The following is a 232,251-nucleotide window of genomic DNA, read 5'->3' as shown; positions in this document are numbered from 1 at the left end:
GTCAAACTTTGACCTCTAATAGCTATTTAGTTAACATTATCAAGTAGCATAGCATGGGCTAGCTGATGTCAACCACCAAAAAGGATTTTTTTTCCCCTTTCAGATGCAAAATTTATGGGAGGACAGTATTTAAATGAATCATGCAAGGTGATTTACTAAGGTTTGCGCTAGTCAATACTGGTATTTGCACCATTGTCAATAGATCATGCGCAGAACTTTACGATCCCATCTGAACTTTTATGGGATTGCACTCTCATGCTAATTTGTCCTGTTTAGTAAATCTGGCCCCAAGTGTGAAAAATGTCCAGAGTTTTCATGTTTTTAAATTAACAAAAATTGAATTTGTACCATGGGGGCGTTTTGCCCCCCAGGGTGGGGTAAAATGACCCCACTCTGACAAAGCAATTTGCTTTATACATTTACACCAAAATCAGAGTACAAGCAGTTTTAGCTTAAAATTAAAAAGACAAGCTAAAACAAGAGCAGATAAATATGGATATTTATTAAGAACCATGCTGAAAATCAGCCAATTTGAAAAATATTGTTAGCTGATGCTAACTTGAGGTAATCTTTAAATATAAAACAATTTTAAATATAAATTTCCCCTCTCTACCATACTCAATAAGACAAGGAACATGTACTAAGAAAGTCAAGCTAACTTGTGCTAACAATGAAGAATAGTTTCTCTTTTCCTCCAGAAATGTATTGGCAGATGTTTTTGTGAGTTTGACAGACCTTTCAGTAAGGTTGAGCTACTGTACAGCAGTATCGGTTCTTCGCTGGGTAATGATCTCTCTAACCGGGTTCATACGTTCAGTGAAGGAGCATCATTAGCTGTGCACATGACTTGATCAATATCACAGGTCGATACTGAGCACTGCCACCCAGCTCCATCAGCTTTCTCTCTCTCTCGCCGCTATCATGCAAATGACCCTGCCACCTGAAAAGAGGACAAGAGAAGGTGTCCCACAGGGTCTCATTAGCCATTCAGAGTTAAGATGTGGGGCGGGTCGTGTTGTCATGTGAAGATGATTGGAGCGCAGCCCTTTGACAGCTGTGACAGGCGGGTGGGTGGCCCCCAGCCTCCCCCCATTTCTCCACTCTTGGCCCATCTGTCAAATCACCGCTGAGCACTCTGGGAAATGATACAGGGACGCTCCTCAATTAGACGTGTTGGGACAAGAGGGAAGTGTCATTTTCGTGACATGGATAACCTGAGCCCACAAAGGCCACTTACCACTGGCAGATACTAAATGAATCACAGAAATATCATTTCAACTGTGTCTCTCAGAGGGCACCTTGCACTACATTTTGTTGAACCTGAAGCTTTATGTTACGTGACGCGACAAAAGCCATACTGTTATTATCAGGAACATTGTTGGGGAAGTTAGCTTTTAGGAAGCTGCGGTTTCAAGCACAATTTAAAGAAGTTAAACAGCCTTTTCAGATGACTACAGATCGTTCCGTTTACGTTGGTATTTGGTTATTTTTGGCAACCAAATAATTATGTTCTAGCAACATTATTTTTAGGTTTTATTTATTTTTCTTTTTTTACAACATTCACAGAATGTTGCAAGGAGTTTTATTTTGAGGCAACCTAAAACAAAACCTTTGCTGGTTGACCAATAAGTCTTAAAAATGTAAGTTCTGGGGACTAAAATTGTTAGCCAGGTAACTTTTTTTTTTTTTTTTTTTTAAATCTGCTAGTATTTGACTGTAAAAAGTAATGCTCTATATCTACTCCATAAAATTTTGGCAACAGATTACAACCAATATTATTAACTTAATTCAACAAATAGAATTTAAATTTTAAACAAGTAAAATTTAAACAAAAATATCTGAATAACAGACAGACGTCAAAGATGAATTAAGAACTCTTTATTTTTTTATTTCCAGCACTGAAGACACCTGATGATAACAAGCAGAATCACTGAAGGAAAGAGAAACACATGAATTAACAGAGGTTTAGATGTTGATGTTGATTTTATTGAAAATGTTTGGTCACCATTATGGTGATCAGTGTTGCATTTAGTTGGTCAGTTTGACTCTTTGCTTTTTATGGCAGTTTGTTGTTTTTGTAATGTTGTTTGCTAATTTACACATTTTAAATGGTTGTCATTTAAGGAATTAATTTGATGAATTCTAACTCAATTCTTAAATGTTGAATTTAATTAATAATATTGCTTGTAATCTGTTGCTACAGTTTTACTGATTAGATAGAGCGTATTGCTTTTTACAGTGTACAAGAATAGGCCATAAAGTGTTGTAAAAAGAAAATCTGCTCACAGTCTTGAATGAACTGTCCGAACATGCTAAACTGAATTAAACTTTCCAACGCTGTTTAGAAAGGAAGCACTTTAAATTAGTTCGCACTTGACACAAAACATGCAATGTAGCATTTGTCACTACTTCTAATCTTAAAGATATATATTTTAAAAACTTTACTTGTAGATAATACAGCATTAATGAAATAAAAGGCCTCTTATGTCATGAAGTACACTTACATGACTATGTACACCTTTAAAACTTCTACTTTAAAGTGAATAATCTTTTGTTGTGCTTTACAGAAGTACACTCACTTTGTGTTGACTAACCTACTAAAGCACATGTAAAGTACTTGATTATAACTTCACTGTGGCATGCAATTCATTATTACATTTAAAATGATTATATAAAATAAAATATGATTATATTTGAAATGTGCTAAAATGTATTAAAATACCTGACATACAAGTTTCAGTATAAATTAAAAGTATATTATAATTAACCATAAATGCTTGTCAGTATATTCGGCAGTTCACTTTAACAATATTTCAAAGACAGTATAAATAATAATGAAAAAATATATAAAGATAAAATTAAGTCCTACTTTAAATGAGTAAAAAAACCCTCTAAACTTCAGCTAATTGCATTTAATGAAAATTAAGGGCACAATATGTAAATTTGTTGAGCTATATAACTCGATTAGTTTTCTGTCGATGAATGTATCCAAACAGTTGCTCACCTGTCTAATAAAACACCATAATATATTAAAGCGTCTTTGGTGTTTCCATGGTTTCTACTAAATAAAACCGGAAATTGAGGGTAACGCGGGTATGACATCTTTGATAAACGACACATGGACATGGTTCGTGTCCTGGTTAAAATTGCTTATTTCTCTGAAATTAAACATTCTTGCAAACATTTGGGATACTGTAAGTACACAAGTCAACAAAATTTATAACACTGTTCTAGTGGTTTTTGCATATTTTAATCCAAAAATTTACATATTACTTTGCTTTAAGTGTAGTTAAAGTTGCAGTAGCAACATTTTTAGAGCAGTTAATGACTTTAAAACAGTTCAAAATTCACATTTGAGGTATTTTAAGGTAATTACAATCCATGAAAGTGACAATGTTTTCACTCATAAATTTGAAAACACATGCTAATTCTCTTTGAGGACTACAAACTGTATTTTTATTAATTGTCAAGTTTTGATTGGCTGTGGTTCTGTTACATTTTGAAGCGTGTTTAGTCCTGTTTGACTGACAGTCAGGACACTTCTTAAACCTTTCATGAATTGGTAATGTTGTCATTTAAAACTCGGACACTGTGTCCAAATGGGCTGCGCTTTGCATGTCCGAGACAGACCAACACACTGCGGTCACTGATGCATGATGTTTGGCCCTCACTGCTGTCTCTCACCTTTGACTCGGCTCTGTATTTAGTGTAAGTGTTCTGGTTCGAGCCGGCTGTATCGTTGGGCTTGTCTAAATATGACTGGCCTGTCGGCGGGTTTCATTACACTCACTCAAGCTCCTGCCCAGCAGCCCGTTCCAGCGCGCCGCAGGCCTGTCAACCGCATGATCGGGGGTGCATGAAGACAGGAGCCCCTCACACTTCCTCTTTTTTAATATAGGCAGATTTCTCCTAAAATGACTCTTGCTGGAGTGGAAGTGTATTTAGATGAGCCAAAGGAGAGAGAGTTATATTGTTTGGACCAGCTTAAAGTCCTAACTGGTTTTAGATGGCACAGGCTGGTTACTGTTGCAAGCAGGCCAGGCTGACCAATGTGCCATGGATGATGATCAGCCAAAATCAGCGTGAGATTGACCAAAACACACCTGATCATACTGGTAATCATAATTAAGTTATAGCTGGTGATCAGCTTAAACTACAGTTATCATCAAATGGTAATAACATGATAATACTACGGTTTTACCCATGTATTACCATTACTACGGAATATGCTTAAAAAATACATTTTTACCAACTTGCATGTACCAAAAAATAAATAAATAGATAAATAAATAAATCTGTGGTACATGACACAGTATTACCATGGTAAATGTCCTATAAACACTCTATTGCCGTGATATTATATTTAAAAACAAACAAACATGGTATTACCATCGTAGAAACCACCAAAAAAAACGGTAAATGCCCCATAAATATTATGATACACTGTAAAAAAAATCATAGTTTGTTTTTGCAACATTTTTTCTTTTGTCAAATCAACTTAGATAATTACACTCAAAAAAATGATTCTTGCCACTATTTGAAATTAAGCAAAAAAATCTAATAAAACATATTTAAAAACTAATAAAAATACCTATTATTATTCCAAATTACTTTTATACAACATGAATGAAATGGATACAAGACCGACCTGATCAAATTACATAAACTATACTTAATTTGTTGCCATAAGGCGCAAATGCAAGTGTTGCGCATGCTCACTGAAGTCTGAGTTCAAAAAACAACATCTGAAGGCGCAATGGCGATCTACTGTCTGACTCAGCGAAAAGGAGGATTTGGATGAATAGATGTGGATGTTTTACAAGGTAAGATATGTTTATTAACGATTTAAACTTAAACAATAACCATTTTTATGTTTATTCTATCTTGTTTTCTTAGTTTTAGCGTGAAGGCGCATTTTTGCTAACGCGAATTGACCGTTATTAACTTTTATTTTAGGTCTTCTCATCTGTAAAAGGAGTAATATATGTAACTGTGATCATTTTAAGATAACGTTATGCTGTCGACTTGACGGTGCACCGTGCATCATATTCGCATTTAGATGGATTACGAGTTATTATTATAATTATAGATTCGTCATTTCAGCGTTCTTTGCTAACGTTTTGCTTTGCAAATAAGCCAAAACGTTGCTCAAACACACTTCATTATTGTAACTTATACGTTATCTACGTTAATGAATACGTTATCTATATATTATATTGTCTTACAAGTATTTGTAAATTTGATCATTTCGAGATATGTATTCAACTGACTGTGTACTTTTACAAGTGTATATATATATATATATAAATACCTGCTTTGTCATCTCGATGTGCATTTTACTTTGCTTGAAATATAGTTTTGAAATATACCAAAACATTGACAGAGTGTGTTTGTCATTCAACTGTATATAAACTAAAAAAAAAAAAAAAAAAAAATCCTGTTAAAAGTCGTGTCCATGAAAGGGAACATGAATTCTTTTCAAGTCGTAATTTCATAAAAAATATATAAATAATAATAATAAAGTGTATGTCATCTTTACTATTTCAGAAACCTCATCAGTGGGACAATAACTCAATTATGGTATGTGTAATATTTTTTCATATTTCTTGTATTAAAACTAAAATTTACTCGTTTCATTTCTTTGTAAAATTGTTGATGTCGATTTTCTGTTTTTTGACTTTCAGATATGTGAGTTTTGTGGAAACGTAAAGTGTGTGGAAGAAGCATCACAGAACTATCCAGTATGTTTAAGTTATTGAAACATTCTAAGATTAAATTTGGACATTTTGAGGAGAGATTCAGTCAACCTGTTCACAGTAAATTAAGTAAGTGTTTTTGTTATTTACATTTACATTAGATTTTTTTTGTAAATTACTATAGTTTCCTCTACAGTAGGCCTCCATCTCTTCCTTCTTCCTTTTTTCCTCTCAGATAAAAGCGGAATTAATGCGGATAACGACTGTGCCACTTCTGTCAATGTTCATAGCAGCTGGACAGATACACTGTTAATCAAATTAAAGTTTTCAGCAGCAAAGGAGCTTCTGGACAAAAGATATCACACACATTGCAGTTGCAGACAAGGTGTGGTAAATTGCGTTACCGTTCTTTGGAACTAATTACAAAGATTGAACTATAATCATTCACTGTTTTTAATATTGTGTCATATGTTTCAGTGCGAAGATATACACTTCAAATGAGACTGTGTTATAAAGAGTCTGTGTGTGTATCTCAATGGGGACATTACAACACTTCCAGTTCTCCAGAATTCTTCCAGAATTCCAGGTTTGTACTGTATATATTTTTTTGTAATGACCTACACATACAGTATATTGCTGTGTGCTGCCAATATTTCAGTGAAACTAAACAAGGTGTTATATATTTATTCATTTGTTCATTTACTTGCTTAGGACTGCAATCCTGAAGGAACTGAGGGAGGAATTTCTGAGACCACTCTGGGCCCTTTTGTGACCCTTAAAGAAAGCGCTGAGGATGAGCCAGTGGATGTTGGCGTAGCAACAGAGGGTTTAAAACTACTACAACACTTAGGAGTTTTTCCTTTGGATGCTGTTTGCTGTTTGGATTGATCTACGCAATCAAGCTATGCTCCGAGTCTCAAATTCACTTTTGAATTCTTCCAGAAGGTACTGATGAATTTAGATTTTAGGACATCACACAGATGTTTCGATCCACTGGAAGGACTTAGAAACTTTGAAACCTAAGAAACATTGAATTGAAGACTATGATCAATGACACTATGAACCAATGACACTAACTCAAATCAAGAGACTACATCTAATGCACCTTATGGCTTCCTCAAACTCTGATATTTTTAAAGGGTTAGTTCACCTAAAAATGAAATTTCTGTCATTAATTACTCACCCTCATGTCGTTCCACACCTGTAAGACCTTTGTTCATCTTTGGAACACAAATTAGGTTATTTTTGATTAAATCCGTGAGCTATCTGACCTCAGATAGACTGCAACACAACTACCACTTTCAAGGCCCAGAAAGGTAGTAAAGACATTGTTAAAATAGTCAATGTGACTGCAGTGGTTCAACCTTAATGTTATGAAGTGACAAGAATACTATTTGAGCGCAAAAAACAAAACAAAAAAACTACTTTCTTCCCTTTTATGTCATGCTCCTACGCAGCTGAGGTTGTACACACATAATATCTTAATTTGTGTTCTGAAGATTAATGAACGTCTTAGGGGTTTGGAGCAAAATTAGGGTGAGTAATTAATGAAAGAAATTAAATTTTTGGGTGAACTAACCCTTTAACAGAGATGTTAGCCTTGTGCTATTCCTTGTCCAGGAAGTTAACTTGTGAGTAGGACACTTGGGCTGCTGAATGTCTAAATGCTGAAATGTGACAGATAACAGAAAACCTGTTATATGTAAAGTCAAATATAATCCCTCAAATTGCTTTTCTTTTTTCCCCAAGTGTCCCGATTGTTTTGGGTTTTTTTACACGTTTACAAGGAATGTAACCATTTACTGTTACGTTTCAAGTTTCAGACAAGCAAAAGCACAAACTGACTACCATACTATGCAGAGAGATCCCAATGTTACCTTGAATATATGAAAATAATGCTTGATGTTGAAATTTGGTTCCTTGTTGATCTATGAACTTTTTGGCACACAGACTTAAACTAAAAAGTCAAACAAGGAGCCATAACCATTGTGTTAGTTTCGGAGAAAGCACAAAACTGCTGTAAACAGTTGTCTTAACTTGTGAAATACTGCATTATGTTCTATTTTTTGTCAGATTGGATGTTTCTTATTATTCCTGCAGCAATTGAGACAATAAATTTTTATGAATGTAACATGTGTTTGACCATTTATTTAATATAAATAAATTAATTTAAGGTAGTTATATAAAGCAAGTAAGAATAAGTTATATTAAAAGAGTAAGTTTTATGTATTACACAAGCTTAAATTGCAGTTTATTAGTTAACATAACCTTTATTTAATTAATTCAAGTCAACCGAACATGATGGGGAAGCTTAAGTAAAAGTTAACTTTTTTACATTGGATTTATGTGATTAAAATGGATGGAAATTTTATATGCAATTGAATTACATAAGTTTTAATTTTTGGGGTTAAATATTTTTTTGAGTGTATTGTGGTTCAGATAATATTTTGAGTTTCTGTTAATTAAACCAATCGCCTTCATTGCATTAACTTAATTTTTTTAATTTCAATGAACTCAAATTTTAAGGCAACCATGTAACTTACTTTTTAAGTTAAACCAACAATTCTTTTTTTACAGTGTAGTAATTGTTCAAAAACACATTGTATTTTCAAAATAAATGTGACCCTGGACCACAAAACCAGTCATAAGTCGCACTAGTATATTTGTAGCAATAGCCAATAATACATTGTATGGGTCAAAATTATCGATTTTTCTTTTATGCCAAAAATCATTAGGATATTAAGTAAAGATCATGTTCCATGAAGATATTTTGTACATTTCCTTCCATAAATATATCAAAAATGTATTTTTGTGAATGGATATGCATTTCTAAGGTCTTTATTTGAACAACTTTAAAGGAGATTTTCTCAATATTTAGATTTTTTTTGCACCCTCAGATTCCAGATTTTCAAAAAGTTGTATCTTGGCCAAATATTGTCCTATCCTAACAAAGGACATACATCAATGGAAAACTTATATAAACTTGTATAAATCTCAATTTTAAAAAATTGACCCTTATGACTGGTTTTGTGGTCCTGGGTCACAAATTTCTAAAAATCATGAAATTACCATCTTGTGTGTCTAAAATGGTAAATATCCCCCCGTCCCCCACCAACATGCCTCAAAACTAAATATGGAAAATAAATAAATAAATAAATGTTATGTGTAAAAACATGGTACTATATTAATAATAAGGGCGCTATTAATTGTACTATATTGTACTGTATTGTACATTGGACTATATTAATAATAATAATAAAAAAACCCATCTGTAATGCCATCATACATATCCCAAAAATATGTTATTATGTGCTCTGAACTGTGACTGGACTGAATGAGATTCATTAAAAGGTGCAGAAACCACCACTAGGTGGCGTTATGGCATCATTCTTTCCATAGAGATCCAGTCATCCTCTCAGTCTTTCAGATTGAATGCTATTTAATGGTAGTTTTGTCACTAGACACATTGTAATGTCGTCACCTCTTGCCCAGTGAACTCTCCCAAAAACCTGTTCCCTGGCCTGATTTACCATAATAATTAGCTGTTCGTTTGGGCAAGTCTTACGTGAGGACTGTGACATTCCTCAGGTTAAGAGACTGACTCTCAGGTCATGTGCTCCTGACCTTGTGTTTTCATTGGCTCTCTATTAACAACGCTTTAATGTATGCGTGGCATGTCACCTCCGAAATTACATTTTCAAATCAGCCCTGTCATGCTCTGCCTCGCTGTTAATCGTTCACAGTGTTTAAGCTACTGTACAGCTCTGAACACTAACTCACTTGACTGCTTGTATAATATTTGTGTTGTGATGATGTGTTATGATGATCCATACTTTTATCCCCACACACAATGCAAGAACTGGCCTGTTTAAGCGTATTGATTTAAGCACAGACATAAAAAGACTCTTATCAAGAGCAATGTAAAAGCATTAACATGTTATTGACTGCACTCGTACTGTCAAAGCCATTAAACTCATTGGACTGTGTTCCTAATCTGTTTTTCACTCAATGCTTTTCTCACATAGAAGTCATACACCTAACGCAAGGACTGTGATATTGTTAAAGGCAAATTATTCACTTAACAGCCAGAAAAGAAAAGTACTCCTTAGAGGCCACTTCCCAGTCAAAATCAATATATAAGCATTGCATTGCATAAATGGACAATTTTTAGCCATTGCCTTAGTGTGAATCCAAAAAAAAAAAAGAAAAGCAATAACCGTATTAGCTTTGTCAGACCATCATTTACACTTCATATATCATCCAAACTCCTTTTACTGAATTAAAAACAAAATTAAATATAAATGAGCTTTTAATTTTCTATTTTCATTTTTATAAGAGATTTGCAATGTTTTCAACCCTGTTACCAAAATATGGAACATGAATACCCTGTGTGATTTGTGATTTCATTATTTTCTAGTGTTAAACATTAAATAAACAACAAAATAAGGCTTTTTTTTTTTTTTTTTTGGCTATATGGATTTTATGACATTTGCAGAATTTTCAACCCTGTTACCAAAATGTGGAACATGAATACATTAACATGAATGTGATTGTTATTATATATAGAGGTTATGCTAATTGTTATTTTCTAGCTCTAAGCATTAAATAAACATACAGCATTAAACTAATAACATATATAAAATTAAGAATGGGTAACAGAGTTTTAGATTTGACACAAATTAAGCTGTCACTCATTAAAGACTAGCTAATTTCAAACCAAATGTTGATATATTGTTCATATAAATATAGCTCTAAATTAATAACAAATGTTTTTTGTTTTTGTTGTTGTTGTTGTAATTCTTTTTGCAGAAACAGAGTTGGATGTCTTTATGCAATTTGTATAAAATTGACAAAATGGAAAGTGATTATTACCATTTCATATCGATATTACTTCCCACCAATGAGCGTGACCAAATGATGCCACTAAGTTTAAACTCCTTGTACTAGATTATAAACTAAAAATTCAAATCTGAGATTTCCTTTCTATATTGATTTTATATGAGATTTGCAATTTTTTTCAACCCTGTTACCAAATTTGGAACATGAATACCCCAATCTGTTTGCTTTATTATTTTCTAGCACTATTAAATAATCGTTATTTTTAAAGGATCAGTTCACTTTCACATTAAAATTTTCCTGATAATTTACTCACCCCCATGTCATCAAAGATGTCCATGTCCTTCTTTCTTCAGTTGAAAAGAAATTAAGGTGTTTGATGAAAACATTCCAGGATTTTTCTCCATATAGTGGACTTCAGTGGCTTACACTGTATGTCCTACACCTTCCCTATTCTACTTCCAGAAAAAATGGAACTGCCACTGCGTTTGTTCCATAAGTAGAATAGGGAAGGTGTAGGACATACAGCGTAAGCTTTTTGAAGAATACGAAAGTACGGTTTTGGCGGAACCACTTGGAAGGCGATCATTTGTGTTTATAAAGCATATACACTTACATTTTTTGTAGAAAATTACCTATCGTTTCGCTAGATAAGACCCTTATTCCTCGTCTGGTATCGTTTAAAGCCTTTTCAAGCTGCACTGAAACTGTAATTTTGATCTTCAACCGTCTGGAGGCCATTGAAGTCCACTATATTGAGAAAAATCCTGGAATGTTTCCATCAAAAACCTTCATTTCTTTTCGACTGAAGAAAGAAGGACATGGACATCTTGGATGACATGGGGGTGAGTAAATTATCAGGAAAATTTTTATTTGAAAGTGAACTAATCCTTTAAGAGTATTATTATACTATTAAATAATCATTACACATTAAATTAATAAAGGTTATAAAATTAGGAAGGTAACGGGGTTGAAGACTAAGCTATCACCCATTAGGGACTGTCCAATTTGGAACCAAATGCTGGTTTACAGTTGATAAACATAATAAATTAATAACAAATATGTTTTATCATTTTTCTTACAATAACAGGGTTGAATAGTTGCATTAAAATTTACACTAAAATGTGTGTAAAATTGATAAAATATAAAGTGATTACTACTTTTTTTTTTTTTTTTTTTTACTTCACGTCAATGAGAGGGTCCAAATATTACTTCATGAGTGTCACAATTTTAAGAAATGTTCAGTTTTTAATAGGGGAAAATCATGCAGTTACAGGGTTACACAGAAAAGATTGACTTTTTTGGCATTAAAATAAAACATGTAAAAATTATGATGTTATTGAATGATTTAATACAGTTGAGAATGTCGAGACTACTGAGATAATTCCTTAATCATATTTTAGCATCAGAATTTATTTTCCACTGCAGGAATACAGCAGCATTTCAAGAGATCCACTGCCATTTACTCACATATGCGAATGTATCTGTATTTGTGCATTCACTGGCATCAATGTTGATAGAGCATGTTTCAGTGATGCATTAATCAGTGATCAAGACCCATCGCTCCGTACAGCTTTCCTTCGGCTCGAGGTTACAGCTGCGTTAAAGCTCCTGGAGTCCCCACAGGTACAGCGCACACACAGAGACAGACAGATCAATCTTTATATTAATGATCTCTACAGAGACAGATGAACTCTGCCCCCATCCACATTTAAATTACCTGCCCATTGTCTGCTGGCCGCTGCTGCCGCTGGCAATCATTTCTCAAACGCCACCTGGGTTGGTTTAACCTGAGATTAACACTTCAAGTGGTTGAGTGTGAGAGCGAGAGAGAAAAAGATGAACTGGATATTTTGCTAAAGGTGTGTGTTTATGAATGTGTAGAGGTGAAAAATTATTTATAGAATATTATAGAGAACACCATGGCTAGTTTCACATTTTTTACTCCAGTGAATATTATTTGGAGTAGGTTTAAAAGTCAGTTTTTCAGCCTATAGCAGGGCTGATTGTCATAATTAAACCTGTCGTCAAACATTTATTACCATTTTAATTCTGGAACACAAAAAAATGTGTATGTTAAAAAACTGCAACATACGAGGTTAAATATATAAAAAAAGAAGCTAAAAAATGAAATGTATAAAAAAAAAATATATAGTTTGACGCACGACAACTTGCCGTAAGTATTCATATCCCTTCATGTTTTCACATTGTTATGTTGCTGCCTTATGTTAAACTACTTTAAATGACTTTTTTCATTTTGCGAGTTATAAAGTCAGAATTAATTGATTTAAAGTCAGAATTGCGTGTTATAAAGTCAGAATTGCATGATATAAAGTCAGAATTGCTTGATTTAAAGTCAGAATTGCGAGATATAAAGTCAGAATTGATTGATTTAAAGTCCGAATTGCGAGTCATAAAGTCAGAATTGCGAGATATAAAGTCAGAATTGATTGATTTAAAGTCAGAATTGCTTGAGTTATTGCTTGAGAATTGCGAGTTATAAAGTCAGAATTGCGAGTCGTCAGAACTGCATAATATAAAGTCAAAATTGCTTGATATAAAGTCAGAATTGCGAGATAAAGTCAGAATTGCGAGTTATAAAGTCAGAATTGCGAGTCATTGTCAGAACTGCATGATATAAAGTCAGAATTGCTTGATATAGAGTCAGAATTGCGAGTTATAAAGTCAGAATTGCTTGATATAAAGTCAGAATTGCTTGATATAAAGTCAGAATTGCGAGTTATAAAGTCAGAATTGCGAGATAAAGTCAGAATTGCGTGATATAAAGTCAGAATTGCTTGATATAAAGTCAGAATTGCGAGATATAAAGTCAGAATTGATTGATTTAAAGTCCGAATTGCGAGTCATAAAGTCAGAATTGCGAGATATAAAGTCAGAATTGATTGATTTAAAGTCAGAATTGCTTGAGTTATTGCTTGAGAATTGCGAGTTATAAAGTCAGAATTGCGAGTCGTCAGAACTGCATAATATAAAGTCAAAATTGCTTGATATAAAGTCAGAATTGCTTGATATAAAGTCAGAATTGCGAGTTATAAAGTCAGAATTGCGAGATAAAGTCAGAATTGCGAGATATAAAGTCAGAATTGATTGATTTAAAGTCAGAATTGCTTGAGTTATTGCTTGAGAATTGCGAGTTATAAAGTCAGAATTGCGAGTCGTCAGAACTGCATAATATAAAGTCAGAATTGCTTGATATAAAGTCAGAATTGCTTGATATAAAGTCAGAATTGCGAGTTATAAAGTCAGAATTGCGAGATAAAGTCAGAATTGCGTGATATAAAGTCAGAATTGCTTGATATAAAGTCAGAATTGCGAGTTATAAAGTCAGAATTGCGAGATAATGTCAGAATTGCGAGTTATAAAGTCAGAATTGCGAGTCATTGTCAGAACTGCATGATATAAAGACAGAATTGCGAGTTATAAAGTCAGAATTGCGAGATAAAGTCCGAATTGAGAGATATAAAGTCAGAATTGCTTGATATAAAGTCAGAATTGCGAGTTATAAAGTCAGAATTGCGAGATAAAGTCAGAATTGCTAGTTATAAAGTCAGAATTGCGAGTCATTGTCAGAACTGCATGATATAAAGACAGAATTGCTTGATATAAAGTCAGAATTGCGAGTTATAAAGTCAGAATTGCTTGATATAATGTCAGAATTGCTTGATATAAAGTCAGAATTCTTTCTTTCTTTTCTTTCTTTCTTTCTTTTATTTCAAACAAGATATAAACTCGCAATAGCGTGTTATAATGTGTAATTGTGAGGGGAAAAAGACGTTTTTTCTCAGAATTGTGCGTTTATATCATGCAATTTTGACTTTACAGCTGCAGCTGTGAATTTATATCTTGCAATTGCACAAAAAAACTAAACAAAACAAACAAACAAAAAAAACATCAGAATTGTGAGATAAAAATATACAATTATCTTTTTTTTTTTTTTTTTATTTAGTGGTGGAAATAAGCTTCCATACCATACACCATAATGACAAAGCAAAAAAAAAAAAAAAAAAAAAAAAAATGTGTACCCTTGTACCCTTTTCTGAGACACTTGAAATTTAACTCAGGAGTTTTCCAGTTTGGCTTATAGATGTTACTACACTTCAAGTGTACCTGTGCAAATTCAACTGAATGGGTGATTTGGAAAGGCACACACCTCTCAGTAAAAGGTCTAACAGCTGAAAATCAGAGGAAAACCAAACCATGAGGTCAAAGAACTGCCTGTAGAGCTCAAAGACAGGATTGTGTCGAGGTTCACAGAAGCATGTAGCCTCCATTATCCATAATGGAAGAAGTTTGTAACAACCAGGACTCTTCCTAGAGCTGGCCTCCAGCCCAAACTGAGCAATCGATGGAGAAGAGCCTTGGTTAAAGTGGTGACCAAGAAGCTGATTGTCACTCTTGTTGAGCTTAATAATCATATATGGAGATGGGAGACATTTACAGAAGGACAAACATCACTGTAACACTCCACCGATCTGGGCTTTATGGCAGGGTGGCCAGGCTCAAGCCTGTCTCAGTGAAGACACATGAAAACCCACTTGAAATTTGCAAAAAAGCACCTAAAGGACTCAAGATTCTCTGGTCTGATGAACCTCAGTTCCAAGCGTCATGTCTGGAGGAAACCACACACTGTTCATCGCCTGCACAATACCATCCCAACAGGGCTTTTTATGTTTTGCTTTGTCATTATGGTGTATAGATTAATGTGTAATTTAAAGTAATTAAAAGTAGTTTAACTTAAGGCAGCAACAACAAATGTGGGGGGAAAAATGAAGGGGTGTGAATACTCTCACATGTATACACATTATATATTATGGTTAATTGGTAATGCATGCAACAGGAAGTGACATGTCATTCTCATTTCACAATCAAAACAAATCATAGTTGTTTACACTAAATAATTTGATCGTAACATTCATAAGATGTTCTTGCATCAAAGGGCTAAAATACTCCTCAACTAAGTCACTACCTCTGTGAATGAATGACCAATAGTTAGTGTTATTATTGCGCTCATGACGGTTACGTGCGTGAATAAGTATGCCTTTTCACACCTTAAGAGAATAAGCAGAATAAATTAAGGAGTCGATTGCCTTTTGGGTTAGACATTAGACGTCTTTGCTTCGGACAAGAGGGTGTGAAACGTTAGTGATTAATTTCAACTAGCGGACATGAATGTGTGCGGCCTGCTTTGTTTAATGGACTATCCATAACCTAACCTTCTCCAGGATTCAAGACTTTGAGAAATGATGGCTGAATACAGTAGAGCTTGTATTTGAAAACACGGTTTAGCTTAATATATTTACTTTTAAGTAGCTAGTAAATTAAATGTTGATGTTAAATCCACTATTGTTTTATATAGAATTGTTCTATACAGTATGTAATGCAGTTACATCAGATGCCATTAAATACCAGAAAAATGAAGAGTTACTTTACTTTTCGATGGAAAAGTAAGTAAATTACAGTAATTAATTATTTAGTAATGCATTACACCCAAGAATGTTTTCTCATAACTTTGAGGGAACATTGTCAGAATGTTAGCCAAAGGTCTGAGAACGTTCCCTGTTAAGGCAAGAACACACCAAGCCGACGGTCGGCCATCGGGCAGTTTTTGTTCGTCGGCCAACTAAGTTTTCTCAGTGTGTTCTGCACCGTCGGCTGAAGTTGGCCCTCGTCAGCTTTTTTTCGGCCGATTCGAAATGTTGAATCGGCATTGGAGCTTGTCGGTCTGTCCAGCCATCTGATCATTCTGATTGGCTGTTCAGATACTGCCACTTGCTGGTTCGGAAAGGCATTTCATCTTACGCAGGCACAGAACTGACGTGCTACTTGGCCGTCGGCTGTTGAGCATTGGTCTGGTGTGTCTGGCCAACTTTGGACCCAGACGCTGCCAACGTGAGCCAACCCCGCAGTTTGCTTTTGTCGGCACTAGTTCGTCGGCGTCGGCTTGGTGTGTTCCTGCTTTTACACTGTGTCCTAACCAGACGCAATGCGATAAGATTCCAGCGACAAATTTTGTCTGTCCACATCACACGCGACGCGACAATGAGAGTCAATCAAAAATCACAGCCAATCAGAAGAGCGCATCGGTACCACTTTTAGCATAGTTTAGCATAGTTAATTGAATCTGATTAGACCGTTAGCATCTCGCTCAAAAATGACCAAAGAGTTTCAATATTTTTCCTATTTAAAAGTTGACTCTTCTGTAGTTACATCGTGTACTAAGACTGACGGAAAATTAAAAGTTGCGATTTTCTTGGCCGATATGGTTAGGAATTATACTCTCATTCCGGCGTAATAATCAAGGAACTTTGCTGCCGTACCATGGGTGCAGCAGGCGCAATGGCATTACGCAACTTTTCATTTTCCGTCAGTCTTAGTACACGAAGTAACTACAGAAGCGTCAAGTTTTAAATACTTTGGTCATTTTTGAGCGAGATGCTAACGGTCTAATCAGATTCAATGAACTATGCTAAGCTATGCTAAAAGTGGTACCGCCAGACCCAGAGATCAGCTGAATGGATTCAAAAATGGTAAAAATCAACTCTAGGTGAGTTGGAAAATGAGTTTATTTTCAAAACAAGTGGAGTGTTCCTTTAAATTGTTGAATTTGGAGGTTTCTCCAATCCTAAATATGTATTTACATTTTTAAGAAATACCAATAATTATTTATCATCACCAACCCTAAAGTGCTTTATTTCAACCCTGTCACAGTCAAGCATTCTGTTAGTATCATTCGCTTACGGTGTGCTTTTTAATAAACCACACATTATATTTGTAACATAATAATTTAAAAATGTGCTTCGTTTTTCTGTATTCAGTGTAACAGGATTGAATATCAGTGCAAAAACAACTAATAACAGCTGGTAAAATTATTACAGTCAGTTTTCTGGTGATTTTTGTTAAGAAATGTTTATTTATAAACATTTTTTTCCCATAACAGAGCTGAACTATTGAGCTTCATAGGGTTGACATAAAAACATAATGAAATGCTAATACTGTATAAGACAGTTACCTCTTTTTGAAGCACATGCGGTCAAAAAGACTTTGGTGAAGTCACTTCCTAAAATATCATGTCAGGGAGATAAAACCATTATTTAAGCTACATCACAACAGGGTTGAACAAAGACAAATTAGTCATGTCATTGCAACACGCCACATTTAGTTTTTTAAACGTTGTTGCAGTCAGCATTCTTGTGCTTTAATTAAACATGCCAGTATGTATATATAAATATGTTACAGCATAACAGGGTTGAAAAGAAAATGAAATTCAGATAAAATTCTGCTTAATTTTTGAGGAAAATTACATAGAGCATAACAGCATGACATTTAGGTAGAATCCCATTTGTTTGTGTTCCATATAGCCCAATAAAATGTAATTCTGATGAATGGACATGCATTTTTTAAATATAAGATTATTATTATTTTTTAGAAGTTATATTGCATTAAACAGGGTCAATCTATCAAAGGTGACAAAGTTATATCAGTCAAACGGCAGAATTTTCTGCATGTGATATTGAAATTCACTTGGTTTTGGATTTCCTGTGACCGCAGATAAAATCAACACTGTCATCTGACCGACACCTTGCACAGTCTGTCATTGTGGTATGACCTCTGACCCCTGCGACCCCAGCGAACATCTGTGTGTGTGTTTGTGCTCTCAGCACATTCCAGGAGTCCAGTAGCACCAGCCTTACATTTCTAGCAACTAGGAGGCAAATGAGCTTCAGGTTTGATGGAGGTGCTGTAGGTTCAGCCTTCAGTTTGTCACCGTGTTTGTCTCCGCTGACAGCTTTATGTGATCAGGGTGATTCTGGGACGGGTGTCAGGCAGGTAGTGTATATGACAGCTTAACTGAGTAAATACAGTGATCTGTCTGCCACCTGCCAAACACACTCTAAATCTACTGCCATCCACCGCGCCGTGTGAGGGAGCTTTCAGCTGCAGTGCTGGAATATTTCTTAGAACAGTGAGGATGTCTAGTTCGGACAGAAACGCTCTCTCAAAACAAACAGTTTGAATGTATTTGTCGTGCGTTACAGGTTCTATTTCCTTTCGGTTTGTACAGAAGTAGCTACATGTGAAGTATGCCAGTAGGCGTGTGTTAAACAACCCAGCTTTGTGTGCATACATCGATGTCACTCCACAAACTAGCAATTTCAAAAGGAAAATAATACATTTTGAGTCATTCTCAGGTACTTCTCAGATACCCAGGTTCATATGTATTTTTCTTTTTTTATTCAATAATTATACAGGTCTCTTTAGATGAATAACTGATAATATTGTGCTGCAGATAAGTGTTTGTTTTGGTTAGCCGCGGCAGCTAAGGTAGATCGGCAGACTATATCCTTGGCTGGAATGATTGATTGAACCTTTTGTTTCCATTTACCCTTGAGGGCAGAGAGTCAGTATATCCATTATTTATGGCTGCCTCAGTGTGGTGGGCCGCCCGCTTGGCCCTTGTGTTCTTCCTGCCTTTATGACATAAACCTCTGCTGAGAGAATGTTTCAACAGAGAGAAAATATAGCAACAGAATCAATCAAACGTAACCTGGTCAGAGGTTGACTCCACACCTCACCCTTATAACTATATGGGAATACGCTTTTTTATCACATACATTAACACTCTAAAGAGATTGTAATTATTGAAATTAATGATGATGCATGACTTCAACCTATCACAGAACCATTTTCTAAAGCAATTATACTTGGACAAAACTGGTGAAAAAAGTCTGAATTTACCCATAGATATAGTACTGAAATATAATAGACCTAGCAACACACCCAGAACCCCCTAGAAACCTCTTAACAACCCCCTAGCAGATTTTGCATGTGCACCACTAAAAATCTACTTATAGATCTATTTGTGGGCTCAATGAAAAAAACTTGCCTGTGATGATATTTCTGCAAAATGATATTACGTTGCAATTTCAAAGTCAAATGTCAATTGAATGATGGTTAAAGTGCAGCCACTGTAATCTAAACAGATGAACATAAATCTGGAAACATAATGCTAACATAGCACCTACACACTACAATCTACTTTAAAGGATTAGTTCACTTTAAAATGAAAATTAGCCCAAGCTTTACTCACCCTCATGCTGTCCTAGGTGTATATGACTTTCTTCTTTCTGATGAACACAATCGGAGTTATATTAATAAATATCCTGATGCATCCATGCTTTATAATGGCAGTTTCCTATATTTAGCTTCCGCCAGACTGCCTGTCATATTCAACTTACGAAGGAAGCGTAACTGACGCGACGTAGGATGTAGCATAATCATTTTGAACTGCGAGCGGCGCTACACTTTATTCGTAAGTTGAGTACAGAAGGCGGTCTGGCGGAAGCTAGATATTTTAGTTTATAACTTGTTAAATATGGATATTTTTCTTATACAAACGCATTGCATCACTTCAGAAGGCCTATATTAACCCCCTGGAGCCGTGTGGAGCACGTTTTATGATGGATGGATGCACGTTCTTCAGTTCATACTCGTTGGTATCGTTCACTGCCATTATAAAGCTTGGATGTGTCAGGATATGTATTAATATATCTCTGATTGTGTTCATCAGAAAGAAGAAAGTCATACACCTAAGATGGCTTGAGGGTGAGTAAAGCTTGGGCTAATTTTGGGAGCGCCAAAGTCATGTGATTTCAGCAGTTTGGCATTTTGACAATTGATCCGAATCACTGATTCGAAACAAAAGATTTGAAGCAATGTTTTGAAATCGGCCATGACTAGATATCGTTGAAAAGTCATTATTTTGTTTTTTTGCTCACAAAAAGTATTCTTGTGAATCTCGTTGCTTTATAATATTAATATTGAACCACTGTACTCACATGAACTGATTTAAATATGTTTTTAGTACCTTTATGGATCTTGAGAGAGGAAGTGCCATTGCTCCCTATGCAGGCCTCACTGAGCCATCAGATTTCAACTAAAATATTTTAATTTGTGTTCCAAAGATTAATGAAGGTCTTACAGGTGTAGAAGGACATGAGGGTGAGTAATCAATGACATTATTTTCATTTTTGGGTGAACTAACCCTTTAAATATCATTAAAAATCTATTTAAAGAGATCAATAAACAATCAGTTTTATAAAAACAAATAGATTTAAACCAGATTTTATTAAAATTTCACTGAATTTTTTTATTTTAATTTTTATTAACATTTTTTTTATTTAAAAAAAATCACATCGCAAACATAAGTGCACAATTTTATTTAAGTTATCTAGCTTCCCACAAAAGGTCACTGTGAAATTTGTAATAAAAGTATATATTTGCAGAAATAACTCAATATTCATTGTTTTTTTGTTGTTTTTGTTTTTTTGAGGTCATACCACATGATATCCAAATTTAAGACAGTTACAAACCTGCTCGCTGCTTCCATGGGTCCTTCGCAAATTGGTATATGATGCAACTTCCTGTCTTTGAATGGATTTCAGCATAAAAGTCCCAAAGTGGTCATTTTTTGATGGTCACACTGTAACAGCCAAAACTGTGTGTTTACATGCATCACATTATGGTGTGCTGTGCCCTTTAAGAGACTGATCACTTCACTTAACGCGCGCTATGCGGTGATGACGTAGAAGAACCACGTGACTGTGTGATGAGAACCACGATAGATGTATGTGCTCTCCAATTTTTGTTATAGTATTGCTTTATTTTTATTTGTAACGCTAAGAAAGAGTCAATCTCTCATGTATGAGAGGAGCGCGTTCCTGTGTACCTGCCATTAAACGAGTGGAGTACAGACTTTTTCGCCTGCAAGCTCTTTCATTCTATCGATTTAACTGGGGTTATCTGGGCCAAAGCGTTACAATACCACATGATATTTCATAAAATGGACGTCATCAGAAGTTTATTTGTATATTATGATGGAAATATAAATACAAATGTTTTGCAATTTTGTACAGGATTACAAAACATTTTGGAAATCTTGCCAAATAGTGCAGAAAATGAATTCAAATAAATTTAGAGTAATTTCAAAGACATTTCCAAACAGAAGTCATGGCCGGACGGTCACGCCACATGATATTTTGACACTAACAGAAAATTACAAATAAGTAATGTTTTTTGAAAAGTTAAAGTGAGTACATGCATGGGAGAGGTACTATGTATATTTGGTATCTTTTTATGCATTTAAACCAAATTTTAAATGGAAAAAATGCAATCGGACAGAAAATTTAGGCGTCACGTCATTGACGCATTAACAAGTTTGTCCATCAACAAACCGATGTGTATATTTCTAATTTATTGCAGTGCACATATGGGAACTAACGTTAACACTAACGTGAATGACTGATGTAACATTAAAGCTTGTAAAACAAATCTTGCTCCATCATTTATCATTACTCAAAGTAGTAAGAATGACAATCTGCATTAATGGACTCAGTTTTAAGTAATAGTGAGAAACAGCTGATTTGCAGAAGTATTTCAGTAAGACAGTAATAACATGAGTTAGCTGGTTAGCCGGAGATCTACACAATATAAAACACAAAACTTTGTATTTTGAACACCCAGTAGAAAATATATCCATCAATAATTAATCGTACTTACAGACTGTGATTCTGAGGACCAAGTTGGTCCAAATAAAGTCGGTACTGTTTCATCTTTAATGAATAAACATTTTGTAAATCCCATTTAGACCTTGTGGAGAAGCAACCGACAGAAGGTTATACTGCTGTTGTATAGCTGTGTTAATTTTAACCATGGACTCTTCACATCCTCATCCTCATCCTCTGGAAGTGTTCACAAAGAGAATTTGCTTTTGCAGAGCAGAAAACTGCGTTTTCTCGACATACAACAGGAACAGCTACAGCGTTTGCGGGCGGGTCAAAGTAGATGTTGTTCGTGGGCAGCCGATGAAGACCATAGGTGGGCATTAGACAAATTTGTTATTTTGTGACGTGTGGCCGTCACAGAAGTTGGATTTGAATTCCTAACGACTCGTTTAGGCTGTTCAGAGTCTATTTTTTCTTTTGAGAGACAATAACTTTATTTATCGTGCAATTTCGGCTTCACAACTTTGCAGATCGTTTACATTTAGAAAGAAATGGTATCTGTGAGGATTTCCAGTCAGGATTTAGACCGTACCATAGTGCTGACACTGCTCTCATTAGAGTTACTAATGATTTGCTCTTACCATAAGATCGTGGTTGTATCTCTCTATTAGTGTTACTGGATCTTAGTGCTGCATTTGACACTATTGATCACAATATTCTTTTAAATAGACTCGAAAACTATGTTGGCATTAGTGGAACTGCATTGTCATGTTTCAAATCATACTTATCTGACCGTTAGCAGTTTGTAGTAGTAAACGATGAGATGTCATATCAATCACAAGTTCAATATGGAGTACCGCAAGGCTCAGTACTAGGACCGTTGCTTTTCACTCTGTACATGCTACCCTTGGGAGATATCATTAGGAAGCATGGCGTTAGTTTTCACTGTCACGCTGATGATACTCAGCTCTATATTTCTTTGCACCCTGACGAAACTTACCAATTCACAAAATTAAAAGAATGCATAGCTGATATAAAAAACTGGATGACTATCAATCTCCTACAACTTAATTCTGACAAAACAGATTCTAATTTTTGGACCGAAAACTTCTTCACGTAATAACCTAGAATATTGTCTAACACTTGATGGCTGCTCTGTTAAGTCTTCGTCGTCAGCTAGGAACCTGGGTGTGCTCTTTGATACCAATCTTTCATTTGAAGGCCATGTTACTAGCATCTGTAAAACCACATTCTTCCATCTTAAAAATATATCTAAACTATAACATATGCTCTCAATGAAAAATGCAGAACAGTTAGTTCATGCGTTCATGACCTCAAGGTTAGACTACTGTAACGCTCTACTGGATGGTTGTTCTGCTCGCTTGATAAATAAACTACAGCTCGTACAAAATGCAGCAGCTAGAGTTCTTACTAGAACTAGGAAGTATGACCATATTAGCCCAGTTCTGTCATCACTGCATTGGCTTCCTGTTAAACATCGTATAGATTTTAAAATCTTGTTAATTACTTACAAAGCACTAAATGGTTTAGCTCCCCAGTACCTAAGTGAGCTCTTAATACATTATAGTCCTTCACGTCTATTGCGATCTCAGAATTCAGGCCAGCTGATAATACCTAGAATATCGAAATCAACTGCAGGCGGTAGATCCTTCTCCTATTTGGCACCTAAACTCTGGAACAATCTTCCTAGCATTGTTCGGGAAGCAGACGCACTCTGTCAGTTTAAATCTAGACTAAAAACGAATCTCTTTAACCTGGCATACACATAACACATTATCAATTTATATTTTCAAATCCATTAAAGGATTATTAGGCTGCATAAATTAGGTCAGCCGGAACCGGGAACACTTCCTATAACACCAGATGTACTCGTTACATCAGAAAAAGAATGGCATCTACGGTAATATTAGTCTTTCTGTTTATCCCGAGGTTTACCGTAGTCAACCAGATCCATTGTCATCCATTGTGAAGGCCTCATCGACACGACAGTCAGTGGCGCAGCTCCTCAATAACCGTCTATACTGGCGTGATGAATACGATCCTCAACTGGATGGAACTGAAATAAATACTTTGAATGTTGTGATCCTATCGGACTTATGATAGCAAACTGAATCGTAACAAAGCACTGTTCGCCATAGGAGAACTGGCCCCCCGACCAAGCCTGGTTTCTCCCAAGGTTTTTTTCTCCATTTTAACACCTATTTTGGTGTTGTTTGCCACCTGATGTCACCTGTTGGAGTTTGGGTTCCTTGCCGCTGTCGCCTTTGGCTTGCTTAGTTGGGGACACTTGACATTTGACTTGACATTTGATATTGAACAGTGCTTTGATCTGCATTGACACTATTCTTTTAGAGCTGCTGTGCAGCCAAAATAATATACCAGTTATCAATGTAAAGCTGCTTTGACACAATCTACATTGTAAAAAGCGCTATATAAATAAAGGTGACTTGACTTGACATTTACAGACAGCTACATTACACATTGCATGAAAAGTAATATTAGAAAAAGCATAACAGGGGCACTTTAAGAAAAGTAACCATTATATTGCAAAGTAAGAAAGAAATCACAGTAATTTATGCCTCACGTGGAATAACAGTCAATTTTATAATGTTACTTTTTTTTGTTTTTAAATGAGACATCCTCAATGACTTATCCGGCTGGCAAACGTAACCTCTGGATGGCGCAGCCTTTGAAATGGGATACAGCTAAAGTCTGATGTGCTGGTCTTTGCTCATTTGTTTTAGGCACCTGTCTGACAGGCACATGTGTTAATTGAGAGTGAGAGCTTGTTTCAGTCATCAGATGAACTCGGTCTCTCATGCGTTGGGAGCGCACGTGGCAGGGATTGATGCGGCAGCACTGCGCATGTGTGCTGAGCGAGGTTGTCTCGTCACTCTGACAGTTTTGACAGTTCTCCCGCAGAGATGTTGATGCCAGGAACGTCAAACTAATATTGTGATATGATTGGCACTCCACAAATACAAACAAGCTCATGTGATGATATTCTCTGTAATTGGTGTGTGCAGAGAAACAAGGATAAGCAATTTGAGTTGTCAACCATAATAAGGCTGTTTATAATGGACTGAAGCCTCTTCAGAGAGAGAGAGAGAGTGAAAATATTAGATATGCCTAGCACAACAGAACTGTGAAGTTTATCTGTGAGACTTTCTGTGGAGTATGACACGGTACAAAACAACTCTGTAAAATAACCTTGGACGGTATACTTACGCCCAGTGTTTATGTACAGCCGAACATATAACCTTTTCAAGCATGCTCCGTTAGGTATTTAATCTTTGTCCCAATGTCTGGTTTAAATGATTACTAAAATGTTCTAGAGTTGCGTATATCTCTGAACCCCCTGAGGTGAAAAGGTTCCTCACACAGATTTCACTCATTTTCAAGTTGGTCACTTGAATTCACCACACTGACCAACAAGAAAGCTGTTTGGTTTGAACGTGACTTCACTGTGAGCTGTTTTATACAGCACTATGATACTGGAAAGTGGACCTTTTTTTGGCCATGAAATTTCGGTGAAATATTGCTAATGTGATCACACCTTAAGAATTATTGCACATAACAATCAAACTAAAAGCGCTGGAGAAATAAAAACTATTAATTTAAAGTTGCTGATTATATCTAAAGCAACAATATATTTTGTTTATTGCAAAATATGCACATATGTACAAATATTGAAGTATTTTGAGAGCATAGGGAGACCGACTCGATTACATCATTAGCAGTGCTTCATGGAAGTGGGCGGGGCTAAAGGGCTCTTTAGGTGCAATTTGCTAGCAGCGACTCTGATTGGTGGAATTTTCTGTACAACATCATGGGTAATGTAGTTTTTCACCTGGGCTACGTTCAGCTCTGACAAAACGTTGCAAAACTTTTTTTTTTTTAAATGGAAACGGTGGTGCGTTGAACACCCTGTTGACATAAGAGTTGAAACTATGGCAGCTGAGAAGGCCATTCTTTGTGTTCTTTTTGAAGAATTTTCAGAGCCTGATGAAATTGGTATAAATACTTGTTTATTACTGCAAAATATGCTTGATGTTACAGTCACTGCCCTTGCCGTCCAGAATAAAAGAGAAAATCAATTAAGAGAAAACTTAATTACCATTGTGTATGAAATTTGGTATATAAATAAACTTGCCTTGCAATGAAGCTAACAATATAAACAACCACATCATCATGTTGATATGCTATATTTTTACTATAAAACTCTTACGACAAACATGTCTCCTAATATCTTCAATTGTTGCGTATACCGAGCTGCAGCGAACACATTTGTAAACGACTTTACTTGGACCCATTGTGTCAGCTGTCTCTTTAATACCGTGTGGTTTATGTACATGTTGCTGCTGATTAAGCTGACATTTTTGACACACCCACCAAACAAGAGAAAACGTATCTCAAACCCCATTGCAGACCGTTTCCAGGAAACATGTCGTTCAACCCGGAAACCATAGCAAAACGTTGCGCACCGGTTTGAGCTTGAACGCGCCCCAGGAATTCCTGTTAAACAAAAGTATTTTAAAGACATGAGAACAGATGACTTCAACAGAAGCAAATACCAACCCTGTAGCTCACAACAGGTCTGTCTTTAAAGTTTTTCAAGTTATTGTTAAAAATCAATATGGTTTCCCTATGGACGTCTAGGACAAACGGTCTAGGAGTTATGAGCAGTTTTGTGTTTTTGATCACTGTAGTGCCACCTTTTGGCCAATCAGGGTCATACTCTGTCAACCTCTCCCCAAATTGAGACCCACCATCTGGCCAAGTTTCAAGTCTCTAGGCCTTACGGTTTGGTCTGCACAATCAGTTTGATGGCAGAATAATAATAATAATAATAATAATGAATATAGCTGTTTTATTATTTTGAGCAGTTATCAGGGTTCAAGCACTTTAAGGCTTATAAGCATATAAAAAGGTATTATGTTTTATTTAGCAAGCATGTAAGCACTTAGGTGATAGATGGAAAAGACCATTTACAACCAATACAGGCAATTTACAAAGGAAAAAGGTTTTTTAAAGGTTTTTTGACAGTTATAGTGCCACCTATTGCAAGTTTTTTGGGGTATCCTCAGGGTGTGTCCATACATATGGGTGTCAAATTTGGTGAAAATATCTAATTTCATTTTGAAGTTATAGACACATATAAATGAGAGCATAAAAAATGACCAATGAGCGACTTTGATTGGATTTTTTTGCCACTTCCTATCAAAATTTTGACATTTGGGCATTAGCGTTTAGTTAACAAACTATGGTTTTGTGTTTTCTATGGTGGTTTTGTCTCAAACGCACTAACGGTTTCGAAGATATTCGGAAAAGATTTTTAAACGCTAAACCACAACAAATCCATAACCATAAGGTGAAACCTAGCATGTTTGGTATTGTTGAGCTCGGCAAGGATTCAGGAGTCACCACACCCAAAGTTAAAAGCACTTGAAAAATTAATTTTACCACTAGATGGCGCTCTCTCGAAACTTCTCAGGCTCCTTCAGGGCATCATGTCGATGACCCATAATGAGTTTCGTTCCGATCGGCCTCCGTTAACCTTGTCTAGCAGGTTCTCAAATTTAATTGGCCAATGGTGGCCATGTTTTTTGAGATATGCCAATGTCCTCATATGCAGTCATGGCAACTTGGACCAAGACACTGCATGCCAAGTTTTAAGTCGATCGGACTAATGGTTGCGTAGTTAGAACCTCTGCACATATTTAAATATAAAAAGTTCACAAACAGTATACTGTTGCACAAGAATTTCGAACTTCTGTTTACCCCTGAGTGAGGAATGAAGAAGAACTTTGCTAAGGTCAAGTGTAAATAATGTTTTTTGGACACTCTTCATTCATCCTCTATTCAGACAGACAGTCCAGTCTCAAACTCAAGGGAACATCTGAGCTAGTGTTGCTGTTTCCGGCTAGTCTGAACTATATCACCACAGTGGTTTCACTCTTCAGGAAGTAAACTTAAGAAATGATTTTCTTATTGAATATTCACATTAAGCTGGAATGGGAGGAAATATTTTAACACTGACAAAATTACAAGACATGGCCAAAATCCACATAAACACCATAAATCATTTGTCAATCAATGTGTAACTAATCAGACCACTGATATTTGTTATTCACATGTATTTTCCTTTCAGATTACAAATGCAAACAATTCTGAGTGTTTTGGGGCAGACACAGATTCTCCCTCCACTCTGCAGCGTTACATGGCTACATTTATAAAAACTGTGCTGAAATGAAAGGTTTCATGACACTTCACAATTGTACAGAAATTTGCATAAAAACAACTTTTTGAAATGGAAAAGGCTTCCATTGCATAGAACGACCTTTCGAAATATTTGGACAACACTGATCTGACCTACACTGATGAGCTGAGAAGCCTCATCCTTAAGAGGCCTGTCCCGTCCTCATTCACATGACATCTGAATGAAGCAGCAGGAGGGCGAGTGATATTCAGCTCTCCTGACCTCTGTGTCTGTCAGCTGACCTCTGTCGTGACTCTCTCAAACACAATACATCTGCACTGTCCACTCATGACAGCCCAACACTGACGACTCCTCGGGACGACTGGAGATGCCAGCTCACTCGGAAACAAGCTTTTGTCAGTAATGTCGATTGATATTCTGAGACTCTCTTGTTTTGTTGACTGGCCTGATGGTTTCCTGAATAACAGTGGACATATGATTTGTATAGGGGAGAATGTAAAATAGAAAAAATTTAGTTGCAAGGCTGTTTCATAAGGTTTAATTAATAAATTCAAGCGTTACAGTAATTTTAAAAATGGTTAAGACGTGTTTGTTACAATGAACTGGGCTGTCATTTGATTAAAATGTTTAATTCAAGTAATTATATGATATTCAGATTAATTAGTAAAATATAAGAACATAATTTAGGGTACGTTTACATGACAATGATGCACTGAAAATGGAAAAGTTTTTTATTTATGTATTTCGCCTAGACGACAACATTGTGAAAATGATCCCTGATCATACGGATCCATGAAAACAATTACAAACGCTGTATTACTCATGCCAGGCCACTAGTTGGCGATGTCACTTTGTAAAGAAACACTATAAACCTATAGACTGAACACATAATATGCATGCGAATGACATCACTGTTTTCACAAATTTGTGTTTTTGTAATTTACATGGAGACAATAACGGCATTGTTTTCAAAAACGTGCGCTTTGAAACCTGTTTTCAAAAGTTTGCATTTTCAGGCCACCAAAACGCTGTTGTTGAGTAAATGATTGAGTAAACAGTTTTCCATTTTTAGTTCTGTTTTCATGTAAATGGCCCATTAAAGTACATTTATGCATTAGTGTAGCAAAAAACTATTTTAAATTATATTTAGAAATCAGTGTATTGTTTATTATTAATAATAATTCATGCAAGACTTTAATGATAACTAGATAAAAAAAAGTTTGTCAAGACAAACTTTAAAGTTGGCTTGAGAAAGCCTGACCAGAAAGTTTGAAGTAGTTTTAAAAGCTTGAAGTTTGAAGGTTTTCAATTTGTAACAGTTTTCCGTTTTAGTTTGATAGATAGATAGATAGGTGGTTCTAGCTTTATTTTAGTCTCAGAAGAAAAATAACTATAAGCATTTCAGTAAGTTGACTTTCTCAAGCCAACTTAATTATTAACAATAGACACAGCTCATCTGAGTAAGAACTGTGGTTATAAATTCGTATTTGGTATTGATAGCTAGTCTCAGAGGTTACTATTGGTATCCATGGCAGTGAGTGTCCAATGACAACAAACTTCTGGAATCTCACATTGTCCTTCTTTGTGATTCTCAAGAAAAGGCTCTATAAACTTCATTCACTCGACATCACTAAAGCTTGTTGGATTGAAACCTGAACAGATTTTCTTTCCTAAGCATTAAAAGAAGAGAACAGAGTTGCTCTATAGGCAGCATATGGCAAAGCGTAAGGGCAACAGTTGGTTCAGTGAAGATCTACAGAAGTGGACAAAGAGACGTCCACTCCTCACTGGCATTTCAAGTAGGGGGCAGGAACAAGATGTTTTACTGCGCCAGTCAGTTGATGATCGACCACCGAGAGCCTCTATTGTCTGTGCCTCCTTCAGCATTCAGAGGCATGTTTCTAAATGTTTTACACCTCATATAATGCTTTCAATGTGTCCGGCACACTTTGACATAGATGGAGCGTTGAGCGTCTGGTGTTGGTGGAGACTCTTGTAATGCCATACTGTTGAAGTCAATGTGAAACACCATTCACAACCCTTTGTATTTCTGTATTCTGATGTATTTTTGAATGAAACAAGAAATTGTCAGTCTTTCCACTGCACAAAGTGAAAGTGTTTATAGTGTATATAGGTTCTTAAAAAATTAGTCCACTTTCAAATGAGATTTTCCTGATAATTTACTCACCCCCATGTCTTCCAAGATGTTCATGTCAATCGAAAAGAAATGAAGGTTTTTGATGAAAACATTCCAGGATTATTCTCCTTATAGTGGACTTCAATGGCCTCCAGACTGTTGAAGGTCAAAATTATAGTTTCAGTGCAGCTTCAAAGGGCTTTAAACGATACCAGACGAGGAATAAGGGTCTTATCTAGCGAAACGATCGGTCATTTTTGAAAAAAATACAACTGTATATGCTTTATAAACACAAATGATCGCCATGCACGTGCTTCCACTTTCTGTATTCTTCAAAAAGCTTACGCTGTATGTCCTATGCCTTCCCTATTCTACACAAGGAAAAAAATGAAACTGGCGCCGCGTTCGTTCCGTAAGGTTCTTAGATTATTAAAATGTTCTTTTAAGAACTGTTCACTGATAGGTTCTTTGAGGAGCAAAAAATGGTTCTTCTATATCATCACTGTGAAAACCCCCTTTTATTTTAAAGATTGTATGATATTTCATATGATTATATGAGAAAAAAAAATGTAAACATGGTAGCAATGACACCAGAGTGACATTTATATATATAATCACAAAAAACCTCTTTGTTCTCTTTATAGAGACTGCACTGATGAAAGCTAATAAAAGGTTTGTTTGAATGGCCGCTCTCTGAACCCAAACCTGGAGTCACAAAGTTGCATTTTTTGTCTACACTAGAAGACAGGTATTGTCATCTGCCCATAAACACACTGTCTAAAGAGGCCGGTGCTGACAGAGAATATCTTAAGACCAATTCAGTGTCTGTTTTGTGTAGGTGTGCGCAAGCGGTACTCAAGGCCTGTCAACAGCCTTTTTGCGAATGGTTCAAACATGTCTGAATGGGATATGTGGTTCAAAGAAGGGTCACATACTACAAAATAGAAATGTTCTTGCTAAAGTTTAAAGCATCCTTCCACAAATCCATTGGTTTAGTAGGTCTAAAAACTACACTTCTAATGCTTTTTGCCTAAACTTTAGAATAATCAATTGTATTATGATATGATTTGGGTCTAACACAGTTCAAGTGTGCAATTATGACAAATATTTAGAAAAATTCTAATATTACTATTCAAATTCACATTAGTATCCCAATTATTTCAACATATGAAAGTGGTGGAACTGAAATCTGAGACCCTTGTGACAGACGTTTGACTTTGTGTCTTTGTTTGGTCTAGTGACAGCACCTTTTACTATGTCCCACTCGCACTGTGAAGACTTGTGTGTGTGACCTTTGACTCCTGACCCTGGCTGACACCCCCACACCCACCCAGGAAATGACCTTACACTGACCCGCCAACATAAAGCTCTGAATTACCCAAGTTAAAGATGGTCGTCATCAGCAGCAGCGCGGGCGATCGATCTGGAGGAGCCAGTGGCGGGGGCTACGTGGGCTTATTTAAGAAAGGCTATTACATGATAATGGGCATTTGAACTAAACGATGAGGGGCTTTAGGGCAGGCAGGGGGCAGGAGATGAGAGCTGAGAAGCACTGGTGGGCCACATTTGATAAATGAAGAGGGAGTCAACACCCATCTGCTCTAGTGCATCTCGCTTGCACATTTGCTTTCTATATTTACTGCACCATCCCGCCCTTTTGTTTTTTTGCTGTGCCCATCACAAACTAGATTCCTTATTCTTACTATGAAGTTTAAAGCTGTGCAATTTTATTAAAGTAAAATACTTTTTCCTTTACTAGTTCCATATGCAGAATTTTTGTTTAAGCATCCCGACCAGCCCAACACAACAACAATGACTCAACCAATGGCGTAAGTTTGGAGCAGGACAGTCTGTTTGACTGACCAATGGAAGACAAGAGGAGTGGTCAGAAGATTGTTTGATAATCATTTTTTTCTATAATTGTACTTAGTGACGCTAATGGTGAAGAAATTACACACTTCATCTTAAGTTATCTTTTGAATTTTTTTATTTTATTTTATTGATAAACTAATCAAAGACACGTTGTACAATATTCTGCTGCCATGCTAGTATCAACTGGTGGAATAGTATTTTTCACACAATACTTTTATCAACAAGATAATAAGCTGTGTAACCACTGGTCTGTGTATGGTGGCCAGCAAACACAACACATTTTTCTAATTTGTTTATTTTTTGTTACAGTTATGTATACAGGTTATGTATGAAGCTTGAAAACTTCCTAGGCCCTGTCCCATATGGCACCTTAAACACTCGCAGGCCTCCACAGATCCCGCACTTTCATGATGTAATGCCGCTTTGACTGTCGGGAGGAAGTCTGCCGTGGAGCTCACTTCAGTGCAGGCTCGGCAAAAGTGCACATCAGGGGCACATATCGACCACAAAGAGGGTGCTCACGAGCACCCTTCTGAAACCTAAAATGACAAATGGGAAATCCTTTGGTCTTGTGGACTTCACTATCACAGGCATGCAGTGGCCATTGTAAGTCTACAAGTCTGTACAAGTCTGTCCCAAATTGCAAGTGTGCCATTTGGGACAGGGCCCTAGAAGCATCACTTGGCTGTCGACTCCAGGTGGACGACTGATGGAGACAAGGCCGATTGATGTGGAGCCCTAGGCACAGATGAAGAGCCAGATGAAGATTGTCTGTGGTGGAGCCAGAAAGACTGGAAGACGCGAGGCAAATCCATACAATAGGGTGGTGTCAGAAGAGGAGCCAGGGGCTGAAGGGAACCAGCAGAGGCAGGGCTGAGGAGCTGGCTGATTCTAGAAGAGGAGTCGGAAGAGGGAGACTTGGTGGGAACTCTGGAGACACAGGAGACTTTGAGCTGGGCAGAACCAGCGGGGGCCTAAGAGACTTAGAGCTGGGAGGAACCAGTGGGGGCACAGGAGACCTTAAGCTGGGTTGTACCAGCGGGGGCCTAAAAGACTTAGAGCTGGGAGGAACCAGCGGGGTTAAGAGACTTTGAGCTGGGCGGAACCAGTGGGGCCAGAGGAGACCTTGCGCTGGGCAGTACCAGCAGGGGCCTAAGAGACTTAGAGCTGGGAGGAACCAGTGGGGGCACAGGAGACCTTAAGGTGGGCAGTACCAGCGGGGGCCTAAAAGACTTAGAGCTGGGAGGAACCAGCAGGGTTAAGAGACTTTGAGCTGGGCGGAACCAGTCGGGGCACAGGAGACCTTGAGCTGGGAGGAACCAGCAGGGGCCTAAGAGAGTTTGAGCTGGGAGGAACCAGCAGGGGCACAGGAGACTTTGAGCTGGGCAGTACCAGCGGGGGCATAAAAGACTTAGAACTGGGAGGAACCAGCAGGGAAACATCCTCTTCCAAATTATAATAACTGTTTGTAGAGGCCAGCTACAGCTCATCCTAAATGTTGGGAGTGTGGGCGGGGCTTTCCTCCATGCCCACAAACTGGGATGCAAGGTGTTGCCGGCTCATGCACCTGGTCAGACTGACTGTGGGGCTTGGGCTCTAGTTGGCTCAGTCCTCTTATCTGGCTTGTGAATTGCGGCAGACTCAAGCTCTCCGTCTGTGATAGGCTCTGGCATTTTATCCGTGCAGTGGAGTGGTGGCTGGCAGAGTGGTGATGTCCTCCGTGAGGCCAATGGTGAACGCTGATCCATTGCTCACCAGCACCCACTCCACAAACTTGGCAAAATCCTCTCTGGGACCTTTCACTAGAAGGCGTGCCTTGGACCGCTTGCTGAGGCTGGTGTAGTAAGTAATGCAGAGCAAGGTTAAAATATTGGGGCTATATATATATATATATATATATATATATACATTTCAATGTTTATATTTTAGTCTGTCAACAATCAGCACATTTTTAAAGGGTGTGCGTGTGCATAAATACGTAAGGGAACCCCGGCATATGATGTAAGACGGAACGAGTGAATATCGCAAGTATCAAATAAAGCAAAATGACAGGGATCAAAAATAGTGAAGTAATCCTCAAATTGTCACATTAGCTTTTCTCCATGTTGTAGATAAAGTTTTCTAAACATTCTCAACAGTTAATATAATATCAATATAACATTTACTTCAAAAACAAAACCAGACCAAACTGCAATGTTTGCAGAACAATTTGCTTTCTTTATAGAATAATGGAATCAAATTCTGCAATAACATTTAAACAATATCCCTCAAGCAACTGTGTTGTTGTACTGACAATCAGCCAGACTGTGATTCATCCACAAGTAATTTGGCCACAATGGACATATTGAGTCCATATTGAGTTTTAAAAACAAAATTTACTTTTCAGAAAATATTTGACCTGTTAATTAGTATTGTTTTTTCTTCACCAAGAAATGGTCCCAAAAGAAACTAAACACTGAGTATCATAACTGTTATCACAACATCTTTACTAAAGACCATAGGAAGTGAAGAGTGGAAGATGAAATGGAATCAGGGCATGTCATGGGCTGGACTTGAACTCAGGTCTTCTGCGTGAGCGTCACAGCTGGCAAATGCACACATGCTAACCGCTAGGCTATGGCTCCAACAAGCCTAATACAATTCAATTTCAATACAATTCATGGTAATAGCTTGGGAGAAGAAGAATAATTACTGTAAATATGTTTAAACAGCAAAAAATATGACCACACACGATGATCCATTTACAGACTGACATCTCATGCAGTTTGTGTTTAGCCAATCCCACAACCCATGTGCAACATCTGTGAGCCACATCAGTGGGCCGCATGTCATAACCAGGCACACTATGTCATGGGACCGCAGATGGAATTTTATCGGTTTCAGCGAGCACGATTTGACTTTAACCAAAGTGGACATGTGTGTGGAAACAATAATGTTAGGAGCTCTTAATTTCCCCTGGAAACGCCATCAATTATTCATGCTGATGCAGTTGGCGCTACGGCTGGCGTCTTCGCTCCATGAACCGCTGTTAATTACAACCTACAAGACTGTTACAGTTAATTTCAAGGCAAGCATATTGTCTCTTCGAGGCTGGTGAGCGGGTCATAAATTATCCTGAAGGTGAAGGAGAACTCGAGGGAAACAGTTATGAAAATTTCATCAATCTCGGCCCCACACCACAGCTGGTCCTGTCAGCGGCCGCATTGTGGAGGAGCAGCGCTGGGTGGAGGGTCAAACCTGGGGAGCGGCGAGGGCCAAGGGGGGCCTGTCACATCCTGCTACTGCTCTCTGTGACAGAGCAAACACACACACACTGGCTATTATTGTAGCACTGGGCAGAGAGCCACAGAGGCAATCTTCAGCCTGTCCTACTCTATTAATTTACTTAAAGCGTGCTTTGTGGTCAAGACCTCTTCCTTTCATCAGCTTGAGTGAACGTGTGTGTGTTTGTGTAGGAGATCATTACCAGCTTTAGTACTCACTTTGTGCCATATCATACTTTAACGCAAAGCTTCTGTGTGAGATCAGGGGCAAAAAAGGTTCTGAGGGTACATGTGGACCATCGATGAGAGAGAATTGTCTAATTGAGATCTTTAATTAAATACATCTCCTGTCTGCTCTGAGATCAGCCCACAAACTGAGAGAAACACTAACAAGATAATGTTGCTTAGTTGGGGACACATAATATTCAGCAATATGATTGACTTAAATGCACTGACACTATTGGACAAAAGCTAGAGCTGGATCATGACATCACTTTTCTCCAGAGCTGATTTATAGCCGAATTAAACTCATTTGATAATTGATAAACTTTCCACAGTTATTGAACTGATCTGAATCAACACTGAACTGACTTCAGTTGAACAATGACACGATTGCTTTACAGGAGAATTGAACTCTGTTTTCATCATTGAATCAAATAAATATGGAATGGTCTGGGGCTTGAATACAAACAATGTCAAAGCATTCATCAGTTTAAAGCTCTATATAAACAGAAGGTTTTTTCACAGTACAAGGACGGCGGGGCTTAATTGTCTGTTAATGTATTTATTGGCTGTGTGTCTTACCTTGTTGGTATTGTGGTTACCATTGTTGGTATTACTATAATTGTTACCTGTGGTAATATATGAGTGTATTGAGATATTTTTTTTTTTTTTTTTTTTTTTTCTTCTCCATATGTGTATAAATACATGAGAGATATGATAACATTAATAATTAAGGAAGCATCTACTTTTGTTTTTGTATTTCTATTAATTTGTAACAGACCGGGGTGGGTTTAAATAAGTTTGACTTCTTCCCACTCCGTTTCGAGCAATTGATTATGTTGTTTATGTAAGGTGAACTTACCTTGTATAATCAAATGCTTCTATTGTTTTGTTATGTCACCATTGCTCGAAATAAACAATAATCATCATCATTGTTTAAAAATATACTCTTAAGTTCTTTTCATCATGTTTTGCTAATTGTTCCATTAGTTATGTTTGATCGTTCTGTCTTTTGTTTGTTCTATCATTTGTTTTACTTTCTTTCGTTCATTTTTGCGTTCTCTTGTTTATTGATTTTCTTTAGTTTCTTTGTTTTTTTCATTTACTCTTACATTACTAAGTCTTTATTTTTGTTTATTTTCCACTTGTTATTTGTTCTCTTTTTTGTTTGATTGTACATATTTTTTTCTTTAATTTATTCTTTTTTTAATCCTTTCTTTCTTTCTTTCTTTCTTTCTTTCTTTCTTTCTTTCTTTCTTTCTTTCTTTCTTTCTTTCTTTCTTTCTCTCTCTCTCAGCTGTGAACAGCTGTGCCGCCCATCCGCAGTCATACATCAGCGCCCGTGCTCGTCCTCTCTCTGCAGCCACAGACGGACACTGAGGTGTGCGCGCGGCTCGTCTCGTCAGGTGTGAACACCCTCTTCCATCCCTCAATCTGTCAATTAGTGCGGCTGCAGATCAGAGGAGAGGGAGTGTGGGCCTTTGATAGTGGGCAGAACGGCCTGTCACACAAGAGAACGGGCCGGAACAGAGCTGACAAGGCTAGTTTTTACTCCGTCTTCCTCTTTTTATGATTTTTTGAAAATTCTTATTGAATGTTTTAAGATAAAAGCATGGGTTATGAATATCTTTGAGATTTTAAGTTTAAAAAACCAACCCGACAGCCATTGAAGATGGTCCTTAAGAAATCCGCTGGCATTTTAGACTTCCTGTTTGTCCCAAGTCATAGGGTAAATTCTCTCTCAGTAAACACCCATGTGTGATGTCTGATTTGGCGAATGACCTTCTGTGTTTGGGGCTCCGTCTGGGTCTTAGCGAAAGCCATCTCCTCCATAAGACTGGCACGTTTTGGCACCTTGGACAGACGCATAAACAGATGCAGTCTCTGTTAGTAATGACAGGTGATTATATGTGGCAGCAGTGCCAAGGCAATTAAACGGCGGGCTGACGGCACCATTTGGCGTGCTGTTATCCCAGCGTTAAGGCTAATTGTGGCAGCACTTTCACTCCTGCCAGGACACTGCTTCGAACATCGTTAATTTTACACCAATACATGTCGTCTGGAGATGAATGCTGGCTCTCTGAGGGCTCTTCAATTCAGGGTGGGATCAGACACGGTGAAGTAATTACCCAGTGTTTCATGATTATAATCAGTCAAACTGTTCTCTGTGGCGATGTTCCTGTTTGCATTTTGCTTCTCTCTGAGGCCACTGCTCAAATTTGCAATGCATTTTGAAAATATTAGAAAACAATTGGGTTTTGAGGCATTCATCGTACATGAAAGTCAGGGTTAAGTTCAAATTTATTCCAAACAGTGTCTCAATAATGTCTAATCTTCAAGACATCATTTTACATTGTTAAACGAAGACAGACAGTTACCCAGAAGCCCCATGTGTAACACATGACGCCCCTCAGATATTTTTTTAGCCCAGTGGATTCCACAAAAAATGTCTCTTTGACAAACAAGGTAAAAGTTGCTAAATTATGTAAGATAGAAAGATGTTTGTCTATTTTAACTGAGAAAAAGTTTTTTTTAGACTACACCCTTGTGAAAAAGAAGTGTGCTTAACTGTATTAAATGTGTACTTCTACTATTTAAAAAATTACAACATTAATGAAACAAAAAGGAAACTTAAGTGTAGGCTACTTAAAGAGAGTTGTTAAAAAGTTTTTTAAAAAGTGCACTTTGTAAAAATGTTTTTTAAAAAGGTTTTACTTTAAAGCACATTTTAAATCATTATGGATTAAAGGATTAGTTCACTTTAAAATAAAAATTACCACAAGTTTTACTAACCCTCAAGCCATCCTAGGTGTATATGACTTTCTTCTTTCTGATGAACACAATCAGAGATATATTAATAAATATCCTGACACATCCGAGCTTTATAATGGCAGTGAGCGATACCAATGAGTATGAGCTGAAGAACGTGCATCCATCCATCCATCATAAACACGGTTCTGGGGGTTTAATAAAGGCCTTCTGAAGTGAAGCGATGCATTTGTGTAAAAAAAATCTCCATATTTAACAAGTTATGAAGTAAAATATCTAGCTTTCGCCAAACCACCTTACGTATTCAAATTACGAAGAAAGTGTAACGACTTTTGCAGTTCAAAAAGCTTATGCTCAGTGTGTAACGTAACAAAGTAATAATACTGCGTTACAGTACTTGAGTATTTTTTGGGAGAATCTGTATTTTACTTGAGTTTTTATATTTCTGTCAACTTTTACATTTACTCCACTACATTTCCTAAATAAAATGTATACTTTTACTCCAATACATTTTCCCAAAGCATTTTCGTTACTTACTACAAAATAAAGTCAGAGGAACACAGACTGCAAGCAAGCATGTGCAAACAAGTGCTCGCACAACCGCGGCTGATTTCATTTTCCGGGTTGCGTCCGTTGCTGGAGCGGCTGAGAAGAGCGCGCTGTCATTATACAGTATGAGAGCAGCCTCTAGAGGCGAAATAAAAGCTATCACTGATGCCTCATAGAGTTTGTTTTGACACGTGACGTGAGGCTGCGCGCTGCACAGAGCAGCACACTTCAAAAACAGATTTAAAACATAGACTACAAAACGGTATGTTATACAGTGTACACTACAGTACATGTTTTCATATCATTATAAAGTAATTAGTTTGTTGAATAGATGCTGCATTAGAACAGCAGTATGTTTGCCGTCGAGGCTGAGAGGACGCTAAAATTAGCAGTAGCCTACAAGCGGTTAAAACAATGTGACAAAAAACACCAAATGTTTAATGTCACGATTGTTACCATTCATTTGCATTAGTTTATCCATTTATTCGCTGTTGTGCATTCGTTATCCAGCGAAGTTGTATATCTAAATTGTATTCACATCATGCAGCGACAGAAACATAACAAATCAGAAATGTATTCGATTTCAGTTCTTTTTTTATCGGCACTGTAACACATATTTTGATTAGATTATCATCAAGTTTTCTAAAATAGAGCCAAATAATGTGTGAAAGTATACATATAATAGACCTTTGCTATGCCTTTGTGTGTAAAGATGACAATTTTTAAGCATGACTGTTTGGATTTATATGAAATGGTAACACTTTACAATAAGAGTCCATTTGTAACATTAATAAAAGTATTGTTAATTTCAACATTTACATTTTTAATATATATATACATACACACACACACACACACACACACACACACACACGTGTGTGTGTGTGTGTATATATATATATATTAAACATATATATTAATATATACACACACACACACACACACACACACACACACACACACACTATGTGTGTGTGTGTGTGTGTGTGTGTGTATGTATATATATATTAAACATACTTAAGTATTGAAAGTAAAAGTACAAGTAAATATAAATACAAAAGGAGCAAGAGAAATATTAGAAATTGTTCTATACACAGTTTGAGCAGCAAGATTTTGTTCAGATTTAACTCTCTTACATTTTGTTTTCTTTGAATTAAAAAATATTGACAATGTTTATTGTAAGTATATATATATATATATTTATATTGCATGTATATATATATATATCCGCGGTCTGGCGGAAGCTCGATATTTTACTTTATAACTTGTTAAATATGGATATTTTTCTTACACAAATGCATCACTTCACTTCTGAATAAGATATTTTACGTAAAAGATGTTTACATATAGTCCAAAAGACAAAATAATAGCTGAATTTATAAAAATGACGCCACTCAAAGGTTTACAGACGCTTGATTCTTAATACTGTGTGTCGTTACCTTGATTATCCACTATTGTTCTTTTTTTTTTTGTTTTTTTTTTGTGATGGTTGTTCACAAGTCGCTTGTTTGTCCTGAACAGCTAAACCACACAGTGTTCTTCAGAAAAACCACATGTAAGGGAAAAAAAAAAAAAAAAAAAAAAAAAAAAATCACAAATAAGGAAAATTTACATATCTTTATCCTGTTCAAATGATAATACATTTTCAGTGGTTTAGGGTTAGTTGCATGTAATTATGCATAATTTACTGTTATTACTATACTAAGTACATGACATAAGAACACTGTAAAATAAAGTGTTACCATATATTTTTAAACTGTTACTTACGTAATACGGGCTATTTTTAAAAGTATGCTAAAGTGTACAGTACTTTTTCACAAGGGCACTAACATATAGATGGCTACAAGGTTAGCTATAAGAATGTCATTGCATTAGAGAAAATATCTCACCAAGTGAGACAGAATTTTGTGGTTTTGGAGCATGTAAATAATTAATGTGATGAGTTCACCTGTGGCTACTCTGTGTGAGTAAGTGTCGTAAGTGTCCAAACAGGAGGCCACTGTCCCAAACTGAATAGTCAGCTGTTGAAATGTAATGACGCAGGCCTAAATATACATGGCAGAACTGATTTATTTTAATGGACTTGAGTTGGAGTTGTAGTGCAGTTGTAGTAGTCATCGCAAGACTGCTTTGCCAGATTACAGTAAAACATGTCCGCCGGTGTAATGAGCTCTTGATCCAGTCAGCACCAAATGTTTAAATGGCTCTCGCTCTGGCCACTGACCTGCCGAACACATGATACCATCCGCTGTCACAGAATGCAGCACGCTGTTATTCTTTAATTACTGAGGTCTTAGCTGTGAACAGCCTCCGCTAACGACTTTTAATCAAGCAGGATTTGACACAGAATGATGGTCCAGTGTGGCATTTCACAGCCGTGTTCTCACAACCCCTCGCAGGCAGATTTTATCCAGAGCTTTAGACTACATGTGTCTGCGGAATTCAATTTGGATCCGGAACAATAATGCGATTAGGAAACGGTGTGACCCACTGTGCTTCAGAGGGTTCAAATATGGACACTTCTGGCCCTGTGGACTTACAAAATAAACTCCCTTTCGCACTCTCAGTTACTAACAGTATGAATTGTGTCACTTTTGTCTATTTACTGAATTTACTAATGTAAATTCTAACAGTAGCCACTAATTGTATTGTGTTTGTTACCATTCAGAACATGAATTAAACAAAATGGCTGCCGCCTTAGTTTTGCTAATGCTAATTTCCTTGCTAGCATTATCAATTTCTCTATGAATTGTGTTTACTGAAGTGAAGCGCTGGTTGTGTTTTAATTGGCAGAGGAGAGGGGTGTCAGATGGACTGTAATTAGGAGTCAGTGAACAGACTGTCCTCTCGCTGGGCTCGGTGCGTTTGATGCTGTCGGGACACAGTGCTGTCAGTTTGGCCAAATCCAACACATTTTAAATATTGGGTCAAAGACACTTCCTGTGAGCTTCCGTAATCTGCCCGCACAGGCATGCCAAAGTCATTAACACACACTTTAACAGTTCCAAATGAGCATATGATTTTAGGGAAATATGGCATGTTTGCATAGCATGAATATCTGATGTTTGGAGGCACAGTTTGGGGGCAATAGTAACATGCTGAATTTCCTCAATTATACGTGATAACACTAAGGGGGCGTTTGCACAACACTGTTTTCAACTAAAAATGGAAAATGTTTTATGTGTTTTGGCCGTTCATTTACATGACAACAGCACTTTGGGGGTCTGAAAACACAAGTCTTTGAAAACGATACACTGTTAAAAAAAAAAAAAAAAAAAAATACAGAAAAATAGAGAAAAATATGAAAAAAATGTATATATATATATATATATATATATATATATGTATTTTACTTGTATTTTGAATTAAGCATTGTGTTTTAGGGTTGAGAAACATTTATTAAAAGAATGAAATTAAGAGAAATAAAAATGGAAAATGTACTGATAATGTTCCGTTTTCTTTAATTTTACGGAAAATTACCAGTACCAGTTGCGTAAACAACAAAAACGCGAATTTGTGAAAATGGTGACGTCATGCGCATGCGTATTACATATTCAGTCTATAGGTGCGTAGTGTTTCTTACAAAGTGACATTGCCATCTACTGGCCTGGAAGCATAATACAGCGTTTTTAGTCATTTCCGTGGATCAGTGTGAACAGGGATTGTAAACTTACCCTTATTCACACATGCTCAGTAGAATGTTCTTTCTTTCTGATTAAAAAACATGCAATTGTTTTAAATTTTCAACAACAACAACAAAAAAAACATTTTGATATGTATTTATAATCATGTCCAGTATTTTTTTTTCTGCTGTCGAAAGTTTTATTGGCTTTGAATTTTTTTTTTTTAATCTCAACCAAGGTTGTTTGTTAAAGGATTAGTTCACATTCAAATGAAAATTAGCCCAAGCTTTACTCACCCTCAAGCCATCCTACGTGTATATGACTTTCTTTTTTTCTGATGAAAACAATCGAGAAATATTAATAAACATCTTGACACATCCGAGCTTTATAATGGCAGTGAACAGGGGTCATGAGTATGAGCTGAAGAAAGTGTCTCCATCCACATCCATCCATCATAAACATACTCCACATGGCTCCGGGGGTTAATAAAGTCCTTCTGAAGTGAAGCGATGCATTTGTGTAAAAAAATAATATCCATACTTAAACAAGTTATGAAGTAAAATATCTAGCTTCCGTAAACTGGCGTCAGGTCAGTTACACTTTTTCCGTAAGTTGAATGGAGAAGGCATAGGACGTAGCGTAAGCTTTGTGAACTGCTAGAGTTTTACACTTTCTACGTACGTTGAATACGGAATGCGGTCTGGTGGAAGCTCGATATTTGACTTCATAACTTGTTTAAATATGGATATTTTTTTACACAAACGCATCATTTTGCTTCAGAAGGCCTTTATTAACCCCCCGGAGCCATGTGGAGCACATATTTATAATGGATGGATGTGGATGGAAGCACTTTCTTCCCCATTCACTGCCATTATAAAGCTCGGATGAGTCAGGATATTTATTATATTTATTATTTATTACACCTAGGATGGCTTGAGGTGAGTAAAGCTTGGGCTAATATTTCATTGGGCTAATCTTGTAAAGTTGGCATGAAATGGAAGTTGCGTTTTCTTCGTATTGTTATGTATCCAAGTGAAACAACTTCTCAAACTCGCTAAATAATAAAAACTAAACTAGTTTCAGACAGTTATAATGTAGATCCCATTTAGACTTATACTTTGACAATATTCATTACAGCTTAAATAACTAATATCAGGTGAAAATTATTCAGATATTAATGGGTAGTAGGCAAATGTGTTGTAGTGAATGGAAATGTTAAACATAGTTCAGCACAGCTCAGAATTCACTTTTGGATCCTAATCGTTGTAAATAAAATCCTAAATAACTTTTCTCACAGATATTTATACTTGTGTTTCAGAGCCCTAGTAAAAATAGCCATGGTTGTTCTGATTTTTAGCAAACTCATACACCATTAATGAACTTAGTTCCATAATAGAGTCAAAAGTAATAGAAAGCAGCTAAATAATTGAGGTTTAGAGGACAATCTTATTGTGGTTAAAAAATATAATTTACATGGCTGGTAGATCTCACACCACTGACAATCACAGATGTTTTTACTCATGGTCAGACTAAAGGTCTCAATTTATCGATCTTTCTCTGTGAAACAAAATTATTATTATTAATAAATAAATATATATATATATATATATATATATATATATATATATATATTTTTTTTTTTTTTTGTCAAATGCACTTTAATGTTTAACTACACATTAATAAAATAATATAGTCACATTATATCCTTTCTAACACTAGACTTTACAGTCATTAACACTAAAAATCACTACACTAAATATAGATCTGACTGTGCCGTCTTACAAAGTCGATTTCTTAAATTTGTCTAGACACATTTCATTCTTCATGTGAAGTCTTTCACGTCACAGAAGCCATCGGATTGCCATTTACATTTCTCTACGTCCCACTTTGACATGAAACACTCAAAGTGATGTGCCTGAACTGCTGTCATACATCTGCCCCATCTTCATGTTTAAAGATAATATAACAGCTGTTTGAGAGGATAAAATGAAGGCAGCTATTAAAGGGTGTTAAACAGTTAGAGAATAATGATGGAGGCATTTAAACTTTCTGAATCCTCTTATATCTGAGACACTCTAAGAAAAAGAGGGGCTGTCAAAGAACGGGAGAATATACATCGATGCTCGCAAAGTGATTTTGACCTTTTTAACTTTTTTTTTTTTTTAAATAGTTGATTGGTTTGGATAGTTCCCCTAAAAATAAAATTCTATTTTTCAGTCATCCTCATGTTGTTACAAACATGTTGCTGTTTTTTTTTCTATGAAGCACTAAATGATAATTTAGAAGAATCTTAGATCTTTTCCATACAACAGTATTCTAGTGTGTTCCGTATATAATGTTATTGAATGACTTCAGAAGATATGTGGGTTATATCAGTTCATATGGACTGAATTGGTGTGTTTTTTTCTCTTTTTTAGCTTATAGATATAAACTGTCATTGTAGGGTAAAGAACAATTGACAACCGAGGAGAGATTTTTAAGCTTATTGATTAAAATGCGAATAAAAGAAACAAAGATATGACACACGGCATGCCATAACGTTGGTTAATGTGTTAATACAGAAGTGCAGCAGGGGCTGTAAACACTGTAATTATAGTGAAGTTAGTGAGTTAATTAGTGAATGTTAAGGAGCCCCACTGGAGAGGGACTTAATAGAGTAATAAAATGGCTCCCCATTTCCTTACCTGATGATTATGAACCTTTATACACATCTGCACAGTGTAATTAAATCTAGATCCAACAGCACAATAAGCATAATGTACAATCTGAATCATGAAATGGGGCAGCTCTGCTATAAAAGTTCAATAAGGACAACAACAAATAAAATATTTTTATGAAATTCAACTAAACCAAAGAAATTCTAAATTCTGATTGGATGACCTGTGTTCGAAAAACACCAACAGACTCATTTCAGCTCATTTCAACCACACATTGGGAATTTTATTTTATTTTATTCATATTTTTCTGGCTTACACTAAAAAAAATGACCGTGATTTTAATGGTAAAAGACTGTAAAAATGCTACGGTGAAAAACAGTTAATTGATTTACAGAAAGTTTCTGTACTAGATACGGTGAATAACTGTAATACAAACCTGATTCTAAAAAAGTTGGGACACTGTACAAATTGTAAATAAAAACAGAATGTATCATTTTAAGGGACAAATAAGTTGATTTTAAATTTCATGGCATCAACTCATCTCAAAAAAGTTGGGACAAGGCCATGTTTACCACTGTGTGGCATCCCCTCTTCTTTTTATAACAGTCTGCAAACATCTGGGGACTGGGGAGACAAGTTGCTCAAGTTTAGGAATAGGAATGTTGTCCCATTCTTGTCTAATACAGGCTTCTAGTTGCTCAACTGTCTTAGGTCTTCTTTGTCGCATCTTCCTCTTTATGATGCGCCAAATGTTTTCTATGGGTGAAAGATCTGGACTGCAGGCTGGCCATTTTAGTACCCGGATCCTTCTTCTACGCAGCCATGATGTTGTAATTGATGCAGTATGTGGTCTGGCATTGTCATGTTGGAAAATACAAGGTCTTCCCTGAAAGAGACGACGTCTGGATGGGAGCATATGTTGTTCTAGAACTTGGATATACCTTTCAGCATTGATGGTGCCTTTCCAAATGTGTAAGCTGCCCATGCCACACGCACTCATGCAACCCCATACCATCAGAGATGCAGGCTTCTGAACTGAGCGCTGATAACAACTTGGGTTATCCTTCTCCTCTTTAGTCCGGATGACATGGCATCCCAGTTTTCCAAAAAGAACTTCAAATTTTGATTCGTCTGACCACAGAACAGTTTTCCACTTTGCCACAGTCCATTTTAAATGAGCCTTGGCCCAGAGAAAACGCCTGCGCTTCTGGATCATGTTTAGATATGGCTTCTTTTTTGACCTATAGAGTTTTAGCAGGCAATGGCGAATGGCACGGTGGATTGTGTTCACCGACAATGTTTTCTGGAAGTATTCCTGAGCCCATGTTGTGATTTCCATTTCCTGTTCCTTATATATACATTTAACTTTTCCGGCCTCTTATTGCTACCTGTCCCAACTTTTTTGGAATGTGTAGCTCTCATGAAATCCAAAATGAGCCAATATTTGGCATGACATTTCAAAATGTCTCACTTTCAACATTTGATGTGTTATCTATATTCTATTGTGAATAAAATATAAGTTTATGAGATTTGTAAATTATTGCATTCCTTTTTTATTCACAATTTGTACAGTGTCCCAACTTTTTGGAATTGGGTTTGTAGATCTAATGGTACATTTAATGTAAAATACCGTTAAATTTACAGTTTTTGGAAGTGAATAATAACATGTCATTGTATAATTTACAGCAAAAAAACTGTAAATTGACATTCCCACAATTCCCTGTGTGACACTTCACATTTGATGTATTTTCGCTGAAATAACTGTTTCTTCTTAGTTTCTCTTAGTTTTTTCTAACCAGTTATGTACATTAGGGTTTACCGTTGCATCTAATGTTGTTAAATTAATGTTTATTGAATTAAAATTTCATGTGTGCTACCATGATGGTGTTTAGTGTTTGTGAATGACACTGTGTGCACCTTCTATATATTAGGATTGTCCTTCTCAGCTTGTGGAAAAGCTGCTTGTGATGAACTTTGATTCATCATGTGACTCTCATTACCACTGTGTTTAATGGTTGTCAGTGTATTACAAAGGTACAAAACAGATATTAGTACTTCAATAGGTTGGTAAATTAACATTATATCAGTTAATGAAATAAGTTTTTTTACCGTAAATTCAACAGAATTTTTTTGTTGCTACTGTATTTTTTACGGTAAAGTTCTGGCAACCACAGCTGCCATTTTTTACTGTAAATTTTACTGGGATTTTTTTTAGCATCCCACTACATTAACTATTAAGCCATAACTGATTTGGCATCACATTCAAGGTTTCTTGGAGAGGAGAGGTGTCTACGAGATCAACTAATCACTGGCGTGCCTCAGGGTTTGGTGCTTGGCCCCTTCATTTTCTCAACTTAACTGGGCCCAATCATAAAGACGGCTTTTCCTATATATGTAGATGATAGTCACCTCTGCCTGTCATTCCAGCCTGATGACCCCAATGGTTGATGTGCCGCCACAGTTTTTTTTAGACCCATAGGTTTTCATATTTTTCAAATAACCCATGAACCAAACCATCCAGCCCAGAGATGAATAACATCATAGAATATTATGAATGACATAGTACAGAAGCATATATCGTCACTTCCACAATTTTGGAGCTCACGGTAGGTGTGTTTCAATAGGTTTATACTTTAACACTAAAAATGAATTCCTCTATGGAGAATCAGAATGGGATTTTTTTTTACTTGTGGAAGTCTACTGGTGCACTCTGTTCTCTATATCCCACTTTCACAGGATAACCCTTTTGACCTTTTGATATTACACATGTCAAGAGTTTGCAAAACACCAGCCTTTACACTTTTATTGAAATGATGGCTATTACATCCATTCAACTGAGGTCAGACACTCACCGTTATTGAATGAGGTTTGATTCTTCCCCAATGAGAATCCAATGGCATTGATCACTGTGTAATGTGAGCTCATTAGCACACTGACTCAGGATCACTGTGTTTGGGAAACGAAGAAGCAGCCCATCTTGACCTTAGCTAACGTCTCCAATCGATTAACTCAGACTGGGAAAATAAGCTGCGGAGAGGTGAACACTGCTTTGCCTGAAACATGATTACAGTACTTTGGCCTCTTGGTTTTTAGCATTAGAGTAGAGTAACTTAATTAGCGCTTTTCTGATAGTATTAATAATGACTCGGGGCGACTGATTTACATTGATTCTTGTTGCATGTGTTTCAAGAACCGTATGGCACCACACACTTGATGCGTTTAAATTATGTGAAAGTGCATGCTAAATTACTGTACTTGGAGATGATGGCAGGTAATATTGTTAATGACTTGGGTAAAGGATTCGATTAGATTCTTTAAGCATTTCAATTGAGTGTTATGGAGTCAAGTACGTCTACTGCAGATCTACAGTATGCACCACAAAAGAGCTTTTTTTTTTTACGAGGGTAAATGGTTTTGTAATGCAGAACCACTAAAGTGTTCATTAGCATTAGCATAGTTGTTACACCTCATGTGTATTGCTATGTGTTTTTGGCTTCAATTTGAATTGTGAAATTGGGAAGAAGAGTAGAATAAGAAGTGTTACCCCCTAAACTGTGCACAATGATTGTCATATGACCTTGTTTTTAGAAAAGGCTCTTCATATACAGCTGCCTCTGACTGGTAAAAATGCAAAAAGGTACAGTAGATGTGGGGTAATGTGTATCAGCATTGTCCATTTTAATAATATTAGGAATATTAAACCTTTTCCTGGCAAATGAAAACAATTCTATTATAGCAGACATCTTGAAATAATTAGGGTTTGTGATTTCCCCTCCATTTCTTGCCCCTTTGCCTAGGGAACATCTTGAATAAAACCATGATTCCCTAAATCATCTATGTTGCAATTATAAAAAACACATTTTTTTTTCTTTTTGAACCTCAGCTGTACTCTAAATGACTGTTGACACCATGGAGCAGCATCTAATATAAATGGTTAATGGGTTGTGATGACCAACTACATGGTTGAAAGACCATGTAATCTCTCTTCAATTACGGAAAAGCACACACAGCTTTCTCTCTCTCTGTCTTCCAGCTGACACTGAAGGGCTGTGATGTGTAAAAATGGAGATCTGTGGTAGAGAGGCTCTTGGAGGCGCTAGGCATCTGTCTGGTTATTTGTGTTTTAGCACCATGTGTCAGTATAAACCCCTCCAACACACAACAAACACACAGCTCAGATACTTCAGCTTAATTAGTGCTAAGGCAAGAATCATTATTACTGCTGATCAAACCCCTGACCCTTCGTATTAAACTTTGGCATGTAACTCATGCTGCACTATTTGATACTTAAAATCATGAAGCTTGTTGTGGAGAGGAGTGCCATTACTGTTAAAATTAGTCTAAATTACAATTTTTTGGTAAAATAGGTGAAAAAAAATTGTCTAGATTTTCATTGATGGAAAAGAAGGGCACTTACATGTATGGAGTGTGCACTTTTAGTGTACTTAAAAGTATATGCTTTTATATTCTAATTTTAAAAATATTAAATAAACTGTACTTGCAGATATATAATATTAAATAAAAGGCAACTTAAGTGTACTTAAAGAGAGGCCACTTTCATGACTGTTACACTTTATTTGAAGGCATCTGTGTTACACTGTAATTATACATTTTAAGTACTGAGTAATACTAAGTAACTACACGTGCTTACCATAGGGTTAGGATTGGGGTTTGGTTTGGTTTAGGGTTAGTTGCCTTCTTTAGACAAACACTCAACACCTTAGCAACTGCCTAGCAACATTCCTAGAAACCAGAATGCACTGACAACAAAATACGTGATTTATAAAAACAACTCAAAAACTTTGCTTACTTTTGATTTGATTCCCCTGTTCTTTATTTGAAACATTTAAGAGAACATAAGATGTGAAAAAAGTCCTCTTTTTCCAAAATTAGCCCCCCAACCTAAAGAAAAGAAACATTGATGCTTGAGGCCCGTTTTGATAAGGACTATCAGCTTTTGACTTGCTTTTCATATTGATTTGATTAAGGTAATTACACAGTTTAATGAGTTTTCTGCTTGAGTGCACTGAGAGATGAGGAATCACTGTCTTTCACTCTCTTCAGGTGATTGGACTGAACACTTCAAGCACACTTCATACAATCAATGGAATCTCTATCAAACAGTATTTGGGAAACTACAAACTCAGATCATAAAATTCTATTTCAATCAAGCAGACATTTTGGATTTTTCCCTCACAGATCTATTAATTAAACTAAAGGGCTGTTTATACAACACCATTTTCAACTAAAAATGGAAAACTTTTTATGCATTTTGGCTGTTCATTAACATGACAAAAGCATTTTGGGGGCCTGAAAAAGCAAACATTTGAAAACCGGATTCATTTTTTGAAAATGATATCATTATAATCTCTGTGTAAACTAAATTTTAGTCGTTACTTACCACAGATCCTTGTGAATGGGATTGTTTTGACAGCGTTGTTGTCTGTAAGCGGAATACGCAATGTAAAACGTTTCCATTTTTAGTACATTGTCATGTAAACGTACAGTAAAAAAAAAAAAAAATGCTGGGTTGTCTGCGCCGATAGCCTAGTGGTTAGAGCGACGACACATGGTGCAAATGCGTTCACGGCGACCCGAGTTCGATTCCCATCTCGAGGTCCTTTGCCGATCCTGCCCTCTCTCTCTGCCCAATGCTTTCCTGTCTGCTCTCTACTGTCCTATCTGAATAAAGGCACAAAAAGCTCATAAATATAACTTAAAAAAAAAAAAAAATCCTACGCCTTACCTATTCTACTTACGGAAAAAATGGAACTGCCGCTGCATTCGTTCCATGTTGACGTAAAGCTTTTTGAAGAATACAAAAGTGTGGTTTTGGCGGAACCACTTGGAAGGCAATCATTTGTGTTTATAAAGCATATACATTTACATTTTTTTTGAAAATGACCAATCGTTTCGCTAGATAAGACCCTTATTCCTCGTCTGGTATTGTTTAAAGCCCTTTGAAGCTGCACTGAAACTGTAATTTTGACCTTCAGCCGTTTGAAGGCCAGTGAAGTCCACTATAAGGAGAAAAATCCTGGAATGTTTTCATCAAAAACCTTCATTTCTTTTCGACTGAAGAAAGAAAGACATGAACATCTTGGATGACATGGGGGTGAGTAAATTATCAGGAAAATTTAATTTGAAAGTGAACTAATCCTTTAAGTCAATAATAAAAGAGTACATTCATTGTTTACAGATTTGACTTTTTCATCATCTTGGACATCTCATCATTGACCGTTCATAACGATGAAGGTCGAGCAGATAAACAAACCGTAACTGCTTACAGAGTGATTTCTAAGGTCATGCGTGAAGTTCGCATATTTTGCATCAGCACACTGTACTCTTCCTGACCCATCCGCGGCTGATTCTGTTTTTACTGTACCTCCCGTGGGCCAGCAGAAACAACCAGACTGACTAATGCTTTTATTAGCTTTCAGACCACCAGCACAAATGATGAGCGATCTAATCTCATCAGCCCGTTTAAGAGTATGAGAAATGAGGCGTTTGCAGGTATATACAAAGTCCTAATGTCAGTGTTCCAGGCCTTCCGTCGCCTCCGGGCTTTTCCCGCCCTGGAAAGAATGATGTGAATATTATTCCTCTCTGAGTGGCATTAGAAGCCCACATCGTTTCTACGACAACTTTATGAAAGCGGAAGGGGTCGTGGCTCATATTCAGTGATGATTGACAATTATGGCCACATAATTCTCCTCCTGTCAGTTGTGCACGCCGGCCCCCTTTCTCTCCATCGGAGTGACACGTCCCTTAGATAGAGGAGGATAAATATGTCATAAATCAAGCCAAAGGCTTACGGGCCCCCACTGGGATAATCTGCCATGATGCACCAGTCTAGTATTCATCATTAGATTGGGAACTAGAAAAAGGTCACAGTACCAGGTAATTTCCTCTCCCTCTTCTCTCTCTCTCGCTCAAACCGCGGACACACGGCGTGCGAAACGCCCGCTCATCTCAGCCAATAAGAGTGCATTAAGATGAGATCTCCGTATCATTTCCCCCTGCCCCCTACCATATTCACCGATAACCGCATTTCACATCACTTGTTTCTTTTTTTCATCTGCTTCCCTTTGTGTCTGTCAGCCATTGATTTATTAGCATCTCCTAGTGCCGTGCCGCTAGCTTAAGTTGGGTTAGCATCGGCGGTCCTGTCAGCTGTTGAGTTAATTACCGATCTTAATGAGGGACTGCTGCTTGGGTGGACATGACATTTGAGGCGTGTCGTCAGAGGAAAACAAACAAACGGAAAAATTTCATTAGCGTAAAGTGACAGCTTCTTTTTTTCTAGCGCACTCTTATGCATATAATGAACCGCTCTGGTGTTTTTTTTTTTGAGTACTACCAGACTCACTTCTTAAGACTCAACAATAATGATAAGAAAGCGACTCGCGTGTTGCGGCAAACACATCAATTATTCATCTCTGTTAGCCTTATTATCTTTCCGGAGCCGACGTTAAGCGTCACGCCGTATTTGATGGGGGATAATGATCAATGCGTCTTGAAGACCGACAATGAAGGAAGGTGTGTGACAGCGCTGATTATATTTACACAGCTCTTCCCTAAATATAGTCGCGCTGCGGTCCTGCTAGCGCCGGTGTTGAGGCGTCGGTTCATGAGGTGACAGCAGTGGAGGACAGAGCTGGCGTAATGAGAGAGCTGTTGTATTCGGGGCTCGTGGGAAGGCCTATAAGCTTCGTGTGGGTTTGTTAAGTACACATTTGTAGTGTAACCAGCTCATATGATGACTGGTACCAACAGAAACAACGAAACCAGAAAAAGCATGGAGCCTCTACAGTTGACAAAAGAGTCATTTACATCGACTAATGGTTGCAATTTGAAGTAAAGGGTAAATGTTGAGTGCCGAAAAAGAGCCTCTTTGGTTTATTACTTTTGTAAAAGAGCAGCAGTAAGAGCAATACGACAAAAGTCACCAATGATCAATGAAGTTACATTCAGTGAATCTCATAAAATTAATAAAGAATATTTAGACCAAAAAATATAGTTCATTAGCTTAATGTAGGCTGTTTAGCCAGTTCCAAATCTACAGTCATAACTATCCATTAAAAATAACGATTTAAAAAAATATGATGGGAAAAAGTATACAGAATTGCTGAATTTGAACAAACATTTATCTTTAAAAAGTACATTAGTCAAGGGAATTGCCATATTTAATGGACCCTTTTCACAGACTGTAATGATGTGTTTCCACAGTTATCAGAAATCTAGGAAAGTTTTTAATATTTTATTTTTTTAAAAATGAATACACATTTCTAACTTTATATTTTGTGTTATATTGTCGACAAAAAAAAAAAAAATTAACGCTGCTGTGAGGGTGTTTCTAATACAACAGCTGAGGGAGTGATGGCAAATTTTACATCTTTCTCTCTTCTGACCAATTTAATCAATCTCTCTATATTTTCCCTCTTTTGGAAAGTCCTGGAAATGCTATCACTCGTTTTTTCTTTTTCTTTTAGAGCAAATGCAAATACAAAAATTTGCTGTCATCTCCCATTCACCACTATAGAAGTTTACCCAACTATGATGACTTGAGCTTCTGAGAACCCCAGGAAACCCTCTGAAAAGGGTCAATTTTTGACATGAATGAATTACAAGGCGTTCAACGGATTGTTCTGTTGTTTAACAACATACAGGTTGCAGCAGAGGAGAGTTGAGGCAGGATCTTAACTGAAGCAGTCTTTATTAACTAAACATAATCAAACAAAACACTCTGGCACTAGGAGGCACAGGAGCTCAGACAAAACCAACATTTACACAGACGAGGACTAACAAAACTGAACTAGATACACAGGCTTACATAGACTGTGAAACAAGATAATTAACAGGACACAGATAGGTGACTAATCAAAAACCATAGCAACAACTGAAGAGCGGGAACAAAGGAAAACAGAAATATCACAGGAAAACAATACAAACTAAAATGCTGATTGTTCAGCTGATGAAACATCTGTCTGAGGAAAAATCAGTATAACTCCATAAGACAGTTCTAGGATCTAAGGATAACTATGCAGTGCATGCCATTGTAAAGATTGTAAGAATGTCTTTTACAGCCTTGTTTTCAACTGCGTTAAATTCAGTATGGCATAACCTGACTATGGTCTATTTAAATCAACATTCACAAAAATAAATAAAATAAAATGAACAGGAAATGTGCTCAATCCATTAACAAGGCTGTTGGAAGATTTTGAAACTGAGATAGGCGAATTGACCTCTTCTGTCAAGTCAAGGGCACAGTTATTGATTCATCAACCTGGCCAATGCACCGATAAGACCTTATGACCACCTACCTAATATTGTGTTGGTCCCCCTTTTGCTGCCAAAACAGCCCTGACCCGTCGAGGCATGGACTCCAATAGACCCCTGAAGGTGTGCTGTGGTATCTGCACCAAGATGTTAGCAGCAGATCCTTTAAATCCTGTAAGTTGTGAGGTAGAGCCTGCATGGATCGGACTTGTTTGTTCAGCACATCCCACAGATGCTCGATTGGATTGAGATCTGAGGGATTCGGAGGCCAAGTCAACACCTCAAACTCGTTGTTGTGCTCCTCAAACCATTCCTGAACCATTTTTGCTTTGTGGCAGGGCACATTATCCTGCTGAAAGAGGCCACAGCCACCAGGGAATACCGTTTCCATGAAAGGTTGTACATGGTCTGCAACAATGCTTAGGTAGGTGGTACGTGTCAAAGTAACATCCACATGGATGGCAGGACCCAAGGTTTCCCAGCAGAACATTGCCCAAAGCATCACACTGCTCCCCAGGTAAGGATGCACACGCACCCGACCATCTACGAGATGTAAAAGAAAACATGATTCATTGAATCAGGCCACCTTCTTCCATTGCTCTGTGGTCCAGTTCTGGAGTGTTCACGTCCCCACTGTTGGTGCTTTCAGCGGTGGACAGGGGTCAGCATGGGCACCCTGACTGGTCTGCAGCTATGCAGCTCCATACACAACAGACTGATGCACTGTGTATTCTGACACCTTTCTATCAGAACCAGCTTTAAATTCTTGAGCAATTTGAGCTACAGTAGCTTGTCTGTTGGATCGGACCACACATGCATCAATGAGCCTTGTCCGCCCATGACCCTGTCGCCGGTTCACCACTGTTCCTTCCTTGGACCACTTTTGATAGATACTGACCATTGCAGACCAGAAACACCCCACAAGAGCTGCAGTTTTGGAGATGCTCTGACCCAGTCGTCTAGCCATCAAACTCACTCAAATCCTTACACTTGCCCATTTTTCCTGCTTCTAACACATCAACTTTTAGGACCAACTGTTCTCTTATCCCATTCACTAACAGGTGTCGTGATGAAGAGATAATCAGTGTTATTCACTTCACCTGTCAGTTAATGATATGCCGGATCAGTGTATATATCTGTCTGTCACTCATTTTGAAGTTGTTATAGTAATTTTAAGCTATAAGAAATTTAGTGACATTGGTAACAGTTTACAATAAGGTCCCATTAGTTAATGTAATGCATTATTTATTAATCTTTGCTGACATTAGTTAATAAAAATACAACTGTTCACCGTTAGTTCATGTCAGCTCAGGTCCATTAAATAATAATAACATATTAAAACAATTTTTGATTTTAATCATGTTGAAACATGAAACTAATATTATTAAATGCTTAAGAAGTATCTTTCATTGCTAGTTCGTGTGTGTCGTGGTTAGAACCTTATTCTAAAGTGTTATTAATCTCATTATAGCCAGAGAAAGTTATGTTTTCAGGAAGTACCAATTGTGCTACTCAAAGGCTTTGAACTCGACAAGTTTTAATTTTCCCTCTTATTTTCTGGGTCTTATGCCAGTCGACAGTCTTCATTTGTTTTGCCTCGTTCTCTCGCCTTTCATTTCCCCATTTCCGTAATTCTTTTATTTTTCGATTTTCTTTATTTCTTGTCTGGCTAAATCACATCACCCCTCCCCTTCCTCCCTCCCTCCTCTTTGATAAATAATTTGCGCTGATGCGCGGAGCCGTCAGTCATGTGGGCTCGCGTGGCGTGGGCTCTGCCGTGATGCGATAACCGCGCGCATCTCTTGGCTGCGGCATGGAGATTTATTGAGCCGCGATAAGTGAAGAGCTAGCCATCACGCTCAGCCAAATAGACTCCCCTATGCGTTTATTCTTATTGCGACGAGAGATGCAAAATGTCTCCCCAGAGGGCCCGACGGCTGCCAAAGAGGCCTGGCAGGCTGTACGTGTCATTACTTTCTATTAGATAAAGAAGGAAATGCGGCTCGCTGGGACTTGGGCGATGATGGCAGTCGTTTGTGTGAGTGACAGAGCATCACTCACCCGCAGACCCGAAGACGACTGCCAGGCGCAGCGTCCTGTCTTGTGCTGTCATATTTTTCTCCCCTGTTTAAGATGTTTTTTGTCTTCGCAGAGTTTTGAAGTCATTAAGGAGCTCTCGGGCTGTTGTTTCGAGCGCAGCTGCGTGCAGGAAACGTCCTATCAGAGGATGTCAGAGACTGACTGTTAAGGCCTCGGAAAATGCAATATTGCACATTGACTTCTATAATAAGCGCATGACAAATGGAGAATTATACCTGTATTCAGACAATCAATCTGACACGTGCATAAAAAGACAGTTTGGTCAGCATTCGAGATGAAATAGGCCTACACAAATGTTGTTACAATCAATAATGCCTAGATTATTGCCATTATTAGGCTATTTGTTGGTATTCACACATAAAGTGAAGTTCTAGCACATGCACAGCATTAACTCAAATATGCTATAATTTGTTTGCAAACCATTATCGTCAAAGGAAATTGTTACTTCACTCTAAGAAGTCTTGGGTTATTTTTTCTACACAAGTCCTGTTGAGCCTTTTGGGTCATTTTTTTTTTCAGTGTTTGTGTAGTTTTTGTGTTACCCAGATCCTGGGTCAAACATAACCCAGATCCTGAGTTATTTATCGCTGGCTTTTTACGACCTCTTCAGGAGAGAGCAGTGCATCTCCGTCAAATTGGTGCATGTCTTCGGTAAAATACAGGTTTGTGTACATTTTATTTTATCTAAAACAATTTTATTGCTTTGTAAATCGTTTAATTTTATTCAAAGCAACATACAGGTATGAGTCAACATGTATCGCGTCGGTCTTTTCGCATGATGGAAATGCCTTGCATAAACTTTTATGATTTTATTCAAAAAGATGCAGGATATAAATACTTGGGATGTTAAAATATGTTCTCGGAACTGTACACCGATTATTTATGGACAGGTTATGGAGTCAGACACTGCATTTTTCGGCTACGAGTGAAACGCAAGCAGCGGTCTGAAGTTATCCGTTCCACCGCCGAACGCGATCCATCTCCGGCATGAGATCCAGCGCCGTTACGTTTGAAAAGGGACAACAGACTGGTCCATTACACTTAAATTACTAATAAATGTTTATTTTTACTTATAATATTTGTTAAACGAGCTTAAATGTTGGCAATATGTAATAAAAAAATAAAAATAAAAATATGCTTTACTATAAAATGTAGTCAAAAATAACTAATTATGCGGTTGTGTTGAGCCTATTTAAAAAGTTTAGAGGATTTAAGTTAATCTGTAACATAATGTTTACATTAATCTGTAAACATTAATTCATGTATTTAAAAAAAAAAAAGAAGCTAGTACTATAGTAGCCTAAATGAATCAACCCTTTATGCTGGGTTAAATAAACAACCCAATCTGCTGGGTAAACCCAACATGTGTTTTGTCCTACTTTTCCCAGCCCTTGGGTTGAAAATAATTCAAATTGGATTGTTTTTAACCCAGTGTTTTCTAGAGTACTGAAACAAAATAGAAGTTATCTGAAATAAAATAAAATATGAAAAATATGTATTTAATTTAAAGCTAGTTGCCAAGGCAACATTTAGTTCAATGTAAAGTACTAACATAAGTAAAACTAGAATGAATAAAAAATAAACAGTATATATTAGAGGCTTATTTAAAAAAAAAAAAAAGAAAGAATAAAAATGATAAAAATGCAAGAAAATGTCTTGTTTAATTAAAATTAAAGTTAAAACATAAAAATAACAGTAAAGTCTATTGTTATTAGCAAAAACTATAATACTATATCATACCATATCTATTATTAATATATACTTTTATACTATTGTATATATGTAAAATTAAATATAATCCTTAGCTTACATGTCAGACACTATATCTTTTAGATTGTCACCAAAGAGAATTACAAAAAAAAGAAAAAAAAAAAGATACAAATTAGTACAAATTTGTGTGTTAATAATTAACAATATTGTGTATTAATAATTAACTATTTTTAAAAGCAAAAAGCTTTTCTATTGTAAATAGAATAGCAAAAACAGTGCCTTATTGCTTAAATATGAATGTTTACTTTGAGCTACATATCTGAAAGTTTTATTAGTTTTATAACTTTGGTACTTTGTTATGATGAAATGATCTGTATTTTGATTCCATGCGCAGTCAGAGACCAACACAGTGATTGGACAAGGTCTTTTAAGACCATATTTTCCATTTCACCTTCTCCTAATATGAGGTTGTTTTTGCCCATCCACCCTGAGCATGTCAAATCTCTTTTCATCAAATATTCACACCACCAACGTCCGTAATGATTTTCTGTCGCTTTGTATCTCTTGCATCCTGTGATTTCCCTTCGTTCTTCTCTGTGTCACATGCTACTGAGGTCAGGTAGTGGGTTTTAGCTCTGAGTTACCAGGCCTATAAAACCATGTTGTAAAAAGTTTTGTATAGACGCAGCCTGTGAGTATATGCATATGTGATAAACAAAAATATTATGTCAATGTTTGGATTAATTATATTTTTTTATGTTTTTGAAAGAAGTTTCGTCTGCTCACCAAGGCTGCATTTATTTGAGAAAAAATACAGTAAAAACACTAATATTGTGAAATATTATTACAATTTAAAATAACTGTTCTATTTGAATACATTGTAAACTGTAATATATTCCTGTGATCAAAGCTGAATTTTCAGCATCATTACTCCAGCCTTTAGTGTCACATGATCCTTCAGAAATCATTCTAATATGCTGATTTGATGCTCAAGAAACATTTCTGATTATTATCAATGTTAAAAACAGTTGGGCTGCTTCATAGTTTTGTGGAAACCATGATACTATCATTCAAAAGTTTGAGGTAAGATAAAAAAATAAAAAATAAATTATTATACTTTTATTCAGCAAGGACACATTAAAGGTGCCCTCGAATGAAAAATTGAATTTATCTTGGCATAGTTGAATAACAAGAGTTCAGTACATGGAAAAGACATACATTGAGTTTCAAACCCCATTGCTTCCTCTTTCTTATGTAAATCTCATTTGTTTAAAAGACTTCCGGAAAACACGCAGATCTCAACATAACACCGACTGTTACGTAACAGTCAGGGTGTACGCCCCCAATATTTGCATATATGCCTGCCCATGTTCAAGCATTAGACAAGGAAAGGCAGTATTAACGTCTGGATCTGTGCACAGACAAGGTAAGCAAGCAAGAACAACAGCGAAAAATGGCAGTTGGAGCAATAATAACTGACATGATCCATGATTACATGATATTTTTAGTGATATTTGTAAATTGTCTTTATAAATGTTTCGTTAGCATGTTGCTAATGTACTGTTAAATGTGGTTAAAGTTACCATCGTTTATTACTGTATTCACGAAGACGAGAGCCATCGCTATTTTCATTTTTAAACACTTGCAGTCTGTATAATTCATAAATACAACTTAGCATAGCCTCAAACTCATAGAGAATCAAATGTGAACATCAAAATAAATACTTTACTCACATGATTCGATGTATGCACACAGCATGCATGACGAACATCTTGTAAAGATCCATTTGAGGGTTATATTAGCTGTGTAAACTTTGTAAATGCGCTGTAATATAGTCGAGAGCTCGTGAGGCAGGGGGCACGCGATTTAAAGGGGCGGCGACTGAAAAAATCAGTGTATAGTTAATGATGCCCCAAAATAGGCAGTTAAAAAAATTAATTAAAAAAAATCTATGGGGTATTTTGAGCTTAAACTTCACAGACACATTCAGGAGACACCTTAGACTTATATTACATCTTGTGAAAAAGCATTATTGGGCACCTTTAAATGTATCAAAAGTGACAGTAAATACATTTATAATGTTACAAAAGATTCTATTTCAAATAAATGTTGTTCTTTTCAACTTTCTATTCATCAAAAAATCCTGAAAAAAAGTGTCAAGCTTTCCACAAAAAACCTTAAGCAGCAAAAACTGTTTCAACATTGATAATTATTAGAAACATTATTAATAATTGAGCACCAATAATAATAACTGAGCAGCAAATCAGCATATTAGAATGATTTCTGAAGGATCATGTGACACTGAAGACTGGAGTAATAATGCTGAAAATTCAGCTTTGATCACAGGAATAAATTGCATTTTACAATATATTCAGATAGAAAATAGCTATTTTAGTAATTAGTAATTCAGTAATTATTATTTCATAATATTACTGCTTTTACTGTATGAAACAAATGCAGCCTTAGTGAGCAGAAGAGACTTCTTTCAAAAACATAAAAAAAAAAAAAAAAAAAAACTTAATTATTCCAAACTTTTGACCTCCAGTGTAAGCTGGAGGTAAAAGGTTTAATTATAAATTAATGTAATTATTTTCTTACATATTTTGTCTAAAGTCTATTGTCTGTTTGATTTCAAAAATGTGATTTTTCTCACTGTTATTTCATAGTTATGTTTGAACATGTTAGACTTTGTGGAAATTCATCTTCAGACCACCAAAACACATCTATAATCTCAACACATTTGAGTCCGTTCAGTAGGTAATGACTGTTGACCCTTCTGGATCTGGTTCATCGCCTTCTCTTCCTATGACGATGTGCCTCAGGGTTTGTTTCTTCTCGTGTCAGTTAAAAACAGATAAATGTGCCTACACATCAGCACCTGTAATCCAACTCCAGCAGTCGGCCTGTTTTATTGGCAGGTGATTGAAGCTGTGTCAGGTCATAATTCAACCAGGCTAAGATCTGGAGACATTCCCACTGCTTTCGCCTGACAAATCTGTGTGGTTGAGAGTGATTTGGCTGGTTGTAAAAGTCAATGGTCCACTACTTGGTTTTAAAGGTTCATTGAGTTCTCAGTCATTTCAGCTGTCAATATTTACGATAAAGGCACTCAGCAAGGTTGATTTCTGTTTGTCTCAAAGATTACTCATGACTCTACCTGTTCAGTCATATGCTCCGGTTTCGTGGAAAATCAGTGACTTTGCATATCTTTGCAAATGTGGGAATAACTAACTAGCAACTTGTTAGCTTAGATGCTTTTTTAATGTACTGTTAGCAGTGTGTTCAAGCAAAAAAATAATAAAAATAAAATAAATAGAAAAATCAGCGAAATTATACAGATACAGTAGCGATATTCATACTAATACTGTAAACCTGAACTATCAACCAATTCAAAAAAATGAACTTTCGCTGTTGTTATTTTCACTTCAACCATCCTTGTTCACATTACTTAAAAAAAACTCATGTAACTACATGTACTGAGTTGTTTCTACTAAAAATGATTATTGTCAGCTTTACTTGATAAGTGTTTGTTCAGTCAACATTACATTGCTGAGTGAAACGCACAAATTAATGTTGACAACTAACTGGGCAGTGGATCTGTAGTTCCCAGCATACTTTGCAAGGGACTGCATTAAGAGAGTAAATTTAGAGATTAAAGTGTTATTTTATGTGTTTTTCAGTAAAGGGAAAGATGTTAGTTTATGTTAGTCTTTATGTTATGTTGGACATTTAGAGGAGTTTCTGTAATGTTTTTGAATTTTGTGGTTATCATTATGCACAAGAGTGGCGCTTGTGTTTAGCGCTCATATACGCATGTTTATAGGATGGAATTGCTGCTCTCAATTAAAGCTGCAGTCCGTAACTTTTTTTTAAGTTAAAAATGATCCAAAATAAATTACATGTACATAACCAGCCAGTGTACACTAGACATGACACAACAGTGAGAAGCGATAAAATCAATCAAAAACCACAGCCAATCTGAAGAGAGTGTGGGCGGGCTCTCTCGGCAAGAGCACAGCAGACACAATGAAATAGGCAAGTACATAGTACAATTCATAAATATTACACCATTTAAACATTATTTAAAGTACATACGGAGTGACTGAACCAATCTTTGTCAAAGAATACACTTGTTTGTTCGCATTGACTTGACAGTTTGAACGTTCTTGTGCCCATTTATTTATTTTCAAGATCTGAGGTGAATTAGCCAGCGTTGTTTTCATTACAGCTAAAAAGCTGGGAACACAGAATGACATTCAAACTCACGTTAGAGGCTTTTAACATTAAATAAAGCACATAAACAGCAGCTACCTGATATTATCATTGCCATACTTTGTGCTGTTCCAGCCATGGCGTCGCAGAGAAATAGAAACCGTTTCTAAAATAGAATATTCGTGTGTTGACAAAAACTCAGATTAACATGGAAAAGATGCCTTTATCGCATATCGCGGCGTTGCATTGCATCTGGTTAGGACACGGTGTAGGCTTGTAATGTTTTCTAATTCAAATGGTACTGGTGGGATTCTGCGGGAAATTCGAGCATGCCGCCCTTCGTCTTTGCATCATTACATCATGTCTTTTTACATAAAGAACGAGTCCCAGCTAGTAGGCTATATCATGTGAGGATGCTGCAGGTGGTGGATAATTGATAGCCTTTTCTCACAGAAGCTGGAATAATTAAACTTATCATTTTGATTATGGATATGACAAATTAACGTTAGAGATTAGACTGTACAGAAATTGAAATCTACAGGTAACGCTAATACACACTAAATACACATAGTTATGCATTGCTAATGTTGTTAACATTAACAATTTGAGAACTAAGTATAATGAATAATAATAATTTGCACGGTTTGATGTGATATGAGCTAAGCGATCATTAGATTTAATCACCGTTGGCAATGCGATTTATTGTAATGCTTTTTTCTCACTTGGTCAGAACAAAAGTGGCAGACATGTTGCTTACTTGTTCAGATGATATTTTCCAGTGAAAATTCTTATTTTGGTCATACTTACAAAACTACAGTCTGTGATTATGAAGTTCAGTATCCACACAGATGTGGTGATCGACAGCAAACATTTGAATCATCAGTGCTGATGCACAACCCACGTAAAGATGATAATTCCGCGAATAACCGCAGTTACAGGTTTCAAACAGAGATGGCGACAAAGAGGCAAAACTTACGGGCTGCAGCTTTAAATTGAGTTTGTTCAATGAGTTTTTTTTAATAATTAAGCTTTACTTGAATTTCTTTTGTTCATACAACTAAATTTTTATTTGTACAAATTACTCAATATAGTTTCAGGTGCGTGAAACCACTTGACACTGCATTTTTCAGTAAATCCATCAATTCATTTTTTGAGTGAATTAAGATATTGGCCTAGGTGTGAAACAAACAATTAGGTGTGAAACAATTAAACAGAGCTAACAAGAAAATTAAGGTTGTGTTTTGAAATATGACACTAGTGGTGAAGATATTGGTATCTCCCGATATTAGTATTATTTTGGTGTCAGTGTGATTAGTTTGCTTTAGGCAGATATTGAAAACATAATTGGTATCTACATGATTATCATTATCAATAGAGGCAGATTAGGCCAATATTGAAAGAAGAAAATTGATAAATATATTGTTATTGGTCATCGGTCTAATTAGGCCAATACTGGAAATGGATAATTTGTATAATATGATTATCGATATCGGTATAATTAAGATAATATTAGAAGAATATTAGACCAATATTGAAATCAGATAATGAAATCAATGATGTGAATATCAGAATCTGTCTAATTAGCTCAAAATTGGAAGCACATTTGCATCTTTATTTTTTTATTTATCATTATTGGTCTGACTAGGCCATTATTGGAAACAGATCATATTTATTGTTATATTATTATTAGCATCAGTCTGATTCAGTATAATAAATTCCAAATACTCTCTTTTAAAAGTATAAAAAAGTCACTTGATTAATATAAAATGATAGAATCTATAGCTTTAGAGTGAATGTTCTCTTAATAAAACAAACAATAGAGATTGATAATATTGCTGTTATAAGAATATTATACCTGCTATCAGTATTGGCCAACATTTCATTAGTTAATATTGTTTAGGGGCCACATAGAACTCAATCAATTCTTTTTAACTGACTGATCCAAACAGAAATATTATACAGACAATTAAACATCTGGTCCCACTGTGACATTCAAGACCTTTTGTATTTATTTATGTTAGCTTTATTTGGATAAACTATTTCCTTGGTCTATGGGTAAGGATCTTCAAATTAATAAAGATTTGTAGAGGTTGTTTGCTTTTAGAAGTGCATGATGGGATAGACTTTATTTAAAGAAGGTCTAAACAAGACACGCTCTCTATGTAATTGTCTTGTGAATATAGTTATTTGTGCAGTGTATTAAGGAAAAACTGTATTTGTGTTTTATATTTATAAATATGAATGAGGCTGTAGATGGCAATGCCTCTCTGACACATTTCTGACCGTCCCTGAGAGATGATTTTTACAATACCATCTTCTCACATTTATTACCCTCTGTTGAGCGCTTTCAAACAGTCCTGAATCATAAGCAGCAATGTACTTTGATGTCACTTGAGAAAGCCATAGATGGATTTGAAAGGAATCTATTTGGCACTTCAGCTCTTTTGTCAGTCTTTTCCTCAAGAAAAAAAAGAGAGCATGGGATCTCTTTGTATTTCCTCTCTCTTGTTCTCCAGCTTCAGTTTTTGCTCTTCCACCTTCCTCTGCTTTGTCCAGGGGAATCATTACTGTTTTGCTGAATATTTCATACACTTCAATACCTCTCTTCTCATTCACCTGACAAACACCCTCCCTCACCTGCCCCCGAGTTCAGGAAATAAATAAAACACATCCCGCTGTGGATACACCATGAACTCGGCCCATCAGTCTGTTTAAGTACCGCTGTCTCCTCCAGAGTGGGATAGAGTTCACTGGAGTGAATAGATTACATTTGTTTTCCAAGATGATAATGTATTATCAGAGAAATTTTAATTCTTTAGCATGTAAGGATTTGTCTGGTAACATTTGTTTGCTTAACCATCAGAAATTGGGTGTGCTTCTTTCCTTTCCTTTTTCCTTTCCTTTCCTTTCCTTTCCTTTCCTTTCCTTTCCTTTCCTTTCCTTTCCTTTCCTTTCCTTTCCTTTCCTTTCCAAACCAAACCAAACCAAACCAAACCAAACCAAACCAAACCAAACCATTACACACCTTTTATTTCTTATTCTTCCTTTCCTTTCCTTTCCTTTCCTTTCCTTTCCTTCCCTTTCCTTTCCTTTCCTTTCCAAACCAAGCCAAACCAAACCAAACCAAACCATTACACACCTTTTATTTCTTATTCTTCCTTTCCTTTCCTTTCCTTTCCTTTCCTTTCCTTTCCTTTCCTTTCCTTTCCTTTCCTTTCCTTTCCTTTCCTTTCCTTTCCTTTCCTTTCCTTTCCTAACCAAAAACTAAGCCAAACCAAACCAAACCAAACCCTTACACACATTTTCCTTTCCTTACCAAACCAAACCAAACCAAACCAAACCAAACCATTTACACATCTTTTCCTTCTTATCCTTTCCTTTCCTTTCCTTTCCTTTCCTTTCCTTTCCTTTCCTTTCCTTTCCTTTCCTTTCCTTTCCTTTCCTTTCCTTTATTTTCCTTTCCTTTCCTTTCCTTTCCTTTCCTTTCCTTTCCTTTCCTTTCCTTTCCAAACCAAACCAAACCAAACCAAACCAAACCAAACCATTACACACCTTTTATTTCTTATTCTTCCTTTCCTTTATTTTCCTTTCCTTTCCTTTCCTTTCCTTTCCTTTCCTTTCCTTTCCTTTCCTTTCCTTTCCTTTCTAAACCAAAAACTAAACCAAACCAAACCAAACTTACACACATTTTCCTTTCCTTACCAAACCAAACCAAACCAAACCAAACCAAACCAAACCAAACCATCTACACATCTTTTCCTTCTTTTCCTTTCCTTTCCTTTCCTTTCCTTTCCTTTCCTTTCCTTTCCTTTCCTTTCCTTTCCTTTCCTTTCCTTTCCTTTCCTTTCCTTTCCTTTCCAAACCAAACCAAACCAAACCAAACCAAACCAAACCATTACACACCTTTTATTTATTTCCTTTTCTATTAAAATATTTCCAAAGTAAACCAATAGGAATCCTTTTATGTTTGAGCAAACATAATTTATTTGATCATTCATAGTTTGATTTTCTAATACAGAGAATTTAGTCAAAGGAAATTCTGCACTTTCCAACTGAATGTCTTCATATTTAATTTACGTGTGTAGAGATGGTGTTTCTACAGCTGTAGGGCTGGCTAAAGCATAGCCTAAGGGCTGTGTGCTCCTCTCAAAGTCTGTAGAGATTTCTCATCTCTTGTCCAGATCTTCTGGCTGATGCTTTTGTTCTGCTGTCCTTGGTTTTACACATGTACTTCTGTGATTGAAGTAAATGTCAATACACATGAACAAACTTTGACTCAGAACACAAGGAAGTGCTTAAGCCTTTTTGCTCTGCAGTGACTTTTCTCAGCTCTCTGTTGTAGTTCTCATGTCTAACATTGCTTATAGTTTCATACAAATATAGTGAACTGATTTTGATGGTGTATGTGTGTTCACACATTTCTGAGAAAAATTCCTCAAGATGGTGTGATTTGGGTGTGTTAGAATGGGGAATTTGGCTCAAAGAACAAAACCAGTCTACACTACAGTCACACCAAGTCTCTCCCTCCAGATGAAAGCATATTTACTCTCTGTTCTAACCTACCCTAAAACAAAAGAAGTATAGTGCCACAAGGCTCTTCAGTTTCAGCTTCGACCTGTCAGTCAAACTCTTACCTACACAGACGTCCTGGGCCAAGGGAAGTGAATGGATATTTTTAACAGTCCTTCAGATGTCTTAACCAAAGAAAATCTGTCTCTCTCAGTTGGTGGCATATTTCATCTCAAAATTAAAAAGAAAAAAAAAAAAAAAAAAAATGTTTAAGCACATTTCTCCCTGAATGTTTATTACTGTAATATACTGATACTATACATACTGTTTAAAGCTGAAGTGTTAAAATAGTTGTTACAAAACCTTCTCCAATTCCAGCATAAAATGTTGAGACTAATATAGGTAAGATACTTGTACACTACTGGTCAAAATACTTGGATAATTAAGATTTTGTTTTTGTTTTTTAATTTTGAAAGAAGTTCTTATGCTCACCAAGGCTGTCTTTATTTGATAAAATATACAGTAAAACAGTATCATTGTGAAATGTACAGTAATTCTATACAGAAATGGACTGAATTTTCAGCATCATTACTGCAGTCTTCAGTGTCACATGATCCTTTAGAAGCCATTCTAATATGCTGATTTGCTGCTCACGAAACATTTTAATAATAGTAATAATAACAATAATAATATCATTATCTTTCTATTCATCAAAGAATCCTGATTTTTTTTTTATCATGGTTTCCTCAAAAACATTAAGCAGCACAAATGTTTTCAACACTGATAATAATCAGAAATGTTTCTTGAGCAGCAAATCAAAATATATTACAATGATTCCATACATTTACCATTTACCGGTAGTGTTTGTGATTTCCCTGATGAATGAACAAACAAACAAACAATCTGTCATTATCAAAACATCTGTCACAACCCAACAAGCCCACCATAGCAAAAAAAAAAAAAAAACCTTTATATTGTAAATAATTTCATTCCATTAGACATAGATGCAGGTGTGTGTGTCTGTATAAGTGATTGCGTTAGTCTGAGCTGAGCTCACCGGCACCCTGCGCTGCTGGTCTGGTGTTTCATTAGAGAGTGTGTGTGAGCTGGCAAAGTGAAGGAACCAGGAATGATTTTCCAGCGGTCATCGCACCTCACCCTTAGCCCAGAGAAGGAGACATGTGGTGGGTCACTGGGAGAGATGTGGCCTTCTCATCCTGGTGCTATTTAAACAGGCTGGTGAAAGGAGTGACTGCCAGGTTTCAGATTTAATTCACTTTACTGATGATCATATTCTTCAAATAGGCCAGTGAACTATATTCAGTGCTGGGTAGATTACTTACAAATTGTAGTCGGTTACTGATTCCAATTTACATGACAAAAAAATGTAGCTAGTAACATAATTCATTACATTACACATTAAAGGTAATATAATCTGACTACTTTTTGATTACAATTAGATTACTTTTGATCTAACTCGTTTATGTCACATGTGCTGGCTGGTTGATCCAGAGTAATGAGGCTTGAGGAGCAGTTAAATAGCATTTATTAGAAATCAAGAAACGAACAAACATACAATACAGTTAGTAATGTTAACACGACACATAACATAAGCTAACTGAGGGTATAAATACACAGTGGTAATTAGGGACAGGTGAGACTCTAATCAATTAAACAGTGAAGCAATGACTAACTATGGCAACCAAGGAAACAGGAACTAAACACACTGAAAGTGAACACAGGCAAAATAAGACAAAAGAATATCAAAATATAAATCCACGGGCCCAGACACATGGAATTTGTTACAGAATTCCCTCATTTCAGAGAGAACTGTGATCGCTCTCCGTGGCCGTGACGAGGGAGATTTGATCGGCCTTCATGGCCGTGACGAGGGAGCTTAGATCGGCCTTCGTGGCTGTGACAAGGGATCTTAGATCGGCCTTCATGGCCGTGACGAGGGAGCTTAGATCGGCCTTCGTGGCTGTGACGAGGGATCTTAGATCGGCCTTCATGGCCGTGACGAGGGAGCTTAGATCGGCCTCCGTTGCCGTGACGAGGGATCTTAGATCGGCCTTCGTGACCGTGACAAAAGGAGCTTTGATCGGCCTTCGTGGCCGTGGCGAGGGAGCTTAGATCGGCCTTCGTGGCTGTGACGAGGGATCTTAGATCGGCCTTCGTGACCGTGACAAAAGGAGCTTTGATCGGCCTTCGTGGCCGTGACGAGGGAGCTTAGATAGGCCTTCGTGGCTGTGACGAGGGATCTTAGATCGGCCTTCGTGACCGTGACAAAAGGAGCTTTGATCGGCCTTCGTGGCTGTGGCGAGGGATCTTAGATTGGCCTCCATGGCCGTGACGAAGGAGCTTAGATCGGCCTCTGTGGCCGTGACGAGGGATCTTAGATCGGCCTCCATTGCCGTGACGAGGGATCTTAGATTGGCCTCTGTGGCCGTGACGAGGGAGCTTTGATCGGCCTCCATTGCCATGACGAGGGATCTTAGATTGGCCTCTGTGGCCGTGACGAAGGAGCTTAGATTGGCCTCTGTGGCCGTGACGAGGGAGCTTAGATCGGCCTCTGTGGCCGTGACGAGGGAGCTTTGATCGGCCTCCGTGGCCGTGACGAGGGAGCTTAGATTGGCCTCTGTGGCCGTGACGAGGGAGCTTTGATCGGCCTCCGTGGCCGTGACGAGGGATCCTAGATTGGCCTCCGTGGCCGTGACGAAGGAGCTTAGATCGGGTTCCGTGGCTGTGACGAGGGATCTTAGATCGGCCTCCGTAGCCGTGACAAGGGAGCTTATATCGGCCTATGTGGCCGTGACGAGGGAGCTTATATTGGCTTCCGTGGCCGTGACGAAGGAGCTTAGATCGGCCTCTGTGGCCGTGACGAGGGATCTTAGATCGGCCTCCATTGCCGTGACGAGGGATCTTAGATTGGCCTCTGTGGCCGTGACGAGGGAGCTTTGATCGGCCTCCATTGCCGTGACGAGGGATCTTAGATTGGCCTCTGTGGCCGTGACGAAGGAGCTTAGATTGGCCTCTGTGGCCGTGACGAGGGAGCTTAGATCGGCCTCTGTGGCCGTGACGAGGGAGCTTTGATCGGCCTCCGTGGCCGTGACGAGGGAGCTTAGATTGGCCTCTGTGGCCGTGACGAGGGAGCTTTGATCGGCCTCCGTGGCCGTGACGAGGGATCCTAGATTGGCCTCCGTGGCCGTGACGAAGGAGCTTAGATCGGGTTCCGTAGCCGTGACAAGGGAGCTTATATCGGCCTATGTGGCCGTGACGGGGGAGCTTATATTGGCTTCCGTGGCCGTGACGAAGGAGCTTAGATCGGGTTCCGTGGCCGTGACAAGGGAGCTTTGATCGGCCTCCGTGGCCGTGACGAGGGAGCTTAGATTGGCCTCTGTGGCCGTGACGAGGGAGCTTTGATCGGCCTCCGTGGCCGTGACGAGGGAGCTTAGATTGGCCTCTGTGGCCGTGACGAGGGAGCTTTGATCGGCCTCCGTGGCCGTGACGAGGGAGCTTAGATTGGCCTCTGTGGCCGTGACGAGGTAGCTTTGATCGGCCTCCGTGGCCGTGACGAGGGATCCTAGATTGGCCTCCGTGGCCGTGACGAGGGAGCTTAGATTGGCCTCCGTAGCCTTGATGAGGGAGTTTAGATCGGCCTCTGTGCCCGTGACGAGGGAGCTTAGATTGGCCTCTGTGGCCGTGATGAGGGAGCTTTGATCGGCCTCCGTGGCCGTGACGAGGGAGCTTTGATCGGCCTCTGTGGCCGTGACGAGGGAGCTTAGATCGGCCTCTGTGGCCGTGACGAGGGAGCTTTGATCGGCCTCCGTGGCCGTGACGAGGGAGCTTAGATTGGCCTCTGTGGCCGTGACGAGGGAGCTTAGATCGGCCTCTGTGGCCGTGACGAGGGAGCTTTGATCGGCCTCCGTGGCCGTGACGAGGGAGCTTAGATCGGCCTCTGTGGCCGTGACGAGGGAGCTTTGATCGGCCTCCGTGGCCGTGACGAGGGAGCTTAGATCGGCCTCTGTGGCCGTGACGAGGGAGCTTTTATCGGCCTCCGTGGCCGTGACGAGGGATCCTAGATTGGCCTCCGTGGCCGTGACGAGGGAGCTTAGATTGGCCTCCGTAGCCTTGATGAGGGAGTTTAGATCGGCCTCTGTGCCCGTGACGATGGAGCTTAGATTGGCCTCCGTTGCCTTGATGAGGGAGCTTATATTGGCCTCTGTGCCCATGATGAGGGAGCTTAGATCGGCCATTGTGCCCATGATGAGGGAGCTTAGATTGGCCTCTGTGGCCGTGACGAGGGAGCTTTGATCGGCCTCCGTGGCCGTGACGAGGGATCCTAGATTGGCCTCCGTGGCCGTGACGAGGGAGCTTAGATCGGCCTCCGTAGCCTTGATGAGGGAGTTTAGATCGGCCTCTGTGCCCGTGATGAGGGAGCTTAGATCGGCCTCTGTGCCCGTGATGAGGGAGCTTAGATCGGTCTCTGTGGCCATGACAAGGGAGCTTAGATTGGCCTCCATGGCCATGAAGAGGGAACTTTGATCAGCCTCCGTGGCCGTGAAGAGGGAGAACCACCCCTGGCCCCAAGTATTGAGCTAGAATCCAGTTTACCCCTGCCAAGTATTTTTCATTGTTAGTTTATTAAATATTGTAGTTAACTAATGTTTACTAATGGAACCTTATTGTAAAATGTTACTGTTACTGTAGTACTAACAGTAAAGTATGCATAACTACATGCAAATAACCATAACCCTATATTAAGTACATGTTAATGAATAAAAGGTAACACTTTATTTTACAGTGTCATTGTCAGTGGTTTATAAAGTACTCGAAAACCATACTTGAGTAAAAGTATAGATATCTTACCAGAAAATGACTTTGGTAGAAGTTAAAGTCACTATTTAGAATGTTACTTGAGTAAAAGTTTTAGGTAACACTTTATTTTACAGTGTCATTGTTACATATGTTACATGTAGTTACTATAGTAATAACTATAAATTATGCATAATTACATGCAACTAACCCTAAACCAAACCAAACCAAACCAAACCCTAATCCTAACCCTATAGTAAGTACATGTAGTTACTTAATATTACTCAGTACTTAAATGTATAATTACAGTGTAACAAAGACACAAGTGTAACCAAGTTTTAAAGTATGTGATATTTTTTGTACTTAAGTATGAAAAGTATTTGTTTAATATTAAATGTACTTAAGTATTGAAAGTAAAAGTACAAATAAATGTAAAATACAAAAGGAGCAAAAAATTATTATTAAAAATTGTTCTATACGCAGTTTGAGCAGCAAGATTGTGTTCAGTTTTAACTCTTTCTTACTTTTTGTTTCTTTGAATTAAAAAAATGGCTAAATGTTTATTGTAATTTTTAAATATAAAAAATACTCATATATTATTGATTGTTCATGTTAATTCATAATGCATTATAACTAATGTAAGAGACAATTTTAAAATGTTAAAATGTAAATGTTGAAATTATTGCTCTCGTGCTGTATAATGACAGCGCGCTCTTCTCAGCCACTCCAGCAACGGACGCAACCCAGAAAATGAAATCAACCGTGGTTGTGCGAGCACTTGTTTGCACATGCTTGCTTGCAGTCTGTGTTCTTCCGACTTTATTTTGTAGTAAGTAACGAAAATGCTTTGGGAAAATGTATCGGAGTAAAAGTATACATTTTATTTAGGAAATATAGTGGAGTAAAAGTAAAAGTTGACAGAAATATAAAAACTCAAGTAAAGTACAGATTCTCTGTACTGTAACGAAGTATTATTACTTTGTTACATTACACCACTGGTCATTGTTACACGTTACATGTAGTTACTGTAGTAATAACTATAAACCAAACCCTCATCCTAATCCTTATCTATAGTAACTACATGTAGTTAATTATTAATCACACTGTAACAAGGACACCCTAAAATAAAGATTATTTTTATCATTTAAGATTGACAGAGTCAGCCTGGGACAAATATATAACAATAAAAACAAGAAATCATAAAGTGCTTTTTAAAAGTGGCAAAGAATGTATGTTGAAAGCATGGCAAAAGTTTCCAAGATGGTTTAATGTGACCTTTATATTAGAAAAATAAATAAAAACACTGTTTGCTATAATAAAAATAAACCCCTGGGACAGGAAAGTGTCAAAGTTGAAGATACACTAATTACTGCCAGTCAGTCATGGGAGTTGTTTGATAAAGATTTACAATGAAACCCATGGAAACGGCAATGTCACTGTGGATAACTGTCGAATACATGATTTCAAGCCATTTAATCATTTTGGATGTGGATTTAACCGTTTGACCCCACATCCCATGTGCTGTTTGCTTTCCTCTATTTTAAAACGATCATCTGTTCGTTCATGTAAGATATGTTTATACCAAAACCCAGATTCCAACAACTGTATATTTTCTTTCAATATAACACATACCGAGTCCATCCTGAAGACAGGGTAAGCGAGACTCCAGGGAATTCTTAGAGGTCGACATTTTAATACTGGTAATTACGTTCCAATCTTCCTGTGAATCCACCTGTAAAATTGTATTAGCCATGCGATTTCCCATGGTCCTGTGGGGGAGCGGCCCAGTGCGGAAGTCCTGTTTTGGATGTTTGATTATTTAATCAGAGAGTGATCTTAGGTCTCACACATTTCTCAAGGTCATGGGAGTTTCCACAGAGTTGTGTGTGGATATTTCAGTGCTCTGATGATGATGATGGCAGTGGGGGATTGTTTTAGGTGGGCTCTGGTGCATTATGGTTCAAGAACAGAGATAAAGATGGACAATAAGACAATATTGAGGGTCTTGTGGATTAGAGAGAATAGAGTTCTGTAAAAGAAAAACTGTCCTTTTAATTATTGTAGATAAAAATCAGTTATATTTATGTTAAAGTCAGCTATGTAGGAACTTCACAGTATTGCATATCTTGTTAAGGGTGATGGTAATAAACTCTTGTTAAATAAAATATACATTTTACATAGATTTTAAGGTAATAAAGGAGTTTTTTTAGGTCTAAAACAGCAAGGTAAAACTATTACTGTCTATTTAAATATAATTGAAATATATTTTTTACATGTATGCAATTTTTACTGTATATTTTTATGCAATTAACTATTTAACATTCATTACTGTAACATTTTTACATTCTTAGTTTTAACATTTATACAAAAGGATACTGGCTTATCTTGTGGACAACTTAAAAAAACTGGTGACTAAGAAACCAAAAACTTTTCAACAAAACCTTATGGGAAGGTTTTGGGTTTACAAAAACCTGATGAACAAAACATGATGAACATGATATAATCTTGAGGCAATAGTGCAACACAAAACAAAACTATCTGTCAAACTCATATGAAGTTTGTTTGAAGATTGACTTTGAGGATTGAAGATTTATCACAGCATGACTCATTCACTCACACATCCCTCGGCTTTGGCCGGCAGCCATCATCTTGAAACTAGCGCCGCCATGTTAGCACATTTTCTCAGATGATGGTGAAGTTGTGTCTTATTAGTTCGCACAGCGGGTCTACATTTTGGTCCAGAATGATGATATGGTAGAGCAGTGAGAACATTCAGGGAAGTTGTTTTCAGGGCTATGCTACCGTGCTGGTGTACAATCATGCATTACAGCTCCATCAGCTAATCAGAGGTACAGCTTCAAAACAAGATGAATTACCTAGCCTAAAGACTGTGACATCTATTCACTTATGATCTGTTGAGGACAGTGCTAAGAAGTAGATTTTGCATTTTTGAAAAGAAATGTGAGTATGAAGCTTTGAGGGCTGTTGACAGGATGTTGTTAAGGTGTTAGCAGGCTATCCAGTTGCTAGCATGTACTGAGTGGTTATTAGCTTGCTATGCGGTAGCTTGTTCTGTGGTTAGCATGCTATGTGCCCTGATAGCACAAATACATGGAGTGGAGACTTCTATTTGATGTATGCATTTTCATCTCAAGATGTATTTTTAGTGTGTTTATTCATCTACAGTACTTCTCTAAGACTTTTTCTTTTTAGATGTTAAAGGGATAGTTAAAAAAAATCCATATGACTCCCGAGGGTTAATAAAGGCCTTTTGAAGCGAAGGGATGCGTTTTTGTAAGAAAAAATATCCATATTTAAAACTTTATATTTTCAAACAACTAGCTTCCAGCGAAAGACCGTACGCAGAATGCGCGAGTCGCCAAATGAGTAATCCTCTGACGTGATGTATGACGCAGGATGTTGGAGTATCATAAGCTTAGACGGCTCTCACGGTTCAAACAAATAGGGCTGGGCAACAAACTCAAGCTCCTCTTCTCTTATATCGAAATCCTCCAACATTTCTCTTTAAAATTTCTCATTTTAAACTTCTAATTCGTGACCAGTGTTTTGTTTTGCTCTCTCATCTGCGCCTATGTGTGTGTCATTGCGTCATCACGTCAGGTCAAAGGTTGCTCTTCCTCCCAAATTGACGTGCGCAGTATGCGTATGGTCGTCCGCTGGAAGCTTGTTATTTGAATTTATAATGTTTTAAATATGGATATCTTTCTTACAAAAACGCATCCCTTCGCTTCAAAAGGCATTTATTAACCCTGCTGAGTTGTATGGATAATTTTTTTTTTATGAATGTATGCATTTTTTCTGTCTTCAGAATTTGGCCTACCATTCACAACCGTTATAAACCTTGGAGGACTAAGGATATTTTTAAATATATCTCGGATTGTGTTTGTCTGAAAAGATAGTCTTATACACCTATAGCTTGAGGGTGAGTAAATCATGGGATTGTTTTCATTTTTGGGTGAACTATTCCTTTAATAGATGTTTAGAAAATGTCTTTAAAGGCCATTTCAAATAGACAGACATCAACCACCGGTACGTCTGCGGTGTTGGTCGGCTCTTGTTTTCGTAGGTTGAACATGTTCAATCGGCATTTGTTGCCGTCTGTCGGTAAAGTGTGAATTGGTCTTAAGGTGTTTATATTGTTGTTTTTAAAGATGTTTATCGATTGTTTGCACAAAATAGATACTTTCCAGATGAAGCATCTTGGAGACATAAATGTACTATTTGAGTGGTTGTTACAATGTTATGTGGTTGCTAGCATGTTCTTAATGGTTGTAAACGTGTTCTGAGTGGCTGTTAATGTTTTGCAGTTGCTTGTGTGTTCTGAGTGGTTGTTAGCATGTTATGTGGTTGCTAGTGTGTTCTGAGTGACAAACGACCTATATAGGCGTATTGGACCCACTTTATATTAAGTGGCCTTAACTACTATGTACTTACATTTAAATTAATCATTTGATACAATGCACTTATTGTGTACATTGTACTTATATCTTAAAAACACCTACATGTAATTACATCTGTAATTAATTTCTGTAATTACATTTACAATTACACTGTTGACCCATCCCTTACACTTTACCCCTACCCTTAAACCTACCCATACCACCAAAGCTTTCCCTAACCTTACCCGTATTCCACCTCAATAGCAGCAAAAGTGTTTTGCAATTCAATATGAACCCAATAAGTACATTGTGCTTATTTTTTGATGTAAGTACTTAGTAGTTAATGCCACTTAATATAAAGTGGGACCGGCGTATTGGTTGGAGAACATGTTGGATTGTTAGCATCATAGATATGTATGTGTGTGCCTCTTTAGCAGCTGTTTCTATTGGCTGCTATACATAAGCTTTCAGCCATATTGGAATGGTCAAATGGCCGGTCCGTGAGCACTTGAGAGCAAGTTGACTGTACATCTGTAACTGTAGTTTTTCACATATGTATCTACATTTGCAATAGACTCCAGCAGATAATTTTCATAGGAATTTCAATGGTTTTACTGTGTTTGCATGATGTTAGCATCTGAAATGTTGATCGTTCCAAGATGGTGGACACAATGATAAATCTGGAGCAGTCGAATGAGGTATTTATGTATATTGATTGTTAGCATACTGTACAGTTGTTAGAGTGTTCCGAGTGGATGTTAGCATGCTATTTATTTGCTAGCATGTTTTGAGTGGTTGTTAGCATGCTATGCATTTACTAGTGTTTTCTGAGTGGTTGCTAGTTGGTTACTTCCACTTAATAAGTAATGACTTCCATGAAACTAAACTTTAGTTTAATTGTAACACCTGACATTACTCAAGGACCCACAAGATTGTCGATATCTTGAGCAAAAACAGGCCTAGTGAGATATAAAGGTATAAAATGACTTCAGAGTGGATTGTAAGCACTTAATTTGCTTTGATACTCAAGAAAACAAACTATTACCATAATTGTTCTGTAACCCCTCTGACAAGACCTTGTGGGAACAGGGTGAGGAATTTTAAACTGAATGGAGAGAGACCTCAGTCTGTCCTCCTTCTCCCCCAATCCAGACGAGGGTCCTTTGTGTGCCATGAAAGCGTTCCCATCAGAAGCCTCCATCAGACGCAGGCATGAAATCAGTGCCACCTCCCTCTCTGTGCCGTCTGTCCTCTAGACACACATAAACAATCACAGAAGGGTTAACCTTTAACATGCCTCATATGTTCAGATAGTTGTGGTTTAAATCCAGAAACTCTCATTAAACTTACACTGAACTATTATCAAGATCATTGTCAATTTAATTACAGATACAGATCTGCAAACAGCAAGTGAAATGCAAATATGTCGAATCAGAATCCAAAATGACATAAAGAACAATTCAATGGGCTGCTTGTAATGGTGAGTTTATTGTTTACTATTCTACAGCCGAGCTTTTATTTATTGAAGCTCGTTTACGCCACGGAATAAAAAAATGTAAAAGATAACTTTAAAATGTAAAAGACTTTTTATCTCACAATTCAGACTTTTTTTCTTGCAATTCCGACTTTTTTCTCGCAATTGCGAGTTTATATCTCACAGTTCTGACTTTTTTCTTGCAATTCTGACTTTTTGCTTGCAGTTCTGACATTTTTCTCACAATTCTGATCTTTTCTCAAAAAAGTTTATATCGCAATTCTGACTTCTCACAATTCTGACTTTTCTTGCAATTGCGAATTTATAACTCGCAGTTCTGACTTTTTTCTTGCAATTCAGATTTTATTCTCAGAATTCTAACTTTTTTCTCTTGCAATTCTTTTTTTTAAATTCTAACTTTTTTCTTGCAATTGCTAATTTATATCTTGCAATTCTGATTTTTCGCACAATTCTGACTTTTTTGTCACAGTTCTCACATTTTCTCAAAATTCTTGCAATTGCGAATTTATATTGCAATTCTGTCTTTTTTCTCAAAATTCTGACCTTTTTCTCAGAAAAGTGAGTTTATATCTCGCAATTCTGATTTTTTTCTCACAATTCCGATTTTTTTTCTGAAATTGTGAGTTTACATCCTGCAATTTTGACTTTTTTCCCGCAATTCTAACTTTTTTCTTGGAGTTTATATCTCGCAATTCTGACTTCCCAGCTGAAAAAAAAGTACACTTCTCTAATGTACTTAAAGCATAGTTGAGTACACTTAGATGTTCTTAAAATTATCTTAAGTACTAAAGAAGTATATTAAGTACAAAATTAGTGCACGAAAATAGAACACTTTAAGTACATTATAGAAATGTACTTTTTTTCACATGTTTTTTTTCTCACAATTCTTTTTCTCAGAATTACGTGATATAAAGTAACAATTACGAGATATAAAATCAGAATAGCATGATATAAAGTTGCATTAAAGTCGTGATATAAAGACTTCTCAGAATTACAAGTTTATAACTCACAATTTCAATTTTATATCACACAGTGACATTATTACCTTTTTTTATTTTTTAGTCAGTGGCAGAAACAGGCTTCCTTTCCTATTAACAAACTGGATTTTTTTACATTAAATAAAATGTGAGTGATGTTTACCCATGGAAAACCAGTCGCCACATTGCTATGGTGTTGTGGGTAGTTGCCAGAGTGTTGCTTACAGGCCCAAGTCAAAAGAGCCTAACTACCAAGTTTCTATGATATTCTGGTCTCTAGAAATTTTACCGCATTTGATCATTTAGAAAAGTAATAGCACACCTTTCCTTAATAAGCCATAAGATATGAGGTGTCATTTATGTCTGTAGCACAAGTTAGCCTACATACTAGGGGTAAAGGGTTTGTTCAAGTATGAAGAATTGTATGAGCATTTATGATCTAATCTTGACTTGAATTAGAGCAGAAGGCAGAAAATGTGTTTAACTGGGATCTTTTGACTGCCTGCAGATGGCGCTCTAAAGCAGAGACAGCACGTGACAATCCTGAACCAGCAACATGATAACCTCAAGAAAAACTTGAGTCATCTCAAGTGTGGCTTGACAACAATTGTTTTCTTTCAGTGTGACGTCAGAGGAGATTGAGATTTAGGCTTGGACAACCAATATTACTATTCTAAATAGACATAATTCTATTTAATTCTTTCGTATTTTGATGCAGTTTATGGTTCAGGTTAATTTAAATGTGATTATGAATAATGTAAGGAACTAACATTTCTTTCATTTTCATTGTGCTTTTAATTCTCATCTCATTTCTATAATATTCAATTAAAATGTCTATTGAAAAAGATTGAGTAGAAGAAAGAACAAATTCATTATGACAATTGTGATTTCAATTTAATATTCAAAATAGATGTCTTTGTACAATATTATTTCAAGTAGGTACATTTTCATTTCATTTACAAAACTTTTGAAATATTATTTGTTTTACCCCATTTAAAATATTCAGACAAAACATGACATATAAAATGCAACGTGACAAACAGATTGTTAAGATCCAAGGCATTTGGGAAAACAAAAATATTAAAAGATGATAATTCATATTGTTAAATCACTTCTTAAAGATAAGCATAAAGTCTGGTTTAATTTTATTGCGAATCCTTAAAACGGATGTGCTAAAATAAGACAAAGATGTAGACGCAACACTTACTCAAATCATAATTTGTGTGTGTGTGTGTGTGTGTGTGTGTGTGTGACATGATTAGAAGACTTTTAAAATTCCCATATAGGCACTACTTCCTTCATGATTTATTACAACTCCCAATAACTAATTCTGTAATTGTACAATCTAATAATTTAGATTAATTTGTTGTTTTTAAAATAGGCTAGGTCTGAATTCAATGGTGTAAGATTGTTATTCAAAGACAAAACTGGGCATCCTACGGATAAAAACACATGATTCTAGCAAATTAAACACAATGGAATGTATGTTTTCAAGTCGGCAATATAAAATATATTCTAATATAATCTCATATTGAAGAGCTAATAGACAGCTTTAATCTATTATAAATTCAGGGAATCCTTTATGTAGAAATTGGATATATCTCTGATCTGACGTGTTACACTCCCGTTAGGAAGGTGAAAAATAAAACAAATAAATAATAAAAAACTGAAAAAGTCTTTAAATGTCTGATTTGTTTCTATAGGTTGTGAGTCCTCTGGTCTCCATGCTTCACATGTGTGTGGCTGTTTGAGGTGGTCTGGTGTTTTAGTCCGAGGTAATGGCTGGTTAAAGCCATCTGATGGGCCGAAAAGGCCATTTTGGTCCAGTTCTGAACATGGAGAGGATTCCTGACTGTCTGAGCGTCACAGTTCCTCTGAATCCACGAGGACTTTTTGGGACTGTCCGGTGTCGTTGCAGTTTCAGCCAAAGACCAGATCTTTGGCTTCTGAGGTGGACTCGCATTATTCGTGGGCTCTTGTGCTGCCGGACTCTTTTTGATTTGCTCCTCGTCTCCCTCGCCTGAGTCTCTTCTGTCGTTCATAACACTGCTCATAAAACTCTTCTCGGCTCCCACATCATCATATTCCTCAGACGCATCAGAATCAGTCCTGTCAGAAACTTTAGACACTGACTTTTCGTCCTCCTGATAATCACAATCCTGCTTGTCTTCGATATTTTCCGTGTCAATGTTCTCCAGGTCTATTTCCTCGTCCTCGTCCCTCTTGTCTCCGTCCTCGTTGTCACTCGTATACACATTTCCTTCCTCGTCGGTTCTTGTTTTGGGAACCCAAGTCATTTTGTTCTCTTTTTTCAGTCTCCTGCGGGCGTTGGCGAACCAGGTGGACACCTGAGTGAGGGTCATTTTGGTGATGATGGCCAGCATGATTTTTTCCCCCTTGGTGGGATAAGGGTTTTTCCTGTGTTCGCTGAGCCAGGCCTTCAGGGTGCTGGTGCTCTCGCGGGTGGCGTTCTTGGGTCGGGACGGGTCACCGAACTGATACTGGTGTCCGTACGGGTAGAAGGGCGCATGAGGAAACCCTGCGTGCTGAATCCCAGGACTGTCTTTAAACTCGTACTGTGAGCCCTTAAACAGAGAAAAAAAAAAAAAAAAAAAAAAGTAGATATGAGCATATGGATCTGACTGAGAGAAATATATATGCTTACTTATTTTCTTCTAAATTTGTTTAATAAAAATCATGGATAAAGACATGAATAACCCAAGGGATAAAGAAAAAGAAACTATCTTTAAGAATAAAGAATTGTTCAGTGTTTTTTTGTTTTAGCATTTCACACTGTAAAATGGAAATAGTTGTTTCCTTATGTTTTTTTATCTACTTGGAACCTTAAAAATAGTTTTTGCTATTTAACTTTAATGTAGTAATAAATAATCATTTTGATCAGGTTGACATTTAAAATGCATGAAGTACATTTCCGATGTTTTCAAGGGTTCTTGAATTGCATTCGATATTTAAAAAAAAAAAAAAAAAAAAAAAAAAAAAAACAAAACATGGATGTTACATGATAGAATCTTCAGGTAGGAAATATATATATTTTGTATAAATAAATTAAATCGTCTCCAGCTCGTTTCATGAAATCGTGGAACTTGACAAACGTTCTCTGAGCTCTAAAAATATTTTATGTTTGCCTAAATTTGCAACGTTTCTGGAGTTTTATTTTAAGTAGCGAACATATACGTTTTGTCATTAATATTTCATATGGTAGCAACATTTTCCAATTTAAAGACATTCACATTTTCTTAAAAACAACCGTTTTCTCATCAAGAACATTTTAAGGTTGTATTTCTAGACTTCGTGAGTTGAACGTTGTTTGGAGAAAAAAAATCTTTTAGCGTATTTGAATTCTGTGTTCTTTTAAGAACCAATTTGTAGTTGTGAAATAAATAACTAGAGAATTAGAAAAGTTATTTTGGTCCTTACAAAAAAACTTTAATTGTATTTTAAGTAGTTAGTAGTTAACAGGCTGTAGTCGTCGGATATGTATAAAATTCCAACATCATTTTCTAACTTTAAGATGCTTGAAAATCCAAATGATAAGTTCTTCAACTCAAACGTTTATTCTACATGCACTCACCAGCTGGTTGAGTATGGAGAGGTCGTTGGAGTAGGGCAGGAAAGCGCTGTATCCCTGCGCATTGGCGAACGGAGCTCCGTACATGCTGGAGAGGACGCTGGAGAGAGAGCCCGACGCGTTCAGCTCCGCGCCGACGCGACCGCCGACCGCCGCGTGCCGCTCCGTGGAGTACAGCGGTCTGATGTACTTATAGCCGAGCTGCGGGAGAGACATGCTGCTGCCAAAGGTCCGAGCGATGTAAGAGAGTCACAGATCTCGCCTTTGACACGGAGGATTCAGTGGAAACTCACGGAGAGTCTCGGTGAGAGTTAAAGCCGCTCTCCAGTCTGAGGTGGACTGAGGTCACATTCAGATTGAGTGTGATTGTTCACAACACTCGTGTGATTGACATTTCTAGTGTCTCACAGGCCCCTCCCATCTCTGAAAACTCTCTCTCTTTCGCTCTCTCTCTCTCTCTCTCTCTCTCTCTCTCTCTCTCTCTCTCACACACACACACACACAGCCTAATGTCTGTCGTAGTCCGATCATTTCTTTCTTATTATCCTTTAATCATATCTAACTTTATTTTCACACAACTGGATGTTATAAACCTGATTCATATCGTAACTGAAAGACATTTACATTTGCGTAACGTTTGCCAGGAATAACTAAATCGCCATAAATTTAAACAACAATTATAAAACAGCTTGACTAAATTATTGTGACAATAAAATGTGCGATAAAGGCCTATATAATAATGATAATAATAATATAACATTCTGTCAATATATGGGAAATAAAATAGCTAGGCTATAGCCTAGTAGAATGATAAAAACAAAAGCTTGTTATTCGTCATTATAAAATTTAATATTTCTGCAAAAAGCGATGGATTAAACAAGATTTTCTGTTAACATTAAGACTAAATAAGAGAAACAAGAGATACAATATTGAAATTCCAGGAAAGGATTAAATAAATCCTGAAGAGGCATATTGATGCTGTATTGTCCTCAGAAAACAGTGCTGAGATTACATCTCCATCGAGTTATTATTATATGAACACATCATAAATCTTATTTCACAGAAACTAATCCGCTTTAAAAAGAGTTTTTATCCGGCGAAACAGACGATCATATCACTATTCATCGACATGTGCTTAAATTAACAAAGAATAAAACTCACGATTTGTAGATTTAAAACCAAGGGAAGAGAGATAATAGAAGACATTTTAGGAGCTTTTTCTGACCCCTTTTCACTCGATTTGAAAACTCTTGACGTCTGTAATGTTTCCTACAGAGTAAAAGAACAGGTTTGTGTACAATTGATGAATTACAAACTAAAGAATAACTGCAAATGTTACACTTCTGTTAAATCAGAAGAAAACACTTATAGACAGAGGCGCTGCGTCAAAGATTTTTTGTGATATGTAAATTTCACTAAAATAAAGATCCATATTGATTTTGCATTATAGTGGATCAATAGAGCAGTAAAATAATTGTAATACAAGCTGCTGGTTTACCAAAGCTCTCAAAACAAGAGATATAATGGATATTCAGTCCAACGAAACAAAGAGAAAAGCCCTTTAAAGATTTTCCCCCTCAAAATCAAGGACCAAAATGATTACTACTACTCTAAAAAAAATGCTGGGTTAAAAACAACCCAAATTGGGTTGAGTGGACAAACCCAGCGATTGGGTTGTTTGAGCAGTTTTATTTAACTCAACTATTGTTTAAAAATGACAATATGGCTGTCTTAAAATGAACCCAAAATAGGTTGGAAATTAAAAATCAGATTTTTAATTACTAGAGGCAACAATAATAATCAAAAGCTGGACATTTATTAATATATTAATAAGCAATTTAATAAATGTTTAATTATTATTTATTAAATTTATGAATACATGTTAATTTATAACCTATTTTGGGTTCATTTTAAGCAATAAATGCAGTAATAAAACAATAGTTGAGTTAAATAAAACTACCCAGCAGGTTGGGTCAAACATTTAACCCAACCGTTGGGTTAAAACAACCCAATTGCTGGGGTTGTCCATTTTCAGCCCAACTCGGGTTGTTTTCAACCCAGCATTTCGAGAAATATTGAATTGGTAGTTTGGAAAATGCATTTCCACTGAAGGAGCCTTTGGAAAGGCCAATGAAAACAAAACATAGCCTATCAAAACTCTCCGGACTTTATTAAGTCGGTCTAAATGCGCCAAAGAATCGTCCGCGGATTTAAAGATTCAAGACCTCGTCAGCTGTGTCTTACAGCAGCATTGATCACTATAGACTGTGGTTGACCGTGAGTTTATAAGCAGTTCATAACCGCAGGGCGTCTGACGGCCGAGCTGTTACAGCGAGATTAGACGCGGCGCGCGACCTGTCAGCACTGATTTGCACGCTGTAGTGAGTTGGTCGGGCGGTAACGAAAAAGAAATAGTGTTTGAAAATTATCTGAACATCCTATAACCAGCCATCTCGCGCTCCATTTGCACCTGCTTTATTTCAGCAGGCAAATGGCTGAAGTCTTGAGGAATCAATACTCCTTTCGCGCGTTTAGCCAGGAGAAACATAGTCCTTATGGCAGTCAAATGGATGACTTCACACTTCACAGCCAGTTATTCTTAAGTAATAGATACATTGCGCTCAGCCACCCTGAAGAGACAGCGAAAACCCATTTCCCCTTCATACTAACAGGAGCGTCGCGCGGCCGTGTTGAGGGTCACAGGTTAATGTGATGCGCGCTCGCACAGTTTGTTTTCCTGCGAAGTTTAGATAAGTAGCTGACCAATGAAGCTTGTAATTACAATATTCCAAAAACTGGTCCCGGATCAGTATATAAATCTCTCCATCCAATTACAAGATGTAATATTTCTGCACTCAAGCTGGTAATGAGCTCTAATGCCTGTGCTGCAGTTAATCCCCCTCGGATGCAGCACAGATCAGATGTTGCCTCTGTAATTAGACTGGCAGAAAATCATTATTTCATGTTCAAATAGAAAATGAGGTTGGTGGGGAAGTTAATTTCTCTCTGCTCTGTCAAGCATGGACAAGAATTTAATGATTTAATTACAGTTGTAAGCTCTTTGGATCAGACTTAAATGGAGACGGGTTTTTTTTACCCTTTCTTCTTCGGCACAGTGGTGTAAAAGGCTACGGCGACTCAAAGCCTTTGACACGAGCTCAGAGAGTGCAGAGATCTTTGTGAACGCTTCTTATGACGATATTAATTGCCTCGCTTCCTTGTTCAACAACTTAAGTAAAACCTCTTCACCCTTGATGACATCGGATGGCAATTACAGGAAATACATAGTGCACTCAAAAACGACGTTTCGCATCTTAATGATTTTCCTTTTTTTTATTTTTTTTTTTTTATTAGAACACAAAAGGAGATGTTTAGCAGAATGTCCGAGCTGCTCTTTTCCATACAATGAAAGTGAATGGGGATTCAGACAGTTGAGGTTGAAGTTAAAGTACTACAATTATTAAAACTAAAACTAAACTAAAAATAAAGATAAATTAAAGCTACTCAAAAAAATTAAGCCTTTTTTCAAGATTTACGCTTTTCAATTAATAGTAAAATTCCATCAAATTGAATTGAATAATCCTTACATATTATGAATTAAGAAGAAGTATAAAATCAAAAACAAAAAAAAACAAGAGATTAATAAAACATTATTTATAAATCTTAAACTTAAACTTAAACTTTTTTTCTTCAATTTTTACTAATACGAATCACATAAACTAAATGGTCCATTCCCTTGTCCCAGTAAAATTTATACAAAATGATTTATTAAGCTGTAGTTTTTTTAAAATTCTTAATTCACAATATGTAAGGAATATTCAATTCAATTTTATGGAATTTTACTATTAATTGAAATGTGTAAATCTTGAAAAAAGAATCAAATAACTAATAAAAATGACAAAAGAAAATATTGTATTAATATACAATAATACTATTAAATAATTATTCATACTGAAAATCTTCCATTCTGCCAAAGCTCTCAAATTTCTGTCTTTTAAATGTCGGTTCTTTTTGGAGCTTGACAGATGGTTTCATTATAAACTGTCAAATGGAAAAGAGCTTTAGGAATATTCTTTAAAAATGCTTCTGCACTGCAGTGAGATAATGATTGAACATAGTGACTTCACCTTCTAGCATGTTTCAGGGCACATCTCTACACCAAAGTTGTCAATCAAAAGTCAAGAGATCACAGTCTTGACTCAGTATGAAATACTTCTTCTGAAATCATCTTCAGTGTGTACTCTTAAATCAACCATATAGTCTGGTTTATGTCTGTTTTTATTTCTCTTCATTGAAAACAAAGCTAATACATAAATGAAAGGTCATTGAGAACACTCCTGAGCAATAAAAGAGCAATACAAAAAGTCCCATTTCTTGGTTTTGTCCTTTTGTTTTCTTCCCTGCTCTATTGAATGAAGACCCTCTGTGACTTCACTGCCAGTGTAAGGCTGACATTGTCCACAGTCCAGTGCCAATATGCAAGAATATTATTTGGTATTCAGAGGCTTTATGTGTCACTCAACATGACAGATCATCTCTGTTCCATATTCAGAAATCACTCGTTTTTTGTCCCTTAAGAGCAGCTTGCAAAAATGCATGTGTTTTAAAGGATTAAATCCTTCATGAGTTCACAGCAAAAGATCTGCAACTAAACATTATCAAACTGTCTGTGAGTCTGTGTAAGTTAACAGTGTTTACTAAACCAAGCATCACTATAGTGCTCATATTTCAGGCCTATACCTTCCAACATGTTTATTAATTCATTATGTAGACTGTCAGTTGCAGTACCTTGTTGTGTGTGAGTGTGTGAAAGTGTATGTGCTGCAAATGATCTGTGGGGAGTGTGTGATTTTAGGACACTAGTGAGATTTGTTCTAGTAAACAGGTAAATCCCACAGCATACTGCTACAATCACGTGTTTGCCTGTGTAGATACACCTTCCTGACAGATCTGTGCTTTCCATATTCGTCTCTCTGATTTCTGTCTGTATCATATACTGTATTCCTGAAAGGAATTTTCATAGGGATATTAAAACAACTAAATACATATATTAATATGCATTCATAGATTTTCTGAATGCAAATGGTGGTTTCCCATGCAAAATTCGCCACCATGATACTAGGGTTCTTGGAGTGGTTGGCAAGTACTTCCTAAGATGTTCCGGTTGGTCGGTAAGTGAAAAGAGCCCACTCCAAAATCTCTATGATATTCTGGTCTTTCGATATGGCTCAAATCCCTCCTTCAATGTAAGTCTGTAGAATTATTTTTTGCCTGTTTTATCATCCATACAAGAAAAACACAAGACTGGTCTCGTAGAAATGTAACAGCACACCTCTCCTCCTTTAATGTATCATTCACAGTCGTAGCAAAATGGTTATAGAACAAGTTAGAAGTCAGAGTTTTAAGCAAAAAAATATAATCTACGCAAAGTCTATGCTAGTAGTCGCCTCTAAATGTTTCTGGCAGTAAACTGGATGTGATATTAGGGGCTTTCGCACCAGAGGAATGTTTTCATAGATCCTACAAATTATTGGTTGAAGTACCTGCTTTTTTGCGCATTCGCACCGCAGGAACTGGGAATGATTTTAGTTCTAGGAACGTCTTTTGGGAAGATTAAATTAGCTCTTACTTCAGAGTAGAGTCTAACCCAGCACAATAGGAATTACCAGTGACGTAAGTGTACGTTGATTGGCCGAACGCATGCCATACGAAACACTGGCACCAGCCATTTTTAAAAAGCTGTGTAAACACACAGTTTACATATATGAATGAACTGGTAATGACATAAACAGAAATCTAATGGCATTTAGCTGTCGCCTTTGTTTGTGGTGTTGTGTTCTTTTCTCAGTCTCGATATGTAGCACTGCAAGTTGTAGGAGATTTCATGTCTTAGCCCTCCTTTTTGCTCTTTCAATTGCATATACGTCTACATTCCATCTGTTATCACGAAACCCATGATGTCTCTGTCAGCCGGTTTACGTCACTTCAGAGTTCCTACTGACGGCGCGAATGCAACCAGGAAAATGGCCCTGGGGCAAATTTGGTTCTCTGGGAACCACTCTGATGGCGAGTTCCTATAACTGATTTCCTATAACTACAGTGTGAAAGTCCCTATTATTCTGGTAGCTAGCTATAAATATGTTGACTGTTTTACTAGCATGCAGTAAACTGTTCTGCCATGACAGTAGTAATCTGATCAGGGGTGCTTTTCCCGTACTACGACGTGACTACACTCTTAAAAATAAAGGTTCCTAAAGGGTGTTCTTTATGGAACCTTATAAAATGGTTAGTTCCTGTCCTTGATTCTGATTGGTCAATAGCTGTGTTTTATTCACGATAAAACACGGCTATGACGCTTCACCCAACGGTTCTGTATATCACTACACAACACCCTTAGCAACCACTCTTAGCAACGTAAACTGTTTGTTCCCAATTTATATTGTTCATTAAAGCTTACTGTATCATGTAGAAGATTATTGTGAGAAAGTATTACCTGCATTCAGATTTAGCATTTTAGCAAGTCCTATGTTCATAATAAAAATATGCTTAAATGTCCACTGCAATATCTTGTCCTTTTAACAGTTAAAGGTTTTTCCCGTGACTGACAGTGCTAGTCAAAGCATTTGTCAGTTGCGTCTTGTTCCGTGTTCACAACAATTCAGTCTTTTCGATATAAAAGTCTTCGCTACTGAATGACTCACTCATAAAGACAGTCTTTGCCGCCATCTAATGGTGTAATAGTGTAACTTCTGTTTAGTGATCTTAGTTCATGAAAGTTGCATTGATACATAATTTTTTGGCTTTAATATTTGTATTGTGTGGTAACCATTTTATATAAGCAACAAGGTACTTGAGGCTAGTGTTGTATCGTGAATAAGTCACGGCTGAAGGGGTTACAGCCACATGTGCCTAACAGCGCCCTTCAGCCGTGACTTATTCAGGATACAGAACAGCCTCTCGTACCTTATTGCTTACATCAATGCCATTAAGGACATTTATTTTTAAGTGTGTGAAGCTTTGTTTTGATTGTACCATAGTATAATGCTTTGTTGGAGAAATCAACTACTAACTATTAACTATAGTCATGACTGTTTCCTGAAACGGTAATCATTTTGGGTATGTTTACATGACAGTGATGAACTAAAAGTGGAAATTCTTTTCCTTCGCGTCTTTCACATACAGACAACAACATTGTCAAATGCTCACACGGATTGGTGCAAACGACTAAAAACACTATTATTCATGTCAGGCCAGTAGATGGCGATGTCACTTTGTAAAGAAACACTATCCTCCTATAGACATAATATGCATGCGCATGACGTCACTGTTTTCACAAATTCTTGTAGTTTACAATGGGACGGTAACAATATATAAAAACTTGCACTTTGAAACCCGCTTTCAATTGTTCAAAACACACAACTTTGCGATGCTGTTTGCGAATGTTCGTTGATATTATAGTTTTGGGAAACACTGAATCATTGAATTATGTCGGTAATGATGCAACCATAGTTAGCTAACACTGCATTTGGGAAATGCGCACGTATGTTTCTAACCTAATACTTTAGGTTAGCAGTTTGTTTAAACCACCAACCCAAGTAGGAGCATGAGTGATAGTAATGCTTGCTTCAGCCAAACCACCATATATATCATTTGAATATTAAAACATCACAATCACTAATCACCGCAGACTGCCACACCAGTCCAGCCCTTTCAAAGAACCCGACACAATACGACATCCACCTCAATAGACACCGAACACGCATTGTAATGTAAAACATGCCGGGGAGGAAAAAGGCAATTATTATTTTAAGAGAATGATTACAATCTGAAATGAAAGGACCTCGGTGGTCCGTTATTTCTACGAGGGGAAGATTAATCTTTTCCAATCTGTGGACAGGATAATCAGGACTGTCCCTCACACCTGGGCTTCCCATGTGTGTGTGGCCGTGATGGAGAGAGTAGAGTAATTAATGACTCTCACCCCACGGCTGACAGTAATGGATTGGCTGCTATCAGTGCTGGCCATCCGTTAGTTCATGGGAAAATATCACAGCGGCGCACTTTGATGGGATCGAGTGAGCCTTCATGAAATAGAGTTTTCAAGTGAGTTATCTCGAATCAGACTGATCGTAAGGGCTCCTCGGGGCAGGTTATGTTGGTCAGAGAGTTCTTAACAGCTCATTTCATCTATAAATGCTTTTGTGTTTGTATGTTACAGTCCCTTTTTATATAGGTTCAATACAAGTTAAGCTATGTGACATGCTGTCGATTACCACAGAAAATAATTTCAGCTCATCCCTCAATTTGTAAAAAATACTCTAGGTTTCAAAAAGGGGTTTTCGCAGTGATGCCAAGGAAGAACCATTTTGGTTCCCCAATGAACCTTTTCACATGCCAGTGGGCGGGGCTAACGTTGAAATGATGAAGCTGGCATTGATTTCTTCTGTGGAGGCAGGGTTTCACCTATCAATGACATTCCAGGATCAGTCGTTCACTGGGCCTGGTGTCAATAAAAATTTTATTGGACTAACAAAGAAGTTTTCAGTTCTGAAACTTACAGGATATTCTTATAGTACGATGACCTCTTATATATCCAAAGCTCAAGGAAAAATTGATTTCTCAATTCATGACCCCTTTAAAGGTCAATGCCAAAAAAATAAACTTTATTTTTAAGAGCAACAAAAACATTGCATTTACAGTAAAACCTTTTTAGTGGAAGTATATGGGACAAGCATTACACCAAGCTAAAAATTCAAATATTCATTCACATACATCAGACTACTGCGATAAATCACTTACTATGCACTATATATAACCAATATTATATTATATCATCTCTTGTCATGACCATGAAAGCCATAAGCCTGGTGATTTTGGCATGAAACAAAAGAATAAAAGAAACAGACGTTGATGAATAAATGTAGTGCCACTTGTCAACAGGACAGTTCAAACATCTCATTTTTTTGAGTGAACTATTAATATAAACATTTTAACCAAAAGAAAAGCTTTACATTTCTGCTTTTAAATGCTCATTCCTTGCCCCATAGACTTCCACTGTAAGTGCAGTTTTTACAAACTGAGGGTCGAGTTAAATTATTATTATTATTACTATTGTGGTAAATGGCAGGATGCTACAGATGTTGATGATGGAGCTCAAATTTTATTGAACCTGGAATATTGCTTTGACTCATATTCAGTATATCTATTATTCAAAATCTGATATATAATAATATAAACATGCAGACATCATGCACCACAAGGTTCGCTAAATCGATTATTAATGTGAAATTATGCTTGAAAACTCTTGAATTTTTCCATTTTACTCTGATATAGACTATACATCTTCTCTCAAACTCTCATAAACACATACACAGTGAGGAGGAAGTATTAGCATAAATACATTAGAATATGAATAAGTGTGAGTGCACCATTCTCCCTCAATAATGATTAATATTCATTCATTCTGCAGTCTTCAGATCAGGCTCACTACCCAACAATCCACAACTATTAATATTTAAATGCCGGTTTTATTTAACACCGATACTCTGCATGAGAGTGTTTATGGGCGTGATGCGAGAGATCTTGATAAGTTTCTCCTGAGAGCTGCACTTGAGCAGATACATTCTACCCGCCAGTGTCATCTGCAAAATCCAATTTAACACAAAGCAGTCTTATTTACAGAGAAGCTAAAGATAAACATACCTGAATGACTTTTGTCCAAAACCATTATGCTCATAAATTTAGCACCCAAACCTTCTTTTCTCTCGGTTTCTTACTTCTCTAAAATTCGTCTTTGTGTGTGTCTAGAGCTTTGCCCTCAATTCGAATGTCAAAAGTGCATCAACAGTTGTGACCTACTGGAACCTTTTTACCTAAAACACACAAATATGTCCTCATTGACACAGAAATGAGCAAAGGCTGTCTATCAGAAGTCAGATATCAGCTCTGTTTCAAGCTGCCTACCTAGCATACACTCCCGACAGCAAGGTTCTTCCAAAAGAAATATCTTATTTTGAAATTTTTTGGACAGAATTGCATGTATCCTTAATGAGCTCTGTGGGGAGGAATTCAAAATGGTGGACAAAGTCAGGGAATATGTTGATTATAAACATACTTATATAATACCAACCACTCTGGATAAAAAGTTGTTTGCAGTTCTTAACTGACTGCCCGGCTGGTTTCCACTTGACTAGCTGGTCAGGTTTGTTAATTCTAGTGGTGTTTTGGACATTTGCTGGCAGATCATTTCAGCTTTCCAGCTTCTATTACCAGCTGAAAACAAGCTTAGCCACATTAGGAGACCACAGAAGGGTTTAAACTTTGTGTGCTATTTTATTCAGTCTTATTGTGTTGTTAGCTTAGCAACATGCTAACTTCAAACTATACTAGACACAGATGGTTTTTCAGCTTCAGACTTTGATTCCATCCAGTCAGAGGATATCAAACATGTTTGATATTTTGCGTCCGAAATCGCATACTCTCTTGAGTAGGTTCTTATTTTGAATAAGTACTTAATTTGCGACCGCTAAAAAAGTACATTTTATATAGTATGAATATGTGTAGTATGAATCCAGACGTACCACATTCGGCATGTTGTTGTTATCACGCGACCTACTAGCGCCAGTTGTGTCGCTGCACTGCCTTTCACAAATCCTCTCCCGTAACCTCATGGGATAGTAAAGTGTTCATCTCGTTGGAAGTAGTAGGACATCCGGGTACTTTTGTCTACACTTTTATGACTACTGTGAATTCGGACATAGCTTCTTTTTGTCACATACTGTTTTTCGTGTACTATATAGTAGAGAAGTATGTGATTTCGGTTGTAGCCATTGTTTTAATTTGTCATATGTCTCCTAGAAACGAGGCAATTGTTTCTTTGTGAGTTTGTTGTGTTCAGAACAACCTGAAAGTCTAGTAGTTTGTGATCCTCAGTGATCCTCAGGGTATACCTAGTGTTCAGCTCCGATATTAAAAGTTGTATAGTGTTTTCCTGCCTTGTGTTGAATTTCCCATGTTAGTATTCCAAATCTGAGGTTCCATTTTAGTTAGGATTCTGCCTTCGACAGCAACTGCACAGGCACTAGAAAGCAAGAGAGCTTCTAGAACAGAGCTATCATCTGTCTTCATGCACCTCTTTACTCACGATATGAGCTGATTAGCTGGTTCTTTTTGTATGCTAACGGGACGCCAGCAATGCCTCCCCTGTCATGTAGAGTCTAGCTAACAAGCTCTATAAGAATCTCATAATGTTTTACTAGCACAATGGACGAATGGCCACAATTACCATTTTACACTTCACTTCATGACGATTGGTCTGTAGATCCGGCTAGCTCCAGCTACTGATATGGATTCGCCTGCCCCCTTCTCCAGCGCATTTACATACAAATTGAGGATTTTATATTTATTTATTCTTATTAATCAGCCCTGTGGCAGGAATCACGCAGTGGTGCTCCATCAGTGTTTAAATACATCTCTGTGACATTTGTCCCCTGCTTTAGCATGATAGGGCCGAGCGGGTGGATAATGTAGCCGTGATTACTTTTTCCATTGAGAGGACAAACGCTTTCATTTTTCCTGTCATCTTGAATAAGTGTTAAAGAGGGTTTAGGGCCTTCAGTGTGTGCTCAGTATGCAAAAGGAGTGGAACGCGGAGATGGGTGTATTAAATAACCATTAGCAGCCAGGCTCGGATCCATTATGACAACCCGCCTCTTGAATGCATCACGGTGATTTGGGTTGAGAGAAATCCACGCTTGGGGCTTGCAGTCCACTTTCTTTTTTTGGTGCAGCGTTAATGTATCATCGCTTAAACAGCCGGCATTGGTATGGTAATTTCGTGCAGTGTAGATAAGGGTGAGCTTGTGGTAACTGGGGTCTCGGTTTTATGGAGATGGCCAGTCGGAGGGGAATCTGGATCTGAGGATCTGTGTCCCTAATTTGATGTTGTTGTGTTTTTGTTTGTTTGTTTTTATCAAACTGGATTGATTGATCAGTAGTTTGTGAAGTAAGGTCATCATCTTTAAGATGGTTTGTTATGAATACAGGATTTAAACACACTAGTACATTATTCCATACATGCAGTTTATGATATACAAAATAGAATATATTGGCTCTGTATTCATACCACACTTAAATTTATGATAATCTAGCATTATATTTAAATCAAATATTGGTAACACTTTAGGGAAACACATATTAAACTTTGACTTTAACCTCAATAAACTCCTAATTTACTGCTTATTAATAGTTAGTATGGCAGTTGTTAAATGGTTAGTTCACCCAAAAATGAAAATTAATTAATTACTCACCCTCATGTCGTTCCTCACCCGTAAGACCTTCGTTCATCTTCAGAACACAAATTAAGATATTTTTGCAACATGTTCTCCAACCAATACGCCTATATAGGTCGTTTGTCACTTCCCTGAAATATGACCCATAGGAGCGTTTACTAAAGTTGCGCCTCTATCGACAACAGGACACTTTCATTTTAATGCATTGTTCCCTTTTATCTGCATCATATTTCGGGTTTCGCGTACCTCAATTGGCAGAGCATTGCAATATATAACAATATGCAATCATGTGATCGTGGGTTTGATCCCGGGGAACGCATGTGCTCATAAAGTGTATATGCACCATAAATCACTAAGGGTAGGTTTAGGGGTGGGGTGGATGTAGTCGTTAATAAAAATTTGTTTTGGTAAATGGAAATAGGAGAAATGGTGTAAAAAGTCCACACATTGCATTTAAATGAACACGCATTTTGATTGCTAATGACAGTCATTTCATGACGACAGACGTAACACGACACTGTCATTATTTTTACGCCTGCTAGAGGGCACTTGACTTTAAAACGTAAATATAGGTCGTAATAAGGTGCTTGAAAAACGACCTATAGGGTTGTTGTTTTTTGGAGGACAGTATCTATTTTTGATCAATCTGATGGCTCAGTGAGGCCTCCATTGACAGCAAGATAATTAACACTTCCAGATGCCCAGAAAGCTACTGAAGACATATTTAAAACAGTTCATGCGACTACAGAGGTTCAACCTTAATATTATAAAGTGAAGAGAATACTTTTTGTGCGCCCAAAAAAAACAAAATAACGACTTTATTCTACAATATCTAGTAATGGGCGATTTCAAAACACTGCTTCATGAAGCTTCAAAGCTTTACGTTTTGAATCAGTGGTTTGGAGCGTGTATCAAACTACCAAAGTCAAGTAAACTATTGAAATTTCGAAAGGTTTGAAACACTTATGATGTAATGAAGCCTCGTTTACTGAAATAACGTGACTTTGGCAAAAACATCTGCTTTCTGGAGGTATTATAGAAGTTTTAAAAGTAGCTTCCCCAAGACTGACAAAGAGACAAAAGAAGAGAAGAGAACAAAGAAGTAGAGCTGGAACTGCAGCGGGAGAGATCACAGCCAGTTAAGAGAGCAGTCACTCCAGGAATGTGAGGTGGGCTTGTCAAAGCCAGGTGCTTTGGTCTAAGGGTCAACTGAGAACAGCAAACCTTGTTTGTATCTTTAACACATCACAGAGAAACCTCCTTGACCCAACTTCCCTTCATTTTTGAAAGGGAAACAGCTCTCAAATACATTGATGTGTGAAACTGCAATGAGGAAAAGCAGTGGCATAATTTTTAAATATTTCAGGGAAGTGACAAACGACCTATATAGGCGTATTGTTGGAGAACGTGTTCAAAATATATTGTACCACATTTACATCTGTATTAAGTGCTGTCCACTTGTGATCGCATTACCTGAGATACCACGAATAAACAAGCATTTGATTTAGTGTGTTAAGAGATAGCTGTAGTGCTCTAAATGTTTTCTCCTTTAACTAACCAATTTCGCATTCATCTGCAACAATTGCCGCTCTAATCCAATTCCTAATCTCAGCTATCCTAAACTAGAAAACCGATCTCTGATCTGTGTGAAAGGTCTGTCTCTAGCAGCACCCCCATTTATAGGGCCAAATGTGAGGATCTGTGCCTATTGAGAGTCAAGGCGGTCTAATCCTATTAACGGAGAGATCCTTTTGAAAGTGGCAGCGAAAAGAGCCGTGGAGCACTGAGAGGACTACTACCATCACATTTCAGCAGGGTTTAAATCCATCAGAGAAATCTCACTTTTTAAGAAGAATAACAAGTCATACTTCACTATGCTTAACCAGTACAGAAATTTGGTTTAAAATGTTGCATCATGAAACCACAGTCATAAAATAATCCGCCCTCCTAGAGAATCTGAGTGAATATATTCACTGCGCTTTAGCTACCATTTCAAAAAAACAAAGGCTTAATTGAATTCAAAGGAGATTTACTCTTGGCCTCCCGCCGTTTAGATGAACCTCAGTAGTGCTTTGGAAACCCAAACCTGAGCAGTCCCCCGGACCAGATGCCCATGTGGCCAGATCTCAGCCGCCCCTCTTGGCCTGGAAAAGGTAAAATCTTCAAAGGCGTTGGTTCAACTCCTTCATTATGGCTCCAGAAGGAGTCTCAGATAGAGCTAATCATCAAATGAACTTCTATTATATGACCTCCTGAAGTGCACCCCCATTGGTTAAGCTCAAGATGTTCTTCAATGTCTAGAATATCAGAAACTTTGAAACATTTTTGTTACATGCATGCTTACTCAATAAAAGCTTGCATGTAGTTAAGTATGGAAGAAGATAGGTGACTAAAAAGAGGCATCAGATTTTAAATGCCCATTTTCTGTGTCTACTTACCACACAAAGACTTGTCTCTGAGTTTGTTATTTAAATGTAGTGAGGATTTGTTATTGCAGTTATATTGAGTTAGATATGAATGACGGGAGACGGTAGCTGACCGTGTGCGCATGGCAGTGTCTGTCACTGTTACTGTGTAAATCTGCTTGACATATTTCCGCTCGGATCAAATTTCAATATTCCATCTGCAGTGAATCGGATGCAAATGATGGATTTTTCATTTTTATTGCTCATGCCGTAGCACATTATTTCAGATCAATGACACTTAGTTGCGTTGCATTGTTCTGCTGGCATTTTTAATTAAACTCTGGATATTCTCAATGTAGTTTCTTATAGCACAGAGGAGGTCAGTATTAAATACTTAGTACATTGTATTGTCATTGTCTTAAATGATATATTTTTTTTCTCTTTAACTATGCATAATATTTTTAAATATATGTAATATATACTTAAGTTTGGTTTAAATATGTTTATGTGCTTTGATCCTATAATAGTAGCCTGTATCCTATATGACAATATTATTAGCAGTAGACAAGACTTCCAAACTAATGTATAACAGTCAGTGTTTTAATTTAGTGCCAATGACTTTTTTACATTTTCAGTCATCGGACAGGATGTAATTCATATGCCTGGTAACGCCACACACAGATGAGACTTGTCACCTCCTCTCAGCAGTCTCACTCAAGTAGGAGTCTAACCCTCTGCGTTAGGTTGGACAAATTAAAGGTGATTAGTGAGATGTCGGGTTTGTGTTTTCGCCCTTAAGCTAAAGAGTCGCAATGACAGCGATACCTCATCCCTTATCAACAGTGTTTTTTTTCTGTTGTTCAAACCACCTCCTCCGGTCAGCGTGGGCACGGCGGGAGAGGCTGAGTCTAACAGAGCCGTCCTTTGAATTGGTCCTGTCTCGCCAGCGGCGGTGTACATAAATTGTGTTTTGGAGCACAGGTGCCCACACTGAGTGTGTATCGATGGCCTGTTACCCAGGGTGCTCAAATTGAAGTGGGAGGGTTGTGATTAGAGAACGGCTCTTTTGTTGCCCCTTAAAAAGACAACAAGGGGGAGGAAACACAGCGTTGGGCCTTGGCCTAAGGCTCCAAACAGCATGGCGGCATGGACTAGTAGGAGATTATGAAGACGGAGAGGCGTGACTGTGGAGGGGCGGGATTAAATCAAGAAGGTCTCCTGTGAGCTAACAGCCCATGGCGAAATCTCGCGGCTAACACGCTCAACTCTGCAATTACGCACACTGTCTGCGTTGTGGGTTTGGTGTGTTCCCAGTGAAAAGTTGAAAGTGTTTCCTGGCACTGTGCTTTGTTGCGCTGATTCGAAACACAAAGAGTTGGAGGAGCAGTGTGCGTGTGGTGCAGGTAGTTCTCAGCTGTGCTGTACTAATCACTCTACATTTGACCCGGGGCTAAATCAGCAAGCTGATCCATTCATCAAAGTTCCAGCCGAGGTGGGAGCAGCCCAGCACTACGGGATGTCCCAACATGTGACAGCTGAGGCTTCCTAACAGTGTTCCTCAAAGAAAGCCCTTCCTCCTGAACATACAGTCAACCAGATTCACACACCTACATGCACACTAGACCATACAAAGGTCATTCTTTTGAGGGCCGTCTCAATTGTTATGCTCAAACCTTGTTACCCCCAAAATGGCGGGGGTCGGAATTTACACGAAGGCACCCAACTGCATCATGCTGTCCGCCCACTCGGGTTAAAGTACATGCTCTCCTATTGGCTGAGAGTCCAGTAGGTACCCCCACTCAATCTAGTTCCCATTGCTGGTTTCCAGAAAGTGACTTAACCCAATGTTGAGTCCTTCACCAACATGAGTAACCCAAGACCCCCTGCATAGGGTACAAGATGCACACAAACACCCTCATGGTTGGTCATTTGGAGGGTTCTCAGGGGGTTTTATGCTCCAGTGGCTCATACCCACCCACGGAGGGTCAGAAAAGGGCTTCACGCTTCTACCCAGACTATACGCTGTCCTACCACCTCCACAGCATCATCTGCTGCTGCCATTAGCCTAATGACTACAGAAGAGCTACAGAGTAGACTGTGACTAATTCTGCTTCACCATTCAGCTGTGGGTTCAAATGGCCATTTTTACATCCATATGGGTCGACAGCTGTTGATTATTTTGAATATATATGTTAAACAAAGAAAAATGACTCAATGGACCCATAACAAGATAAAAGAACAAGCAATACCACTATACTATTCAATCAACTAACACAATGCTTAAGTATTTCTAAAATTATTCTAGAATCTGGCAAATGTTGAGTGGTTCAGGAAGGCTTTGGATCACTGCATACTAAACAATTTCAGACTTCCGGCTTGAGAAACTTCAAGTTTCTCATATATATATATATATACACAAGTGAAAGATAAATCTATACATTTGCTTTCTTAATAGTTGGTCAAGCTAATAAAGAGCAATGAAGAGAGAAAAAAGGTTAAAACTCAAAACCTAAACTTCTCAAAGCACAATGTCCATTCAAACTTGCGTTTACTCTCTTTATCAGAAGAGAATTATCATATTAAATGGGTTGAAAGACGTCAACATTCTTAGAGCAACTCCTTCATTGAAATGGTGACTCTGAAATGGAAGGATGCATTCATCTGGTTTGTAACGCCTTTTGAAGTCGCTTTTCAGGTCATTAGCCCATTTCCCATTCACCAAGAGCCTGCATGATACCCATTTTGGCACAACAAAGGCTGTTAATGAGTTAACGCCTCTGGTCCATTCTCTGTTTTCATATAGACTGTTCTGAGGGGCCGTAGGCTGGGCCTCCATTGGCTGTCTGTCTTTTTATTGGCTATCATAACAACTCCCAGCTGTGGGAGGGGACGCTCAGGGTTTGAAGTTAACACAGACTGAGAAAGGTCATGCCAAAGTTGAGAGGTCAATGTATTGTTGTGCTGCCAGTGAGAAGTGTATTTAAGAGCCCATAAACAGTATTCAGCTCATTTGGCTAAGTAGCCGTCCCCACTAGTCTTTTGTGCTGGGGCATTTAGGTAGCCAATTACACCCAGGGCTCCTCAATAGAGTTAATTTTTAGTCTGCTTTGTGGCTAAGAGTTGCTTGATAGGCAAAATGGGCCAGTAATTGATGATCATTAAAGGTTGTAAAGCTGTTTGGGGTTTGGAGAAAGTGATTTGTGAATGAAGAAAGACATAACTGCTCTTCTCATGAGGCCATTGTCAAAAGACAAATGAATGAAACCAATGCAGGCCTGACCTTCAGTTCATGGAGGCTAGAAGACATTGGCATAATGAACTGGAAAAGACACAAACACATTCTTGCGTCTCTCTGCAGGGTAAGAATTGAATACTTCAGGAAAACATTATTTAAGTGTTTTATTAATAATACTAGCTTATTGCTTTGTTCACAATGATGCTCATCCATATGCATGATTCTTAATAGATTCCAACTCAAAAGAAAAGCCAAGACTGAAAAAATCACCATGACTTGAGAGACTTTCCAAACAAAAAAGTGGAAGTACCTTTTGTTCTGTAATGGTAATGGTTGCATGTCCTTTGATAAATGCCATAGTATATTCTTTTGTATTCTTTTAAGGATTTATACCACAATTTGAATGTTAAATTATGACAATGAATCATGTGTAGAAGTTTAGCCTATATCAGTGCTCTGTGTGGATGTAGCTTTCAAGTTCTATTACAGTGAAGTCCTGACAAAACCTCAGCCTTAAAGGGAAAATATACTTCCTATGTTTTATCCTATGTTTTATCCTATGTTTGCAGGGGTTGCCAAAGGAATAGTCTTCAGGAGAATCAACAGCGTCCCAGATGAAAAGAGTCCTTACGGAAGGTATGACTCACCCATGACCCTTACCAATGTTTCTCACATATAAAGAACAAAGTCAAAGATAATGTCTCATTTGCATAAAGAACAGAATACCATGTTTTCGGGTGCTGGTGCTAGAATTATTTATAATTTTAAACAGTCAGAACCTGTAGGAATGACATCAACTGGTTATCCATTTGACTATAAGTACTAGTGTTTCTGTGAGTCGGTTTGAGGCTTGATTCTCTTGCTCATTTTCTACTGCCTTTGGAAGTGTGGAGAACTTTGTCTTCAGTAAACTCTCTGTCAACTGATTGAACTTCAACTTTGACTCCTGGACTACATTGAGCATACTGTAATTCCCCTACAATATACAATAAGATTTGAAGTAGCCTACACTACAAGTGCACATTCAGTACAATTAAGCACACTTCTTTTTCTCAAGTGTCCTCTCTCATCCATATTCCACTCTTCTCCACCTTTCCTTATTCTTTTCTCTCATTGTGTGTTTCTGTCCAGGAGAACATGATCTCTCTCTACGGCAGCCTGTGAGGCATATTGTTCTTGCTTATCATCAAATTCACTCCCACATCTGCACCAGCCAGAAAACAAACATTTGCAGAGCGAAACAAGTCATTTAGCATGGGTGTAATTGATACAACAGAGTTGCAACTACATAACTACACTCCAATCAGCCCGAATCAAATGTGTTCAAGTATGTTTATTGGCCCTCGCTCTTTCTATTCCCCTTTCATGCATTTCTCTCTCATTGGTTCCCTTGAGCCCGGCATCAGGTGGGCTTGAAAAACTAGCTGTGGTGCAAAAGGGCTCACCTCTGCCCCTGCACCCAAAACCACATATTAATCACAATGAAACAGCTTCGTTTTTACCATTATGAGCTGACAGAGGCAGTATCTATTTCCACACTCGTCTCTCACCTCTTTGAAAAAAATCAATAAAATGAACCTAGAGAAGGTATCACTTCATCTAAACACATTAATCAAAAACAGTGTTATCAGCGTACGTGAAGCTTTATTATGTAGATCTGATTAATGTCTTTGATAAAGGCTGGAGGAATTAATCACGGATCAGCTTTGACTGATCAAGTTTTTTATTAGAAAGGAACATTCTGTACAAGTGTGAATTTTTGATGCCGTTTTGTATGCAATTTTGTTTGTATGTTGTATGTCATTACCTGGACGTTGCTATGTTAAAATCACCATGAAATCAAAAATATTTTCTTTTTATGAAACCTTGCAGTATTTATTAAAAATGATTAATCCTTGCACACACACACATATATATATTAGTGGTGTAACAGTACATGTTTTCATCTCGAACCATAAGGTACGGATGTCACGTTTCGGTTCATGCAGTCAGACTACGAATACAGTCAGTCACAGGTGATTCTCACTCCAATCCAGAAGGGGCACGCGTGGTAATGCATTGTAGCCTAACCACTTTTAACCACTTTTTTCCGATTAGAAACAAAGTGTCATCCTTCAATTGGTGTCGAATTTATCACGAAATTCAAACAATAAATGCCATTTTGATGCTTTTTTTTTTCACACAGGGCATCAGTGTCAACGCTTGACGGAGGGCGTGTCTGAAGCTTGGGCTGATGCAACCGTCATAGTGACAACAGCCAATCACATTACTTTCCGGTGTTGCATGAATGCAATTGGCTAGCGTCTGTGACGCCTACATTGGCGCTTGAAGAGTTGAGAAATCTTAAAATTTTGCCGCGAGCAACGCAAGTGAAGCGAAGCGATGGAACTCACAATTTAGTTTGGCAAGGCATGACGTCACCCATTCAAAGTTAATTAGAAGCATTAACGCCGACGCCCCATATGAATGCACCGTAACAGACGCTGTATATAGAGGGTGTGCACGTGACGTCACCGTCGGCTGAAGAAATTTGAGGTATATTTTTACAGACTGCCGAAAGCTAAAGAAAAGAGAAGCATGGATTGCTGCAATTCACAGAAACAGCTGGACTCCAGGCAGAGAAACGTGGATTTACAGTTATCATTTTGTGTCAATATGTTGGATTTTGGGGTAAAATCATACCCTATATATTGTATTGACAACTCATCAATTAAATATTTACCATCTTGAATAATTGGGTGTTTTTAAATAAACACTGACAAAAACTATACAAGTTTTAGGGCTGGATGATATGACGATATATGTAACATTGATATAAGTGATCACTCGAATTTATACCTACCTCTATTGTATTTATATAAAGCGTTCATAGGCAGATTTGCTTTATGTATTTCCCCAGCGACAAAATCAGGCACATCTAAATGTCAGAAACACGATTCCTGGCTGCATGTCAATATCCATGGATTCAGTTTCTTTGACAAGTTTTAAGGAACACCGTGAGCCCAAACTTTAGTGTAATCGTTTGTTTTACTCGCGTTTTCGCAGTTTCCCCTGTTAAATCCAGTCATGCAGCAGCTCTTTTGCCACTCAGTCCAGCTGAGGGAGCGTGTTCTGGCGGGAAACTGACGTCAGTGCCTACCTTCTATCCGCTTGTTAAGTCGTGACGTAAGGAACGCCGTTTCCGGGTCCAACCCTCTACTCGTTTCACTTGAGAATGCCATCGACGGCCGTTTATGAGTGCTATTTATTCATTTTAAACATCAATCATTTAAAAAAAAGTTAAACATTTTAAATACTTACAGTGTACACAACAGTCTCCATGCTCACAGCGTCACAGATATTAATATTTTAACGATTTATAAAAGATGAATCATTGTCTGGCCATCTGGAATTTTGGTATGGAGATAAAGGTTATAATTATATATTTTTTGTAGTATTACACCACATCGTGTATGTATATTAGCATCATTTGTTGTTTTCTTGTGGTATGGGATAGAGCGTTAGGACCCGGAAGCGCTGCCGCGTGACGTCAGACTTAACAACCGGATAGTACAGGCGCCTCAGTTCAAACGGCAGCGCGGACCACGAGTGAACGCGATCATCCCTTCCTCTTCACTACTACTAGTTACAGAATGAACATCTGAAGGTCTGTTGAAACTTACTGTATAACTTACTGAAATGTATCTCATGTAATCGCTCAATCAGTGTTTCAAAAACTTGTAAACAATGTCAGGTAGTATTACATTTACCTCAGAAATGCCATTCAGTGTCCACAGCTTGATAGTTAGAGAAATGAACTCTTTCGCTAAATATATGCACTGTATTAGCCTTTATATTCATTATATTTTACTTAACCTGTTAGTGATGTCTTAATTAATATAAGTTTAAATAAATCCATCATGAAAACAAGTAATGACAGCCACTGTGTCAATGAATATATTTCAACAATGAATTGGAGAAACATAATTTTATAATTAGATACAGAAGTTAATGCAAAAACTGCCTTATGTGCAATTTACATGTTTACATACAATTTGTTTATTATTATTATTTGAGTGTTGATTATTATTATATAAAGATAAATAGAAACTAAATAGGCTAGTTTGGGCTCTGTTGTTAATTGTAACCTTTAATATTAGTAATATGCAAGTAAGGGATACCTATATAGTTTACAGCATTAGCAGACATAAATCTTTAATTATAATTAAATGAATTTAAAGACAGAGACAGTTTTGTTCCGTAAACCACTGTTTAATAATAAAAAACAAAGTTTAGCTCACCCTGCTGAGGTATGTACCGAATCGCCATGTTTGTGTACATTACACCCATTTTATATATATATATATATATATATATATATATATATATATATATATATATATATATATATACTCAACAAGCCACATGATTTGAGTTCTAATTTAATCCGGGCAAGTTAAAGGAAGGGTAGGAGGTATGAGCATTAGTAAAAATGATACTTTCCTTAGCATGCTTTCTTTTGCAAACCACATAAACAGGGAGAATTGGATTTTAATTACACTTTGTGTGCTTTTCTTTTCGCTGTTGTACAAAAGCACACCTGCAAATCTAGGGCAACACTCCCACATACAATTTACACTTTTCGTCTGCTTTATCTGATATGCAGTTAAATATGGAGTGTGGTGGTATTATGTTACTCTTGTGAGTCAGTGCTGCAAAGCTGAACTACAAAGCGTGGATCAATCATTGATCATGTTCTCACCGCTAATATCTATGCTATAAAGGAATAACAATGTTGACTCACCTGCTTGTGCCTATGATAGAGCTTCAAAGTAAGAGGTAATTACGACTTATCCGTGTCTGTTTGGAGATGCGTGAAAATGTTGTTGGTGTAGTTAGGTACACCACCCAAACAAGGCTCGGCTCAAATATACAAGGACTCGAGATATGTTTGTTAGTCTCAAGTGGCTCGGGTTTGCTTGACAGACGGAGGATTAAGTGCTTATTGAGGGAGTGACTCAGGTACATTATCACTCTTTGAATTGATAAACTCTTGCTTTTATGCTTTTGTGTGAGTCTGAGGCTATTTATACTTTGTTTGTTCACTACTAATGACAATAACAGTTTCCTGGTTACTGTGGAGACCTTTCCTTTTGATGAATTAACATCATGACACTTAATTTTTGAATAAATTATTGCATGTCTATAACTAAAATGTTCTCAAAAGCATTGTGAGCTAAGTTGATTGCAGAGATCATGGGTGCCAATGGTTCTACAATCCACTTAGGCTTACGATGCCTTTGAGATACGCAGCCCTGAAAGATTTCTTTAGTGATCAGACATTGCATTATTGAGATCTTGTTGCAAACATCTGAGAAGCTGCATTTGGGTCAATGTGATGAGTAATTTTTTTTTTTTTTTGTCCAACGGCCTTAAAAATAATAAAAAAACAAAGATAAGACATTCAATGTATGTAAGGTAGAACAACCTGATCTCTTTTATTGAATCCAAAATGTTTTAATAACTATATTTTGCTACATATAAAGGTATTTTAAAGATTCTGAAGTGTCAAAAGTTCATTTGGTTTAACCGTCCAAAGGCCTATACAGCCATTTAATTTGGGATTAAAATATCTTAAAATGTAATAAATGTATATATTTTTTTATTCTGGCATGATTTTATAACATCATATATCAACATAGTGCAAAATAGGTGCAATTTAAAGATGCCATAGAATTGAAAATTGAATTTACCTTGGCATAGTTGAATATGTACATGGAAATGACATACTGTGAGTCTCAAACACCATTGTTTCCTCCTTCATATGTAAATCTTGTGCGTGAAAAAGACCACTGAAAAATGGGCGAATCCCAACATAACACCGACTGTTATGTAACAGTTGGGATCATTAATATGTACGCCCCCAATATTTGCATATGCCAGCTCATGTTCAAGGCAAGGCTGTATTAACATCTGGAGCTGCACAGCTGAATCATCAGACGTTCTGCAGGTATTGTGAAGCAAGCAAGCAAAGACAATAGTGAAAATGGCAGATGGATCCATAATAACTGTTCACGATCCATGATATCAATATATATTTAGTGATATTTGTAAATTGTCTTTCTAAATGTTTCATTAGCATGTTGCTAGTGTACTGTTAAATGTGGTTAAAGTTACCATCGTTTCTTACGGTATTCAAGGAGACCAGAGCCATGTCGTTATTTTCATTTTTAACCCGAAAACACGTGTAGTCTGTGTAATTCATAAAAGCATCTTCATTCTTATGGGAGTCTCTCCAACAGTGTGTAGTTTTAGCCACGTTAGCCGTGCAGCACATTATCAAACTCATTCAGAATCGAATTTTAGCAAACATCCACAAAATGCATTCCATACTTATGTGATCTGATATGCTGCATCACGAACAGTTTGTAAAGATCCATTTTGAGAGTTATATTGTGAACTTAAGTATTATTTATGCAATATTTATGGTGTCGCAAGCTTGGGGGCGGGAGCACGAGCATTTAAAGGTGTACACACCCCAAATCAGCACATTTTTAATCCCACCCCAAAATAGGCAGTTAAAACATATAATAAAAAATCTATGGGGTATTTTGAGCTGAAGCTTCACAGACACATTCTGGAGACACCAGAGACTTATATTACATCTTGTAAAATGTCAATTCTAGGGCACCTTTAAAATTATTTGTAGTCGATGCTTTGTTATGAGAAAGAATGTCCGGAAAAATTAATTTCATTGGTGTCATTCGGAGTAACCCATATAAAGGGACCATTTTGGATCAAGTCATGCGATCAATATCATGTGAGAGGATGTGACATCATTCAGACACCTGCAAAGGACCACATGGTCGTGAAGTAAAGTAACTAACTCAATTTTAACTATTTGAAAAATTCATGTTTTTACTTGTTCATACGTATGTCCCGAAACATCAGGTCATTTGGTACAACCGCTATAAAACATGGAAAATGTTGTAATATTTTAAAAAACTTGTAAATATAAAATGTTTGACTGTCTTTTTGCTAGCTAGGTAGATATCAGCCTGTTAGAATTGTTTGAAAATATCGTCATTCGGTATAACCAAAAGTGTCATTTGGTAAAACCGAAATTTTGGTTAAACCGAATGACTTTTTTGGTGACAAATTTTGTCCATCTTGTAATAAATGACAAAAGCAGTGTTAATTGATTATAAAAACCACATAATCTCATTGTTAACACTTAATAAAACTTCAAAATTAATTATATCTCCATTATATGTTTTGACACTTTTAAAAACCTTATTCGTCAATGAACCAGTTACTCTCTGTTTAGCATAATTGAGATATTAAAAACCATTTTGTCTGTAATTTTATGAGAAAGGGCACTATTTATTTGGGATTTTCAGGACTACACAGATTTATTAATTTTTTAATTTATTTTAATTTTATTTTTTATTTATTTATGTGCAAGACAAAGTTGGGAAATAAAAAAATGCAATGCAAGATATTTAAATAATCACAAAAATAAAATTGTTAATTAGGACTACACAGATTTAAAATACACTTTGTAGATACTGAAAAAAATTGATACAATTTTCTCAAAAATAAAACATATCATAAACAATTACAACGAAATAGCAAGTAACACATTGAATTAAATGTGAAATTGTTCAGTAGAAAAACTGAAAAAGTATTTTCTTAAATTAAATATAAAAAATAAATTAAAATAAATTAAAATAAAATGAAAAAAGGAAATATTTATGATGTAAAATATTTATACATCACTGTAATATTTGTGCTTAATGAGGATTTAAAGAAACTTGTACATAAAAATCATAGTTTTATATTTTAATATTGTGTTATAATGTTATTTTTTAATGTAATGCATACAAATTATTTATGGGAATTATGAAGAAATTAACACTGTATTTATTTATTTGTTTATTTGTTCATTCATTCAGCTGTTTATTTGCCTGTGACAGGACATGTTTTTGTGAGCTTCACTCTTATCTCAGTTCTTGAGGTCACATTCAGCAGCGCCACATGTTGCACTCAAAGACTTGTAGTTCTTCATCTAAACATCTGATCATCACTGGCCGTTCCTGTAATGACTGTGTCAAGGTTGTCCTCATGACCTGAAGGGGGCTGGTCTACTTCAAATCCACTGTAATTATCCAAACAAAGGCCAGGCCTAATTGTCCTGTAAAACAATCCAGCTGCCATTGAGCAGCAGCAGATCTTTTCTCTGGCCAGGGGTGATCCATCTTTGCGGTGTCGCGGGGACAGAAGGAGGGCTCTGACAGGTTAAGCCCTGATATATAGTCATGTATTGTGTTGTGCTCTGCAGACGGGAACACAAAAGAAAAGTTAACCTGGATGACTCCATTGTCGCTGTTCTCTCGGCTCCACAGAGGATTTGGTGGTAAAACGGACTCTTAGTGACGCACAACGCGCCAGACATGAAATTGGACGCCAACACTGAATCCGTTATTGATGTCTGTCTGATGACACAAAGAAAGTGTGTAACTTAAGGGGGGGTTGGGGGGGGCGGGGTTGGTGCGTGATTGAAACTGCACTGCAAAAGAACTTTAAAGGGCTTTTCCCATGAATATCTTTTTGCCAGAATTTTGTCATTATGTTTTGCTTACATGAATTTTTTTAAAGGGGTTCTTGATCATGATTTCACTTTTTTAACTTTATTTAGAGTGTAATGTTGCTGTTTGAGCATAAACAACATCTGCAAAGTTAGGACTCTCAAAGTTCAATGCAAAGGGATATATTTTCTTTTACAGAAATCTCTGTTTAAGGACTACAGTAAATGGCTGGTAGGGACTACAACAAGCTTCTTCACCGGGTTAGTGACATCACAAACCCCAAAATTTACATAAACCCTGCCCCCGAGAACAGGCAACTAAGGGGGCGAGGCCATGTTGGGCTGCTTTAGAGAAGAGGAAGAGTTGTTGTAGTAGAGTGTTGTTACGTCATTTTACGCCGGACTGCTTCACAAACGAGGGTCAATTCAACGCCGGATTTGCACAAAAGATTAACATGACGACACATGCTAGTGGATGAGTTGAATCAACTCCACAGCAACTACATAAATTTATCCACTAATCATTCAGAAAGTCCAGTTTCATTCTAAAAGTTGTACCTTCCTCCTGAGTCTCTCCATCAGTGTCCGACTCCGGTTTGAACAATGTAAGGCTGAACACCGTTACTGACAATCCTCATTTTGGCTGCGTGAGATTCTCCAGCTTTGTTGTTGTTGAGCAACCGAAGCGCGAGCTTTTAAAGCTCCGCCCTCTTCTGGAAAGGGGGCTGGGAGAAGCAGATCATTTGTAGTTAAAGGTACACAAACAAAAATGGCGTGTTTTTACTCACAACCAAATAGGGGCAAATTTGACAAGCTATAATAAATGATCTGTGTGGTATTTTTAGCTGAAACTTCACAGACACATTCTGGGGACACCAGAGACTTATATTACATCTTGTAAAAGGGGCATAATAGGTCCCCTTTAATATACAGTCACATTAGCGAAAATCCAGCAATATTTTGAGGGCAAAAAAGTCCATTGTCTATTAACAATAGTGTAGCGATGTATGATTCAGAATTAAATCAATGGATTAAATGATTCAGATTGAAATGAATGGATTCCCCCCTCAAATATTATTTTTTATTTGGCATATTGAAATCTTGGAGATTTCTTTCTTTCCTCATTTGAGTCAATAAAAGCTGTACTTCCATTAATAAAGAAAAGCTGACTGGGACATTAGCAATGATCTTGACTTGTTGAGATGTTGACATTATTCTGAAATAATAATTAAAAAAAAAATGGTTACCAGGGCTTGACATTAACTTTTTTGCCCACCAGCCACTGTGGCTAATGTTTTTCCAAAGTTACTAGCCACTAAGCATCTTCATTGGCCACAATTTTGACATCAAATTTTGACATTTTTAATATCATCTTATAATTTGGCAGCAGGTATATTAGGCTGCTGTCACTTTAAGCCTGACGCACAGATCCATTATAGGGTAACACATGCATTTTCTTTCTCAACTGTTTATGTTCACTTAAAACATAACTGACTTTTTGACTGTTTGAGTGCAATAATCAGCGAAAAAAAAAAAAAAAACTCAATTTAGTACTGAGAGGTGGCTTTGGGTAAACTTATATGCAATACATGCAATCCCACGCCGAAATTCAAGCCATGTAACGCCAACAATTTTCATCCAGAGTAAATTAAACAAGTGAGTGAGGGAAGGCGGGTTTGTGCGTCAACTCGCTGTCGGAGAGATGAGAGAGCGAGGAAGAGCAGCTGGTATTTATCTATTCTGAGGAAAATGAGTATTGGAAGCGTTTCAGATATTTCAGTATCGATATGTTTCGAAAAATCGATATTCTTGACAACACAACATTGAACTTAGTTTAAGCAGACAGTCTACTAATATTCTAATGACTGCTAGTTGACATGTAGGTGCACAGTCTAAAGGGAATCATCAAAATAAAGTGTTACCAAAATAATATACTATATTACCAAAATAATGGACATTAAATGTGAATGACATTTCATAGTCTGTATCCTTAATTAGTTTGCAGCTGATTTGTGAGACATCACCATACAATCCAGTGCATTTAAATGTCATTATATGGAATTAAAGGCTTTTACCTTTGCATGTCTGAAACATTTGCTTCAGAACAAAGCTGCTGGCACACACCATGCTTGTGTGTGTGTTTGTGTGTGTGTGTGTGTGTGTCAAGGATTACCCAAGAGCCTCTTTGGCTGTGTACTTTGCCAGAGGTGGCACAGATGCAGGATCTAAATCTTGACCTAAACAAACAGCTTGAGGCAGGTGTGAGAGACTGTTATTGATGGAAATGGAGTGATAGATGCTTGACCTCCCAGCATTCCTGCTCTTTTAATTGACAGAGAGAACCACACAGGGTCCATGGCTCCTAAATCCACCACAGATGATGTGTTAAACTCTTGTGAAAAAACAGCTTAATTGTATTTATTGTGCACTTGTACTACAAATCTTAAAAGCATATTTTAAAAAAACTTGCAGAAAATATATTAATGAACCAAAAGGCCACTTAAGTGTACATTGTAAAAAGAGCAAACTTTCACTTTCTTAACACACTTAAGTACACGTTTAAAAGTGCACTTTGTTTTGTCAAATTAAAATAGCTTTTTTATATCATTGTTTTAATTTTTGTCATGCTTTAAAATGTCAACTAACATACTGAAGCACATGTAAAGCACTTGATTATTATTGAATTTTAGTGTGATAATTTATATTGCATTTAAAGTTAATATCATTACAAATGTTTAATTAAAGTATACTTAAATACATGACATACAAATGTCAATAGAAATTAATCAAGTTTACTTTATTCTTACCAGTAATGTTTGTCAGCAGTACACTTTTGCGTATTTCAAAAACAATGGAAGTAATTGTAAAATTTCAGAAATCCTAAAAAAAGTTCAGCTAAATGCATTGAATACAAATTTCAACTATAAGTTCATAAACTATAAATTTAAATTATAATTTTAACATGCAGTTTAGTGTTAAAAACATTGCATTCAGTTTACACAAGTATGTATATGCACTCTAAAAACTAATTCAGGGACCTTTAGTCATTACTTAAATATATATATTGTTGTGAAATTAAAAATCAAGTTCTGAAATGCTGTTAGACTTTTTACTTGTAATTGTTATTTTATTGAGCTTGGATGACACACAAATTATGCCTATTGATTCGATATACTATCATGACTTGTCATAGTTTAACATTTTCAGTTAATCAAAAAATTTTAAGTTCTGTTAATGTAAAATACATTCTGATGACGTGTAAATGTTTTTCATTGTTTTGAGTTGTATGAACACTTCTTTTAACTGGGCTGGGATTTATATTTCCCATCATGCTTTGCCCATGGCACTTGAAAGGGATAGTAAATGCTAAAATTAAGTGTTATATAATGTTTTTTGCACAAGATTAATGGTAAGGGAGATTTAGCAGTAATTAGGGTTTTGTTATGCTAATTTAGAAGAGTTAATGTGTTAATGTGGGTTTTTGGAGAGTTACCATCATGGTGACAAGCGGTGCTTGGTAAGATCATGTTACTTAGAAATGCAGTTTTATGTCCAAAAAAACATCTTCACCTTACTTAAAACATTATGTTGGATCAACTCAACATATTGCTTTGAATTAATGCAATTCTCCCACTTGGCTTAAGTTAAAAATTCTAGTGGAAAACATTAACATTTTTTTTTGTTGTTGTTGTTGAACCAATGTTTTATTTTTTAGAGTGTGCTAAAGTGAACTTCTTTTCACTGAGAATGGTGATGATATAAAAATTGCTGTACTAAATCATAGTCATTAGAGAATAATAATGTAACAGGAAACGTATTGTCTCTGTTCTATTTTTAGCAGTTCCAGGTAAAAAAGCTATTCCTTTACCTGGAGGAGTGTTTTCTAGACACTGTCTGCTGTCTTTAATACACCTGAACACCTGAGGACACATTCTGACACCAGATCGTAATGCCAAACTCAACGATGAGATGGCGTCTCAAGCAGTGTTAGCATTTGGTGATATTATTTTTTTGTATTCATCAGATAAAAATTGATCATTTCAAAAGGGAGGTCCAGTCTTCTTGCATTGGATTTTTAGATTTTTCACCAAATTCTCAGTGTGATTCAGAGACATAATGAGACATAACGAACGGCTCTGGGAATGTCACACCACTGTATACAGTTACTAAAAGCTGCTAGACTTCTGTCTTTAGTTCTTTTCTACAAAATACCTTTTTGCATACTCACTAATTTCTGCCATTTTCTCTTGTTCATAGCTGTGCGTCACTCATGCAAACCATCGGTCCATTCTGAGTGGCAGCTGTATGCACACATCTTTCTCACATGACTCCCGCTAGCTGGACCTCGACTGCGAGAGTTGGTCTGATAGTGAGAAATACTGCAGCTAGTGTCCAAACAAAGACAAAGGCCTGAGATACAACAGATGGACAGAAGCATTACGCCATGTCGGGTTCCTCTAGGTGTTGTGTTAATTGGGGTGTATATAAAGAGAAAGTGGCAAGACAGTTTTGGTATTTCTGACAGGTAAATGCAAGATTAACAGCAAATTTTTTGTAAACAAGTAGCAGATGAGGAGGGATTGTTTAGTGTTTGTTTTCACTTGCAGCAGAAGCAAACTGTTTGAGATTAAAATGCCCACAATGAACACATTCCTGTTTGATGCATTATCCGGAAGCAACATCAAATATGTCCTTCAGGACTCATTATTTCATCCGACTAGCAAAGGTTAAGACTTTTTGTACACAAAACTGGGTGAAAAGTGCAAAATACCTATTTTTTATTTTCAATATAGCCTAACATGCAATGTGATGAGGTCATGTGACAATGCATTATGTTGCTACCATGCAGCAAGATACAGTTTGAAATACTTTTCAGATATTTCTCATACTAAGCTATAATGTCTTCAAGTTGGATGACATGAGGGTGAGTAAATGATGACGGCAAATTCCTTTTCTTGTAAACAGCAAAATTGTTTAATTGTATTCAATACTGTAAGAGGTCGTATAAAACCATGTAGACAAGATAGGTTTGACACACAAACACCGAGCAGAGGTTAATGTGGGATGAGGGTCAGGATGAGGATGACCGGTTTGAGGGAGTGGGCTCTAGTTGCCGGCCGGATGCCTCTGCACTGATGTTCCTGTTACTATGAGAGCGAGACAGGAGGGCAGACAGCTGTGTGTAGTACTGGACCCGCCTCCCCCTCGACCAACTGCCAGCTGAGTGGAGGAAAACAGCTGTCAATCACCTCAAAAAGCCAACAGAGCTGCAGAACGACGTTGACACAATACGCTACATGATTTTGTTAGTCATTGTTATAAACATAAATCTGAAAATTTGATACACTAAATAGAGAATTGTAACTAGAATTGTACATGCCAGAATGAGGTCTGTGTTCTGTAAAAAGATCCTTGCTGCCATTCCAGTAATGAGCTGCCATCTTCCCGTGATAGTCCCTTACATTGACTTTGGCATCTGAAGAGAGAAAAAGCCATTTCAGATCGTACAGCAACACTTTCAAAATACACATTTTGAATCCTAGGTGTTATTAATAACTCTTTTCACACCATGTCAGCATGATACCTGTTACACTGTGCTGCTTTTCCATAAATATATAAACACACAAACAAACAAACACAGCCATTAAAGATGTAACAGTTCTCAAAAAGGGACAGTTCTCAAAAAAATAAAAAATATGGTGGTGGGTATGATTTTGGGCCCTATTTTAACCATCTAGGTCTAAAGCGAACGGTGCAAGTGTGCTTAGGGCGTGTCTGAATCCACTTTTGCTAGCTTAAGGACGGGAAAAATGGTTGGCACACCAGGTGCATGGTCTAAAAGGGTTGTACCTATTTTCTTAATGAGTAATGGGTGTATTTTGGGTGTAACACGAAATAAACCAATCAGACTCTCATCTCTCATTCCCCTTAAAAGCCAGTTGTGTTTGCGCCATGGCGGATTCGCTATTTACATGACAAAATTTGCAAGTGGAAAAACTGAATGCTTCTCTAGGGAGGAAACGGATCTGCTCGTGCACGAGGATAAAGCGTGCGAGCAGAACATCTGTGGTACAAGCCGGATTCCACCAAAGCATTTTTATCTTTATGCACACAATAATAATCTTTTACATTGTAATTCTTTTATTTATAATATTTGGCATGTTTGTGTGCTGCTGCGCAACGTCCCTGTAAGCACATTGTGCACCCGCATATAGGCGCATATTACTAACGCGCTCTTTAAATAACAAAAAAAATACCGCGCCGCTGACTTTAGACCAGGTTTTTGTTGGTCAATGGCACAGTCTATTTGAGTTGCCTCAAAATAGCAACACGCCAACAATGCATCTGAACACACCTCATTTTCAGACCAGTGCGCCCATGGGTGCACAAATAGGTGCAAATGCATTTGCTATTTAAACAACGTGATGCTGGACGTGAAAATGATAACTGTGTCGGGCTGAAACTAGCAAAAAACACTTGTGTCATACCTAGCGTCGCATTGCGCTAGGTGTATGATAGGGCATTTCAGTGAGTAATAAATTAAATTTCAGACTGGTCCTCACACAAAGCTATTAAATGGCTTCAGAAGAAGAAGATATTAACTACTTTTATGATGCTTTTTCTATTTAGTTTTACTCAAAAGCTCCACACTTCATTCACTTTCAAGAACAGAGTTTGTTAACAGGACAAAACTTCATGCTAAGAATATTTTTTGAGGAAAAAAAAAAAAAGGTTTTTTTTAAAACTGTTATAATTTAACTTTGTTAGGAGTCATTCACACAGAACATGTTTTCACATTTAAACATGAGATAACGTGAGATGCAGGGCAGTGGAATGAAAAAGAAAATTACAAGATGTGAAGCTGAACATCTTTTAACTTGAGCACTACATTTTTTGAAAGCTATGTGATGCGCAACATGCTGCAAATGACACGAGAGCAATGGTCAAAGACATCCATCTAGCGGATTTACACATAAAAAATCAGAGCAGTGGAATGCATGGTAAGAACAACAGCTCACACTTTCAAACGAAGCAGCTTTCTGATGGTCAACATGACGACCAACCCATTTACCAACTGAACCCGTTTCAAAATCTGCATAGGGAAATCTGTCAACCTTACATGAAATCCACAAATCGCATAAATTCCTACTGAAATGACTGGATTTAACCCACAAAAAAAGTGGAGAACTGGCCCTTCAACTGAGCCTAGTTTCTCTCAAGGTTTTTCTCCATTTCTGTCTGATGGAGTTTGGGTTCCTTGCCACTGTCACCTTTGGCTTGATTAGTTGACGTTTAAAATTTAGACAATTCAGTGAAATTATTATTTGAATGCACTGACACTATCGGACGAGAACAAAACTTGAACACTGATGACACCACTGTTCTATGCCTAGCGGCGGCACTGGATAGCCCTCAGTGGACGGCCTTCTAACTAATGGATCCTACAGTTTCAGGAAGCCGGCAGTGAGTCCCCCGTTCCCTGCTTCTCTCCATCATGGCAGACGGCAGCAAACTCCAGCCTCAGCAAATGGCGGATGACAGCCACCCTGCCACAACCCAGGTGGATGGCAGCAAGTTAGTCTGTCCCTTCAGCAAGTCACTCCAGCCCACCACCTCGAGCTCAATGGCACCACAGATTTCCCAACAAGGCAAAGGCTCTTTGGCAGTGCATTCCTCCTTCCCCCTGGGTTTCAGCACCAGTGTAACAAAGTTTAAAGTACAGGGAAGAAGGAGGTGGGAACCGGCGAATGCTCAGCGCAACTTTATTCATCAAAATAAACAAAAAAACAAAACGAAAGCAAAGCAGCAGCCCCTCACAGCTGCTTAAACATAACAATACACAACACTCCTCTTTTAATCCTTCCGGATCTCCGTCCATGAGACTCGAGGCCGGGGTGCTCATTAGCAGTCACGCCCCCGGCTTTGCTCCTCTCCCATGGCTCTCGGCCCCGCCCTGCTTGCCATGTACTGAAACACCAAGATGCGCATAAATTCTTAAAAAGCACATAAAAAACTTGTGTGCTTAATTGAGGTGGATACATTTTTTGTCCAATAGGAAGACATGAGCATAAACTATGATGGAAACACATTTACCGAATAAATCCCTCGATGCACAAGAAAAAAATTCAAGCGACGTTGCCTCAGCAGAGGCTATAATTGGATAACTGGACTAACCAGCGGACCAATCACATCACAGCATCTCCAATGTTGGTTTGGTGGTTCTGAAATGCCTGAGCCAAAGTCAGTCATCAGAATGATTTGTTTAATTCCCTTCCAGAATCATCTCACTTGATTGCGCTCACAAATACCAGCATCCGAATGCAACTCATTTATGATGGAGGATAAAAAAAGCCACAGTTTCTTCCCCGACTGCAGCAACTTCCATTTTTAGTACAGATATTTTGTGCCAATTTCCCAGGAAGTGAAGATTTTGTTCTCTTGAACACATGGGATGGAAATGCTGCTTTATTCGTGAATGTTTTATGCAATATTCCAATTTTGCTCAGATTCACAACTTTGGATGGAAACACAGCTAACGATTGTTATTTTCCTGTTTATTGCTGTGAAGCTGCTTCGAAAAAATCTGTACTGTATAACGCGCTATAGAAATAAAGGTGACTTGACTTTACTGAAATGCTGTTGTCTCACTGTCAATACTGTCTGTTTTGTGAAGCTATGAATAAAATATGATTATGTTTTCCTTCTCTCTTAGTCGTAAACACACAAACACTCTCATTAATGACTTTTTATAACACATAAACAGAGGTGTGAGTGTGTGAGTGTGGGAGGTCAAGGTTAGGGTACTGCTGCTTAAAAATAACAAATGCACCGTCATCTCTGCCATCGGAGAGTCGTTAAAAATAATACGGCCAACCGCTCTCTTTTCAATCATCTCATCTCATCCCCTCTCTCTCTCTCGCTCTGTAGCACATAGTGATAATCACACTGGCCTTGTAGCAGCCATATGGACTCAGGCTGGTCTGGGGCCTGCTGGAATACCGCTGTGGTTAATTAGAGGCTGAATACTGAGCGACTGAGCGCTGATCTGAATCCCTTCTTGCCTGGACACACTGAGTGGCCTTTTGAGCAGCTCGGGGCCTCCAGGGATTCGGGGAGAAATGGAGGGGTAATTATTTGAGATAACAGTGAAAAGAAGAGGTGAGGATTGTGCATTTGAAAGGAGGCCAGGCAACATAAAGAGAGGGAAAGTGAGAATAGGGCAGAGAGGGGGCGATAGCGGTAAAGGTCAACATCTCCTATTTTTATGTAGAGTGTCAACAGCCTGTTATGCCTTTTTAAAACGAAGGCACTTTTCATAACATATTCTATTGCATGAGATTCAGCTTTGCCTGACAAATGAACGTGTGAGAATGACAAGTTTCTTTGACCGGCTCTTTTTAGTCATCTAAGCTTTGTTAACGGCATTTAACGGCGCATATTTTGCACGTCTTTGAAAGCGAGCGGCTATTAGGCATTATAACTCTAATATAATGATGATGAGTATTTATAACAGTAAATATCCCACAATAGGGTGATTCTCATGAAGAAAATGTTGGGTCATATTTCACTCCAAAGTAAAAATAACAAAAGTATTTGTACATAAAATAAAGCCTATTAGGACCATTAAGATTAATTAATTATTTATTTATGCATTTTTAATTAAGCATAAATTCTCATGACTGTAATGGAAGCTAAATAAATAAATAATCTAAAAAAATTCTGTAAAACAAATACTATTTCAAAATTATTTAAATTGTAATCTACATCTGTACTCCATAATTTAAATAATATTATGGTCGTGAAAATGAGGAACAAGGAAGATCAAACACTAACCAAACTTACGTTTCATTACATCATTTAATGCAAGACAAAGAACTGGGGAGATCTAAGAACTTAAATACATGATGGAGATAATTAACAGAACAAAGAACAGGTGAAGTACTAATTGGGAACCATGGAAACAAACTAGGATCGGGAACACATGCAAATGGGCACAAGGAAAACCAAACTAAGGGGCTGTTTATACAACATCATTTTCAACTAAAAATGGAAAACTTTTTATGCATTTTTGCTGTTCATTTTCATGGTCAACATCGTTTTGGGGGCCTGAAAAGGCAAACTTTTGAAAACAATACCGTTATCATCTCCATGTAAACAAAAAAAACACAAAAAAAAAACCAAAAACACAAATTTGTGAAAAAGGCGAAGTCATGCGCATGCGTATTATGTGTCTATAGCCACATAGTGTGTCTTTACGAAGTTACATCGCCAACTACTGACCTGGGATGAATAACACAACATTTTTAATAATTTTTATGGATCCATATGAATGGGATAGTTTTGACAACGTTATCGTCTGTACGTGAAAAACGCAAAGGAAAACTTTTCAGTTTTTTTGTACATTGTTGTCATGAAAACGTACCATAAAACACAATGAAACTAAACAGAACCAAAGCATAAACCTGACAGTACTGTTACTACTTATTATTTTGAATTAGTGTTTTTGTCATTTTTATCAGTTTTTATGGTTTTATTTTAATATAAAAACCCTGTATGAGAGACATAAAAATAGCATAGCTATGTTGAAAACAAATTACAAATTATACAAATTATACAGTTTATTATTTTACCTAGATTGCAGCAATCTACCAATTAGAATCAAGCATTTATAAGAACAATGAATTAAAACTTTCGTCCTTTTTTATTTGAACTCTTTTCCCCGCCATTGACAAGTAATCTCGTCTTTTATAAAAAACACTTCCCCGCCATTGAAGAGATTTTCCAGCTTTCCGTCTTTTAACTGTTATAAGGTATGGGCGCTATTATGCATCTCCTGAAAGATTACTGAATCTTCTGATCAAAACACAGGTGAAGAAGATGCGGAAACAAGCAATATCATATGTAATCATATAAATATGTAAAATAATGCGATCACCAAAATTAAACGGCATATAAATCAAAACTGCCTAATGTTGTTGACCCAGGATGAGCTACAGGACTGTGCAAGCATTAGGGGTGTTGATGGACTCGATCTACAAATCTGTGTTTTGATCATTGTTCTGAATTCGATCCAAATGTAGTCTTTGACAAAACCATTTTTTTTTTTTTTTTAAATGCTACGGAAGAGGATTAGGGCCAAGCAATAATAAAAACATAAAACCATCTCGAGATTAAAGTTGTTAAATTTCGAAAAAAAAAGTTGTTAAATTATGAGAACAAATTCGTAATTTAACGAATTTGTTCACGTAATTTAACGACTTTTTTCTCATAATTTAATGACTTTATTCTAAACATTTTATCTCAACTTTTTTCTCGAAATTTAACGACATTTTTCTCATAATTTAACGAATTTGTTCTTGTAATTTAACGACTTTTTTCTCGTAATTTAATGACTTTATTCTCAACATTTTATCTCGACTTTTTTCTCAAAATTTAACGAGTTTTTTTTCTTGTAATTTAACAAGTTTATTCTCAACATTTTATCTCAACATTTTTCTCGAAATTTAACAACTTTAATCTCGAGATGGTTTTATTTTTTTATTATTGCTTGGCCCTAATCCTCTTCCATAAAATGCAGAGGGTCTGTACTTTCCTTTGAATATATTGCATGTTCAGATATTCATACAACAAAAGAGTTAATTGTGATGAGAAATATTACTTGGACATTTCTTGGCAGTATTTGTGAGCTTCACCGAATGCGATTTTATGTTTTTAGACAATAACCAGAATGTGTTGGATTGTGGTTTTACAGGAAGGTTGGCTGACTTTTAATGACCTCGCAGACATGACCTAAGGGCTTCTCTGCCCAACAAGCTAAACCTACATCACTATCAGATCTATGAACTCTCTAACCCCCAATATAAATGTATACGGATGTCTGACTGCTGCCTCCCCAGTCGCTTATTCTATTGAATTATATATTAGCTCCTAAAGCAGAGTGTATGTTTTACACCATGTTCACTATTACAGAACAAGCTGGAAGATCTTCAACATCAACACTTGTTCAAGTAAGCTGTCAGCTCAAATACTGATGAGTGGAAAGTTGACCAAAAAAGACAGAAAACCCATCTATAATGCCATATCCACAGTGTAGCTCCTGCAGTGCCTAAATATCGACAACGGACATGAATTGATAACAATAAACTAATAAAACTGCAGTTTCAATAAAGAGCGAGACGTTAACTCTGATTTTCAACAATCCAGTCACGAATATGTCTGAAGCAACGGCGAGCTGTTTAACCGAGTTATATGATTATGGTTGTGTCTGGAGAAATTCTATGTGCTTTAATAGAGTTACGCGGAGGTCTTAAGCTGTACGCCGCTAAGAGAGGCTTAAGTTTCCAGGCGCAAAGCAGTAATCCTATAACTGTGTTCAACTATATTGCTTAAGGCACTGCAAGCAGTCAGTTTGTAACTATGTTAAACTATCTACAGTTCCCTAACCGCTCGCACAGATCTCGCTATGATAAGATAAAGCATTATTCACCCGGAGTGCTATAGAAATCATTAGTGCAGCAGAGAGATCCTGGTTTATACATTTCACATTACTTCAAACCGCTGATACAAAAATACTCTGGTCATACTATTGTGCAGTAAGGCATCAGATGGTAATATACCATGGTACTTTGATATATGGGTACCATACTACTTTGATATATAGTTTCTGAAATCTATATGTGCACTTTGTAATGTTCCAGGGTTTGTTTTTTTATGAAAACCTATATTTTTTACTTTTTTAAAAGGGTTATGGGAATTTTTTAACCATGCCTTCATCATTTATTTTTCAAATATATTTTAAGTATGGAGTTTAGTATTTTATCCATATCCTAGTCCCAGACATTCAGTCTAAACATATGAAAATATATCATATGTTTTTAATTTCATTTCATTTCATTTCATGTCATTTTATTTCATGTCATTTCATTTCATTTAATTTCATTTCATTTCATTTAAATTATTCTAAACAAAAAGTGAAATAAGTTGTATTGAATTTATTATAACTATTATTATAATCATTCACAAGTTATGACTATCACTTAGTTGTGGTCTCATTTTGTACCATGTACATTTTACCATTTAATCTAACTTAATTAAATGTTATTATTTTTAAAAATGTGATATTCCATACAAGGAGTGCAATAAATTATTAATATTATAATTATTATTATTAGTGGTGTTTGCCAAAGGCAAAGCATCACTATTGTTCTCTTGCATACTTATTATTATTCTTCTGGACAAACTTCGGCATGTAACTCGATCTGCACTGTCTGTCTATAGACCCCATGAATGAGGTGTCAAATCGACCAGCTTATTGAGGAGAGGTGTGCTTTGACTTTTTTAAAGGATTGAACTTCTGATATTCGCACGAAAAGCGGGCAAAAAAATCCCACAGGCTTACATTGACAGAATTTTCATGAATTTGAAACTGTCACTTTTACACACAAACAGCTTTGAGAACCCTCTCTCTCTCTCTCTCTCTCTCTCTAACTCTCTCTCTCCCACTCACTTGACTTCTCTTATCAAGCAGCCAATAAGTAACAATCAAAAATCTTCACACCCTAGCAACCAGTTATAGCACCCTAGCAACCACCCCATAGACATCCATTGAAAAATAGATGAGAGGGATATAAATGAATCCAAACATCATAGAGACATGAGGGTTAGGCTCTTCTGATTTGGGCAGACATACAGTCTATCGGTTTAACCATTCTAACTGTCTAGCAACCATTTGGAGCACGCTAGAAATCGTGTAACCTCATGAATAAGCCATATCTGCCCAAGTGCCGAGGTTTGCCATTTCAAGCACCACTCACATTTTCTTCATGAAATGTACATTCTAGTTATTATTATTATTATTTACACATTTCGACTATCAGTCTTTTTTTAATCATGACGAATAATTTTTAAGTTTTATCAAAGATTACGTAAAATGATAGTCTTAACAAGATCTCGAGTCAGTCGTTTTATTCCAAAAGTCTGGTTAGTTCATGGTTAGTTCACCCAAAAAATGAAAATTCTGTCATTATTTACTCACTCTCATGTCGTTCCACACCCGTAAGACCTTTGTTCATCTTCGGAACACAAATTAAAATATTTTTGATAAAATCCAATGGCTCAGTGAGGCCTGCATTGCCATCCTTTTTCAGTGCCCAGAAAGCTACTAAAGACATATTTAAAACAGTTCATGTGACTACAGTGGTTCAATTTTACTGTTATGAAGCGATGAGAATACTTTTTGTGGTTTGGATCGCGTATCAAACTGACAAAGTCACGTGAGCTATTGAAATTTCAAAACATTTATGATGTAACAAAGCCTCGTTTACTGAAATCATGTGACTTTGAGGGAGCTAGTTCAAGATGAAACTTTAATTTCTTTTCAACTGAAGAAAGAAAGACATTGACATCTTGGATGACATGGTGGTGAGTAAATTATCAGGAAAAGTTTATTTAAAAGTGGACTAATCTTTTAAATATGTCTTTATACCTTTCTGGGCATCTGAAAGTGTTAATCATCTTGCTAGCAATGCAGGCCTCACAGATTTCATCAACAATATCTTAATTTGTGTTCTGAAGATGAACAAAGGTCTTACGGGTGTGGAACGACATGAGGGTGAGTAATTAATGACAGCATTTTCATTTTTGGGTGAACTAACCCTTTAATATTTTATTTCCGTCTATATTCCCACAATAGGAAATAAAACACAAATGAGATGCTGCATTATTTGTGATAAAAGTGAAATATTATTGATATAAACACATATGGTGATAATCAATAACTCTGAGCAGAACAAATGTCTGTGTCAATTGTATGAACATCCATTCTTGTGTAAATTGTTGCACTGAATTGATGCGTCATCTTTGTAACTACTATATCCACATTATTTTATAATTATAAACACACTGGTTTGTAGCGCAAACAGTTTAACTATTTACTGCCCTTTTTATTCTTCTAGGAATTTCCCTATAATGGCTAATGAATCTGAAGTCTTGCACATTCACAGAAAATATATTGCTTCTGTTGCAAAATAAGGTGGATAAACTTAGATGAAACTTAGGGGAATGCATCAAGATGCTGTAAACAATAGATGTCAAACAATCTGGTCACTTGGTGAGGGGTATGAATGGGCAGCTGATGGCAGATTGGCCAGGCATGGCTCATTGCTTTGAAGGTTCCCAGATGAAGGTCTGGCACTAGAGATTTCATCATTCTGATGGGTGACACTGTCTGACACTCTATATACAGGACATGCACTGACAGCCTGAGACCACAACTTAAATAAATACATGGTTGCAAGTTAAAAATTCTAATTTATTGTTTTAATTAAACCTTTTAAGTTGCAAATATTATTTTGTTGAGTTCTGTTGACATAATAGTGTTGATCATTATATCAACTTAATATCATTTGTAATTTAATCGTCTATTTTTTTTTTTAAAATAGGTTGTAGTAACATAATGAAATTGTCTTGAATTGAATTGATAACTTCGTTAGGTAGTGGATTTCTAGTTCTAGTTTCTAGTTCTAGTTTTGATCAACTTAAAAAAAATGTGTTTATGCTACAATGTTGCTTGTTGGTTGAACATAAAAAAAAATCAAAAATCAAAAAAAAAGAAAAAAGAAAAAAAGAAATATTTTTTTTCTTTGACTATGAATTTGTAAAACACTTTCTAATATATATATATATATATATATATATATATATATATATATATATATATATATATATATATATATATATACACACACACACACAATTACAGTCAGTAGTGTCCCATTAACTTTCATTGAATGGACAAAAACAGGTCAACATACAGGTTTAAAAAGGTGATGACAATTAACATTTTTGATTGAACTGTCCCTTTAAATTAAAGAGCTTAACATCCTAGTGACTCCATTGAAATCCACCAAAGTTTTTTGGTGACAGAATAAAGGCTGTTCATGAAAGTGTCTGGCAGAGGTTTTGTCTGTGCTTGACACATGTCTGTCTGGACTGCTGTCATTATGTCTTCAATATCCATGACAATCATGTCAGTCTGGGAAAAGCTTCTCTGCTGCGTTGACATTCACAAAACCTGTAAGATGTTTTTAGCCAGGGGTCTTTATCTCCAGGCCATCAAATCTGTCTAACTTCACACTTCTGAATCAGTGCTTGTCAGTGGCAGATCTCTACTTGCTGACAGCAAAGGAAAACAACACTAACTCATAAAGATGATCAAATAGATCATAGTTTGGATCGCAAAATAACACTTTCCATATCTTTTGTTGTTGATGTCACGTCAAAGGCCATGCAGTCAAACTTAAATCCATCTGTCACTTGGGAAAAGGCAGATGGATCAATGACAAATAAGAGAGCTCAAGATAAAGAAATGGAAAAATCATTTGAAAATCTAGTTTAAAATGCATGTGTGAATGCAAATTCTAAGAAATGTACTTCTTATTCATATCGGTTTAACATGTTTTAAAAACTTTCATAGAAATTTTGGACACACTTTATATTAGATGTCTTTAACTACTATGTACTTACATTAATAATAATAACAACTATTATTATTAGGTAGAATGTACTTATTGTGCAAAGTCTGTTCACTTGGCGGCAAGTATTACCAAGTCCGTAGTTTTCCTGCATAATTGGGCTACTTTAACACAGTTTTTCATGTCCACGGGTTGAAATGACCCCAAATAACTTAATATTTAGCCACTGGGATGGTACCAGAGGAACCCCCTGAAATGAGATTGGGCTAGTTTTGGGATAGATTTGAGAACCAATTCGGCAGGTTTTGTTGTGAAAACCTGGCAACGTTGCTTGGTGGCCATGTTTGCAATGCCTCCGGGCAGCCGTTTCAGGCATCCAAGATCAAGTCCTATCTCTTTGAATGGGGGAATCCTGAAAACTGCTTGCCAAACTCAAAATTAAATAACATATTTCAAATCAGCAACAAAATCTGAACTGAACTGACATAACAGTTGTTTCTTATGCTCAAATAGGCAGTGTTGCCGCGGGTTGTTTTTCATGTCCACGGGTTGAAGCGACCCCAAATAACATCATATTTAGCCCCTGGAAGGCGAATTTTACCAGGGGAACCCCGCCAAAAACACTGATTTTACCCACTGGAATGCGATTTTTATCAGGCGACCCCCCCGAAACACGAATGGGCTAGTTTTGGGGTCATTTTGAGTAGCAATTGGGTGGGTTTTGTTATGAAAACCTGGCAACCCTACAAATACATATTTTTCAGGCTAGACAAGTCAATGTGCCTGTGTACTTCTAAACGCGAGTCTTAGGGTCTTTGCACGAAATTCTTGTCCGAAATTTCAAACATTAAAAAATAAATACAACCTCACTTTGTGTCAATCACTTTTACATACTGCCTCCAAAACTTTCATCCGTCATAAAAAAATTCGGATTGGGTTCAATTTACTGCATTTTTCGCATCAAGCATTTTGAGAGGTGTTTTGACAATTCCTTTGCCACCGTACAAGCGAACGCAAAAATCCAGAATGGCGTTTGACAGCACAAAGCACTGTATGACAAACAAAGTGTGCTAGCAAAGCACCAAACTGAGCCAGTGACATCCTGAAGTAAACTTTGAAATGCAGCTCCTTGATAAGGAGGTGGAACTCTCCTTCCTCTCTACACGATCTCAGGATTGGGTGGACCCAATATTTCCTTTCTTTTTCTCTTTTTAAGAAGAGAAAGGACAATAAAGTCATCCTCACTGCTTGAAGACACTATTTTGTATTATTTTGCGATTTTTCCGCAATTAGTTAATATGCACCGGACTCAGTGTGCAAGGTTTCTGAATTTTTATAATGATGAATATGAAAAAAAAAAAACCTACGAAAATTTTGGACTCTGTGTGCAAAGACCTTTAGGTTTCTATAGGAACCGGAGCTTCTGACGGAGGCTACAGTGACACAATGACTTTACCAATCAGCGATTGGCTCTTCTACTTAGAGGGTGGGACCAATTCCTCTATATTGCGCGTTGCAGTTTCTCCCATTCACAAGTGATAGGAGTGAACTGTCTTTCTATATCTATGGTCTTTGATATGGGTAAGTTTAGGGTTAGGGACTGGTTTAGTGGTATGGGGAGGTTTAAGGCTGGGAAGAGTCAACAGTTATACAGTTAAGTGTAGATGTAATAAGAGGAATTAATTACAACTGTAATTACATGCAATTTTTTTTTTAAATATAAGTACAGTGTAAAATCAGTCAATCAATCAATCAATCAATACATAATTTTTAAGCTAAAAATACATTTTGTTAACACTTTATTTTACAGTGTCATTGTTACATGTATTTACTGTAGTAATAACTAGAAATTATGCATAATTACGTGCAATTAACCCTAAACCAAACCCTCATCCTAACCCTAACCCTATTGTAAGTACTGACACCTTAAAATAAAGTGTAACCTAAATTTTTAAGGTAAATGTATAAATTATTATTAATTCATATAAATATTTTTAAGCGGTTGTACCACATGACATTTATTTATATCATTACATTTATTTATGTTAATTTTATTTATTTACTTATTTAATTTATTATTATTATTATTATTATTTTTACTTATTTTATTTTTAATTAATATACCTGGACATAATGAGCCAAATGTGGCATCTCCAAACCAGTTAAAAACGACTGACCTAAACTTCACCAGACTGCTGAACTGTGATGTCATTTTGTGAAGAGAGCAATTTACAATTTGGCTGAACATTCGTGATACCTGAAAAAATGAAGAAAACGAAGGACAATCCTCTCAGTCTCTCTCAGTGTAGGGTCCAAGTGAGCTGTGGGTGGTGAAGGGAAACCATGGAGTATCCATTTCCACACACCATATGGAAACTCAGTGGTTTGTACAGAGGAGGTGGGAGCTAATATTGACCTGGACCATATGTGTTTTAGTGAATTACAAACACAACAGGGCCGAGTGGCAACCGAACACACAACATATGGGCATCTATTCTCTGTTAGGGGCTTTTACAAACAAGACCCCCCTATACATACATGCGCGTACACCGTCCAAGATCTCAAGGGACTGTTCTTTTGAATTACTCTATTGACACACACCCTCGTTAGCTTCATTAGCGAGAGCTAGTGTTAGCTCACAGTATGAGGGCCATCGCTGCAGTTCTCTCCCCTAAAAACCAATTATCATTTGTGACTGCACAGTACCTTCAGCTTAGCATCACTGATCATATCTGTGTCTGTGAGCTGGATTTCCTCTTTGTTGGGGACAGTGTTAGGAAACATTATATTGTATAGTAAAGTGCAACTCTTTTGTGAAAATTGTTTTTCTTTACTTTGCAATGTCTTTTTATGAAGCTTCTTTAATCTTCACTTTACATTGTGTTTCACTCTGCAGCTTTGTTTTAATGTAGGTGGCGTTAAAGGGTTAGTTCACACAAAAATGAAAATTCTATCATTAATAACTCATCCTCATGTCGTTCCACACCCATAAGACTTTTGTTATTCTTTGGAACGCAAATGAAGAACTTTTTAATGAAATCTGAGAGTCCTTCCTTTGACAGCTATGCAACTGAAACTTTGATGCTTCAAAAATTTTATAAAGAGATTGTAAATTAATCTGCCTAAATTAAATATATTCATCATAAAAAGCAATTGAGTCTCTTCAGAAAATTTGGACTAAACCGCTCAATTTATATGTATTAATTTTACGATCTCTTTATGAACTTAACAAAGTGGTAGTTGTGTAGCTGTCCATTCAATGAAAGAAAATAATTTCATCTAATTTTGAAAAATTATTTTACCAACTACTGTACTATTTTATCAGTCTAATTTTACTACTTTAATGACTCTAAAAATGTCATATAGAGTAACCATCAAGTAATAACATATTGTCTTTAAAGGTACACTATAACTTTTGGCCCTTTAGCGGTGAAAAAAAAAAAAAAAAACTGCATGCATTTTATGGAAGAACATTGTTTTGGTTGTGCTTTAACTGTGCAGATGAATATAGTTCTTTCTCATAACTAAAAAAGAGAAAGAAATCATCCTAATGCTCAAAGAACATTCACTACTAAGCTTAAGAGATATAACCAGTTTAGATGGAAGGGATCTCAATTTGACTAGCTGAAGATTTTACTGTAGCTTCACTCATTAATAGACATGGTACTTCTTTGAAAATAAATTCCAGCACAGCTACAACAACCATAATGAAATGAGCCAATAGATAATGCTTTACAATGTTAGAGAGCTACACACAAGTGATCACCCCCTGGCTGCTGGTCATAAACTCTGCCTTCTCCATATAATCGAATGGGACGCAAACTAAAAAATCCAATTACACCCCCAACCCCCAAATTTATTTTTCAATAAATTTGGTTTTAGTTAGTTATTTGATGCTATAAAAATGGGGTGTAACGTCATGATTGATAGCTGTGCTTGCAATTGAATCTGTGGGAGCGGGACTATGTGCGGGACCTTGATACCTTGGCTCCACTACTGGCCAGACTCAAGCTCCAAAATTATATATTTTTTTACAGTTTATGGCTACGTTTTGCAAATTATCTGTTCAATAAAATACCTTATTCACCTGTTAAGTAGTAAAACACCATTTCTGTGTCACTTTTACAACATTTCAAATCCTTCAATTCTCAACAAAAAAACAAAAAAAAAAACAAGTCAATGTTGATTCTTGTTTTATTACGAGCTCTGTCACGTTCTCTTTTTTGCTGGCAGACTCTTCTCTGTTCGGCGTTTGTTTAAAACGGGTGATTCCCTGGAGGATGGAGATTTAGCTGCTCCATGTCAACCTTTCTCGCTCATTGTGACAACTATTAACAAAATATAAACACTTATAGTAGAGTTACCATAATTAAGGTCATTCATTTACACGACAACAATGTTTTGGTGGCATGAAAATGCAAACTTTTGAAAACGGGTTTCAAAATGCAAGTATTCAAAAATACTACCGTTGTCATCTCCATGTAAACTGCAAAAATGCAAATCTGTGAAAACGGTGATGGCATGCACATGCATATTACGTGTTTAGTCTATCCACCTTATTTGTCAATGCGTAATTAAGGTATTTCTGTGAATGTGCAAGACTTCCGATTTATTAGCCGCTGTAGGGAAATAACGAGAAGAATATCAAAGTGCAGTAAACTGTAAAAATAAGGTTGATATGCTTTCACGTTTGGCGCGAGTGCTCTGTATAAGAATGCGTATGCACAGGTGCATAATCCTTCTTTACAAAGTGACAGTGCCAACTACTTGTCTGGCATGAATAATACAGCGTTTTTAGTCATTTTTGCAGATTCTGTGTGAATGGGCATAGTTTTGATAACGTTGTCATCTGCACAAAGAAAAAATGTATCCGTTTTTAGTACATCGTTGCCGTGTAAACGTATCCTAAAACACCATCAGACAAAAACATGTTTTGGCACACGGATTGATGATTGCCTCATTATTTAAATACTGTTAATTTTGAACAAAAAGTTATATAGTGTACCTTTAAGTACTGTGTACAATATTTATTTAAAATATATATTATTTATCAATATATATAAAATATATATTTTTTATCAAGCTCGTATGTTTAGGTTCAGTAATTTCACTTTAATGGCAATTAATATGTCCTTTTCATTGCCATTTAAGTGAACATAAACATACAAGTTTGATAAAAATCCTCATTTAAGAAGAAAATTTCAGATGACAATGAGATTTTTGCATCTGAAGTCTTCATACATTCTCATTATGTTGTACACGTCTTAGTAATTTTTTTCATAATTAACGAATGAATATGTGAATAAATAAATTAATAATTGAATAAAAAAAATGAAGGAAATTACATTATACAAATTATTTTCTTTTTAAATATCATGAATTATTGATTCATTATTATCATTAAGTGTTTTTGGAGATTGTACCGCATGACATTTTACAACCTGAACTGACCTTGATGTCAAAAAATGGTCACATTATCTGATTGTAAGTGACTTATTGACCTCTGGATCTTCAGGATTTCTATTTTCCCAATCAACCAATCAGATTTGAGGGACAAGTTTATATACAAGGGTACAGTAACCTTACTGTAACTATTGATTAGGAGCTGGATGATTTTGCCATGTCCGTGCAGAGAAGCCAGATGGAGCGGTGTGTAGCCCTGCAAACACAAACACACACACACACACACACACACACACACACACACACACACACACACACATAAGTGCACTTGGTCAAATTAAGTCCTGAAATGTCAATTTGTATGCATCCTACATGCACAAATATCTAAATATCATTAGTGTGGGAGGACAGTAATATGACAGCAATTCTTGTTCTCCTGTTGTGTCTGTCACTCGATTGCGTTAGGCTATTAAAAACAGCTGGATGTCATTTCACACACCACTGTGTGCAGTCGACGTTCTGCATTTATGCAGTTAACCAGACAGCGAGACCCGCTGAGACAATCGCTACAGTACATTCCGCACATTAACACGGGACTAACCCTCTCTAGGATACCGTCAGTCACCCATCGCTGTTTCAAGCAGCACCGGCCAAACAGCTGCAGCCCTGATGGATTTTTCTTTTAAAAGATGGTGGCAAAAGTAGAAAGATAGTGTGCTAGTGAAGACGACATGAGAGGATGATGGATGTATGAAATGTGACTGCAGTTTAGTGCTGATCTGAGCACAGGCGGTGATTAGTGTGGATGACGGCACATTAACGCTCCACAGGGGAGTTTATCATCCAAAGACACTTCTGGAAACGGATGTTTCATGTTGACTCCATCTATCCCTGATATCTCTTTGGTGTCCGTTTGTTTTATACTTACCATTTCCTTGCTCATAACACTAATGGGCCGTGTGATTAGAGAAAAAAGCGGAGAGAGCAATAATATTTGACAATTATGAACATTAACCAAACACAAAATAGGATAATAATTTAAGAAAATGTCCGTATGAAAGCATGAAACTTTGTAAACTTACAAACTATGTTTGGAAATAAAAGTCCTTCCAAAAACTCAATACTTGAAATTAATTTGCTGCATATCCAAAAAAAAAAAAAAAAAAAAAAAAGAAAAAAAACGATTACTTGCCAAGATACTAGTTCTTATAGGGCTGGGTAAAAAATATCGATTTCTCAATTTTAATCGATTCTCATTTTTAAGAACCGATATTGATTATTAAATCCCAAGAATCGATTAGTCTAGTCTGTTTTCAGTTGATGAATGAGCAGAATATATAGCGCCTCCCATCCAATAAATCGCAATAATCTTTGTGCTTTGATATGAAGCAAAGTCTCAGATTTCAAATGACGTCCATCTTATTATGAGATTCAAAACATAAATACCGTTTTGGCGCTGTTTAATGTGACGTGACGGATCGCTTTAATGCCTCGGTTAAAGAGAAGAGGCAGCACAAGCGCATGTGAACATCCTCTCCTCCGCTTTAATACCAGTTACTGCGCAAAATAAACATGAATGAACATCTGAAGGTATGTTAAAAGATACAGTACAACTTATCGAAATCTGTATCATGTCTCCTGTAATCGCTCAATCAGTGTTTCAACCTCGGAAAGACGTCAATAAGACAGCTTGTAAACAATGTCACGTAACGTCACATTTACCTCAGAAAAACATATTCAGTGACCATAAACTCGTTAGTCAGCTAGAAAAAGTGTACTCTGGAAAGCAATATTCTGATACATAGTTATGCACCGTTACATAATCATTATAATTTTTAATGTTCTTCAATATTTAATGCATGTTTGAATAAATTAGTTATGACAGCCGCGATTTAAATGTTTATATTTCAAAAAAACGAATTGGAGTAGAAATATGATTATGTAATTCTAAACTTTATTTATAATAAAAACATCATTGAGTGTAATTTAAGTGTTTGTATATAAATAAGTTAATTTAACCTTAAATATTATTATAGTAGTACCAACTGACTCCCATGTGTAGTTTACAGCATTAGTTGAGAGTTTTTTTCGTCTAGAAAATTTGCCATGTACTGTAACAGAAATACTACATCCAAAATAATAGATATCGAAACGAAATCGAATCGAATCAGAAGCATGTGAATAGTAATCGAATCGAATCGTGAAAATTGTTTCAATACCCAGCCCTACTAGTTAATTTCTCTAGTGAACTAACATGCTGTGGACACTAAATGACTTGCCTGAGGTAAATGTAATGCTAAGTGAGATATTATTCTCAAGCTGTTTTATTGAGTTTTTTTTCGCGATTGAAACACTGTTTGAGAGAATACATGTAAACATATCTATGGCATAGATCATCTGTTGTTCTTCTGCACTTTTTCCTGTTGTGGTGGTTAGCAAAAAGTGTTACGTTACTGCGCACAATCCCTTCAGGATTGGAGCATGGATCTCCTGTGACTGACTGTATTCGTCATCTGTCTGTATGCACAGAACTGTGATGTCTGTACCGTGGTGCTTTGGGACAAATACATGTACCGTTACACCCATACTCAGTGTATTTAAAACCTCAACAAACGTTTCAGTCATAAATAAAAGTACAAATTACTGTAATCATGTGAAATTTTAAAACTAAAGCATTCAACATTCGTAAACAATAGTTTACAAACTACATGTAGCCCTTTTTCTGGAAAATTTCTCTAAGTATTACAAATACACCTAGTTTATTCCAAACTGAAAAGTATCAATAAGTTGTTATAATTTAATTAAAATGAAATGCTTTAATCATTAGTTGTATGTATGTTGTATTTTTATGCTTATTAGAGTGATTATCACATTAGCTAAGTTTACAGACAATCAAATAGTCCATTAGTAATCTGATTTATGGGTCAATCAGACATATAAACCTATCTGTAAACACTGAATTACATTTTGATCGGATTAAAAGGAGTGGTGTAGACCTGAAATATTCCAAACAACAGGAAAAAAAAAAAAAACTGCCATGTAAATACTTGAATCTATTTTCTCAGTTGGATTCAAAAATATCTTAACATGCCGATTGTGCATTCACTGAAGATTTGTTTGAAATACATGTAATGCACATGTAAATGAATTTGCAAATCAGATTGCAAAGTTTTGAGTTCATATGAACAGAATTCGGAATTTGAAATTGTATTGTATTCATTCAGACTGATGAAATTTAGTGCACGTAAACATACCTATTGTTAGCTTAACAACATGCTAATGTCAAACTCTGCTGGAATGAACTAAATTGAATCTCCTTTTAACTTCTTGTGAAGAGCAATATTAATGTGCCCTTTCATTGCCTATGTAAATTGCTCCAAATCAGCCACTTATGAGGCATATGTAAGCAGCAGACAGTGCTTACATTCAGGAACAGAACTTATGTAGAAAAACATACAGTATGTGATACTGAATCATGGTTAATCCTTAAAGTACTCTAATCTAAGTGGATAAAATGGGGTGTAAACATTCTACAGATCTAGGCAAAAGTGTCAATATTTCATTTTTTTCAGGTAATGTAGCCTAGAATCAGTCCAGAATAGCTGATTGTTCACTTTGTAGCCATGTTGCCAATAGCACAGTACTATCATAATGTAGTTCTGCTGCCCTTAAAGGTTAAAGTAGACTTCCCTCTGCTCTACTCCTCATTATTACACTAGTCCTTGCACTGACATTTTTGGAAAGGTCACAGACACTTTCATGTGCTCTGTTTCACATCAGCTTCAGTATAAATAAAGGCCCTTGAGAGACTGTCCAGGGTGCCAAAGGAGCCAATGGAGATCAAGGTGAGACACTGAGAATAGTTTTAACGAGACTGACTGACAGGGTTACATACACATTGACACAGAACATGGGCGTGTGCTATCCCAGATAACAAACATATGTTCTAAGAACAGTTTGCTACTGTTCCCATTAAGTTATGAAAACACAGATCATTTATTATAGCTTGTCAAATTTGCCCCTATTTGGGTGTGAGCAAAAACACACCATTTTTGTGTGTGTCCCTTTAAATGAAAATGAGCTGCTGCTCCCCGCCCACTTTCCAGAAGAGGGCGGAGCTTTAACAGCTCGCAATTCGGTTGATCAAAAACAACAAAGCTGGAGAATCTCACGCAGCCAAAATGAGGATTGTCAGTAACGGTGTTCAGCCTTACATTGTTCAAACCGGCACTGATGGAGAGACTCAGGAAGAAGTTACAACTTTTAGACTGTACTAGTACTTCCTAACATACTAAAGCACATGTAAGGTACTTGATTATAATTTTAACTGTAGTGTATATTACATTTAAAGTTAACATACAGTATTTAAAGTTTACTGCATTGTAACTTCTTTACAACTGTGTTATTACAATTATATTTAAATAAGTTTACATCTCTAGCAATTTTATGGCAATTTTTCTGGGATCAGTGCACTGTGTGAATGGGGCTTATGACTTCATGTTGACTTTTAATGCAAAAAATAAAGATATATTGCTTTGTTAGGTGTATCGTTCCAGGTAATGAACTAAGGAGGTCTGCTAATTCTGATCAATAAGCATTTCATTCAGGAATAACATGTGTTGTTTATGCAAAGTATGCATACTTAATCCTTTTATAAAATACTATGAACACTATGTCTATTGGTATGTATATATAGTATGTCATGTAGAACATTTAAACCGTGTAAACAGTAATAGTGATGAGCTTCACAAAATGAAAAGATGAACATTTTCATATTCTGAAATGCCACTTCCAATACTTCCTGTACTACTCTGAATGACTACAGCATTAAAGCCCCATTACTTCCAAGGTTTGTAACTTAATCTCATACTATCTCCATTTTGAATGTTTAATAAAACCTATTTGTTCAATGCTAGGCAAGGGAAAAGGGATTTGGTCCTCAGTATCATGCCAGTTCTTAGCAGTCCCACAATCCTCTGATAGTGGACAGCCAATGACTGTGTAGCGTGACTGCGCTCCGAATCTAAAGCATATTTCTTCTAAATCCTGCTTCATTTCACAGGTGTATTGAAATCAGACTCACCCCCTGTAGAAAGAATGAAGAAAGAAGGCTGTCATCAAGACCCAGAGTCGGCTCCCATTTGCCAGAAAAAGCCAGAGAAGATTATAGAAACAGAATAAGCATAGTACATAGCACAAGATGGGTCAAGAACTTAATTTCACACTGATGGGCAATTTGGCTTTGGAAATATTTCCTTCATATGAAGAGCATAAATCTAAGTCTACAGCTCTGTTCCAAAACCTATTGAGCTGCCTACAGCATTTTAAAGCATCATGGGTGTACGTTTAAACACATCATTATGCTACCTTCTATCATATCATGTGTTGGCCAAATTTTATGGGTACATTACATGTATTCTTCACAGAGAAAGTAATCTCAGAATCTTTTTTATGCTTATTAGAACTTCTTATATGTGAAACTGGATAAAATAAGGTACACTTACATGCTAGAAAGCCAGGTGAAGGTGTTGGAAATGCAAAAAAAAAAAAAAAGAAAAAAAAAAAGGGAGACAGTCAGACATTATACACAACTGTAAATTTATCAACTTATTAAAATTAATTATAAAAAATATATAAATGTATGAAATTGACTATAGCCCTGATTGTATGTAAATTATCATATAAGGAATTGACGTCAAAGGGGTTTTTAAAGTGTCCCTATTATGTTTTTTTTTAAATATTATCTTTCATGCAGTGTGTAATATAACTGTTTGTGAATGTAGAAAGTCTGCATAGCTTTAAAGATCAAAGTGCACAACAAATTGAGTTAATGTCTCCTAAAAGAAAGAAGCGATTCTGAACTGCCTGAAATGAGTCAATTCCAATCTCACTTCTTGTTACAAACCTATGTAACAATGTAACAAATTGGCATAACGTCAGCCTATTTCATTGGTTATCCACGATCAACATGTACTTTTATCTGCCTGGAAGAGTTTGGTTTGTGTTGTTGACATATTGAGAATGCTGTTTTCTGTGCTGCGAATCCACTTTGCATGCACTTCAAAAAGATGAGACTCGTGCTTCAATTGATACGGTAAAACCGACACCATCGTTACTGTTCCTATCACTGTGTATCAAGTGCTGAGGAAGATCCGGAAATATGGTAATGAGTGTTTGGTTTCTGACATGCACTGTAAGCAGTTGACCAATCACAACAGACTGGGCCATCTGACCATTCAGAGCAGAGTAGACCAATCCCAACAGACTGGGTCATCTGACCAATTAAAGCAGAGTAGACCAATCGCAACAGACTGGTTCATCTGACTAATCAGAGCAGAGTAGACCAATCCCAACAGACTGGGTCATCTGACCAATCAGAGCAGAGTAGACCAATCCCAACAGACTGGGTCATCTGATCAATCAGAGCAGAGTAGACCAATCGCAACAGACTGGGTCATTTCACCAATTAAAGAAGAGTAGACCAATCGCAACAGACTGGGTCATCTGACCAATCAGAGCAGAGTAGACCAATCCCAACAGACTGGGTCATTTGAGCAATCAGAGCAGAGTAGACCAATCCCAACAGACTGGGTCATCTGACCAATCAGAACAGAATAGATCAATCCCAACAGACTGGGTCATTTGACCAATCAGAGCAGAGTAGACCAACCGCAACAGACTGGGTCATTTGACCAATTAAAGAAGAGTAGACCAATTGCAACAGACTGGGTCATCTGACTAATCAGAGCAGAGTAGACCAATCCCAACAGACTGGGTCATCTGACCAATCAGAGCAGAGTAGACCAATCCCAACAGACTGGGTCATCTGACCAATCAGAGCAGAATAGACCAATCCCAACAGACTGGGTCATCTGACCAATCAGAGCAGAATAGACCAATCCCAACAGACTGGGTCATTTGACCAATCACAGCAGAGTAGACCAATCCCAACAGACTGGGTCATCTGACCAATCAGAACAGAATAGACTAATCCCAACAGACTGGGTCATCTGACCAATCAGAACAGAATAGACCAATCCCAACAGACTGGGTCATTTGACCAATCAGCAGATTAGACCAATCCCAATCAGAGCAGAATAGACCAATCCCAACAGACTGGGTCATTTGACCAATCAGAGCAGAGTAGACCAATCCCAACAGACTGGGTCATCTGACCAATCAGAGCAGAGTAGACCAATCGCAACAGACTGGGTCATTTCACCAATTAAAGAAGAGTAGACCAATTGCAACAGACTGGGTCATCTGACCAATCAGAGCAGAGTAGACCAATCCCAACAGACTGGGTCATTTGAGCAATCAGAGCAGAGTAGACCAATCCCAACAGACTGGGTCATCTGACCAATCAGAACAGAATAGACCAATCCCAACAGACTGGGTCATTTGACCAATCAGAGCAGAGTAGACCAACCGCAACAGACTGGGTCATTTGACCAATTAAAGCAGAGTAGACCAATTGCAACAGACTGGGTCATCTGACCAATCAGAGCAGAGTAGACCAATCCCAACAGACTGGGTCATCTGACCAATCAGAGCAGAGTAGACCAATCCCAACAGACTGGGTCATCTGACCAATCAGAGCAGAATAGACCAATCCCAACAGACTGGGTCATCTGACCAATCAGAGCAGAATAGACCAATCCCAACAGACTGGGTCATTTGACCAATCAGAGCAGAGTAGACCAATCCCAACAGACTGGGTCATCTGACCAATCAGAACAGAATAGACTAATCCCAACAGACTGGGTCATCTGACCAATCAGAACAGAATAGACCAATCCCAACAGACTGGGTCATTTGACCAATCAGCAGATTAGACCAATCCCAATCAGAGCAGAATAGACCAATCCCAACAGACTGGGTCATTTGACCAATCAGAGCAGAGTAGACCAATCCCAACAGACTGGGTCATCTGACCAATCAGAACAGAATAGACCAATCCCAACAGACTGGGTCATTTGACCAATCAGAGCAGAGTAGACCAATCCCAACAGACTGGGTCATTTGACCAATCAGAGCAGAGTAGACCAGTCCCAACAGACTGGGTCATCTGACCAATCAGAACAGAATAGACCAAACCCAACAGACTGGGTCATTTGACCAATCAGAGCAGAGTAGACCAATCGCAACAGACTGGGTCATTTGACCAATTAAAGCAGAGTAGACCAATCGCAACAGACTGGGTCATTTGACCAATCAGAGCAGAGTAGACCAATCGCAACAGACTGGGTCATTTGACCAATTAAAGCAGAGTAGACCAATCGCAACAGACTGGGTCATTTGACCAATTAAAGCAGAGTAGACCAATCGCAACAGACTGGGTCATTTGACCATTCAGAGCAGAGTAGACCAATCCCAACAGACTGGGTCATCTGACCAATTAAAGCACAGTAGACCAATTGCAACAGACTGGTTCATCTGACTACTCAGAGCAGAGTAGACCAATCCCAACAGACTGGGTCATCTGACCAATCAGAGCAGAGTAGACCAATCGCAACAAACTGGTTCATCTGACCAATTAAAGCAGAGTAGACCAATCCCAACAGACTGGTTCATCTGACCAATTAAAGCAGAGTAGACCAATCCCAACAGACTGGGTCATCTGACTGATCAGATCAGAGTAGACCAATCCCAACAGACTGGGTCATCTGACCAATTAAAGCAGAGTAGACCAATCGCAACAGACTGGTTCATCTGACCAATCAGAGTAGAGTAGACCAATCCCAACAGACTGGGTCATCTGACCAATTAAAGCACAGTAGACCAATTGCAACAGACTGGTTCATCTGACTACTCAGAGCAGAGTAGACCAATCCCAACAGACTGGGACATTTGACCAATCAGAGCAGAGTAGACCAATCGCAACAGACTGGGTCATCTGACCAATTAAAGCAGAGTAGACCAATCCCAACAGACTGGGTAATCTGACTGATCAGATCAGAGTAGACCAATCCCAACAGACTGGGTCATCTGACCAATTAAAGCAGAGTAGACCAATCGCAACAGACTGGGTCATCTGACCAATCAGAGCAGTGTAGACCAATGAATGGGGTCAACTGTCCAATCAGAGCAGAATAGACCAATCCCAACAGAGAGACATTAGAAAGACTAAAATTTCGAACTGAATTTTGACTTTGAGAAATAAGGTGATGCTGCAATGAGTATTATGAGAAAATTTGTGTTTTTTGACCTTTGGAGCATGCAAACCTGTTGTAGGAGACCTTCCAAACAAAATTAGGAACATTTAAAATTGCATATTAGGTGTACTTTAACTTGTTTTAAAAATGCAGCATTCATCAAACAACATACAAAATTAAATAAATAAAAAAGACTGTCATTGCAAGTCAAAACTATATCAAAATGAAACACCAAAAAAGCCCATCAAAAGATGTGAAGGGAAAATGAGACACTGAAAGAAAAAAAGAAATCTACGCCTCATGTGTTTGTGAATCATACTGAGGCATATCCAGACCCTGACAACGCTCCATGGATTATTGATTTTTTTATTCCATTTCTGCTCAGAAGAGACTGCACTTGAAGAGCACCATTAGCCCCATAACGATTAGAGAGCAAAAGTTAATTATGTAATTATGAAGGCAATAAGAAGTGCATGTGTGCTTGACTTTGCTCGTGAAGGCTTTAAACATTATCTTCAATGAGACAGAGGGAGGGGAGATTAAAGTAAAGAAGAAATGAGGGAAAACATTAAGTAATCACAACTCTTTCCCTCCTCTGATTTTATATCTAGATTTTTTATCAGGACATGTTTATTTATTTATTTATTTATTTATTTGTGTCTTTCCATATATGCCTTTGTTACACCTCTACTATGATGAACATGTTTTCAATTTCTGAATTAAAAAATAAATAAATAGTGATGTAACATTAAATTGTTTGGAATTGTCTGTCATGAGATTTTTATTTAAAATATAAATGTATTTGAAATATTTTATTTTAATATTTTTAATAATATTGTTTAAAATCTTTTATTTTAGTATAAAATTAATTTTAAAAACTCGCCTGAGATGTTAACAAAGAGTGTTATTAAAAAGAAAAAAAAAAGTTGTGCAGCATTAAGTAGTTTGGAATTATCTTTTAAAATTGAATAATTGAAAACGTTTTTTCAGTAACAGTCAGTAAAGGTCAGTCTGTGTCACCATGTGCAGGATTTTGTTGATATTCATTATTTTAAAAAAATGTCAATTATGTAATTTTAACCCTGAAATAAATAATAATAATGATAATAAAAATGAAGTTTGTTTTCATTTGTCATACGTCTTCTTTGTTAATTTGCTGCCACTCTTCACTCATCAGTCACCATGAACACTAACCTATCATCACAGTTCATCGTTTGTGTTAATTTAAGTTCCTGCTTGTCCTCAGTTCAGTGTCCGGTATTGTTTGTGTCCCATGCACACTGTCTCGCATGTTGGCTTGTTATTTGGATTATTCTATTAAACATTGTATTATCTTCATCTTCATTTTCCTTGAACCTGAGCAATACAAAATAACGGACCTACCCAATGGATGAACGGGTAAAGTTCATCACCGTGGCTCAGGAGATTTATTAGATTACTCAAGGGAGTTTTTCTGGCTTACCATCGACGACGACACCCTGAGGACCCTGTTCCGGATCGGGGCAACATTCAAACACCCGTCAACCTCCCAGACACCTCAAAACTGGACTGGAGGGAAACCTTAATTTGGTGTCTGGAGAGCGTTCCGTCCCGGTCCGGAATCAAGTCAGACCCAGAGCAAGATTCACCACCATCGAGCGCGGAGAAGTCATGTGAGCTCCTCGCAGACTGAGTGGCACCCTCAACGACGAGACCCTCTGGACCCTGTTCCAGATCGGGGCAACATTCAACCACCCTATCTACCTCCCAGACACCTCAGGACTGGACTGGAGGGAAACCTTAATTTGGTGTCTGGAGAGCGTTCCGTCCCGGTCCGGAATCAAGTCAGACACAGAGTATTTTCACCACCATCGAGCACGGAGAAGTCATATGAGCCCCCCACAGACCGAGCGGCACCCTCAACGACGAGACCCTGTGGACCCTGTTCCGGATCGGGGCAACATTCAACCACCTCATCGACCTCCCAGACACCTCAGGACTGGACTGGAGGGAAACCTTAATTTGGTGTCTGGAGAGCGTTCCGTCCCTGTCCAATCTGGAACCAAGACAGACCCAGAGCAAGTTTCACCACCATCGACTGTAGAGAAGTCATGTGAGCCCCCCAGAGACCGGGTGGCACCACCCACTGCAACGAGTGAGCCAGAGCCTGAGGATAAGGGGACAGAGCTTGCCATCGCCCCAGAAGCAGTGCCCCAACGTGGATCTGACCAAGGGTGTGAGCCCGAGACACCACTGGCCAAGGGAACTGAGACAGAGGACTGGCTGATGGACTTCGATGGGGACTTGTCAACTCCCACCCTACCCCACCCGGTATCTAATTCATCTGCATTATCCAAAGAGAACTTTGAGATCTGGGAATTATTTTTTGCTCTAAACTGTGTGGACTGTGTCATGATTACCATCATCCTCTAAAGTCCGCTGTTGGTGGTTGCTGTTGGAGCAACCACCAACAGCGCCTATCCAGCAGCGCCTATCCGCCTCCAGCTTCAAATCCCTTTGCTCCATCTCAGCCTGTCAACCTCTCGGCTCCGTCTTGGCTCCTCCCACCTGCAGGCTCCACCAAAAACTTTCAGTCTAATGGCTCCTCCGGGTTCCCTCGTCCCACCGGCTCCCCTTGGTCAGTTGTCACACCACTTCCACCATGGACTTACATTCCCATCGGAATTGCCTCTATCTCACACCACCGTCGTCCCAGCCCTTAGGTACTCTGGCTCCACCTATGATGCTCGTTGCCACAATATTGCCTGGGTCTCCTGCACCAGCGATGTAGTTCAGCTCCATCGACCCTCAGTCTGCGCCAGTGGATCCACCAGCTTTGTCTCTGTTGGTCATCTTGGCTCCTCTCTCCCTCGCCTCCACCGTGGACTGTTGGTTCTGGGAAGCTCTGGGTCTGTGCCATCAGAACTCCTCCACCCTCTAGATCAGGGTCTCGTCATCCCACTATTACTATCCCATAGATATCTACATCTTCATCTTCCTTGAACCTGAGAATTACTGAATACCTGACCTACCCAATGGGTGAATGGGTAAAGTTCATCAGCATGACTCCCCTGGATTACTCTTTGTTTTCATCTTGTAATCAAAGTTGTTGTTTTTTTACTTGGTTACACTTGGCAGTTTTGGAGTCATTAAATAAAAAAAAAACATTGTTGAAAAGGGTATACATATCCTTTTAAAAAAAAAAAACAACATGAATAAAAAGATCACATTTTAAGAACTCAAAAGTTTGTCTTTTATACTTTTTCTTATTGACATACATGCAAATATTCTTAGATTTTCACACTTATATAAATGGCCAATTTGCAAAGGGTTGAATTGGACTCTCTAAACTGCACCAGGATCTGAACTGAAATTACCTTCTAAGAGGGACCATGATTCTCTGGGTGATAGAGGGAAAATAGAGTTCTAAATAAAGGTTGGGGGTCGGGACGGGGTGCTGCCAGAGGCACAAAGATCCTGTCAGGATTGCACTTCTCCAACCCTCAATGTGACGAGATAAGATACAGTGAATTATAATATGCATGAACTGGGGGTGAGGCCAAAGCTTTCACTGCTGGACTGTTGGTATATCGGGAATAAATAAACATGAGGTCATGTTTATGCAAGGATAGAGGGAGGTTATACAATTCTCAGCTATATAAACATCCTCTTAACCTTCTGTTTGATTAACAGAAAAAAATCAGCTGATTAGCCACATTAAGCTAAAGGAGGAATAAATGGGCGAGGAAGTCTTTGACCTAAGGGCTTGTATTAAGGAGAAATTATGGTTTAATTATACACAAACACACACATTATAGTGCCAACCTGACTGGATCATAAGAGCTTGGAGCGCTGGCGTGAGAAGGTGTTAATTTTTCTGTGCGAGTGGTGTGTGTTGTGGTGTGTTTGTGTGCGGGCCCCTGCAGAGGTGTAAATGCGAGTGTGTCAGTAGGGACACTGGCTCCTGTCAGCTCTCACCGCTCTCTGGTTGACGTCCGCTCCGGAGCGCGCCATCATGTCCGCCATCTCCACGCGGCCCTGCTTGGCCGCCCAGTGGAGCGCCGTCTGCAACACATGCATGCAAACACACCAGCTGTCAATCACCACGCTGCTGTCAATCACACATGTGATGTATTCAGGCTACACCATCCCACCCGGGCTTAATAAGACTGCTGCGCTACTGTAAAGACTGAACTCACGTGAGCCGCCCTCATTTACAAAGGTCATACTGACCGAGCATGTTTTCCTTCATGTGATTGGCTGTGGTGTTAAGTTCTTTAAAAAGAATATTCTGTCATTATGTACTCAACCTAATTTAGTTCTAAACCTTTATGCTGTTATTTTTCTGTGGAACACAAAAAAGATTTTTTATTTTTTTTTAGTTGTTATTTACTGAAAATCTTCTCTGTATCAAACCTGATGGGAGTTCCATTTTTGTTAAGCCTTATGAATTGTGTAGTCAATTTTGGAGATAAAAAATTTCAGTGAAAATTCAGCTTTAATTTTGGTTTGTATATTTGTGACAATACATATAATTTATTGTTTTATAAGGTATTATTTATCATCCTTATTATTTATAATGTATTTTTATATTAAAAGTATAACATTTATTTATTTAGCCTATTTATTTAATTACCTATTTAATTTATTTAATTAGATTGAGCAACAGGGTTACAGATTTAGAATAAATTATTATTATTTATTAAAAAACACCAGAGTATTTATTTATTTAAAAACCACAAGATTAAGCAACAGGGATGCGGATTTAGACAAAATTATTATTATTATTATTAATAATAATAATAATAATAATAAAACATATTATTATTTATGTATTTATTTTAGGGATGTCATGATTCTTTGATTAAATTTGAGTGCTCTATTTATAAAAAAAAATAAAAATCCTCAATGCAAATTACCTGTGTCGATTAACCAGCAAAATACCGGAAGTGGCGCATTCCATGTACAAGAATCCATGAACCGCATAATTAGATCATTTTCAAAAGCTTCACGATATATTAAAACCTATTGTGAAATCACCAACACTGCAATTCAGTTAAATAAGTATATGGCTGCGGGTTTCAGAATGAAGCGCAACGCTTTAATTATTTACATGCGTGCAGGTTAATCAGAGCAGCTCCGTTTACAGTAAATGCTGCTCCACACAAACTCATTCTCTGCATGTGCTGTTTGTTTGGGTTTCCAATAAATATGCAAATTGTTGATCGCGATTTCAAAATAAAAGTTTAAATCCCCACTCTGAGTTTGCATGTTTTGATGTCCACATATTCTTATTCTTGAAATTATAGTGACTGGAGCATTTCTATCGTAAATAATTGGCCAAATATTAAAGATTATGTGGACATTTGAATTAAATGTTGTTTGGCCAATATTAAACAATGGCCTGATGATTGTTGTTGTTACATTTTACAGCATGATATGGCATCCTTTGCAGGCATTTGTTATAATACATAATGTACAAGTTGGTAGATTACTTGCTTGATACTTTATTTGAACCAAAATATATGCATTTTAAGTAATTTTAAAGGCTATTGTTCTATTTAATAAAAAAAAAAAAAAAAAAAAAATCAGATTACATGATTACCAAATTAACTTGACAGCCCGTATGTATTTATTTATATTAAAAGAAAATTGAGCAACATGGATGCTTATTTATATATATATATATATATATATATATATATATATATATATATATATATATATATATATATATATATATTATTAGTTTTATTTATAAGTAAAAAAACAAAAAAACAACAACAAAAAAAAAAAAACACCAGAATGAGAAAGAGATTTAGAGATTTGCAGATTTAGACAAAACTTGTTGTTTTGTTGATGTTTTACTATGAATCACTGCATTATTAATTAGACATTAATGAAAAGCTGTGAGGAACAGTGATACAATCATTATAAAAAATAAGATGAAAATTAAAACAGTAACCCATCAAACAGACTGTACTCTTCACAGCCTCATTTTCATTCACTTCAAATATAGTACACCCGGCACAATGTGACGCAAGTCTTTTTTGCTAGTTTCAGCCTGACGCAGTTATCATTTTCATGTCCTGCGCCACGTTGTTTAAATGCACTCGTGCCCATCTGTTCGCCCATGGGCATGCTGGTCTGAAAACAAGGTGTTCAGGTGCATTGTTGGCGTGTTGCTATTTTGAGGCAACTGAAAATGACTGCGCTATTGACCAACAAAAACCTGGTCTAAAGTCAATGGCGCAGTATTTTTTTTGTTATTTAAAGAGTGTGTTAGTAATATGCGCCTATAGGCGGGTGCACAAACATGCCAAATATTAAAAATAGAAGGATTACAAAGTAAAAGACTATTATTGTGAACATAAAGATAAAAATGCCTACGTCATAATGGATAGTCATTGCACGTATCAGAATTACCTATTTGCAGTAATTATGAATATTCCGCCATGTAAATAGTGAATCCACCATGGCGCGAGCACAACTGGCTTTTAAAGGGAATGGGAGATGAGACTCTGATTGGTTTATTGCACATTAAGCCCAAAACACACCCATGACTCATTAAGAGAATCGGTACATCCCTTTTGGACCATGCGCCGACCATTTTTTTCCTGTGGTTAAACTAGCAAAACTGGATTCGGACACGCTCTGAGTGCACCTGCGCCATGTGCTTAGATCGTTAAAATAGGGCCCCTAGAGTTGTATTTTTATTTCATGAAATTCAAATACATTTAAGTGTCCAAAAATGTCCAAAATTTTGGGTCACTGTATCTGCAGCCCATTTATGCTGCACCTATCAAAGCTGTGTTTGGGTTCATTTGCCTAAGCAGATTTGGCTCCGTATGAATGAATGAATGAGAACAGGGCTGAGTCATTAGCATACCAGCTAATTCAGCACAATGTTAGCTCACTGAGGCCAAACTCAAGGACGCCTTCCCTGCTGCTGTCCAACCCTGCGTCCCGACAGAATACATAATGTACTTCTCATTTACCTCAATCCATAACTCCTCCTCACATGAAGAAAGAGACGCTTAGAGCTAACTGCATAATGCTTGATAATCTGAAGTATTATTTCCTTGTATTTTTTTACTTATTGATTGATTGATTGATTTATAATAGTTTATTATTAATCATCATTATTATTTTTTAATGTATTTTAAAGGATTAGTTCACTTCAGAATTAAAATTCATGTCATCCAAGATGTTCATGTCTTTCTTTCTTCATTCAAAAAGAAATTAAGGTTTTTGAGGAAAACATTCCTGGATTTTTCTCCATATAGTGGACTTCACTGGGGTTCAACAGGTTGAAGGTCCAAATGTCAGTTTCAGTGCAGCTTCAAAGAGCTCTATATGATCCCAGACAAGGAATAAGAGTTTTATCTAGAGAAACCATCTGCCATTTTCTAAAAACAAAAAACAAAAACACATTTATATACTTTTTAAACCACAAATGCTCATCTTGCACTGCTCTGTAATGTGCCACGCATTATGTAATAACGTTAGAAAGGTCACGCGTGGGCAGAAGTATCACGGTAGTGCAAAAAACTCCATCTCATTTTCTCCAACTTGAAAATTGCCTGACATTGTTGTTTTACCTTTTTTGTGAGGACCGTTTGACTTAGTTTTTGAGCGTTCGTTTTGTAAACACTGGGTCTTTATCGACCCGGATCTATATCTAACACTGATGGATCTCTACCTGTCGCGATAATATAAAACTCCTCTGATATTAAAGTAACAATTACAGAAGAATAAAATAAAGCATACTTTGTTACCTTTTGGAGCTTGAAAGGGCTCCATTTGAGCAGATGTTTTATGCCATCACCACTGTCCTCGTCAGAGCTCATTTCCCAGTAAATTCAGCAAATAATGGGCTAGTTTTATGTTTGAGGTCATGAATAGGAGCCCATTCATAATCTCAAATGTATTCTCAAATCTATAATTTTCAACATCTTCAAAATCAACATTTCAACACTAACAGCTTCACCAGATCTATCCAGTAACAGTTACAGTCATATTTGATTGCGTTTAGTACTTGCTCTGCAGTAAATCGCTGAGCCATTTCATGTTTTTCTTATTATTTCGTTTTCCGTCTAAATGAGTCGTCACTTCAGCATTGTGTATCAGACGTTGCCACCTTGTGGAATAAAGGTGAATTCCACTTATTCCGTCATCTAAGATTTCATTATTGTTGTGCAGAAAAAATATATGTACACTCATACACACCTCGGGTCGTTAGTGACCCTATACAATTTTTTACAAAAAATGAATACAAAAATGTGCATTCTTTAATAATTTTATGATTTTTTTCTTGTTATATTCTTTATAATGAATTGATTGAGGAATACCAAGAAGGTTGATGTCAAATTTTAAAAAAAGAACGAGGAGGAGGGTAGTGAATGACGTCCCGGGTCACAAAAGACCCGAGGTATGCATTTAAGGGTTAAAATTTGTATATTTTTTTTAGAAAATTTATAATTTTTATGAATTTTTTTTTTTTTTTTTTTTCAGAAAATGACCGATCGTTTCGCTAGATAAGACTCTTATTCCTTGTCTGGGATCGTGTAGAGCTCTTTGAAGCTGCACTGAAACTGACATTTGGACCTTCAACCCGTTGAACCCCAGTGAAGTCCACTATATGGAGAAAAATCCTGGAATGTTTTCCTCAAAAACCTTAATTTCTTTTCGAGTGAAGAAAGAAAGACATGAACATCTTGGATGACATGGGGGTGAGAAAATTATCAGGAAATTTTAATTCTGAAGTGAACTAATCCTTTAATATAAAAAAGTATATTTTTATTTCAATAATTTAAAAAGTGAGTGAGCAACAGCTGCAGATTTAGCCAAAACCAATTTTATTTTAGTATCATTGAGATACTATTATAGTTTTTATTAATAATTAGATTTTGTTTTTATTTGTATATTTTCAGTTGTCATTTTATTTTTGTTAAAGTTTTTTTTTTTTTTTTTTTTTTAAATATCTATATAGTTCTCTAGACTGCACAAAATGTCCAATTATGCATCAATACAGACAAAGTTACAGGCTACTTACAAACTTCAGGTCCGAGTGAAGAGTTCCAAGTGTTATTTTTTTATTCATTGCGTGTGTCAGAGATTCCCGGAGCGAGAAAGAGAAAGAAAGCAAGAAAACAACATCAGTAATAGGATAACACAGCTCTTTTGGGCCTTGTTGCTCTCCATAGTCGCCATTGTGTTCAGTCACATCGGCGTGTTTGGCCAAAAGCTCAGAGTGTTTCTCCAGTCCCCGTCCACATTCCCTCGCAGGGCCACATCAAAGCTGCAGCAGCCATGCTTTTGTCAAACTCTCCTCCCCAATTTTCTGTCACCAAGTTTTATCTCTTCCAAATCGCCACCAGCCTTTAACCTATTCTGAGCCGATTAGCTGAATGCTTGATTTGAGCATTAGAGAAACTATAGCAACCTGTAATCTGCCAGAGAGCGAATCAAAAAGCTCTATGTATCTTGTCACGCAAGAGCTGGCAGCCCACCTTGACCCCATAAGCCGTCTCTTACAGAGCCCTCGCTGGGCGGACAGGCCCTGCTTTATTCACACACATACAATCCGCTGAGAAATGGTCTCCGGACAATCTGAGCCCCGTCTTGAAGAGCAACAATCTGCCCATGTCTATGATCATTTAGTAAACAATGTTCAATAAAACAGCCTAGAGAAAATGAAAACATGTTAGCATAACGTAAGGCAGCATTAAACATCAAATTTCTATATAGCAGGGTAATCCCTTGTGAAAAAGAAGAACACTTTAAGTACATACTTAAAGGGTTAGTTCACCCAAAAATGAAAATTCTGTCATTTATTATTTACCCTCATGTCGTTCCACACCCGTAAGACCTTCGTTAATCTTCAGAACACAAATTAAGATATTTTTGTTGAAATCCGATAGCTCCGTGAGGCCTCCATAGGGAGCAATGACATTTCCTTTCTCAAGATCCATTAATGTACTAAAAACATATTTAAATCAGTTCATGTGAGTACAGTGGTTCAATATTAATATTATAAAGCGACGAGAATATTTTTGGTGCACCAAAAAAAACAAAATAACGACTTATTTAGTGATGGCCGATTTCAAAACACTGCTTCAGGAAGCTTCGGAGCGTTATGAATCAGTGTATCGAATCATGATTTAGATCGCGTGTCAAACTGCCAACGGCTGAAATCATGTGACTTTGGCGCTCCGAACAGCAGATTCAACACACTGATTCATTTGTGCTCCGATGCTTCCTGAAGCAGTGTTTTGAAATCGGCCATCACTAAATAAGTCGTTATTTTGTTTTTTTTGGTGCTCCACAAATATTCTCGTTGCTTTATAATATTAATATTGAACCACTGAACCCACATGAACTGATTTAAATGTTTTTAGTACATTAATGGATCTTGAGAGAGGAAATGTCATTGCTCCCTATGAAGGCCTCACGGAGCCATCGGATTTCAACTAAAATATCTTAATTTGTGTTCTGAAGATTAACGAAGGTCTTACGGGTGTGGAACAACATGAGGGTGAGTAATTAATTAATTTTTGGGTGAACTAACCTTTAAAATACTAATTACAGAAATGATATACTTTAAAAGACTATACTTGAATTAAATCTGAATGTAATGTTTTCAGATACTTAATTGCATAATAATTGCAAACAAATGAAAATGTATTACAGTTTAAATTTTTATTATTTAGCTTTTTAGACCAACTTAAGCACATCTTTATATGTAATTTCAAAATTACTTATGTTGTCTTTGAAATATGGTTAAAGTGTACTGACAAGCATTTATGGTATACTAAAATATATTTTAATATTATTTGTATTTGAAATTTGTTTAAATATATTTGTAATTACACATTTTAATGATGAAGTTGCAATTAAGTAACTTTTAGGATACATTAACTTTCAAGTCAAGTCACCTTTATTTATATAGTGCTTTTTACAATACAGATTGCTTCACAGTAATAAACTGGAAAATAATGATTCATTGATGAAAACAAAGTTCAATTCTCCTGTATAGCAGCTCTAAAATGACAATAATGTCATTGTTCAGCTGAATTCAGTTCAGTATTGATTTCGTGAGTAGTAAAAATCATCAATTATTAAAGGGTTAGTTCACCCAAAAATAATAATTCTGTCATTATTTACTTACCTGTAAGACCTTCGTTCATCTTCAGAACACAAATTAAGATATTTTTGATGAAATCCAAGAGGTTTTTTTAATCCCCCATAGAAAGCAATAATTACCACATTCAAGGTCCAGAAAAGTACTAAAGACATTGTTAAAATAGTCAACGTGACTACAGTGGTTCAACCTTAATGTTACGAAGTGATGAGAATACTTTTTGTGCACAAAAACAAAACAAAAATAACGACTTTATTCAACAATTTGAACCATTGTCATTCAAAGTGAACGCAGTGCTTCCTTGTTTACATCCGAATGCAGGTTCATTATTGGCTGGATCCTGTGTCAGGATCACATGCATTCATAGTGCTGCTCACGTGTTCAGCTCCGGCCAAAACTGAGTAATTTTAAGCATGTTTTTAACTACCTTTCTGGATGTCTATAGAGTCTATGTCTATGTGCAGTCAGATATGCTCGGATTTCATCAAAAATATCTCAATTTGTGTTCTGAAGATGAACGAAGGTCTTACAGGTGTGGAACGACATGAAGGTGAGTAATCAATTCATTTTTGGGTGAACTAACCCTTTAATTTCATTAATATTATATCATCTTCATGTAGAGTTTTTTTTTTTTTTTGTTAAAAGTAAATTTCTTTTAACAACTTCTACACTGCTTTTCTATACGCACATGAATGATGCATAAAATCATGTGACTTGTGGAGAGTATCGTTAGTTTTCAAAGTGATTTACAGTTGCCAGATAATAAAATCTTATGATTTCTGTATTTCAAAATGATTTATTAAATACAGCTTTTCAAACAAAACGTTAAGAATAAAAGTGTCTGACTATGTCAAATCCACGTGTTTATCAACTACATCAGAAGTAAAATAAATAAATACATACATAAAATATCTAACAAAAGATGTGTAATCCTCCAGTTTGATCAAGCCGAGCATAAGAAGCAGTGTAATTCTAATGTGTGGGGCAAAACCCGCGCCGGTTTTGTGTGTGTGAGGTTTAGTGTGTGCCAGATGGAGGCTCTGTCTTTTATTGGCAGTGTGAAAGGACAGCTTATAGTGCTCCTCTGTGGTCCGGCTCAATAGAGAGGGTGAGAGCAGACCCTCACACACGCTCTCTCTCTCAAAGCCTGATGCTTGTCACCATATGGAGCTGTTTAAAAACAGCCATAGCCCCACACAAAAGAGCAACATTAACAGCCTCTTACAATGACTGCTGGGACAACACTGAATTATTGCACAGAGAGAGCAGTCACACACACACACACACACACACATATATATATGCAGAGAGAGATCTTTTATGACCTTATCACTCAAATTTGAGGTTTGATAATACTGAAAGCTTTGAATATTTTCAATTTCAGATAGAATTGAAAGGGAATTGAAGGGGTTGTTCTGAAATGGTTTTGCTTTAGGAGATTTTACAATAAATATCAAGCGGCAACCCAACACAATATCAAGAATGTTTATTGTATAAAAGAAAAGAAAAGCAAATTGAGTGTTTTTTAATATATATATTACCATGAACCAATATGCACATTTATTAACGTAATTTAAACTAAATAGGAAAATTCACAATTTTACCAATTATTTAATTTACCAAATTTACCAATTATTATACATAGATTGATATCAGATATGAGTTTATTCCTCCAGTTTAAAAGCCTATTTATTTTTTCTATCTTAACTATGTACAATTATATCTAGTTGCAATTTATTGTTTGCATTTAGGATAGTCTTTCCCTATTATCAGCGACCATTCCAGAGAACAGACCTGCAACCGATTTTTGAGTCGAGACCCAAGAACCACTGCATTAGGCAGGATTTTAAGGCAACATTGGCACAATCATGATGCAAATTGGTGCCTTCTGAGAAAATTCTAAGACAGCATCGCAAATATCACTACATTTTGTGGAGAAAGCAAAATCTAAGAATGCACTGGAAAAACACAATCGAAGATGACAGATGAAGCAAGAGAAATGTGGCTTATAAATATACTGTATTCAGTAACAAAATGTCTAAAAATGGATCATTCTTTGTATTTCAATCATCCGCCCAACAGTCTACAGAAATTAAAACCTAGCGCAGCTAACATGTTAGCATAACGTAATTGTCACATGTGCTCTGTGTCTGTCCTTGGACTTTTAAGTGTTTCCTGTGCTTTATGTTGTAGTTCTTTGTAGTTTTTCATGTTGATTTGTCTCCCCAGGTGTTTCTTGTTTCCTTGTTATCTTGTTAAGCCTGTTTGCCCTTGTGTATATATAGCCCTTGTGTTTCCTTGTTCTTTGCTAGTTGTTGTTTCATGTGTTGTGACGGATCGTGTTCATGTCTAAGGTTCCAGTCTATTCGTCTGGTGTTTTGTTATTAAAAGTGTGCGTGCAATTGGATTCTCTCTCTGCTTTGTCTTTTAACGCTCATTACAGTTATGCAAAATTTAACAACAAATTTAAATTTCATAGTAAAAAAGAAGTACACTTTAGCATACTTCTACGCAGGGCTTGACATTAACTTTTTTGCTCACCAGCCACTGTGGCTAGTGGTTTTCCAAAGTTACTAGCCACTCAGCATTTTCACTGGCCACAATTTTGATGTTGGTAAATTACATTTTATATGATTAAAGTTGACTTTGTTATGCTTAAATTATTTTGAGTCATTTTACTTGATTTAGAAGATTTAAAACCCTTTCAAACTTTTAAATGCAGATTGACCACCCAAATCAAGACTACATTTTGTATATCAGCTGGTATGTACAGGTGGGATATGAGAAAAAATATTATACAATTTCTAATATGAGAAATTGTATAAGTTATTTGTGTTAGGCTATATAAAAGAACAAAGAGGCAAATTACAAAAACAATAGTACATTAAAAATAATCTTTTTTCAGATACAGTAGGTTTATTTAACATATAGCCTACATTTATTTAACATCTTTTGTTGTTTGATTAACATTAATGACAGACAGGTAGGCCTATTTAATTGGGCTACTGAATGCATGGACATAACTGACGCATATCCAGTTATTACCCACCTGTTTACGTCCACTTAAGCCATAACCGACTGTATTCACGCGAAATACTCCACACGATGGACATTTAGACATCTGTGTGCACGTGTATTTTACTATTCAGGCGCGAGGAGAACTGATCGCGCGCGCGACAGAGAGAGAGCGCTTCTGTTGTCTGTCATTCAGCGCAATTACACCTATCCCTCCTTCACTAACTGAACGTAAATAACGAATTGTGTGACTGGATTGTAATTTTGTGCTACGACGATCTTCGACGATCATTTGGCTGTAAACTGAAATTATATTCAACCCGCCAAAATGGCTAGTGGGAGTGGCTGTCTTACCCGCCACAGCTGAAATCTACCCGCATTTGGCAGGTTGGCGGGTGTTAATGTCAAGCCCTGTGTAGACAATTGTTGCGTCCCAATTCGCCTACTTATACTACGTCCTAAAAGTATGTACTGTTTTTGTAAAGAAAAAGTACAAACTTTTGAGTGTGTAGCAGAAGAGTATGCAAGCTTTGGGACATACCTCGTCATAATTGCGTCTTTAACGGACGTTCTGTCGCTTATGCAACCTGTAACTGTTTAAACTACCCTGTCAGTCACAGTTTAATTTTATTTCATTTAGTCTCAAGTATTTAGCTTAGCAACATGCTAACACTAAATCAAGTCAAGTCTCCTCCATGTGCATTTTGAGTTAAGAGCACTATTTTTATGACACAAAGTTTCTCCCTGTATAGAGCTTCCATTTCGGGGAAGAAGCTGCCCTAGAAAGTGCCTGTGTAGTAAACAGCAAGGCAGCTCAGTTTGGTCTTTTCCATCTTACATGCAGATGAGAACAAGTCCTGCCGGCTCTCATAAATCATGAGCTGAGAATTAAGAAGGAAAGAGAACATTTCTGATTTTTTAAGGTATTTTTTACATTATGCACCCTTTCATCTTACAAAAGTGTTAAAACTGCGTCCACATTTCTGTGAAATTGTTTTGTAAACACACAAAAGGCCAATAAAAAGATGTAAAGAGCCTCCCTTATCCAAAAACTTAAGCATGAGTTTAATCCTTTTATACTACAGTAGCTCAGTCCTCCATTCCTATTGGCTGAAAGCTGCGGAGAGGTTCATGTAGGCCCTGAGGCGGCTGGAGCACTGCCTGTTTGTTAAACTAATAATTGCCGTGTCATTACACTATAATTACACACAATGATCATTCGGCTGCCTGTGCGTATAGAGAGAGTTGCATACCAGACACACAAATTAGCATGAATTAAATACCTCATCATTGCATTTATTAATGTTGAACAAGAGTGCTCCACTCCTGCATGAAGATGCCTGAAGGTGTAAACCACCATGACCATGTTTTCATATATTAACACTGGCTTCTTCTCATTATTAGATTGTGCTCTCTTGAAAACGTGGGCAAACCCTTTTAATGTAACTTGAATTAATAAAGATCAATGAAAAGCAGTGATATATTCACATAGCGTGACTGTTTGTCAGTGCTGTAAGAATGAATTCAATTGTGTTTGTTTGAAATATCAGAAAGTCTAAGAAAAATAGATGAAGAATATGTGCATGGTTGTTGAATGTTGCAAATAACACTACAATAATGTGTTTTGAAATTGTGGAAAATTAAAAGGGAATGGGATTTCTTAGCAAGGAGATCATCATATTTGGGGGTCCTTGACATTTAAAAGTTTGACCCTGTGATAGGGTATTGCGGGTGGTCTCTATGCGGTTACTGAGGTTTTCTAAATGGTTTTAAGCATGTTGCTATGTGGTTTCTAGGGTAATCTGTGCAGTTGGCCTAAGTCAAAAGAGCCCACCCAAACGTCTCTGTCATATTCTAGTCCCTAGATATAACTCAGGTCACTCCTTCGCTATGGGAATGCTTGCCTTAGCAAACACCGCTAATAAACTTGATATAACCAAAAACAACTCTCAGAGAGCATACTTACCCCCTTGAAATCCAGTGAGGTCATTGAAGTGATTGAAGACAACATGGATCAAACATTGTTCTGATGCTAATGAAATACTGTACAATGGGGTCTAAGCAAGTTTCTTTTACATTCTACTCAAGAGAGCTAATGAGATCTAATAAAAGAGCTACTCTAAAGAGAACAGCTACTCAACTAATCCATTCTACCTTCATCAACACATCACAAGGCTAAAGTTGAGCAGCCCAAGAGGAGAGGAGCATTGTTGTGAAGCTCAGGCTAGGGGAAGGACCAAATCTAGGTACATAGATTAGCATCCACAGAGGGGATTATGGACACCTACTCCCATTTCAAAGCCTTGCCTGTTTTGAAGTTTTGGGGGTGGTTGGCTCTAAGCTGAGAAATTGTGAGTCTAAAGGCTAAACTCTCATTTGATTCCTCTGGGATCTCCTCAGCTTAATCCCCAGATCCTGGTCTCATCTTCCCTTGTTATTCGATCGCACTAAGATCAGTGTCCAACCTGGCTACGGACACCCCCACCTCGTTTCTACCCCCCTTCATTAACTTCTCTTAAGAAGATTAGCAAGCCCTTGGATGTTATTGTTTGCAAATCTGATTTCCCTGGTGTCATATTCTAGTAAACAGCATTGCGATGGATGCAACTGACCAGTGGGCATCTCTGCTCATACATACCATTCACATATCATTCATCCAAACTCCCCCCAAAGAAGAAGATATCAAATTCCACATAGGGATCAATGACTCAGTGAATATTTTTTTTAACTGGTTCATTTTCAACACAGTTGCATGACAATTTGTAACTATTATATGTTTTGGCAATTTGGTGGCAAATTCCTATGAATTTGTACAATGTCATTTGTACGTTTCCGTACACCTCCACTGAGGGTTTGGTTCAGGGCTGCTTCATGTTTCTATTTATTTGATCACAAATCGTATGTTTTCACATTGTACGAATTCATACTAAATTGCAACTTTGTAAAATACTAACATTTTTTTGTGAGATCAGGGATGTTTCCCAAAAGCATTCTTAGCCAACTATGGTCGCAAGTTCTGTTGTTATCAGCATAGTTCAACGAGTCTGTGTTTCCCGAAACCACAGTTCCAAGGAACATTTGGAAACAGCATTGCACAGTTGTGTGGTTGGAACAAGTGTTGGGGAAAGTTACTTTTACAAGTAATACATTACAATATCGCATTACTCCCTAAAAAGTAACTAATTGTGTTACTAAGTTACTTTTTATGAAAAGTAATGTTACATTACTTTTGCGTTACTTTTTCTCACCTGGGCTGGGCTTGCATCTTTGTTTTTTAATAACAACAAAAACGTTCTATTTTTTGGCAAATGTAAAGGCCCTTTTACACCAAAAGTGAAATAAGCCTCAGGCTGAAGGAAATGCGCATTTACTTCTGTACAGTAGAGGGCGCAGCTCAAACAAACCTTTTCAGCTGTGCTGCCATTCTGGATTGAAGAAGAAAAGGATACAGGAGAAGGAAGTTCAAACTTCCTCTAAATCTAATCTAAAGTAATTTTTGCTTATTAGTATAGTCGAATTAGATCACTAAAGCTCAGCAGCAAATATATTGGTTAATAAAGTGAGATTAAATACATAAAGTATATATACTTGTATCTAATATATCTAATTATTACAGGTTTGCACAAAATTCTGATATTGCATTTCACTGTTCATTAATTTTGAGAAATATGAATGTTTACTGAATGTTTTCGTGCAAGTGAGATGAGTAAATGACTGTTCACATTTAGTCTAGAACTATGATAGCCATCATGTTCACACAGCGCACACAACACCTCTGCACTTACTCTTGATTTCTCTTAACATGGGGACAAGAGAGCTGTCAGTCAATAAATATGAAAAAGTAACTTGCATTACTTATTTGAAAAAGTAACAGATATTTTGTTGTAAATTCAAAAAGTAATGCATTACTTTACTAGTTACTTGAAAAAGTAACTAAATATGTAACTCAAGTTACTTGTAATGCATTACCCCAAAGACTGGTTGGAATGACAGCTCTCGACTTGTGATTAGAAGCATCATTTCTTGTTTGCATGACATGTGGACTTAAAGTTTGGACTTAAAATTTGTGTTCTGAAGATGAACGAAGGACTTACGGGTGTGGAACGATATGAGGGTGACTAATTAATGACAGAATTTTCATTTTTGGGTGAACTAACCCTTTAATAAATCTTTAATAAATAAGCAAGCTGACATTCAGTACAATCTATATCTTCTATTTCAAATATGTACAAATGTAATTTACGGCATTTAGTTTGTCAAGAGATTTAAAGCATAGTACGCATATGCGTACATGCTCTTGTACATAAGAACAAGCTTTCTCATTATTTGAAAAATGAGAATTAGTCCTTAAGTTAAGTTAATTCGATCTCAGACAGATTCATTAAAAAAGTTACTACTCCACCACCTGCATGACATCAGTAACCAATGTGGTTTAATGACAAATTTGCGACAATGTGGTTTCGGGAAACAGCTGTGACTAGCTAGATGATTTCTTCAACAATGCATCGTACTATGGTAGTTAAGCAATGAGTTAGGTCTTTGTATGGGAAACAAACCCCAGTTTGACAATTTAAGTGAAATTAATTAGACCTGAAAATTATAAATATGTGGGTGGGAATTTTAGGCTTTAAGCATTCACCTGGCTGTAAAATTGCATTCCCAATACTATTTAGCCATGTTACCCCACTATTTTTTACTGGAAGAGCTACTCTGTTTCGAAAACAATTACTGTCACACTACTGGAATTTGTAGTTAAGTTGGAAGTTTTGCTATTTTTCTATCAGCCTCACATAACGATGATCTTCCTGAACACTTGAGCATAATTATGGACAACAGATGGATATAGTAAAACTAAAAATGAAATGTAAAGAGGGATAAGCAGGTGAATGGGTTTGCATGACTTCTTTCTAGTGGCGTGAAGTAAAAGCGAAGGGGATGAAGGGGTATGGGTAGAGTCATGTACTTACAGTGACAAAGTCCTGCAGACGTGAAAAGAAGTAGGAAATGAATGTAATGAGATTGCAGATATTGCGGGTGCATTAAATCAAACATGGTCAAAGGATGTACCGCACAAAGTCACACATTGCAATTCAATGGAGCGGCATTTCCTGATTCATGAGGGACTCAAGGTAACCATTTGATTGGGAACGAGGAGGCACTAATTAATTTGAAAAGCTGTTATCTTGCTCTGTATCTGCGTCTATAAGAGGGGTTTGAACCATTTGGCTGTGATGCTTCAAACACAAAGAGCTTCATTTCCCCTAGAGACGCCAATGCCAAGTTCAGCCCACAAACCCTTTTCAATTCCGCCAAGCAATTCTAGCCATGCCATTAATTCCACAAAGCCAAATGTAATTGATTGATAAGGGCCTGAGATTAACCTTTCCTATGAGTTTTTGTCTCTCAATCGTGATGGCCGCGTAAGATGCTGTCTATCCCATCAACACTATCGCTTTTATCTGATCCTGGTTAAGAGCATTGGCCATTACTGTTGACCTGGGGGGACTGGATGAGCAAAAAGGTCCACTGAAAATGTCCATCTTTGACTGCCACATCTGAAGTCTGATCTGATGAGAATGTCCCATCTTATCTTTAAAGACAATGAAGATGCATTTGAACTGGTTCCTTGTTTGAAAAATGTATTGTTGGGTACAGAAGAAAACCTTGCGTGCTCTTTGGAAATGTCCTGTTGTTGTCGAAGTTAGCATCACTTACACAAAAGAACATTTTGCTGTTATCAGCGCTAGCATGCTCCTGGACACATGATTTAAAGTGTCCTCTCAGGTGGGAGCAGGTCCACAAACTTGCACTAAACTGAAACAGAATCCCACTGGACCACATCCAACCTAACTAAGAGATATGGTAGATGCAACTAAAGATTGTGAAATCCGTTTGACTTTGAAAACCTGTGGAAAGAACAATAAACAAAGTTTAGGTTTTTGTTGATATCTTGAGAAAAAACGTAAATGGTAACTATGTTTTAAAAACAATTTTAAACAGCTTTTTTTAAGAGGGACATTTGCAGAAAACAATGTCATTTGTGGGCCATGATTTACTACGGATATAAGTAACATGCTACTAAACTAGTATTAATAGATTTAACTCTGTTTAGTGGGTAATGTGAAATGTGCCTTTCATTTTATTGTCAATTATATTTTATTTTTAAATTATTTATTACAGGCACACAGAATTTACCCTATTCAAATTGAATCTATTCAAATTATAAGTATATAATTGCCAAAATGACTGTAACAGTGTTTAAATGAAATATTTCTTTTAAGTTAGACTTTAGCTTTTTGAGAATGACCCATAAATATCTGGCATCCAGTAAATTTAGACTAAAATAAGTTGATATAAGCATTAGCAGTAGCTACAGAGTTGAGTTTTACCAAAATTTTGTTCTTTCTAAAACACTTAATGTACAAACCCGATTCCAAAAAAGTTGGGACACTGTACAAATTGTGAATAAAAATGATGTGGAACTTTCAAATTTTTTAATATTTTATTCAGAATACAACATAGATGACATATCAAATGTTTAAACTGAGAAAATTTATCATTTTAAGGGAAAAATAAGTTGATTTTAAATTTCATGGCATCAACACATCTCAAAAAAGTTGGGACAAGGCCATGTTTACCACTGTGTGGCATCCCCTCTTCTTTTCATAATAGTCTTCAAATGTCTGGGGACTGAGGAGACAAGCTGCTCAAGTTTAGGAATAGGAATGTTGTCCCATTCTTGTCTAATACAGGCTTCTAGTTGCTCAACTGTCTTAGGTCTTCTTTGTCGCATCTTCCTCTTTATGATGCGCCAAATGTTTTCTATGGGTGAAAGATCTGGACTACAGGCAGGCCATTTCAGTACCCGGATCCTTCTTCTACGCAGCCATGATGTTGTAATTGATGCAGTATGTGGTCTGGCATTGTCATGTTGGAAAATATAAGGTCTTCCCTGAAAGAGACGACTTCTGGATGGGAGCATATGTTGTTCTAGAACTTGGATATACCTTTCAGCATTGATGGTGCCTTTCCAGATGTGTAAGCTGCCCATGCCACATGCACTCATGCAACCCCATACCATCAGAGATGCAGGCTTCTGAACTGAGCACTGATAAAATCTTGGGTTGTCCTTGTCCTCTTTAGTCCGGATGACATGGCGTCCCAGTTTTCCAAAAAGAACTTCAAATTTTGATTCGTCTGACCACAGAACAGTTTTCCACTTTGCCACAGTCCATTTTAAATGAGCCTTGGCCCAGAGAAAACGCCTGCGCTTCCGGATCGTGTTTAGATATGGCTTCTTTTTTGACCTATAGAGTTTTAGCCGGCAACGGCGAATGGCACGGTGGATTGTGTACACTGACAATGTTTTCTGGAAGTATTCCTGAGCCATGTTGTGATTTCCATTACAGTAGCATTCCTGTATGTGATGCAGTGCCGTCTAAGGGCCCGAAAATCACGGGCATCCAGTATGGTTTTCCGGCCTTGAGCCTTACACACAGAGATTGTTCCAGATTCTCTGAATCTTTGGATGATATTATGCACTGTAGATGATGATAACTTCAAACTCTTTGCAATTTTTCTCTGAGAAACTCCTTTCTGATATTGCTCCACTATTTTTCGCCGCAGCATTGGGGGAATTGGTGATCCTCTGCCCATCTTGACTTCTGAGAGACACTGCCACTCTGAGAGGCTCTTTTTATACCCAATCACGTTGCCAATTGACCTAATAAGTTGCAGATTGGTCCTCCAGCTGTTCCTTATATGTACATTTAACTTTTCTGGCCTCTATTTGCTACCTGTCCCAACTTTTTTGGAATGTGTAGCTCTCATGAAATCCAAAATGAGCCAATATTTGGCATGACATTTCAAAATGTCTCACTTTCAACATTTGATATGTTATCTATATTCTATTGTGAATAAAATATAAGTTTATGAGATTTGTAAATTATTGCATTCCTTTTTTATTCACAATTTGTACAGTGTCCCAACTTTTTTGGAATCGGGTTTGTATTTTATTTTCCAGAAAAAGCAGTGTTTCTCTTTATTATTGCAAATCATGATTATGACCATTATGTGGTTCATTTATAACCTTAATAATAAGTATTTGAAATATAGCATATTTACATTTTGAGCATATTTAGTAGTGTTGGAAGTACACATTACAGGTAACTTGAGTTATGTAATCAGATTACTTTTTTCAAGTAACTAGTAAAGTAATGCATTGTTTTTAAATTGACAACAAAAAGTTGTGCAGTTTTTTCAAATAAGTAATGCAAGTTACTTTTTTTTCCCCATTTATTGAGCTGACAGGTTTGTTTGAGCTGCGCCCTCTACTGTACAGGAGTAAATATACATTTCTTTCAGCCTGAGGCTTATTCATATCAATTTTGGTGTGAAAGAGCCTGTACAGTTGCCAAAAATGTAAAGCAAGCCCATCCCAGGTAAGAAAAAGTAACACAAAAGTAACGTAACACATTATTTTCCATAAAAAGTAACTAAGTAAAGCCCAACACTGTTCATTATACACTTATATTGGCCTTGTCAAGCTCAAAATTTATCCTCAATACTCAATAGTCAACTCTGTTATGAAAAAACAAAAACAGTGGTTTATTAAAAACAATGTTCTTGGCGCTAAGGACAAGATTATTGATTGTAATGTGGCATGGAGCAATGATATTTGTTAGCTAGATATTTTTGCACTGATCTTCAACTCTGAACATTTTAAGAATAACGGGGTTGACACAAAATGTCTTTTGAAATTAATTATATTAATATTTATATTATATTTTATTTTACTACCAGAATTTATTCAATTCTCTATTCAAGTAAATAAATGCTAAACTTATTCTAACAGAGTTGAAATAACAGCTCTTTAGAGATAGACTCAGGGTAAGTAACCGGCAGTAACAATACATTTCTTTTTTTTTTTAGTTCTTAAAAGTTCAAGAGTAACTGTTTCAAAGTAATTAATGTTTCCCTATAAAAGTAAAATAAGAATCTATTAGCATTAGCAGTAGCTTCAGAGGTGGTAAGTGTTCTTGTCAGTTGCTCTACAGCAACTCTGCAAGCATCCAGCAGCGCCAGCCGTTCCCTGTCATCCTCTCCACCGCGTAAATTCACTAAACTTCATGGAAATTTAATAAGAGCTGCTGCTTTGGGCCTCCCTCCCGTAGAGCCGCGACCCGCTGCTGCTGCCAGGCACATATGTGATGATTTACAACCAGACACAAGTCTACCACCTTCCTCTTCTCCGTTTTCTGTGTCCAGCAATCTCCCTTGTTTCGGAAGTGTGTGTAAGTGGCAGAATACACAGCCTTGGGGCCAAAGGCTTCTGAAGTTAAGCCAATACAGGCTGCGCTTGTATCCAGGGGACAAACAATATCTGGAAGTCGTCAGTGTGTTTTATTTTCTTTTCTCTTCACCTTTAAAGATGACCCACTCTGTTCCCATAACACTATCAGGCAGCAAAATGCTCCTGGTCAAACAACAATCCGTTCCTGTCTGAGTCTTTTCATCCTGCCCTAAATCTTCAAAAGAGACACTCTCTGATTCTGTGCAGTAACGTAATCCTCATCCTAATTAGCTTGACCCTTACAATAGAGGAAACACAACCGCTGCAACCCTCCAGTTGCTACACAAATTACTGGTAATCAAGAAATGGTAGTACTGGCACCATATACAGAATGTTAAATCATGATTTTTAATTACATTATGGAAACATATGCATTTTTACAAGTAAAACGCAATGGTGAATTCTCACCTTTTTGGAGACGAGCGTGGGTTCCTGTTGCAGAAGCAGGTACAGTGTCGTAGCGCTTCCAAGCGCCGCACACCGCAGCCACTCCCTCTCAATGGGCTCCATCTGTACCCGATTAAACAGTGACTACAAACAAGACATGGAAACAAGACAAAAAGGAGTTCACCTGTAGAACACAACACACACAATACATGCAGTCCACTTCTTGTGTTACTTCTTCTGTTAAACATAAAAAAATAGACTGTTCACACTTACATCATGGGTAAGTGCAAAATGTTATTCTACTCATACTATTACCATTCAATGCATTCTACACTCTTAGAAAAAAGGTTCAATAAGGTTCTATACTCTATTTTAAAGAACACTTTTATGCCAAAAATGTTCTATATAAGGATAAATGTCTTAAATGTTTGCATAATGCTTTCATGTATAATGGGTTTCAGTTATGAGCTGTTCAATTCATAAAATTTTATTAAAATTTAAATGAATTAAAACTAAATCCATAAAAAGACCCAATGATCTGAACGACTAAAGGTTTCTATAGTGCCTGACGGAATCCTTTAAGGTTCTATGTGGGCCATTCTACAGAATTGGTGCTGTCCCACAACCGAAAAAAAAACAAAAAAAAAACAAACAAACAAAAAAAAACAACACATTTAAAAAGCATTCAAATTTTAAATGTTGACTAAGATCCTTCTATTATCTATTGACTCCCACAATAATATGTAATATATCAGTAAGCTTAATATATATAAAATCATCATTCATTGGTTACTTTCAAGGTGGCTGTCCCAAACCATAACCCCTAAGTTTCAACTTGTGAAAATGATTTTTTTCCATTTTTTGCATTTTTTTTTTTCCATTTTTGTCTTTAAAATATATTTTTGATTTTTTTTAAAAGTGAAGTTAAAATAACATTTATTTTATATTTTATTTTTCAATCATGAAACCTTATGTAAAAAAGAAAAAAAATCTCCCGCATTTTTCATGTCACTATGTTTTCGTCCATTGGCTGAGACATTTTTGATCAGGAAATATTCCTGTGTCCCTCTCTCTCATAGCCTCTCTTTCATAGTAGATAGGTTCATCATTTTGAGTTAAATGTGTTCAAAATCTGAAAATTTGTGTGTAACTTTAAGGAACATCACTACCAAGCACCTTTTTTTCTGCCATTAAGCAAACTTTTTTGGGTGTTATTCCATAAAATTTTGTTTTTGTGTGTGTACAACTGTTCAGAACTGTACTAGCTAACCATGTGCTGATTAGCATCTTTGAGCTAGGCTCAAAAGTATCTAAAATTGTCACTACCAAAACAGTCACGACCGAAACAAGTGGTGAAGTTTCGGTTGTGACATAATTGTTTTTTGAGTGTTATTCGATAAAATTTAGTTTTTATGTATGTACAACTGTTCGGAACTGTGCTGGCTAACCATGTGCAGATTAGCATCTTTGAGCGAGGCTCAAAAGTATCTAAAATCGTCACTACCAAAACAGTCATGACCGAAACAGTCACGACTGAAACAAGTGGTGAAGTTTCAGTTGTGACATAATTGCTTTTATTCGATAAAATGTATTTTTTATGTGTGTACAACAGTTCAGAACAGCTACACTCAAAGTATCTAAAATTGTCACTACCGAAACAGTCATGACCGAAACGTCATCATTGTTTTGCTAGTGACAAAAGAGAACACATAATCATTTATTTGGGGGAAATAAACAAAATTTTAGTAGTTATGCAAATCATTAATATTTTAATATGTTTTATTAGTGTTTTAGTATGTAAGTTAAAATTCTGTAATGTGATGTGGTCAATACCAACATATATTGCCACGACCGAAACATGGGATGTTTTGTCAAAAATAAAGTATATTGAATTATCAACTAAGATGTTATTATAGTGTTTGGTTCAATGTATATTCAAACTAATGAATCCTTAACTTTGAAATCAGTATAATAACCTTTATGCCTTTTACAAAAGATTCATGAATGAAAAACTAGATTCAAAATACAACAAATCTCATAAATTACACTTAAAATATTGTTAAAATTGTAATTGTTATTGTATATACAAGGTAGATATAAACAAAATCTTAATAGGTCAATGTAACCCTTCCTATTGAATGATTTATTATTGTGTTTCGGTAGTGACACATTTGGGGAGAGGAAAAATATTCCCAAACTTTCTGAAAATACGATATGAGAATTAACTGCACAATTACTAGAAATGTGTACCTTGGATATAATCCAATGTGCATACATACAAAATTTGTGGAAAAAGACATTTTGTTTTCAGTTTCCAACTCTGACTTTGAACCAATTCTGTAGAATGGCCCATATAGAACCATTTCTTCCAAAAGTGTATTTTAGCAGTATTTTTAAGAGTGAATAATACACTTCTCAGACTCTTTGTACTAAAAAATGACATACAAAGGGGATGAATTGTTAAGTTCCTAAATATATCTTTAAAAACAGTAGCATACCGTACATACTCTGCAATATGCAATAAGCAGTACACTAATGTTCCATTCCTGCACTATGAAAGTCAGTTATAATACTGCCTTCAGCTCCTTCTAGTTTTGACCTCTCTTCATTTCTAATCTAAGGTCGGTTCCAGGCAGCCTCCCTCTAAACAGAACCAGACAGGGTTTCTTGTCACACTGATCAATGACCTGTGACCATGTCTGGGGCCCTGCTGCCGCCCGTGGCCAGCACAAGGGCCCCGTTGTTCAATCTGACGGAACGCGTCAGGGATCCAATACCCAGATAACAGGATCCGAGGGAAGACCGTGGATCTCAACACCACTAATCCTCCTGTTTAGCACCTGTTTATGATATGACAAATTGAAACCCCCGCCGTGAAGGTCCTGACATTATTGCATTTCTGTTCAAAACATTAATTCAACATGGCAACTGAGGGGCTGCCGATTAAAGCGAGGGGCAGAGCGTGGATATTGACATATGTATGTGATAAAAGCTAAAGGAACATACATCCAAACCCTGAAAAAAAAAAACCCAAAACAAATAATTCACGGGGTGATATTACAAACAAACAAAACTAGCAGAGGAAAAGAAGGTTTTTGGCAGAGGCCAGAATCCTGCGGCCTTGCCCCACTGTGACCTCTGACCCTGTGTTAAAGGCAGAGCGTGCAGAAAGACGGAGGAAAGCGTCTGCAGATCAAAAGAGGCTGACAGATGAAGGCGAGGGGTCTGCGTGACCTTGACTCTTAAACTTCAGCTGCGTCTCCAGACGAGAAAACACTGACGTGAGCTCCATTCATCCGTTTGCTAGCAACACCCAATGCCAGATAACATAAGCTGCTAATTAAAGACTCATTAGAAAGCAACCAGATACGCCACAATCTAAAGTGTGACATCAAAATGTTGTGCACTAAAGCATTGCTGGGCATCAAAGGATCAATTAACATTCTCAAAATGTTATGACTTACTTATTTGAGCATGATGTAATAACTGCTGGAAACTCAAATGAGAAGAACAAAGAAGGTCCCGGCAAATACGTCACAAGCACCCTCAGATCCACATCCCATGATGCCTTGTGCTGAGGAAATTCCTGCTGTGAGAGGGCAGACCCCAATAACAAGATCTATAAAAATAACCGTGACATCCTGTTGCTATGGTCAACAAACAGCGAGATGATTGATGAAGACAAACTGCTGCAGTGATGGACATTGCGAGATATCTCTCCAAGACTGCCTGTCTTACCTCAGCCCTCGCGGACACATGAAAGGATTTGGAGTCTCGCTCTCAGACAGATCAGATGTCAGAGCTCCGTTTTCCCGCCCCAGGTGTTTATTTAGTTGTTTTCTTCAACAACTTGTTCAGGTTTACATGCCTTAAGTCTCTAAGAGGCCATTATTATTGGAAAACCATCTGAACACCTTTAAAACAGCCATTAAATGCAACAAAGTATGCCATTAATGTGCTTATAATATGCCATAGTATCCACTCTACAATATGAAAAGGGGAATTCACTAACAATTTTGGCCATTTTTTATCGTTTTAAGAAGTGAATTCATGTACAAGAAAAACTCTCCTTTTTTGATTAATTTAACTTAAAAACTTAGCCCAGGATCCATAGACAAGGCGCTGTTTTAATTGAAAACAACTTGCACTGATATATCTTAAGATATGTCAGTGCCATTGTTTTATCTCAAGATGCATACCAGTAATGTAATTTTGTTTTCTAAGGCATGTTTATAAAACCTATTTAAATGTCGTAATTGAACTAAGACCTACTGCTGGCTTAATCTAAGCCCTGTGTGTGCAACCAGGCCTTAATCTTTTGTTATATTTGTCAATAGGGAACAATCTTAAAATGTCAACCCTGTTACTATGATTTTTTATAGTAAACATTTGATAATTGAAAATTAGATCATTCTGGAAATATCATTATATACTTGTCTTGCTAATAAAAACCTTAGTCCATGATCTTTACACTTGTAAATGTATTTGGCCGGTGATTTTATCCAACTTACACTGCATTCAAGGTATATATTTTATCAGTTCTTGCTTTCCCTGAGAATTGAACCCCTGACCTTGGCGTTGCTAGTGCTATGCTCTGTTTGAGCTACAAGAAAGCTTTAAACATTTAAATGTTTAAAATCTTGCAGAAAAACAAAATCACCATGTCAAAATGAAAAGGACAACCATTTTCAGCCTGGTCTCATTGTTAATACGTAGGTATAAATACGTAACTTTCAAAGACACAAAACGTAAATTTTTGTACATTTGGAAACGTGTTGAAACGTACAATATTGACGTATTTATAGCACTAAAATGTAAAAATACTTACATTTTTTCACTGAAAAAAAAAAAGATTTTTACGAATATTTATGAATCTTTCATGTCATAACGATATATGTATAATTTCCATTATATCGTTTTGTAGATAAGATCCCCAAACCTCATCCCAAACCTAAAAATACCCATTGTATACAGAATGTTGAAAGAATAAAACATAATAGACAGAAATATGTGTAGGAAAATGACAATTTTAGTAAAAATATAACATTAAAATGATATTTTGATCCACTAATCCTACACCTACCCCTAAACCTACACATAACCATTTCTTAAAACTACATACTGTTATAAATAAAAGAATAACAGACATGCAAGTGTATTCACAATAATTTATTTATTGCAAAAATGTCAAAAGTGGTACCAAAAGTAGTTCAAATGATGATGAGTTCCAGTCGCAGTCCTCTCTGGCGTTAATCGTTTTTATAGGGTACAGTGCAAAATTTAAGTTATTAATCCATGAAAATATGAATCCGGCTTCTCTTCCTGAAGGCGTGACACTCATTTTCAAATGTCAATCCACTGAAACATGGCATGTCGCAATCTGTGACAAAGCAGGTGAGAACCAATGAGCGCTCAATATCAGTGCGGTAAACCTTGTCGAAAAGGTTCTCGAGGGCGCAACTTTCAAATTTGAATCATAATGAGTGCTGGCTTTGACTGGGATGGTCGCTGCTGAGAATGAAGATAAAGATCGCCACTTTACATAAAAATACACACATATTCACATGAGATCATGTTGCATTTTACAGAATGACCATAAAGGCCCTGATATACTCACAGAAAAACTCTTTTTTGTTCTTCGCTAGGAGTAAAAACATGTTTGAAATACCTAAAAAGTGATGTAATGTTAGCAAACACCCAGACGCCATCCACACTGATGAGAGATGAATATGTAAATAGGTGCTGTGCACATTCTTTTCAATAAAATAAATGCACAACAATGCCAATGGTAAAAAAAACAGTAGTTAAGAAAGTATCTGATCATAGAGATGTGGATTTGTTTGCACGAGCTCTGCATTGTGGCACTCCTGTCAAGTAAAGTCATGTCATGTTTATTTATATACCACTTGATACAATGTATTGCTTTAAAGCATCGGCTTTACGTTATAAATCATTAATTAGAATTACAGTATAATTTTCTACTATATAGCAACTCTCCGGTGTTTTCATATTTTTATTGGCAGACGTCTGACCCCGACGGATTGAACAGAAGAAGTGAACCGGTGAAAATTCAAAAGAAAAGTCAAAGAAGGCGGAGCCTCAGCGCCACACCTACCTATTACGTCATAGCCACGGACCAAAGGTCAAAGGCATTTATCAGTCGGAGCAAACTTTTCCGGAATGTTTGCTTTGGCAAGCTGTCTCGAACTCTTGTAACAAATGCGAAACGAACTTCATTTTGGCCTGATTTTGTTTGAAATGATGTCACACCAGTTCGTTCTTTGATTTTGTTTGAAGCATATCAGGCCTTAACAACCGTAAATTTCCAAAGCAACATTTTTCACTAATGTCAAAAAAAAAATGTTTTAACTGGTAACATGAACCAGCAGAAAACTTCAATCTCTTAAATAGTATTTTTTCCCCCTCAGAGTAACGGTCATTAATGGGGTCAACAAAACCCTACATTATTTATAACGCACGTCTTGTGCACATGTTTATGATTTGACATCAAGACTAGAGCAAAGCCATTCAACAAATTTTGCATGTTCTGCCTGAAATGCAAATTATTTTGTTCACCTATATGTGGGTTGTTTAAAAAAATGCTATATTTTCTGCTAACAATAACAATATGCTAAATCACGAGTGAGCTGGAGGTGAGTCAGGTCTACTCTTGAACATGGGAAGTGCCGTGTTGGCACACCAAACCCAACGGCCTGGTGAACTCATCTCAGCGTGGTCTCACTGAAGGTGCCTGTTCAGACAGTGAATGCTAACATGGAAATGGCTGAGCTGGGACGCTCACTCTGTTAGCATTGACAGAATGAGACAGCTAGGTCAGTGTCCCGCTCGCTGGGAGAGCAGATACCATATCAGCAAGTTTTGTGCCCTTTGTATGGACACCAGGGATGGAGGAGAAACATGCTGTAGCTTATGCTACATACACTAAGTTATGTGGGTCAGCTACTGATTAGTTTAGCTAAACTAGAAGGCTAGAAACTAGCTATTTTTTGCCAACATTGCCTTAATTCTTACATATTCAAAAAAGAAGCTTAGCTTGGGACTAACTGTACCACTAAAAAAAGTAAAACCACATGAATAAATTGGTTCTCTGTGACGTATTTTGAAATGTCTTCAACAATCTGCTGGCTCAAACAGGGTGTACTTAGGTGGTTTTCTTCATGAACGAACTAGGTAAGGTTGAGGTCAGGACTTGAGCCCTGCTGAGAATTTATCACCCCAACATAAAATTAACAAGAGAAAGGAGCAGTAATTGGCAGGCCAGTTGGTACCCGGCCAATAAAGTTTACAGCAAAGTTAAAATGAAAGTTTACAAGAAACAAACTCCCCTCGTTTATTTTGAAATTAATGTCTCTGGTTGTTTATGGCTCTGTTGCCTTCTGACATCCATTTTTGAAAGAAATGCTCCCAGCAGCAAGTTTATGGTGTAGTTTATTATGTGGTCTCAAAATTCATGGCCATAAATCGTAAATGCTCTGTATTTGATTTTCTGTATTGCCTGACGATGAAAGCCTGAAGACAGAGATTTGCCAGTTAACTCAAGCCCAAAGTATACTTCCGTTTTGATATAAATGCATAGTGTGTGGATAATATGTAATGCATAGCCTTTCAAAGTCCATTTGATAGCTTGAGAGTCAAGCAGTTGACTCTCTGCACTGTTGTGACCAATAAAAATGTCTTTGCACCATTTTAAACTAAATTTGCATGCATCTTTGAACCCCTCACAAAAGTGCTAGTCATCGCAGGCGTCTATTGTTGTTTAGTCTCCAGTAGTTTGTTGTTGTTCTTCTGTCTCTTTCGTTGCTGTTTCGACCGTGAAACAATGGCCCAGACAGTGTTGCCACCTTGTGCACCAACTAATTAGTGCAAAAAAATTCAAGGCATATGCGCGAGCTGAGCACACTACCCACGGTTAGAAAAATGTGACTGCGCAAGTACAGTAAACATATAATGTTGATGATGAAATTTACATCACATGCACTGTACGCATTCCTTAGAGTATGCGTGAACAGCAAAGACTTTAAACAAATAGTTCACTAAAAATGAAAATTCAGTCATATTTTACTCACCTTCACGTCATTTCAAACCAACATGATCTAAAATAAACAGTAAATTTGTTGAATTTAATGTTTTTTTTTTTTCCATTTACAATACAAGTAGCTAATATTATAGTATTATACAATTATGATATAGCAATTCAATTTACAGCACTTTCATAAATTGAATAAAAGCATAAAAAAGCAACAACAACAAAAAAGCATTCTGTATAAGTAGATTTAAAAAAAATTGTTTGTAGAAAAGAACCATATTGGTCCAACCAAAGTGACTTGAAAGCACCTGGCATTTTAGTTATGACTTCTACGATTATTGTACGCACAATTATTGATGACATGAAAGAATCAATGACCACTGACATCAATTGAGACACAAACTAAAAATATAAAAGTGGCAAATTTGATGTTATAATATGTGCAAATGCATGAAGGAAAATTGATACCTGCCAATAGTAAATACAATGCCAATAGCAAATGATGAATTTGGTCAGTTTCTGTGACCACTGAAGATATATAATATAGCACACAAGTCATATGGGCTATTTTTATTATACTTTTACAGTGCTTTTTTGCTTGGTTTTTGGAGTTTGACATGCCCAAGCCAATGTAAGATTGAGTTTTATTTTCACATTCTTTTGAACATCGCTTTTTGCATTCTACGAAAGAAATCACAACATCACACTAAGTCCATAAAAATATGGCCTAATGTACAGTCTTAATATGAAGGAATATTCTGTATTAATTCCCTTTCAAGGGAACTTACACTGTTTTGGAAGTTGTGATGCTATGGAAACACCTCTGCGTGATTGCTTCTTGAAGCATGTGTAATCAGTCCAGTGGCATGGTGGGACTTCATCCCATAGCCTATGGACCCAGACCCAGGCCAAACAATGTCAGCTTCTGTGACTTCAGCAAGCACTCTGTGTTTAAAATTTCCTATATGGTGTTGTTACTCCTGTAGGAAGCATATATTTAAAAAAAAAAGTGAAATGGCAAGCAAACAGCAATTTATGTGTTGTTTGTTTGGGAGTGGAGCATGCATGGTCAGCTCACAAGGAGGCTGACTTTGCTCATTGTGAGTGGTTACCACTAAGAACGCTCTGCTCCTGCCAGGTGCTCTTTGAGGAGCGCACCCAGGCACACAGTCCTCGCGGTTTGGGTCCAGCTTCTGCCGAGAGTGGTGGCTTAGATCGTAGGGATCGCAGATTGACCTAGAGGAGGAGTTGGAGATGGGCTCTGCCTTTTCTCAGCCCTCACCCACTAGATCTTCTCTCAGGGGTCGGAAGCACGCTCAGCGGTTTCTTCCACCCCCAAGTGAAGTCCCAGTGCTGCAGTTATCCATTTCCACCACCTCACTCCCCTGCTTGTGAGGCCTGCCCAGTCCATTTTCCATCCATGTCTTCAACACCCATGTTTTGAATTACTTATCGATTATGGGTTTGAAGGAACATGGATATCGGGTGATGCCTACGGTAGAAGAGACGCTTGCGAGCAATCTCTCCCCTGAGTCGGCATCATCCCTAAAGGCCCCAACAACTTTGCAGAACAACTTTGGCCTTGGTGGGTAAAGCGTATATGGAAGCAGGCTGATACATGTTTGCATACTATGTCCATCTTGCAGATATACCAGCTGACCTGCTTAGAGATTTGGATGACGGTGAGGGCTGGGCCGAGACGCTATTAAAAACCTGCACCGGTCCACAGATTTGTCTCTGTGGAGAGGCATATTTGGTTAAATCTATCTGGGATGAAAGATAAAGATCAGCTTTCCTCTCCTGGACTGTTCTGAAACTCAGTCATCTCAGTCATTGAGAGGTTTCAGGAGGCAAAGAAGCAAGCTGCGGCATCTCAGAGGTATCTCCTTCGCTGAGTTCAGGCCTCAGGGGCTGTTGGGCATAAGCAGTCCCAGCTGTCTATAAGCTCCTCGTATAGGGCACAGCAGAAACAGAGAGTGTCGCCTCCTAAGCCCCCTGCAAATAGAACAGGGGTCGGGATGGGACTCTCAGGTGAAGCCTTTAAGGGGTAGGGCAGATCTGTTGACGTCATTATTTCCAAAAAGGCTTCGGTTAAGTGATCCTGATGTCAGTGGTGTCAGGCCTCTGAGGGCAGTTCCCTCCGGAGGGAAGTGACTTACACATCATCATACATTGCCCACTTTTCCTCTGTGCTCTCAGGGGACCAACCCCGCCACCTCTTGTTCTTCAGGGCGCGGTGGTTTCCAGCGAGTTCAGGTCTCAGTGTCCACCCGAAGGCATTGCGGCACTGGAAGACTCGCCCCCGAGGGCTTTAGAGAAGCCAGTTCGGTTGTTCCCTGCTGGTCATCCACTTCAGGGCACCAAGCTGACTACTCAAAATACACCAGAGACCAGTCTAGAGAGGTATCCTTTAGTAGACCATCTGGCAGTGTGGAAACTTCTGCTAAATGTGTCTCAGTGGTTCCGGCAGACTACAGTATTCAGTTCGGTTCTCATCTGAGCTCGGGAGCAAGGGATTTTCTCTGAGGGGCAACTCTTTTCGCATGATCAAGGTTCTGCACAAGTGCCTTCATACATTGGTGATGTGGAAGAAGCCTTGGTTCTTGTCCCAGGGTCCCCTGTTGGGGGTGCCTTGTCATTGCAAGATGCTTATGACAGATGCTTCCCTCAAGAAACTACCCACTGTCCACTCTGGTTCTCCCTCATGCATCCAGCTCCACTAGGGTTGCCATGGTGCAGACATCTGTATACCTTTCCGCCTGTCCCCCGATTGTTCTGCTCCCTGAAGTTCTAGAGAGGTTCTGCTGAGACGGGGTCCATCTAATGTTAGTAGCCATGTTCTGTTGCCCGAGTATACCTGATGTCTGACCTCTACAGTTCTCAGTGGGAGATTCCCATCAGGTGGGACCTTCTGTTTCAGGCAGGGGAAATTGTGGAAACTGTGGGTCTGGCCATTGTTCTGTAAGGTCTGTTGACAGCTCTCTTTAAACCCACTGAAACTGTTGCAGAGAAATTTCTAACTTTGAAAACTGTTTTTCTGCAGGCTATTATGTCTCTAAAGAGAGTAGGAGACGTTTAGGCCCTGTTGGTTGCCCCTTCATGTTTGGAGTTCGCAGTGAAAGTGAAAGTTTTTCTACTTGGGATGTGCCAAAAGCCGAATACTATGTTCAGGAAGGAAATGACACATTCTACAGAGTCCCTGAAGGGATACTGTGATGGAAAAAAAATATGACATGGGAGGGAAAAAAAAATAAATAAAAATAATGCTTTTGCATTCTCTTTCATTTATATAGTAGGGTAATTATATTGTATATATTTTGCAGGTATCAGGGAGCCGCTTTGGCTGACTTGCTTTGGCCAATCAAAAGCTGACATTGTTTGGTCCGGGTGCACTTTATAGCTTCCTGGTCATAACATCACACACTACAGGCTGATGTCCCACCATGCCATTGGACTGATTACACACATGATTTAAGGAGCAATCACGCAGCGTCTTGTTCCTTTTTCAGGAAACCATGGTTACAGTCATAACATGAGATGTTTTCCACAGGTGTTTACCCATATTTTGAACTACACATTGTGTTGTGTTTTTGGGTTAGGGTTAGAGAATATTCACAGAAATAAACTTTAACTTAATTTTTTCTTACAGTGAGAGAGTAAAAAGATGACAGAATTTGCATGATTACTATTCAATGAATGTGTAAACACTCCAATATTTTCTGTAACCAAAACACAATAACATCACAAAAGTGGAAACGGTATGGCAATCAGTAATATAACACATGCCTGACTGTATGATTTCTGTATGATTGTCATAACATGAAACAGTGTCTTTCTGAAGAGCTGTAAAAACACATCAGAAATGAGCTATATGGGCATGTTAAGGGTTTCTCTGTTGGCTGTTTGTGTTGTCTCTTGCTGAGTGTGTATTAATGAGGTTTTTCCTTCATCAATGACACTCAGGGTCGCGCCACTGACGGCAAAGTTCACAGCCCTGTTTACAGCTCAGGTGAGAGATGCTCAGGGAAGAGGTGTCACCTCCACGATAATTAAAAAATGCAAGCATTCACTGAGGGGGCTGTCCTTCAACTGCCTGCATGCTATTCTGGGAGAAGACTGTTTGTATACTTTGCAAGGAAATGGTTTGAGAAATTTACAAAAATGCCTGAAATAGAGCTCAAACCTCTCCCCCAAACATTGTGTCGTATGATATATCGATTTATGACAATAGCAGTCCCTGCAAAATTATTTAAAAATAGCATGATGCAGTACAATGTAACAACCACATTGGATGACTTTATATATACTGTTTGTAATGTTCATCATTTGTATGTTGTTTTTGGATAAAAGTGTCTGCTAATTGAATTAATATACATGGGGCTGTCAATGAAAAACAAACAAACAAACAAATAAATAAATGTTTATGTATTTGGTGTTGACAGACTAGATCTGCTACAATGCTGCTGCTGGACTTGCTACTGCCAATACTTACTAAGATATGCTGCTGCTGAATAAATAAGCATACAAATATCCAATAGCAGAGACAGGTGGAGCTGGAGGAGGTAGAGGGTTTCAGAGGAACAATGACCAGCTTACAACAAACACTGAACCAGATTTTTCAAATGTTCAGAAAACATTTTCAAAATTTTCCTTCTAGAGTTTCATGACTGAATTCATACTTACATACAGTACACACACACACACACACATATATATATATATTGTATTATTAAAGATGGAAGAAATTGCAACCTGGTCGCATTGGAAAGACGTACATGTGGGAACGTTTTCGTGAGTCGCCAAAATATGTACCAATGCATACATATCACTGCACCGCTAGAGGCAGTAAAACGGCAATTGCTTTTAATCGTTTTCATACACAGTTACGATTACGGGGTCAGGTTATGGATTAATAAAGACTCGTTTTCACGTCTCCTTGCACAATATTATGTTATGACTTCAAAAAGCTTTTTTACCAAAGTGCATGATTTGTAAATGAATATATTTTGGACATTGCATTGCTTAACCAGGTCCATATGTTGTTTTCCTCACATAACAAGCTTGCTCGGTAGCTCACCTGATACAGAGATGCGAGAAAGCCTTGGGTACGAATCACGTGAACGGCGAGTCATGGTAAAAGAGCTCAAAGAGAGATCTAAACAAGCTAAAACGGCATGATTACGGTTGCTTTTTATGTCACATTTGCTTGTGTTAACACTATCGGGTAGGTTTAGGTGTAGTGTTGGTGGTACGTTATTTTTAAACGCAAAGGAGCGCAAATTTCAAATCAGAACTGCGGTGATTCGTATAAAGACCAACATTACAAAAACATACCATATTTACGTTTGTCTGTTCAGGCAAAAAAATGAAAACGCTTTTAGTGCCACTCAGTGGACATTTCACATTGAAACTGCAGTGATATGTAGCCTACATATTGGTACGTATTTTGCGACTTGCGAAAACTTTCCCACAGGTACATTTTTCTATTGAGACTGGGTTGAGAAATTGACATACCATAACTGAAGATGCTGTGATGCTCCGAGTGTCTTCCTCAGGTCCTTCATCACTCTGTATAACACATGAAAACACAGTTAACTCAGAACAACTATATTACTGTACCTAGCAATCAATGTAATATTTTAAAGGGGCCAGAAAATGAAAAACATGATTTTCTTTTTTATTTGCTTGAAGTATTATAGATGTATTGTGTGCCAAAGATTAACATCTATTTAGAGAATCTATTAAAATTAAACTGTTAGAAATTACTCATTCTGGAATATTCATGATTATGATATCAAAACCATGAGCTCATTAACATATGACCATCCACATTCACATTTTAAAGGTGCAGTTGGAAAGACTGATTGTAAAGTTCAGGGTGGAAAATTGTCATGAAACATAATTCAATCATAAAACAGCTATTGTGACTGTGTTTGGTAGAGGAACCTTGAATAATATTATAAGTGGAGTTCAGGTGAGAAAATGGCAAAGATAATTCCATGTTTGTACAACTTATATGATGCCACTCAAGTGCTCATCTTTCTGTGTCTCATTATGTGCTGCCTCCTGATGTTATGATAGACATTCAGACCCTACAGGAAATGTGAGTTAAATGGCAGATGAGCAGTCACAGGAGGATAGTGGAAACAAGGGATTTTACTCTCTCAAACACACATAAGTTCCTTTATTCAGTATTCAATATTATTGTTCAGTATCACTATGACAGAGTCAAACATTTATGATTGTTAGTAAAATAATACTATTGCTATTGTACATACTCAATATTAGAGACTTGAACAAAAACCATAGTACTAATTTGGGTCACACTTTATATTAAAGGGTTAGTTCACCCAGAAATGAAAATTCTGTCATTTATTACTCACCCTCATGTCGTTCCACACCTGTAAGACCTTCGTTAATCTTCGGAACACAAATTAAGATATTTTTGTTGAAATCTGATGACTCAGTGAGGCCTCCACAGCCAGCAATGACATTTCCTCTCTCAAGATCCATTAATGTACTAAAAACACATTTAAATCAGTTCATGTGAGTACAGTGGTTCAATATTAATATTATAAAGCAATGAGAATATTTTTGGAGCGCCAAAAAAAACTAAATAACAACTTGTAGTGATGGCCGATTTCAAAATACTGCTTCAGGAAGCTTTGGAGTGTTATGAATCAGTGTCAAACCGCCAAACTGCTGAAATCACAAGACTTTGGCACTCGGAACCGCTGATTTGATACACTGATTCATAACACTCCAAAGCTTCCTGAAGCAGTATTTTGAAATCGGCCATCACTACAAGTTGTTATTTAGTTTTTTTTGGCGCTCCAAAAATATTCTCATTGCTTTATAATATTAATATTGAACCACTGCACTCACATGAACTGATTTAAATATGTTTTTAGTACATTAATGGATCTTGAGAGAGGAAATGTCATTGCTGGCTATGGAGGCCTCACTGAACCATCGGATTTCAACAAAAAAAATTGTATTCCGAAGATTAACAAAGGTCTTACGGATATGAAACGGCATGAGGGTGAGTAATAAATGACAGAATTTTCATTTTTGTGTGAACCAACCCTTTAAGTGTCTGTAACTACTATTTTCTAACATTTAAATACATTTGATACAATTAACATTAACATTTGATACAATGCACTTATTGTTTTTACATTGTACTTATATTAAAAAATACCTGCATATAATTAACTTCTGTAATTACATCTATAATTACACCCTTAAACCTATCCATACAACTAAACCTGTCCCTAACCTTACCCATATCCCACCTCAACAGCAGCATGTTTTGCACTACAACATCAGCACAATAAGTGCTTTGTTCCAATTTTTTTTGTTTGTTTGTTTATAAGTGCATAATAGTTAAAGAGACACCTAATAGAACGTGTCACTTTTATTTCTACATTTCACATCCATCCATACCTCCATTTCCAGTAGGATGTAAAAGAATTAGATCAGAATAATAGAATAATAATAATAATAATCTGAATAAATAATGTGCACATCTACCCATGAACAAAATGGCCGTATTTTAGCACAAAGTCTTTCTGTCTTTTTCCACACAAACAACCAGTCTATCTCTCTTTCTCCTGTCAAACAGCAGTGAAATGTGGGGCTCTGACAGCTAGAAAGGCCTGCAGTTTCACACTGCTGTACTGTCAGACAGGAGAGTCCTCACTGAATTTAAAACAAGACTCCACTTCATTTGAAAAAAAATGTAAAAGTGAAAGCTATGACTCTTTCAATATTTATATATTTTTATTTTTTTTCTTCTTTTAAATGTTTATCTTAATTCAGTTTGTATGAGGTCTGCACTTTTAAAAAGGATAGTTCTGTCATGACAACTCTCAGAGTGCTTGGCATGGTAATGGATATGACAATGTTGATGTTTGGACTTGGCGGAATAGATCTGCTACACTGCTGCTGCAGTTATTGCTGCTGTTGTTGGTTAGTGCTGCTGCTGCTGCAGCTGCAGCAGAACAAGTACAGGACCTGCTACTGCCAATACATACACAACACACTGCTGTGAGCAAGCAAGACATGCTGCTGCTGTACAATATAGCATACACAATTTACCCGTAGTCGATCTATACAGGTGGAGTTGGGGAAGGTGGAGGGTTTCTGAAAGTACGCTGCACCTCCTACAGCAAATGCTGATTTTAAAGGTTGATCAGCGAGCTCATTGGCAACTGATACAGCAGGAATCAATCAGCTGTGCCCTATAGAAAACAATGTGACTGCAAGCAGACTGAGTTTTCTTTATCAGCCTGTGCCAGTTATAACATAACTTTGTATTTCTTACTCTAAATTCTAAATTGGATGAGGCGAACCCAATGTCATGAGAAAACATAGCTATTTCACGAATATGCAAGTTCACACAAATTCATATGATGTGATTCATATGAAAGTGTGCGATTTGTATGAAAGAATTAAGTATGAAGCTTCATTCCTATTACAGGTAGCTGCGTAGGAACACTCACAACGAGGAATATAAGTTAAGAGCAAGACTTTACTAGGCAATTCAATGGAACATACAGGAATACTGGATACAGATAACGGACAACACTAGTGAGCAAGGTGACTGTTTATAAAGGGAGTCCAGATGAGTGATAATCATGATGAGTGACTTCAGGTGCGGGTGATGATGATGACGTGCAGGTGCAGGACAGAAGGGATGCTGGGAAATGTAGTGCTGGAACTGGTGACTGTGACAGTACTTCCCCCTCCGGCAAGGCGCGTCCTCGCGCCGAAGAGGAATATCCAAAGGGGAGGGCCGGAGGGGGTTCAGGAGGAGGGCGGTGAAGCTGGAGGATGAGCCGGATGGAGGCCCAGTCCCCAACCAGGATGATGGACATTGGCGGCGACACTGAAGGGAGGAGCCATGGTGGTGAACATCTCAGCGCCACCTTGGGGACGAGCGAAGGTGGCCGCGGCGATGGAAGAGGAACCCATGGCGTAGACAGAAGGCAGATGGAGCGGTTCGATGCCGATGACCCAGGCGACCGTGACGGAGCCACAGCGACGACCATCCAAGGAGGATGCAGGGATCCTGACGGCTGAGGTGTAGCTGGAGCGACCGAGGGTGGCGGCGGAGCCTGAGGGAGGGCGGAGCTAGCTGGAGCAGTTGGGGTGGAGGGCCAGAGAGCAACGGATGGCCCGGAAGTCCCTTGCGTAAGTGATGTGACATCCGACCCAGGTGAAGCCGACGGTCCGAGGCAGCTCCGCGAAGCCTAGGGCTCGAAGGTCCCAGCAGACAACGAGGGAGGTGGGAGCGTAGGTGAAGGAGTCAGGGTGATGGGTCGAGGAGGAGAGACGAGAACAGATGCTGGAGGTGGAGCCACGGGATCCTCAAGCCCCGGAGGAGATGTCTCACAGTAGTCCCGCGATGTAACCACGTCACTGAGAGGAGGTGATGGTGGTGTAGCGGGACTGATGGGTGACAGCTCGGACAGGACAGCAGACTTGGTTGGGGTCAGGGAAGAAGGCAGAGATTGAGATTCTGTAGATAATTCCAGTAAAGGAGAGAGGCTGGTAGGAATTGAAGAGTCCAATATAAAGTTTTCAAACAGCTGGGAAGTGGCATTGTTGTCGGTGGACTCACTCTCAGTGACGAGCAGGTGGGGTGGCTTTGGTCTTGCTCGTCGTCTCTGACACCTACTCCCTCGACGCTGGATGGGACCCCCGACTCGAACTTCTCCTCTGCTGGAAATACCTCAGGCTCCGGGATGATGTCAAGCTCGGTTGCTCCTCTGACGTCATGGCGGGGTCATCGTCTCCATCTGCGGTGGGTCTCTGGTTGGAAACTGGGTTCGGCAGGGTTCCGGATCGGGCCACTTGAACTCCAAGCACTTCAGTAGGGCTTCCTTCCAGTTCAAACTGGTGGTATCTGGGAGTTTGCAGGGTCCGTGGTAGTTACTGGGAAGTGAAAAACAAAAAATTGTGGCTCTCCCGAGCCACATCGATGAATTTGGCCCATTCATCCATTAGAGCAGGCCATTATTCTGTTACAGGTAGCTGTGTAGGAACACTCACGATGAGGAATATAAGTTAAGAGCAAGACTTTACTAGGCAATTCAATGGAACATACAGGAATACAGGATACACACACTAACAACATAAGATAACGGACAACACTAGTGAGCAAGGTGACTGTTTATAAAGGGAGTCCAGATGAGTGATAATCATGATGAGTGACTTCAGGTGCGGGTGATGATGATGACGTGCAGGTGCAGGACAGAAGGGATTGCTGGGAAACGTAGTGCTGGAAATGGTGACTGTGACAATTCCCAACCCCATCCCTAAACCTGCCCCTCAGTGGGGCGAAAGCAGATCATATGAAAAATGCACAAATGAGGATGTACGAATTCATAACAAATCAAAATAGTTCGAAATTTTTGTATGAATGTAAGAAAATGTGTTGGATGAACCACATTCGAAGTTATTGTAAAATGTCAAAAAATACACCTGTGACCATACTTACATTAATGCACCCATTAGCTACATTGCTTAGCAGCCATTAACATGAACTCTGCTTTAATGGAAAACATGAGACAGTTTTCATTTTGATGATAACAAACAATGATAGTGCCCCTTGTGGCATTAATGGAAATACAACATGTATTATGTCTTGTTTTGTGTTATGAATTGTGCTGTTTTGCACATCTGTTTTCACATATCATGTTTTAGGCAGGCCTAAGAGTGCAGTGTCAATGTCAACATACAAAATATAAAACTTGCAGGCCTAAGAGTGCAGTGTCAATGTCAACATACAAAATATAAAACTTGCAGGCCTAAGAGTGCAGTGTCAATGTCAACATACAAAATATAAAACTTGCCTTTTGAACTGTATATGCACATATAATACAAGGTGTCTTACCTTGTACAGTGTTTCTAGCTTATAGTATGATTAATATGTCTTCAGGCACGAACAAAAAGAAAAGTAATTCCATGATTAAAAGCCCAGAGCTAAACATGGGAATAGTACATTTTTATTCATAATCTATGAGATTTAGCGGGCCATTTACATATCTAAATGATTTACATATGGTACAGAGACCCTCTAGTCATAAATAATTTAATATCACAACATTTCCTGAAGGAGTAGCTCATCAGGGCCACATTAAACTTTAATTACTCTGTTAAAATCACAGTTATGATTCAATAATTCGCTCGGAAAACTAAATGTATCTCAACAGATTACTGAGATGGAAATAATAGCAGTGGACTGGACAAAATCAGACAGAGGAATGGGGGAGGGAGAAAGATGGGAGGATGGATAAAAGGGAAGTCACTGAAGGGATATGCATATGAGTTTGTGTGTGTGGGGGGGGTTCATGTATGCCCCACATAATGAGGACAAAAATTCCCAATAAAGATGGCAATATCTGAACTCCTTGTCCTTGTGGTCTCCATGAGGAAAACAGCTTATAAATCATGTTAAGTGGTGTTTTTTGAAAATCTAAAAATGGGATGGTTTAGGGGTAGATTTAGGGGAAGGGATAGAATATACAGTTTGTACAGTATTAAAATCATTATGTCTATGGACTGTCCCCATTAAACATGAAAACAGAACAATTACTTTAAGCATTACCAAATCCTTCAGAAAGAATTACTAATTATTTGGAACAGTATTCTGAAGTGATAGCATGGTAACTCCCTAGTAATGACTGAAGTCATTGACGAGCTATGTGCGGACAGGTTTCTGCTCCTCAGCCAGTTAGAGCTCCTGTGGTTCAGAATCACCTGGCTAAAAGCTCGCTTTCACCCAGCCTGCGAATATCCTTCCTGGGTCTGGTATTCGACTTGGCCCAGATGCGGGCCTGGCTGTCGCCGGAATGCTTGTTGAAAATTCAGCGAATCGCTGTATCATTCAAAGCCAGTGGTCTTTGTCCCCTTATGACATTTCAGAGGTTCCTGTTTCTGATGGCAATAGCCTCCTCAGTCCTTCCGCTTGGCCTGCTGCATATGCAAACAACTTCAGTACTGACTGAAAGCCTGTGTCCTGCCCCATGCTTGGTGATCAGGATGCTTGAGCCTCAGGGTGACCCACGGTTGTGTCAAGACTCTGGAACACTGGAGGGCTCTGCAATTGTACCAATTGGGAGTAGATTTAGGGCTGGTTTCCAGGAAAGTGGTCACAACAGAGAGACCCGAAGGCTTAACCTGCCTCGCCCCCATATTGTTGACGATATTGGGATGTATCCACCATCCTGAGGGCCCTTCAAGGCCCCTCCGTTCAAGCCGCTAGAGTCAGCTGACTTGCGGGTGCTCTTACAAAAAAAATATTATATTGCAGGCACTAGCCTCAGTTAACCCTCTGGAGTCTGAGGCTGATTTGGGGCCAGGAGAAGTTTTCACATGCCCTGACATTTGTGCTTTTTTCAGTTGTTCATAAACATATTAATGACACAAGTGTCATTACACTGTATTCAGCACAAACTAGGCTACCATAATATGTGAGGAAAATGTATGTACATGTTTGCGTTTTTGAAGGAATAACATTTATGCATGGTTATTGAAAAAACAAAAAAACTTAAGTCACTGAAATAAGGCCAAAAATATATAAAATCTGTGTTCACAAGACTTCTGGGTATTGGAGGTTGTAAACTAGAGTTTTTGTTTCAAAATTATGTAAAAATTATCCCGCCTACTCGTTCATATAAAACAATATATTGATTTAGTTTTTCACAGTATGCGTGGAGGCGTGAATCATCATGAATAATGGGTAATTCACACCTGAGACGACAAAAGAATCACATAATGACCTGTAATGACCTGCATATCAATGAGCTCTTTCAGTCAGGTAGGCTGTGACAAAACCCTCTGTGATCATGTCTCAAGCTCATCATGGTGTATATCAAACATACAGACAAAACAGCAACACTGTGAAATATTATTACAATTTAAAATAATGGTATTCTATTATATACTTTAAAATATAATGTATTTCTGTGATGCAAGCTGTCTGAACAATTATGTTACCTCTGTGGCATTTCATATAGGCTTTTAGCTTAAAAGCATACACATTTGGAGAAATATTGATGGATTCTCATATGTTTAAGTCAATTTTCTATACAGAGGAGTAATATTTAATATTTATTGTCATTTTATTGTCATTTATTGTCGCTCTGTGCACATTTAGTCCACAAATTAATCTAAAGAAGAACAGGACATTCCAGGAACTAATGGCATGTCTTCCAGAGGTTGCTAACCATGGCTTTACCATACAGATAAACACTTTTGAAGATAATAAATACACGAATTGCGACGATGTATACATGTATTGCCTCTGAATAGTACTGGCTCCGTGGGCATGGCCGCATTAGCGGATAATGAGCTGAATCATGGGCGTCTGACATGTGTCTCTTTTCATACAGATTACATAAAAACACAGAATTTTTGTTTTCGATTTGACATGATTTAAAACCTGACATTTCAATGTTTCTTTAGACATAAGTCTAATTTTATTCACAATAGAGCATAGATAACAAAACAAATGTTTAAACTGAGAAATTTTACACTTTTATCCACTAAATGAGCTCATTTCAAATTTGATGCCTGCTACGGGTCTCAACAATGTTCCTCAACGTCAAATTACAAAGGCTTTGCAAATCTTATCATACAGTGCATAACATCATCAAAAGATTCAGAGAAACTGGAGAAATCTCCACTAAAGAGGAGGGAGACCTTCCAGCGTGTTATCAGCGTACAGTTCAAAAGCCAGCATCTCTGATAGTATGGGGGTGCATAAGTGCATACGGTATGGGCAGCTTGCATGTTTTGGAAGGCACTGAATGCTGAAAGGTATATAAAGGTTTTAGAGCAACATATGTTCCCCTCCAGATGACGTCTATTTCAGGGAAGGCCTTGTGTATTTCAGCAGGACAATGCAAATTCACATACTGCAGCTATTACAACAGCATGGCTTCGTCGTAGAAGATTCCCGGTGCTGAATTGGCCTGCCTGCAGTCCAGATCTTTCACTTGTCACGGGTCAGGGTATGTCACCAGTTCGTCTCTGTTGATTGTTAGTGTCTTGTCATTTTCTACAGCTCATGATTCGAGCAATCAGCGTTGCCTGGTAGTGCTGTGTGCACAATCACGAGTTGATCTCCCTCATCTGTCACTCGTTCCCCTTACCCAGCTGTGTCTACCTCTTGTTGTCAGCTGATCACTATGTTGTGTTGCGTGGACGTGTTTTGCTCTCGTGACTTACCTGCTTTATTGCTGTTGTGCTCAGGACCCTAAGACGAGGAGTTTTTTGCAGGACATTATCTCCTGCTGGAGTCCTGCTTGTGTTTTCTCTCGGTGGTCTCCCCAGTCTGTGTGTCCGCTTATGGTGTGCGGAGCACACGGGAATCACCATACAGAGTTTCTTCACTGTCACATATTATTCACGTTTGTCATCAAGTTTTCCTAAATAAACTTTTCACTTTTGTTCACTGCATTTGAGTCTTCTATTTATCTGAACCGCGACATCACCTATAGAGAAAAATACGTCAAGGACGACCACAAATTCTTCAGCAGCTGGAAACTTATATCAGGCAAGAATGGGACCAAATTCCAACACCAAAACTCCAGAAACTCATAACCTTGATGCCCAGACGTTTTCAAATTGTTTTGAAAAGAAAAGGAGATGCTACACCATGGTAAACATGCCCCCGTCCCAATTATTTTGAGACCTGTATCAGGTATCAAATTTGAAATGAGCTCATTTTGTGAACAAAATTATAAAATTGCTCAATTTAAACATTCGTTGTGTTATCTATGTTCTATTTTGAATAAAATGTTGGCTCATGTGATTTGAAAGTCTTTTAGTTTTCAATTTATTCAAATTTAAAAAACGGCCCAACATTTCTGGAATTCGGGTTGTAAATCTTAACTACTGATTCCTAAGTTCATCCATTTCACAAGGCCAAAGAACGGGGTTCTGCTTTTGCATCCATAACTTTAAATATAACTTTAAACATAACTTTTATATATATATATATATAGCTTCTATTCAGTTAATTTTCTTGTCAAAGTGTAAATTATTTAGTAATAATTAATAAAGTGTCTAAGCTGGTATAAGAAAATTCAATTTCAAAGCAAATTCAACAGATTTTAAAACATGATTACTATGACCTAGTCAACTACCCATTTTATGAAACATTATCAGTCAAGAGGTTCTACTGAAGCAGACACTGGAATAAATCATAACTATTTAGGAAATTAAATACTTCAAGCTTGGAAATTCTACCCTGAACAATACCATTACCAGCATCACGTAAAAACAAAATAACATCCCCAAAGCATCTGAGAGCGATAATCAGGTCCCCAAAATGCAATGTGATTCATCTTATACTAATTAAAAAGCTTGCACAGCAACATTAACATATTAATTGAGGTTCAATCATAGGGCTGTTATGATGAGGAAATTCAAATGAGTCTTTCAAGAACAGAATAGAAATTGCGGTAACAGAGGGGTGAAGATAACACATACACACACACATACACACACACACTCACTCACTCACACACACACGCCTCTTGTACAAATGGCCTTATCTCCAACAGAGGCTCATATGTGTGTGATCTGACATGCCACCCACTTCCATTATCAGACGGCATTTAGAAATGAAAAACCCATTTACTCCCATTTACATCCCGTCTGCCTGTGGGAGAAAGATCTCGTGCCCCACAATGTTCCCCGGCATTGTCAAAGTGAGAACGGCACGCAAGGTCAGTGGAATTACCCGAAAACCTCTCACTACGCTTGTTCAAAGTGGCGAGCAACAACGGCTTTCTGGCTAGTCTTTTATGAAGGGCCATTTTCTCATTTGGTAATGTGTTATCTCTTACATATTATGTGTATTGAAGGTGGTGTGGCAAAACACAGATGTTTTAGTTACGAGAAAATTACTTGGCTCCACCTGACACCAACAGTTTCATGGAGTCACAGGTTTAGGCCATTGATCTGGAATGGGAAAGAAAAAAATAAAAACTTCTTTCTACCAGGGGTGGCAGTGAGGTCAGGCTTTGATAAGCATGAAATCACAGGATAAAAGAAGAATATCTGTTGTTTTAGCCTAGATTACTCCCACGGCAGCCCTAATACTGTCTTTCAGCAGGATGTTAGTGGGGATGTCTTCGCAATACAAGATGTTTTCCTATGTTAAGCCTGCTATTGTTACAAGTTGCTGGTGGCTGTAATAATCGCACATGAAATACAATAACAAAGTCTTTACTTGGAAAATACGCAGGAGAATACAGGAATCAAACACATCGAACAAAACCACTTTTTAAGATAAAGCAATGACAGATTCTATGATGTGATCTTAAAGAGACAGACAAATTGTGTGAAGCACAGTGTTTCATGCTAGACTTTACAATAAATTGTAGCCAAGACATCTAGCCATTCCAGTAGTTTAGTGTTGACAACTCACAAACATTGTATCACACCCCAAGCGCTTCATTCTGTATTTGCGGTCCCAAAAGCGGCAAAGGTTCACTTCAAGAATGAATAAAGTGCTGTTAATGAGTGTGAAGTTTGGATTTTTACAAACCATCGCAAAAGAAAGAAAACATCATCTATGTCATGATATTTCATATTACATTGTTAATGTACATAATGACAGTAATATCAATGATTTGGGACAAATATGATTGGCACAGCAGGATTTTAAACAGCGCAGTGTGTAAAAGGTTTTTTGAAATCCTATTATCCTACTATTATCATATTGATAATAGTATTTGGTCATAAATAAGTCATACATTCTGTAATTTAGTAATTAATTTAGTAAATTTAGTAGTATAATTTTGTAAAAAAAAAAAATAATAATAACACAAAAATAACACTGATATACATTAAACATGCTATCCAAAGAGCTGCACTTAACTTGAACCCAGAACATTCCTTTAAGCTTGTCCTCTGACACCATAGAAGGCAACAAACAAACCATGCTTAAACCTGTACCCAGCTGCGTGTGTGTCAACCCAGCACCATTGGATCAACCCAAATCAAGAGGTCTAAAAACGTGCTAAGATCTGACACAGGAGGGCAGGCCGAGCTGACCTCATCAGCAGGTGACCTTACTCACTGTACGGTTAAGACATTCACTGAGCCAGGACAAGCAGGATCCTCTAAGAGGATTACAAAAGACAAGCTGAGAAAACATGATGAGCCAAAGCCAGAGATGCACTTGAGTATGTAATGATGAGCATATGCTGTTTGATCAAATGAAAAGGTGACACTAAAGAGAACTAGATTTTGAGATTTTCTGAAGAATATGTGCTTGCCCATTAAAAACTCACCATCAAAATTTAATGTTGTTCGTGTTTGCCAGGGAGTTGCAAGAGTGTTCTGAGAGGTTGCTAGGAGGTTGTTAGGATGTTGCTAAGTTATTCAGAGTGGTTGTTAGTCTGATGCTATTTGGTTAGTGGAGGGAAATGGTTTAAAGGTGCCCTAGATTATGTTTTTAAAAGATGTAATATAAGTCTAAGGTGTCCCCTGAATGTGTCTGTGAAGTTTCAGCTCAAAATACCCCATAGATTTTTTTTTATTAATTTTTTTAACTGCCTATTTTGGGGCATCATTATAAATGCGCCGATTTTATGCTGCGGCCCCTTTAAATCCCGTGCTCTCCGCCCACAGAGCTCGCGCTTGCCTTAAACAGTGCCTTAACAAAGTTTACACAGCTAATATAACCCTCAAAATGGATCTTTACAAAGTGTTCGTCATGCATGCGGCATGCATGCGTCGGATTATGTGAGTATTGTATACTGTTATATTGTTTACTTCTGATTTTGAATGAGTTTGATAGTGCTCCGTGGCTAACAGCTAATGCTACACTGTTGCAGAAATTTATAAAGAATGAAGTTATGTTTATGCATTATACAGACTGCAAGTGTTTAAAAATGAAAATAGCGACGGCTCTCTTGTCTCCGTGAATACAGTAAGAAACGATGGTAACTTTAACCACATTTAACAGTACATTAGCAACATGCTAACGAAACATTTAGAAAGACAATTTACTAATATCACTAAAAATATCATGTTATCATGGATCATGTCAGTTATTATTGCTCCATCTGCCATTTTTTGCTATTGTTCTTGCTTTCTTACCTAGTCTGATGATTTGGTTGTGCACATCCAGACGTTAATACTGGCTGCCCTTGTCTAATGCCTTTTATAATGTTGGAAACGTGGGCTGGCATATGCAAATACTGGGGGCGTACACTCCAACTGTTACGTAACAGTCTGTGTTATGTTGAGATTCGCCTGTTCTTCTGAGGTCTTTTAAACAAATGAGATTTATACAAGAAGGAGGAAACAATGGAGTTTGAGACTCACTGTATGTCATTTCCATGTACTGAACTCTTGTTATTCAACTATGCCAAGATAAATTCAATTTTTCATTTGGGGGCACCTTTAAGATAAATAAAACACACTGTGTGTGTGTGTGTGTGTGTGTGTGTGTGTGTGTGTGTGTGTGTGTGTGTGTGTGTGTGTGTGTGTGTTTATAATACTAACTTTGCATGAGATGGCCGTTTCACTGATCAGAGATACGGTGTCACTCTTTAAGGAAAGCAGGTCACTGCTGCTGAGTTCGGTGGCATCACTGGGACTCTCATTGCGACTGGAATCGGTGTGCACCATGTCCTCCTGCTTCACAGATAAATTTATGTCCTCCACCTCATCTGAAGAGACCTGAAATGCACACATACACATTCAAAATGTCAGCAAAAAAATTGAAACTATATCACTAAATGAATAATAATATTTCAAATTCAATCTGAATAAATTTTAAAAGACATAGAACCACTATCTGCCTGTTTAGGCCCATTCACACCAAGAACAATAACTGTAACGATAACTCACACAAGCAGAACGCACTGCCGTTTTATTGTCTGCAGCTTTAAATGTTGGAGCTTTTTAAAGCATGGGTGGATTCTGATTGGCTGATAATGTTTTCATCATCCATTAGCTGGAAAAAAAAAATTGCTCTGAAAGTGATTCCAATAATATTGTTTCTCTACGACACTATCGTTATATTTGTCATGTGGACTCTGCTATTCTTTTATATTTAGAATGATTATTAGAACTATATCTTTATCGTTGTTATTATAGTTATCGTCCTTGGTGTGAACAAGCCTTTACTCCTAAAGTAAACTTTTAGCAGATTAAACACAACATAAATGTCAGCATGAATGAAAATGTACCTATTTATTTTTTTAAATGCATGTAGTTTTGTTGTGAAGGATTCATATATGTATATTTTTCATTTTTTTTATTTTTAAATCCCAATGTACAAAATCAAATACTGCCATATGTTTTTTTTCTTTTTCGAGAAACTGTTTCACTTGAAAATATGTTACAATAGAGAAGAAAAGACGATCGCAATTTCCGTTTGATTAAAATGTCATAACTTGATCTTCCACTTTTCTATGGTAAACTAAGCAAGACTTCTCCAGTCATTTAGTGCACTTTAAACCCCGCCTCTCCACAATCGGCTGCAAGCGCACATTCATTTTTAAGTGCAAAGCCCACATCTCAAAAACCAAAACCAAGAAGCGGTGGATAGAACCAAGTCCCGCCCTACATTTCTTTCTTTTTTGATAATCGATTATACTCTGTTGTATGTCTCAATACGGAAGAAAAGATCTGTCTCTGCTTCTCATCGTGAAATGTCCAAAATAGCAAAATGCTCTTGTACAATAAAATGCTCTCTAGAATGAGATTGACCCCTCCTCTTAAATTATTAAAATCACCTCTCACTGGTTCTCAAATAGCAACTCATGGTTCATCATATCACCAATTGTGCAATTCTGGTTTTTCAACACATTTCCTTTCCCAACCACCAATTGTAACATTTAAAATTAAATACTTTCAGATATGTTGGGAGCACTATGAAACATTTACAAAATCCAATATATCACTGTTAAAAGCTTAATGACAACACTTCTTAGTATGAGTCTGTGTGAAAGAGTCACTAATAAGTCTATAATTCCAATCCCTAAGGGATTGTTAGGCTGCATTACAGTAGGCCAGCTGGAACTGGGAACACTTCCCATAGCATTCAATGTACTTGTTACATTGTAAGAGAAATGGCTCCTATGCTTATCTGTCTGTCTTTCTTATTCTTATCCTGAGGTTACTACAAAAGCCCTGAATGTCACCGGAGACCATGACAACTAGATCATCCCTAGAGACAGATCCCCTGTGAAGACCTCGTCGACATGACAGTCATCGGCACAGATCCTCAGCAAAGACCACGAGAACCAGACAAGTCTTCTGTGCAGACCCTATGGCCAGCTTCAACTCCCTCTATATGCCAGTGTGATGTACCCCGATTTTCAGGCAAAAGGAACTGGATGAAATATTGATACCAATCTACGTTTGTTCTTTAGGCCAGAGGAGGACTGGTCCCCCGACTGAGACTGATTTCTTCAAAGGTTTTTTCTCCATTCTGTCACCAATGGTGATATTGGGTTCCTTGCCTCTGTCACCCTTGGGTTACTTAGTTGTCCATTCAGTAATATTATTAATTTAAATGCACTAGCACTGTTAGAAAACATGAACTGAATTGATACACACAATCTTTGTGTAGTCTGCCTGGGAGCACAGCATGCACAGTCAGCTCTCGAGAGGGGCTGGCTGTGCTCACTGCGAACGTCTGCCACTGTGGGCACTCTGCTCCCACCTGGCGATCTTTGAGGAGAGGTCCACTCGTGTACCATTCGGATCCTGCTTCTGCTGAGACAGAGTGGAGACTCAGATAATGGGGCTCGCAGATGTGTCTAGCGGAGGAGTTTGAGATGGGCTTTGCCCTTTCTCAGCTCTCACCCAATGGTCCCAGAATGCTCTACAATTTCTTCCGCCCTGAGTGAAGGCCCGGTGATGACACTCTTCAGCTCTTGATCTCCTCTCTTTATGAGGAGCTAGTGGAGGATGTGACTCATACTGTTGCTAAATTAAATATTGATTGGACAGCCAAGAAGCGAGAAATTTATCTTTTGAGTAAACCCGACAAAAGTTTTCTGCCCTGCAGAACACAACCTGAGCTGTGGAGGTCTGGGAATAAACCGTTCTCTGCTTGTGTGTTCAGCCCTCAAGTGTCTTACAACTCATAATGGGGTTGAATGAACACAGGTATGGGGTGATGCCTAAGGTGGAAGAAATGCTTTCGATCTTTGAGGAGAGGTCCCGACATAACCCACCAGGCCGAACAGAAAAACATTGGCTTTGGTGGGAAAAGCATACATGGCAGCGGGCCAGGCGGGTGCATGTCTGTACCAGGCTGACCTGCTCAGGGACTTAGATGAAGGTGAAGGTGTGGGCCCAGATGCCATTAAACAGTTGCGTTGGGCCACGGACTTGTCCCACCGGGCCACCAAGGAGACGGCCCTTTTTGCTGGACACAGGGGCAGCGTTTACGTATGGCAGTTTCAGAGACTGTTGGGACAACATGATTCCTTTTGGCCTTCTGTAAGTGAGACCCTTGCAGTGGTGGTTCAAGACAAAGGGGTTTTCCCCTAGGGGCAACTCATTTTGCATCATCAGGGTTACACGCAGATGTCTTCGTACCCTAGTGATGTGGAAGAAGCCTTGGTTCCTGTCCCAGGGACACGTGCTGGGGGTGCCTTGTCATTGCAGAATGTTTATGACAGACGCTTCCCCTCACTAGCTGAGGAGCGATACTACTCAACTCGGGGTCTGTGGAGAAGTCATCTTCTTTCGTGGCACATAAACTGCCTGGAGATGATGGCTGTATTTCTAGCATTGATATACTTCTTCCCAGATCTCAGAGACTCAGTAGCCTTCCTTTGCCTCTGGCCATTAGAGCGCACTCAACTAGGAGTATGGTAGCCTCTAAGGCACTGTTATCAGGGGTTTCCCTTCAAGAAGTGTGTGATGCGGTGGGCTGGGCCTCTCCACACACATTTATAAGATTTTATAGCCTGGACTTGGACTCCAAACTTGGTTCCCTGAGAACGGAATGAGATACTGCTTTGCCTTGCCATACTTCCTGCATGCCAGTGAGTGACTTCAGCCAATCAGAAGCTGGCGATGTTTGGTACGGGTATCCTTTATAGTTTCCTGATTATGACGTCATGTGTCACAGGATGACGTTCCACCAATGAGTGATTACACATGTGCTCCAGACACAGTCATGCAGAGGCATCCCCATAGAATCATCATCATCAGATGCAGTGTCTCTTTTCCTTCTCAGGGAACCAGGGTTACAGTCATAACCAAGATGTTTTTCCTCTCACCTCTAATTATTTCCATCACAAAAACAATTGTGAGTTCAAAGTTCAAAGGGGGGTGCAAACGTTTTGCAAGAAAAAGCAAAAAGCTTTTTCCTCCCATAGTTTTTTTAAATTTATTTATTTATTTATTTATTTATTTTACCTCTGGTCTCTTTTGTTGCTATATAAACCTAAAATAATAAATTAGTGTTAAAATAATTCAAAATACCTTTCATCAAAATGATGGACATTATTTTGAATTATACAGTTTAGGTGCTTACTTTGAATTATCAGATTAGGTGCTAACAGTTCAAATGAATATATTCAAACAAGAATAGTGCAAAAGCAGTGTGATTGCCCAAAACATCAACACAGTCCCTCAACATGAAACACACCTCAGCAATCAATTTCAATAAAATGTGAAGTCTTTCAGCTCTCCATGACATCTCTTAAAATCCCCTTATGTGAAGCTGTTTATCATATAAAACAATTCTTTTGCAGACATGACGTGCCTTACATCCGCTTGTGCCATGGAAGAGAATGAAAAGACTTGCATTACTTGTTGCATGCAATTAAAGACCAACAAAAAGACACAGGAAACAGTTTAATATCTCATAGAGACTGTAATTACCAAGTGAGAATCCCACGGGACCTCATTACTGAAACACTCTTCATCACACAAACCGTTTTTAAAAAACGCTCTCCTCCACCACTAAAGCACACACACACAAGCCAATAAAAGAGACACATCAATCAGTTTAGAGCAGGTAATTACTCTTGAGAAACAGTACTGCCGCATCTTTACATAATAATGCCACATCTTTAAACAATTTACACTATAAAACAGCCTAACCCTCTTACCGACAGCAATCAGAATACAGTTGATTGATAATCACAATTAAACTATGAAAAAAAAAAAAAAAACATTGTGACATTATTCTCATGACAATTAAACACATTTACCTGCCAAATTTTTTATGTAATATCAATATAGTCTGGACCTATCTGGAAACAATGATTTTATTAAAATCAATATTAATTCAATTCAGTAAAACAAATTCACACAAATGTATGCTACCATTAATATATATTTCAAGCAAATTCTGTTCTTAGAATACAGAATCCTGAAAAAATAAATCACAGTTTCCACAAAAATATGAAGCAGCACAACTGTTTTCAACATTGAATGTAGACTTCTTTCAAAAATATTAAAAACATTTACGGATCCCAAACTATTGAATGGTAGTGTATATACATTTTTTTTTTTTTTTTTCTTTCCATTTCCTTTTCTTAATGAGAGTTAGAGTGGGGAGGTACAGGTACTAAAATAATAAACTAAAATATCATGATGGTGTCCTAATGATAAATAAATGAATAAATAAATGTTAATGTTTCTAAAATAGGCTTAATTTTCTATATGCAAATACATGTGTGTGTGTGTGTGTATGGGTGGACATCTCCTTCACAGGTTTGTGAAATGTACCTGGTTAAAGGTAAAATTAAAATTTTATGGAATTGCAAAACGTCCACCAGTTTCCTAAACACCCTTTCCGTCTTCCACTAGTTGGCCAAACAGATCCCATCCCAGTCTCCAGACTCCAAACAGACCTTGACCACTTGAGAGTAACAATCAGTAATTTTGCATGGTTATAGTTTAATTTTACATTCATATGTAGGGAGTAGGTCTATACATAGTTTGTGAAATGAAAGTGTGCTGGGACCCCCATGAGTTAAAACCCTTATTAATGTGGCCTTGATTACAGGGACAAAAGGGTAATAGTTTCTTTTCACAACAACTGAATTTGTCTCTAAAACATATAAATGTATCGTCTGGACACTTTTCATCTTCTTACTATTTTGGTTCATCCAAGCAGCATGCTCACCGTTGAGATAAATTACATCTAAAGTTACCAGGAAACATTACTCTCCCACCTTCTTTATTGCTGTCCTAGAACAGACCTGTCAAAAAGCCTCTAAAAACTCTGCGGACATGTTCAGTCTGAGGCCTAATTAACTTTGTACAAGTATTCATGTACTGGCGAGAAGGAAACTAAAGCTTCACTTTGCTGGTTTTGATCAGTATCATGGAGTGAACAGTGGTGTGAACGACAACTGGAACATTGTCATAACGACTATCTCTGATGATCATGTAGCGTTACACTTCTAAAGACTCTTCACACATTTTAAGATCCAAGAGTCAACTGAATTGCTCAAATGAGAACAGGGGAGAGATAAACTTGGGGGGAGGATGTTGAATGTAAAATAACAAGAGAATCTTGTGTCAACAGCGGCGCATACATCTGTGACAAATCAAAGAGAATAAACAACACTGTGATTTCCGCGCACCTTGACAGGCAGAGTGGAGAGCGAAAGCGAACGTGTTTCTGACAGGCGACGACTCCGGGTGAGCCTCCGAGTTACTAAACTCAACTTTTTAAAATTGCGACGCTAAATATGCGATGACATCCCAGCATGAGTCTGGCACATTGAGAGCAGTTTTACCTCGAGCTCCGCTGAAATGTTCCGTGTGTTTTAGAAACTACCACTCGCTTTTCACATCACACCTGAAAGGCTGTCATAATAGCACCTCACGTCGACTGCACCCCGCTAGTAGTCTACTGCTAAACGCCCTACAGAGACACACAATCGCTCCTAAACCTTTAAAAGGTAACAAACTCTACACTTTTACAGCATTTATTTTTTCCCTGAAGTCCACTTACAAAGTTAGCCAAGGTCTCTCTTCCACCAATAAAGTCATAATTTAGTTGTCATGACCATTTCCACCCTCTCTCTGACCATTAAAGGATTAGTTCACTTTCAAATAAAATTTTCCTGATAATTTACTCACCCCCATGTCATCCAAGATGTCCATGTCTTTCTTTCTTCAGTCGAAAAGAAATGAAGGTTTTTGATGAAAACATTCCAGGATTATTCTCCTTATAGTGGACTTCAATGGCCTCCAGACGGCTGAAGGTCAAAATTACAGTTTCAGTGCAGCTTCAAAAGGCTTTAAACGATACCAGACGAGGAATAAGGGTGTTATCTAGCAAAAAAAAAAAAAAAAAAAATGTAAATGTATATGTTTTATATAAACAAATGATGAGCTTACACTGTACTTCCTACGCCTTCCCTATTCTACCTATTCTAAAAAAAGTAAATTGGCACTGTGTTTGTTCCGTAAGTAGAATAGGGAAGGCGTAGGACATACAGCGTAAACTTTTTGAAGAATACGAATGTGCGGTTTTGGCGGAACCACTTGGAAGGCGATCATTTGTTTATATAAAGCATATACGTTTTTTTTTTTTTTTTTTTCGAAAATGACCAATCGTTTCGCTTTAAGGCCCTTATTCCTCGTCTGGTATCGTTGAAAGCCTTTTGAAGCTGCACTGAAACTGTAATATTGACCTTCAACTATTTGGAGACCATTCAAGTCCACTATAAGGAGAAAAATCCTGGAATGTTTTCATCAAAAACCTTAATTTCTTTTCGACTGAAGAAAGAAGGACATGGACATCTTGGATGACATGGGGGTGAGTAAATTATCAGGAAAATGTTATTTGAAAGTGAACTAATCCTTTAAGGCCTGTTCACACACTGTAAACCCTATGCTCAAAATACTTAATGGGTTTGAGTAGGACAAACTTAAATTGAACAAATTAGTTCAGTTAAATTAACTATTATGAGTATTTAGAACTTTCTTTTTCTTTCGAGTTCACAGGACTGACATATTTCAAGTAAACTGAACTGTTTCATTGTTTTGAGTTGTATGAACTAATTTCTTTTCATTTAGACTAACTTAAGTTTAACTGAAACAGGGCTGGGATTTCTATTTCCCAGTATGCTTTGCCCATGACACTCAAAAGGGAGAGTAAATGCTAAAATAAAGTGTTAAATAATGTTCTTTGTGCAAAATTAATGGATAAGGGAGATTTAGTAGTGATTAATGTTTTGTAATGCTAATTAAGAAGACTTTCTGTTAATGTGGGTTTTTGGAGAGTTACCATAATGGTGACAAGTAGTGCATTCTGCTTGGTTTGAGAACAGGTAAGTAAGCTGTACTCATTCAGTAAATGCTATACCATGCTATTGTTAACATGTTAGGAAATTACCAATTTTTACATTTTTTTGTATTTTCTTAGGTTTTACAATGAAATAAATCACTCATTTGATTTGCAAGAACTCAAAAGAAAAAAGTTAATTAGCTAAATATTTTATGTTAATTGCTATCAAAATGTATGAGTTGGCTAACTCAGTACTTGAAGTTAAGAGCAATTAACATGCATGAGTACTACAAACTCAGAAAAGTTGGAACGTTTTTTAAATTTGAATAAAATGAAAACTAAAAGACTTTCAAATCACATGAGCCAATATTTTATTCACAATAGAAAATAGATAACAAAACAAATGTTTAAACTAAGAAATTTTACAATTTTTTGCACAAATTGAAAAGAAAAAAAATAAATAAGTAGCATTATTGTGATATTTACAAAATTACTGAATTATACATGACCTGTCTACATAGTACATCAAAAATGTTTGTATTTTAAGTGCTTTTTAGGTGTCATTTTACATTTTTTCATAATTGTAAACATATTTTATCATTCCATCTCACTACAATAAAATTCATAGCAGCTTCAAAAACTAGTGAGCTGCCTCATAATGCCTTACAACAGATTTCAGATTCAATAATTATAACTACAGCTGTTATATTATAATACAGTAAATTTCAACTGTTGTGTGGGTACAGATGTGTTTATTGGAATTTTAAAATAAATAAATAAATAAAATAAAATGTGCAAGTGCGCATTTAAATGCGATTTCAATACCCTTCAATACCCCACATTTTGAGAGCGGCTCCCTGATGCATGCAGACATCTCCCAATATGAAAGCTTTGTAGGCCTGTGTAGTTGTAACCATCTCTCAGCTCTGTATCATGATTGAAGAAAAGTTTGGTTTCTGTTTGCACTTTGAATATTGAGAGAGTACTTTAATTATGGTTGCACTTATTGTTCACACTTAATAAGACTAAGAGAAAACTGTTATTCATTTTTTATTTCCATGATCAATTTGTGGAAAGGAGTTCAGTTAGGAGGTCAAAAGTTGTAGAAGCTCATAAATCATGTACAGTAAGGTCTGAACAGACTCATATGAAAAACCTTTTACAGTGCTTGAGTACTGTTGTCTTTTACTGCATACGATAATTCATACTCAGAAAGTAGAACTGAAATGAGATTCATTTCAAGATGATTATTTAAACCATTTCAAATGCACCTGCAGACTATTTTTCCAGGCATGTACATGTAATGCTGGATTTCTTAAAAATAGCGTGTAAAAATCTCGTCTCGTTCTCGTGAACTCTCATGTCTCATCTAGTTTCGTGAGCTAACTGTCTCGTCACACCCCTATGAATTATGAATTAAGAATTATAATGTACTGTAACTGTGGTTGCTATCATTTATGAAAAGACAAAATGTTATAAACCACTATGAAATGTTTAAGAATGCATTTCTAAAGCATTCATAGAAAATGTTCAGTCCTGAGTCTTTAAGTAAAAGTACACAGGGGTGAATTTCATCACACAGTCTATCAAAAATGAGAGCTCCAGTTAAAATGTTGCATCCCTTCTGAGCACTTGGCAACGTAAATTGTTTATCAGACGCTAATGCAGGCGTTTAATCCAATTTGCATTCATATTAGTTACCGGGTATCTCCATCCGAGGGGAATTACTTCTTTAGTGGCCCTCTGAGAGTCCAAAATAACTCCATGCATAATATTGGTATCTTTATATTTCTCATTTGAGAAGCCAATTGCTTTCAAATACACTCTGCTCTCACAAGTGATTGGTGAAGTCATTTGAAGAGGCTTCAGTTGAACAAGCACAATCACACACACACATACACACACACACACACACCAGTGGGTTATGGAGCCTGTCATAGACTAGCAGTTACCAAATTAATCCACCGACTGCATTGCATCTTTGTGCCTGTTGGATCTGCCTGGGTCTGGGTGTTAAAAGGATAGTTCACACTAAAATGAAAATTAAGTCATTGTTTATTTACACTAGTGTTGTTCCAATGCTGTATGCCATTTTTTTTTTTCATCTTTTTTTTTTTTGGACAACAAAAATAGAAATAATAAAAAAGGTCCTGCTTGTCCATATAATGACAGTGACAGGGTTTGGTAAAAACAAACAGAAATTTTACATATAATTTAATGAAAATCCTGACCTTGGCCGTTGATCTTCTGTGCTCAACTGCGCATTCATGAGACTCTATTAACATCTAAGTAAAAAAAATAAAATAAATAAAAAAATGTGACGAAATACAACGCCTGGATATCCCAAAAAAGTCTCTGTGTACAATAATATCTTTGCGTGGGAATGATAATATCTTTGAGAGGGAATGCAAAAGTTTTGCGAGAGAACGCAAAAGATTAAAAAAAAAAAAAAAAAAAAAAAAATTCCTCCCATCCCAAATTTTTTCCACCACCATGTCCCTTTAGGGGCTCTGTAGAGTTGAATATCTCTGGACCAGAACTCTGGTTGCCAGATGACAGTCAGAATGACCGGTGACAAATGTGATCGCAATAACTTCCAGCTGTGATGAACAAAACAGATATATTGACCTCAGAAAAGAAAGTAGAGGGATTGTATTTCGACGTGTTTTAAAGGGGTGGTTGATTATGATTTCACTTTTTTAACTTTAGTTAGTGTGTAATCTTGCTGTTTGAGCATAAACAATATCTGCAAAGTGACAGCACTCAAAGTTCAATACAAAGGAAGATATTTCTTTTAAAGAATTCTGTTTAAAAGCACAATCTGTATTTTTTTTGCAGCTAGGGGTCGCTAACCTCTTCAAAACAATAACAAAGGCGTATTGGCGTATGACGCAATGAATGAGCGTGGAATCATGGAACTTGTCGTCATGCCGATGGATCTAATAATGTTTATGGGGAAATAATATTTATGGATGAGTGAATGCATTCATGTTTTTTAACATGACGGTGGCACAAAGCAGGGCGTGGCCGAGAATCGCGGGCGCGATTGCTAATGAGAGACAGATATCAGTGCCACACGCGAGTCCCAGAGGATATAAAGGAATGAGGATATTTCATTCTACCGAATGACACCGGTTTGAACAATGTAAGGCTGAACACCGTTACTGACAATCCTCATTTTGGCTGCGTGAGATTCTCCAGCTTTGTTGTTGTTGAGCTGTTAAAGCTCCGCCCTCTTCTGGAAAGGGGAGCTCATTTGCATTTAAAGGGACACACACAAAAACGGCATGTTTTTGCTCACACCCAAATAGGGGCAAATTTGACAAGCTATAATAAATGATCTGTGGGGTATTTTGAGCTGAAACTTCACAGACACATTCTGAGACACCAGAGACTTATATTACATATTGTAAAACGGGCATTATAGGTCCCCTGATTTCTCACAACTTGTGTGTTTTTCTGGGCGACTCAGAGTGCACTGAGGCACTAATAGAGTCTCACGAACGCACAGTCGAGTACAGGATTTTCCTTAAATAATACATTAAATTTCGGTTTGTTTTTTAACAAACCCTATCATTTACCCCCATTGCTCTTGGAACATACGTCGCATGTTAGATTGGATCATTCTGTGACACTTCTGAATCTTTTTTAAAAGCTTGATGCTTATTTACTACCATTATATAGATGAGCGCGAGCCGGACATTTTTTATAAATTCTCATATTTTGGTCTGAAAAAAGGAAGAAGGGCAAATTATGCTATTAAAACAACACCAGGGTGAGTAAATGATGACTTCATTTTCAATTTAGGGTGAACTAACCCTTTAATGTGTGAGTTTAAACTGTTGTGCGTTGACTGTGTCCATGTGTTTGACTCATGATTAAATAATCGTTTGATTATAAAAGAAAATAAGTGTTTTTTTAGTATAGTTATATTATTATATTACGTACCTTGTGTCAAGGAAGCTCAGGTAACGAGGATAGAATAAAGAATTGTGAAAATTGAATTAAAATGTTGTGGGAGAAAGTAATACAATTTTATGAAAACAAAAATAAAATGTAACATTTACATAAAATATATTTAAATGACAGAACATATGTGCCTAGTTGACTTATCAATTATTACAATGGAAAAAAAAAAGACTATACTTGATAAATCAAGACACATTAACTTGAGTTATATATTAGCCAAAAATATGAGTAAAAATGTGTGCTTAAAACAAGCAAAATGATCTGGCAATGGGGTAAGTAAAATAAACTTAATTCAAAAAGGAAAACAAGATTCTTTTTCTGACCCCTTTGGCATACATATATTTTGCATTTACTTGTTTTAAGCATACAATGTCTTAAGTCATTTTGCTTCTCAACTATATATCTTGATTTGAGAATGTTTATATATTTGTACTGAAAAACAGGGCAGAAACACTGAGTAAGAAAGTCATTTTTCGCAGTGCTCTAATGAATGGTCTACGACTCTCAGATTGCTTATTTGGAACATATTTTCTAACAAAGGCAGATTTTTCCCACATATCTCTTTACCTAAATGGCTTTTGAATGAAGGTTTTAAACAATAGAACGGAGGTGACTTCACCCAGACAATAGTGTGACTGGGGTATAAAATACAATGTTTACAGACGAAATCCATACTTTCAAGACACTGAGAAATGTGGGGTTGCCAGAGGTATGCAGAAAAATGAGGTGAAGACAATGAGATGCTTTTGACAGTAAACTGTAGGTTGCATACAAAGAGACAGGGGTCAAGTTGAAATTGTCCATCACCCAGACAAGCAGAACTCATTTGGATGCAAACGAGTGCCTACAATATTCAAATATTCAATATATATTCAGAGCTTGGGAAAGCGCTGGACTGACGGACCCTCCCCCTACAGATACGCTCCGTACCCATGTTTAGCCCACTGTGAGTTCAAAGGTACAGTACAGAAGTGTGTGATTTCTGTTTACTATAGTATCATTAACTTCAAAAAATGATGATGTTCAGAAAAACACACAGACTTAAGGAAAGCTGTGAAAGTATAAAATTGCTCTAATTATTAGTGAACTGCATCATGGCCTTGAAACTATTTTCCGTTATTTTTATCTCTATGACAGGGCGATTATTTAGCAGTTTTGCCTTGCATTTTTTGTGACAGACTGAGCAGGCAATTGTGTGACTCGCAGACGAGTACGTTTCTCAGTGAAACCGCACCTGCCACAAAAACGTCAAGACATCGAGACTTTTTTTCCTCTTATTATTCCAAATATGTGTTGCCATGAGGAGTTCTGGAAGAAAAACGGTTCAGACAATTAATTTTTCACTTAGGTAAAGTTTGGCAATGACAGATATTTTCTGGCTTTGGTTTAAATCACTATAAAGGTCACTTATATCAGACAGATACAATTAGTTTTTACAATATGACTTATGATGATAAAGTTCCTGATAAAATTATTACCCAGCTGGTGAATGAGTTAATAAGGAACTTTTCATTGCTCAAATGTTGCTCTTTCATAGCTCAGGAGCTCATTTTCATGTCTTATGATTCATTCCACAGATGTTTCTCAATTCTCTCTGTGAAATAAAAATAGATATAAATTAGACAGTTGTTGACATACTGTATGATTATGGAGTTATACAATTAATTGGAATACTATAGCTCAAATAATTTGGTCTTTGTTGAATTTGATGAAAATATCTCCTTGTGAAATTGTATTGAATGTACACTTGTGTACTTCAAAATTTAAAAGCAAACAATTTTCTTTTTCTTTTTTTATTTTATTGACAAAACACACTATTTCACATCCAATGCTGTCCTTCAAACAAACGTGCCAACTGAACGATATGAAAACATACATAGTGAATCTATATCTATGCCACCTCCTTTTCAGTTACCACTCTCATAAAATACTGGAATTACATGTTGACTTTTAAACCTAAATTTAATGTCCATCAACAGATATTTCAGCAAAATGAATATTTTTGACCTGAATTTTAATTGCCTCACTCTCTAATGTGTCCCATCCGTTTGGTGCACATGCGCGCGCCGGCGCTCAATTCGGTAAAGATTGAAGTTTAACGCAGACTGTCAGGACGAGCCTTTATGCAAAATGGAAATACTTGCGTGAATTTATAACACTTACACATAAGGATATAATTGTAAAATGAAAGTTTTGTGCTGAGGAAACACATTAAACAGCACACTCATCTGTCAAAGCGCCTGACAGGACAAGCCATGTTAAACATTGCGCTAATGCGTTAGCTTGAAGCTTAAAATAAAGAAATCTCATGTTTTGGGCAGCTTGGATCACGTACTTTCCCCGCAACAGCTCACTCTGTTTCCATCACTATTTTTAGATGCATTTTGTCCATAGAAATGCATTATTCAGTGCTGTAATTTGACGTGACTGGTGGAAGTTTTCCGTGCACGGCGGGCAGACCCGACTAATCGATAATGAAAATCATCGACAATGAATCTCATTATCGATTAATTTAGTGATTAGTTGTTGCAGCCCTGCATAAAAGTTTCTATAGAAATGACATTTTAATATATTTTAGTTTACCTATAAATGCTTGCCATTCAGCACTATTCAAAGACAATACAACTAATTATGAAAAAAAACAAAACAAAAAAAACACACACACACACACACATATATATATATATATATATATATATATATATATATAGACTAAATGGGTCTTAAAAGCACTCTTAGGTTAAACTAATAGCATTGAATATACATTTAAACTATAAAACTATTTTAAATAACATGAAATTAAGTGTCCGAAAACATGACATTCGGTTCACACTTAAGTATATTATTTTAAAGTACATTATTTCCATAATAAGTATTCTTTTCTTTCTTTAAAAGTGTGCTGAAGTGTACGTGATTTTCACTAGAGCTCATAGAGATCTCCGATATTTGATTGCAGACATTCAGATTTATCTGAGCCATCAAATCTCACTTTTTCTGCCCTATGAGATGTAGTTAAGATCTGTATTCTACAATAAATAGCACACACAAATATTGTTTGAAAATTAAATAAAATATCAATAAAACATCAATATTTTTTAATACTGAATAATGCAGTTATATTTGAAATTGCCAACTCGCTTGATTCCATGTGGAATCTGAGATGAAAAATGTTACTTGCAAGTTTGTCTGGATCGCCTTATGAACAAAGGATACATGTGATGCTGTCTGTGAATTTGGCCATATTGAGGTACAGTATAAGACAGCGTGAACTTTACATCAGGAGCACAGCCATAATGCCTATAAAAGTATCAATGATTAAGGTTATAAACAAACCCTTGATAATCACCCATAGGAATGCCACGAAAATCCAAACTTACACACCAACCTGATCCAAATCCATCCGCATCACGGCAGAGCCACTTGAACGTCACCCATAAGTCATAGCACATCAGACACCTTCTATTTCCTAAACGCATCACAGCCACCTGATGCCAGCCATCATTTTCTGCCCAGGATCAATTGAAATCCTGTGTCATTGGAAACTCTGTACGGATGAGCTAATGAAATAAACACAATTGGATAGCAGAGAGTGTGGGTCAGGCCAGAGTAAGTGCCTATTTACCTGAATGAGAGGCTGGTATAATGTATTGGAGTGGATATCACATTAACCTGCCAAAGCCTTTTTAAATGGGGTCCAGGGCTTAAACTGATTTATCTATTGGCTCCCCCAGGGGCACTTTAGAGTGTGCAGCCCATCCAGCTAACCCATCAATCTAGCCCTGCTCAGTAGATATCATTACTGCTCAGTCAGGGCAGCGCACACACGCTTTCATACTAACAGGTGTGTGAGTGTGTGTGAGCCAACGCACATAAAAAAATACTGCTGCGTATTGTTTGCGCTGTAAGAAAAAGATAATAAACCCAAAAGGGCACATTATATTATTAGGTAACTGCAGATGTATTTCTGAAAATTTAACAGTGGGATTTTATCCATTAGGGAATAGAATGGATTGTCAAAGTGGGCTGTACTTAGCAGAATGGAGTCAAGTGGTTGAAGGGGAGGGGAGGAAAAGTGAGAGGGATTCATGACATCAATGAAAAATTAAAGGGATTCTGTCATCATATACTCATGTTCATGTCCTTCCAAAACTATACTGTCTCACTTTATATTAGGTGTCTTTAACTAACATGTGCTTATATAGTAATAATAATAATTGTTTTGTACAATGTACTTATCGTGTGTATGTTGTATTGCAAAAAACTTGCGTTGAATATGGGTAAGGTTAGGGTTAACTAGGTTTAACCACAAATGCTCATCTTGGTTTTTGAGGAACACCAGGATGCGATCTGAGATGCGTGTCCACAACTTCACACATTACGTAATCGTGTTGGAAAGGTCAGGCGTGACATAGGCATGAACGTTCAAAGACTAAGTCAAGCGGCCTTTACAAAAAAAAAAAAAAAAAAAAAAAAAACGGTAAAAACGATTTGACGATTTTGAAGTTGGAGGAGAAAATGAGATGGAGTTTTTCGCCCTACCACAGTACTTCCGCCTACATCACGCATGAATCATGACCTTTCCAACGTGATTACGTAATGCGTGGAGCTTCACAGAGCAGTGCAAGACAAACATTTGTGCTTAAAATTATATATATATATATATATATATATATTGGACGTTCAACCTGTTGAACCCCATTGAAGTCCATTATATGGAGAAAAATACAGGAATGTTTTCCTCAAAAACCTTAATTTCTTTTTGAGTGAACAAAGAAAGACATGAACATCTTGGATGATAGGTACAGTGTAAAAAACTTGTATGTACACAAAAAATGCATTGCACCAAAGTTACAGACACTTTAATGGGTTCCACTTTATTTTACAGTGCCGTAGTTACATTGTAATTGCTCAAATAAGTACTGAGTACTATTAATTAACTACATGTACTTACTATAGAGTTACAGTTAGGGTTTGGTTTAGGGTTAGTTACTTATTAGTTATTACTACAGTAAGTTCATGTAGTAAGGTGAAACTACGGCACTGTAAAATAAAGTGTTACCCTTTAATGGGACTGATATTTTTTCTTCTGTGGAACATGAACGAAGATATTTTGAGCAGTGGGTTTTTGATACAATGGAAGTTAAAGGGGTTAAATGTTGTTTGGTTCTCACAAAAACAAAAAAAAAGCATACTGTCAGGGTTTAGCTGTCCACAGAAGTGTTATGAACAAACTAAGTTTTAATAAACACTAGGAACACAGAAGCACTTTACACTTACAACTTAAGCCGGGTGCACACTGTACGATTTATAATAGTCCTTTATGATTGTTACTTGTCAGACTTTATGAACATGATCTTCATGTCACAATGTGGCATCTCAGCTGTTATCAATGTCAGACTGTACGACACTTGTCTGCAGAGAATCGCCTTCGATAATGAACGCAAATTGCGTAGCTTGTCAGTGATCTACGGCACATAAATGCCGCTCCATTTGAAAGCGGTGACTGTGATTTAGCTGCATTACTGACGAAATGCGGGACAATGATTCGAATATCGCCCAGCCCTAGTGGCTAACAAAGAAATCTCTAGTGTTAAGTTTGATCATGGCTTGTCTTGAAAAACAAAGACGATTTGACGTTATCAGCAGGACTGTGCGCCATATCTTCTGACACTGCCAGAATTTCGCCTGAGGTAAAATTTGATCGCAGCAATCATTAATCAGCTGTCGAACATGTCAAACTAACAATCAAAGTCTTCAGATTTTAGCCTCACTCAAAAAAATTCTAGCTGTTTGCTCAATTTAAATAAAATAAGCTGAAACAACACAAATCTTTGTCATTTGCACACAATTTAATTATGTTAAATGAAATTAAATTTGTAAAATGTTAAGTTAACTTAAACCATTTGTGTTGGGACTACATGAATCATTTCTGTTGCACTGAATGAAACTGGGCAGTGGATATCTAGTTCCCAGCATGCTTTACATATGGATAGATCAGGAGAGTATATGTTGAAATTAAGTGCTTTAGTAAAGGGAAAGGCTTAGTCTTTAATGTTCAGTTATGCTGGACATTTAAAGGAGTTTCCATGTTGAAATTTCATATACACTCAAAAAAATAACTTGTTGGTCTAACTTAATTCAATTATGACACCTATTTCCACACAGTTGAACTGATTTATTTGAACTTAAGCTAGGTTAATTGTACTGATGAGTGAAATTCATCCTAATTGAATGAGATCACACCAGTTTCATTTGACGTATTCTGTGTATGTTTCCTGAACATAATTCATTCTTGTTGATCCAACCAGTGCTTTTTTTTTGTTGTTGTTTTTTTGTTACCATCATGGTGAAGATGTGCGCTTGTGCTTAGGTTTTGATTAGCTGTTGTACACAGACATACATGTTTCATGACCATTGAGAGGGGAAAAGTCGATGACCATATGTAGACTGTGTAAATTATGTGCTGGCGCTCAAACTAATTTATTTATATTTCTATAAAAACTAAACTAAAATAACACTTTTTCATATGCTAAGTAACATTTATAGCATGCAAATAATGATCAGATAAAGAACTTCTCATCACTGGCTTGAGCACAGTTAATGCTCGTTGAGAACAATATAAATTTATTTTACGTAGCCACCTAGAGCCTAACCACAAGGTCTACACTTCAGCATAATGGTAACCTCAAAAAATCGACATAACATAAACTCTTTTAAATGTCAAATATAACTGAACATCAAACTTTAAAAGGTATTTCCCTTTACTAAAAAACACATTAAACAGCACTTAAGTTCAACATTTACTGTCCCCAATCTTTCCCTACGCAAAGCATGCTGGGAACTAGAAATCCACTGCCCAGGTTCAATCAATGCAACATAAATGATTCATGTAGTCCCAACACAAATGGTTTAGGTTGACCTAACATTTTGCAAATTTAATTTCATTTAACATAATACAATTGAGTGCAAATGCCAATTAAGTAAAAAACTAAAGATTTTGTTGGTTCAGCTTATTTTATTTAAATAAACTGAACAAGCAGCTAGAATCATTTTTTGGAGTGTAAGAAAAAAAAAAAAAGTTCATACAGCAAGACTATAATAAATCAGTCCAAACTAATTCTTTTTTGTTGGAAAAATATAATTCAATTTCATGAAAATTTTTTCCTTAATTCAATTATGTTCATTTTCTGACACAATAACCTAAATTAAGTTTGCTCAACAAACTATTATTTGTTTAAATGGACTTGTTGTAGTCTTGTTGTATCAACCTAACTTAATTGTGTGGAAAAGTTTTCCTTAAATTCAATTTCGTTCAATGAACAAATGATTTTTTTGAGTGTAGAATCAGAGGAATCATTTAGGATTTTCAAAATTTGTCTCAGACGTAAAAATTGTGACAAAAATCGTACAGTGTGCACTCGGCTTTAACGTTATCGCAAGACAAAGAACAGAGGCAAACGAAGGGTTTAAACACACAGGGAGAGTAATCAACAGAAAAACAACAGGTGTAGAACTAATTATGATCAAGAACACAGGCAAATGAGCACAGGGAGAACCAATCAAAAACACACTGAAACTAAACAGAACTGTTACACATACAGGTTTGGAACGATATGAGAGGCGGTGCAAATTCATTTAAAATGTCTGGATTATTTTGAGACAAACATTTGGAAGAATGTGCACAATAATGTTTAAAATCAGATCTGGAATTGCATTAAATTCAGTTTCAGTTTTTTTTTTTTGACAGAAACAAAAATTTCTAAACACTTTTTCAATACTTATTTTCATTGAGTTACTAAAATAGTAGTAGATATAAAAGAAGAAAAATAATTAGGCAGAACTTGATTTCATTTTGACTTATAGTTCCCTGATCAATGAAGGACGGGAGCAGAGCTGAAGTGTTTCAGAAGCCTGTTATACATATTATTTTTTGGTTTTGTCTTGTTAGTAGCAAAGAAATCTTTATTTACTCTTATTCTAATCAAACTTTCAAAGCTTGTAAGTACGACATTCCCTGAACTTCCAGTTGTCTGAGTGAAATCTTGGTACAACCACTGCTGTAAAACCAGCACCCATCTAAGAAGTAAATTAATAATTTGCATACTTAAAATGAAAGAAATGTAGACCTTATCATGAGAACTGTTTCATTTGTGAGATAAAAAGCACTGCATGATCAGAGATAACATTTACACAAAGAACAAACACTGTATGTGAGAGCAAGACTCTACTGTACACAGAAGAACAAAGAGACTGGGGAGAAAAAAACACATAAGTTTCACACAAAGCAGTCAGTCAGCATATATGAATACTAATAGCAGAAACAAACAAAATATAAAGTAATCTATTAGGTACAGTCAGATCAAATTGTTGTTAATGGACATTTTGGTGTAGTTATCAGATCAGAAGAATCTAAGCATTCTGATGTCATAATGTTTGTGATGACCTAATTTATCTAAGTAGTAAGATTAATATTTCTTTATTATTGCAAATTGAGGTCTCAATTATTTTAATAAAGTTTTATTTATTCATTTACTACAACTTGTGCATCATATTCTAAAATGGATGATAAAAAAGCATGAAAAAAGCATTTTGAACATTTGTGTTCCGCAGAGGAAGTATGGGAAAAAGTCTGTAACACTTTATTTTACAGTGTCCTCGTTACGTTATATGTAGTTACCCTAAACCAAACCCTAATCCTAACCTGAACCCTATAGTAAGTATGTTAATTATTATTATTCAGTACTTAAATTATGAATTACACTGTGACATGGACACATTAAAGGTCCCGTTTTTCGTGTTTTTTTGAAGCTTTGATTGTGTTTATAGTGTGCAATATAACATGTGTTCATGTTTCGCGTGTAAAAAAACACAGTATTTTTCACATAATTTACTTATCTGTATACCGCTGTTTCCACTGTCATAAAAACGGGCTGATGACTTCCTTGTTCTATGAAGTCCCTCCTTCAGAAATACGTAACGAGTTCTGATTGTGCCAGCGGTTCCTGTGTTGTGATTCGACAGCTCTGAGCGCACCGTGCCCGGAAAAGTCACGCCTCTTACCATAACGTGGAGATGCACACGCTCAGTGTTATTGTAAACATGTCTTTAATTTTACCCTATCAATTTGAGCCAGAATCAGACCCGGTGATTGGACTGCGGGATGAAAATAACAGCGTTTCGACGACATGGCGACAAACACACTCTACAAACGCAACTCTTGCTCTTCTCCGTGGGAGCGCAACAAGACCACGCCCCATTTTTTTGTGTATTCCTGTGGGCGGAGGTTAGTCAAAAAACTGTTTTAGTGACGTCATTAAAGAAGGAGGTAGAGGGATGTAGTCCAAACTGGCCGTTCGATGTAGGCGACTTCTGTTAAATAAAATATCTTGCTTGGCATTGAACTTTGAGCTTTAAAATTTTACAGATTTTATTTATACTCTAACAACAACATTACACACTAACTAAAGTTTGAAACATGGGATCACGAAGAACGGGACCTTTAAGATAAAACACCCTATTTTAACAATCTAAGCACATGGTCTAAAGCGCATGCCGCAAGTGCAGCTTGGGCATGTCTGAATGGCATGGAAAAAATGGTTGCCGCACCAGGTGCATGGTCTAAAAGGGTTGTACCTATTCTCTTAATGAGTCATGGGTGTGTTTTGGGCGTAACATGCAATAAACCAATCAAAGTCTCATCTCCCATTCCCTTTAAAAGCCTGTTGCGCTTGTGCCATGACGGATTCGCTATTTACATGGTGGAATTTGCAAGTGGAAAGACTGAATGCTTCTCCAGAGAGGAACAGTTTTATTTTTAATATTTGGCATGTTTGTGTGCTGCTGCGTGGCCCTATGTGTGTAACAAGAAGTGTACCAACATGTTCTCCAACCAATACGACCATATAGGTCGTTTGTCACTTCCCTGAAATACGACTCATAGGAGCGTTTACTAAAGTGGCGCCCCTATCGACAACAGGACACTTTCATTTTAATTCATGAAATACGACCCATAGGAGCATTTGCTTTCATTTTAATGCATTGTTCCCTTTTATCTGCCTCATATTTCGGGTTTCGCGTAGCTCAGCTGGTAGAGCATTGCAATAACAATATGCAATCATGTGATCATGCAACCGTGGGTTCGATCCCACGGTACGCATGTGCTCATAAAGTGTAAATGCACTTTAAATCACTAAGGGTAGGTTTAGGGGTGGGGTGGGTGTAGTCATTAATAAAATTTAATTTTTGTAAATGGAAATAGGAGAAATGGTGTAAAAAGTCCACACATTGCATTTAAATGAACACGCATTTTGATGGGTAATGACAGTCATACGTCATTTCATGACGACACGACACTATCATTATTTTTACGCCCACTAGAGGGTGCATGACTTCAAAACGTAAATATAGGTCGTAATATGGTGCTTAAAAAACGACCTATAGGGTCGTTTTTTTGGAGGACAGTCTGAAGTGTACACGCGTTGTGCACTCGCCTATAGGCGCATATTACTAATGCGGCCTTAAATAACACAAAAAAAATAAATAAAAATACTTTGCCATTGACTTTAGACCAGGATTTTGTTGATCAATGGCGCAGTCATTTTCAGTTGCCTCAAAATAGCAACACGCCAACAATGCACCTGAACACACCTAGTTTTCAGACCAGCACGCACATGGGCACACAAATGGACACGAGCACATTTGCTATTTAAACAACGTGGCACTGGATGAGAAAATGGTAACTGTGTTGGGCTGAAACTAGCAAAAAACACTTGCGGCGCGCCTGGATATGATAGGGCCCTAAGCATTCCTGAGAAGTCATATTGGTTTTGTAAGACGTGGCATGATAAAACGCTCAGGTCTTCACTCACCTCATCTGGTTCGGTAATCACCACAGCTGGCATTCCTTCCTCTAGATCGTAGCTTCTCTGTGCCATGCGATTCTCATGATCTTGCTTTAGTTCCTCCTGGTCAAACCCTTTGTTCTTTAGGGTCTGATCAGCTTCGTTTTCAGTAGGATCCTGCCTCTGACGGTGACTCTGACTGGCTGCGGACTCATCTGTGAAGGCCAGAACCGGTGCTGGCGTGGAGGTCATGAGGTCTGGCTCTAATCCATCTCCGGTGAGATGTTTTAACCCCTCACAACTGTGCTGCTCTGATCCTAAAGTGTGCGAAGATGATGGAGTGAACTCAGTCGTCGAAAACTCAGGCTCCTAAAAATACAGAAAAGAACATAAACATGAACTATATACAATTGAACCAACCAACCAACCAATAGCTAAAATTACAATTCTCTTTATGTTTTTTTATACATTTCCTTATATATGATATGTGTTATTATATGAAATGATATATAATGTGCATAACGCCCTAAATATACACACTTGTTTTTATTTTTGCAGTTTTGCTGCAACAAATTTTTGTAGCAAACAGGGTCCCTTGCCTTAAGGTAAAATGAGCTCTTCCATGACTTCTTGAAAGCAATAAAGGAACAAACCCAATATTCTTTAGAAAAACAACTATTAGATATGCTATAATTGTCAAACTTCCAAGCGTGGTGTGGGTAGAAGGCAGGATGAAGATGATTCATTCAAATAGACTTTATTAGCAGAATGCAAACCTTAACCAAACTCTTGAGGAGAACTGACCATGACAACAGAAACACAGGCATATAAATACTGAGCAAAAAAAGATGATTGGCTAAACACAGGTGTTAAACGAGGGAACTGATGAGTCACCATAGTGGCAAACTAGAATGTAATGAGTAACCAAAGAGACAAACAAGTGTCGGGAAACTGAGAACAAAAGAGACAGGAAACTGATGAATACAAACTAAAAGTCTATGAAAATTGAACATAATCGTGACAGAAGTATTGTCAAAGATAAAATTAATACAATAAAAAGTAGGTAGTTACAATATGTTTATAAATTAACATTTTTTTCTTGTCCCACTTGGTCTTAAACCTTCTTAGTTGTATCCAAAAATGAATTAAAGGGTTAGTTCACCCAAAAATGAAAATTCTGTCATTAATTACTCATGCTCATGTCATTCCACACCCGTAAGACCTTCGTTGATCTTCGGAACACAAATTAAGATATTTTTGATAAAATCAGATGTACGGTGGCTGAGAGAGCTCAACGCGTTGATGACTCAGTGAGGCCTGCATCGCCAGCAATAACACTCCCTTTTTCAATGCCCAGAAAGCTGCTAAAAGCATTTTTAAAACAGTTCATGTGACAATAGTTGTTCAACCTTTATATTATAAAGTGACGAGAATATTTTTTGTGCACCAAAAATAACAAAATAGCGACTTTATTCCACAATATCTAGTGATGGACAATATCTAGGTTCACACTTGAAGTTCAGTTCTCTTAGTTCTTTTGGTCTGGAGCAAAAAAGAAAATGATACATTTAGTCCTGGTTCACTTAGCATTCACACTGTCCTTATTAACACTGAACCTAAAGATAAAACTGAACCTAATAATAATAATAATAATAATAATAATGATAAAAACTTCTTTTATGTTGTATTTTGCGGCAGAACTTCCAAAACAATGCTGTGTGCTGGGCTAAATGCAATCTTTGTATATGTGTACATATGATGGCATTTTACCAGCTGAGAAAATTTACATAAATGAGTCAAAACAGCGGCAGGAATTCCTACGTTACACACAAACGAAGGAGACGTGATTCTGATTCCTGTACTAAACTATGACAAGAAAAACAGGTATGCTTGAGCATTCAGTCCTTTTAGGGTCAAATCTTGTGACATCACATCCTGTTTTTGGTTTGTTGAGATGTCTTTGGTCCGTGTTGCATTCATATTTTAGTTGAACCGCACCAGAGTTTGTTTAAAAGCGGACCAAAACCCCTGAAAATGTGTGTCTCGGTCCACTTGTTTAGGGTGCATCAGGGTTCAGATGGCAGCGTCCACACTTCAATCAAATCAAATGAATCACACTAACAGAGCAATCACACCAGTGCTAGTTTTAATCAAACCTGGTGTGAGCACACCCTTAAATTACAGTTTATGTACCTCATGATTTCTCCCCATTAAAAAAAAAAAAAAAAAAAAACTGCAACATTTCATAAAATCATGACATATATAGGAAAATTTGTTTATCAATAACTACAAACCAACATTTGGTAGCAAACTGTCTAGCTTCTACTGAATGATAGCTTAATTTAATCTAAATATGCAACCCATTCTGGCATATTTATTGCTCAAGTCACACCAAACCATCATTAAACAAACATTACCGCACTAAGTTCCTCTTATCGTCACCGTAACAGCATCATGTGCTGCTTTTTGTGCTAATCTAAAACGGGCTGACAAGCACAAATACCCTTTAGCTGAGGAATAACATTTCACTCAACGCCAGCATGATTACTCTTCATTAGCCTGTAATGTGACAGTTTGACAAGTGCAGTGGCTGTTTTAGTCACCTGCTGATGCGCGTACACGGCCCAGTGGAGATGAGACCTCTCTGGAAGTGGCCATTAACCACAGTTCATCTGTCAGACTTCAGTCCATACTCAACCTCCACTACACTTCATTTGGAAAGAGAAATCCCAGTGGGCTTCGTGTCATTTATAGCAGCGGTCATGTTCATTAAGACCTCAGTGGTAGCCATGTATATTTCAGTGCTACACTTCATGTTGAGGCTTGTAACGATTTTCTTTTTTGTAAAAAAAAAAAAAAAATGAGCACAGCCAATCCATTCTGAAACAAAACCCTCATCCAAAATGTTTTAGCTTTTTCCCATATGTATGCCAGAAAACCGAAAACTGGAAATCAACCAGACTAGAGGTGTATAGCTTCCTTCAATGAGACGTCACATTAAAATATCCCAGCATGCCTTCCGCATGTCACAGCTGTTCTCGCCTCCATTTCCACTGGCATGTCATGTCTTTCATTAGACAAGAATGTCCCAGTAAAATACCCCCCCATTCAAGTTAGTTTAAACAGTCAGGTTCAATGGGTATTCATTACACACGGATTGGTAACTGGCTAGGAATTGTTTTCCTATACATAATGGTCGGATGTGTAATCCAAGCCTTTTGCAATTAATTAAGAAACACTGTGTTCATGTGGCCGCTTGTACTTTGGCCCTGTCTGGACAATGACTGATTCGTCTTGGATTGAAGAAAATGTAAAGCATTTGATGTTTCTGAATACTTGTGCAATGAAGTAATTCCACTGTTAAATTTTACAGGAATCTAATTAAGCTGAAGATTTGGTGTTGGGATCTGACTAAAATGCAGACTAAACATTGATTTGTGTGACTTATTTTCATTATACAGAGAATGAAAGTTGAAAGATCTGCAAACATAAAGCAGTCTTCTGGGTTGAATATTAAGTTAAGCTCTACTGACAGCACCAAACAAAACATCAAAAGAAAAAGATATTTAAGTGCACTTATAATGGATGTCTGTTAAAATACACACTGTTTTAACAGAATAACCATACGACTTATTCATGTTGACATGAGAATGATGTGATAACATTGTTTGCTAACCCTGTCTGTCCAAAGTTACAGTACATTAAAGTTCAAGTCCTGTCATGACCATCCAGTGAACCTGGAAACTTTTCCTGCTTTTACACCCTCCAGTGTGTTATGCCCCATAGGCTTCTATTTTAAGTGCAGTTGTGCTTGTTTTACAAACTGATGTACAAAACTAAATAACTTTCTGTAGTACTCAACAGTACGTCACAGACAGTGTTGGGCTGACGCATTACAAGTAACGTGAGTTATGTAGTCAGGTTATATTTTAAAGTAACTAAAGTAATGCATTGCTTTTAAATTTACAACAGTTACTTTTTCAAATAAGTAATGCAAGTCACTTTGTTTTCCCTATTGACTGACAGCTCTACTGTTCCCATGTTTATATATATATATATATTTCTCTATGTCTTTATAGCTGTAGTGTGGACAGTGCTATATTTAGAACGATTTTTGGAACTATATATATATATATATAGTTCCAAAAATCGTTCTAAATATAGCACTGTTTTTGGAACTATATATATATAGTTCCAAAAATCGTTCTAAATATAGCACTGTTTTTGGAACTATATATATATAGTTCCAAAAATCGTTCTAAATATAGCACTGTTTTTGGAACTATATATATATAGTTCCAAAAATCGTTCTAAATATAGCACTGTTTTTGGAACTATATATATATATATATATATATATATATATATATATATATATATATATATATATATATATATATATATATATATATATATATATAGTTCCAAAAATCGTTCTAAATATAGCACTGTCCACACTACAGCTATAAAGACATAGAGAAACAATATAATTGGGATCACTTTCAGAATTATTTTTTTTCAGCTGTTGAATGATAAAACACTGACAGCCAATCAGAATCCATTCTAATTTAAGGCCTCGCGCATTTAAAATGGCAGACGACATTGCGGAAAAGTTTATTGCCGAGGTCCAGAAAAATCCACCACTTCTGACAAGTCAACCCCTCTTTTTTATGGAAAACAATCGGTCAAACCCTTGGAATAAATGGTGGAAGTATTAACGACGAGATCATAATGCCAGGCTAGCAAATAGTGTAACATAAAATTACCTCAGGTATCCAGCGCAATTTCGACAACATTGTTTTGCTTCCTTTGACGTTGCACTGAAAAAGACTAGTTGTTGTTTTTATTCCGCTATATTGAGCTGTCAGCTAAACTCACTGTTAGATTAGATTGATTACACTAGCTATTCACTTGAAACATAGCATGCTGAGGACATCTGCTGGTTAAAGCTGTGTAAATGCAACAAGAACAGCAAAAACATGTTATAGTTATGTTATAGTTATAGATAGGTATCTTTATAGTTATTGTTCTTGGTGTGAACGGGCCTATAGGGTAAATGCAGAGGCATTGTGTGAACATGATGGTTATTAGGGCTGCACGATATATCGCGATTTATCGCAAATTTATGCACAGATTGTCAGTGCTGTACGGCTCTGTGATCAGTAGTAAATGCATCTCCATCTGAAAGCCAGAGGGTGCTCTTGCGCACAAACTCTAAATATACCTTACCGCAGAAGAGATAACACGTGAGAAGCCACATCATCTCACAGAAGGATGCTCAACTGTCGTTATGAAGTGAGTTTGGACTAAAAACATCTTATTAAATGTTGTCTTTTGTTGGACAAGATGCTAATAAATGCTTCTCATGTCTGGAAAGATGTTGCTTTTTCAAATGTACATTATAAGCATCTCAAACTCGCAGTGCTTTCAGATGGATTAGCATTTGAAGCCATACCTTATTGACAAGCTACGCATAAAAAATAAAAAAAAAAAAAAAAACCCCCGCAGCCTTTGTGATTTCATAATTGCACTAAGAATCACGTTCTAAATGTGAAAATGCATTTACTCATCTCACTTGCGCAAAACAGAGTCAGTATTCCTCAACATGAATAAAAACAGTGAAATGCAAGCTCAAAATATTATGCAAACCTGCAACATTTAAACGTTAAATAACACAAATATACTTTATGTATTTAATCTCACTTTATTAACCAATGTCTTTGCTGCTGAACTTCAGTGATCTAATTCAACCACACTAATAAGCCAAAATGACTTTCGTTAAACATAACATTTGTTTCTCCTCTGTCCTTTTTTATGTTATTTAAAAACAAACAAGCAATCCCAGCCCAGGTGAGAAAAAGTAGCATAAAGCATTACTTTCCATAAAAAGTAACTAAGTAACGCAATTAGCCACATTTTTAGGGAGAAATGCAATATTGTAACCCATTACTTTTAAAAGTAACTTTCCTCAACACTGGTCACACAAGCTTAACTTCTACCAAATCCACATTTTAGTTAAAGAGCACTTAAAAACAACTTCCTTAAAGTTCTGTAAAGCTTATTACAGCAGTGAGCAATAAACAGAGAAATTAGACCCGCTGTTATACCACGATGACAAGGCTCTGAAAAAATGTGTCACAATGTCCAGTCTGCAGCTGCTGTGGACACTTTAGTTAATCCATTTCTTGCTTTGATGTGTCCATTTCCATCTACTGATACGTGATATCCACAACAGCGTCTGAATACTACGAGGCTCAAAGCCACAGGATCCACCTGGGGTCAAAACACAGGATGAAACAAGGGTTCATTCAGCAAGGAGCGGCAAAAGAACACCACAAAGAGGAAATGACATGAGTTTGCAAACAAGAACTACCTTACAGGAGAAATATCTAGGGAAACAAGCAAGACAGGGCTAATCTTTGCTAGTATTAAAGCTCAGGTAAACTGAGGAATTCCTTGAAGACTGGAGAAAGGAATTCCATATTAAACAGCAATTGGTAAACACAGATATTGATAACACGACTCAAGCAATGTTTGGCTAAAACAGGCACCATTACTCGCATGACTGTGGGGACAGGTTGACTTTTTAACACTTTAGATTTTTTTTTTTTTAACTTAACTGTTGATGTATCACTGTTAGGACAAACTTATTTTTATTGAGTGTAGATAACACTAAATGTTTCCACATTCCTGAAAAATAATATAAACAAGCAAATAGCAAAATGCAACTGACTGTATCCATCTTTATGAGCAAAGAAACTGCTTAATGAAGTCATATCACCATAAAACTGACTGTGATGCATTAAATCTGATAATGTTTTTGGAAAGAGAACATTATTCATGCACCATAATCCTCAATCAATGTTCATTTAGCCACTGGAGTTATTGACTACTTCTGAATAAAACTATAATCTTCTGAGACAAACGATTACACACTGTAAAAAGTGAAAATGTGCCACTATTTCTACCTGATCTGATCCATTATAAACTAAAAAAAAAAAAAAAAAAAAAAAAAATGCTGGGTTAAAAACAACCCAAGATGGGTTAAATATGGACAAACCCAGCAACTGGGTTGTTTTAACCCAGCAGTTGGGTTAAATGTTTAACCCAACCTGCTGGGTAGTTTTATTTAACTCAACTACTGTTTAAAAATTAATATATGGCTGGCTTAAAACCCCAAAAAAACTGATTTTAAACCCAACTTGGGTTATTTTTAACCTAGCATTTTTTGGTCTTACCTATTAAGAATGAATAATGAAGAATGAATTTTAAAGTATGTCATATTAAATTGTATTTTACACTTTTAACTAATACAGTTAATTTGGATGTTACCACGTGAAACATATTTTTACATTTCTTTGCCCTTTTTTTTTTTTTTTTTACAGTGTAGATTTTGATATTGTCCATTTACATTAGAAAATCTGTATGAAAATGACATACAGTGAGTCTCAAACACCATTGTTTCCTCCTTCTTGTGTAAATATCATTTGTTTAAAAGACCTCCGAAGAACAGGCGAATCTCAACATAACACCGACTGTTACGTAACAGTCGGGATCATTAATATGTACGCCCCCAATATTTGCATATGCCAGCTCATGTTCAAGGCATTAGACAAGGGCAGCCAGTATTAACGTCTGGATCTGTGCACAGCTGAATCATCAGACTAGGTAAGCAAGCAAGAACAATAGCGAAAAATGGCAGTTGGAGCAATAATAACTGACATGATCCATGATAACATGATATTTTTAGTGATATTTGTGAATTGTCTTTCTAAATGTTTCATTAGCATGTTGCTAATGTACTGTTAAATGTGGTTAAAGTTACCATCATTTCTTGTATTCACGGAGACAAGAGAGCCGTTGCTATTTTCATTTTTAAACACTTGCAGTCTCTATAATTCATAAACACAACTTCATTCTTTATAAATCTCTCCAACAGTGTAGTATTAGCCCGTTAGCCACGGAGCACTACCAAACTCATTCAGAATCAAATGTAAACATCCAAATAAATACTATACTCACAGGAATCGATGCATGCATGCAGCATGCATGACGAACATCTTGTAAAGAGCCATTTGAGGGTTATATTAGCTGTGTGAACTTTGTAAATGCACTGTATTATAGTCGAGAGTTTGGAGGGCAGGGAGCGCGCAATTTAAAGGGGCCACAGCCTGTATCGGTGCATAGTTAATGATGCCCCAAAATAGGCAGTTAAAAAAATTAATAAAAAAAAAAAAAAATCTATGGGGTATTTTGAGCTGAACCTTCACAGACACATTCAGGGGACACCTTAGACTTATATTACATCTTGCAAAAACTGGTTCTAGGGCACCTTTAAAGTTCAGAAAACCATGGATCTCTGCAGATAACTTTTTGGGGAGAGATGTTTCAAATGAATATGTTTAGAAAGATAACACTTTTGAGGTTCATCAGCTGTTGGAATGGGGCTGCACATGCAACAAAACAAACTTAAGCCATAGGTCGAGGTGTTGGAAAGAGAAGCTTATTGTGCTGTTCTGCATTTTTATAGTGTAAATGTTTATATACTTAGCATATTTGCCTTTTTTTTTTTAGACTTATCTTGTCAAGTCTTGTGTCTGTTGAGCTTACCTTTTCTTTAACTGCACATGTAGGTCCTTCTTGGTTCATAGAACTGGCATCTAGATGAAAACACAATTCGATATACTCATTACAACGCTCAAGAAACCAGCAAACAAGACTCAATAAATAAAACTGCTGAGTGTCAATGCATAATAAACTCGTTTGGAGATCATAAAATGTTTAAATGTTCCAAAAGAGAAAGTATTTTTCAGGTTAACTTTTCTACAACTATTCCAGTCTTACTCTATCAGGCATTTCAATTATTATGACAAAGCTTGTAACTAAAATGCATTCGTCTACACACTATAATCAGTTATGTTCTCATGAATTGCATCCATTATGCATTATAATACTTACCCATATACATGCATCAATACCCAGTTTCAAGTGGTATATCAAGTGTTATAATGCATTAACCATAACTAGTTAAGTATTAGTGATTATTATTTATGAAACTACATAATACATTATAATGTGCATTAAAGAGCTTGATGCATGAATTATAGTTTAATGAGAAAACCTGCTTTATATACACTTCAGATACATTTCTCACACAGAGCATGCTGCATTAAGCACTTGAGTCTATTAATAGAGCTCGCAAATGAGATTAGTCACTGAGCATGTTTAAATTGTTCAGTGAATTCAAGCGATACCTTTATGTTTTGTTGAGAGGTTTCTAGATAAGATGTCTAGATAAGTAGTTTATGTGAGCATTTTTAATGTACACGCTTCACGCGCTCACTTATAAAGAGCGGTTTCAGGTATTTCGGCAGCTGCTCTTCTTTACCTGTTCCGGCAGGCTGGGTCTCGGATCGCTCGAGTATAGTAGGAGTATCATGTGTTCCTCCATCTTCGCTGGAGAGGTCGTAACATTCCCGGTCTGCCTCAGTCGGATTCGTGGACGTCATGTTAATAGTGCAGGGATTCCTGAGCTCATCATGTCAGAGCAGAGGATCTCGGCGCTCAGAGGATTAACTCACCTGCGTCCTGAACGCGACGCACCAAATAACGCAACGCTTCATTCATAAGCAAAAAAGCGGCACTGCAGGCGCGGGAAATTGAATATAATTAGAATAGTGTGCGCATTAGAGTAGAACTCCAGAAAATACATTTTATAGCCTAAGCAGTAGGCCTAGGCTATACATATTTGGTTTGGCGCCTCAGTTGCGTTGCTAGTGTAAACACATTGACACATTCGATGCGCACTCCAGAATATGGCTTATAATGCGTAGTTGAGTTTGCATATCTTTATTTTATTTCTATTTTCTCTTATTGCCGGTGTTGCACCGAATTCTGTGACCCACACTTGGAGACTATATATGACTGTGTATGTATAGACTATACACTGTAAAAAATTACCGTGATTTTAACAGTAAAAGACTGTAAAAATGCTGCGGTGAAAAACTGTCAATTGGTTTACAGAAAGTTTCTGTACTATATACGGTGAATAACTGTAATAGATCTAACGGTACATTTAATGTAATTTTACGGTAAAATACCGTTAAATTCACAGTTTTTGAAAGTGAAAAATAACAATTCATTGTAAAATTTACAGTGAAAAACCGTAAATTGACATTCCCACAATTCCCTGCGTGACACTTCACATTTGATATATTTTTGTTGAAATAACTCTGTTTCTTCTTAGTTTTTCTCATTTTTTTCTAATCAGTTATGTACATTAGGGTTTTATATTACATCTAATGTTGTTAAATTAATGTTTATTGCATTTTTAAAATTTCATGCATGTTACCATGATGGTGTTTAGTGTGTGTGAATGACACTGTGTGCACCTTCTATATATTAGTATTGTCCTCCTCAGCTTGTGGAAAAGCTGCTTGTGATGAACTTTGATTCATCATGTGACTCTCATCACCACTGGGTTTGGTGACTGTCAGTGTATTATAAAGATACAAAACAGATATTAGTACTTCATTAGGTTGGTAAATTAACATTATATCAGTTAATGAAATATGTTATTTTACTGTAAATTTTACTGGGATTTTTTTTTACAGTGTACTGAAATCCAATGTTAAATATACATATTTAAAATGTAAAATTCACATGTAACTCCGTAAGTATGTTTATGGTTTGATGTCACTTTTACAGTATTGTTCTGGTAACCACAGCTGCCGGTATTTTTCCGTAGAAACAACGGGATTTTTTTTACAGTGTAGTAGGTGCTGTTGTATAGGATTAGGTTTACTGGACCTTTTCACAGACTATGATGACGCGTTTTAACGTAATCAATATCGTAAATCCTGCAGTTTTTTTTATACTTTCATTTTTTTTTTATGTATGTACATTTATAACACTATACTTTGTAGCTATTATATTACCGTTGCATAAAAAAAAAAAACTAGTTAAGGCTTCTAAAGGCCAGAACACACCAAGCCGACACCGACGAACTAGTGGCGACAAAAGCAGACTGCGGGGTTGGCTCACGTCGGCAGCATCTGTGTCCAAAGTTGCCCTGACACACCAAACCAACGCTAGACAGCCGACGGCCAAGTAGCACGTCAGTTCTGCGCCTGCGTGAGATGAAATGCCTTTCCGAACCAGCAGGTGGCAGTATCTGAACAGCCAATCAGAACGATCAGATGTCCCGACGGACCGACGAGCTCCGTCGCCGATTGAACCTTTCGAATAGGCCAAAAAAAAAAAAAAAAAAAAAGCAGACGAGGACCAACTTCATCCGACGGTGCGAAACACACTGAGAAAACTTAGTCGGACGACGAACAAAAACTGCCCGACGGCCGACCGTCAGCTTGATGTGTTCCGACCTTAATGGACTATGCACGGAGCGTTCTTTAGAACGTCCGCAATAATATAAGCCAGCTGGAAAACTGGCTTATATTATTGCGAAAACTCAATTCCACCATCAGTTTTCACACGTGGGGGATAAAAAGCATCAACAATTAAAGATTTATTGTGCACATTAGTTAATTATGCTTTGTGTAATTAATTCACAAGAAAAGTTATTGTTTTTCAAGAGATTATGTGAGTACTTCATACTTCACATTGACAAAATGTATTTTTAAACCTAGTGATTTTATAATGTTTAATATTTATTCAAAAGCAAAACTGAGTGATAAACTATTACAGGAAATGACTAATATATGCATGCTACTCTGCTGCCACCTGATGGTTATAGATGGTTATAGTTATACTTTTTTATTTTTAAATAAAAGTGTTTTCTATCAAATGTTGTATTTCCTACGTTCGGTGTTACAAATGGGGACAATCTCAGAAGAATGAACAAATAATGTTTGTGGTCATCACATTAAAAAATAACATTTGAGAAGAGTTCTGAATATATATTACAGTAACAATATATATGAATAGTGAATAGATTGACACTTGGTGAAATGTCTTGTACTGTACTTTCTTTAATGTTCCAACTGTGCCTGTAGAAATCTGTAACCCTGTATTATTATTATTATTATTATTATTATTGTGATGTTGTACTTTTGTTACCCTTTCACCTTCCAAAAGCTAAAAAACTTGAATAATAAAATAAAATAACATTTGAAGTGCTGGAAAAAATGTGTGCATGAGTACAGAATGATCATTTGTCAGCTAACAGTTCATCGGAAATACCCAAGCTAGCTTAATGAAAACCAGGAAGTAACCATGCATATATACAGTGGCTGTATGAGTGACAGGCTCTGTATTTTCCTCTTTTTGAAAGTTGTGAAAACACTATTGTGGAGTTTTTCTTTTGCTATTTGTGCAAATGAAAACACAAAAAAATATATATTTAATGAAGCCTCATTAAGTTAACTATGACGACTTCCGCTTATGTGAAAAGGGTCTAATAGGGTTAGGGTGACAGCAGCGCCTACCACTGTCACATGGGCCACAGAATTCTGTGTCCGTAGACATGCGAATAAAACATGTAATTGGCCTAATCTAAAAATGAACTAATATACATCTATTTGCTCATCATTGCATTAAAAAGTGTAAATGATAATAAATAGATATATGTTAAAATAAAATAAATCTTTATAATAGCATATGGGCGTTCACACAGTCTCAAATCCAAAACCAGTTCGACGGAACGCAAGGCAGCGGATTTTTATTTTTTAAATCTGATCTGTTCACACAGTGATTTCAAAACCAGTTGGTGCAGCAGAATGGACCAGTACGCATGGGTCTCGAAACCTATTTATGAGGTGAATTTTATCCTGTTATGGCAATGTAAATGCTAAAAAAGAAGGAAGAAGCGTCGCAAATGCCATGGTGCATTTTCTTAAAATATATATATATATATTAACAGCAAACAACGTCGATGGATTCAAGAATGTATCCTGTGTGAACTGCACTTATGTTTTTAACTTTACACTGGTGAGAGATGTTGAAAAAAATCCAAATGAAATGCAAAACGCGACGCAACCAAAGTTGCCCTAGAGGAAGTGAACATTTAAAACGCAACGCAAAACGCGTCGTGTGTGAACGGCCTTATGTCAAGAAGTGAAGAGGCACTTATGAATTTCAGTGCGCGTGAAAAAGACGTGCGTAAGGGGAGAAGGAGAGAGAGCGAGAGAGAGAGAGAGAGAGAGAGAGAGAGACGGGCAGGAAAACTCAGCTTGAGCTTTTCTTCCACTCTCCTTGAGGAACCGCGCGGACCTCGAGACACTTCTACCCAGTTTACCGAGGACACTGCTCGTGCGAGCGACCTGTTTAATTTCCTTATATCAGGAATTGATAAGCTTCGCATCTTTGATTTTTTCCTTCGATGGCACATAGGATGAGTGTCTTGACTCTTGGGCTTGTGAGGAGACTGTAGCAGTGATCTGGTCATGGCGTTTCCACAAGGATACTTGTACCAGTCTTCGCTCTCTCTTTACTCTTGTCCTCCGTTCGGCTCGAGCGCGATCACGGGACCGCGGACAGATGATCTGGGACGCTCCTCTAGCGGATCTGCTTTCGCCCCGTACGCGTCCACAGCCTTCACAAACACCACAGTCTTCAACTCACTCCAGTACAGTCCCGAATCCACAGCCCCCTTCACTTCTTATGGGGTGAGTTTCGTTCATAATAAAGCTGATCTATATTTGAGCAGTCCGGAGTTTCTCACTGTGTTTTATTATGATTAGCTATTATATCACGATATCATGATTGTCAGCACGCCAGTGCCTACACTTAGAACTTTATATTAATTATAACTATTAGCAGGCCTATTTCACTATGCTTTTTTAAACGTGTATCTACAAAGTGTTTTTTGACAACGCCAAAATTATTATTATTATTATTTTACCCTTTATCAAAGAACATTTGTTTTCGCACTTTCTGTTGTCGCTTAGCGTATTGTTAATTGGGAAAATATAGTTAACGAATAGTGTGCATTAATCGCGGAATTTATATTCTATTTCTCAGAATATTAGGCTAAATGTTTTCATTTATTTTTGCTTACGCTTACAGATTTTGTTGTGGGGAGCTTTCATATTAATATGCCTCATATCTTTGTGTAAATCGAATTTATTAAGTGAGATTAAATTTCATTATTATCACGCTCATCACATTATGCGGTTAAAAACTAAATACCCCAGAAGCACCCGCATGTCACATTTTAAGAGTAGCAGAAAAAAAGTATAAACAGACTAACAGTTCATCATGGAAAACAGATTTAGTTTAGTCTGCTAATCTGTCATCTTTATTAATTCCTTGCCCAGGGCTCCCCATACGACCATTCTCCAGGCATGACTGGCTCTATAGGCTATCACCCGTACGCCGGTCCCCTGGGCCCGTACCCGTTTGGAGACCCCGCTTACCGGAAGAACGCCACACGAGATGCCACCGCCACCCTGAAGGCCTGGCTCAGCGAACACAGGAAAAACCCTTATCCCACCAAGGGGGAAAAAATCATGCTGGCCATCATCACCAAAATGACCCTCACTCAGGTGTCCACCTGGTTCGCCAACGCCCGCAGGAGACTGAAAAAAGAGAACAAAATGACATGGACGCCGCGGAACAGAAGCGAGGATGAGGATGAGGAGGATAGTATTGATTTAGAGAAAATTAATGATGAAGACGATGAACCGCTCAAAACAACCGAAACAACACAGACGACCAAAGATTCAGGTGTTCATTTTCCTCCTTTTTTTGTTATGTGTGCGCGTGGTTGTATTGTTACTATATTTCGTAGGCATATGTTTTATTTAAAATGAAATATTATGGTTGAACATATGTCAGTGACAAATATAAGAAATCTTTTGTGGATTAAACATCAAGTAAAAAGACAGTAAAATTCATCAAAGCCGCATTTTTAATAATAATAATAATAATAATAATAGGCTACATGTCAGGAACTTTTGAGTCATAAATATTACGTTTTTATATTTAGTGTCGTTTCATTACAAATTAGCCTATAAATATCTATTTTTAAAATAAATAAATAAATAAATAAATAAATAAATAAATGACCTTGACAAACAGGCCAGGGATCCTCTGTAAAAATACCATTACCATTTTTTTTTTCTTGTCACATGATGATAAGATAATCTCTGTATGTTGGTTAAACCACTTTGTCTTTAATAACAAATCATACAGAATATTTATATAGGCCTATAATATATATGCTACAATATTTTAAAACAAATAAAACAAAATCTAGATTTGCATGCTTTTAATGGCTCCTTTTTTTTTCCTGACAAATTTTACATGTTTTTTCCCGCACTTTTAACGTCTCACAAAAATAGTTAAAATACTTTTTATTGTATTTTTAATAACTTGATTGATTCGGAGGGAAAAGTGCTTTATTTGCCCGTAGCTAGTAGGCTATAGGCTACATAATTTGCACATAACAACATTTATTGTGCACATATTATAGAAGCTGTTTGGCTGTTGTTGTTTAGTGTTATCAGTAGCGATATCATTATAACGCTCACGCCTTTCTAACACTATTGTCGTTCCGTCGCAGTTGGCGATGACTGCACAGAAAACCGCGCGGAAGATCAGGACGACGCGACGGATAGTGTCATCATCGACTGTGAAGAAGAGGAGAATCGGACAGTCTCCGAGTCTCCGGTGCCCACGACCTCCTCTCCCCAAAACGAGAGGAGTGAATCCAAGAAGCCCCTCAGTGAAACCTGCAAAGCCGCATCTGTCATTCATTCTGCAAACCCGACCCCTAAACCCAAACTGTGGTCTCTTGCTGAAATCGCTACGTCGGATAAGGGGAGTGACGAACCGTCACAAACATCTGGGGCGTTATCGCCCGCCGGGTCACCTGCGCAATGCCCCTTCCCCCCTAGACATTTATACTACGCTTCTCCGTTCTACGCGGGATTCACGAACTACGGCACATTCGGACACCTGAACGGCGCCGGTTCAAACGGAATTAATCAGGCTGTGTTACACAGAGCGAGAGACAGCAGACTGACTCAGGAGATGTGTAAAGAACTCACGTTTGAGCACAGGAGGCCGAATATTTAGTGCTTTTATATTTATTATTTCTGTTTTGAAAGGGATTTTTCAGTATGGCGAACGGCAACTCTCCGATAAAGCGCTCTCTGAACTTTACACGAAAGTTTTTAATATTTAAAAAGGAAATGGTATTGAAATATTCTTTTTCTTTATTGTAAAATATTTGTGCAAGAGGTACTAATTTAAAACATTTTTGTAATCTCAATCAGCTGTTAAAATGATTTTGCTAGATCTTAACCTGTCATATGGAGGACGGGGAAAATCATTTTTCAAGCAAATTTGCTAATGCTTATTCTAGGTCAGTGGTTTTGTTTGTGCCCAGTAAATTATATGTTCTCTTTAAACTTTAAACACATAAATAACACCAGAGATTTTGAAATAGATATGCGAGAGCTGTTTTTATATGCTTACAGAAGAGGAACTACAGGGTTGGCATCAGGTCCAGTATCATGACATTCTCTGGTCTGAAGATATCAGTCAAGAAAATTCAGCTAAAAAGCTATTCTTTATATTTTGACCCATTACAGATTCTTCTATCATCTGTTCTTTACAGAAAGTGTGCAGTGCCTTCCTGATTTGCTCACAACTGTGCTACACCTACATGGACTCAAAGAAAACACTCAATAACTGTAACCGTGGCCTCCTGGGCATAATACAGAGGATAAATTGTAAATTTAAATAGCACAAGTCAACATTTATTGCTGGGGGATTATGGGACAGTACTCTTAAGTGGAGGAGATATTAAATTTATGCTCCATAAAGCATCTTCTCATGAAACGTGTGTTGCTTTTTTCCTGTGATGCGGAAAGAGCGAGGGGCTAAAAATGTTCAAAGACCATTTTAAAAGGTATTAAATGTGTAAATTCAAAATTTAGTAAACTCTTTGCAAGAATGACAGGATTACCACAGATTCCCCATTTCTGCACGAATAGCGCAGTCCGACATCAACAAACATCAGAGAAGCGACTCAGGCCCCGTGGCTTACAGGGGTAATACAACGTTTTTGTACACAAAACCATGAAAAGAGGCTGCAGGGACTTGAAAAGCTCTCTAATCCCTCCAGTAAATTCTAAAGTTAGGGTGTATATTTATACTCAGCGCAATGCTATTTCACAATTCACTGAATTCAAAGCTTTGTAACTGAAGAAGCTCTGTCGAAACTATCCAAACTATCCAATCATCTTGTGACCAATGTCACATTCAACGCAGTCATTTTATCCTTTCATTGCTTTACAAGGGGGGTTTAGGGCCGCTAGAGATGAGTTTTCTTTCTATCTCGTTTCCAGAGGTGTAAACACAAAATATCACTAGTAATTGCTATAAAATGGGTTCTGACCGCACAGCAGATGTTTGTTTCTAATATATCTTTCATCTAGCTCTGTTATTGCCAGCTGTTAAATATGCTTTAACCTCTTTTACAGAGGCGATGTTTTGCTATCTGTAATTTTAAGAACATTTAACATATCATATAGATTAAATGGCAAGGTATCAAAATCTGATACAGTACATCAGGGATTATTAGCCTTTTTTTCAGGGATGTGAAAAGAAAAATCTGATTACTTTACAACAAAACAAGTTTGTAGATAAATTTTGCTCTCAAAAATGTAATGTCTCATATACACTGTAAAAAAAAAAAAGAATTTAAAAAGAATAAAAAAGGTTTAACTTAAAAAAGCAAGTTGCTTGGTTGCCTCAATATTTTGAGTTAATTGAAATGAAAAAAATTGAGTTAATACAATAAAAGCGATTGGTTTAATCAACAGAAACTCTAAATATTATGTTATCTGAACAACATTAATTATTTAAGTTGATTTGACAAAAGAAAAAATGTTGTGATAAATCATGAAAATAATTTTTTACAGTGTATAAAGACTTGACAATGTAATGCCATTTTTTTTTGTGTGTGTGAAAATGTCTACTAAAATTCATACACTCTTAAAAATAAAGGTTCTTTATTGGCATTGATGAAGAACATTTAACATCCATGGAATCTTTTCCATCTTTTCACTAGATGTTCTTAATAGTGGAAGGCTATTTAAGTATTATTCACTCTCAAATAAATGGTTCTTTTAAGAACTGTTTGGTAAAAGGAATCTTTGGGGAACCAAAAATGTTTTTTTCTATGGCATCACATCAGAACCCTTCTTTTAGACCTTTTATTTTTAGAAGTGTGTGATAAGTTTAATTCTGTGAATACTGGATAGTCCATATAGAGTGAGAGAAAATCTGTGAAAAGCTCATCCACTCTTCATTCCACACCCTAATCAATATAGGTGGGCCGTTTTGAAGCATGCACGCTTTTGCTCTTAACTAAAGGGTATGTAAGGCTTTTAAAAGCATTGATTTGGAGCCGATCGATGGGGTCTGAGGGAGTGTTTTCCTGCATAGTGAGAAGGAACTAACAGGCCGTTGATGAGCCAGGCAGCACGAGCCAAACTGAGAGATGCTCATATAGCCATTCTGGAGTTAATCTACAGAATATCAATTCGGTTCTTTATAAACTGTTTTCATTTATATAGAGTGTTAACTTTGCCTGGTTGGCATTTATTAAATGTTTTACTTTTTTGAGGTGCATTGGTAATGAGGTGCATGTTTCTTTTTATTTAAACTGTAGCTGTGTGTCTCACTCATCTGAATTAGTAGTTCTCATCTGGTGGGTCGTGACCCAAAAATGGGTCTCAGGTCTGATCTGATCTCAAACAGCTGAGGAAAAACAACCCAAGTTGTGTTGAATATGGACAAACCCAGCGATTGGGTTGTTTTAACCCAGCAGTTGGGTTAAATGTTTGCCCAACATGCTGGGCAGTTTTATTTAATTCAAATATTGTTTAAAAATGACAATATGGCTGGATTAAAATGAACCCAAAATAGGTTGGAAATTAAAAATCAGACATAATTACTAAAGGCAACAATAATCAAAAGGTGAACATTTATTAAAAATAAATTTAATAAATGTTTATTGTTTAATTATTCATTAAACTTTTAAATAAATGTTCATTTATTAAAAATATTAATAAATGTAAATTTCCAACATAATTTGGGTTCATTTTAAGCAAGCAATACGGTCATTTTTAAACAATAGTTGAGTTAAATAAAACTACCCAGCAGTTTGGGCAAACATTAACCCAACCGGTGGGTTAAAACAGCCCAATCGTGGAGTTAAATTTTGCCATTTTCAACCCAACTTGGGTTGTTTTTAACCCAGAATTTTTTATAGGATAGGAATAATTCTTATATTT

General features: G+C 37.2%; 3 protein-coding genes and 2 long non-coding RNA genes across 6 annotated transcripts; 3 read left to right on the top strand and 2 right to left on the bottom strand.

Moving 5' to 3' along the window:
• Positions 1 to 4,652: 4,652 nt before the first annotated feature.
• LOC125248047 lies at positions 4,653 to 7,288 on the top strand. Its single transcript, XR_007180225.1, has 6 exons — positions 4,653 to 4,823; positions 5,548 to 5,580; positions 5,685 to 5,825; positions 5,932 to 6,081; positions 6,174 to 6,282; positions 6,408 to 7,288. It is a non-coding gene; the product is annotated as an uncharacterized LOC125248047 (long non-coding RNA).
• A 72,471-nt stretch (positions 7,289 to 79,759) lies between these two features.
• Positions 79,760 to 82,864, bottom strand: irx3b (iroquois homeobox 3b). The gene is made up of 2 exons (XM_048159321.1): positions 82,477 to 82,864; positions 79,760 to 81,469 (listed from the first exon to the last, which is right to left on the bottom strand). The coding sequence occupies exons 1-2, from the start codon at positions 82,687 to 82,689 to the stop codon at positions 80,582 to 80,584; spliced, it is 1,101 nt and encodes a 366-aa protein (XP_048015278.1). The 5' UTR covers positions 82,690 to 82,864; the 3' UTR covers positions 79,760 to 80,581.
• Positions 82,865 to 103,912: 21,048 nt separating this feature from the next.
• Positions 103,913 to 113,619, top strand: LOC125247833. The gene is made up of 2 exons (XR_007180192.1): positions 103,913 to 104,049; positions 113,227 to 113,619. It is a non-coding gene; the product is annotated as an uncharacterized LOC125247833 (long non-coding RNA).
• A 137-nt stretch (positions 113,620 to 113,756) lies between these two features.
• Positions 113,757 to 222,907, bottom strand: LOC125247832 (protein HOS4). Of its 2 annotated transcripts, XM_048159338.1 has the most exons (11): positions 222,375 to 222,907; positions 221,597 to 221,646; positions 213,014 to 213,355; positions 190,457 to 190,633; positions 177,437 to 177,490; positions 163,897 to 164,019; positions 159,937 to 159,939; positions 143,957 to 144,043; positions 131,028 to 131,100; positions 114,350 to 114,445; positions 113,757 to 114,189 (listed from the first exon to the last, which is right to left on the bottom strand). In XM_048159338.1, the coding sequence occupies exons 1-11, from the start codon at positions 222,493 to 222,495 to the stop codon at positions 114,041 to 114,043; spliced, it is 1,275 nt and encodes a 424-aa protein (XP_048015295.1). In that variant the 5' UTR covers positions 222,496 to 222,907; the 3' UTR covers positions 113,757 to 114,040. The 2 variants fall into 2 exon arrangements, with proteins under 2 accessions (XP_048015295.1, XP_048015296.1); XM_048159339.1 differs by lacking the exon at positions 159,937 to 159,939.
• A 3,208-nt stretch (positions 222,908 to 226,115) lies between these two features.
• irx5b (iroquois homeobox 5b) lies at positions 226,116 to 230,749 on the top strand. The gene is made up of 3 exons (XM_048159611.1): positions 226,116 to 226,608; positions 227,260 to 227,668; positions 228,507 to 230,749. Exons 1-3 carry the CDS (start codon positions 226,387 to 226,389, stop codon positions 229,019 to 229,021), a joined length of 1,146 nt encoding a protein of 381 aa, XP_048015568.1. The 5' UTR covers positions 226,116 to 226,386; the 3' UTR covers positions 229,022 to 230,749.
• Positions 230,750 to 232,251: the final 1,502 nt, after the last annotated feature.

Source organism: Megalobrama amblycephala, linkage group LG15, assembly GCF_018812025.1.
Source record: "Megalobrama amblycephala isolate DHTTF-2021 linkage group LG15, ASM1881202v1, whole genome shotgun sequence".
NCBI lineage: Eukaryota > Metazoa > Chordata > Actinopteri > Cypriniformes > Xenocyprididae > Megalobrama > Megalobrama amblycephala.
The sequence above is the reverse complement of the archived record's forward strand: the minus strand, read 5'-3'. Positions and strand labels throughout refer to the sequence as shown.

Coding starts and splice junctions, on each gene's coding strand:
- irx3b (XM_048159321.1), bottom strand. CDS start 82,689: ATGTCTCTCCCGCAGCTCGGCTATAAGTACATCAGACCGCTGTACTCC. Junction 81,470..82,476: donor TCTCCATACTCAACCAGCTG/GTGAGTGCATGT, acceptor TCTCTGTTTAAG/GGCTCACAGTACGAGTTTAA.
- LOC125247832 (XM_048159338.1), bottom strand. CDS start 222,495: ATGACGTCCACGAATCCGACTGAGGCAGACCGGGAATGTTACGACCTC. Junction 221,647..222,374: donor GACCCAGCCTGCCGGAACAG/GTAAAGAAGAGC, acceptor GTTTTCATCTAG/ATGCCAGTTCTATGAACCAA. Junction 114,446..131,027: donor GCTCCTAATCAATAGTTACA/GTAAGGTTACTG, acceptor TTCTCTCTTCAG/ATGCCAAAGTCAATGTAAGG.
- irx5b (XM_048159611.1), top strand. CDS start 226,387: ATGGCGTTTCCACAAGGATACTTGTACCAGTCTTCGCTCTCTCTTTAC. Junction 226,609..227,259: donor CCCCCTTCACTTCTTATGGG/GTGAGTTTCGTT, acceptor TTCCTTGCCCAG/GGCTCCCCATACGACCATTC. Junction 227,669..228,506: donor ACAGACGACCAAAGATTCAG/GTGTTCATTTTC, acceptor GTTCCGTCGCAG/TTGGCGATGACTGCACAGAA.